Raw genomic sequence first — 241,537 nt, 5'->3', positions numbered from 1 at the left:
AAATATCAAATTGTAAATTCAGGGCTCTGTACAGTTTCACTGTGACTGCTTTGGGCTTAGATCATTAGAACTCTAAATGGTCGGTCTATACACACATTCCAGAAAAGCTTCGCCTGCTTTGCACTGTCAACCAGGCTATAAAGGCAGGAAAGCCCCCTCTTAAGGAACCGCTGCTCCATGGGGGGATGTCTAGGTGGGGCTCATCTTAGGTCTTTGGACTCAGGGATGGTGGTGTTTATTGCAAATGCAATCTTCTCCTCATTGAAATGTCATCACACTGGAAATTGTATTATATGTAGAAATAAGTAAAAGTATAGTTTTCTATCATCTGAAATATAAATTATGGTCATTTGGTTTATCAGACTGTACTACTATAATATAAAGACTCACTGTATTTGCAATAAATTCTTTTCTATTAAAACTGACTTGACTTCTAAGTTTGTTTAAATTTCTTTAATTAATTATAAAATATTTCAAACATATAGAAAAGTAGTCTTATAAGAAACACCCATGTGCCCATCATCAAGATGTAATAACAACATTCTGCTCCAGCATCTTAGAGGCAAGGCGCCTGTTCTCTCAATCTGCTTCCTCTTCCTGGAGGCAGCCACCATCCTGAAGCTGGCATGCCTTCTCCCTGTCTGTACTTACTGCACATGCTTATAGGAGAAAAACTTTACAACACTGTGGAAACACACAAAAGACTGGAATAGACAGAAAAATCAGTTCTGGGAGAGGAAGACTGAGAAACATAAAGTTGAACAGTTCTAAGTTTACTAATAAATGTAATATACTATAAAAATGCAAACAGGTGTCCCCTTACCCCAGAATTGAACAATTCTCAAGTGTATATGTACAACTAGATAAGCAAAGAAAATAATCAGGAGAACCCTAAAAAAGAAGAGCAATGAACAATGACTAGATCTACCAATTATTAAAATACTAAACCTCAATATAGTTTATATTACATGGGTATATGCATTTGTCAAAACTCACTGTGTAGGGCTGGCCAGTTAGCTTAGTTGGTTAGAGCACTGCCTTGTAACACCAAGGTCAAGGGTTCAGATCCCAGTACCGGCCAGCTGCCAGAAAACAAACTTATTTGGTACACTTTTTCATTCACTTTGGGCTTCTGTCTGAGACTGGAGTAACAAGGAGACTGGTTAATAGACCTGAAAACATTGTCAACCAATTGACATTTATAGAACCTCCCAGCCAACAACAGCAGAAGTAAGGGAGAATATATACCAAGATAGAACATGAATTCTGGGCCTTGAGAAAAGTATCAAAAAATTAAAAGGATTCAAGTCATACAAAGTATGTTCTCTGACCACAATGGAATGGAATTAGAAATCAAGACCAGAATATCTGGAAAATCCCCAACTACAGTCAACCCTCAGTATCCATGGGGATTGGTTCCAGGACCTCCCACGGATACCAAAAATCCATGGATGCTGAAGTTCCTGATATGAAATGGTGTAATATTTGCATAGGAGCTATGCATATCCTCCTGTATACTTTAAATCACCTCTAGATTATTTATAATGCTTAATACAATGTAAATGCTATGTAGATGGCTGTTATACTGTATTGTTTAGGGAACAATGACAGTACAGACACAATTTTTTTCCTATGTATTTTTGATCTGTGGTTGATTGAATCCATTGATGCAGAATCCACAGACATGGAGGGCTGGCTGTACTTGAAAACTGAATAACATACTGCTAAGCAATCCATGAAGCAAGAAGAAATCAAAGGAGAAATTAGAAAATATTTTGAACTCAATGGAAATGAAAACACAACATACCAAAATCTGTAGGATGGAGTCAAAGCATTACTTAGGGGGAAATTCATAACACCAACCACCTCTTAAGAACGGAAGAAAGGCCTCAGCTTCTACTTTAAATAACTAGACAAAGAAGAGCAAATTAAAACCAAAGTAAGAAGAAAAGGAAATGTATTAGTCTGTTTCTGCTGTTTATAACAAAGTACTTGGAACTGGGTGCTTTGTAAGAAAATGAAACATTGCTTATGGTTTCAGAGGCTAGGATGTCTTTCAAAGTCCAGGGAACACATCTGGTGAGGGTCTTCTTTGGTGGTGGCTTTACAGCTACACAGGTGTCTCACATGGCAGAAAATGGCCAAGCAGAGAGAGATTCTCATGTGCTATCCTTTTATAGCCCTCAGAACCACACCCCTGACCACCATTATTTATCCATTCACTACCGCACAGTCCTACAATCTAATCACCTCTTCAAGGCCTCACCTTTCAATTACCATAAGAGGATTTCTCACTCTCAACAATTACAGTGGGAATTAAGCTTCTAATATATGGACTTTTGGGGACACAATTCAATCAATCCATAGCAGGAAATAATGAACCATCACAACAGAAGTCAAGGAACAGAACAGGAGTTGGCAATAACATGCTGCAGGTTAAGCCCAGCCCCACAGCCTGTTTTGGTAAATAGTTTGATTGGTACAGTCATACACATTCATTTATGTATGGTCTCTGCCTGCTTTTGTGCTACAACAGCAGCACTGAGCAGCTGTAACATTATGTGGGCCAGAGTCTAAGATACAGAAAAAGTTTGTTGACTGAAATAGAAAACAGAAAAGGAATAGAGAAAATCAATGAAACCAAAGGCTTGTTCTTTCAGAAGATTAATGAAATTGAAAAACCTCTAGTCAGATCAGTATATAAGAGAAAAAACAATTTACTAATATTAGAAATAAGAGGTGATATCATTACAGAGTGCATAAATATACAAACATAATAAGGCAATATTATGAACTTCATACTAGTAAATTTAAGAACTTAGATAAAATGGAGAAGATACAAATTACCAAGCTCATTCAAGAAATGGATAACCTGGGCCGGCCCCGTGGTGCACTCGGGAGAGTGCAGCGCTTGGGGGCGCAGCGGCGCTCCCGCCGCGGGTTCGGATCCTATATAGGAAGGGCCGGTGCACTCACTGGCTGAGCGCGGTACAGGCGACACCAAGCCAAGGGTTGTGATCCCCTTACCGGTCACAAAAAAAAGACAAAAAACAAACAAACAAACAAAAAAAGAAATGGATAACCTGAATAGCCCTACTATATTTATTAAAGAAACTGAAATAGTGGTTAACCTTCCCCAAAAGAAAATTCTACTGAACATTTAAGGAAGAAGTAATACCAAGTATATCCAAACTCTTCAAAAAATTGAAAAAGAGGGAATATTTCCCAACTCCTATGATGACAATAGAATTACCCTGGTCCTCACAGACACAGCAAGAAAAGAACACTTATAGACTGATATTCCTCTATGAACATGGATACAAAAATTCCAAACAAAATATTCAAATAAAATTCTACAAAAAGGGTACTAAATCGTGACCAAGTGGGGTTTATGCAAGGAATGGAGGGTTTGTTAACAGTGGAAAATCAATCAGCCAGTGTAATTCACCATACTAACAAACTAAAAGACAAAAAAACATAATAATCATCTCAATAGGTGCAGAAAAAGGATATGACACAATCCAATATCCACTCCTGGTATTAGAAAAAAAAATACTCTCAGTAAACTAGGAATAGAAGGGAACTTCTATTACCCCAATAAAGGGCATCTACAAAAAACTTAGGAGCTATCGTCATTCTTAATGGTGAAAGACTGAATGCTTTCCTCCCAAAATCAGGAACAAGATAGTGATATTCTCTGACCACTTTTATTCAATACTCCTACTAGATAGAGGTTCTAACCAGTGAGATCAAGCAGGAAAAAGAAATAAAAGGCATACAGATTAGAAAGGAAGGAGTAAAACTCTATTCACAGAAAACATGACTGCATGTAATTTATGAAAAAGCTATAAGAACTAATAAGTAAGGTTAGTTAGTAGGGCTGCAGGATAAAAGTTCAACATCAATTGTATTTCTGTTTACTAGCAATAAATGATTAGAATTTGAAATTTAAAAATATCATTTAGCATTAAAACTATCAGATGCTGACAAAAGACTTGATAGACCTGTACACTGAAAACTACAAAATATTACTGACAGAAGACAAAAATAAATGGGAAGATATACTTTGTTTATGGGCCAGAAGACAATATTTTTAAGATGTCAGTTCTTCCCAAATTGATATATATATTCAATACAGTCTCAATCAAAATGCTAGTAGATTCTTATTTTTGGTGGAAATTGACAAGCTGATCCTAAACTTCATATGAAAAGGAAAGGACTTAGATACAAAAACAAATCTGAAAAAGAAATGTGGAGAATTAACACTACCTATTTCAAAAATTATTATAAAAGTTACATACACTAGTCCATACAAATAACATGGTATTGGTGTCAGGATAGAATAGATCAATGGAACAGAATGGAGTCCGGAAATAAATCCATACATACACAGAAAATTTTTTAAAGATGATAGAGCAGAGAAAGGATGGTGTTTTCAACAAATGGTACTGGAACAGCTGGATATCTACATGCCCAAGGAAGAAAAAGTGAATGTGAATCCACACAAAAATTAACTCAAACAGGATCATAGACCTAAGTGTAAAACCTAAAACTGTAACACTACTAAAAGAAAAAAGGAAGAAAAAACCCTGTAACCTTGGGTTGGGAATGATTTCTTAGATACAATATCAAAAGCATGAAAGAACCCATGAATAACTTGGGTTTCACCAAAATTTAAAATGTTCTTTAAAAGACACTTTTAAGAGACTGTATAGACAATCCACAGACTGAAAGTCAAAACACACTTTTGAATGTTTGCAAAACATATGAGTATATCTCATAACGGATTTGTATTCAGAATATATAAAGAACGCTCAAAATTCAGCAAGAAAGCCAAAAGATATAGGCAGATTTTTCACCAGATATACATATTCCAAATAATCACATGTAAAGATACTTAACATCATTAATCATTAGGGAAATGCAAATTAAAACCACTGGGCTAGCACTAGACACCTATTAGAATGGCTAAAATTAAAAAGACTAACTGTACCAAGTTTGGTGAAGATGGAAGTGAAACTCTCATACACTGCTGGTGTAAAAGTAAGATGTACAACTACTTTGGACAATAGTTTGGCAGTTTCTCAAAAAGTTAAACCTATAATATGATCCAGACATTCTACTCCTAGATCTTTACCCAACAAAAAAGGAAAGAAGACTCGTACACAAATGTTCCTTACATCCTTTTTTGTAATAGCCAATAGTGGAAACAACACTTTATTAGCAAGGACAGAAGATGCACAGTTACTCCCATTCATTTCTGGTGGTAGTATAAATTATAATTCCTACATTTCATCAAGAGCCACCAAAATAATTCTACAGATAGAGCTGTAGTGTATTACATTAACTTTGTAATAGCAAAAGGTTGGAAGCAACTCAAGTATCCATCAAAAGGGAAACAGATTTTTAAGTATTTAACACTCTGTAGGTATTAAATACCCTGGAGATATTTAATATCCTTGTATTTGTTTGCTAGGGCTGCCATAATAAAATGCCACAGTCTGGGTGGCTTAAACAACAGAAATGTTATTTTCTCATAGTTCTGGAGGCTGGAAGCTCAAGGTGTTGGCAGGTTTGGTTCCTTTCTCCTAGAGCTTGCAGATGGCCACCTTTTTTCTGTGTGTTCACATGGTTGTCTCTGTGCATGCACATGTCTATCTTTGTGTGTCCAAATTTCTTATTAAGGCTACAGTCATATTGGATTAGGGCCCACTCATATGACCTCATTTTACCTTAATCACCTCTTTGAAGACTCTATCTCCAAATACAGTCACATTCTGAGGTCCTGGCATTAAGACTCCAACATATGGATTTTGTGGAACACAACATAGCAATACAAAGAATGCTACGTATGTTTAGAAAAGAATGAGGAAGGTAAGTATATAGAACAGTATTTTGTGGAAGGGTAAAACAAGAATTTATATTCACTTTTTAAATTTGTATAAAAACACCCAATATATACTCATGAAACTAATAAAAGTGGTTAGCTGTGGGGATGGGAATAGAAATGGGATGAATGAGGACAGAGGTGGAAGCGAGATTGTTGTTGTATACTTTATGATACATAGAGCTTTCATACAACTGTGAATATATTAAATATTTTCTGTAAAGTTACAAAATAGAATGATAAATTCAACTCATCCAAAATACTAAGAATTGCAAAAAAGCAATAAGTCTTCTGAAACATGCATCTCCCTCTTTCACATCCTAAAAGGCAAATACATTATGGGTATCATTTTTTTAAAAGTTATATGACTAAGAAAAAAGAGGGAAAACAAATACATAACATTAGAAATAACCATATATATGTAGAGAAGAGAAAAAAAATCAATACACTTCAAAATATAGATTAAAATAGGCTATTTAGAAAAATATAATGAACTAAAAATTACTCAAGAAAAAGTAAAAAGTGACCAAGTACTAAAAAAAAAAAAATTCATCAAAGATCAGTATCTCTTCCCCAAAAAAGATGCACACCCAAATGGTTTTACGTGTGGTAAAGCTCTTTAAAAGATTACGTTTCTACTACAAATAGAAAAAGGGGCGACACCAACTTGTTTTAGACGAGCAGAATGCTAACACCAAACCTGGCTGTGGCAACCACACAGAGTTCTGCCTTAAGTGGTTCACGCAGTCGCTTCACTGCATCTTGCTCACCTATAACTGTGCTGACTGATGGGAGGTGGCAGCAGTGTACTAGTCCAGGACTGGACCTAGCCTTCCAGAAAATCAGCAGTTCCCATTTCCACCATCTTAACACTGTGGAAGCACTGAGCTGCCAGGCAAGATCCTTGCCTCCTTGCTGGAGAAGACCATGTGAGAGACCGATGGAAACAGGAAGCCGAGCCCTTCCAGCTAGGCCTCCATCTGAGCAACTGCATCAGACATCTCAAGATGTGTAGTGCTGCCCAGCTGAACCCTGGCAACCCACAGAATCATGAGATAATAAAATGGCATGGCGTAAAGCTGCCATGTTTTGGGTGGTTTGTTTCACAGGAATAGACAATTGGAAACACTGACAAGGCATAGACGCACCCTGATCCAAAACACTATAAACCAGCATCACTTACTGCTGCAAAATTCCCCCCCAAAATATCAGCTAATCAAACCTAACAGTTCACTAAATGGTTAACACACCACGGCCAAGAAGAGTTAACCCAGGAATGCAAGACAGTTCAACATTAAAATTCTATTCATATAATTCATAACATTTAAGGGTTAAGAGAGCAACCATATGATCATATTTGCTAATTACCACTGTTTTGTTTGTTTTAAACTACAGTATTGAATTTACTTTGAGGTTTCAAGTTGCATTGGGGGGAGGCCACAGGTTTTGGTATTTTTCCTTGAGAAATACAGGATAGAAACATTGAGAAAGAGGACTGTGGCCTTTCAATCAAGTCAAGAAAAAACTAAGGCTGCAGCTATTACCAGCAGTGATCAGCATTTTTCTGAAAGTTCTAGAGAGCAAAATCAATGTGAAAAAGTAATGACTTTACAACTTTTTTTTTTGGTGGCTGGCCAGTATGGGGATCTGAACCTCTGACCTTGGGTTTATAAAGCTGCACTCTAGCCAACTGAGCTAACTGGCCAGTCTAGTCATAAGTTTACATAAATATTAGAATGTGACCAAATCATCATAATTTGCAGCTTTCTAACATACATCAGCCAAATCCAGTTTGAAAATATAATAAAGATTCCACTTACGTTAGGAACAAAAACTACAAAATAATTAGGAAAACACTCAAAAGCAATGGAATTGTGCTATATATATGGAACCAGTTATCAGTGGGCACACTGGATGGCAGTATTTAAAAGAGGGAACTTACCTTCATTTTCTATATTTTACCTTTTTTTTTTTTACTTTTACTGCACATGTATTACCTTTACAATAAGAAAAAATAAGATATATGTTTAACACGTTAGCCACAATTCTAAATAGAGAGCCAGTCAATATAAATTGATACAAACTACAATTTCAAATTTTTAACTAGTATACATTCATTTCAAATAAGGACTATACTTATTATTTTATTCAAGGAATCAAACACAAAGGACATCATATGATGTAAGTTCAGGAGTGATGCTGGGCTAGCTACACGATACCATCCTTCATGTAAGTTTACCCTCAGAGCTATCCTGAGTGGATTCTAGAGCTCACCTATGCACATGGTTCCCCATGCTCTATGAGTAGATATGAGGTAGAGAAGTGACCACAAACCCACAGCTAAAACATCAACATCATCCATCCCATTCACTAGGGAAACTGCTCTTTTTGTGTATCGAGAGATTTAGATGACAATCAATCTGGCTGCAAAAACTATGGGGAGAAATTATTTTCAATAATGAGAATAACCTTCACTGGGTGACTACTGACCTAAGAAAACAAACAGATCCACCTACTTCCTAAAGTCTGTTACTTGATTTCTATTATTTGGCCAGAAACACTACCCTATATAAAAATAAAACTCAGCTGGTTAGAGCATGGTGCTAATAACACCGAAGTCCAGGGTTTGATCCCTGTACCAGCCAGCTGGACCTTCCCCTCCCCAACAAATAAAACTGCACATACTGTATGTGCCAGGAGCTGGTTTAGCCGGACTTTTCAGTTTGAATGCCTTTCAGATGATGTGGCCAGGCTGATCATGGAGGCGACTGGTAGGGAAAGGCCACTGACTGCAAGGCAAGACCAGTATGTGCCTCTCCAACTCCTACCACTCACAGTCCAGCAGACAAAAAAAAACTGCCCTCCACTTAGCCAACCAACTCTCCATGTGACTTTTCAGTCTGTGACTCTCAGGGGAAACTGCACAAAGTTCATTCTCTAGCCCCAGTTTCTATGTCCCATTCCAAAGTGATGATATGGGCGATCACTCCACAACTATGAGCCAGACCACCCACCACTGCTAGAAACTAGCAAAATCCATTGTGTCCTTACTTTCTTCCTTCCCAAACAGCCAGATGATAAATTAGTTTGCCATTAAACATTAAACATAGTGAACATTTTTATAAACCATCATCTTCACCAGCCCATGTGATCTGGAAACATGTATTTCAGAAATTTGGCTCCCTGGCTTGCACAATGTGTACTACCATAAAACAACACAGGATGCACAAGGATCTACCTTCTTCCTATACAGCCAAGTGACTCCCATTTTTTAAAAAAGAAATTCAAATGTAATGTTTACTTTAATTTAAAAAATATATTGTAATAACTGTAGCAATGTTATAATTACAGACACAGTTTATTACAAAAAGGAGTAGGAAGAACAGTATACAACATAGAAAAACAAAAGTCCTTAATAGCTAGCAAATTATACTCCTAGTCAAGTATTCCTGGTTACCTTAAAGAATGTCTATAACATTTAAAATCAAAGAGGGAGGTGGAGAGAGTGAAATGTAGAAGATTTGTGAGTGAGTTCAGCCTCGCACGGCAGGCAGAGCCTGGCAGGGCCTCTGCGTAGTCATGACAGGACGTGCTCCAGAACCCCTTGTCTAATCAACTGCTCACACTTCCACCGAGGCAAAAAGTGCTGAGGGGAGAAAAGAGGTGGGGGAAGAGTATGAGAAAATGTTGGAAAAGAATTTTAAGGTACCTTTTGCATCATTAAAAAGCACCAGCTGATAAGACATTTTTCAAACTCCAACAGCTGAGTAGTTAAAAGCTAAATTATATTTGCTGAAATTGATGTCACTTAGGCTGTACTGAAACTGGTTTTTACAAATGAATTCATAATTTGCTTACGTTAAATTCAGCTAATGAATTCTGAATTCTAGTAGGTATCTTCCTTAATGCTGGCATTTTTAAATTTATGCACAGAAAAACCCAGGTATGTGAGATTTGTGGCACTGAATTTTAAGTGGTGCAGGAGCCCAGTAGGAAGACCAATGAAAGGAGCAACTTCTCCATGAAACCTGTTCTAGGATTTGAGAGTCTGAATATTTGTTCTAAAGAACAGTGGCCACTTTTCTACTATATTTTTCAAGGATTAAAAGTATTTGTAACTTAGTGTTGGTGCTGTTCACATGCTGTGTGTGCAGACACTGGTACCCAGGTAATGCTCATCCTGTGTCCTCCTGTGAGGACATGGTTCATGTTCTGAGGGCAGGCAGAGAGAAGCCTGTCTCCTTGCCTCTCAAAACACAGGAAGTGGACATTACTACACTCGGGAGTAGGGAGGTACAGGAAGCAAGACCATGAGACTTTCCAAGCTCACAGTGATCACGGAAATCTCAAAGCAAGATATAACTGGGTGAAAATTAAAAACAGTGCATTACAAGTCTGGCCGGTTGGCTTAGCAGGTTAGCATGCAGCCTTGTAGGACCAAGGTCAAGGGTTCAGATCCCTTTATCGGCCAGCCACAAAAAAAAAAAAGTTTAAAAACAGTGCATTACAAATTAGAGAACACATAAACTCAGAAAATAACTGCAGCAGGAGAGATTGCCAAAATTATTCATAGAAGCAAAATGTAACTTTGGCAGCATTTTGCACCTGAAGGTCCTGCTTCATAAACAAAGGTCTTATGGGAGACCCCGGGGCCAAATTCTTCCAAACTAGTCATGTAGATACACGGGCCAAGGACTGTTGCCTAATTTGTTAACTGAGTTTTTAAAAAGCCTTAAAAATGTAAATGTAAAAAATAAATAAATAAAACAAAAAAATATATAACAAAAACACATTTCTAAGGCAGTTATTAAAAACACAAAGGGAGTTCTGATTTCTGGACAAAAAGCATCAGTACTTGTCATGTTGACAAGTATAAAAGAATATATGGTGAGAAAATGTTTCCCTACTAGTGTTTTACATTTTGTGGCTGATCTATACCACAGATTCTATAGAAAATTGATTTTCGATGTGGTCAGACATTTTAGAAGTTCCTTAATATCAACTGTAGTTGATATTTAGTTTTTTAAAAATGTCTCCATTTTTATAACTGAAGGTAGGATGATAGCTGAGAAACAAAATTAAAAGCATCGCTGCACAGTCCACTCCCAAGGCTGGGGAGTCTGCCTCAGCTCCCTGGTGGGAATGTCAGCCATAAAGCTTAAGAAAGAAATTCAACAAGACAGTGTTTGGGATGAAGTAATGTCTTCACATATCTTGAGGTCAGCTTTGTTCTTGTGAACCAGAGCTTTCTGCTGGGTCCTCCAGTAACAATTTTTATGAGAGCATAATTCATCATCTGCTTTCAATTCATTAGTGTCCTACTTCTAACAGGACACCTGGGAGTAAAACTGTTGCCTTAACAAGCAAAGACTTTAGGGCACCTTCCAAATCTGTTTTTAAAATAATCAACGTTTGTTTTAGGAAACTATTTAAAGCTCCAAGGGTACTAGTAAAATAAGAGATCAATTCACCCTCTGTTAGGGAACCATGCCCTGAAGCATTCTTTTGCTCCACAGCATAGACAAAGTCCACACCAATGACTTAGGGTCATTAGACAGTAACTGGCTGACACCAAGACGGCAGGCAAAGAAAGAGAGTGGCTTTTATTAGATCATGTTTCCTCCTATACTGTGACTTTAGAAAATTGGGATAGGATAGAAATAAATTTAGCTAATGTGAATTCATCTGATGTAAATAGGAAGATGTCAAAGAAAACAATGAATATATTGCGATTCTTAATAAGAAAAAATTTAACTTAAATTACAACTTCACAACTTCAAACTTTCCCTATTAAATTCTGTTATGTTTATATACTAAATACTTAGAAATTCTTGATCTATGTCAATATTTGTTTGCTAAAGAACTAATATTTATAAGGTAAAGTACAGGCTGAAAATGAGTGCCTAGAAACTTTTTAAATAAATTATAATTCAAAGAAAGGAGCAAAATCTAACAGTTTAACAGTCCCTGAAAAATGATTACCACTTAACTAGAACAAGGCCCATTATGATAATTTCCCTGGAAAATGCTTCATGTTAAATATAAACAAAATTTAACCTTTCCTTACTATATGCAACATCTGCTTCAAGTCAATATTCAGAAAAAGTACAGAGTGTATTATACTAAACATAATGCCTAAGATATAAATAATCATCACAAGGTGATATTTATTTTGCTACTGATTCCAGTATTTCCACTGTTTAATACTCTTACAAGATTTAGGTACAGTATCTAAAGACAAGAAATACCTGGCTATTTTTCTTTAATAGGACTGAAGTGCCATCCTCAACTTCAAATTCTCCATAGTCTTTTAGACACCGCACCTGAAAGGAAAAACTGATGCTTTATTTAAATTATTTTTTAATATGTAGTGACCCAAAAGCAAATAGGCATTTGTTAGGAAAATAGAATAGTTTAGTCAGTCCCCCCTGCCTCAGGTCCGATTGGGGGTTGTGCAGCACATATTCCTAAACCAGTTGTGTGTGGGTGGAGTTAGTATGCATGTGCACCCATGTATCTTTTTAGTTTGTTGCTATTGTGTGTTCTACAGTTTGCAAAGCAGAAACTGGCTGGTAGAGCTTGCATCTAAAAATAGAGCATGTTTACTTTGCTGGCAGCTGCTCAGTTTTTCTTTGGACTTTGCCAGTAGTAGTTGAGTTTCTGAGTTTCTCTTTGGACTGCCTAGGTATTAGATGTGTGTGTGCTGAATAAAGACTATTCCTATTTCAACCAAGGCTCCAAGGACCTTTCTGCCAGTTACCTAGCTCACAGACCCCCGTGTGAAGGGTTTGTGAACGGGCTTGAGGGGTCTGTGACCTCCAGACCCAGCCCTAGCTCAACAGCATTATATATATAAATACCCACAGTAAAAGTACTAAAATTTCTGTTTGTTTCCTGTGTACTTAGGTCTAGTACTACGACTGTGGTATGCTAATGGTTCCAACTGTCCTGTTTGATAAGTAGGAAAAGGAATGGCAAAATCTCTGAATGTATCTCAGTGCTAACAGCAAGAAAACCCATGGAGCTAGGTAAGGAGAGACAACATCGCTGGATCCTTTCCCCTCTGCAAGTCTTGAAAAATTAAGAAGTTGAAATATCTATCTACAAAGGATGTTTTAGATTTGCTCCAACCTGCTTCTTATAGATCCCTCCCATACAATATCAGTATCTGAGAATAGGACACAGTAAGTCTGCAAAATTTCTGTTTTTGAAAAAGATTCTTCCAATCTCCCTCAATACTCAGATTCTTCCCCAGGAATACTCAGAAGTACATTATGAAACGGCAGATGTGGCCTCACAAGACAAGAACTGGGAGAGTATCTTGGTCAGAAAGGGGGTGGGGTAAGGCAGCCTTTTTATATACCACTTCTGTAGCAGCAAAGGACATTCACACGTGTCCCCAGATGAAGGAAAGACCCAGCTACAGCACTAAGTGCTGCCACAGGAAACTAGGTGGACATTTTTCATCTTCTATGAGAATTCAGACTGGAGTTTATTCTCCTGAGTACTAGGACTAGTCCAGTAAAGTCAACTCCAGCAGAAAGCCTGTCTTCTACTTTTCCAGATAATTTCATCATGTCCAGTGATTCCTCTGGAATCTTACCTTGACACCGGCAGTGTATTTTAACTCAGTTTGAGAAATACTACTCTAGAACCCCCCCTGCCCCCACCTCTTTGCTTCTTTAAATAGACTATTATGGAAAATACTCAAATATATTCATAAGTAAAAAGACTAATATGATGACACTCCCTGTTCCCTTCAACTGGCTTTAACAATTATCAACATGTGGCCAAACTTGTTCCCCTCACCCAATTCTAGATTATTTTGGAGCAAATTCTAGATGTCATTTCACCTCGTCAATAAATATTTTAGTATCTAATTCTATAAAATAAGATTTTTTAAAAAAAATCTCAATACTATTACTTCATCTTAATAATTTTAATATCATAAGATATCTAATTAGTATCTAGACTTCCCCACTTATAATTTTTATTTAAAGTTTCCATGTTGAAATCAGAAGCCAACAGAGTTACACATTACATGTTTTTCATGTCTCATAAATCTTTTAATCTATAGTTTTCCCTTCCTTTTTAAATTTTTTTCCTTCCTTTTGGCAATTTGTTAAAGAAATCAGTTGGGTAGTTTGCTATAGCTTCCCACAATGAAGATTTTGTTGTGGATTTCTGTGGTGGCATTGAATAAGTTCCTCTTTCCCTAAATTTCCTATAAACTGGACATTAGGTCTAGAGGCTTGATTGGATAAGGTTTGGTTTTCTGGCAAATGGTGTTATGTGCTTCTGTTACAAGACCACATGAAGCACAGTGTCTGGTTTATTTTCATAAAGGTTGGTCAGTGTGTCCAGGTGTTGTCCACACCCATACCTGTTCATCCAGTATAAAGGGCACCACTAACTATTCACTGAAAGGTTTTAGGAGCAAGGTGTTCCATGCATTAGGGTTGCAAAATGGCATTCATCTAGTTCTCTTATTCACGTTGCATTTGTTACCTGGAATTCTTATATAACAAGACATTTCCCTTGTAAACTAATGGGCTACCCTGAGACAGTGTTTGTACAGTAAGGGCAGATGGACACTTGATTTCATTATCTAATTTGCCACCTTTCAAAATGACTTGGGTTGCTCATATTCCTCAAGGGGGCCCAAAGAGGCTTATTTTTTAAAATTTGTTATTTGGTGTAATGCATTCACACTTCTAGCATAACTGATGTGATTCAATTCACTGCAGTTATTGCTTATTTTGATACCCAAACTGTTCATTATTTGGCCAGTGAGAGCTTCTTCAAATTGGCTCCAATTCCTTCTAGCCCTTGTAGTCCTTGATACTTTCTTTCCATCTTAGGAAGGTGTTCCATCACTCGGAGTCAGCCACTTTTTTCAAAGCGTCCTGGTTTCCTTTAGTGGAAAATGGCATATAGACTCTATAATTTGGACACTCGTGGCTAACTGGGTTGGTTGTTGTTTCCAGGCCTTTTCAGTAAGCAAAACTAATAAATACTTTTTTTTTTATTCAAAGAACAGATAATTCATGAGCCCATGCTGATACTTTAAACTCAAATTTAAGAATATAGGATTTTTCCTTTAACTTTTTTTTTTTTACAACTTAGTATCTGAATATCTTTTATTTTGAAAAATGTTGGTTCCTTACTCACATTACCTATTTGCTCTATTCTTCAATATGTAAACTATTTTAAAATATCAGTAACAATATTATTACTAACAATATGATTAATAAAAATAAGTTAAGATCTTTTTGCAATTCCTTTGACCTTAGAACATATTCACTAGGGATAAACAATCAATTTATGTTTTTGAAAATAATTTAAATAATTCCTAGATTCTGGGAAGATGGCAGAGTAGGAGGTATCAGGAATCTATTTCCCCACTTCAACAACAATTGCACTGGCAGACTCTGCCTGATATACTATTTTGGAACTCTGGGATCTTCCAGGAGGAGGCTTGGTCAGTTGGCCAGTAAGTTGTGGTTAATTTCAGTCAATTTCAGCTCTTGGCACAACAGTAGCTACCCATCCCCTTCCCCCAACCCCATGACAGGGAGCTGTGCATGTATTTCTGGGGCAACTGATACATGGGCTGCAGGAACATGGTGGGCAAAAGAACCTGTGCTCTGACTGCTGATTGATGTTTCTCATCACAGAGGTGCAGCAATGAGGTGGGCAGCCACTGTTGTTGCATCTCCCTCAACTGCTGCAAGCCCCTCCCCCTCCAGCAGAAGTGACTCCCAGGGGATTTAAAGAACCAGCACCCATTCTCCTATCCACTTTATTTTTCTCTTATTCCCCTTTTGGGAGTCAGACATTAAAGACTATGACATTCAAAAGCAACTACACTTATAGGAAAAATTAGAAAGTCACTGTGCATGCCTAGGGAAAGGCAGGCACAAGCTCAGAAAAGACTTGAGAAGATTACACTTCAGGCTGATCCTTGGCACAGACACAGCCTACAACAATCAGAAAAATAAAAACAGTAATAAAAAACAGCAAATCCTGATGAAGGGGGAGAATATGATTTACAGAGCTTTGACATTATTAGATTCAAATGTCTTTTTTTCAACAACAAAAATCACAAGGCACACAAAGAAACAGGAAAGTATAGTCAACTGAAAGGAAAAAAATTAATCAACAGAAACTGTCCCTAAAAAAGACTTGATGGCAGACCTACTCTACACAAAGACTTCAAAATAACTGTCTTAAAGATGCTCACCGAAGTAAAGGAAGATATGGAGAAAGTTAAGAAAATATACAGAAACAAAACAGAAATATCAAGAAAGAGACAGAAAATCTAAAAAGACTAAAAAGATATTCTGGAGCTGAAAACTATAATAACTGAAATAAAAAACTGGCCAAAGGGATTCGAAGGCAGATTTGAGCAGGCAAAAGAATAAGCAAACTTGAAGATAGAATAGCATAAACAATTGAGTCTGAGGAACAGGAAGAAAAAAGGCTGAAGAAAAGGAGAGAGCCTAAGAGACCTGTGGGACACCATCAAGTGAGTCAACATACACATTGTGGAAGTCCCAGAAGGAGAAAGACAAAAGGAGAGAGAGAGTCTTTGAAAATATAAAGGCTGAAAATTTCCTAGGTTTTCTTAATAAGACATAAATACAATCATCCAAGAAACTCAACAAACTTCAAGATAAACTTAGAGACCCAAATTTAGACACATAATCAAACTTTCCAAAGACAAAATAGCAAGAAAGAGAACTTTTTGATTCTTTTGTAAGAACACTTAGCTTAAAAGACAAACACATTGTTCAGCTGAACAAAAACATTCCTTTCTTTACATCATTATTCTATAAGTTTTTCCTATTTTTAAAATATTTTATTTTTTTACTTTTTAAGTGTTTTCATTAAAAACCAAGGCCCAAACACCCTCACTAGCCTAGGCCTATCAGGGTCAGGATCATCAATATCACTGTCCTCCACCTCCACATCTTGTCCCACTGGAAGGTCTTCAGGGACAATAACAAACGTGGAGCTGTCATCTCCTATGACAGCAATGCCTTTTTCTGGAACACCTGTTGAAGGCCTGAGGCCCTTCTTGAGGTGGGTGTCACTGTTTCCAGAAATATGTCCTGTAAGCAGATAATATATAATGAACATTTCTCTCTATTAATGAGAACATTTCAGTGTTAGGGTACATGCTTTCAAACTTTTAAAGGTGCTTGTTGAGGTCTGCAAAAGCTTCTGCTAAACCCTGCACTGGGAATTTTCTTAGGCATTCTTCTTATTCTCCTCCTATAGTTTCCTTTTCTCTTGCCTGGTCGTAGTTTCCTTTTCTCTTGCCTCGTCGTCAGGTATGCATTCCTTTTCCAGTTCCAACATCTCCTCATTCATGAATTCCTCAGGAACCACCACTAGGAGTCCCTCAATGTCATCCTCATCCACACCCAGGTTAAAGTTGTTTGCCATCTCAAACACAACCTTCTTGACTTTTGCAACCTCATCATCATTGGCAAAATCCTTTGAAGTCATGGATGAACCTCTTCAGTGTCTTCCTCCAGATGCCATTCATACACTTCTTGTGACATCACCCCAAGCTTCAGCAAGGCTCTTGATACAGTCATAGATGTTGTAATCCTTCCAGAATTGCAGCAGTGTCTTCGCAGTGTCTTCCTCACTTGCAGTAGTAGCCTAACCTACTTCCTCAGGTAGTACATCCTAAAAGCTCCATTGGTTGGATCTAAGAGGCGTCTTTGGAGGAAGAAACACCACTTTGATATTGGGATGAAGATCACCAATAAAAGGAAGATGTGCAGACGCATTATCAACAATAAAAGGTGTTATTCTCCAAATAGTACTTCTCCATTTCACTGGCATAGCAATGCAGTAGGGTATCTTGGAACAGAAGCTGGGTTATCCATGACTTCTTACTGCTCTTGTAGTACACAGGCAATGTGTGTTTTTTAATATACTTGAAGACCCTGGGATTCTCACTGTGCTGGATCACAAAGGGTTTCACTTTGCACCCTGAAACACTACCCCCAAACAAGACTGTTACTGGGTCCTTAAAAGCCTTGAAACCTGACATTGACTTGTCAGGTTGACTTATGGATGAAACCTGACATTGACTTATGGATGAAAGTCCTCATGCATCTATCTCTAGAATAGGAAGGTTTCAACCATATTGAAGATTTGCTCTGGCAAGTAATTTTCCTCCACAATCAGCTTATCTACAGTTTCCAAAAATTCTTCAGCTGCCTTAACATTAGCACTCACAGACTCATTACTCACCTTCACATTACATAATGAATAACGATTCCTGAATCATTTAAAAATCACCCAGAGCTAGCAGTAAATTCAACATTGTAGCTGGGTCCAGCCTTTTCCTTCAACATCATTACAAACTTTTTGCTTTGGCTATGATCATCACGGTGCTAAGAGGGATACACATCTGTGTCTGGTCTTCAATCCATGTCATTAGATATATTTGATAATAGGCCCTTCTCAAATTTGTGTTATATCTTGTTGCCTTCAGCGAAGCAGATCTTTTAACAGCTCCCATCACTTTGTTCTTATTCTTCAGGATTGTAGCTATGGTGGAATGGGACATGCCTACCTGGTGAGCAATAATCATCACTGATTTTCCCCCTTCATAGTCCTTAATCATCTTTAATTTCATTTCCAGGTCAATCACTCAATGTGGCCTCTAACTGGCAACATTAGCAGTGGATTATATTACATTATAGGGACGATGATAAACAAAACAACACAATTAAATAAGCACAAGAGAAAATGATGCAGTCAAGAGACACAGTAACCACGACGAGATTTATTAGTTGATATAACTAACTGTTTTACAGTGAACTTTTTTAAAAATAAGGACAAGGAGTATAGTTTTAGTCCCTTTTCTGTCACTTCTAACGGAATACCTAAAACTGGGTAATTTATAAAGAAATGGAATTTCTTTCTTACAGTTTTTGAGGCTGGGAAGTCCAAGGTCAACAGGGCACATATAGTGAGCGCCGACTCTCTACAGAGTCCCGAGGCAGGACAGAACATCACATGGCGAGAGAGCAAGAGGGTTCGTGGCTGACTCAGGTCTTTCTCCTTTTAAAAAGCCACAAGTGCCACTCCCATGACAACACATTAATCCATGAATGGATTAATCCATTCATGAGGGCAGAGCCCTCCTGATCCAGTCACCTCTTGAAGGCCCCACCTTTTAAATACCACAGTTGGTTTCCCCACCCTCATAATACCATTACATTGGGGATTAAGTTCCAATGTGAGTTTTGGAGATATTCAAACCATAGTACGTACACTCTAAAATACAATAATAGAAAGTATAGTACAGCAAATACGTAAACCAGAAACATACACAGGTACTTCAAAAAGTTCAGGAAAGATTTGTATAAACTTTTATTTCTATTTTTCTACAAACTTTTTGATGTACCCTTGTAGTTATCATTGTATTAGTCCTTTTTGTGTTGCTATAACAGAACGACCTGAGACTGGGTAGTTTATAAAGAAAAACAGAGGTTTATTTGGCTTATGATTCTGGGACAGCTGCATCTAGCACAGGCCTCAGGCTGCTTCTATTCATGGCAGAAAGTGGCAGGCAGCCGGCGGGTACAAGCAGATCACATGGCAAGAGGAAGCAAGAGAACAAGAGAGAGAGGAGGTGCCAGGGTCATATAAACAACCACCTCTCCTGGGAATTAATAGAGCAAGAACTCACTCATTACTCCCCTGACCCAGGGAGAGCATTAATCCATTCATGAGGGATCTGCCTCCATGACTCAATCAGTTTCCAACACTGCCACATTAGGGATCGGACTTCCACATTAGTTTTGGTGGGGACAACATATCCAAACTCCATCACTCATTATCAAGTACTATATACTTTATAGAATTGTATGTGCTATGCTTTTATACAAGTGGCAATGCAGTAGCTTTGTTTACACCAGCATCACTATAACTACATGAGTAATGTGCTGCACTATGAGGTTATGATGGCTTGCTATGTCATTAAGCAATGGAAAGTTTTCAGCTCTGTTAAAAGCTTATGGGACCACCATCACATATGCAGTCCATCATTGACCAAAATGTCAGTATGTGGCACATGACTGTATTACTGTAACAACATTTTGTAACTCCAATACTTATTGTTCACATGATTTAAGAGACAAATAAATTTTAAAAATACACAATTTTTAGTGTAAAAGCAAGTATTATTGTAACTTTGGCTTGTAATTCCACACTTTGTTTTCTACATAATTTAAGACACTAATGCATTTAGGAGATTCACTAGTTTATGTTTGGGGACAATGTATAAAAATGTAATTTTATAATAACAATCAAAAGAAGTAGGGATAAAACTTTAAAGGACCAGAATTTTTGTATTTGTAATTTTGTTATTGAAATTAAGCTGCTAAAAATTCAAATTAGAATGTTATAACTTTAGGATGTTAAATATATTCCCCATTTTAACCACAAAGAAAATAGCTATAGAATATACATAAAGAAAAGGAGAAACGAATTTTAATGTTTCACACAAAAAAATCAACTAAATACAAAAGATAGTAGTGCAGGAAATGAGGGCGAAAAAAGACACAAGTCATATAGAAAACAAACAGCAAAATGACAGAAGTCTCTCCTTATAAGTAATTACTTTTAAGGTAAGTGAATTAAATTATTCAATTAAAAGACAGAGATTGGTAGGATGAATTAATAACATGGTCCAACTATGTTTTCTACAAGAGACCCACTGTAGACCCAGACAGAATTAGACAGAAAGTCAAAGGATGGAAGAAGATATTCCATGCAAATAGTTGCCAAAAGAGAATAGGAGTGGCTATACTAATATGAGACAAAATAGACTTTAAATCAAAAGAGCTTACAAGAGGATACTATATATTAATAAAAGATTTAATACAGCAAGAAGATATAACAATTATAAACATTTACACATCTAATAACACTTCATCAAAATACGTGAAGCAAAAACTGACAGTATTAAAGGGAGAAATAGACAATATTAGTTGGAGACTTCAATACCCACTCTCAATAATAGATAGAACAATCAGACAGAAGATAGATAAGGAAATAGAAGACTTAAAACAAAAAACCACCTATATATAACAGACACATACAGGACATGTTACCCAATGACAACAGCATACACATTCTTCATAAGTGCACATGGGACATTTTCCAGGATATACTATGCTAGGCCAGAAATTAAGTCTCAATAGGTTTAAAAAGAAAAGTATTTTCTCCAACCACAACAAGATGGAGTTAGAAATCAAAACCAGAAGTAAAACTGGAAAATTCACACATTTGTGGAAATTAAATAACACACTCTTAAACAAACAATGGATGAAAGAAGAAATCACAAGGAAAATTAGAAAATACCTAGAGATGAATGAAAACAAAAACACAACATATCAAAATTTATAGGATGCAGCGAAAGCAGTGCTAAGTGAAAAATTTATAGATATAAATGCCCACTTAAAAAACAAGAAAGATTTCAAATGAACAACCTAACTTTATACCTTAAGGAACTAGAAAAAAAGAAAAGCTATACCCAAAGGTAGAAGAAGAAAGGAAATAATAACAATTAGAGCAGAGATAAACAAAATAGAAAACAGAAAAAAAAAAAAAGAAGAAAATCAATGAAACTAAAAGTTGGCTCATTGAAAAGGTTAACAAAATTGATAAATCTTTAGCTAGATGGACTAAGAAAAAAAGAAAGAAAATTCAAACTACAAAATGAGAAACAAAAGTGGGGACGTTACTGTGAACTCTACAGAAATAAAAAGGATTGTAAGAGAGTACTACAAACAATTATACACCAATGAATTGTATGACCTAGACGAGAGAAGGCTCTCACCAGATGTGCCCCCTGGACCTTGGACTTCCCAGCCTCCAAAACTAAGAAATAAATTTTATGTCTTTATACATTATCCAGTTTCAGGTATTCTGTTATAAGCAACAGAAAATGGACTAATAGAGATAGAAAGGAGATTTAACTGGTATTCAAAAATATCTCAACAAAAGAAAAAGATGGCTTCACTAATGAATTCTACCAAACATTTAAAGAAGAACGAACACCAATCCTCAAACTTTTCCAAAACACTAAAGAGGAGATAACACTTCCTAACTTATTTAATGAGGCTGCATTACCCTAATACCAAAACCAGAAAAACACTACAAGAAAAATACAAACCATTACCTCTTATGAACATGAATGCAAAAAAACCTCAACACAATAGTAGCAAACTACATTCAGCAGCATATTAAAAGTGTTACTTGCTCTTTTAGGGTCAATTGGGATCTATTCCTGGAATACAAGGGTGGTTGAGGTTATGAAAACTGGTAAGTGTAATATACCACAATAACAGAATGAAGGAAAAAAAAATACATGATCATCTTTATTGATGCAGAAAAAGCATTTGACAAAATTCAATGCTCTGTAATGATTAAAAATACTCAACAAACTAGGAATAGAAGAATACTACCTCAACATAATAAAAGCCATATATAAAAAATCCACAGCAAACATCGTACTCAGTGGTGAAAGACTGAAAGCTTTTCTCTAAGTTCAGGAACAGGGCAAAGATTCCTGCTTTCACCACTTTTATTCAATACAGAACTGAAAGTTATAGCCAGAGTAGTTAGGCAAGAAAAAGAAATTAAAGTTATCTAAATTGAAAAGGAAGAACTAAAATCATCTGTTTGTAGATGATATGATCTTATATGTAGAAAACCTAAAGATCCCACAAAAAGACTTTCAGAATTAAATGAATTCTGCAAAGTATCAGGATACATGGTCAACACACAAAAATCAGTTCCATGTCTACACTTAACAACGAACAATCTGAAAAGGAAATTACAAAAGTAATTCCATTTACTGTAGTATGAAAAAGAATAAAATACTTAGGAATTAACTTGACCAGGGAGGTGGACTACTTGGACAATAAAAATTTCAGAGCAACACTGAAATTAAAGACAACATCAATAATTGGGATCACATTCCATGTTCATGGATTGGAAAACTTAATGTTAAGATGTCAACACTACCGAAAGCAATCTACAGAGTTAATGCAATCCTTATCAAAATTCCAAAGGTGTATTTTGGAGAAATAGAAAAACTCATCCTACAATTCATATGGAGTCTCCAGGGACCTCAAATAGCCAAAATAATTTTGAAAAAGAACAAAGGCAGAGACTCACACTTCCTGATTTCAAAACTTACTACAAAGCTACAATAATCAATATACCATAGTTCTGCTATAAAGACAGAAATATTGAGCAAGGGAATAGAATAGAGAAGTCAAAAATAAACCCTTGCATATATGATTAAATGATTTTTTGACAAGGTTGTCAAGACCATTGAATGGGGAAAGAACAGTTGTTTCAAGAAATGCTGCTGGGAAAACTGAATACCTGCATGCAAAAGAATGAAGTAGGGGCTGGCTGGTTAGCTCAGCTAGTTAAAGTGCAGCCTTATAACACCAAGGTCATGGGTTTGGATCCCCGTACAGGCCAGCCGCAAAAAAAAAAAAAAAAAAAAAAAAGAATGAAGAAGTACCATTACCTAACACTGTATTAAAAAATTAAGTCAAGGGCCGAGCCCGTGGCGCACTTGGGAGAGTGCAGCGCTGGGTGGGAGCGCAGCGACGCTCCGGCCAGCAGGTTCGGATCCTATATAGGAATGGCCGGTGCGCTCACTGGCTGAGTGCCGGTCACGAAAAAGACAAAAAAAAAAAAAAAAATTAAGTCAAAATGGATAAAAGACCTAAATGTAAGATCGAAAACAACACAACACTTAAAAGCTTTACAACACTGGACTTGGCAGTGATTTCTGGAATATGAGAGAAAAGGCACATGCAACAAAAAATAAAATAGACAAATTAACTGCATGAAATTTCAAAAATATTGTGCATCAAAAGACACTATCAAGAGCATAATAAGGCAACCCACAGAATGAGGGAAAGTATTTGCAAATTATATATCTAAGGGATTGATATCCAGAATATAGAGAGAACTTCTACAACTCTATATCAATAAATAAATAAATAAACAATTCAATTCAAAAATGGGTAAAGGAACTGAATAGGTGTTTCTCCAAAGAAGAAATATGAATAGCTAATAAACACTTAAAAAGATGCTCAACATTACTAACCATTAGGGAAATGCAAGTCAAAAGCACAATGAGATATAATTTTACACCCTTTAGTATGATCATGATGTAAAAATAAGAAGTGTTGGTGAGGATGTGGAAAAATTAGAACCATTGAGCACTGTTGGTGGGAATGTAAAATGCTACATCTGTTGTGGAAAACAGTATAATGGTCCCTCAAAATTTAAACATAGTATTACCATATGATACAGCAATTACACTTCTGGGTATACACCCAAAAGAATTGAAAGCAGGGTCTCAAAGAGATATTTGCACACCCATGTTCATAGCAGGATTATTCATGATAGCTAAAACATGGAAGTAACCCGGGTGTCTATCAGTGGATAAATGGATAAGAAAAATGTGGTATATCCATACAACGGAATATTATTCAGCCTTAAAAAGAAAGGAAATTCTGACATATGCTATAACATGGATGAACTTTAAGGGCATTATGCTAAGTGAAATAAGCCAGTCAGTCACAAAAAGACAAATACATATGAGGTACTTATGGCAGTCAAAATCATAGAGACAGACAGAATGGTGGCTGCCAGGGATGACAGGGAATCGTGCAGTTATGGTTTAGTGGGAACAGAGTTTCAGTTTTATAAGATGGAAAGAAATCTAGACATGGATGGTGGTAATGGCTGTACAACATTATGAAAATATTTAATATCACCAAACTGTACACTTTAAAATGGTTTAGATGGTAAATTTTAAACAAATAATTTGACTAATCCACCAACTTGAAAGACAGGTTCATTTATTTCATTTTGCATTCAAAATTTAGGGATTGGTTTTCTATTTTGACTTAATTTTGTTTTTATAATAGGTAAAATATTTACATGATTCCAGAGTCCAAAATATTAAAACAGGTATATTTAGAAAATCTTAGCTGTTCTATCCTATTCTGCCATTTCCCAATAGGTAGCTTTTTTGGTTTTGATTTATACTTCCTTTCCTTTTTAATAGAAGTTAATATACATTTATATACTCCTCTCTTCTTAGATAAAAGGTTGTACAATCTAATGATTTAAAAAATGTATTTTTTAAAAGTATACATACTTCAATATATAGGCTTTTTGGAGGTTTCATATCCTGTGTAATGTCCAAACCTTCATCTCCTCCCAGTGATCTCATATAAGTGGCAAGGGACTTTTTATAATGATTGAACCACTCCATCTGTAAACATAAAGATGGTCATTTGAGAAAGTTATAAGAAAACTTGCACAAATTGTATACTCATTCTTTCTAAAACAGCACACATCTGGACATGGATCACTATTGTGACCATCCATTCACATATACTACAAATATTTTTTTTTCCTAAGTAATAGACTTTATTTTTATAACAGTCCTAGGTTTACAGAAATATTGAGCAGAATATACTATGAATATTACTGATTGCCTTCTAGGATACAGGCACTGGTCTGGGTACTTAGGCTGGATCATTCAACAAAATGAACAAAAACATCTGCCCTCACAGAGCTTACATTCCAACATACTTAATCATAAATCTAAAAAACATTTGACCAGAAACAGAACCATGGAAAAAACACCATTTCAGATTTCTGCAAATTCTGCACAGATGTTATTTCTGAAAACTATAAATCACTGTTGAGAAAACAACCCAAATGTTCACGAACTGATGAATGGATATGCTCCACATAATGGAAAATTATTCAGCCTTAAATAAGAAGGAAGTTCTGACACATATTACCCATGGATGAACCTTGAGAACATTATGGTAAGTGAAAGAGACAAAAGACCACATACTGCATGATTCTACTCATATAAAAAACCAATAACTGGCAAATCTCTAAAGGCAGAAAGTAGAGTAATGATTTCCAGGAGCTGGGAGGAAGGCAGAGAATGCAGAGTAATTACAAAGGGTACAGGGTTTCTTTTTAGGGTAATGAAAATGTTCTAGAATAAGATGGTGATAATGGAAACACAACTTTATGAATATACTAAAAACCACTGAGTTGTACCCTTCAAAAGGATAAACTTCAGTGTGTGTTAATTATATCTCAGTAAATCTGTTGTTGTTTTAAAAAAAACTGTTGAGAGAAATGATACAAGACCTAAATATATAGGATATACAATGTTCATGGATTGAATGATTCAATATTGTAATAACGTAAACTGATCTATAGATTAAATTCAATCTCAATCAAAATCTGAATTTTTTGAAAAATAAAACAACAAATTGAATCTAAAATTACATGGAAATGAAAAGGGTCAAAAATAGTTGAAACATTCTTGAAAAACAAGAACAAGATGGAACTTGCTCAAGACACATTATAAAGTTACAATAATTACACCAGTGGAACTGGTACAAGGGCAAAGACTAATGGAAGAGAAAGTCTCTCCATCCAAAATCCACAGATATAATGACACTCAGCTTATGAAAAGGTGGCATCATGCAAACAGCAGTAGGGAATGGAGAATCCTTTCAATTAAATGCTGCTGGGTCATCTCAATATCCATATTCAAAATGAAACTTGACCCTTATAGTATACACAAAAATCAACCCTAATACTGTAGATTTTTTATGAAAGGTAAAATATAGCTCCTACATAGAAAAATATCTTAATCACCTTGGGGTAGACAATGATTTCTTCAACTGGACAAAAATTAAAAAACTAACCATAGATAAAAAAAATTAATGAATTGATTACATTAATAATAATCCAGAATTTCTGTTTCTTACAAGCTATCTTTAGGAAAGTGAAAAGTCAAAAGCCACAAAGGTGCAGAAAATATCTGAAAAACACATAACTGACAAAGGACATAAATAAGCAGAATATATAAACACTTCCTACAAAGTAATAAGAAAAAGTCCCAAATGTCCATCAACTGACAACTGGATGCAAAGTAAAAATGAGTAAGAGACTTGAACATGCATTCCACGAAAGAAGACATCCAAATGGCCAATAATCATATAAAAATATGCTAGCTTCATTATCAGTGAAATGCAAATTAAAATCAAATGAGGTACCACTACATACTCACCAGAGAGACTAATATTATACAGACTGATGACGCACAGATGAAATGTGCAGTGACAGGAGCTGGCACACTGTTGATGAGAATGGGAAGAATATGGTCCTCGGGAAAACCACTGGGCAGCTATCTAGTCAAAATACACACACCCCGTCCACTAAACCAGGTGGTACTGAATGCCAATGGGGCATTTGGCAATGTCTGAAGACATTTTTGGTTGTCCTAACTCGGGGAGAGGGAAGCACAAGAGGCATCTACCGGGTAAGGCCCAGCATTGCTACTAAACATCCTAAAATGCACAGGACAGCCCCCAGCAAAGAACTGTACACCTCCAAATGTCAACAGTACCAAGGTTAAAAGACCCAGGATGTGAGTGACCATATAATATATATTGTATACATAAATGATTATAAAAAGAGTCTAAGATACATCAAAATAAAAGAGGTAATATAAATAATTATGTTGGGACAACAGGCATAAACTAATATACGTGGCCTCTCTACTGGTAATTCCACTCCTAGATATATACCAGAAATGTGTACTTATTACCATATTACAAGAATGTTCATAATTGCATTGCTTATCACTGTCAAAAACTGGAAACAACATCAAAAATAAATTGCAATCTCTACTTAGAAGGGAATACTTACAGCAGTAAAAAGAAATTAACTATATCTAATACCTCAACAGGGTAAAATCTGAAAACTATTAATGTCTAGTGAAAGTCAGTCATAAAAAAATATGAAGGGCTAACTGGTTAGCCCATGTGGTTAGAGCACGGTATTGGTAACACCAAGGTCAAGGGTTCATATCCCTGTACTGGCCAGCTGCCAAAAGAAAAAGAATATTGTATGAATCTATTCATATAAACTTCAAAAAATGAACAACACTAAATAACAGTGTTTAGGGATGCATGCTTAAACGGTAAAATAATATTTTAAAAAGCAAGGAAGTGATTAATTTGCATAAAAGTCAATAGAGTGGTGACTACTAGGAGGAGGGATACACAGCTTATGGAATGTTATTCTCTTTCCACAACAGGGTGATGAATACATAGGGATTTCTCAGTGACACATCAGCAAGCTGTACATCGTTCTGTGTACCTTTTTTTGTGTGTGTGTGTACATATATGTTAGATTTCATTACACAAACTGTTAAAAGGGATCAAAAAAGATTCAAAAGGGTTCAAATGGGATGTATGCCTAGATGGTAAAAACTGCATTATATTTTATAATAATAGAAGATAAGAAATAACATTCTGTATTGATAACTATGACTCAAATGAGTCAAAACATAGATCTTTCCACCTCTGTCTTGTCAATAGCATCTCTGCTGAGAGCAGCAGAGGGTAACAGACCCCAAAGAGAACAAAAAGTGGAAGAAAAATAAAAAGCTGTTTTGGCAATGAAAGTTTTACCCTCATTCTGTCTCATTCATGGATGAAAGGGCGAAGTAGAATAGACACGTTTCTTCCAGAATAGAACATACTGGTACTGTCACCAAATACTTACTTATGGAAAAATATTAAGAGGAAAGGAAAAAAAAAACCTATTTCATTATCTCTCATGTGTTATTGGCTCGAAGATTCTATAAAGGAAAAGTTACACAATCAAAAAATAGAGCTAAAGAAAACATAAAAGATTTTACTATTTTGAAATCAAATATTGACGTTTTTACATATTACCTGTATATGCACTTTCATATTCTTCCAACATTCATTTCTCTAAACATTAAAGCACAATGGTCTCTATTTCACATTAGTGCCTTATTTTAGTTCTGCTTTTAACTTTTATTGTTATATTAATTCAACAATATTGAGCTCATCAACATCCTCACTAATATTTATACTGTGCTGACTGTGGATGAGGAATCTGCTAAAATTTTAACATGCATTATATTACTTACTCCTTGTAATCATTCCCTGTTATAGTACTATTATTATTTCCTTTTAATCAATGAAGAACTGAAGCTTTGAGAGATTACACAACAAAAGGCAACAGTTAATAAATAACAAGGTGGACACTTGAACCAAGGTGGCTGGTGCAAGCCCACATGTCCCCGCTGAAGCACTATCCTTAGGTAACACAGGACATTCAGGATGACACTCAGAACTGGTGGTCTCCTGTAAGTTGCAGGAGACACCTGGAAATACTCTTTGCTACTGGTCCAAAACAGATGATGCAGTTGCTACCACACCACTCCTCCACAAGAGACAGCTGCAGTCTGGTAGAGTGTACTTATATTAATTTCTTGTTTTCATCCTTGAGTTTTTCCAAAACACCACTACCGAGAGTAAGAGGCCAAGAATATTCTTTTATAGATAGATGAGGAGACTAGGGTAGAATGATGTTGTTTGTCGGTTTTATAGTAATTCGCAAACTCTGTAAAGAAACTGCAGCAGTTTCCTGTTATCTGTGGTTTTGTTCTCTGTGATTCCAGTTACCTGTGGTCAACCGCAGTCCAAAAATATTAAGTGAAAAATTCCAAAAATACACTTCATAAGTTTTAAATTGTGTGCCATTCTGAGTGCATGATGTAATCTCACAGCATCCAGCTCCGTCCAGCCCCATCCTGCCTGGGACATGAATCATCCCTTTGTCTAGTGTATCCATGCTGTACCCACCCACCCTTTAGTTACTTAGTAGCCATCTCGGTTATCATCTCACAGTGATCACAAGAAGTTGAAGGAGGAATATTTTACAGTAAGATATTTGGAGAGAGACAGAGAGAAAAAACATTCACATAAATTTTATTACAGTATATTGTTATAATTGTTCTATTTTATTATTAGTTGTTAATCTCTTATTACGCCTAATTTATAAATTAAACTTTATCATAGGTATGCAGGTATAAGAAAAAACAGTATATAGAGGGTTCGGTACAATCCACGGTTTCAGGCATCCACTGGGGGTCTTGGAACTTATTTCCCCCAAATAAGGGAAGACTACTGTATCTCAGGTTTCACTACTTTCAATCAACTTAACCTCTAGACCCATTAATATTCTTTTTGATATGGTCATATTTTATTAAAATATGCTAACTAATCTCAGAAAAGTGCTATCCTTAGAGAAACAATGTCCAATATAAAATATAACAGATGTGCTTGAATAAATGTATAGTTTGCAATCGACAAAATTATAAGAAACATACTAATCTAAATACATAGTATTCTGTTCATTTCAGTATGATACACAAAAAGTACGTTGAAATTAATATTAGTAGATTTGAGCACAAAGCGTACGAAAATAAACTGAAAACTGAAGTACTGACATGTCATCAATTTCACAGTTACTAGTAAAACTGAGGTAGAGATTACTTATTTGTTTATCCAGAAAATGGACAGAATGATAAAGCAATGAAAGTCAGTCAGCAAACACACTGCCACTTTCAGAACCATGCAGAAGCTAAAGGCAAATGCACTCAACATCTGCCTTCCTCAGCTGTGCGCTACGCTACTCTAATAAAACTGTCAGCATTTCCTGAGTGTCATCCTATGCTGTGTTCCATATGGATGACCTGAGGTAATGTGATGATAAGCCTTATAATAACCCTGTTGTATAATAAAGAATTAGGCAGGCCTTTGTCCCCTGTTCCTGAGAGATACCTTCCAAATCTTGAAATTTCTCAGGCGACAGGAGTATCCTGTTGTTCATGGTGACCCCCAAAGGCATGTGCTAAGAAGGTGACTCAGAGTGGGGGCTGTCCACCTCAGAACCATGTGCCTAGAGGACTGGGGCTTTGAGCCAGTTGAGGTCAGCCCAACCTCTAGGGAGAAGAGATGGGACGGAGATTGAGCTCAATCACAGAGCCAGTGATCCAATCACGCCTGTGAATGAAACCTCAATAAAGACTCTGTCTGGACACCAAATTATGTGTGAGCATCCCTGGCTGACAATGCTCTGTGTGCACTGATACATGTAAATGTACCAAGAGGGTGATGTGTCCTAATTCCACAGGGAGGGGGATACCAGAAGCATTGAGTGTGGTACCCTCACAGTCCACACCCTATGAGTCTCTTCTTTTGGCTGGTTCTAATTTGTATCCTTTTTTGCTATAGTAAAACTATAATTTTAAGTACAGATGGTCCCCAACTTACAATGATTCTACTTATGATTTTTTGACTTTATGATGATGCAAAAGTGATACCCATTTAGTAAATTCTATACTTTGAATTCTAAATTTTGATCTTTTGTTTTCCTTATTCTTACTTTATTATAAGATTTTTATTTTTAGTACTACAAAATAAGCTTTGTATTAGATGATTTTGCCCAATTGTAGGCTAACACAAGTGTTCTGAGCACTTTTATGGTAGGCTAGGCTAAGCTATGATGTTTGGTAGGTTGGGTGTATTAAATGCATTATCGAGGTACAATATTTTCGAAATATAATGGGTTTATAGGGACGTAACCCCATTATAAGTTGAGGAGCATCTGTATAGTGCTTTCCTGAGTTCTGTGAGTCATTTTAGTGAATTACTGAACCTAAGGGGATAGTGGTACCCCCAAACATGTGGCTGGTGTGTGAAGCAAAAACAGTCTTGTGGAAGACTCTGTGCTTAATCTGTTAAGTTTGATCTATCTCCAGGCCGTTAGTGTCAGAAGCTTTTGCAATCCTGTAATAGGTGGGTACTATGATCCTCACTTTGTAAATGAGGAAGCTGAGGCATAGAGACAGGTTGAGTTACTCGATAAAGATTAGACACTGGAGAGCCAGGATTTGAACCCGTCTGTCTGACTCCAATCCTATGTTCTTAAACATTGGGCTAGCTCTGGGCCTCAGTGAGTAGATAAATCAACAGTTTCATTACAAATATGAATTTGTAATGTTGATTGGGAAAGAGCATATGTGTATATTTTATTTCATATACATATTTTATGAAAACTCCCAATAATAATGCCAGTTTTTGAATCCCAATGAAGGATCACTAATAAGTAACATAATGGGACTGTATTTTGTTAATAAGAGTTTTTCCACGTAGCATTTAGAATTACTCCTCACTACATACTTCCTGTCACAGTATATACTAAATAAGTATATGCCAAAAATTGCTGAAAAACAGATGTTAAAAATAAAAAGAGAAATACCAATAAGTACTATTATAGAACAATGCCAGAACCTTAGCATTTTCCAATTATAAACATGAGCAGCAATGCTAACTTACTTCTTCCGCAGACATGTGAAATCGTAAAGCATTTGGCAAGACACTGCCGTATTCCCACCTGAGTGCTCTAATCCGAAGCAACCGGTCATACCTAGGGCATTAAAAAGGTATTAGATGGAATAAGCATAAATGGGGAATTAGAAGTGGTTCTGATGAGGAGAGACTCAAAAGTCACAGCAACCTACACATAATAAGTAGACTTTATTTGGCTCCTGATGCAAACCAACTGCAGGATGATATCTTTGGACAACAGAGGAAACATGACTATGGACTGGACAAATGCCATGATGGCACTGTTCACTTCTCCAGGTGTGAAAACGGTACAACGGTCATGTGAGAAAAGCTCCAAAAGGTCTTTATTTCTTAGAGAAATGAGAAAAATACTAAAAATACTAAAGTAGCCAGTGGTGAAAAGCCATGATGCTCTAAAATAATGCAACATAAAGGACCTTAACAGACATTTCTCAAAAGAAGACTTACAAATGGCCAACAACACATGAAAAAATACTCAAAATCAGTAATCATCAGGGAAATGCAAATTAAAACCACAATGAGATATCATTTCACTCCAGTTAGACTGGCTATTATCAACAAGACAGAAAATAACAAATACTGGTGAGGATGTAGAAAAAAAGAAACTCTCCTACATTGGTGGTGGGAGCGTAAATTGGTACAGCGACTGTGGAAAACAGTATTCAGGTTCCTCAGAGAACTAAAATAGATCTACCTTACAACCCAGTTATCCCACTACTGAATATATACCTAAAGGAAATGAAATCAATATATCAAAAAGACACCTGCACCCTCATGTTCATCAAAATGCTATTCACAATAGCCGAGATAGAATCAAACCTAAATGCCCATCCTCAGATGAATGGATTAAAAAACTGTGGTATATATACACAATGGAATACTACTCAGCCATAAGAGAAATGATATCCTATCATTTGCAGCAACATGGATTGAACTGGAAACCATCATGTTAAGTGAAGTAAGTCAAGCTCAGAAAGACAAATACCACATATCACTCAAGTGGAACCTCAAAAAAAAAAAAAGATTCTTATAGAAGTAGAGAAGAGAATAATGGTTACCAAAGGCCAAGCAGGGCAGGGGAGGATAGATGGGAGCAGAAGTGGCAGATTAACAGGTACAAGACTATGGTATGTACCCTAAGTGAATCATTGTGCAGTACATGCATGTATTGAAACACCACAGGAACACCACACTTGTACCCCACAAATATGTACAAGTAAACATTTAAATCAATAAAATAGTGCAGCATAAACTAATAAAACACAATGAAGTAAATATGGAAAAACATTCAAAATTGTTAAACCTATATGATGGCTCCATGGGGGTTCCTTATATTATTCTCCCTATGTTTATGAATGTTGCAATCTTTCATAATAAAAAGCTTTAAAAATGGTAAAAAGACAAAAATTTAGGATGTTTATGAGAGATAAATCTAAGATTTCTTGTTATCCATTTGAAATGGTTAACTGGGAAACCACATGGAAAACCCTCCACTGTTCCCTGCCAACCCAAGCAAAAACTGAGCAGCTTACAGGTATGCTACAGTGCAGCGTCGATTTCTTAACAAAGAACAGTGTCGAAATTTGATGGTTGGTATCAAATCACTTCGTCCACCTGACTTTGCTTCATTCCTGATAAGAACATTTAAAGAGGAAAAAACCAAAAATATGTATATTTCAGTGTAAGTAAAATTTTCATAACCACCTAACAACTGACTTACGTGCTTGTTTTTATCCACTTATGATTACCAGTTAACCTAAGCAAATATTGACTACCTGCACAGCAGAGCTTTTATTAATACGTTAAAAGATGAATAACTGGTTTAAGATCATTATATCAAATATGTTTTGTTTAACCACTTGGTTAAACTTTGTGTTTTAGTACACTGATTAATCTGTATTATTTCCAAAAGACAAACATCGTGTTTACTCATTTTTCATAATTCCTATATCACGCTAAGATGAGACATACTTAACATGATGGTTCATAAAATGATGAAGTACTATCCTATGTAGTACTCTTTTGGCTGTACTTCCAAATCTTCATTATAATAAAGTGAGTTAAAATGAAGTCAAAACAGTCTTTCACTCATGTAACAAATACTTGTTGATCTTCAACTACGTCCATGTACTGTACTTCAGTGTTCTTTACTTCAGTGTTTTTCACAGAGAGGGAGAAAGTTTCAGTTTTATCCTATAAAAAGTACATCTCCTTAGATAGTAGATAAGAATCACATTTTAGAAACATATGTACAGAGTGAATAAGAATCTACTTTGTAGTTTTTAAAGAAACCACATGAATATGAAAAGGATTCATTCATGTAGTGCCTGCTCCATGCCAGGCACTACGCTAGGCCCTGATAATATACATGTCCCACCCTATCATGTCTTCTAGATCTGTTCTGTACACTTGCGCCACCCTATGAAAATCAGATTTATTCTCCACATTGTTTACAATGTACTCTGAATTATAATGAAATAGTACAAATAAAATGCACCTAACATAACATCATTCTATTAAGTACATAAGGACTTGCTAAAAAACTTCACATTTATATGTAATTAAAAATGAATAGATTTCTTTTCACAAATAATTTTAACCAGAAACTGGTAACAACAATTGTCTCCCCAGAAAGAAACTAGGAGGGTGGAGGACAGAATTTTGGATCATGAATTTGCAAATGATACAAACATAAGGAATATAGGAAAATCATTCCCTTACTAGACCAACACCTGTTAGGCCACCTCCAAAGTATCTTTTAACTAGTTCGCTTTTTACCTAGTCTGGGTCACCTCTCAGGTCACTTGGATGACCAGCGTGCCTCCCTCTCCTCTCAGCCCTTCCAGCCTACTATCTACACAGCAGCCAGGATGATCTTTTAAAGACACAAACCTGCCGCCACTTGCCCCACACCTAAATATCTCATCCAGTGTCATCCTTTGCCACTTGCTAAAATCCAGACCCAAGGGTCTTAAGTGTCAGTCTCCTGAGTACCCTGCCCTCTTTCACGACTCAGGGCTTTTGTATATGCTATTCCCTCCACACAGAGTGCTCTCTGCCCACAATTACTGCCTCACTAAAACCTGCTTCTCCCTCAGGCCTCAGCTGAAATGTCTCCTTAGAACTTCTCTGACTCCTTACCCTAAGTTATGTCTTCGATTCATTGTTCTCTCTCCCAGAACTCTGTTGTTTTCCTTCATAGCATGTATCCAAACCTGGTGTGTTTATATTTAATATCTATCCGAACTAGACTGAGAGGGCCATGGGGACAGGAATCTTGACTGTGTTGTTTACCGTTGTAATACCAGAGCCACTTATCAACACATAATTGTTTCATACATATTTGTTGAATGAATCAGCGTGATATGGATTGAATTGTGTCCTCCAAGTTTTATGTCTTAGAAACTTGATCCCGACTGTGACTGTTAAGAGGGTGAGAAATTCTATTATAGTAATTGAAAGGTGGGGCCTTGAAGAGGTGATTAGATTGTAAGGACCATGCCATAGTGAATGATTTAATAAAGCTGGTCATCAACGTAGTTCTGCGGGCTTTAAATGAAAAGTGCATGAAGAACTATCTCTTTCTCTGCTCCTGCCTTTCTCGCAATGTGATACCCTGCATCACCACCAAAAAGACCCTCACCAGATGTGTCCCCTAGACTTTGGACGTCCCAGCCTCTGAAACTGTAAGCAATAAATATTGTTTCTTTATAGATTTCCCAGTTTCAGGTATAAGCAACAGAAACGGACTAATATACAATGAATGGCTTGGGGACTTGAGTTCAAAACTTTGCATTTGCCTTACATTTACTGCAAACCTGTTGAGGTTCAGTTCCTCATTCCATCTATAAAGATTTTTCTGTATCTATATTTAAACAAAGTAGTTGGAAAATGCTATCCATGCTATTGATTTCTACATCCAAGTACCTAATAAAAACATTGTACCTAACAAAGCCAAAGAGGAAACCTTATGTCACAGAGGAAGACTTTTATCTAGGTTGAGATCCTTAACACTTCAATTCTGATCCAGTACTTGGTACCCTTTTGTGTCTTACTCTTCACCAAATCATAGGAACCTATGAAATTTGTCAAACAGCCTAAATTCTACATCATGCCAACTATCATGATCAGCTCTAAATATTCATTAAATCTAGAGCCCTCTCTTCACCTTCTAAGCTGTAGCCTTTTATAGCACAAGTTCTCAGTGAATTCCACTCAAGCTATTAGAAATCACTGCTGCTCCTGCTAAATTTACAAATTGCCCATTCTCCCTTTAACAAACGCACTAAGGCGTCTGTTAACGAAAACAAACAATGGAAACTATACATCTCACTTTGTTAGGGTTATTTTTATTTCAGGGTATTTCATCTCTCTTAGGTCTACCTTAATTCCTTTTAACTCATATCAGCCAAACAACAAATATTTATTAAGCATCTACTATATGCCAAGCACTGTTTAGCCCCACAGATACAGCAGTGATCAGTGCAAATCCCTCTAGCCATGTGCTAATTTGTACAGCTACAGTACGATCAGGCTCACAGAAAAGTAAAAAAAAAAATCGCATCCAAATATTGATGCAAGGTTATCTGATTTCAACATCTTATTTCTTAAATTGTTTTAAAATATCAGAATGGGGAGAGGGGTTGGGGATAATTGGGTGGGCGACATGGGGTATAATTGCAATTTGTGGTAATGCGTATGCTGCCAGTATGGATCTGGCCATCAAATCTTGGGCATAAGTGATGAGAATCAGCTTTGTATCCCACAAATATTCATAACCAATAAAAAAAAATTGTTTTAAAATATCAATCTTATCCAAACTTACACGTCAGACTGGTTTTGTTCATATAAAGCTTTCATCTCTTCCAGAACTTGTCTGAGTCCATCCTCCTAGAATGTACAAATTGATATTTATATACAATCATTAATTTCCCCCAGCAATTCTGTGGCAATATCCTGTCTGTACTAAATTTACCTCTGATTTATATACCTTATCAAAAAGCAATAGTCCTTTCATCCCTACTAGGATAACTATAACAACAAGTGTTGTTGTGCACTGATAGTGGAAATGTGAAATGATGCAGCTGTGTAGAAAACAATCTGATGGCTCCTTAAAAAACTAAACAGAATTACCATGTGATCCAGCAATTCCACCCCTAGGTACACACCCAGGAGAACTGAAAACATATGTTCATACAAAAACGTGTACAAATGTTTTTAGCAGCATTATTCGTAACAGTCAAAAAGCAGAAACAAGGGCCGGCCCGTGGCTCACTCGGTAGAGTGCGGTGCTGATAACACCAAGGCCACGGGTTCGGATCCTATATAGGGATGGCCGGTTTGCTCACTGGCTGAGCGTGGTGCTGACAACACCAAGCCAAGGGTTGAGATCCCCTTACCGGTCATCTTTAAAAAAAAAAAAAAGCAGAAACAACCCACATGTCTGTCAACTGATGGATGGATAAACCAAATGTGGTATATTCACAAAAGGAATACCATTCAGCCATAAAAAGGAATGAAGTACTGATATATGCTACAACATGGATGAACCTTGAAAACACTATGCCATTATGAAAGATGCCAGACACAGAGGACAACTGTTGTATGAATCTGAATCTACTTATCTGAAATATCTAGCACAAGCAAATTCAGAGACAGAAAGTAGATTGGGGGCTGGCTGCTTAGCTCAGTTGGTTAGAGTGCAGCCTTATAACACCATGGTCACAGATTCAGATCCCTGTAATGGCCAGATGCCAAATAAACAAACAAATAAATAAAATCTTAAAAAAGAAAGTAGATTAGAGGTCACTAGGAGCTGTGGGGAGGGAGGAATGGGGAGTTATTGCTTAAAGGTAACAGTTTCTGTTTGGGGTGATGAAAAAGTTTTGGAAAGAGGTAAGGGTGACAGTTACACAACAATGTGAAAGTAATGAATGCCACTGAAGTATACACTTAAAAATGGTTAAAATGGCTAACTTTATATTATGCATATTTTACCACAGGGGGAAAAAAAGCACAACAAGAAGGAATGAATTACTGACAAGATACATAACAATTAGGATAATCTTGAATACATTATACTGAGAGAACGAAGCCAGGCACAAAAAGAATGCATACTACATGATTCCATCTGGCCCCTTACAGAAAAAGTTTGCCAACTCTGAAACACTGAATCCAACAATATGTAAAAAAGAAATATAATCTGTAGTCAGAGAAAACAAATTAATAGTTGTCTAAAGCAGCAAGTAGGAGGTAGTTACAAAGGGGAGGACAAGGGAACCCTTGGGGTTGCAGAAGGGTGCTGGTTATAAAGATGTATACATCTGTCAAAATTCAAAAATCTTTTAAAATGTATACTTTACTGTATATAAATTATACCTCAATAAACTTGATGACAAAAAATCAATAGTTCTACAGAAGCAATAAGGAAGGCATACCAAAAGTACGTAAGTAATTTATTATTTACTGAAAAATGGTCTTAAACGGTTAACCCCCTCCCCCCCAAATAGTTTTTTGGGTTTGTAATGTAAGAACAGAAAGGCCAAAGGAGTTTCCCTATTATCCACCTTGGGGCAAATTTTTAAAATTTTTTCCCATGGGAAGATAAAACATTAGAATTCTGAAATTCATAAACATTACACAATGAATCTGTCAACCATCCAAAGAGAAGCAATCCCATATACTTTTCCCAATCTATTTTTAGAGCCAAAATATACAACTACTTAACACTACTCAAAAGATGTAATTCCTGATGAAATATGTATGACTTCTACCTTTACTTTCATCTTCTGGTTAAAAAGCATACCAGAGAAAGGTCTGATTTATTAGAATTCAGTTTAAATAATCCTTTTATCAGTAAATATTATTTTAAGGAATAGTTGACACTCGTACAATTAATAGATCTGCAGGTATATAAAAGGCAAGTATAAAATAATTTTGTAAAATATACACAAACTTTCAGATTTAGATTTTTATATATAGTGGGAATTACATTTGTTCTGTGCCCTCACCTGAGCTGTAAGCCTCCCCAAGATAGTTTTCTTAAAAATGTACTTTTTAAGAAAAAAGAATTACCAACTCTGCATACAGAAAGGGGGCAATTCTCAATTTGCCGAACACGGCACTTAACCACGTGTGATTCTGGAATGAACAAGGCACAGCCCCTGCTCTAAACCCACTAGCTATCATCTCCCTGGGAGAAACGATTCTTGAAAGCCTGTGTGGTGCTGGGCCTCTCAAACCAACAGTCCCCCCCTGCTCAGCTGTGTCAGAGGCCAGCCTCCCAGGCTGCCAAGCCACCTGACTAGCAGGTGGGTTTGTCAGCGGAAGGCACTAATGAGACAACAGGTGCAATAGATGCTCCACAAAACTAAGACCTAAAAGAGAAAGTGATTTTGCAACTTTAAGACCCGACCCTAGCCACAAAAAGTGGTAAGCCAACACTTACCTTAAAATTTGAGTGAAAAAAAGAGCCCAGATCAAGGCAGAGCTGGGTTCCAAGGCCAGCTCATCCAGCACCTGTGCGGACAATTCTCTCTGCCTCTTTGGGCCTGTTTCCTCACATGTATGATGACCCCCTAAAGTTTCTAGTTCTCCCACCCAAGTATGGAGCCATATTTAGCCTACACACCCCTGCATTCCAGCATCTCTACTAAGCTTCACACTGTTGTCTCCTAACTTCCTAAATGGTAACTGTTCTGAAGTTGAAAGAACAATTGACCGGAATCTAGAAAACCTGTGTTGAAATTGAGGCTCTACCTTCAATATACTGTAAGTTCAAACAAGTCCCTTGAGTTGATCCATAATTTCTCTTGGCTCATTTTCCTCATTTGTTAAATGATCTAATTGTCAGGCTAGGTGCTCTTTAATGTTCAAAACAAAACTCATCACCTTCCCCAAAACACTCCTCCTCCAGAACACTTCTCCTGAACTGATGGGTGTTTACTCAGTTACCTGAGAATCCTCCCTAGATCCCCTGATTCTTCCCTCTCATTTATTATCTGCCCCATCTCCACCCCTGTTGTAATAGTTAGAAGTCCTGTTTGTCTCAAGACTCCATAACCCAGATGGTGACTTTAGTGCAACTGACCTGACACAGTTTGGCCCATACACACCTCCCACCTGGTCTATTACAACCACCCACTTACCATCTCCCTGCCCCCATTCTTTCTTCTCTTCAATCCATTCCCCCATTGCTGCCATAGTTATCTTCAAAACACAGAAATTACCCTATCACTCCTCTGTCTAAAATCCTCTACCAACTTCCAAAATGCTTTATGAGGGAATACCAAACTCTTTTAGGCTGCGAGCTCACCTTTATGGTTTCCCCACTTGCCCTCGGTCACCCTTTCCGATGTGACCACGTGTGTTTGTATTGCTGTGTCCTTTGGCTGGGGTTCCTCACCCCCTTCTCAGAGTGGTGACCTCAACCTTGGAGGCAGTGTGTCTAAAACATACTCTCCACTATTCCAGCTTATATTGATGTTTCTCCTTTATGCTCCTTGTCTACACCTGTCACTTATCATCTTGCATTCTACTGCCTGTTTTTGTGCCCCCTCCCAGCAGGATGTGCCCTGGCATTCACACAGTGGCTGCTCTATGACAGGAGGAGTAGGCAAGTATAGAATGTTGAGTGCTGACTCTAGAGCCAGTGCTACGGTTCAAATCCTAGCTCTATTTCTTTTTGTGTGTGTGTCTTTGTGACCGGTAAGGGGATCGCAACCCTTGGCTTGGTGTCGTCCGCACCGCGCTCAGCCAGTGAGCGCATCGGCCATTCCTATATAGGATCCGAACCCGTGAGCGCATCGGCCATTCCTATATAGGATCCGAACCCGCTGCGGGAGGGCCGCTGCACTCCCAAGCGCTGCACTCTCCCGAGTGCGCCACGGGGCCAGCCCCTAGCTCTATTTCTTACTGCTTATGTCACCTTAGGCAAGATGCTTAAATATCCCCAAGCCTGTGTGTATACAGCTGATAGAAATGGAAACAGTTTAAATCTAAAAGGGTTGTTATGAGGACAAGAGATAATGTAGGTTAAGTGCTCAGCACCCTGCCTGGGTAGTAGTAATAGAAAAATAAGAATAATCATAATAGTAAGCGTAATTAGCATAGCGGCAGCAACAGCAGTAGAAACTAACAGCAGACTCCAGCTCAGTCCTCGCTGTAGGTCAGGCCTTGCTCAGAGGCCCTTACACATACCGACATACTCGGCCCTCGCCACACCGCGAGTTAGCTACTATCATCATCAACCCCCCATTTTTGCGTATAAGAAAACTGAGTGCACAGAAAGCTTGAGTAACTGCCCCAAAGTCACACTAGCCCCAGTCCGGTTCCAGAGGCCTAGCTTTCAATCACGACGCTTCGCTGAGCGCGTAACAAATGCTCATTACCAGGCGACTACTAAATGTGTGGCTGAACAAAGGAACGGCACGGAAAAACACCAGGACGTACTCCGATGAGCACGAATGCCTCCTTTTTCCTCCTACGTTTTGTTTGCAGTGTCCCACAATTTTTGTTCCCGACCTCAGGCTGAGGAGGGGGAAAATAAACCCTGCGGGAGAAGTCGCCCCCCAGGCCCCACCCCCAACGCTCCCGCAGCACCGCCCACGCCCGCCCCTCCCCGGCCTGCCGCGCCCCTCACATTGAAGGCGGGCAGCTGCCCTTCCGGAGCGCGATGCAGCTCACGGACCAGCTCCATGGCCTTTTCGCAGAACATGGCGGATGTGCCCCGGTCCCACGGCCTCGTCAACCGCCAGCTCTTAGGCCAAAACGGTCGCCCGTCTCTCGGCTGCCGCGCTCCTATTGTGCACCAACCCACAGCTCCAGCTCCTCCGTTCCGCGCTTTGGCGCCAAACAGGCCCAGCCAATAGGTACACGCTGCCGGGACTCACGGACTACGGCAGCTGAAAAGAGACATTTACCTCCGCTGCGCAGCCGCATTACAAAAGGGAAGGAGGGAAAGGGGTCTTTCCCCAGTGAGATTCCCCGCGTCAGGAGGCAGAGAGCCAGACGCTTTTTTGAGTTCGCAGGCGCTGGCTGGTTAGGCGACTCTACGCACAGCACAGCTCGCGATAACTGCACGCCCTGCGACTTCTTTTTTCCACTTGATTCATTCATTGTCGTTGAGGTTCAAAGGGGCACTTTCAGGTTAAGAGGTGAGGCCCAGAAACTTGGTGTGTATCGTTATGACAGAGTTTCGTTTGTTTTGCCTGCGGGTTTTTTGTTTGTTTCATAATAAAGCTAAACCATCTTTTATTGGGAACCTCCTGTGTGGTAGGGATCGCGACATATATTTCATTTAATTCTCACGATTGTCCCTAAAGGTGATTATTAAGATCCAGTACTGATAAGGGAACAAAGTTAGGTAACTTGCCCAAGATCACATAGCTTTAAAGTGATTAGACCCTGTATTTAGGCTTTCCACTTTCAACTCCACAGTACCACCCTTTGATTTTAAAGCACTTAAAAATATTTGTAAAATAAGAGGGTGGAAATGCCCTAGATTAACACGAATTCACTGAGCATTTTCTTGCCTAGATGATTACGGAAAATTTCCTAACCATCTAAAGACAGGAATCAGTGCTATAGAAACAATCTGTTTTATTCGGCTATTTTTTAAAAAGCAATATTAATCTCTAAAAATCAATATTAGATTCATTCTGGCTAACGCTAGAAACCAAGTTGCTCTTTTGCAAATATAAATACAGTACACAGGAGGATACTTTTAAAAGTTCATGGAAAAATAGAATTAAAAGATAGGAATCTTTCCATGAACTTTCTTGAAGTACCCTCATGTTATCTGACAAATGGGCATGGGAATGGCCTACTTTAAAAACAAGCCTCTGAATCTTATCCTTAATTCAGTTGTGTTTTTTTAATCAATACACAATTCTATTGCGGCCCATGCTGCAAGACTGTGATCCAAAGACCAGGATCTACAACCCTCCTCTGCCATTCCCCTTCTTAATTTCAGGCAGAGGCAAAGTTCCTTAATGACCCTACGACTCACTTCCTTACCTATAAAATGGGACAGTAGTATCACCTCTGGGGACTTGTGATGATTCAGTGATTCCTTCAGCAAATATTTATGAAGTGCCTACTATGAGCGGGCATTGGTCTAGACACTGAAGATAAAACAGCAAACAAAGTCCTTTCTCTCAGTTTAATCTATGTTCCAGCGTAGGAAAACGGCAATATACAGATACAGATACACTGGTGACAAATATATTGGTGATAAGTGCTAAGAAGAATAAGCCAAAGAAAGCAAACAGTGAACGTGAGAGGCTCTGATGGTTTTAAGTGTTCAGAGAAGGCACAGACCTGAAGGGGGTAAGGAGTAAGGTGTGTAGGTATCAGCCTTAAAGAGCAGGGCAGAGAATTCCAGGCAGCAGGAATCAACGTGCTAAAGCCCTGCGGAGGGGTGTAGGTGGCTAAGGAGAGGCTGGTGGCTGAGACCAAAGAGGGGACTGGAGGCCATGTCAGGTAGAGCCCATAGGCCTTTTCATAAGCTTCTGCTTTTATTTCAAGTGAGATGGGGAGCTACTGAAGTATTCTGAGCAAACAAGTGACAGAATTAGACCTAGTTTTAAAAACAAAAAAACTATGTGGTAGCTGAGTTAAGAAGAAAGAAGTGAGGCAGGAGACCACTTAGGCTATTACAGTAACTCAGGTGAGAGATGATGGTAGCTTGGCCCTGGGATGGTAGAAGTGGTGAGAAGTGGCTGGATCCTGGATAAATTTTGACAGGAGTCAACAAGGATGACCCCAGGGTTTTGGCCTGAGGAACCGCAAGGATAGAGCCATCATTTCCCAGGAGGGGAAAGCTATGGATGGAGTTGGGGGTGGGAGAAGAGTTGGGAGCTCAGCTTTGAAAGCAGTAAGCTTAGGTGCCTGCCAGAAATCAGAGCAGAGATGAGTAGACTACTGGATCGCGGAGACTGAAACGGGTTCAAGGAAGAGGTGTGGACAAATGCAAATGTGGGCATCACCAGTGTGGGGATGGTATTTAAAGACTCCATAACTGAGAGCTAAGGACTGTATGGGCAAGGCCGTGCCAGCAAGAAAAATTCAATACCCCTTACATTTCTCTTTCAAAGGGGATTTTGTGAGTGATAGGGTCAAACTTTTTTTTACATGTTAGTTTCACGATTCCCAATCTTTATGTGTGCTACTCTATCACTTTAAAGAATCCACCATTTAAAGTCCACAGTATGTTTTTTAAAAATGTATTTGGAGATATCCACACAAATATAAATGCGGGTTGTGATACTTGGTAATGTGGTCGAAGAAATTCTTTTGCAATTTCAAAGTATCATTACAAAGCAATTATAAGGAGCTATTGAAAGAAAAGAAAAAAGAAAAAAGGAGCTATTGTATAACGCATTTCTAAATCATCTTAAATTATCAGTTGCTAAGTTTTCAAACTGACACAAATGTTGAAATTACAAGTTACTTTGGAATAAGCAAGCAAATATATCTCTTGGTTGTAGATCACATGTAAGATTAATGCCATATGAAAGCAAGCTGAAGCTATAACACTAAATTTTGGAAAATGCCCTTTCCCCTTTTTAGGATGGGTTAAATCAGTACTTAACCCGAGTTTCACAAGTGCGAATTTAACTTTGAGATGGGTTCCCCCGATCCGCTAGTTCTAATTGCTTTATAAAAATCTAAAATATAATACAGGTTTTTAAAAAGTAGATCGTTTAAGCAGTCCATTCTTTGTATGTTCGGCCCCAGAGTAAAAACTAAGTATCTATACATGTTTCAAATAAAAAAGTACCTGAAGGCATTTTTTTTAAAGTGAAATCGTTGTGGGAAAATAATTATAAATCATTAGAATGGAATTGTGACTCGTTACTTTTTCTTTTTGTTCGTGTGAAGCTTTATGAGCACACTTCCCGGGGTTATCCTGATTTAGTTTCCAGTAGGAGGGGCCCGGGCGCCGGGAGGGAGTAGAGGCTTCGCGCTGCGGCGCGCGCTCGCTCGCCGGGTGACCCCTCTCCGGCAGGCGTCCCCCGCCGTGGTCTCACCGTTCGGGCCGCTGAACTGAGGCATGGCCGAGCGCGTTTGCTCACGGCACCGAGCACCCCGGCGAAGCCATCCGCCACTCCCGGGACGTGGCTCAGACCCCTGCGCAGCGGTGCCCGCCGCTCAACCCTGCCCTGCCGATGACGCGCAGACCCGACCTCGTCCGCCCTTCTCCAAAATGGCTGCGGGTCGGCGCCGGGGTAGCTGCGCGCTCGCCCAGTGGAACCAGGGAGGAGGGGCCAGGGCGGGGGCGGGGCCGGCCGGATCCCGGCGCTGATTGGCCGGAGCGACCGCGGGCCCCAGCGCTGGTGCGTAACCGGCGCTGCGGCCTGGGGCGGGAATGTGAGGGCAGCAGGCTCCCAGCTCTGGGCGGCGGTGGCGGCTGTGAGCGGCGGCGACTGCGGCAAGGGCGGCACGGGCGGGCGTACGAGGCCAGCGGGCGCTGTCGGCAGCCGGCCCTGTCGGCCGCGGGATGAGGAAGCGGATCGAGCCGGTCAGCTTGGAGCATGAGCGTCGCGCCACCTCAGGCTCGTCCTCCGGCTCGGTCGCCGCAGCGCTGGACGCCGACTGCAGCCTGAAGCAGAACCTGCGCCTGGCGGGCCAGGGGCCAGCCGAACCGCGCTGCGCGGCCGACGCGGGCATGAAGCGCGCGCTGGGCAGGTGAGGCGCCGCGCGGGGGCGGGGCGGGCCCCTCACCTGGCCCGCAGGTAGCCCCGCGCCCCCCACCTTCCTCAAGTTAGTTGCTCGCAGGAGCACCCCACCAGCTTCCCGCCCCCCAGTGTCCTCTCCCGACGCTTGTCAGACCTCTTCTCCTCACCTGGCCGGCAGGTAGCCCCCGACCTGCCATCCTTTCTCCAGGCACCTGCCCGCGGGAGCGCGCCTTACCACTCTTCACTCCCTGCTGTCCTCTTCTGAGCCCCCTCTCGCTCACCAGGCGCTCCTAACCCAGCCTCGCAGCCCTGCCCTTCCCCGGGCAGCCGGTGGGGAACCCTTCAGCTGCGGGGTCGCAGCGGCCCGCGCGGGAGAAGAGCCTGGGGATGGGGAGTCTCGGGGAGGCCCCTGGACGCCGGCACGTCGGAGGTGGGACGCGGAGGGGGCGCCGGGGTCCCCCCGGATCGCATCTTGTCGGACCCACACCGAGTGCCCCTGTGCCTGGGTCGGCGCGTGAGGAGGCTTACCGGCACCCCGCGCTCCATTTCGGAGCTCTCCTCCTCGGTGACGAATCTTCAGGAGCGGCCTTCGCCGCCCAGAATTGCTGGGCCTTTGGGGAAGGGTGGAGTGCCTGCGAGGGAAAGGAAGGATCCTCCGCTGCTAGAAGGAAACCTGGGCAGGTGGCTCATGGCGCTTGAAATCTGCCCGAACTTAAGTTCGCTCCTTGGGGATCACTGTAGAGTCCAGAAATGGTTTGGTTACTTGTGTTCTCCCTTTGGGTAGGAGATAAATGCGTTTATGTAAAGATGATTTCAAAACTGATATGGGAGCATATTTCACGGAGACAAATTTCTCTCCCTATCTGCTAGTCTCTTAATTTTCCAGCTGTAGAACATATCATTCAAGGCAATTTTGAAGACTTGATATTTCATGGTGGTGTTTGAGGAGGTTAGTATGTAGTGTTCTGGAAGAGTGATTTCTTTTGGGTTCAACTGAAATGCCCTTAATTGACACTGGCCACGTTACTGTAAAAACGTTATCCAAATAACCCCTAAAGAAAGTCACAATGTCGTTTTCATTGCTTAAAATTTTGTGAAATTAAACTATACGTTCCTTTGAGTCAATGGTTCTCAATCCTGCCAGAAGGGCAGGGTCTGACAGTTTTGTTTCTGTGTTTGTGTAAAAATATCTAGCAACTGTCAATATCTTTTGTGAAACTAATCTGCTCTCTTTGCTGCAGAAAGGTCTTTCTGCATTAAAAACTCGTGATTAGCCTTGGTATAACACTTAGATAAGTTGGAAAATTCTTTCTTTGAAAAAAATCAAGTTTTTAGGCATAATAATGTTTGGGGAAACAGTGCTGCCCTGGCTTCCTCCTTGAAGGGTGTACTGTATTGAAAGGACCTGATTAATTTTTATTTTTGTCAGGGGACATTTGAATGTTGCCCCTATCGTTTGGATAAACAAAAAGCTGTTAGGAATAAAAATCAAAACAGACAGAAGAAAGGCCAAATTTGTCTGTTATCTCTTGCTTCCTTCCCTGTTGCCTCTCCCACACATTCTCTGGCTTTCTTCTCTCCTTCACTCAGGTTCTGCTCTGCAGTCACCTCCTCAGAGAGGCCTTCTCAGACCAGTCCTTCCCTGTTTATCTTATCACTCACCTGGCATTATAATTATTATAATTGCATGCGTACTTGTTGACTTGCTTTACTTACCTTTGTCTCCTCCTGACACTGCTGAATGGAAGCACCATGAGAGCAGGCACATTTTCTCCACCTCTATCTCTCTCTACTGCCTGGCACATAGTAGGAGGCAGAAAATACTTGTTGAATGAATGAGTATCTGTAGAATAAATTCCTAGAAGTCGAATTGCTGAGCCAAGGGATGTGTGTATATTAACTCTTAAAGGTAAAGGTAAATTATCCTCCAAAGAAGTTGCACTGATTTCTGCTCCCACCATCAATGTAAGTTGCCTCCCCCAAATACTATCTATTACCACATATTTCGACTTCTGTCTGATTGATGAAAATGTTATCTGATTTGTAGCTTTAATTTGCATTTCTTGTTTGGTGGCATTTTTGTGTGTTTTTAGAAGCCAATTATAAACCTTTGCAATTTAAGTCTTTATGACTCTCCTTTGTGTCCTTCTGCACATTTCTTTTAACTCTTTGTTGTAGACATTTTCAAATATACAAAAGTAGAGAAGTCAGTATAATGAGCCTCCTTGTATCCATCACTTAATTTCAACAGTTTTCAATGTTTAGCCAATTTTAAATCATTTATCCCTTTTTCTGTAGAGTGAGGAACTGGAATCTTTTTTTTTTTTTTTTTTGTCGTGTTTTCGTGACCGGCACTCAGCCAGTGAGTGCACCGGTCAGTCCTATATAGGATCCGAACCCGCGGTGGGAGCGTCGCCGCACTGCCAGCGCAGCACTCTACCAAGTGCGCCATGGGCTCGGCCCAAGAACTGGAATCTTTTTTAAAAAATTTAATTTAATTTTATTTTATTTTATTTTGTTGATATACAATGTGGTTGATTATTGTGGCCCATTACCGAAACCTCCCTCCCAACAATGTCCTTTCTGTTTGCTTGTCGTATCAACTTCAAGGAATAGCAATTGTTGTCTTCTCCCCCCCGCCTGGGTTTTGTGTGTGTGTGTGTGTGTGTGTGTGTGTGTGTGTTTATTTATTTATTTTTAGCTCCCACCAATAAGTGAGAACATGTGATATTTCTCTTTCTGTGCCTGACTTGTTTCACTTAATATAATTCTCTCTAGGTCCACCCGTGTTGTTGCAAATGGCAGTATTTCATTCTTTTCTATAGCTGAGTAGTATTCCATTGTGTAGATATACCACATTTTCTGTATCCACTCATCTGATAATGGACATTTGGGCTGGTTCCAACTCTTGGCTATTGTAAAGAGTGCTGCGATGAACATTGGGGAACAGGTATACCTTTGACTTGATAATTTCCATTCTTCTGGGTATATTCCCAGCAGTTGGATAGCTGGGTCATGTGGTAGATCTATTCTGCAATTGTTTCAGGAACCTCCATACCATTTTCCATAGAGGCTGCACCATTTTACAGTCCCATCAACAATGTATGAGTTCCTTTTTCTCCGCAACCTCGCCAGCATTTATTGTTCAGAGTCTTTTAGATTTTAGCCATCCTAACTGGGGTTAGATGGTATCTCAGTGTGGTTTTGATTTGCATTTCCCGAATGCTGAGTGATGTTGAGCATTTTTTCATATGTCTGTTGGCCATTTGTATGTCTTCCTTTGAAAAATGCCTATTTAGCTCTTTTGCCCATTTTTTAATTGGGTTGCTTGTTTTTTTGTTGTAAAGTTGTTTGAGTTCCTTTTATATTCTGGATATCAATCCTTTGTCAGATGTATATATATATATATATATATATATATATATATATTTTTTTTTTTTTTTTGTCGTTTTTTCGTGACCGGCACTCAGCCAGTGAGTGCACCGGTCAGTCCTATATAGGATCCGAACCCGCGGTGGGAGCGTCGCCGCACTGCCAGCGCAGCACTCTACCAAGTGCGCCACGGGCTCGGCCCAGTCAGATGTATATTTTGCAAATATTTTCTCCCACTCTGTTGATTGTCTTTTAACTCTGTTAATTGTTTCTTTTGCTGTGCAGAAACTTTTTAGTTTGATATAATCCCATTTGTTTATTTTTCCTTTGGTTGCCCTTGCTTTTGGGGTCATATTCATGAAGTCTGTGTCCAGTCCTACTTCCTGAAGTGTTTCTCCTATGTTTTCTTTAAGAAGTTTTATTGTTTCAGGGTGTATATTTAATTATTTAATCCATTTTGAGTTGACTTTAGTGTATGGTGAAAGGTATGGGTCTAGTTTCATTCTCCTGCAGAACTGGAATCTTTTAAAACAAATTATTTCATCCATAAATACTTCACAGTATATTTTGAACAAATAAGCGTTTTTTGAAATATATGTATATAACCCTGATCCTATTATCATGTCTATCAAAATCAACAATTTATGGCTGGCTGGTTAGCTCAATTGGTTAGATTGCACTGTCATACACCAAGTTCAAGGACTTGGATCTTCTTACCAGCCAGCCACTAAAAAAAAAAAAAAAAAAAAAAAAAGTGCTCTGCAAAATCAGCAATTTATTTAAAATCAGATCCACATATTTCTCAAGTTGTCCCAGAAATATTTTCTTTACAATTAGCTTATTTGAAAATTCTGTACATTTCTTAAATTTATTCCTAGTTATTTTATCTGTTTTGTTATTGAAAATAGGATCCTTTATTATATTACATGTTCTTGTTAGTTGTATTTATTAATTATTTAAATAACAACTTATTATTTCTAATAGTTTTTGCATTTGGTTCTCTTGGGTTTTCCAAGTATACCATCATGTCAGCTGCAAATAATAATTTTGTCCCTTGTTTTCCAATATTTTTGTCTCTTTTTTGTGATTGCATTGTTTTTCCAGAAGAGAGTGAAATAATGGGGATGATACTGGGTATCCTTGTCTACTTCCTGACTTTAGTGAGAGAATGCTTTTAGTGTTTTTGCCATGCTAGTTATTTTACTAAGGGGTGTGTTGCTGATTTTTTTTTAAGTAAAAAATGGTGGTTGAAATTTTTCAAATACCATTTAGGCATCTATGGACTGATTATAGAGATTGTCTCCCTTGACCTGTTAATATGTTGAGGTGTAGTAATAAGATTTTATATTATTGAATCATCATTGTATTCCTGGGATGAACTCTGTTATTGTATAGCCAGATTCTATTTCTGAATATTTTATTTAGAAATTTTACATCATTATTTATGAGACTAGTCTATAATTTGCTTTTTTAATGCTATCTTTATCAAGTTGTTTTAGTGTTTTCTGTAGCTTTATAAAAAGTGTTCTCTTTCTCTGCTCTAGCCAGTTTAAATACTTTTGAAATGATCTGTTTTGAAATTTTCTGTTTCTTTAAACTGTGATAGAATTCCCCTGTAAAACTGCCTAAGCCCAGTGCTTTTATAGAATATAGCACTCTGATAACTATTATAGTTTCTTCTAAGCTGTTGGCCTGTTTAGCTTTGCTTCCTCTTTCTAAGTTCAGTTTTTGTGTTTATGTCTTCATAGAAAATCATCCATTTAATTCAGCTTTTTTTTTTTCTCCTGTATCTGGGGCTGTTTCCCTGGTCTTGTTCCCTATTTTATATACCTAGGCTCCCCAACCCCCTGCTTTTTTTTCTTGACTTAAGCTAGCTAATGATATATGTAACACAGAGACAGAAACTGAAGCTTAAAAATATGTATAGATTTTCCCCTCTCCTCCACCAAAGAAAGCGTGTTCTATCTGAAGGGGCAGCGGCTGCCACACCCTATCCTATTACTGCCTGGCAGGAATGTGGCCCCAGAGTAGCCAGATCTTCCAGTCTTTCCAGGAAAGAGTGACTGTTTTTTTGTTTATTTTTGTGGATTGTATTGTGTGCGGGGGTGTGTATGTTATCTCCAACTTTTTTAATATTGATAACTAATTCAGATGAAAACATTTTTGGAGGTCCAAAAACCCCCAAAATAGTTTTTTGTTTTGTTTCTTAAATTTCTGGGCTGAAGGGTAATTTTTAAAGATAAATATCTATCTAATTCATATATCAACTCTACTCCTTGAGAAGAAAAACTAGATATTAGTTTTGCTTTGCACAATGTCTGGCTTGAGGAGGTGTTAGGCAAATGAGGGATTTTGTGGGCCTTTCATTATCTTTTCAGTAGCCCTGGAATTCTTGGTAATGTGTTTTGAAGGCATGAGTGGTCTAATTTGGACCAGAGCAGGCAGTCATGAGATGTACAAGGCATGTGTGTCTCAGTCTGCTAGTCTTTATCCTTCCATTCCCAATCCTTCCATTCCCAAACAGTACGCCAAATCTGCCGAATTGATGGAAATCAGTGGACTGCATGCATTCACAGCCAAATGATCCTCACCCTCACGTGTAGACACCAAAGAACACAGTCTTCATCCTTACTTCTTCCTTGACCCATAGGAGGGACTTCATCCAAGGCTACTAATGGCTTCATCATAACCCAGAAAGGCAGGTGGCTGAGGTTAACATCAGTCTCCTTCAACATCAGCGGTCCTGAGGTTTAATATTAAGTTCACCCTCCAAGCATCTCTGTGTGGTATCTCCTCATCCTTACTTTATGGATTAAGAGGACGAGAGCGAGTGCTGAGCTATCTTTTGTAGTTAAAGTCTGCTTTGTATATCTCCTTTCTCCTTCTACTTCACCGAGTACTCTCTGTGCTGGGGCTGAGGCAAGGAAGGAGGCAGGCTTTATTTATGGCACCTCAGATGGGACCCCTAGCTGGATCTTCCCCTTTTCCTGACTTGGTGTCACAGCCACACTGTAGCCAGGAACCCAGGACACTGGGACTTGGTGCTTCACCGGTGCCTCTGGCTTTGTTAGGGCTCTGTATCTCTGCTTGGTTCCCAGTTCCTTTCAGTCAACACTCACCCTCCCTTCCCAGGAGAGTGTCTGCCTTCTGGAACTGGCAGACAGGCCTAACCTGTGGGAGATATCCTTGGGCAGACTGAAAGCTCTTGAGCCACTCTCATGGAGGCATCCTTGGAAAGAGGCATGGAAGATGGGTCATCTTGTCAGGTGTATGTTGACAGTGATGGAGACACGACCCCATTCCAGACTCTTGCTCCTCTTCCCATTAGACCACTTTTCCTTCCAAAATGAAATTGGCAGGAAAAATGTTTACTGAAATATAACCTTGAAAATGACAGATTAAATCATCACTTTTCTCCCAGAGATGATGCCACAGAACTAGGTTTCAACGGGTTTGTGCTTTGCCAGTGGATCTTTCAGCGTGGAGAGTGGGTAAGTCATTTGTTTCATCCTAAACTGAGAGTCAGCATCTGGGGAGTGTTGGTCAGGACAGAGGGTACCAACCAACACAGGGAAGATGTCCCATTATCACAAGTACCTTTCACTTAGGCTTGGTCCCTGTGGTAATATGACTCGGTATTTTAGAGGAAAGCTTGCATATAGAGCTGGGTCTCAAGTATTTTCAGATTCTGTGGTGTGGGATAAGTGGCTTAACTTTCTGAGTTAGTTTCTTCATCTGTGACATAGGGATAAGAATGTCTTCCCTGTAGGATGGTGGCGAGGTCCAGGTGTGTGGAAAATCCTGGCACACAGTGAACACTCAGTCAGTGGCCTCTTCTAGTGTGATCATCCCCATTATTACTATCTCATTATTACTACTAATGTTATGAGGTGAGGGAACTGAGAAAGCTCTGTTAGCTCATGTTAAGAAGGATTTACTCCTCCCTTTTCTACCCCCTGACTATTATAGTCTGGCTTCTCAGCCATTTGTCATTCATTCTGACCAGTTAACATAATCTGTTGGTATTAGAGCATTTTTAACAATACCATTTGATCATTCAACACTGTTTTTCTACCGTTCATATAACAGAGTTTGAGTACCTGTTATGCACAACAAAGCTTGTGAATGCTGAGATGCTCTTGCAGACTTTACATTCTGGCAGAGGAGACACATAACAAATGAAGAAATGCAAGATGTGTCAGTGCTCAGTGTGCTGAGGAGAAAAGTAAAGGCAGCAAGGGAACAGATGCAGATGGGGCCTTGTGGCAGTATGTGCACAGTTTGGATGCACAGGAGGCCTTTTTGACAAGGAGACATTTGAACAGAAGCCACAGGCTGCATTAGAGCAGGAATATGGCGTAATACAATGTATGTATTACCCTGTCACTCTGTGACAAGAACAGATGAGAGGGGCAGAAGATCAGGAAGATCAGCTAGGGGCTGTTGGAATCATCCCAGACAAGAGATGATGGGGGCTTAGGCCAGGGCAGAAGTTGTAGAAATGAGAAGTGTGGAATTCTGGATTCACAAATTTTTTCCTGAGCAGCCTGAAGAATGGACTTGCCATGTACTGAGAAGGGGACATTTGTAGAAAGAGCGAGTGCTTAGGGTGGGGGGAAGGTTGGTGACAGTAATGAGTTTGGTTTGGACATACTGAGGTACCTATTAAACATCCAAGTGGAGTAGGGAATAGGAGATGGCACTCAGGGGAGAGGTTGGGGCTGATGTCTGACCATGGCTGCCTGCAGGTGGTGCTTAGAGCCCTGCAACAGAGTCAGGAAGGAGTTGGAGTCAGAGGACTGGGTCTGAGTCCTCAGCGGGTATGACCTGGGAAGAGTAGGCTATAGCCCAGGAGGCTTGGAGGGAGCAAGTAGGAGGAGAGCTAGGAAAAAGGTGTTTAGTCAGCCACGTAAGGTAAGCCAGTTGCGGAGGAAAGCATGATCTGTGGTTGGATATGGTAATGTGGAGATCAGCGGTGACAGTAGCTTATTGGAGGGGTGGGGAGAAAGAGCCAGATGGAGTGAGCTGAAGGGAGAAGGGGAGAAAGGAAATGCAGATAGCATTTTCAAGGAGAATTGCTATGAAGAGGAAGAAATGGGGGAGGGGTAGCTGGAGTGAGTTTTCTGATCAGTGATATTAGAGTGCACATGGGAATAATCCAGGAGAGAGGGAAGACTAGTAGGTAGGATAGAGTGGGTGTGGTGATGTTTCTGGGCCTGTGAGAAAGAATGGGACCTAGTGCCCCATGGCTAAGAGAGGTTCCCCTCAGACAGGAAGGAGGGCCAAGGATGTGGTGAAAGGCTAGATTGGGTTGATAGATTTGTGGATGGAGGAATGTGGAAATTCTCTTCTGGGCGCTTCTGTTTTCTCCATGAAATAAGCAGCAAGGCCATCCACTGAGTGGGAAGAGGCAAGAGGAAGTGCTGGGAGTCTGTATTAGTCCATTTCTGTTTCTTAGAGCAAAATTCCTGGAACTGGGTGATTTATAAGAAGAAACAAAATTTATTGCTTATGGTTTCAGAGACTGGGAAGTCCAAAGTCCAGGGGACACATCTGGTGAGGGTTTTCTTTGCTGGTGGCTTTACAGCAATGCAGGAGTCTCACATGGCAGAAAATGGTGGAGCAAAGAGAGAGCAAGACTAACCTCCTCATTCACTCTCTTTTTAAAGCCCTCAGAACCATGCCCCTGACCACCATTATTAATCCATTCACTACAGCACGGTCCTCCAATCTAATCAGCCGTTCAAGGCCCCACCTTTCAATTACTGTAATAGGATTTCCTACCCTCAACAGTTGTAGTGGGGATTTAAGCTTCAGTGAGGTTGGGAGGGCATCCAATCTGTAGCATTCTGCCCCAGCCCTCCAAAACTCATCTCCTTTCACAAACAAATACATTCATTTCATCCCTAAAGTCTTAACTTGTTTCAACTCAAAAGTCCAAAGTTCAAAGTCCCATCTGTAAAATCAATACCAGTTATCTGCTTCCAAGATACAATGGTGGGACAAGCATAGGGTACATATTCCCATTGAAAAAGGGAGAAATAAGCCAAAAGAAAGGAGTAACTGGTTCCAAACAAACCTGAAACCGAGCAAGGCAGGCATTAAATCTTAGAGCTGGTTAATCATGTACCTTGACTTCATGTTCTATGTCCTCTGCATGCTGGTCAGGGGTTGGGTCCCCAAGTCCTTGGGCAGGGTCTTAACCTTTCAGTTTTCTACACAGGCTGAATCTTAGCTCTCTGTTCTTGACCTAATCAAAATTTTTCTATCATACTTGCTAAATTCTAATTAACATCAACAATTATTCTGCTTTGCAGGGACTCTTTTTTATGACATGTAATGGATGGTAAAGATGTTTGCTATGGGAAATCATTCCAGTTGTGGCTTGCTGTGTATCTGAGGAGCTGGCATGTTCTGCATAGTCGAGTGCTGTACTGCTCTGGAAAGTCTGAAGGGGAGGTCAGCGGCTGCCACAGAGCTCTGCACATACCCCAGCGTGGATGGGCTTAGAGCGGGGCGAAAGGTGGAGGTGGAAAAAAGGTCTGCATGAACTGAGGTCAAGATAGAGTGATTAAGTTGGACCTAGGCAGAATTCTTACCTCTCAGGGTTTGCTAGTACACAAATTGCTAATTTCTTAATTGGTAAATAGAATTAGTCTTGAAATGGTACTTGTGGGCTTAGTTGTCTTAATCACGTATGATCCGTTTACCAGCTATGGAAATATCCTGAGAAGGTAGTAAGAGGAGAGGACAGATGGGTGTCAGTGTGGGAGAGTTCGAGAAGATTAGGACTCTGATTTATAAAGATGAAGGTGGAGAAGGGCTGTCAGGGAAGAAATACAAGCAAATCTCAGCAGTGGTAGAACTCATGGCTTGTTCTTGAAGCTTGAAAGGAATTGCCCTGAGGATAAAGAAAAGAGGGTTTAAATTGTCTTCAGCTCTTATCAAACTGGTGGGATCTCCGTGCAAGGTCTGGATGTATTGACTGTACTATTCATAATGTGAAAGTACAGAGACAGAATGTTCAGGGTTGAAGACATTCATTTTGATGCAGTAGTTCAGGTCCCTAGAAGAGATAATGGCTTTTAACTTTCAACCGTTTTCTTCTCCTTATGTGTGCAGCAGATATGCCCTACCCTTTCATCCTTGGCCTATGCTATTCGTGGTCCTGGAATATCACATTGCTCCCATATGAAAGTGGCCACATTAGTGTCAGGGGCCCGTAGGTTATTTCACTCAACAGGTACTGTTCTGTTATTTGTCTGATGCCACATGAGGCACTGGGGATGTAAAGATGCAAGAAGAAAATACCTCCCTTAGGGAGTTGTTGTCTATTGGTTTTTAGTGTGGCAGCCATTAGCTCTTGCCCCCAGATGTTGTGATGATGCCTGTGGCAGAGCGGAATACAGGAATGGCTGGAGACAGGTAGTCTGCTCTCACATTCATCCTTTCTTAAAGACTCTATTGTTGCTCTCACAGTTTTTTGTGCTGACTTATCTTCAGAGTATCTCATCTGTCAGCCTCTTGCTTTATTGACAGGGTATAATGCAAAATGCTTTGCTGGCAAACCAAGCTGTAAAAGATATAAGAAAAAGGAATTTTCACAGTTTGGGGACACAGGACTCTTTCACAAGGCATGTCATGGCAAAACCTATGGAAAAGAAGGAGGCTGTCATTTTACGACATTCGATATTTGGCTTAGGGTTCCAAAAGGAAGGGACTGTTACTCCAGTGCAGTCCAGCTGGGAGTCTGCCAGTGTAGCCCTGTGGTCTCAAGAGAACTGAAGGAGATTCTGCAGGGCCTAGGGATGGTTCTTCAGGTATGAAGAGATGGCCATTGCTCTGATGAGAGGCATCCTCTGCTGGGTCATCCCTCTCTCCATTTCTCTTTCAAACAGTTAATTTTTTTTTTCTGATTCCAAATTAATAAAAAAATTTTAATAAAAATTTAAAACAGAGAAAGATAATCACGAAACTGAAACTCCCCCGGATAATTACCATTAACAGTGTGCATGTATTGAGACTATTGCTACCATGTTCTTTCACTCACTTAACGGATATGCTCTTTTCATTCATTTAGCCTTCCTTGAAAGCTAGAGGATGCACATAAAACGTTGTGCAAGAATGAAACAAGTCCCAATCCTTGTAGACCTTACATTCTCATGAAGGAAAAACACAGCAAAGAAAGGTAGTGCGTAAATATGTATACTGTAAAATTTCTAGAAGTGGTAAAGTGCTATAAGGAAAAATAAAGCCAGGTAGTTATCTTTCCCTCCAGGTGGGATTTGACGTCGGTATATCTCATAGGAAGTTCTCTGCTCCCAGACATGGGTCCATGGGCATCTTGCCTTGAAAGCACAGCTACAGGCATTGTGGGAAGGTGAAGAGCTTCCCCAAGGATAGCTCTTCAAAGCTGGTCCACCTCACAGCCATTCTGGGCTGCAAGGCTGGCGTGATCCACATTGTGCTGGAAGTCAATAGGCCAGGATCCAAGGTGAACAAGAAGGAAGTCGCGGAGGCTGTGACCGTTGTGGAGATGCCACCCATGGTGGTTGTAGGCATTGAGGGCTACATGGAAACCCCTCAAGGCCTCTGGACCTTCAAGACCACCTGTGCTGAGCATATCAGCAATGAGTGCAGAAGGTGCTTCTATAGGAACTGGCATAAATCTAAGAAGAAGGCCTTCACCACATACTGCAAGAAATGACAGGATGAGTATGGTGAGAAGCAGCTGGGAAGGACTTTATCAGCATGAGGAAGTACTGCCAGGTCATCTGCGTCATTGCCCATACCCAGATGCGCCTGCTTCCTCTATTCCAGAGGAAGACCCACCTGGTGGAGATCCAGGTGAATGAAGCACTATGGCCAATAAACTGGACTGGGCCCAGAAAGGCTAGAGGAGCAGATACTTGTGAACCAAGTGTTTGGGCAGGATGAGATGATCAGCGTCATCAGGGTGACCAAGGGCAAAGGCTACAAAGGGGTCACCAGTCACTGGCACAACAAGAAGCTGCCCCGCAAGACCCACCGAGGGCTGTGCAAGGTTGCCTGTATTGGGGCATGGCATCCTGCCCATGTGGCCTTCTCTGTGGCACAGGCTGGGCAGAAAGGCTATCATCACTGCACTGAGATCAACAAGCATATCTACAAGATTGGCCAGGGCTACCTTATCAAGGATGGCAAACTGCTCTACAGCCATGTCTCCACTGATTATGACCTGTCTGACAGAAGCATCAACCCTCGGGGTGGCTTTATTCACTAAAGTGAAATGACCGATGACTTTGCCATGCTGAAAGGCTCAGTTCTGGGAACCAAGAAGCAAGTGCTCACCCTCCACAAGTATACACCAAACAGTGGGCTCTGGAGAAGATTGACCTTAAGTTTGTCCACACCACCTCCAAGTTTGGCCATGGTCACTTACAGGCTGTGGAGAAGAAAGCATTCATGGGACCACTTAAGAAAGAATGAATTGCAAAGGAAGAAGGAGCTTATTGTCAGGAACAGATTGTACAGCTGGTGGGATCTCAATAAAAGTGAGTTTCCAGTGTGTGGGGGAAGCCAGGTAGTTAATGCAGTCATGTGTAAAGCACTTGAAAACAAGCTGTACTACAGTGGTAAACGTTTTTATTTCTGCTAGGAAAATGAGGCCTTCTCACACTAGGACACCCAACTGTTAACTCTGCCAATGAAATCCTCATGATTTTTTGTTTTCTTTGGAAACAGAGACATTTATGGATTGCTCTTGTGTGTTTTATTAAGGTCTCAAAGTTTTCAGTTCTGTAGAATGAAATTGCTCACAATACTGACTGTGTTCAAATAAGATTTTGAAGATTGTTAAGATTTCTACCTAAAAAAAAAGAGTTTAATCCAACTAATAGTTTTGGGGAATGAACCTTTTCTTCCTTCTGAGATAATAAAATAAAAAGATAAGGCATTTTTTGTAAATTTTGATGCTTATAATAATGGAGGAATTGAAAACTAATTAAAAACATTTAAAAATAAATATAGAACTTCCACTTCTAGCCATGATAGAATTTATTTGTTAGAGACCAAATTTACCTTAAAATAACTAACACAGCAACAACAACAAAAACAGACAAAATACATGAAACAAGTTTTCAAGACACTTGGCACCAGGCACCCTCTCTCTGAGAAGTGGCAGACAGATGAGGCTAGCCCTCTGATTGCCACAGCTGAGTGCTTTGATAGAGTTTCCATGCTGCAGTGCAGGGAGGAGGGGTGAAGGCTTGTGGGCCCCTGAGTTGTAGATATTGGAACTGAGGTTCTGGGGAGACGGAGGTGGCTGGAGTTCATAGGACAGAGTACCAGAGAGGAGAGAAAAGCACAGAGAGAGAGACCCTGGGGTCTGCAGAGGGTCCTCCTTAAGCATTCAGAAGAACAGTGATCAACGTGTGTGTGTGTGTGTGTGTGTGTGTGTGTGTGTGTGTGTGTGTGTGTGTGTGCATGTGTGCATGCGCTACCTGAGGCTGGGGAAAGAACTGCCCCCTAAAGATTGGAGGGAACAGAAACTGTACAGCAAGACCATAATTCACGGGGCATTGGGTAGAATATTCAAGAACATCATGCTTCAGTAGTGGGAAATAATTAGCCTTAGATTGAGCACTCCTCCAGACCCACCTAACTAATCATAAAAGCAAGATGCAAAAGAATCAGTTTCCAAATAACTGCATCTGGGTACAAGGCTCAGTAATATTAGTAAGAATACAAAACTATCCAGCACCCACAAGTAAAATTCACAAGATCTAGCATCCAAAGATTACCAGGTATATGAGTTTGCTCAGGCTGCCATACAAAGTAACACAGACTGGGTGACAAGTGACAGAATTTATTTTCTCACAATTCTGGAGGCTAGAATGCTGAAATCAAGGTGTTAGCAGGGTTGATTTCTCTTGAGGCCTCTCCCCTTGGCTTATAGATGACCACATTCTCCTTGTCTTCCCTCTGTGTATGTCTGTTTCCAAATGTCGTATGGTTTGGGTCCCACCCTAATATCTTATTTTAATGTGATTACTTCTTTAGGGACCTTGTCTTCAAATATAGTCACATTCTGTGGTATGAGAGCTTAGGACTAAAACCTGTGAATTTTAGAGGGACATAATTCAGCCCACAATGCTAGGCATGCAGAGAGGCAGGAAAATATGACCTATAATAATGAGAATAGTTAATCAATGGAAACCAACCCAAAACTGACATATATGTTAGCATTAGCAGAGAAGGACATTAAAGCAGTTATTATAATTGTATTTCATATGCTCATGAAGTTAAGTAGAGTCATGGAAGATATGAAAATTACCTAAATCAAATTTCTGAAGATGAAAACCACAATGTCTGATGTGAAAGATTACACTAACGGGGGTTAACAGCAGATGAGACACTGCAGAAGAAAACATTCAACTATCCAATATGAAACAGAAAAAACCAGTTTTTTTAAAAAGCATTATTGAGCTATGGAACAACTTCAGGCAGCCTATTACATGGGTCATTTGAGTTCCCAAAGAAGGGAGGACAGCAGAGGGAAAAAAATATTTGAAGAGATAGTGGCTAGAAACTTTCTAAGCTTGATGAAAACTATAAACCCTCTATTAAGAAGCTCAGTGAAACCCCTGAACAAGAAATGTGAAAAAACCACAACAAGACATTCCGTGATCAAATTGCTCAGAACCAGTGATAAAGAAAAAAGTATAAAAAGCAACCAAAGGAAAAAAGACATATTAAGTACATAGGAACATAGGAACAAAGATACAGACAGTAGCAGATTTCTTGTCAGGAAAAAAGAAAAAAAAAAAAAAAAAACGCAAGTGAGAAGACAGTGGAGTAACATCTTGAAAGTACTGAAGGAAGAAAACTATTCACCTAGAATTCTTTACCAGGTCAAAATATCTTTCAGAAATGAAGGCAAAATAATGAAGTTTTTAGACATACAAAACCTGAAAGAATTTATCACCAGCAGACCCACACTATAAGAAATGTTAAAGGATGTCCTTCAGGCAGAAGAAAAATTATACCAGATGAAAATCTAAATATACATGAGTGAAAAACATTGGAAATAATTTTATGAAAAAGTATATTTTTTATTACTGAAATACTTTAAAATGGTAATTCAGCAAAAACAACACCAATGCATTGTAGGGTTTATAATATGTGTAAAAGAGGATTTCATGACAACAAATGCATGTAGACTAGAAAGGAAGAAATGTACTGTTCTTATATATGAAATGTTATAATTTCTCTTGGATATAGAATGTGATAAAGATGGATACTGTAAGCCTTAAAGCAACCACTAAAAAGAGATATAACAAATATCCCAACACAGGAAATAAAATGAAGTCATAAAAAATGCTTGACTAATCCAAAGGAAGCCCCCTGCCCACACACATGCATGCACGCGCACGCGCACGCACACACACACACACACACACACACACACACACACACACACACACACACACACACACACACACACACAAAGGAAAAGGAACAAATGGAACAAATAGAAAACAAATAGCAAGATGATGAGCTCAAACCTAACCATACTGATAAACACATTAAATATAAGTGGTCTAAGCACTCAATAAAAAGGCAGAGATTGTCGGTTGGCTAAAAAAGCAAAAGCCAACTGTATGATGCCTACAAAAAGCAATACACTTCAAATGTAACACAAAAAAGCTTAAAAGGATGAAAAAAATATATATACAGTGCTAACACTAGTCAAAAAGTAGCTGGGAGGGCCAACTTGGGAGAGTGTGGTGCTGATAACACCAAGGCCAGGGGTTCGGATCCCTATATAGGGATGGCTGGTTAGCTCACTTGGGAGAACCTGGTGCTAACAACACGTTATTAGCTAACCAGTGCTAACATCTGGTTATTCTCTCACCAGATTGAATTAAATTTGAAATCAATAACAAAAAGATCTCTGGAAAATTCCAAAATGTTTGGGAACTGAATGACACACTTCTAAATAAGCCATGGGTTAAAGAAGAAATCAGAAGGGAGATGAGTGGGCCGGCCCGTGGCTCACTCGGTAGAGTGCGGTGCTGATAACACCAAGGCCCCGGGTTCGGATCCCATATACGGATGGCCGGTTCGCTCACTGGCTGAGTGTGGTGCTGACAACACCAAGTCAAGGGTTAAGATCCCCTTACTGGTCATCTTTTAAAAAAAAAAAAAAAAAAAAAGAAGGGAGATGAGAAAGTAATTCATACTGAATGAAAATGAAGACACATGTATACCCCTAAAGTATATTTGAGGAATTTATAGTAGTAAATGCCTATAGCAGAAAAGAAGAAAGGTCTTCAATTGATGACTTCAGTTTCTGCATTAAAAAACTAGAAAGAAAAAGAGCAAATTAAACCCAAAGTAAGCATATAATAAAGATCAAAGCAGAACTCAAGGAAATATAAATCAGAAAAACAAGGGAGTGTTGAGGGCAGCTTTAATCTGTAATAGACAAAAACTGGAAACAACCCAAATGCCCATCAACAGGTGAATGCAGAAACAAATTTGGTATATCCATACAGTGATATATTACTCAGCGATAGAAAGGAATTAACTCAGCACAGAGGATTGGGTTTTTAGGGTAGTCAAACTAGTCTATTGTAATGGTGGAAATCCATAGAATGTACAGCACCAACAGTGAACCCAAACAAACTATGGACTCTAGATGATAATGTGTCAATGTTGGTTCATCAATTGCAACAAATGTACCACTTTGAGGGGGATTGTTTATAATAGGGGAGGCTATGATAGTGTGGGGGAAGGCTGTTTATGGGAAATCTCTGTACATTCTACTCAGTTTTGCTGTAAACCTAAAACTTTGAAAAGTAAAGTTTATTTTTAAAAAAGAAATGAACAATTGATATAGGCAGCAGTAAATAAACAAATGAATCTCAAAATAATTATGCTGGATGAAAGAAGCCAGACAAAAGAGATTCCATTTATATAAAACCAGCAAATTCAAAGTAATCTCTAGTGACAGAAAGTAGATCTGTAGTTGCTTGGGGATCAGGGGGACAAATTGTAGAGGGACTGGAGGGAGGTATTAGAAGAAGCTGGAGGAAATTTTGGGGATGATGGATATGTTTAATATCTTCACTGTGGTGGTGGTTTCTCACAAGTGCTTATGTATATTAAAACTTATCAAATTATATGCTTTAAATAGGTGCAGTTGATGTCAATTATGCCTCAACGATCTATTTTAAAACAAAATAAAGGTTACAGCACTTTTTCATGAGCATTTGGGGGAAAAAGAAATTTTCACCAGCTTTCATTCTCACCTTTCACCCTGTTCTTGCCCCTGTGCACTCAGTGATAGAACTCCTGTTGGCTTTACTCCCACCAGCCTTTCAGATTTATGAGCACAGTCAGGTAATCTGAAACACCAAGGAGAAAACCCAGGAGATGTGAAGGTCAGGTTTTGTTCTAACATTTTTGGGGATTTCTGGCAGTGTTTCATTCATTCCAAATGAGGATCCAGTGAAATAGAAAGAGTGGGCGGACTTGGAGGCCCAGGATGTGTACTCATTCTCCAGCTAGGTCCTTACCTGAGTGAGTTATTTGATTACTGTGAGCTTAGTTTCCATCTCTCTAAAATGGGAGTGTTATCTGTTGTATCTCCTTCTTTGGGTTATGCTAAGATTTCAACAAGATCGTATCAGCCTATACAAGTATAAAGTGGTGTAATGTGTTTTTTCCTGACTATTCACCCCATTTAGTTTTTCTGTTAATTCAAAAGAAGTTTGCAGAGGACACTTATTTTACAAGTTAATTTCTTTGCCCAGTTTTTACACTTTTTTTGAGATGTTAAGTTATCTATACTGCTAATATTTGTTAAGTCCTTATATTTTTGCCTTGTATTACCACAGGTTTCAGACCTTTCTCAGATACTTTTTTTGCTATGACAATAGCACTGAAGAGCAGGTAGTTTTTAATTCTACTTGGTAAGGTGTGCGTAGTTTGTTTTTAGACATTTGTGATGTCTTATAAACAATCCTACACCTAGAAAATGCTTCTTGAGTGAACAAGCTAAATGAAAAGGGAGCTATAATTCCCAAATGATACAGCTTTAAAAAAATTTTTTTTTAATTTTTAAAAAGTTTTATTGTGATAAAATATGCATAATACAATTTACTGTTAAGTGTACAATTTAGTGGCATTAAGTACATTCACAAGTTGTGCAGCCATCACTACCATCCATCTCTAGAACTTTTTCATCATCACAAACTGAAACTGAAATCTCTTGCCTGTAACCAATACTTGTTTCATAAACAGAAGGAAGAGCAAAAGGACCGAGAGCCCCTCAGTGTCAGCTTGCCCCACCTGCTGTGGAATGTAGTTTCTAGAGTAGGCTCTGAAGCTGGGTCCTCCTTCAGCACCTAGGTGGCAGCACATGGGGCACAGGTGCTGGAGAGGAGGGATGGAGTCCCAGATACTGGCCTGGGGGTCCATGTTGTTTTGGACTACATTCTTACCATCTAGAAGGGAGATGAGAAAATAAGGACAGTGTAGAGAATCTGTCATAAAGATAACTATGTTGTGGTTGAATCCTGAAACAATGGCCTTTCTATCAAATTTTTGAGATCCGTACTTGGTAAAATAAAAACTTGGCAACACTGGGTCAGTCCCGTTTTGTGGAAAATTTTACTTTTCATGAAATATAAAAATCTAGGAACCAGTTCTTTCTGTGGGGCCTGAAGGCGTGGGTGTGTGTGTGGGGGGGGTGTGGTTGGGAGGAACCACTTCTGAAGAGAAATGAATAGGGCTAAAGATGAAATGTTAAAGATAATTATTAGGCATTTTATAACTAGGAGTTCTCGATTTTTTAAAAATCAAGCATTTCTGTGCATTCAAGCCTGCTGCTAGCTCCAGGGTATAACTGGGGTTGTAAGGACTAGTTGCAGTAAAATCTAATACATGTCTGCCATTGTTAGATACAGCAGCTTTGTATGGGTACATCATGCTTCAATGCATGTGCTACCCAAGGATATTAGAAGCGACTTAGACTCACCTTGGGGACCTTTGTGTAGGAACTATGACTAACACTCAGATGTCTCAGTCTGTGGTTTCTCAAGAGTAAGGTAGATGGTGTTTGCTGAACTTTTAAAGTAGCAATCTTCCTAATTAACTGATCTCTCTTGTGCTTTCTGGACTCCCCAGTATTTTTCAGAAATAGCCTCTGGTAGGTTGGTGTTTGCTGATGATGGTAGGGAAGGAACAGAAAGGAGAGTGGTAAAGCAGAACAATGAAAAAGAAATGAAAAAAAGGAAAAGGGAAGAGCCCGTAAAAGTAGGCACAGGGAGAATTAATAAAAATATGTTGACTGAGTGCTTTGTACCAGATACCATTCTCTAAAGCACTTCACATGTATGAGCTTACTAAATGCTTACAACTACATCATGAGGTTGCTACTGTTACCGCATTTCACAGATGAGGAAACCAGGGCACAGATGGCTAAGTAGCTTGCTCAGGGTCACAGCCATCTGGTGGCATACCTGGGTTGTCTCCAGAGTTTGGGCCTAACTACTGTTCCCTCCTGCCTCTGGTTGAGGTTGTCTCTTTTACATATCCTGACTATTACCAGAAGGAATTATTATGGGTTGACAATACTGGGCATTGGTGACCACACAGCAGAGCTTGACAGGTGGAGCAGAGCCTTCCCTCAGGGTTGGTGGCCTCATCTGTGACCCCCTTCTTGGCTTGGCACCTTTAGCCTTGTCAAAGATTTGGTTGTGGCTGGCAAGCTCTGAGCACCAGCTGAGGATGCTATAGGGAAGCAAGGACTCTGAAGACAGCTTCACTCCAGGACAAGCCCCTTCAGCCCCGCTGGCCCTTAGCAAGTATCAGGGTGTATGACAGATTTGATGAATCATTGTGAATGGTGGAGACCCTCCATAGGCAGCAGCATGAGGCACTGAGAACATTGAAGGGGGAATGTGTCCAGGTCTACTGTAATCCATTTGAGTAGGAATTTCTGCAGTGGCTGTGTGCACTTCTTTAAGAAAATAAAGAACCCAGAAGTGCAGGCTTTCCAGATAGGAAAATTAGAGGGTGGGAGTCCACTTATACCTAAAAATAGTCTTTTGTTAAGCAGAATTCTACATAGGGCTACTTTAAAGAGTAAGTTTTTCCAGTGTGAAGTTGTAAAGTGGCTCCCTTTATCTATTTTATAAGCACTGTGCATGCACATGTAGCTAATTAGGCCTGTGGACACATCACTAGTGCTCACCAGCATTCCTATTTGAGGCCTTGCCCTCTTGAAGTGAGACCTGGTCTTGCAGTCTGAAGGGAATTGACAAGTGAGTCTTTAGGTAGAAGCATTTAATAAGTGTGTGATTCTCCATGCCCTCTGCCCCTGCTGCAGCAAACCCTAAGCCTGTGTGGAGATGGCAACATGGCAAAGTGATGGAGTAAGACAGGTTAATGATTAGTAGAAGCCCCTGCTAACCCATGCTGGATATACAGCAAGAGCAAGATATAAACTATTAATCTTTATGCCACTTAGATTTGGTGGCTGTTTATTACTTCAGCATAACTTAGACTATTCATGCTAATGCAACCCCCAATTTTTGAAATGTTTTTATTATAGGAAATATAAGGGAGAGGATTCCTGGGTGATGGTAGAGTGTGAGGCACCAGGGGTCAGTCTTCCTACCTAGACAACAATTGTACTGGCAGAATCTGTTTATGTAACAGTTTTGGAACTCTGGAATTAATTAAAGGTTTGCAACTTCCAGGGGAAGGCTCTGTTGGTAAAATGTGGTTAATTTTGATCAATTTCAGCTCTTATCATAGTAGCAGCTACCCATCCCCCACCACTAGGCCCCTGGCAGGCAGCTGTGCACATGTTCCTGGAGCACCTGCACACAGCTTGCCAGAGTGAGGGTGGACAAAAAGCACCTTGCCCACCATGTATTGGGGATCCGGATCTGTGCTCCGATTGCTGATTGCTACTTCCGATCACAGAGGTGCAGACAATGAGGTGGGTAGCCATTGTTGTAAGCCCCTCCCCCTCCAGCTGAAGGTGACTTCCAGGGGTATTCAAGGGCTAGCACCGTTTACCCTCCCCGCTTCATTTTTCCCTTTGGCCCTTATGAAAGCCTTTCCCCTATGAAAGCCAGAAATTAAAGACTAGGACATTCAGAAGCAACTGCATATCCAGGGAAAATTAGAAAGTGACTGTGCATGGCCAGGGAAAGTCATAGGCTCAGAAAAGACCTGAGATGACTTTTAAGTTTACACTGCAGGCTGATCCTTGGCACAGAGACAGACTGCAGCAATAAATAAAAACAATAAATAATAACAGAAAACCCAGCAAACTCTGGGGAAAGTGGAGATCTGAATTCCAGAGTTGCTACATTCATACAAGTGAATATCCCTTATCTGAAATGTGTGTTGTCAGATTTCGGAATTTTTTTTTTTGGATTTCAGAATATTTGCATTATACTTACTTAGTTGAGCATCCCAAATCCAAAATCAGAAATGCTCCAATGAGCATTTCCTTTGAGCAGCATGTTGCACTCCAAAAGTTTCAGATTTGGGAGTATTTCAGATTTTGTATTTGGTATGCTCAACCTGTAGAGCCAAATGTCCAGTTTTAAAAAGGAAAACAAACAAACAAACAAAAAACACAAGGCATACAAAGAAATGGGAAAGTATGGTCCATTCAAAGGAAAAAGATAAATCAACATAAACTGTCCCTGAAGAAAGAGTTGATGGCTGATCTACCAGAAAGACTTTAAAAATAACTGTCTTAAAGATTCCCAAAGAACTAAAGGAAAATGTAGAGAAAGTCAAGAAAATAATGCATGAATGAAATAGAAATATTAATAAAGATACAGAAAACCTAAAAAGAAACCAAAAACATATTTTAGAGCTAAAAACTATAACAACTGAAATGAAAATTTCACTGGAGGAATTCAAAGGCAGATTTGGGCAGGCGGAAGAAAGAATCAGTGAACTTGAAGATAGATCTTCAAGTTCTATGGTAATTATCAAGTCTGAGGAACAGAAAGAAAAAAGATTGAAGAAAAGGGAACAGAGCCTAAGGGACCTGTGGAATACCATGAAGTGGACCAACATATGCATTGTGGAAGTCTCAGAAGGAAAAGAGAAAGGGAAAAGGGCAGAGAGAATATTTGAAGAAGTAATGGCTGTAAAGTTCCACAATTTGATGAAAGTCATGAATATAAATATCAAAGAAGCTCAACAAACTCCAAGTAAAATGAACTCAGAGTGACACATGCTGAGACATATTATAATCAAACTTTCAAAAGACAAAGACAGAGTCCTGAAAGCAGCAAGAGAAGCAAGTCATCACATACAAGAGATCATCAAGAAGATTATCAGCCGATTTATCATCAGAAACTTTGGAGTCCAGAAGGCAGTGGGCCAGTACATTCAAAGTGCTAAAAGAAAAATAACTGTCAATCCAGAATGCTACATCCAGCAAACCTGACCTTTGAAGTGAGGAAGAAATTAAGGTGTCCCCAGATGAATAAAAGCTGATGGAGTTTGTTACTACTAGGCCTGCCCTGATGATCTGATCTGCTGATCTGCTGGTCTGCTAGGCAAAGACTTTTTTAAAACAACTGTCTTAAAGATTCTCCAAAGAACTAAAGGAAGATGTGAAGAAAATAGAGTCAAGAAATGATTAAGGGAGTTATACAAGGTGAATGAAAGGACACTAGACAGTAACTCAAAGCCATATGAAGAAACACAGATCTCTGTAAAGGAAAATTATGAAAGCTAATATTATAAAGCATAATTTATAATATTAGCTTTTTTTATAATATGGTCAATTATAAAAGCTAATATTATAACTTTGGTTTGTAACTCCACATTTTGTTTTCTACATAATTGAAGAAACTAATGCATTTAAAATAATTATTAGTTTATAATTTGTTGCACGTAATGTATAAAGATGTAATTTTGTGACTAACAACTGAAATCAGAGTGAGAAAAAAGCTGTTAAAGAAGCAGAGTTTTTGTTTGTTATTCAGTTTTCTATAAATTTGAATTAGAGTGTTATAATTTTGTGATGTTAAACGCAATGTGCATGGTAGTCACAAAGAAAGAGCTATAGAATATGCGTAAAAGAAAAAGAAAGGAATTCAAACATTTCAGTACAAAAAGTCAACTAAACTCAAAAAGAACACAGTAATATAGTAAATGAGGGGCAAAAAAGCTATACAGCAGATAGAAAACAAAAAGCAACATGACAGAAGTCTCTTCTTATTAGTAATTATTCTAAATGAAATGTATTAAACTCTCCAATCAAAAGACAGAGATTGGTAGGATGAATAAAAATACCTGATCTGACTATAAGCTGCCCACAAGAGACTCACTTTAGAGCCAGAAACAAACAGATTGAAAACAAAAGGATGGGAAAAGATACTCCATGCAAATAGTAACCAAAAGAGAGCAAGGGTGGCTGTACTAATATCATACAAAATAGATTTTAAATAAAAAAACTTACATGAGACAAAAGATATTATGTATTAATAAAAAGGTTTAATACATCTAGAAGGTGTAACAATTATAAATGTTTGTTTCATCAATATACATGAAGCAAAAATAGATAAAAGGAAAGAAATGAGACGAGGCATAGGCAACAAAAAAATAGATTGGACTACAGAAAAAATTACAAATTTTGTGCATGAGAAGACACTATTGAATAGATTCTGGTCCCCTAGTGTGATGGTAGCTAATAATATCGTATTGTATGGTTCAAGATAGGTAGAAAAGAGGATCTTGAATGTTATAACTACAGAAATGATAAATGTTTAGGTGATAGATATACTAACTCTTCTGTTTAGATCATTGTACAATATATGCATGTATTGAAACAACACACTATATATCCCATAAACATGTGCAATGAAAAAAATAAAATTAAAAAAGACACTATCAACAGTAAAATGACAACCCATAGAATGGGAGAAAATATTTGTAAATCTTATAATTAAAAAGGGATTAATATCTACAATATATAGAAAATTCCAAAAACTCCACAACAAAAAACAACACAATTCAAAAATGAGCCTAGGACTTGTATAGACATTTCTCCAAAGAAGATATACAAATGGCTAATAAGTACCTGAATAGATGCTCAACATCAGTTGTTGTTAGGGAAGTGCAAATCAAAACTGCAAGATACCACCTTATACCTATTAGGATGGCTAACGTTTTTTAAAAATCAAAAGAAAAACAAACAGAAAATAACAAGTGTTGGCAAGGATGTGGAGAAATTGGAACCGTTGTTGGAATGTTGGTGGGAATGTAAAATGGTACAGCCACTGTGGAAAAAAGTGTGGCTGTCCCTTAAAAATTTGAACATAGAATTACCATATGATGCAGCAATCCCACTTCTGGGTATATACCCAGAAGAATTGAAAACAGGGTCTCTTAAGAGATATTTGTACACCCACATTTGTAGCAGCATAGTCACAATAACTAAAACATGGAAGCAACCCAAGTGTCCATTTAAGATTGAATGGATAGGAAAAATGTAATATCTATACAATGGAATATTATTCATTCTTAAAAAGGAAGGAAATTCTGACATACGCTACAACATGGAAGACCTTGAAGATATTATGCTAAGTAAGAAAAGCTAGTCACAAAAGGAGAAATACTGTTAAATCCTAGAAATACGTTAAAATCCTAGAAACAGAAAGTAGACTGGTGATTGCCAGAGTCTGAGGGAAGGAAAGGGGGATTGGGGATTTATGGTTTAGTGGGTACAGAGTTTCAGTTTTCCAAGATGAAGAGTTATGGACATGGACCGTGGTGATGGTTGTGCAACAATACCAATGTTTTAGTTCCACTGAACTGTACACTTAAAAATGATTAAGATGGTAAATTTTGCTATGTTCATTTTACCACAATAAAAAAAAAATGGAAAAAAGAAATATGAGTAAAATTTTTTAAAATATTGAGTTGTGTGTGGTAAATTCTCTGTCCCCCTACTTCCCCTTCCCTGACATGGACAGCAGCCCCTCCCACAAGACTGCGAGTCCTTTCTGCCCCCTGCCGTGTCACCACATAGACATGCATTCTTTTTAATGATGTCATCTCAGTGTGTGTATGCACTGTCCCCTGTTAAAGAAATATAAAATCAGTATAGTACTATAACAAAGGAGGCATCAGTAATACATGGTAGGGTAATTGGGTAGTTGTTTGGGCAGAAAAATAGTTTTGTCACTTTATATGCTAAAATAATTCCAGTTGTAGTAAACAGTTATATGTAAAATTATTTTTAAAATGCAGATGATCATGAGGAAACTTGGAAAGCACAGTAAAGTGTACTAGTTCCACTGTCAATTCCAGAGTTAATCTTCCCATGCTATCTACTTGGACTCTTTTGCTTTGTATATGTTTGCTTTTTGTATGTGTGTGAAGTTATACAAGAGTACTTCAAAAAGTTTGTGGAAAAAAGGGAATTGAAAGATAATACAAAATCTTTCCATGAACTTTTTGAAGACCCCTCCTATTTATTTAAAAAATGGTTTGGAATGTACCCTCTTGTACTATTTTTTACTTAGAAGTATATCAGGATATATTGTATATATATTTATTTTTATTTTTAATTAATATATATACATTTTTATAGCAAAAATTTTTTCTCTAAAATCAATTTTCTTTTGTTGACAATAGCATATGGAAATCAATGTTCTTTCAAAATTCAGTAGTTTTTTTCTGATTGTGAAAGCAGTTCATGTTCATTCAGACAATACAGACACAGATGTAAAGTAGGAAATGCAGATGGTCACAAGTTCATCCCCAGATAACCATTGCTGATGTTTTGTTTATATCTTTTCACACTTTTATTTGTGCATACACCTGTACATTTTGCATGTTTACATAAGATTTTGTGAGCTGTAACTTACCACTATATTCTGGACTTTTGTCCAGGCTGTCACACAAAGGTGGCTTTGGTTTTAATGGTTGCATAGCACATACTTACCCCATTTGTCCCTCGTCTGCCACAACACTATCTTGGCACAGTGCTGCCTGACTCTGACTCTGAAAGGTGTTCTTGGCGGGGGGACACATTTGATGTGGAAAGGGGGACCAAACTCATGTGTACCCTGAGTGTCATCCTGTGCATTGTGCATGGGCCTCCTGCCCGCTGCCAGGGCCTGGCACCGGGGTCTGCAGTGTGTGGGGTTTGCTCCTGAGTGGTGTCTTCCTAACACTCACTGTGTTTTGACACAAACTGAGAAGGTTGTGAAGTTAATGGTGCTAGGCTGCTTGTACAGAAGCAGAGGAAGAGAGTTAAAATGCAGGCTGGTGAGGATATGGGCAGCAACTTTAGAAGGCCTTCACAAGGATGGACCAGTGATTCATGGAATGGTGGCTAGAAGAAACTGGTACCTGCAGCATGTCATGACTTCAGGGGAATTTTAGAAGAATAATTATTGATTTTGCCAGTAAAGACCCTTTATGATGTACACCCAGCTGAGGTTTTACCCTCTTTCCAAGAATGTTTCAGTCACCATTTCCCCCCACCCCTGCCTTGATTAGATATTACTATCATAAATATCAGTTGGTAGGTGAAAATGAAATTTCATGTGATGTTTCCTTTCATATATATTTGACATAATATTTGTATTACTTAAATCCTGGAAAATTTTATAAATTCTTACTTTCCCTTGAAAATATTTTGATGGTCCAAGTTGTGTTTTAGAACCTTGTCTTCTTATCCTACCAAGCCTATGTTTCTAACTAGCGAGCAGATTCATGATAGAAACTGTAGGCTTCCACCTTTGTTAGTTCATTAACTTCATCCCTCCAATATTTCTTGAGCCCCAAGCGCTGGGCACTGGTGATATGTTGTCAACAACATGAGCAAGCTATGCTACTTACTTGTGGGGAAGATATTATATAAATGATTGTATAGGTGAATATTTTACCACAGACTGAAGGGAAAGGAAAGAGACTGAAGAGTCAGTGACCAGAGGAGAACCTGAGTAGATTGGACAGCTAGGGAGACTTTGGAGCAATAGTAGCAAAGCTGAGACTTGGAGAGGTGCAGGGTGGGGAGGCACAGGTTTGGGGGCTTCACGTGGGGAAGGACTTGGTATATGTGAGAATGGAGAGTTGGGGCCTAGTGAGCAAGTGCTGGATTGGGGTACAGCAGCCTGGGTCACACGGGGCTTGAGGACTGTGTTTTAGACACTCTTGGCTGCGTGAAAGGGGGTATGGACATGACCAAATACGCATTTAAAAAAGGTCTCTCTGGCTATGTAGTAGAGTATCAGTGGGGGAAGGCAGGTTTGAGGTGGGGATTCCACTTAGGAGGTCTTTTTAGGAGGCCAGGGTATTGGTCTCCAAAGTGGGGTGTGTTCATCCATGGGGTATTTGAAACATTGCAGCCTGGAAAGGGAATATCAGGCCTTCTAATTACAATCATATTTAGAAACTATGGGCCGGCCCTGTGGCGCACTCGGGAGAGTGCAGCGCTTGGGAGCGCAGCGGCGTTCCTGCCGCAGGTTCGGATCCTATATAGGGATGGCCGGTGCGCTCACTGGCTGAGCGCGGTGCGGGCGACACCAAGCCAAGGGTTGCGATCCCCTTACCGGTCACAAAAAGGACAAAAAAAAAAAAAAAAAAGTAACCAACATATACATGCACACCAATTGTACATGTGTGTAATTTAATAAGTACATGTAAAATGAGGGCATGCTCCAAAAACATGTTACCGATGGGGTGCATAATCAAAAGAGGTTGGGATTTTCAATCTGGGCAAGAGATGTTGCTGGCCTGGACCAGAAAGGCGGCAGTTGAGGTGACCAGAGGTAGATGTATTAGAAACAAGTTTTGGAGATTTGGTGTGGATTGGAAGTGGCGGTAGCAAGCAGAAGTGTCAGGGATGCTCCTAGGAGCCTGCCATGGGCATTTGGGCATATGGTGTCTGCTGAGATGGAGAACTTGGGGCAGAGCAGATTGGGGGAGGAAGGGGAAGATCAAGAATTTGGTTTTGCCGTAATAAATCTGAGTTGCCTGTGAGACTCCAAATGGAAACCCAAGGAGAGGGATATACAGACCTGGAGCTTGGTCCTTTCCAGCCTTCACATTGTTGATCTTAGCTGAGGGTCTTCAGTCAGGGAGACCAGATCACTTCAGGTCAGTGTATCGTTCAGGGGGACCAGGTTATGCTCACTGAAGTGTGTCTCTCACTCCAGCATGGGCTCTGCTCATTGTGGCCACTTGGGTCCAGGCGTATGGGGCCTCCAGTTCCACACACACTTCTTCTGTCTTGTCGGACAGAGATGCTTCTGCTCACGTTTCCTTAGCCAAAGGGAGTCACTTGGCTCCCCTAACATTGAAGGGGGAGGGGATGTGCCATCCTAGCAAGAGCCCTGAAAGGCAGAGAACCAGAGAGAATCTGGGGAGCAGCTCTAGCCACTGCCTCATAATTCTCTGGAAGACCTGATGGTGCTCAGGCAGATGGAGCAGCCCTGAGCTGGTGCAGCACAGAGCATTGTGCCCTTCCCACCTTTGCTTGGCTCAGGGTATGCCTTAGGGATCTACAGCAGAGTGCTTCTTTGCCTGGGCTAGACAGGTACAAGTATCCTCGGGACCAAGAGCTGCAGGAGAGGCTGAGATCCCATTGCCTTGCAAGTTAGCATCCCTTCTTGAGCTGATGCTGTACAAGGCATTACTGGAGTCATCTCTGCAGTGTCAAACTAGTGCTTAAAAGCACTAATGCAGTTAAAGAGCAATTTTAACTTAAGATACCAGAGCAAGAAATTAGAGCTCAGCTTGATGATTTGACCAAAAAAGGGGCCTGTGTCAGTGAAGGCTGGACAGAGCCAGGATGTATTCGCCTCTCCCCCCAACCTCTGACAGAGGCCCTTTCAGTTCAGTTTACTATTTACTGCCTGCTTCCTCTGAGAAATGCCATGCTAAGCATTTCACTTCCCTACCTCATTTCACATTCACAGCAGCCCTTTAGGGTAAATCCCATTGCAGTCCAGGCGAGGAGGCTCAGGAGACCCTCATCTGCCTGCTCATCCCCCACCATCTGGCAGGAGCCCAGGTTTGGGCCACTGTGCTCTGCATTTGCCCAGTCCCCTCCTGGGGGAAGCACGCTAGGGCCCCCAACTCCTTGAAGAGGCTGCTTGGCCCTCCTGGGTCCCAGTGCTCCATTCCCTTCCCTTTTAGAGGAATCAGAGCAGGCTGTTTAAATAGTCAGCCCGACAGTGAGAGGAAAACAAATTGCTATCCACCTGGCAATCAGAGGGAAGGCAGGCACCACCGCTGTGCTCCCTGCTCAGCTGCAGTTAGACCGCTCCCGCTCCAAGCTCCCCATGCCCTTTTGTAGAGTGGGTGTGTCCTCGTCTGTGGTGCATCTGAGGGATGCTCAGGAGGGATCTGCAGATGGGCAAGGCTCTGGTCTTGATGTTGGGGAGGTGAGGATGGGGGCAGGTGGGGCGCCCTGGCTGAGACCATGCCCCTAGGAAAGTGAGGGCAGCCGGGAGTGCAGAAGCAGCACATGGGAAAGCCAAAGGTGGCCACCCACCTGGCTGAGTTGATACAGAATTTTGCAAGTGTTTATTGATATATGGCAACTTAGGAGGAATCTGAGAGGCCCCGTGGGGAGTGAAACCTCAGCAGTCTCAGGCATGAGAACAGAGACCAGGAGGAGTTACTGAGGAGGCTTGACTCTGGGTGTCTTTTTTTCCCTTTCAGTTTTACAGATGCTATTTGTCTGAAAGACTCTGCATTGCACACTTAAGGTATACTTTTCTTTTTCAGCTCCAACTGCAGGAGTTGCATTGATAGAAATAAGCCCATTCACTGAGGATTTTGTCAATACAGATGATCTTGTGGGCTCCCTCGGTTGCCAGATTGGTTTTTGTTCTCTCAGGAAAGGACTCTGTATCTGCCCATCACTGCTTCATGTTATTGCCTCAATTTCAGATTTGGGCAAAAGGAAGTCAGCCTCCTGAACTATAAATGACAACTTGTATTTAGTGGCATGCAGTGAGACATTTAAATATGTATATATACCCTTTAAATTTGCTCAAGCAAGTGTTTTATTCTTTCAGCAGGAAATGATAAAAATAAAAAGGAAGAAATGATAACTCCATCCAACAAGAAGCTTTCTTAGATTGAGTTCAGAGACGCAGCATTTCTCCTTAAGCATGACGAGCCCAGTTTTATTCCTTTTTTCTGTATGGCCCTCAAAATTGAGAACGGGGTCTGTTTTTTAAAATCTTCATTTGTTTTCTGTCTTTTTCCTTTTGATAGGCAATAGCAGGAAATGAAATGGCCTCTCTGCTAGTTGTGAGGGGCCACATTAAACATCATCCATCCCACAGGTCATCAGGATGGAAATGGTATGTGCTTCACAGCACCATGAATTCAGCATGATACCCAGAACATCCAGCTGTAGCTCGGCAGAGGATGTGCTAGCATTTATTTGAGGGTGGGGTCCTTTGGGCGATGATTGTATCATTCCTTTTCTTGTTCCAAATACAAAGTTTTTGACAGCTCTTAGGTAAAAATAATACCTTCATTGTTCAAAGCAGTTTAATTATGTTTGAGTATCTCTTTAGAAGGCACAGAAGGAGAAGAAAAAGAGATAGGAAAGAGAAAGCAAAGTCATATAAGAGAAGGGACAGACGTGATTGGGACATGTTTCTAATTCTGCTGGAGAGAGGCCAAACACTGTCATTCTAAGAAAATAGGATGGTCAAAAGCTGAGGAGATCAGACAAATTATTATTTTTTTCCTAAGATATTGTTAATTTTTTTCTAACAATTTTAACTATCTTGTATTATGTAAGATTTTGATGCCCTTAATAGTTTGGCTTGCCAATGGTGTCACCATACTCCCCAGTCCATTTGTGATCCTGTGTGTCTGTGTAAACAGGTGGAACCAAGAGTGTCCTCATCTCAGACATCAGGAAAGATGGGCTGTGTTCAGTTCCATGTGGACATTGCGTCTTGTGTGCAATCCTCACTTTTTCATCTGTATCACGAGGCTTATGTATATATAACATTTCAGGCCAGAAGATACGAGGCCTGGTAATTGATGCTGAACATCCAGAATGCTTACAAACTCTGAGCTGTGATGTGAAGGACATATTCTGGCACCAAAGTTGAGGTCAGTGGGTGGCCTCTTTCCCTCCCTGCCTCTCTGCCCAGGCTCTCCCCAAACGCTCCTCTTCTGCTTCTAGGACAGCATGTACATTTGTATTCCGGCCTCCACACCTGTGAACTGGCACCACAAGTAGGGGCAGCCTTTTGGACCAAATTCTGGTTTTTGCTTTCTGCCAAATGTGATTTCCTACAGCATTCAACATACTTGATTTGTTGAGGCCAGAAATTCCTACGCTTTTGTTTATTTGCTTATGAGTAGGATAGGTCTCAAAATAAGAACCTCCTAGTCCTTAAAAATTAAGGGGTTTATTTGGCTACTCCAGGATAGCTTCATTTCTCCCCAAATTCCCATCCCTCTTGGGTTTATGCAGAGACCAGTGAGAAGGAGAGTCAGACATCCTCAGTACCCTTACCAGCCTGTTTCAAACACAAGGGGAGGGAAGGGGAGGTGTAGGCCATGGTGCATTAATGATCACAGGGCATTCATTCTTTGATGAAATATTGACTAAATACAAACCATGCCCAGCATTGAGTGTGGTTCTGCAAAGACAGATGGAAAGACCATGAAGGTGAGGTGGGTAGTTGTGTCCCAACATGTGCAGAGAGCCACCTGGCTGGACAGGCTCTGATCTCTAGGCCCAGGCAGGCTTGATTTCTCTATGCCTCAGGCATTTGCTTGTTTTCTCAACCTTGGCAAGATCACAGTTAGTTCCAGCAAGAGCTCTGGATCTGGATAACAGGAGTGGAAACTAACCTTGCTCTAAAGTGGACCCAACGGCAGCCCAGCCTATACAGAATATGGATGGGATGTGCTTTAATTCAGTTGTATTTTCCCCTCTGGAGCCTTTATTTGTGCCCTCCTGGGTGGCGCGTAAAGAAGTAACCATATCTGCAAGCATGTGTTTTCAGAGTGTTATCTTTTGGAATAACTAGAGAGTAATGTTGCATATTCTGCTTATGGATTTGCTTATTTTCTCCTTTGGGTTCTTTACTCTCATTTACAGGTACTTGTTCATACTTTGGGAGTTATTAATTTTATTTTTCTTTAATTATGCATATTTGTGGGGTACAATATGTTGTTTGAATACATGCATATATTGTACAATGATTCACTTAGGTTATCCATTACCTAACATTTATCTTTTCACTTAGCATATCCATCACCTAAAGATTGATCTTTTCTTTGTGTTGATTATGGTCAAGATCCTCTTTTCTAGCTATTTAGAAATATACAATATAATAATTAGTAGCTCTAATCAGCCAAGAACACCAGAACTATTCTTCCTATCTACCTGTGACTTTGTACCCATTAATCCTCCTCTTTCCCTCCCTCCACCGTTCTTCCCTTCCCAGCCTCTGGTAACCATTATTTTACTCTTTACTTCTGAGAACCACTTTTTATTGTGTGGTGGGGGAGGGCAGAGATAACTTTAAAGGTATATTAAACATGGCATCTGTTTGCCAGGTGAAAAATGAGGCTTTCTCTCAGATCTAGAATTTGGAAAAAACATTAAAAGTAAGCAATATTTTTTATTTATTTTGGTTATTGCTTTGGTATTACTTAGTGATAGATTCAGTTTTTAAACTAGCTCATTTTCATCTACAAATTCTTTACATTTGACCTCTGTAGTTAGAGAACTATAAGGTGATGGAGCTCGTAATTTAAAATCACCAATTTTGAAGGCTGTGTGTATTTTAATTAAATTTAAGTTTAATTTTGAGAAATCTTTGTAGATATGTACAGTAAATACCCTTTTTGAGAAAATGGTGTCCTGAGCTTGAGAGATCTTGGTAGTCTTAATTAGCAGTCTGCTCATTTAATAAATAAATGTGATAAATAAACGTGGTTGCTTACTGTGTGTCTGCACTGTGTTAGATACTGTGGGTAGTTTTTTGAAACAGTAATAAAAGTCATGGTCTACCGCCTAATGGCCAAGTAACACTCAAGGTAGGATTTCCGGGGCAGGTCCCAGGCATTAGTATTTGTAAACTTCCCAGGAGATTCCAACACACAGCTAAGTGACTGTCAACCAGAGTGACTTTCAACACAGTTACTTGCTTGGGTACACAAACTGTGAAACAGAAAAAGTGTGGAACTCTAAGTGCAATGGGATCCCAAAGAAGGTAATGGTGGTTCTGAGAATTTTTATGCATCAGTGGTCATGGGGTAGTAATTCTTTGATCGGGGATTCATTGAGCACAAACTGCGAGCCTTGCATTAAGTGCCATGGAGACAATGATGAAAGATAAGCTGGAAGGAGTTCATTGTCTTGGAGGAGAAAGATGGCCAGACCCAGTGATGTTACCGTTAGGAGGAAAAAGCTTTTCCTCCACCAGTTTAGATCCAGATTGTTACAGGGCCTGCAAATTAAGCAATGGACAGATTAACAGAAGAAAAGTTTATTGTGCATGACAATACTCTGTATTGAGAGTAGCTCCCCAAAGAGGTAAAGGATTATATACCAGCTTAATAAGGGTGTGTGTGTATGTCAGGTATTCGTAGGATGAAGCTTCTTTACACACTTTTTTAATGTCTTGGTGCCCAAGGTCGGTCGTCAGTCTGACTAGAGACCCCTCTAGAGAGGGAGGTTTGTAACAGCTGGCTCTGACAGAGTTCTGCTCTATTCAGTTAAGGGAATTTCAGGTAAGATTTCTTTCTGCATCTGCAATAGCTGAGATGTTTTCAATTTGAACTAATCTTTATACCGTTTCTGGTGGGTTATCAGTTCATACGTTTTCCCCATTTCAAACTTCCCAAGAAGTTTCACAGACAGGGAGCTGGGTTGATTGCTATGGGAGAAGACGTAGGTTAGAAGCTGAGAGGTAAGAGATCTGCAAAGGGAAAGAAGAACATAGAATGAGGAAACAAAAAAAAAAAAAAAAAAAAGTTAATGCTTGGAGCAGACGACAAAGCCAGCTTCTGAGTCCAGAAGGCAGTCAAGAAGATTTTTAAACATTGGGTTCAAAGCGTTTTTAGATGGTGGAGTGAGGATGGCAGTGATAACTCGACAGTTTCCCTGTTTGTGGTTTGAATGTCTTTAGGAATGGCATCCGTTACATGATCTGTTGTGCTGATGAGTCCTTTGAAGTTTATATCAAGTCCGCCGGCTTCAGCCTGCAGGACTTTTTCAGATTGGTGGGAAAAGGAACCTAGAGTCCCAATAAGAATCTGGGCACTCAGGTCTTAGTTTTCAGTGATACCAAGTCAGGATGGTGGGAGAAAAATTGTAAACATTAACTTGGAGGCTTGTAACCAGATATTGAAGGAAACTGAAAGAATTGAGAATTTGCAAGGACTGACAAAATGTGCAAGATGGCAGGATCCAGGCTATTTACAGACAGACAATAAAACCTCAATGGTAAGGAGCAAGAGTGGAATCTGGTAACTCACAGGGTGTGTTACAGTTCTCTATTGAAACAAAATTTCTCTCTACTGTCACCATCTTCTTTGGTCAAAGATAATCAAAGTAAGATTACTTTTCTGTATCTATTAGATTTAACCTGATTACTTACATAAATACAGCAAAAATGGTAATTGACCATGTAGCCCTTTTTAAGTTTGTTTTGCTGGAACTATTTGTAAGGAACCTAGATTAGACTTTTATAAGCCTCTCAAGGATAGGAAGCCAAGCCAGGAACTGCAGTATCTACAGATTTGGATGAATTCCTTTCTTCCTGAAGTTCCCCAAATATCTTATGGTTCCTGGGCATGCCAGGAAGTGACCTTCTTTACCCATCTGTAAGTGTGGGAACCACTTTTTCCAAGAGGGTTTTGTAAGTATTGGCTCCATAAAGTCAACCGTCGTTTCTTAAAACTCACTGGTCATATCCAATTCTATGTATCATTCTCAAATATGACATTCCAATCAAAGCCTTAGTTATATAACCAAGGTTTCCAATTATGTCCTGTTATGAGGAGAACAGACTTTTATTGAATTAATGCAAATAATTACACTGCCATAAAAATAAAAATACTTAATAATAGTCTGAATTATGAAGGGATCAGGTAGGGAGAAAAAATAATTGTTTTATTTCTGTTTACAAAAGTATAATCTACTAAATTGTTACAAGTTATAGATAACTTAAGAGAAAAGAGAAAAAGGGTTTCTTATATCCAGAAAATAGACCTCTTAAGAGATCCACCTCAGATGTGTCTTATCAGAATATTTTGCTGTGCTTAATGTTAATTTTTATCATGTCCTTGACTATTGAAGAGAATCAGCAATATTCTAAACACAAACCATCAAAAAATTATAACCATTCATTAGTTTATTCAGTTGCATGTCATTAATTCTTGTTCCACTTGATCCCAGGTTAACAGTTTGGTGGACCCATCAGCTTCTCCACTAGCGTTCTGTAAACCCTTGCTCAGCCCCATGGTGTGGTCTCAGAGTTACTCAGGCAGAGCCACCAGGAGCCTGCACCCCAGAACACGTGGTGTGGCCTTTCCATGGTTCCCAGAGACAGTCCCTTTCTGTTGAAGAGGAAGCACTCTGGCTTGTCGCTTATCGCAAACTGCTTCAGAGAAGAATTAGAGTAAAACAAAGACTATATGTGGATGACAAAAGATGTTTAAAATGGTCGTGGTTAAAAATCTGATGAGAGTTCATTATAAAAATAACAAGACTGACAAGAAAATTTGGTTATTTCTGTGACATACAACATTTTAAACCTTAACTGGAATTATGACTGAATAAGAGTGAACTTACTAAAGATTGCGAGTGTATTGACAAATTTCTAGGCACTTTATACAATTTCTGAAATATTTATATTAATAACATTCACTCATGCATATACAACCTAGAAAAGGTTAAGCATATCTTCTTGTTTGACAGTGCTTCGCACATAATTCAGCATATCAAATAAACCTACTTGCTTTTAACATCTCTTTTTACAAAGGGAAAGAACAAACACACTTGCTTAAATAGGATCATAAATCACTATGAAACAATATTTAGCTATTTGTTACCAAAGTAGCAATAAAAGAATTAGAAAGTAACTATAGGAGGTAACATGATTGTAAAAACAAAACAAAAACAAAAACACACACACAACAAAAAACACCTTAGCTCTTTTAAAAGTGAGAAGGTTGATTCTCTTCAATAGTCAAGGACATTATAAAAGTTAACATTAAGCACAGCAAAATATTCTAAGACATAAAATCTTTGTTTCCTAGGTGGATCACTTAAAAGGTAAAGAAATACCTTTTACAATTACAAATGCCTGATAGACAGTCTGTGCCCCTTAGCAGGCAGAAAGCCAGAGCTGATGCTCTTTCCGACTTCCAAAGGTAAGCTCCCAGGATATGAAACCGAAATGGAGTGAGAACCTCATCCTGTTTTATTGATGACCTGCAGCAAAATTTATTCAAGAGGGCACCCCTGAGAACACAAGTTCATCAGTCTTTGAGGCCGGCATAAAGAACAGGAGTAGAGGACTAAACCTATGTTCCACTCTACCATTCTCCTTTTAATAACACCACTTGTATTTTTTGAATATTCAATTTTATTTATATTTATTTTTGTGGGGTACATTGTGTTGTTTCAGTACATGCATATACTGCGCAATGATTCACTTAGGGTAGAGAGCATAGTTTTGTCCCCATTAGTTCACCCCTCATCCTCCTCCCCACCCCCACCCCTCCCAGACACTGGTAACCATTATTATACTCGCTACTTTTTTTTTTTTTAAACACACAAAGATTGACATCTTTATTGCAAAAAGAACTCTTAAAAATGAATTAGAAAAATCTAAGCAGAAATTTGGTGAAGGACATGAGCAGATAAGTCACACACCTCAAAGAAACACACGTGGTTAATAAGTACATTCTAAGATCTGGTTGTGGGTGGGGACGGGGCTGGCCTGGCCACTGTCTCAGGACTCCTGGGCTTTGGCAGGCTCCGTTGCTGGTCTGGATATGCCTTTTTAGTCAACATAATACAAAACAGTAACAAAAGGACCAGGGACACGTGGACAGGACACAATGGCTATTTATTTTTATTTTTTTATTTTTTATTAGCATATTCATTATTACAAATCATACTTATTCTTTATGCGCGTTATCAATCCCTCCCCTCCCCCTCTCCCATTCCCCCTCCCCTACTAATAACCACAGATTTGTTCTCTCCGTCTGATAGATTAACTGTTCCTCTGTTGGTTTGTTGCCTAGATGATCTGTCCAGTACTGAGACATGTATGATCAAGTCTTCACCTATTATCGTAAAGCACATGCTTCTTCTTTTGCTCTGGTGTGTGCTTTGTGGAAAGAGAGGACCTCTTTTTTTTTTTTTTGGTCTCTGCTGGTGCCTCTCCTTGTGTCAATGCAGTTGAGAGTCTGGTGTGCCATCTACACAAGTAGCTGTGACTGCTGCTATAGAGACTAGCCGCTTTTGCGGCAGCCATGGCAATTGCAGTGGCTGTGGTGGGCTACCTGCATGGAAATGGTGTTTTTGGTGTGCTCTTTACCTGGTTTTGGCTGGGTTCAGCTTCCCTTGGCTCCATGCCTCAGGGCCCCGGCAGGGCCCAGGGCACTGATGGCAGCTTGCCTACTTTCGGCTCAGTTTGGCTTCCCCTGGCTCAGCCTCAGGCCCCCAGCTGGGCCTCAGGGTGGTGGTGGCAGCTTGCCTAGCTGCGGCAGGGTTCAGCTTCTCCCAGCTGCAGACCTCAGGACCCCAGCAGAGCCCCGGCACAATGGCTATATAACAAGAGTCACAATGCCCAAAGAACTAATTCTAACCACCACTAGTAATGCTACCACTTCTTTTATTTATTTGTTTATAAGGTTAGAAACCTCTTGTGGCTCCTTTGTAAATCTAAATATTGGAGAATCTCCCCTTTTAAAAAAGACATGGAGAAGCTCTTACTTAACCAGAAGTCCCTTACTTAACCAGATCCCAAGCAGAGATCTGGGAGTCTGGTAAGAAAGCTTACTTTTGCAGGCTTAGTCAGTGGACCCAAGGTCTCAACAGCAGTCTGCAGAGAAAGCAGCCAGTCCTGACCATCCCATTCTTGTTGCCACAACTGTTGGGAGGAAAAGGTTGTCCCGTACCAACTTAGGTCTGAGTGGTTGTGGGCCTGCGAATTGACAGTAGACAGATTAACAGGAAAAAAGTTTATTATGTATGTGGGAGGACTCTATAGAGATTATCCTCAAACAGCTAGGGGCAAAGGTTTATATAACACAGCTTAATAAGGAGGTGCTTGTGGTTAGGGCTTCGAAGGATGGAAGGTTCTGGGGAGGCTTGTTTACACAATATTTTTGGAATGTCCTGGTACCCAAGGTCAGTTATCACCCTGACTGGAGACCTACCTGGAGTGGGAGATGGTGGTAGTTGATTCTCATAAAGGAAGTTCAGATAAGAGTTCTTTCTGCATCTGTCATAGCTTAGATGTTTTCACTTTGAAGTAATCTTTGTTCTATTTCCGGTAACTTACTGGTCCCTATACCATATATCATAGGGAGTGAGGTTCCCAGAGCAGCTGGGCCAACCCCCTGCAGAGGGGAAGTGTGCCAGCTGGGCCTGGGCAGTCAGGCCTGCTTCCACTCCTAAAGTGACTGGCAGGCAGGTGAGAATGTGAAGCCCCAACATTTTTTTTTCTTTGAGTATGTTTTTAGACAGTATCTGAGCCAGTGTTCTCCAATTTTTTTTGCTGTCCAACCCCCACAAGAATTTAAAACTATTTGCATAGTTTTAAGTTGATGTCTCAAATTTGTTATAAGTTTAAATAGTTTAAAAGAATATAATGTTTGGCATGTTGTAAATACTAATAATATTAAGTATACAATTCTCTTAAATGTATACAGTGGAATTAAAATACCATGTAAAATACCACAGTGATTTAATACCCACCATCATCCATTTTGAAAATGCATGAGTAAGCTATTTATTAGGTCAGCTCGTTTTTCTCCTTGCACTTGTATTCTCATTTTACTTCCCAAAGAGATTTTTATCCTAATGTAGTATATTTATGCTTCAAAGTATTATGTTGATATTCCTGTCGTATCCCTCTTTAACAAAAATTTGTATATAAATAGAAATGAAAAGAATTTTAAATATCTGTTACAGTAAGACTCTACAGTAAATATTTTTCCTTCTGGAGTAAGTTATTACAATTTTTGCTACACATATTGATCAAAATGACATATTTTGGTAAATAATTGTTAAGCATAAAAAAGTAAACTTCTATTGAAAATGCATCTCTAAAAGAGATGGATTCCACCATTTTTCCAATGGCACAATGTGCCTAGCTGCATATTATTTATTGATAGAATACAGGCAGGTTTTGACATTAATTCTACTTCTGGTTTTGGTTTTTAAAAATGGAAGTACTATTGGTACTTGTTCGCATAAGTAAATGGGAATGGAATTTTAATAATGCTACCACTTCTTTTAATTCCTTCAGGGTTAAATGCCAAAAATTAGACAGTGAAAAAATTTTATTTTTAATGAGCTGGTAGGTCAGTTAGGTCCTCTTTCATTTTTGTTGACAACCAAGAATTTCATACCCTCCAGACTTGCAAAATAATTTTTATGAAGTTAATAGACATCTATTTACTGTTTCTCAGCTCTTACCAAGATTTTTATTTATGACTTTTCTGTTAGTCTTTGACTAAGGGACACTTTGTTTAACCTAATACAGAAAGGGTTGGGAAAATGGAAATAATATTAACTTCAATAAACTTTCAACAATTTTTTTAGATTAATAGTCTTTATTTTTAGAGCAGTTTTAGGTTTATAGAAAAATTGAAATAGTTAATAGAGTTCCTGTATAATGTCCCTACCTCCACAGATTCTCCTGTTATTAACATCTTGTGATTATGTGATACATTTGTTTTTATTTATTTATTTTTCTAATGTCATTTAGTATAATCACAATGCTATGCAACTGTCACCATGTTCCAGTTTTAGGATATTTCCATCACCCCAAAATGTTCCCTTTCCCCTTCTGTGACTTAATGTGTGGGGTTTCTCCCCACCAGCAACCTAGCAATCAGTTCTATAGCCGACACCAGGTGGGTAGGCACCCTCCAATTCAATTCTGACACTGTCTACCTGGAAATAGTGTCATGTCCCACAAGTGAAGGGCTCAGTCCCCAAGACTGCCCCCACATCAGATGCCAGTTGCAAGTTTAGGCCTCTGGAGCTTTTGACCTAGGTGCTATAAATTGGGGTTCCCACAACTCCCTCCATGGGTTCAATTAATTTGCTAGAGCAGCTCACAGAACTCAGGGAAATGTATACTTACATTGACAGGTTTATTATAAAGGATATACAAAAGACACAGATGAGGAGATGCACAGGCAAAGCATGTGGGAAAGGGTGCAGAGCTTCTTCACCCTTCCTGGATGCACCACCTTCCAGGAACCTCCATGAGTTCAGCTATCCAGAACCTCTCCAAACCCAGTCTTTTTGGGTTTTTATGGAGACTTCATTAAATAGGAATGATCAACTAACTCTTTGGCCACCAGTGATCAACTTGACTTTCAGCCCTTCTCCCTTCCCTGGTGGTTGAGGGGTGGGGCTGAAAGTACCAACCCTGTGATCCTGCCTTGATCTTCAAGTGACCGGCCCCCATGTGAAGCTGCGGAAGGGCTGCCAGCCTCCAGTCAGCTCATTAGCATTTGAAAGACACTCTTACTGCTCTGGAGACTCCAAGGATATTAGGAGTTGTATGCCAGGAAAAGGGATGAAGACCAAATACATATTGTTTGATATCACAGATAGGAAGAAGCACAACTATTTCTATTTGCATGTAACATAATCTTATATAGAGAAAATCCTAAGGAATCTGCTAAAAAACTATTAGAACAAGGTCAGCAAGGTTGCAGGATATGAGATCAATATACAAAAATCAATAGTATGTCTATTAATATTACAAGCTAATAGTATTACAAGGAACAATTCAAAAATGAAATTAAGAAAACAGCCCCATTTATAATAGCATCAAAAAGACGAAAGATATCTTGAAATATTAAATTGTCTCACACAGGTACATACCATTTTATCATTATATCAAATCTTATTTCATACTCCTGACTGAAGTGGTATATAGTTTTCTTCATTTCTTGTTAAGATGATTCTTGGGGAATTTTTTCTATTGTGATTTGAATCATTTCCTGGTACATATTTTGATTTGTAAATCCTGATGTGTAAGAAACTGTTGGAATTTATTTGGCAACAGCAGGTCACTTTCTCAATCATTAATTTTTTTAGTTTTTCAGCTGAGTTTCTTGAAATTTTTATATAGTCAACAATCATACTTTTTCTCTCTGCCAGTTTCTATGGTCATACTCTGTTTTTTCTCTTGCCTTATTGTTTTAACTTATACTTCCAGAATAGTGTTAAATCATGGTGATGATAGTGAATAACCTATCTCAGTCTAGTGTTTTACAACCCATTTTTTTTTTTTTAAAGATGGCTGGTGAGGGGATCTTAACCCTGAACCAACACCACTCTCTCCAAGTGAGCCATGGGCCGGCCCTTAGTGTTTTACTCCTAAGTGCTGCTTGGTTTTGATTACTAGTCTGAGATACGTGTGAACTTTATCATCGTGAGGGAATGTCCCCTATTCTTATTTCAGTAAGTGTTTTATCATTGGGATTACATGTTGAATTCACTAACCTTTTTAGTGCCTCTCTTTTATCCTCGGATTACTGATGTGGCTAGTATTTATGTTCCTGGAATAAAACCTACTGGGGGTGTTATGTTCATTATGTTCTCTGGATGTCATTGTTTTAATTACGATAAAATTGACCACTTTGACGATTTTTAAGTGGCATTAAGTACATTCACATTGTTGTGCAGCCATCCCCACCATTCATTTCCGGAACTTTTTCATTTTCCCACATAGAAACTCTGTGTGACTGTTAAGCAATAACCCCATTCTTCCCTTTCTTCAGTCCCTAATAACCACTGTTCTACTTTCTGTCTTTGTGAATTTGCCTATTCTAGGTACCTCGTGTAAGTGGACTCATACAATATTTATCCCTATATGTCTGACTTATTTCACTGAGCGTAATGTTTTTAAAGTTCGTTCATGTTGTAGCATGCATCAAAATGTCATTCCTTTTTATGGCTGAATAATATTTCATTGTGTGCATGCATCACATTTTGTTATCCATTCATCTGTTGATGGATGGTTGGGTTCCTTCTACCTTTTGGCTATTTTGAATAATGCTGCTGTGAACATTGCTCTACAAGTATCTGTTTCAGTCCCTGATATCAGTTCTTTGGAGAATATATCTAGGAGTAGAGTTGCTGGATCACATGGTAATTCCAGGTTTAACTCTTTGAGGAACAAACTGTTTTCCGTAGCAGCTGCACTGTTTTACATTTCTACCTGATTTGCTTTTGTAACCACCAAGATTTTTGTATATCAGTTCACATTTGAAAATCATTAGTATTCTTTGTGGTGCTAAGTTGATTCTGTTTTCCCATTATATGGAAAGCTAGCTTGGATTTTGAACGTGCTCTCATTTTCTCTGTTTTGCCACAGATTGTATGATATGATCATTGTCTCTTTCTTAAAAGCTAGGGGAAAATGCCTGTCAATCTTTCTGGGGTTAGTGGCCTTCAGGGATGGAATTATTTGATAATTTTGTCTAATACCTCATTTGGGGTTAGTTTTTATTAGTTTTTATTTCCCTAATAATTTGAGTGAATTTTTACCATGTTTTTCTAGAAAATGGTCTGTATCATTGAGTTATTAACAATTTATTAGCTTGGGAAAGTACACAGTATTCTTTATTTTAAAAAAACTTTTTGCCTGTGGTTATCTGACCTTTCTAGTCCCTAATTTTTTGTATTCATATTCTCTTCCTAGCTCCAAACTCATTAGGTTATTTCTTGCTTTTTATTGAAGAAACAGCTCTTGGATTTGTTGTTTTTAATGTGTGACCTTTTTTTAAACATGAAAATATTTTTATCTTTCTAATATTCAGGTAAAATACAGACTTGTAAAATTTTTTTTCTCTGTTGCCTTTTTAAAAGATTTTCAGACCGCTGAAGATTTATTTCTGACCATAGCACTGATTGAAATGGAAACTAGAGAAATTAAATTTTATTATGGAAACGCATAGTCTCAGATATAAAAAGTATAGTATTTCATCATTAAATGTCATATCAAGAGATAACAAAAAATCTGGAAACTTGTGTCCTATATAATAAAAAACTCCCAGGATGAGAGAGAAAGAAGAATGTGCTAAACACCGTCCTTGGTATAGTTTTGAAGACTGTTGCTGTCCAGAAGAGAGAAGGGTGCTGGGGAGTACCTTGCTGAAAACACTGTGCTGGCTATATTTCTAGATTACAAACGCTTGTCTCTTAGTTACGGGACTCTTGCAGAATTTAATCATTTATAAGAATGTAACTGACAAAAAATAATGATATAAAGCTTCTAATACATAAGCTATGAAATTTTGAAAATTAACTAGTTTTCTCTTTCTAGTTCTGTGGATTTATTAGTGTAATATTTACTTTTGGTTCTGTCTAAAATCACTAAACACTAATTGCTATTTTTGCACTGCCCACATCTCCCATCCTGGGATTCAGGTTTCCCGTGGAGTCCAAAAATACTTGATAGCTATAAGTAATATTTTGTTGTTATTGTTGACCATTTTTAATTAATCGACTTTACTTTTTAGAGCAGTTTTAGGCTTGCAGCAAAATTGAGTGGAAAGTACAGAGTATATATGCCTGCTGTTCTCCTCCTCACCCCCTAGCCTGCCCCACTATCAACATTCTGTACCACAGTGGTACATACATTTGTTACAATCAGTGAACCTATTAACACATCATTATTACTCCAAATGCATAGTTTGCATTAGGGTTCGCTCTTGATGTTGTACATTTTACGGGATTTTGACACATGTATAATGACATGTATGCACCATTGTAATATCATACAGAATAGTTTCACTGCCCTAAAAATCCTCTGCGCTCCTCCTAATTATCTCTCCCTCTCCCCAACTCTTGGCCACCACTAATCTTTTTAGTATCTCCATTTTTTTCTTTTCCAAAATGTCATATAGTTAGAATCATAAATATGTAGCCTTTTCAGATTGGCTTTTCACTTAGTAAGATAGTTTCACCAAATAACACTAAGTTTCCTTCATGGCTATTTGTGGCTTTTCATGGCTTAATAGCTCATTTCTTTTTAGCATGAATAATATTCCATTATCTGATTTGTTTATCCACTCATCTACTAAAGGTACCTATTTCTTCTTGTGTGAGTTTTGGCAGGTTGTATCTTTCAAGGAATTGGTTCATTTCAATTTGTGGGCATAGACTTGTTCATACTATTCCTTTACTATCCTTTTAATGACCATGGGATCTATAGTGATGTTCCCTCTTTGGTTCTGACATTAGTAATTTATGTCCTCTCTTTTTTTCTTAGTGTAGCTAACTACGGTCTTATCAATTTTACTGATCTTTTAAAAAACCAGCTTTTGGTTTCATTGATTTTTTTTTTTCTCCGTTGATTTTCTGTTTTCAATTACATTGATTTCTGCTCTAATTTTTATTATTTCTCTTCTTACTTTGGTTTTAATTTACTCTTTTTTCCCCTAGTTTCCTAAGATTGAAGCTGGGATTACTGATTTTAGATCTTTATTCTTTCCTAAGATATGCATTCAATGCTGTGAATGTCCCTTTAAACACTGCTTTCACTGCACACCACAAATTTTGGTAAGATGTGTTTTCATTTTAATTTCCTTCAAAATATTTAAAAATTTCTGTTGAGATTACTTATTTGACCCATGTGTTTTTTAGAAGTATTTTGTTTAATCTCTAAATATTTGGGGATTTTTTTTTTGGCTATCTTTCTGTTATTGATTTCTAGTTTACTTCCATTGTGATCTGAGAGTAGACATTGTATGGTTTCTATTTTTTTAATTTCTTAAGGTGTGTTTTATGGCCCACAATGTGGTCTATCTTGGTGAATGTTCCATGCGTGCTTGAGAAGAATGTTGTTTGAACAACTATTCTGCTGTTGTTGAATGAATAGTCTATAGATGTTCATTATATCCAGTTGATTAATGGTAGTGTTGGGTTCAACTATGTTTTTACTGACTTTTTGCCCACTGAATCATTCCATTTCTTATAGAGGGGTTTGTCTCCAACTATGATAGTGGATTTATCTATTTCTCTTTGCAGTTCTATCAGTTTTTGCCTCAGTTATTTTGAACTGCTGTAAATATAGGCCTTTAGGATTAAGGTGTGGGGTAAGAAGAAGATGCGTCCTGTGGTCCTGTGATTAGGTCTGAGACTTTTCGTGAACCTGTGCCTGTGGACTGCAGACTTCACAAGTGCTTCTCAGCTCCCCCCACATTTCACCGACACCTTGAGGGGGGGACAGGATGTCTAGAACTGGCTGGAGTTGCGCACAGTAGTTTCCCCTTATTTGGTTTAGTTTTCTGTGATTTCAGTTGCCCACAGTCAACTGCAGTCTGAAAATATTAAATGGAAAATTCCAGAAGTAAACAGTTCATAAGTTTCAAACACTATGTCACAGTGCCTGTGTTACTCCCCTTACTTCATCTCATCATGCAGGCATTTTATCATCTCACATCATCACAAGAAGAAAGGGTGAATATAGTACAGGAAGATATTTTGAGAGAGAGACCACATTCATAAAACTTTTATTATAATACATTGTTATCATTTCTCTGCTTTACTGATTATTATTGTTAATCTCTTACTGTGCCTAATTTATGAATTAAAGTTTATCATAGGTATGTACGTATGTGTAGGAAAAAACATAGTTCTGTACGCATAGGGTTTGGTACTATATCTGCAGTTCCAGCCATCTACCGAGGGTCTTAGACTGTATCTCCATAGATAAGGAGGGGACTACTATATTTCCCTCCCCCCAGGTCATTTAGACTTTTGTAAAACCTAACCCCAGGTTAGGCTCTGGTAAAATAGTTTCTCCTGAGGGCAGGTCTTGTTAATAACAACAGGATGCTCTGGCCTAATTAAAAATGATTTCTATTCCCCTCTCCCTCCAGGAGGCATGGGGATTTTTCTCTGATATTCACTGCAATGACTTGGTACAGCTCCTACAAGTGAAATCCACAAAAGTTTGCTTTTTCTCCCCTATCTGCCCGGCATGACTGGGTCCCCCTGGAGGTTTTCTCTCTCAAACTTGTCCACACTGCGCCTCCAGCCATTTGTCAATTACAATTCAAGTTTTCTTATCCTGATACTGGTTCTGGAGGAGGCTTCTGCTCCAATAAGTTGTGATCCTCTGTATTTGCCTGTCTCTCCTGTTTTTGAGGCAGCAGTTTGCCCTGTGACTTCAATTCTCTGATGGATCTAAGAAGAGTTACTGACTTTTTAGTTTGTTTAGCTTTTTAATTGTTAGGATGAGTGGTGGCTTCTAATCTCCTTACATGCCAGATCGGAAACCAGAAATGCTCTGAGTGACATTTCGAATATTAATTTTTCATGACTGAATCAAATTAGGCTGATCTCAACTTGATCTATTCGTTGATTACTTTAGAAGGACTAAGGTGATCTGACCAAATTTTATATTCTGTTAATTTTAAGAAACATTCTTAAATAGATTTGTAGGTCAGGCTGCCCTTCTTGAAAGACAGTGGGTTGACATCACACACCTTATAACAAACCTCATAAAATCTCCTTTATACATTTCTTTCCCCTCTGGGTGTAGCCACCTAATTTGTGGGCATCTGTGATCATGTGGGAAGGATGCTGCCTGCTGGAGCAGGGTCTTGGAACCCCCCTCCCTTCACACACACAAACATACACAGTGCTGGGTGTCAACCTTTTAGTTGCTGGATCTTAGAGAGGCAGAGGGCCTGGGGAGGTGGGGCTGAGGGCAGCCACCTGTTTATGGTCTGGTACAGAGTGTCTTGTTATTTTGTCAGCTTTGGGAACTGGCTGAGTATTGGCCTGCAGCCTCCCCACCTGCCCTGCTGGACTCCAGCTTCCTTCTCAGACTCTTTGACCTTCCCCAGGCACCTTCTCTACCTCCTCCCAATCTTCTCAGATACAGGGCTCAGCTCCCTGTCAGCCTCTATCTCACATCCTTACCAACCAGTTCACACAAGGATTGCTTTGGGATCTGCCCTTTTAGGAGGCAGCAAGAAATTGTAAATTACACAGATTATCTTTGTCTCAAATAATTTGTTAAAAAGTACCCTATCAAAATAAATGTCTAAAAATCTATTGTCACTTGAAAGAAAATCCCAGATTGTGTATTGGGTGCTCTGGGCATCTTGCTCTGGTTTGAGTTGCTTCTACTGAAAGAAAGGCCAGAATGAAGAGGTGGTGGGTGGGGGGTAATACAAAGGTTGGCCCCTGTGGGTCCAGAACAGCATCTGGGGCAGAGGTCAATCAGGCCTGTTCATACCCTGGGTGCTGGGCTGCTTGTCTTAGTGTGTGGCCTTGAGTAAATTACTCACTCAGTTTCCTCATATGTGAAAATGGGGTTAATATTTACCTTGAGAGACTGAAATAGCATGTGAAGTCCAGTACATTGATTAGATTTATTAGTGATTACTTACTTTTTATTTCCTATTTTTGCGACTTAGTGACTGATTTCTTTCTATTTTTTTTTTTTTTACCTTCTTATTTTGAAATAATTACAGATTTACAGGAGGTTGGAAAGAAATGTACAGGGAAATCCAGTGCTCCCTTATCCCAGCCTCTCACAACAGTAACATCTTACACAGAAAAATCAACCCCGGAAAATTGACATCAATGCAGTCCACAGAGCTTCTTTAGATTTCACTAGTGTAAATGCACTCTGTGTGTGTGTGCGCGTGTGTGTGTAACGCTAGGCAGTTTCATCCCCTGTGTAGCTGCGTGTACGCACCATCACAATCAAGATACTCAGCTGCGCACCGCCACCAGGCTCCCTCCTACCACCCTTCCATAGCCACCCCTCCTCCCTCCCACCCCAAACCCTGGTAGCCACTTATCTCCATTTCTATAATTTTTTCATTTCAAGAATGTTATTTCAAGAATGGACTCATATAATATGTAACCTTTAGGGGGTTAATTGGCTTTTGTCACTCAGCGTAATTCCCTAGAGGTTCATCCAGGTTGTTGCATGTAGTTCACTCTGTTTCATTGCTGAGCAGCGTTGTATAGTTCGTACATACCACGGTTTGTTTATCCATTCACCTGTTGAAAGACATCTGGATTGTTTTCAGCTTGTGGCTATTATGAACAGAGGTGCTATAAACATTTTTGTACAGGTTTCTGCATGAAACTAAGTCTTCATTTCTCTAGGAAATGTGCAAGAGTGCAGTTGCTGGGCTGTATGGCAAGTCCATTCATTGTATTTATTGTTATAATCCTCCTCTGTTCATGGCCAGTGATAGTGGTTATCTGTTTATGATACAGATAATATGAGTAACCTCTGATGAAAAACACCTTGGCTCATAGTACAGGCTATGGCAAAAATTCTGCCTATATACTTGGCTATGTGAAATCTGGAGAAACCTGCACCTCTGTGATTATACCAGGTTGCACACACGCACTAATCCCCTCAGCTGTGTGGGCAGTGTTCATTCCTACCAGTAATCAACAATAGTGGATACTTCTAGCAAGGTGTAACTACATCAATAGCAATACTATCAGTGATAGATGAAGATTGCAACTAAGAATTTCTAAGAATAGTAACAAAATTATCACAAGAAAATAGGTACAGTAACTTAAGAAGAAACATAGTAAGTGATTTCCCCCCCTAATTCTTGTTTATATCCTTCTTTTTTTGATTTCCATCTTATGTAAACTATTCCAAAATATAAAGATGATAAAGAGCTATTCATTTCAGTCCATGGAGGCATCACTGTGAAATAGCACAGAAAAGAAAAGACTAATTTTGATATTAATGAATAGAAATACTTTTCAGGTGAAATAATGTATCAGAGCGAAAATATGCCATTGATCTGGACGTCATTCGCTCAGCATGGTTATTTTGAGATTAATCTACCTGGTTGCGTGTATCAATAGTTATAACATTTTATTGCTGTGTAATGTTCCATTCTAAGGACATACCACGGTTTGTTTATCCGTTCACCCATTGACAGTCTTTTGGGTTGTTTCAGCTTTTGGCTATTGTGAATAAAGCTGTCATAAACATTTTTGAACAAGTCTTAGTGTGGACATATGCCTTCCTTTCTCTCAAGGCATAAAATTGCAAACCACCTGAACACTTCACAGTAGAGCAAAGATTTGCACAGGCACTGGAGGATGAGTGAGCAAATTCTGGTAGGGACACAGGAGTGACCACAGGTGGCCGGAGCAGAAGACCCAAGCACAAGCATTGAGCATTTGGTGGTAGCACATTTGATTACAGCCTATTTCCTTTTTAGTTTTCCTCCATTTTCTCTCAGAATAAAGTCCTGAATCCTTCTCCACCTCTTCCGACCCCTCACATTACATCCATCCTTCCCCTTGTGGGGCCATTAACTGTGCCCTGCCCATTCTCCAATGAGAATAAAGAGGTGATGATGGCAGCTAAGATGCACTGCAGGTTTGGTGCCAGGCCTCATACATGCACTCAATGTGCATTACTGTATAATCCTTCCAGGAGCCGCACAAAGGAGGTGCTATTATTATCCCCATATGCGTTGAGGAAAATAAGGCTCAGAGAGGATAAGTAACTTCCCAAAGATAACACACAGTAGGTGGTGAGTTGGATGTTGAACCAGGCTTCAGAGTAAGCATTTTTAACCATAATATTGTGTGCCTTTTCTCATTGAAAGGATAGATTGTACATGGAATTTAAGATGCCATTTTAAACTGTAATCCTACATCATATACTTAACCCCTGTATTCCTAACTTAGTTTGTCAGCCCAGTGGTCCTGGTAGCCTGGGCTAGGATAGATCATCCTGAGAAATGTCCCTAGGCACCAGGTGCTTCATGCACGACCTACCACAGCCCTTGTGCTTTGTCGATGCCTGCCTGCCCCACTGGGCTGTGAGCACAGTGCAGAGGCAGACATCATCCTTTGCTGCCCTTATTGTCCACCACCTACAGAGTGCTGGGTGCTCAGTGACTGTTGACTGAACCAGATGAATGAGTGAATGAATTAACATTATCAGATGTACACATTTGTCATCAGCTTTTTTGAGGTATTTGCATCAGCTTTATTAAATGATTTTTACATCAGTTTTATTGAGGTATTATTTATGGTAAAAATCACCAATTCTAAATGTACACTTGAATAAGTATTGACAAATGTATACAATTGTGTAACCACAACCACAATCAAAATAAAGAATATTTCCATCTCTCCAAAATTCCCTTGTGCCCTGTGCAGTCTCCTCCTCTGCCTCCAGCTCCCAGCAACTACTATTCTATATTTTTCTGTCCCTATAGTTTTGCCTTTTCTAGAATTCTAGATAAATGGAATCATACAGTATATAGTCTTTTGTGGCTGTCTTATTGAACTTAGCATAATGCTTTTGAGAGTCATCTGTATTGTTGCATGTGTCAGCAGTTCATTGTATGTTTTTAAAACCTTAAATACTTTTTGAAAATAGTTCAGAAATAAATACAGTCATCCCTTGGTATCTGTGGGGTATTGGTTGCAGGACCCCCGCAGATACCCAAATCCACAGATGCTCAAATCCCTGATATAAAATAGTACAGTATTTGCATATAACCTAGTACATCCTCCCATATACTTTAAATCATCTCTAGATTACTTATAATCCCCAGTACAACAAGAATTCTATGTAAATAGTTGTGATACTGTATTTTTAAAATTGTAATTGACACATTGTAATTATACATGCTTATGGGGTACAACCTGATGTTTTGATACATGTATATGTTGTATAATAACCAGGTTAGGGTAGTTAATGTATCAATCACCTGACGCATTTATCATTTCTTTGTGGCAAAAACAGTCAAAAGCCTCTCCTCTAGCTATTATGTAATATACAAATCTTAACTGTTAACCATAGTCACCCTACTGTGAAATAGAACATCAGAACTTATCCCCCCATCTAATTGAATTTTGTACCTGTTGACCAACCTCTCCCCATTTTCCCACCCCTTCTTTCCCTCCCCAGTTTCTGTTAACCACTGTTCTATTCTCTGCCTCTATAATATCAGCTTATTTATTTATTTATTTATTTATTTATTATTTTAAAAATTACACAAATGAGTGAGCTCATATGGTAATTGTCTTTCTGTGCCTGGCTTACTTCACTTAACATAATGTTCTCCAATTCCATACATGTTGCTTGAAATGACAGGTTTTTATTTTTTATGGCTGAATAGTATTCCATTGTGTATATATACCACATTTTTCTTATCCATTCATCTGTTGTTGGACACTTAGGTTGATTCCATTTCTTGGCTGTTGTACATTCTGCTGCAGTAAACATGGGAGTTCAGATATTTCTTTGACACACTGACTTCATTTCCTTTGGGGATGTACCCAGTAGTGGGATTGCTGGATCAAATGGTAGTTGTACTTTGAATTTTTTGAGGAAATTCCACACTGTTTTCTATAACAGCTGTACTAGTTTACACTCCCACCAACAGTGTACAAGTGTTCCCTTTTTTCCACATCCTTACCAACATTTGTTTTTTGTCTTTTTGGTAATAGCCATTATAACTAGAATGAGGTAGTATCTCATGGTTGTTTTGATTCCCATTTCCCTGATGATTAGAGATGTTGAGCATTTTCCACATGCCGGTTGGCCATCTGTATGACTTCTTTTGAGAAATGTCTATTAAGATCCTTTGCCCATTTCTCAATTGGATCATTTGCTTTTTTGCTGTTGAGTTGTTTAAATTCTTTATATATTCTTGATATTAACCTCTTCTCAGATGTATAGTTTGCAAATATTTTTTCCCATTCTGTAGGTTGTCTCTTCACTGTTTCATTTCCTTTGATGTGGAAAGGCTTTTTAGATTGATGTAATCCCAGTTGTCTATTTTTGCTTTTATTGCTTGTGCTTTTGAAGTCTTGTTTTAAAAATCCTTGGCTAGTGTGAAGTATTCATAAAGCATATGTACTTCACAGGGCCTGGTTTTCCAAAGCCTTGCAGTTTCAAATATTGACCTTACAAAAACCAGGAAATTTTCCCCAGGCCATTTAGTCTCTGTTGTAGGACAAAGAGTTGTAACACAACAAGGCTGCTGGTTCAAAGACAGACAAGTTACTGATTGATATGTAAAGTTACTGGGAAGCTGCTATAGGGAGAAGAAATGTTTGCTAAGATCAAGCTTGTGTTGGTGGATCACTTGATTGCCTAATGGAATGTCATCTGAATTGTTTTTACTGAATGTTACCAGCTTCTATTGTTAAACTTGTTAAAACTTTAAGCCCACCTATGTCTCTTCCTGTAACTACCGGGGCTGGAAAATAAATGCAGGAAGAAAACCCCAATTTGTGGTTAATTTCCCAAATGGAAGGAATGCCTCGCTCTTGAGGTTTCCACATTAACCACTTCAGGGCTTCTCACTGCTCAGAGAGATGGGCTTTGAGTAATCCTTTGTGGCTCCGTCACCCAGGGCAAGATGGGTTACAAAGCAACAGGCTAGTCCCATGTTATGGATCATTTCCCCTATGGATCATTTCTTCTACAAGTTCCATAATTTCAAGTTTTACATTTAAATCTTTGAGTGATTTTTGTGTATGTTCAGAGGGAGGGTTCTAGTTTCATACTTCTGCATGTGGATATCTGGCTTTCCCAGCACCATTGCTAAAGAGACTGTCTTTTCTCCAGTATATATGATTGGTACCTTTGCCAAGGATCAGTTGGCTGTAGGTATGTGAATTTATTTCTGGGCTCTCTATTCTGTTCCATTGGTCTATGTGTCTTTGTTTATGCCAGTACCATGCAGTTTTGGTTAGTATAGCTTTGAAGTATAATTTGAAGCCAGGTAGTGTGATGCTTCCAACTGTTCATTTTTATCAGGATTGCTTTGGCTATTTGGGGTCTTTTTTTGTTCCATATGAATTATAGGATTTTTTTTTTTTATTTCTGTGAAGAATGTCATTGGTATTTTGACAGAAATTGAATTAAATATGTAGATTGCTTTGGGTAGAATGGTAATTTTACTGATATTAATTCTTCCAATTCATGAACATGGGATATCTTTCCATTTGTGTCTTGTTCAGTTTCTTTCCTCAAAGTTTTATGGTTTTCATTATAGAGATCTTTCACCTCCTTGGTTAAGTTTATTCCTCAGTATTTTTATCTTTTTTTTCCCTTTGGTAGTTGTTATAAAAGGAATTATTTTCTTGATTTATTTTTCAGATAATTCACTATTACTGACTTTTGTGTGTTGATTTTGTATCCTGAACCTTTACTGAATTTGTTTATTAGTTCTGACAGTTTTTTGGTGGAGTCTTTAAGGTTTTCTATATACAAGATCATGTCATCTGCAAACAGGGACAGTTTGACTACTTCCTTTACAATTTGGATGCCTTTTATTTCTTTCTCTTGTCTAATAGCTCTGGCTAAGATTTCCAATACTATGTTGAATAGAAGTAGGCGTTCTTGTCTTGTTCCTGTTCTAAGGGGCAAAGCTTTCAGCTTTTCCCCATTGAGTATGATGTTAGCTGTGGGTTTATCATATATGACGTTTATTGTATTCAGGTCCATACCTTCTATACCCAGTTTGTTAAGAGTTTTTATCATGAAGAGTGTTGAATTTTGTCAAATGCTTTTCCTGCATCAATTGAAATGATCATATGGTTTTTGTCTTCCTTTTTGTAGATGTGGTGTCACAGTTACTGATTTGCATATGTTAAACCATCCTTGCATCCCTGGGATAAAATCCCACTTGATCATCGTGATCCATCTTATTAATGTGCTGTTGTATTCCCTTTGCTAGTATCTTATTGAGAATTCTTGCATATGTATTCATCAGGGATATTAGCCTACATTTTCTCTCTTTTTGTTGTGTCCTTGTCTGGTTTTGGAATCAGAGTAATGCAGCCTCATAAAATGAGTTGGGAAGTATTCCCTCTGTAGTGGATTGAATTTTGTCCCCCACAAACTCAATGGAGCTTAAATTGTGTCCCCCATGTTTTATGTTAGAAACTTAGCCTCCACTGTGACTGTTAAGAGAGTAGGAAATCCTATTCTGGTAACTGAAAGGTGGAGCCTTGAAGAGGTGATGCAGTAGCAAATGGATTAAAAATGGTGGTCAGAGGCATGGTTCTGAGGGCTTTAAAAGAAGAGATAAGTCTGTCTCTCACTCTGCTCTCTCTGCTTCCACCATCTTGCAGTGTGATACCCTGCCGTCACTGTCACCACCACCAAGGCCTTCACCAGCTATGTTCCCTAGACTTTGGACTTCCCAGCCTCTTAAACTGTCAGCAATAAATTTTGTTTTCTTAGAAATCACACAGTTCCAAGCATTTTGTTATAAGTAATGAAAACAGACTAATATACCCTCCTCAATTTTCTGAAATAATCTGAAGAGAATTGTTACTAGTTCTTCCTTATATGTTCGGTAGAATTCAGCAGTGAAGCTATAAGATCCTGGCTTTTCTTTAACAGGAAGGAGACTTTGTATTACTAGTTCAATTTCCTCCGTTGTTATTGGTCTGTTTATATTTTCTATTTCTTCATAATTTAATCTTAGTAGATTGTATTTGTCCAGGAGTCTGTCCATTTCTTCTATGTTATCAAATGTATTGGCGTATATATGTTCATAACAGTCTCTTATCCTCTCTCTGTATTTCTGTGGCATCAGTTGTAATGTCTTCTTTTTCATTTCTGATTTTATTTATTTGAGCCTTATCTTTGTTAGTATGGCTAGAGGTTTATTAATTTTGTTTCTCTTTTTAAAAAAACAATTCGTCTATCTTTTCAATTTTTTAAATTTCATTTATTTCTGCTCTGAACTTCCTTATTTCTTTCCTTCTGCATATTTTGAGTTTGGTTTGTTGTTTTTGTAGCTCTTTCAAGCACATTAGTTTGTTTATTAGAAATCTTTCTTCTTTTTTGACATAGGCAGTTACTGGTATAAATTTTCCTCTTAGAACTGGTTTTGCCATGACTCAGGTTTTTGTATGATGTGTCTCCATTCTCGTTTATCTGGGGAAATTTTTTAAATTTCCCTTTTAATTTCTTCACTAACCTATTAGTTGTTTAGGAGCATGTTGTTTAATTTTCATGTATTTATAAAATTTCTGAAGTTTTTTTTTGTTGATGATTCCTAGTTTTATACTATTGTGGTCAGAAAAGATACTTGATATGATCTCTATCTTTTTAAATTTGTGTAGACTTCTTTTGTGACCTAATATGTGATCTATCCTGATGAATGTTCCATGTGCAGCTGAGAAAAAGGTGTGTTCTGCAGCTGTTAAATGGAATGTTCTATAAATGTCTGTAAGCTCCATTTGATCTAACAGTTTAAGTAAGATTTAAGTGGTGCAGTTTAAGTCAGATGTTTCTTTGTTTATTTTCTATCTAGATGGTCTGTGCCTGTTGAAAGCAGGGTGTTAAAGTCCCCCACTACTATTGAATTGCAATCTGTTCCTGAATTTCCTCTTATGTCTAATAGTGCTTATTTTATATACCTGAGTGCTCCAGTGTTGGGCACATATATATTAACAATTATTATATCCTCTGGTTAAATAGATCCCTTTATCATTATATAATGACCTTCTTTGTCTCTTTTCACAATTTTTCATTTAAAATCTATTTTATCTGATATAAGTATGGCTATTCTTTCTCATTTTTGGTTTCCATTTGCCTGGAATATCTTTTTTCAGCCCTTCACTTTTAGTCTTTTTTATCTTTAGTAGTTAAGTGCATCTCTTGTAGTCAACATTGTTTGCTCTTCTTTTTTATCCATTCAATGACTCTATGTCTTTTAATTGGACAGTTTAATCCATTTACAGTCAAGGTTACTATTGATATGTGGGAACTTATTTCTGCCATTTTCTTAATTGTTTTCTGGTTGTTTTAAAAATCTTTAGTTCCTTTCTTTATCTCCTGTTATTTACCTCTGAGAATTGGTAGTTTTCTTTGGTGCTAAGCATTGTGTTCTTTCTCTTTCTCATTTGTGTATCTGCTGTAATTTTTTTGTGTGTGATTGCTTTGGGATTAATGTAAAGAATCTTGTAGTTACAATAAACTATTTTAAGCTGATAGCAACTTAACTTTGGCCACATGAAAATATTCTAGACTACTTACCCCCAACTCACACAGTTTATATTTTCTGTTGCCTTAATTTATAGTTGTATTTATTGTATGTTCCTTAGTCACTAATTATGGCTATTGTTTTTTGACCATTTTGACTTTGAACCTTCATACTATTGGAATGAAGGATATATATAGCACCATTACATCACTGGAGTATTCTGATTTTAATTATGAATTTACCTGTGAATGTGAATTTACCTGTGAGTTTGAATTAAGAATTTGCCATATCTGGTGGGGTTTGTATCTTTTTTTTTTTTTTTCATGATACTGATTGTTGTCTTTTCATTTCTAGTTCTAGCACTCCTGTAAGTATTTCTTGTAAAGCTGGTCTACTTGTGATGAATTCCCTCAACTTCAGCTTGTCTGGGAAGGTCTTTATTTCTCCCTCGTTTCTGAAGGATAGCTTTGCTAGATGAAGTATTCTTGGCTGACTTTTTAATTTCAGCATTTTGAATATATCATCCCACTCTCTCCTGACCTGTAAGGTTTCTGTTGAGAAATCTTCTAATAGTCTAATTGAGATTCCCTTATAAGTGACACCTTACTCTTGCAGTTTTTAGAGTTTTCTCTTTGTCATAGACTTTTGACAGTTTGATGTGCCTTGAAGAAGATCTTTTTGGGTCGACTCTAATTAGGGGGACCTTTAAGCTTCCTGAATCTGAATGTTCATATGTCTCCCAACCCTTGGGAAGTTCTTAGCTATTATTTCATTACATAGGGTTTCTGTGCCTTTCTCCATCTCTTCCCCCTCTGGAACACTTATTCTTTGAATATTTGCTTGCTTAATAGTGTCCCATCAGTCTCATAGGCTTTCTTCATTATTTTTTAGTCTTATTTCTTTTTTTTTCCCTCTGACTGGGCTATTTCAAAAGATCTGTCTTCAAGTTCAGAAATTCTCTCTTCAGCTTGGTCTAGTCTATTGTTGAAGCTCTTGATTTGTATTTTTTATTTTATTTGTTGAATTTTCCAGTTCCAATATTTGTTTGGTTCTTTTTTATGATATCTGTCTCTTTGTTAAATTTCTCATTCAGATCATGAATTATTTTCCTGTTTGTCTATGTTCTCTTGTATCTCACTGAATTTTCTTAAGATTGTTATTGGAAACTTCTTTATAGGCATTTTGTAACTGCCTTTTCTTTGGCATCTGTTAATGGAGACTTATTGTGTTCCTTAGCAGGTGTCATGTTCCCTTGCTTTTTCATGTTTCTTGTGACCCTCTGTTGATATCTGTGCATCTAATTGATTAGTTGTTTTTCCCAATTTTATGGAGTAGATTATATATAAATGATTTTTTCCTGTATGTGGGTCCTTGGGTGTCTGTGGGATATGTTGTGTCATCTTTGGTTTTGGGTGAACTCAGTAGTATAGTCTCTGTGCAGTTTCTTTGGTCATAATCCTCTTCAGGATTATGTCACTCCCCTGGTGCTGGATGTCTACAGGAGTTTGTGCCAACACTAGCAGTTTTTGCTGGCTTGGATAATCTAGGCTTTTTGTTAGGTCAGGCATCTGTGGCTGCAGAGGGCCAGCTGTCTGTTTGTTGGCCTCTCTGAGACATACAGTTGCTGCCTAACCAGCTCTCAGATCAGACATAGGTATATAGCTCTGAGGCTGTCTCTCCTGGAGGGTGGTGTACTCCTGACCAGCTTTTGGGCTGGAAATAGGTGAGCTTGGGTGTGGGGTAGTGTGGTCAAGCAGTTCTATGAAGGCCTGTCATTTGAGTGGATGCCACTTCTTGGCCAGAAGTTGGCATGTGTGAGTGCAATAGGGCCAGGTGGCTCTGTAGAGACCTGCCTGAGGATGTGGAGCCACCACCCAATCCACTGTTAAGCAGGGAGCAAGTGTACACAGGTGCAGCAGGGCCTGGAAGTTCTGTGGAGAGCCACTGGATCAGCTGTTGAGCCCGGGGCAGATTTGCAAGGGTGCAGCCAGGCCCAGTAGCTCTGTGGAGGATTGCTGGGTGGAAGTAGAGCTGCTGCCTGATCCACTGTCCTGCAGGGAACAGGCATGCATCAGTGTAGTAAGGCCTGGCAGCTCTATGGAGGGCCGTCGGATCTGCTACCAAGCCTGGAGCAAGCCCACAAGGAGCATCAGGTCCCAGAAGCTCCACAGAGGCCCATCGTGGGGAGGCAAAGCCATTGCCCAGTTCTCTGTTGAGCAAGGAATAGGCATGCACTGGTACAGCAGGGCATCTCTGTGGAGGGACACTGACTCAGCTGTTGAACCTGGAGCCATCTTGCAAGGATGCAGTGAGACCCAGAAGCTCTGTAGAAGCCTGCTACCAGAAGACAAAGCTTTTGCCTAATCCACACTCTGTCAAGGAGTAAGTGTCCACTGTTGTATCAGGGCCCAGCAGCTCTGTAGAGGGCCACGGGATCAGAGGTTGAGCTTGGAGCTAGCCTGCAAGGACACAGCAGGGCCTAGTAACTCTGTTAAAGCTGGCTTGTGGGAAGGCAAGCTGCTGCCCAATCCACTATTGGTCAGGGAGCAGGTATACACTGGTGCACCAGGGCCTGGCCGCTCTGTGGAGGGCCGCAGGGGAGGCAGTTCTACCACTGGATTGACTGTCAGGCCAGTGCAGGCACCTGTGGGCTCAGTGGGCCATGGGTTGTGCAGGATGGAGCACGTAGATGTGGTGGGCTGCCTCTTAGTGGCAGCTTTCCCACTGAGCAGGTCTGCCTGTTTGCCTGGGGTGGGCATAGAATGGAGACGGTCAGCTTTCACGGCCCCTAGTAGGATGCACTCTAGCCATGGGTTCTGTTTCAAGATGGCACTGTACCATAACCGCTTAGGTTGGGAGCAGTAGTTCCTCTACTGGGGCTTCTGCTGAGGCTATGCAGCTACACAAACTCCCAGCTACTCTCCGAACTGGGATTGGGGTCTATGAGGACTGGGGATCTCTCCTGTGGCAGTAATTGCTGGCGTTTATGGTGACAGTGGAAACAGCTGGGATTTTTCCAGCTTACCTTCTCTCTGCATGACTCTGAGCTAGTCCCTACAGGGAGACAGTGAGGCAGAGGCAGGGTGCCTTGCTCTGCTCTCTATGGTGCTGTTCTGGACTTCCGAGCTCCAGAAGGATTTTGTCACTCCCCTGGTGCTGGCAGTGCACTTCCTCAGTCATACCAAAGTACAGCTATTTATTTGTTGTTTTGGTCTCTTTTTGTTGGGAGTACAAGTGCCACTCTCTAGTCAGGCATCTTGCTCCTTGTATTTTTTTAATTTGTGTATTTTAAATTTATTTTTCAAATATTTTCTATCCACAATGGATTGAATCCACAGATGCAGAACCTGTGGATACAGAGGGCCGACAGTAATTGGCCTGTTAAGGTTTAGACTTGGTGTGGTGAGTCAGACCAGCAGTTTCCAAATGTGCTCGGGGGGCTCTTGGAGGTCCCCATGATCCTCTCAGAGGGTCTGTAAGCTCAGAATAATTTTCATAATAACACTAAGATGTCATTTGTGTTTTTCACTGCCATTCTCTCATGAGTTTACAGTAAAGCTTTTCAGATGCTACATGGCATGTGATATCAGAACAGATTGAATGCCGAAGCAGATATGAGAATCCATCTGTCTTCCATTAAGCTGTCCGGCTTACAGAAATTTGTAAAAATGTTAATGCCACTCTTCTCACTGAAATTTTTGTGTTGGAAAATATAATTATTTTTCATAACAAGTGTTATTAACATGTAATGGGTTGTTTATTGTTATCATTAGATGAATTAATAGACATTTAAAGAGTCTTAGTTTTAACTTCTCATATGACAGATATTAATAAATATAAATCATATAAGTTGAATCTCTTTAGGGTCCTCAATTTCTTAGCGTAGAGAGATCTTGAGACCAAGAAGTTTGAGAATCACAGGGTTAGATATTTTTCAAAGGGGGTTGGGAACAGGACAAGGAACTCTTGTAGCTGGTGAGGGATTAGAAGAGGGTCTTGAGTCCCTGGGGTAACAACCTGGCCTGAAGGGCCTGGAGAAGGGGCCTCCATTGTGTGGTGCCCAAGGGGCCCGGTGGAAATGCAGGGACACGTAGGGACGCCACCATCTTGTTCTCAGCCTGCTACTTTTTTCCAGGACCTGGTTGGGTAGGTTCTGTTGATGTCCTTGGTGTATGTGCTTCTTAGGAGGAGCTAATGAGTAACCCACTCCTGCCTGCAGCTGGCTGGCAGAAGGGTGACCACAAGGCCCAGAGGAGGCCACTCTCCTCTGAACTGAAATTGCAACTGGGGTCTGATGTCAGGTGGGACAGTTTCTGAGGATCTGCTTTCTGTGGTAGGTTCTTACTCAAGGATGAACATAGGAAATCAGGATTGTTTTTTGGTTTTCAAGAAAAATAATTTTCCCCCAGTAGAGTTCTAAAAATTAAAAGAATATCTTATAACACCAAGGTCAAGAGTTCATATCCCAGTCCTGGCCAGTTGCCAAAAAAAAGAATATTTAAAATAATCATTTTAACAAGAGCAGACGGGTGGCTACTTTTATTACTGGCAATATCCCTGTGGAAAAGTATATGTGTGGCTCTTGTTCAGTGATTTTGATAATGCTGTTAATAAACTACAGCAAAATTGCATCTACTGCCTTTTGACCTATTAATTGCTTTTCTCTTGCAGGCGAAAGGGCCTGTGGTTCCGACTGAGGAAGATACTTCTCTGTGTTTTGGGGTTGTACATTGCTATTCCATTTATCGTCAAACTATGTCCTGGAATACAGGCCAAATTGATTTTCTTGAATTTTGGTAAGTGCTGTGTATCAATTTTTCCTTTAGTAAGAGTTCATTTTTATGATGATGTCCGATTTTAGTGAGTGTCTTTTTTTAAATTGAGATTTAATTTACATTAGTAAAATTTACAAATCTGAAGTATACAGTTTAAAAAGATAAATCGATCCACCACCCAGATAAAAAATAGAATATATCTATTTTGTAGAAAGTCACCTGTGCCCCTTTCGAGTTAAGGGATGTTTTTAAACATGGTATTGCTCTCCAGGGCTGGATTTGTGCACATAGATGACTATACTGCATGAGGGGTGGGGAGGGGAGTCTTCCATTAGCTAAAGTGAGGAAAAATGTTTTTTTTAAAAAAAATTTATTTATTTATTTATTATTTTTTAAAATTTATTTATTTTAATATTATTTTGTCAATATACAATGTGGTTGATTATTGTGGTCCATCACCGAAACCTCCCTCCCTCCTCCCTCTCCCCCCTCCCTCTCCCCCCTCCCTCTCCCCCTCCCTCTCCCCCTCCCTCTCCCCCCTCCCTCTCCCCCCTCCCTCTCCCCCCTCCCTCTCCCCCCTCCCTCTCCCCCCTCCCTCTCCCCCCTCCCTCTCCCCCCTCCCTCCCAACAATGTCCTTTCTGTTTGCTTATCGTATCAACTTCAAGGAATTGTAGTTGTTATGTCTTCTCCCCCCCACACCCCCGGGGGGTGTGTGTGTGTGTGTGTGTGTGTGTGTGTGTGTGTGTGTGTGTGTGTGTGTGTGTGTGTGTGTGTGTGTGTGTGTGTGTGTGTGTGTGTGTGTGTGTGTGTGTGTGTGTGTGTGTGTGTGTGTGTGTGTGTGTGTGTGTGTGTGTGTGTTATGTCTTCTCCCCCCCACACCCCCGGTGTGTGTGTGTGTGTGTGTGTGTGTGTGTGTGTGTGTGTGTGTGTGTTATGTCTTCTCCCCGCCACACCCCCGGTGTGTGTGTGTGTGTGTGTGTGTGTGTGTGTGTGTGTGTGTGTGTGTGTTATGTCTTCTCCCCCCCACACCCCCGGGGTGTGTGTGTGTGTGTGTGTGTGTGTGTGTGTGTGTGTGTGTGTGAATTTATTTATTTTTAGCTCCCACCAATAAGTGAGAACATGTGGTTTTCTCTTTCTGTGCCTGACTTGTTTCACTTAATATAATTCTCTCAAGGTCCATCCATGTTGTTGCAAATGGCAGTATTTCATTCCTTTCTATAGCTGAGTAGTATTCCATTGTGTAGATGTACCACATTTTCCATATCCACTCATCCAATGATAGACATTTGGGCTGGTTCCAGCTCTTGGCTATTGTAAAGAGTGCTGCGATGAACATTGGGGAACAGGTATACCTTGGACTTGATGATTTCCATTCCTCTGGGTATATTCCCAGCAGTGGGATAGCTGGGTCATATGGCAGATCTATCTGCAATTGTTTGAGGAACCTCCATACCATTTTCCACAGAGGCTGCACCATTTTGCAGTCCCACCAACACTGTATGAGAGTTCCTTTTTCTCCGCAACCTCACCAACATTTATCGTTCAGAGTCTTTTGGATTTTAGCCATCCTAACTGGGGTTAGATGGTATCTTAGTGTGGTTTTGATTTGCATTTCCCGGATGCTGAGTGATGTTGAGCATTTTTTCATCTGTCTGTTGGCCATTTGTATATCTTCCTTAGAGAAATGCCTACTTAGCTCTTTTGCCCATTTTTTAATTGGGTTGCTTGTTTTTTTGTTGTAAAGTTGTTTGAGTTCCTTATATATTCTGGATATTAATCCTTTGTCAGATGTATATTTTGCAAATATTTTCTCCCACTCTGTTGGTTGTCTTTTAACTCTTTTAATTGTTTCTTTTGCTGTGCAGAAGCTCTTTAGTTTGATATAATCCCATTTGTTTATTTTTCCTTTGGTTGCCCATGCTTTTGGAGTCGTATTCATGAAGTCTGTGACCAGTCCTATTTCCTGAAGTGTCTCTCCTATGTTTTCTTTAAGAAGTTTTATTGTTTCAGGGTGTATGTTTAATTCTTTAATCCATTTTGAGTTGATTTTAGTGTATGGTGAAAGGTATGGGTCTAGTTTCATTCTCCTGCATATTGATATCCAGTTCTCCCAGCACCATTTGCTAAAGAGGCAGTCTCTTCCCCAGTGAATAGGCTTGGTGCCTTTGTCCAAGATCAGATGGCTGTAGGTGTGTGGGTTGATTTCTGGATTCTCTATTCTATTCCATTGATCAGTGTGTCTGTTTTTATGCCAGTACCATACTGTTTTTGTTATTATAGTAGCTTTGTAGTATAGCTTAAAGTCAGGTAGTGTTATGCCTCCAGCTTTATTTTTTTTGCTCAGCGTTGCTTTGGCTATGTGTGGTCTTTTGTTATTCCATATAAGTGTCTGGATAGTTCTTCCATTTCTGAGAAAAATGACATTGGAATTTTGATGGGGATTGCATTAAATTTGTATATCACTTTGGGTAGTATGGACATTTTCACAATGTTGATTCTTCCAATCCAAGAGCATGGGATATCTTTCCATCTTCTTGTATCCTCTCTGATTTCTCTCAGCAGTGGTTTGTAGTTCTCATTATAGAGATTTTTCACATCCTTGGTTAACTCAATCCCTAAGTATTTTATTTTTTGGTGGCTATTGTAAATGGGCAGGCTTTCTTGATTTCTCGTTCTGCATGTTCACTATTGGAGAATAGAAATGCTACTGATTTTTGTGTGTTGATTTTGTATCCTGCTACTGTGCTGAAATCATTTATCACCTGCAAGAGTTTTTTTGTAGAGGCTTTAGGCTGTTCGATATATAGGATCATGTCATCTGCAAACAGGGACAGTTTGACTTCATCTTTTCCAATCTGAATGCCCTTTATTTCCTTCTCTTCTCTGATTGCTCTGGCTAGTACTTCCAACACTATGTTGAATAGGAGTGGTGAGAGTGGGCATCCTTGTCTAGTTCCTGTTCTTAAAGGAAAAGCTTTCAGCTTTTCCCCATTCAGGGTGATATTGGCAGTGGGTTTATCATATATGGCTTTAATTATGTTGAGATACTTTCCCTCTATACCTAACTTATGGAGGGTCTTTGTCATGAAAGAGTGTTGAATTTTATCAAATGCTTTTTCAGAATCTATAGTGATGATCATATTGTCCTTGTCTTTGATTTTATTAATATGGTGTATCACATTTATTGATTTCCATATGTTGAACCAACCTTGCATCCCTGGGACGAATCCCACTTGATCATGGTGAATAATTTTATGTATGTGTTGCTGTATTCTGTTTGCTAGTATTTTAGTGAGGATTTTTGCATCTATATTCATCAAGGATATCGGCCTGTAGTTTTCTTTTTTGGTTATATCTTTACCTGGTTTTGGTATCAGGACGATGTTTGCTTCATAGAATGAGTTTGGAAGATTTGTGTCTGTTTCAATCGTTTGGAGTAGTTTGTTAAGAATCGGTGTTAATTCCTCTTTGAATGTTTGGTAAAATTCTGCTGTGAATCCATCTAGTCCTGGGCTTTTCTTTGTAGGGAGCTTTCTGATTACAGCTTCAATCTCCTTTATTGTTATTGGTCTGTTCAGATTTTCTACATCTTCATGGCTCAGTTTTGGGAGCTTGTGTGTATCCAGAAATTTATCCATTTCCTCCAGATTTTCAAACTTGTTGGCGTATAGTTGTTTATAGTAGTCTCGAATGATTCCTTGTATTTCAGATGAATCAGTTGTAATATCACCTTTTTCATTTCTAATTTTTGTTATTTGCATCTTCTCTCTTCTTTTTTTTTTGTTAGCCATGCTAATGGTTTGTCAATTTTATTTATCTTTTCAAAATACCAACTTTTGATTCATTGATCTTTTGTATTTTTTTTTGGTTTCAATTTCATTGAGTTCTGCTCTGATCTTAATGATTTCTTTCTGTCTGCTAACTTTAGGTTTGGATTGTTCTTGTTTTTCTATTTCTTTAAGGTGAAGTGTTTGGTTGTTCACTTGAGATCTTTACATTCTTCTGAAGTGAGCATTTAATGCAATAAATTTCCCCCTTAGTACTGCTTTTGCAGTATCCCACAGGTTTTGGTATGATGTATCATTATTTTCATTAGTTTCAATAAATTTTTTGATTTCCTGCTTGATTTCAGCTTGGACCCATATGTCATTAAGTAGAATGCTGTTTAATTTCCATGTGTTTGTATAGTTTCCAGAATTTCATTTGTTACTGATTTCTAGTTTTAATCCATTGTGGTCTGAGAAAATACATGGGATAATTCCAATTTTTTTGATTTTATTGAGACTTGATTTGTGACCTAATATGTGATCTATCCTGGAGAATGATCCATGTGCTGCTGAGATGAATATTCTTAGGTTGTTGGATGGAATGTTCTGTAGATATCTGCCACTTCCAATTGGTCTAGAGTATTGTTTCGATCTTGTGGTTCTCTGCTGGTTCTTTGCCTAGATGATCTGTCCAATATTGATAGTGGGGTGTTCAGGTCCCCTGCTATTATATTATTAGTGTCTATTTCCTTCTTTAGGTCTAATAGAGTTTGTTTTATAAATCTGGCTGCTCCAACATTGGGTGCGTACATATTTATGATTGTTATGTCTTCTTGATGGATCAGTCCTTTTATCATTATGTAGTGTCCCTCATTTTCTCTTTTTATGGTTTTTAGTTTAAAGTCTACTTTGTCAGATATAAGAATAGCTACTCCAGCTCGTTTTTCTTTTCTGTTTGCATGGTAAATCTTTTTCCATTCTTTCACTCTTAGTCTATGTGAATCTTTATGGGTGAGGTGGGTCTCTTGTAGGCAGCATATAGTTGGGTCCTCCTTTTTGATCCAGTCATCCAGTCTGTGTCTTTTGATTGGGGCATTTAAGCCTTTTACGTTAAGAGTTGTTATTGAAAAGTGTTGATTTATTCCTAGCATTTTATTGATTATTGTTTGGTTGTCTTAGGTGTCTTTTGTTCCTTTCTTTCTGATTTACTGTTTGTTTTCTGTGTTTGTTGGTTCCTTAGATTGTAGATAGCCTTTTTGTTTGTTTGTTTTCTCTTCATGAATGCCATTTTTATTATACTAGTGGGTTTTGATTTTTCTTGGGTTTTTATGGCAGTGGTAGTTATTTTTCAGGAACCAGACCCAGTACTCCCTTGAGAATTTCTTGTAAGGGTGGTCGTGTGGTAGTGAACTCCCGCAGTTTTTGTTTGTCTGAGAAATATACTATTTGCCCTTCATTTTGGAAGGATAGCCTTGCAGGGTAGAGTATTCTTAGCTGACAATCTCTGTCTTTTAGTATTTTGAATATATCATCCCATTCCTTTCTGGCTTTTAGGGTTTGTCATAAAAAGTCTGATGTTAGCCTGATTGGGGCTCCCTTATAGGTGATTTGACGCTTCTCTCTTGCATCTTTTAAGATTCTCTCTTTGTCTTTGAGTTTTGCCAATTTGACTATAACATGTCTTGGAGAAGACCTTTTTGGGTTGAATACATTTGGAGATCATTGAGCTTCCTGGATCTGAAGATCTGTGATTTTTCCTATACCTGGGAAGTTTTCTGCCACTGTTTTTTTTTTTTTTTTTTTTTGTCGTTTTTTCGTGACCGGCACTCAGCCAGTGAGTACACCGGTCAGTCCTATATAGGATCCGAACCCGCGGCGGGAGCGTCGCCGTGCTGCCAGCGCAGCACTCTACCAAGTGCGCCACGGGCTCGGCCCTCACTGTTTTGTTGAATATGTTTTCAATGCAATCTCCTTTTTCCTCCCCTTCTGGAATACCCATGACTCGGATATTTGAGCGCTTAAGGTTGTGTGATATCTCTCTCAGAATTTCTTCAATGCCTTTGATTCTTTTTTCTATTTTTTTTTTTGTCTGCTTGTGTTATTTCAAACAGCCCATCTTCAAGTTCAGAGGTTCTCTCTTCAACTTCCACAAGCCTGCTGGTTAAACTGTCCGTTGTGTTTTTTATTTCACTGAATAACTTCTTCAGTTCGGCAAGTTCTGCTACATTTTTTTTCAGGACATTGATTTCCTTGTACATGTCCTCTTTCAGGTCCTGTATACTTTTCCTCGTTTCATCATGATGTCTAGCTGAGTTTTCTTGTATCTCATTCAGTTTCCTTAGAATTATCACTCGAAATTCTTTGTCAGTCATTTCAAGGGCTTCTTGTTCTGTAGGACCTAGAGCTTGAGATTTATTATCTTTGGGTGGTGTACTTTCTTGATTTTTCGTATTTCTGGTATCTTTTCTTTGATGTTTATTCGTTGTGGCAGGGAGTTTCACAGTCCACACATCAGATGAAATGAGCAGAATATCTTCTGTTCCACTGGGCAGTCTGATGAACACAACAGGCAGACCAGCTCTCATAGGGCGAGTTGGTGGGAGCAGCTGGCTAGTAAATGTATTTCAGTCAGGTCAGGTCTCGAGGAGGAGTTGGGTGGGAGGGTATGCAAATGCAGTCCTTGGGGTCCTGGGGCTTTGGCTTGAGGAGATATTGTTGGGGCGCCTGGGTCTGGAGGGCTCTGATGTTCGGGTGAGGAGGGGTTGCTGCTGCTGTTCCGCTGCGCCGCTGCCGCTGCGCCGCTGCCGCTGCGCCGCTGCCGCTCCGGTGCCCGGTCCGGTTCCTGCTGCAGCCGCTGAGCCCTTCACGTCAGTATCCTCATGGGCCAGTGGTGGGGGGTCTTTGTACCCCTACCCTGGGGAAGCGGCACCCTTCTCAGGAGTGGGGCTCAGGCGATGCCGGCGGATTTTCTTCACTCAACGAGCAGAGCATCCAACATGGCGCTGCGGCCGTCTCCCTTGTTTATATGATTGAACAAATGGAACCAACCTGGTTTATCTGTCCTATGGTTACACCTCCGGCGCTACGCAGACCATGGCAGTGATCAATCCACGCACACAGGCTCCAAGCTCACACACCCGGAGAAGTCACAGTAGTGGAAGTGGCTGCAGCGGCAGCAACAACTCCCCTGTCTTGGCCACTGCCGTCTTCGAAATCCGAAAAATGTTGACAATGTGGAAAGTCATCCAAAGCTGTCATGTTGGAGATGCTCTGTCAGTTGTGCAGTCTAGGAGATTAACCTTCCTTGGAAAGATGACCACTAAAAAATATAGTACTTTTCTTTAAAAAATAATTAGACCTTCTTTCTTTTTAAAAAATTCAAGTTTGTTTTATTTTCCCCTTAAAAATACCTGTTAAACTTTGATTTTTATGGAGTTTTGTGCTGGCCTAATAGATATTATAGTCTCCTTAAGTTATTTTTTATTTTTGTTTTTGTTTTTGTTTTTTCATGCTATATATTTAGTTTGGGGGAAGTGGGAGGAGAAAAGGGCAGAAGTATCAAGCTTATGAAATAGAAGGCAGGGGGCTCCCAGGTAGGTGACTGCTGGGAATAATCCTTTTAAGAACATCATTTTACACCTACAAGATGAGGCTAGGAGGGAAGGGCTTGGGTCCCGCTGTGTTTGAGATTTGAGGGTAACATGGAGCTCACACACAGGTGCTTGTGAGTGACAGCCTTAAAGACAGGTGTGGCTGGCATTACAAGAGAAGGAGGCAGGCTCTGCGCCTGACCTTTGGCTGGATTAGTTTGCAGAGAGCGGGTTTGACCCTGTGTGTCAGGGACCTTAAGGCTTGGAAAACTGGGCTTGATGTTGTGCAGGCAGCAGGTGAACTGGCAGAGATGAGGGAGGGCAGCAGGGAGGAGACGCAGGGAGAGGACATGCAGGAGGGAGAGGTCCTGATCAATGTGGACTGTGTCCTGGGATGGGTGGAGTGGGGGCAGGTGCATCTCAGGAATCAAGACTGCTGTCTGTAGTAACACAAGTGCTCTAAGCTCTGCAGGTGTCTGGGCTTTCAAGTTTGGGGTTCTAAGTCCATAATAGGCTTCGTCACAGAAATTTGGAAGTTACTGGCTAAAAAGGAATTTCTGTTCTTTATAGTGGTAGGAGGGACAGAAATAGTAAGGTACATATTTAATACTTTATACATTTAAAATAAGTTTTTTATTTGGGTGTCTTAAAATAACCATAAAATACATTTAGCATTTGAGGCATTTCATTTTCCTAGTGGAAAAGTAGCTGAAATTCTAGGAATTTATCATCTCTTAAGTTTTGCCACTTGTGAGAAGCACAAACTTAAAAAAAAACTAAGAATATAGTAAAATCAAGGGAGTTTTGTTTTTCTGACTTTAAAGTTCCTTAAATGTACACAGTATAGCACAGAAAAGAGTTTTGGTTTATGTGATAAACAAAGCTTCAACGGATGCAGGTTTAAGCAGTGGCAGAGCTTAGAATGAACCCTGCACAGCTTTTCCAACTTTGCCAGCCTCTGGGCTACCTTGGGCAGGTGCCTTTGCTGTTGGGGACATGAGCTCCTGCTTGAAGGCAGAGGTGTGGGATGCGTTGCTCCCTGGGGCCTGGCACAATGTGGGTCCCAGCAAATATTTGAATTGAATTGATATTCTTCAGATTGATTGCATGGGCTACTGTAGACACAGCCCACAGACTTTGCTGTGCTGATTTCCTAAGGAAATGGCAAATTGTTCCTGGGAGCAGAACTTTGGGTTCTTCTTGTTCAGCCCCTTGGCACAGAAGAGGAGGGCTGGGCTTGGGCAGTGAGGCTGTCCTGAGCCTCTTAGGGACAGGTCTGTTCTTAATGCTTTCTTTCCATATGTCTGCTACATGGGAAGAGCTTGACAACCTACAGCAAGTGTTTTTAAGGGAGGTTTTTAATTGTCAATATGATAAAAATCTGTGTTTCTGGCCTGTTTTGAAGAGTTGCCCAAAGGTCTGGCAACTGGTCATTCCTGGGAGCAGCAACTGGACATTCCTCACAGCCTCACCCACCTGGGCACCTGCCTGTTCCCCACACTACACTCCAGACATCCTCTCCCTGAGGACTGCCCCTCTAGTGATGAGCAACCCTCCCCAGGAAGCCATGTTTTGTTGTGGCAGCACGTGAGGCCTTCACCAAGCATAGGTCTCTGTCCTACCCTTTGGGAGGAAGGAGCGTTCTCTGAAAAGTGGCTTGGGGCTTGTTGCTTTTCCAGTCATAATGTGTTTTCAAAGTTTAAATGTCTGTATCTGTGTCCTCTGCAGAGGAAGTGGGGTTGGAGTTTTTTCTCATGCTGCTGGAGGGCCTGTGTGTTGGGGAGATGCCTCTGTTCTTAGTTCCAGCAGATGTGAAATATCTGTGGGTGTCCATTTTGACATTAAAGAAAGTGTAATCCATTTGTGTTAAAATTTTCTTCAGTTCACAGCAAATCTATCTGAAACCAAATATATAAATCAGATAGATTAGCTTTGGAAGAAGCATAGCCCTATGATTTAAGGAACTGTTCTACTTTAAATACATTTTCATAAGCAAAAGATACATGATCATTCTAAAAACAAATAAGAGATTAGCTGAACAACTGAATAGCATAAGTAAGAAAGAGAAAGTCACTCTGAGAAAATCTTTGTTCATGTTGCACTTTATTTCCTTCTGGTCTTTTTTGTGTGTGTCTGTCCACATAAAGAAGAATGTGTATGCTTTTCAATACCTGCATTCACAGTTCTGATTCCACCCTAAGAATGTTGGGTGAGAGCCAGCATTTATGGTCTTGAAGTAGGGAGCATCTTCCCACCTGTCAGGAAGGCATCATCTGGTGAGAGGAATGTCTGGGTCCAGGGGCTGGGGGAGCCGGCCTTTTCCATAAGTTACTTCAGGCTTGTTTTGGAAGTAGGTTAGATATTTACTCACTTATTTGTTTTTAAAGCAAAAGGCCAGCCTCCTCTTTTTCCTTCCCCTGAGGAGTCCCTGTTAGTCCCTGATAGCATTTTTTTCCTTATCATTTTAGCCCACATCAAGTTATTGGAATTTGGTAAAACCTAAAAGACCCAGCCAGCCTTGTTGGCACCACACCTCTTACAGCCGGTGGATGGCCCCTGTCAGGACTGTTCCACTGCTTAAGGTGACTGGAATGAGATGTAGCCTGATGGTACAAATCCTCAGGCAGTCAAAAATATCTATTACAGCTCAGCAGTTTCCTCATTCCCCCATGACATATTTTCCAGTTTAGCTAAAAATAGTAAGACAGAGTAGGTTCTTTTACATTCATCTGCATGTTTATTCACTCATTCTTTACTGAGTGCTCATATTTCCTGGATCCTTCATAAATCATGCCATTGATGTTTGTGGTGGCCCATGTGTGATGACATGGCCAGACAATGGATAATGAAAACCTAGGAAGGAGGAGAAGCCAGAGGACCCGGTCCCAGCAGCTAATGGGCCTTCCTTGCCTACGGGGGCAGGGGCCAGTGTGGGGTTCCTGGGCTGCACAGTGGAGCCCTGTTAGAGGTGAGCCTGTGATAGATAGCAGTGAGGGAGCTGGACCACATTGGTGGAGTGTTCAGGAGCACACTGCCCAGGTCCCCACTCCTATGGGCTGCGCTCTGCCCCTGTTCCAGCCCTATGGAAGAAGCAGGGGCCAGCACTTCAGAGTCAAGGGGGTTGATGACCAAGGGGGATATGACCACATGGGACATCAGAGGGTCTTGGCACTTACCCAGTACTGCCCAGCAGGAGTGAGCCTCCAGCCCAGGCAAATCCTGCAACCCTGCTCAGGCCAGCTCCGTCTCAGGCACTTCTTGTCCTTGTTCCTTTGCTTTGTGTCATTTCTGTTCATTTAGACCAATACTGGCAAGGTGTTTCCTATGGCCACTGTTCTCTGGGGCTGTATGACCCTGGGACTGACCAGGCCTCATGTCATGTAGTCCTCACCTAGTCAGAGAGGGGCTGCTGAAGAAGGGGAGGCACTCAGGGCAGTACCTGCTGGGCTTCAGAGCCTCTTTTTGCATGATTGTTTCTAAAGCAGGAGTGAAAGTGAACTGGAAGAACAGCTGAGAATGAGGCTGTCCTAGAGTAGAATTGGCTTCTTGGTTCTGAGATTTCTTGGGCTTGGAAGCTCTCTGGAGCAGTTGCTAATCCTTGTAAAACACTTTGCAGTGGCCAGGGAATGCTCTCAAAACCGCGGGGTAGTTTGTGTTTTAATAGCTTGGCCTCCTTCTCCAGACACAGAACTGAGTGAGACCTGGAGATGAGCCAGCAGAAGCCAAGTGCCCTCAGCCCTTGACAGCACCCACTTTCCATTCGGCAGGGGGTGGGGGCAATCCCAGCTTCAGAGATGAGACTGGGTGTGGGGTTGACAGTGAGCACCAGGTTTGGATTTTCAGAGTTTTGGTAAGGAAGGTATCTCACCTCACAGTTGTCAGATAAATGAACTTGCACATCACAGTGCAGCTTTCAGGTTCCAAAAGTGTGGAGTAAAGTCACAGAATGGAGACACCAGGGGGAGACTCCTATAGTCTGAAATAGCACATTAAATGGACACCTTTTTCAGGCCTTCTCTCTGTCCAGGAGTCTCCTCCAGGTCCTGTTGCCACGATATAATCTGAACTCCTTAGTATGGCTGCATTTATTTCCTAGGGTGCCCTAAGAAATCCACAAACTGGGTAGCTTAAGACAGAAGTTTATTCACTGTGAAGTCCAAGATCAAGGTATAGGCAGGGCTACTCTCCCTGAGACTCTGGGGGAAAGTCCTTCCTTGCCTTTCTCAGCAATCCTTGGCATTCCCTGGCTTGTCGATGCTATACTACAGTTCCAGCCTCCATCTTTACGTGGTCCTTTTCACATGCCCTTCCCTCTGTGTGTGTCTTTCTCTGTTTCCAAATTTCCCTTTTTTATAAGGACACCAGTCATGTTGGATTAGGGTTCCTAATGACCTCACTTAAGTCAGTTACCTCTGTAAAGACCCTGTTTCCAAGTTAGATCACATTCTTAGGTACTGGAGGTGAGGACTTAAACATATCTTTTTGGGGGGACACAACTCAGCCCATAACAAGGACTTTCATGGCCCTTCAGGATTGAAGCCTGTTTATCTCTCTGACTTCCTACTCACTTAGCTGAGAGGGCTGTGGAGTCGGGCTGCCCAGGTTCAAATCCCAGTTCTAGTGTGTATAAGGCTGATACCTAACTAGAGCTGTAAAAGGGTAGCAGCCTCCTTGGGACACTGTGCGGGTGACAGGAGCCTCTGCAAGGAACGTTCCCAGGACCCGGCACCAGCTTGGCCATGCACACAGGGATGTGGCACCACCTCCTTTGCTGCCATTTTTCTTTTGAGAGAACTTAATACTAATGTTTTACAAATTTAGCCTGCTTCTTGGGAAAGAAAGGGATTAAAAAGCTGGAAGTATGAACAGCAGTCCTGGTGGGAGGATTTGTCTCCCCACATGGTCTGGGACAGATGCTCGGGGGTTTCTGGGGAAGGAGCATGTATGTCTCCATGTCCTTGTGCATCAGATGGTTCATTTACTCAGCAAACGTTCCTCAAGCCCTCATGACACTTGAGGAGGTGAGAGCTTGACGTGCAATGTGCCGCATGGGCGGAGGAGGTTATTCATGAAAACTCTCTCCACCAAAGACAGCTGTGGACCACTGTGTCTTCCTCCTAGTGGGTGGGATCAGCTGAACGTCAGGACCGTACTCCTCTTTGTTACTGCCCCTTTGGGAGTTGCCATTTCATAAAGTGAGTAAATCTCACCCCAGCATTTGTGGGGTTTTAAGTTTTTCATTTTTCAGTTAAATTTATCTTCAAACGTTGTGTTCACCACAAGCAATAAAAGTACACACACACTGAACTACATTAATAGCCTGGCATGTATCTTTTCTGAGCCACACCTGGATGGTGGTGTTGCTGTCGGTGTTTGCTTGTTTCTACAATAAGAAAGGGGCCCAGCACCCACGGGGATCTTACCAGCTTCCTTGCTCCTCTCATCACCAGCATTTCTTGGATGTTCTTCCGGGTCCAGTGGCCCCATGGTTTTCCATAGTTTAGGGCACCAGTTGACTCGGCTGCTGCCTTGCTGGCAGATGACCCGTTCAGGTGGGACTCCTTCTGTGTTGTTCCTGACATCACTCAGCTCTGGGAGGGGTCTGTGAGTTCATCTATTTGCTGCCCTCCACCTCTTCTGCTGCCCTTCCTGCACTAAGTGGCAGGACTAGAAACTCAGGAATCCCCTTTGCTTTGTTTACCACCCACATTCAGGCAGTCCTTCGGTCCTGCAGCTCCAGCCCCAGAGTATTTTGTACACTGTCCCCTTTCCTGCTGTCCCTCCCACCCACCTGGGCTCCAGCCTTCAGCCGTGGCTTCCCTGAGTTCTTCTGCAGCGTCCCTCATCTGCATCTCCTTGTACCTGAATAATCTTACCTGTTCCGGTCTCTACTTGGACCCTGCCCTCACTGCCTCTGTAGACTTGCTCAGAGTCTGGCAGGATTGCATAGGAAAAGTACTTGGTGCTTTTTGAGAGCTCCACTTCTGTTGTGTGTGCTCGTGGATGTACACGTGTGTGCATATTATGAGTGTGTGCACACATATGTGCATGCATGTGAATGTGCATTGTATGTATGTTTGTGGTTGTGTATGCATGTGCGTTGTGTGCATGTGTTGGGTATGCATGTTAGTGTGTGTATGTGTGCAAGTGTGTGTGTGTGTGTCCATCTACCCTCACTAAACCTGATTTCCATCTCTTTGTCTCCTACAGTGAGGGTTCCCTATTTCATTGACTTGAAAAAACCGCAGGATCAAGGTTTGAATCACACCTGTAATTACTACCTCCAGCCAGAGGAAGATGTGACTATTGGAGTCTGGTGAGTGTCGGGCGACCTGGCTGCAGGGCTGAGGCCAGCTCCGTGGGCCTCCAGGAGGCAGCAAGGGGTCCTGCAAGATGTAGCTGGCACTGTCCTTGATATTGATCTCTGAAATGTTGCTTATTCATATTTATCTTCACCCATTCCTATTCCAAAAGAAAGGTCTCAGCTAAATTTGATCCTAATTGTGCTGGATGAAATGGCACAAAACTTTGTTCTGAGGTTTTCAAAATGGCAATGGCTTTGTGAATCAGATTATTATTTTTAGAGAGCCTTATTCCCAGGAAAAACAAACAAAACAAAACAGAAAGAAACAAGGAAAATATAGGGCTGGCCAGTTAGCTCAGTTGGTTATAGCGCAGCCTAATAACACCATGGTCACGGATCCAGATCCCCGTACCAACTAGCTACCAAAAAAAAAAAAGAGAGAGAGAAAATATAGCACAGAACCACAAACACAGGTTTGAAAATAGAGAAGCAAATGTCTAGATACTGAAAACAGCTTGATTTCCTTTTACATGTGGCACTTCTCAGCAGTTGATAATGGTGGTGTTTGCTGTTTTCTAAGTACTTACTTTTTTTATCCATAAATTTAAATTGGACTTAAGCCTCATGACTTCTCTGTGTCCCCTTGGAATAGGTTTTAATGTTTTTTTTCTATACACAAGTATGTGTTTCTGACCAACTGAATTAAAATTGACCAACCTCACTCTGGCATTTTCTTTTTTCTCTCAGAAACAACTCTGAATCACTGCCCCTTTATTTAGCTGGGATTATTTTTCAGTAGCCATAAAGTCTCTTTCTCCTGTCTCAGAAAAGCACTGTGTATGTGAGATGCCTCTGAATGAAGTGCTGTGAGTAGCTTCCCAGTGTGGATGAGAGGACAGTCAGGACATTGCTAATAATGGTCCTTGGTACAGAACATAAAATGAGAAGGGAGGTTTTTGTTCTTAGTAGTTGATGCTGGGATTAGAGTCTTGTCATTTTCTAATTTGATTTCATCTGGCATTTCCAGACCAGAGTGTTCATGTGGGACTCTTCAATTTTCTATCTTCTGTCAGAAGCTCAACCTATTCTGCTCAGAGCTATTTAGTGGGAATTGGTCAGCCCTCCTGCTGGTTAATGTGGGTCTAGTCATGTTGCAGGAGGGTGATACTTAGGCTGAAAGCACTAACAGCACCTACATAAATTTTCAGTTAGCCAAAAACGTTTTATTTGGTGACAAAAATGACGAGACTAAAGTTAGTGACAGCCACATTGTGTGTTGGTGGGCCCTGTGCTGTCGTTTCAGTGGGCCCGCAGGCAGTAGCAGCTCCTTGTCAGACCATCCACCAAATGAAGTCTGAGGACCATTCCTTGCTATCAGCTTGTTCTCAGCTGCCTGTGTTGGCCCAGGAGTGGGGGCCCTTCCCACTGACTGGAAGCTTTCCTGGGCCTTTGTCAGGAGCCCCAAATATGGGGTAGGCTGGCTACTGGAAGCCCATGAGCTCCCAGCACCTTTAAAATGTACCTTTCTACCCCGTAAGTAGATAATTATAAGGGAGTGATAATTATAGTGGTCAGAACCAGCCCAAAATGTGATCCTCTTGAACAGATCAGAGATACATTGAAAATGAGATGCTGAAACTTAAGATCTAGAAAATAAGAAGTTGGCTATTTAATTTTTTTTTAATTGTTGTCACTGGTAATTCATTCAAATTCTAGAAGGAATTTGATTAAGTTTTACAGAAAATCCTTATTAATTCAGACCTTCCCTAGTGATTAATAGTATTCAATTTGGCCTGAGTTAAAATTAACCTTAGTGACTCTCAGAAGGAGCATTTGGCCAAATAGACCAACAGTCTCTGAGTGCTGGCCAGCCATGGAATGGGCAGGCTGCTGAGCACATCCATGTGACCCATGGGTCTGCAGGTCTGCTCTAAGATATCTCATAGTGGGCGTGGGAAGTCGACACTGCATGGTAGAATGGTGTGTAAGGAATGGCCAGGTTTCTGGTCTAGCTCACCAAGATCAGTGCTGCTAAATTAGCACTTGTGAGAGCATGCATATTCTAAATCCACTGTGAGTTAGATTTTGGACAGTTTGCCTAAGTATGAGGGGGAAATGATGTAACTGAGCTAGGATTTATAAGTGCTCCTTCTGTGCTAGGCCCTAGTGAAGGGATGGCAACGATTCCAGCAGGATCGCACCTCACAGAGCTTCCAGTCAATATGGGAGAGATGTCCATCACCCCAACCCCTGGTAACTGCTACCAGTAGAAGCTCTTGTGGCCCAGAAGAGTTCCATTTGCCAGTCAGGAAGCGCTCCTTCTGAAGCTGCCAGAAGTCATCATACAGTTCTTGCAGTTCTATAATTCTCTATTCTAGTGACCTGGACAGTTTGCCACCCCTCCTTTCTGCCCTCCTGTGGGTACACGGGGTCTGCTGCTGTCTGTTCCCTGCACCTGAGCTGCTCTAGCGGTCCCACTGGCAGTTGCCTACATGTGTAGAAGGAGCATCTGACCAAGCGCTCCCCTCTGCCTCTGTCTGCAGGCACACTGTCCCTGCTATCTGGTGGAAGAATGCACAAGGGAAGGACCAGATGTGGTATGAAGACGCCTTGGCTTCCAGCCACCCTGTCATTCTGTACCTGCACGGGAACGCAGGTACCAGGTGAGGGAGAGGAGCCCACACAGTGCATCCTCCCTGCAGAGCATGGTTCCTTCTTGGGGTGGAAATGTCGTGGCCTGGTCAGTCCAAGACCACGAGGAACAAACCTGTGGTCCCACAAAATCAGGTTTACTGACGCACTGCAGTGAGGGAGAGGTCCCAAAGATGAAGGAAAAGGCAGAGTTCTTATGGGATGGGGGGAGGGTGGGGTTTAGGTGGAATTACACGAAGCAGGGTTCCGATGGGCTCAGAGCGAAGCAGGGCTGAGTGCAGAGCGGGCCGGCCCTGCTTCCTCGCGGCCCACAGTGGTGAGCACATGTGCGAAGCTGGGTGCAGACCCCCTGTCTGAGCTCCACCTTGGGTTGGGTTGGAGGAGGCCAAGTCTGTCAGAGCGTCCGAGCTTCTCCTGCCAGAGGGGGATGTTTTGTTCTTCCCACTGTAATTTCAAAGGGCAAAGTGTCTGCTGGTCTGTGATTTAGGGAACAAGGTTTCTCAGAGAGTGAGGACGTGGTGGTCACGCAGGAAGAGTAGCGACAGCACTTCTGGCCGCAGCGTGTGCTTGGGGAAACTGTGTGTCTGTTCACTTGCAGCTGGTTTTCTCTGTGTCTGTCACCTTGTCTAACGACTGGGAGGCAGGTCTGTGTTACTTATGTGATAGCTCCAGGGTGCAGACAGGTGAACCCTGGGAAGAGGAGGCACACTTCTAGAAAAAAAGGCCACGAGTGCTGAGAAGGGGCAGGTGGGGGAGGCTGAAGGCAGAGGGCAGCAGCGAGGACACACCAGCTGAGCATGCGTGGACGAGTCCATCTTTTCAGGCGGCCCCCACCCGTGTGTGAAACCACAATGTCAGTGCACCCAAACGGGCTGTTGACGGAGAGCATACTCTCTACGGCAGATCAAGGCTTTGGCCGGTTTTATCCTAGATGCTTTCTGTGAGTGCGTTTACAGTCTCGGCCTTCAGACTGGCTTGAACTGGCATTACTCTCCTTGCCTTAAACACAGCATGGAGCTCCTACCACACCATGTGATCCTTGTTAAGAAGAGCCTCTGTGGGAGGGCCTGGTGGTGGGCGGAGGAGGGAAGATGCATTCTCTGAGTAAAGCATTGTTTGAAAACTGCTGGGTCAGTGTTTCTGAGACCTCCTTAGGTTGGCCGTGGAAGAGCCAGGGAGGAGCTGGCAGGAAGGCCCGGCCGCTGCAGGGCCAGTGTCAGGGCTGCAGGGTGGACGTTTTATAGGCAGAACCAGCAAGGAGAACAATGCACGGACTTTCTGGAGGGGAAGGCAGGCCTCAGTGGGTATGTGCATGGCAGAGCTGTGCAGAGGGTGTTGCGCAAGAGTCCAGATCATGGCTCACGAGGACAGCTTCTGTGCTTGGAGCCGTGCGCTTAGCTATTGATCGGTGTGTGCTGCGCAGCTGGCTTTCTTCTTTGTCTGGGACAAGCTGCAGCAGGCTTCTCTTCTGCTTGTCAAAGAGCAAGTGGCTACAGATAGCTCTTATACCATCTTTCTCTAAATGAGAAAAGTGTATACTTGGTGCAAATAATGTTCAGTTCTACAGTGTGGATCACGTTGCAAAAAAAAGACAAAATCTGCCTATAACTTCAGGTTTGAAAGGAATGTTGTGACTTTCAGAAGTTTACTGTCCCATCCTACTCCCGAGACTGCCACCCCCATGTTGTCTGTGCATCTGCCACCTCTCGAGGGCCTCATCCCTGCTCTCTGAGCCCCTTCTCTGACCAGAATCCCCCATGTGGCCCCTGACAGTCGCGGGCTCTGACCTGCAGGATCGCAGTACCCAGGTCTTCCCAAAGTCCCGACCTCCTGGGCTCTCAGCCCGTCTTACATTTTGCTAAATGTAGGGAATTTGTAAAATTTATAGAAGAGACACCATGAACTCTTCCAATAACTGAAAATAGTTTGCTGTATTTCCTCCCAGTCTTGAAACTCACTCTTTTGTATTTTTGTGTCTGCATTGTATTGGTTTCCCTCTTCATCTCATCCTTGTCTTCCCCCAATAGCACTCCTCCGTATACCTGAAATGGTCAAAATAATTGTTATAAAGGAGGGAAAACAGCTGAGAAGTATGGAGAGGGTGGGCCTCCTTCACACCCTGCCCCACCTGCTGACATGCCCTCCTCTCCTGGGTAACCACTGTCCCTCCTGTGGGGTCTGTCCACGTAACAGCTGGCCAGCAATGAGACAAAAAGTGGGAAGAGAACATAGAGAGTTCTCAAAGAAGTATAAGCATGTGAAACAGATGTCTGCAAAGCACATTCAATCAGTAATATGTCCAGTAAAACTCTAGTCTACTGGCAGGGTCCTGGGAGACGGCTGTTCCCACACACTCTGGCAAGAGGCGAGGGTCTCCTGATGAAACACTCGGCAACAGTGGTCAAAGTCATGATTGCACATGCCTCCATGTCCAGGAGCATGTCCACGCGTGGGGCACATGCATAGAAAGGGAGGCCAGTGCAGGCTGGCCATGGCAGTATACGTAGTAGCAGCAGGTGGGGAAGAGCTGAGATGATGAGATGAGAACAGGGGCCACTGCCAAGCAGAGCAGTGCTGAAAGGCAGCTGAGACGTGAGAAGTGGGGTGCAGAAGGTACCTGTGCTGGGCCCCATCGGATACACAGCTTCCGTCATCTTAAGTGGTCCCTGCATGCTAGGAAGTGGTGGGACGGGGGGACTCTGATGGAAGTAAAAGCAATAATTAAGAAATCTACCCAGAGTGCTAAGACTGTCCCTTCCTTGACATGGTACTGCCAGAGGCAAGCTTGGGGCCACTTAGGGGGACCAAAGGAGGGGGGTCACTCATCCACCATCGTCCCCTCTCTGGTGTGGGTCTTGGAGGACCAAGTTATAAAGGTTCCATATTCTCCAGGACTGACCTGAGGCTGACTCTGAGAAATGCACTAACACCCACTTCCTGTTTCTTCTTCCCCATGCCCCAGAGGAGGTGACCACCGAGTGGAGCTTTACAAGGTGAGTGTTGTTTCCTGGCTATTCCTTCCAGGAGTCAGGAACAGAAGGGAGTCATCCTAAGCAATAATTTTGAAAGCCAATCATTGTTAGACCTTTTAACACTGCCTGTGGTGGACGTGCTGGAAGACAGTGCCTGGCAGATTCTACCATGGTTCTTCCCATTGTGCTGCTACCTCCAGTATCCAAAATCAGAATGTATGGGCTTTGGATCATATGCCTGGTATTGGCTACTTACATAAAAGGCATTTGAAGTTGTTTTTAAATTTGCGTTACTTGCCTAAAAATGAAAAGAGAAAACTGTTTGCTCCAGGAGCCGTCCTTACTGCCGAGGTGCAGGCTTACCTCCAGTAGGAGGTACACGTGGACTTTAGTCAGTTCCAGGCAGACTTGGTGGAAGAAGTGCCCATAGGTCTCCCCTATGGCAGGGGCAGGGCACACGGACTTTCACTTGAGCATGGTTTTGTTCTTCATTGGGATGTTTGGGTCCTGGAGCCTGAGACACCCCGCCTGCCTCCCTCTCCTCCTCTCAGAGGGACGTCTGCATTTGCAAACAGGGCACAAAGGAGTGTAAACAGATGTGTGGGTACATCTAGCTCTGGGCTGTTGGAGGTTTTTTCCCCTAGAGTAAATTGGATCAAATCAGGAAAGGGGCATGCCTGAGAAGTGATTGGTCCTCGTTTGAGGTTTGTTAGTAGAAATGATTCGCCCCTGCTGAGTTCAGCTGTGGCTCTAGCTGCAGTCTCTACAGGGGCTGGGCGTTGGCAAGAAGCATGGGCTGCCGTTCAGATGGGCTGCTAGGTGACAGTGGTGGCATGGTAGCCTTCCACATGGCTCTGGGCACACCCCAGCCAGTGCCCGGGGGCAGGCCGTGTGAGTAGTGATCCAAATGAGAGAGGTCAGCTAAGTCTATAGGGATTTTTTTTTTTTATTTGAATAATAGATAAACAACAGCTAAAAATCTGAGAAATGCTGGATTGTAATAAGGGCACCCAGATGGAGTTTCTGTGCTGCAGAGTCCTCCTCCTGGGGGTCCACTGTTGTGCTGGGTGGTTATTAAAGTCCATTGGCAGCACCAAAGAGCTATCTGCCCCAGAGGAGGCTGACTCCGAGGCCACCCTGCAGTGCGAATGTGGAGCTGCCATCCTGGGAAATGTAGGGGCCTTACCATGGCCATCTAAGCAGCAGGAGAGACACCGTTGCTGCATTTGCCAAGCAGGGGAAGTCAGTGGGTCCTGTAGCAGCACTTGTAATCTGAGTTTTATAAGAGCCAGTCAGGAATCAGGCAGAATGGTCATAGTCTTTATTAAGTTCTCACTGTGTGCAGGGCACACAGACAGAAATCTGGACGGGTTCAGTAAGAGGAAAGTTACCCTCAACACAAGACGCTTGGATTTGTTGCCAAAGATGTTTATTTTTCACTTTACAGGTGCTGAGTTCCCTTGGTTACCACGTGGTCACCTTTGACTACAGAGGTGAGATTTCCTTTGAAAGTACATCTGAACACACTCCTGCCTCTCTCATAGCATCACCCTGTGCCATGACCTATGGTGGTAGTGACTGTGTTAAGGTGGGGGAAGGACAGTGGGTCTTGGGTGCTGACTGTCCTGACGAAGCCCCCTGATGTAGACCCCAGGGAGCCCGTCTTGCTGGGGAATCATTTGCCCTCTCTCAGCAACATTTTAAATACAGAAAATACTGTCTTCTTTACTGTACTCAGACTTTTCCAGCAGATGTTTTATGCTCAGTGGAGCTTGTGTCAAAAGAAAAAATTACAACAAATTTAGCTATAGATCCAATTGGCTTTTATTTGCAATTTGTGAGTCAGAGTGGCTTCGATTCTACAAAACAGGGTGAGAGCTCTCTCTGGCAGTAGCAGAACAGTGGGTTTTGTAAGGTGGGAACAAGGAAACAGAACAACAGAAAAAAAAAACTGGTTAACATCTTTTAATTCAGGTTACTTTTTTATAAGGGTTAGAGCAGAGGGGACATCCTTATTACACTGACTCAGGTAGACTGGAATCTCTTGTTTTCAGGAAACACTGGTGTGTTTGCTTCCTTCAAGTTTCAGTTTGATCATGTGGCATTTAGCATGAGTGAGACTCCGTTTTGATTTGGTCTGGTCTGTTGGGCCTAGTGTAGGAGCTCAGTCCAAAACAGTGGCCTTGTTTAATACTTGCTAAAAGTTATGAAAACAGGAAAAATAACTGTTAAGAGAGAAGATAGATTCTTTTTCTGTTCCCTCAGCATTTCTTCTTTCTTTTTTTAAATGAATCAGGGCTTACCACTGAACAGATCAAGAATCCACAGTTTGATTATACTTACAACATTCCACCTCAATAAGCAACAGAAATACGCTGTATTAACATTGAGCAACTGCTTTAAAAGAATATTCTTCCATATAGTCCTCAGTTGGAGAGATCAAAGGGATGAAGGCTGCTGGGCTGGGAAGCAGGCGGGGGTGTGGGTATCCTCAGACTCAGGGGCAGGCAGGGATGGAAGAGGCACCTGGCAGCTGAATGTGGGGCATATGAGTTTCCTCTTGCTGCTGTAACAAACTACCAGAAATGTAGGGTCTTAACACAATACAGATCTATTATCTTGCCACTCTGGAGGTCTGAAGTCCAAAATCTTTAGCCACTGGGCCAAAATGAAGGTATTAGCAGGGCTGGTTCCTTCAGGAGGTTCTAGGAGGGAATCTGTTGCCCTGCCTTTTGCAGCTACTAGAGGCTGCGCACATTCCCTGGTTTGTGGCCCCTTCCATGTTCAAATCCAGCAATGGCCCATTGAGTCTTAGGCTACATCACTCTGACACTGACTTTTGCCCTGTCTTTCACTTATCCTTGTGGTTACTTTGGACCCACCCAGATAATCCAGGATTGTCCTCAAGTTCGCTGATTAGCAGTGTAATTCCTTCTGCAACCATAATTCCCTCTGCCATGTAATCTAACATGTTTGTGGGTTCCAGTGATTAGGACATGGGCCTCTTTGGAGTCCACCATTCTGCCAACCACAGGGATGGCTCTTTCATGGAGGAAGGTTCTGTCAGGATGAAAGTTTTGGGCTGAGAAAAACGCCAAAATGAGGAGCTGGAAAGTAGTTCACCGTCTCATCTTTTTCTCCATGCTGAAAAGGTTTTTCCCTTCCTGCTGCAAGATAGAGCCCATAGGATAACGAGAAGGGGTGTCTTCCTTGTTCACCTCCCTGTGCTTTCTATCAGGAGATGAAATCCCGCACAGCACTTTCTCCTTTCAGTTCTTCTTGAGTCTTCATTTCTAAGTGGTACGAGACCACTTGGCTCCACCTCTAACTCAGTGTATCTGTCCCTTTGTGTCTCTGTCCTGCATCTGTCTCTCTGTCTGTGTCCCAGTCTCCCTGCCTCTATCTCCCTGCCTCCATCTCTTTCTGTCTCCCTCTCTCTGCTCCTTTCTCTCTCTCTGTCCCTGTCTCTCTCCTCCTCCCTGTCTTTCTCACTCTCAATCCCTCTTTTTCCTCTGTCTCTCTCACTGTCTCTGTCTCTGTCTCTCACACTCTATCTCTCACACTCTTTCTCTCTCTGTCCCTGTCTCTTTGCTTCTATCTGTATCTCTCTGTCTCCTTGACCCTGTTTCTCTGTCCCCGTGTTCCTGTGTCCCTGCCTCCCACTGTGTGTCCTGAGCCTCAGCCTGTTCTGTCCCTCTGCATCACTCCCTCCCTTCTCCTGTGCACTGACTGTGGGATTTGCTTACGCAGCAGAACTGGCTCTTTTGAACCTTGTGGTGGTTTCACATCATATGACGATGACTCACTGCTGAACTGCTAAAAGGCAATTGTGTTTGACCTTTGCTGGAGCCTGGGGAGGGGCCCTTAGGGTTGTAACCTGGGGACTGAGATGGCTGCCTTTCCTCTGTTAGGCAAACTGGATGCTAATTGGACCCTAAGGTGAAGCAGACCCCCTTTCCTTTCTGGGTTAGCCTGGAAATCTCCTCTCTGTTTCTGGAGCCTCCTGAGTCCCCACTCCCTGTCCTGGTCCTTCTGCAGGGCCCCTAAGCAGGCTGGGTTCTCACTGGCTGGGCCTGTCAGATCCCACCTCAGGCCATCCCCTACCAAGCCTTTAGTGTTGGGAGGTCAATGTCAGGAGGGCAGGGGGAGAGCCACTGGCCATGGCCTTGAGGATGCTGGTATCTGTGGGCAGCCTCTGGTCAGGCCGTATGTCTGAGGTTCTGGGGCATATTTTATTAACTCAGCTGTTCTGTTAGTCACCAAATTTTCAACCCACCAACTTAGAGTGACTGTGTGACAGGACTTCTGGTGTATCCAGTCAGCAGAGGACAGTGGAGGGTCGCTGCTGGGTCTTGCTGCACTGCCTGCGCAGTATGAGTGTGACCGTAGACTCTCCTGGCTCTGACTATCATGTGTACCCCGGCTTCAGGCCCTGCCTTTGACATCCTCCTCCTGCCGTTTTTTCTCCCAGGTTGGGGTGACTCAGTAGGAACGCCGTCTGAGCGGGGCATGACCTATGATGCACTCCACGTCTTTGACTGGATCAAAGCAAGAAGTGGTGACAACCCCGTGTATATCTGGGGCCATTCTTTGGGCACTGGGTAAGAGTTCCCAGGAGGAGGTGGCCTTTAACAGGACTAGGTATTCATGGGCCCCTCTCCAGCCCAGGATCTGAAGAGAGCCCACCATCCTCAAGGGTGCCCTGGTCACATATGGATCCTGTGGCACTGTTAGTCCAACAGGCCTTGTCTCCATCCCCATGGTGTTTGGAGTGAAGCACCACAAGAGACCACAAAGGGTTTGAGCTACTTTAACTCCTCAGCCCAAGAGGTGACTCAGACAGGCAGTCAAGGTGGAGGCAACGTCTGGCAGGGAGAATGCACCCTGAGGAGGTGTCTTCAGCACACAAGTGGCCAGCATGCACATTCTCAGGTGCCTTGGGCTTCACGTGGTGTGACTATGGAGTGCGTGTGCAGGCCGTCAAGTCCAAGCGTGCAAACTAGGGATGTTTGCAAACATCTTGGCCACTTAGCCCATGCTCAGCTTACAGGGAGCATAGGGGAGAGAAGTGGGTGGTTGGCTTCCCACATCTGCCAAGAGAGGAGCATTTAACATTTCATTTATGGGCAGCCAGATTGCTTCTGCTGATGCAAGTTCCAGAGTGTTTTTAAAAGCAGCCGCTGTTGTCAAGGCCCCAGCCCCAAGACCTTGGGCAGTGCCCCCCTTTCTCTGCTGCCTTTCCTTCAGCCACAGGGGCTTGGCCCTCTCATCACTCTTGCTCCTCATTTGGACAGTGTCCTGCAGGCGGGGAGGTGTCTAGGACAGGGCCTCCCCGGCCCCTGTGGGGACAGTGAGCAGGTCCCCAGAAAGGCACCTTGCCCATCCCCCATGGGTGACTGTGTACCGGGAGCTACCAGGTGTGGTCTTGGCACAGCAAGAGGCCCCTTTGGTGGGCTCCAAATGCAGCCACTTCCAGGAATGTGCAGGCAGAGACCAGCCTCCTCCAACTGACGGGGTAGGGGTGCAGGAGGGTGGTGCAGCCTGGTGTCATGGTAGGTCCTCCTGCAGTTTCCCAACAGTCCCCGCACCGACTGGGGTGAGAGCTGAAGGGAGGGCACTGGGCAGCCTAGGGGAGGCTGATCCAGGTGAGTCAGGACTATTGTCACCACCTTTGTGGAAGGGTCAGCTGATGGCCAGGGTAGCTGACCACCCCCCCCCTTCTGCCCTGAAGTCCCACCAGAAGCTTTGCAGATCCCACAGCTTCTCTGGGCACTTTCCAGTGTTAAGAGGGTTTCATCTAAAACAATTTTTGTCAAAGTTCAACTAAACTGTGTTTTTCTCTTCCCAGAGTGGCTACAAATCTGGCGCGACGCCTCTGTGAGCGAGGTGAGGGACCCCTGCCATGACAGTGAGGTGTGCAGCGCTCATGCCCCAGCCCCTGCACGAGTTCTTGTGAAGTGGGTGCTGGCAGCTGAGCAGTGCAGTGATGGCGTGCTGGGTGTGGACGGCAAGGCCCTGGGCACACCTGGGCTGACCAGAGCCTGGCTCCTCACGAAGCCACCTCGGGTCCCCCTCATGGGCACCTCCTGAACCTGGCTGACCACGCTGGGAAGCCTGCAGGGTGGGCACCTGGGCTCACTGTCCTATGTGGGGTCCCTCCCATAGAGCCTCCACCTGGGCTTCTGAGAGCACCATGGCCTGTGACTGTGTCACCAGCTTCTTCCCCATCTCATAGTTCCTGGTGTTTTATTTCTCTAGAGACACCTCCAGATGCCCTTATATTGGAATCTCCATTCACTAATATCTGCGAAGAAGCTAAAAGCCATCCGTTTTCAGTGGCAAGTACAGATTTTATTAAAAATTTATTTTTAGTAAAATAATTACTATAAAATATTAAAATAACTATAGGTAAATAATTACAAAATAAAAATAGTAATTATAAAAAGCATTATTTAAATATTCTAATGAATATAGATTTTATTAAAAATTAATCCCAGTTCCAGATCCTGGCCTGCTTACAGAGCTGCCCAGGTCATTTATAACTTTGTAGCCAGGTAGAAGGAAAGGTTCACAGTTGGGTTGTTTCAGGGCAGCTGGACCCTCAGAAGGCCTTGCCTACGTTGCGTGGCCACCGTGGGGCTCAGTCCTGGCCAGGGCTATCTGGGCTACCTCATCAGGAGTGGGTACCTACTGCTCTCTGTGCATGGACGGTGCTCGGGATCCTTGCTCCAGTCGTGTATCTGAGTGAACCCCAATAAACCCTGGTGGGGATTTCAGGGCAGGTCAAGCCCCTACCAGGCCCCTGCTCAGCCAAGACTGAAGCCCTTGGAGCCTCTGAAGGCCTGGCCAGGTATCTTCTCCTCCTTCCCATCTCATTCCTGATGGGAAAGACTCATTCCATGGGCTCTGGGCCTCTGTGTCAGTCCATCCTTCCTGATTTCCACTGCTCTACTGCATGTCATAAGAGCCCTTTACTTTGTCTTGCTTTTTTGATGTTGCTTTTCTATGAAATCATGTGATTACAATGGCCATGGATCCCCATTGTCCCCTGGGTTGTAGCCCTGGTGTTTGTGGAAAATTTGGTTTTGGGTGGACTCTGAAGTGTGGGGGCCTCTTGTGTAGGGCAGCCCCTGCCATGGCCAGTCTGTGGGGCCTCACAGGTGGGTCTTCTGTCCCCAGCAGCAAAGCCAGGACAAAGAAGGGGTGGAGGTGGCCTGAGCACATCTCTAGTGACCCCCTGTCTGCACACTGCCCCTACTCCCTTAGGGATTGGTCGTTGTGGGTAACACCTTGTACATCCCTGAACTTGAACTGTTTGAACCCTTGATCTTTGCCTTCCACACAGATGTCTTAATTAATGCTTCTGCAAATGGTTTCCATCTTGTCTTCAGATATATCGATACTTCCCTGGGTTTGATTGGTTCTTCCTTGATCCCATTACAAGCAGTGGAATTAAGTTTGCAAATGATGAAAAGTGAGTACTGTGGTACAGTGACTATTTCTTCAATTTAGAGAAACACTGAAAAGTCCTAAGATGAGCCTCCTTAGTCACATTAACTAAATGGGGTGGAAGTTAGATACTTGACGGTTGTTCCTAACAAACATCTTTAAAAGGGAAAGTCAGGCAGAGAGCTGCAATGGAAAGAGTAAGGAATTTGAAAAGACTGTAGAATTAAAGCAATATTGAAATAGCCTGTAATTTTTTTGTTCATATAATTGTTTTAATTGAAAATAGTCTATCTAAACCAGAACTCCTGTACAGGTATTGAAGCAGTGATATTAAGTGTTATTCAAAAATTGACTTTGCCTCAGCCATTGGATTTATGTTTGGTATGGAAAGATATTACAAAGTTTATTAAAAATATTTCTATCACGTAAATCAAAAGTTAAATATTCTAGTTAAGGACTCTTTTTAAACCACTTTCAGATTCTGTTGACGTTGTCTTTGTTATATTTTCATTTAGTTTAACTTCTTCATAAATGAAAACCCTTACCTAAATAATTCTGTTAACACATAACAATGTATAGTTTGAAACAGGACATGATAAAATGGAGTATTTTTTCCCTTCAAGGATGTGTTTGATTCTAAAAATAAAAATAGAACAAATTAAAATTTAAGTAAACATTGTAAGCAGAAAATCCTGCTTGTTTGAAATATTATTGTTTTGGAACATAAAGAATTATCTAAATAAACTAGATTCCTTCTTTAAAAAGAAAAAATGAGTACTGTGCCCCGGGACGCCACCTTTGGCGCTGACCCTCCCAGCTGAGCCGGAAGGCAGGGCCTGGCTTCATGGGCAGGAGACACTGTCTCCCTGAGCTCAGGTGGGTGGTGGTCTGGACCAAATACTTGCCGCTTTCTCCAGAAGCCTTAGGTCAAAGGGATTCACATGTCAGAAGCAAGAGCAAGTTGTGTGTGCCACAAGCAGAGATACAGACTGCGCAGGTGCTAGGCATGGGTGGATGAGCTCCCCTGGCCCAAATCCTGCTCCAGGTACCAGGATCGCACCAGCACTCTGCTCACAGAGCACACAGCTGTCGGGTCAGGATGGAGACACAGGTCAGGTGGCCACATCAGTGAGGGGCTGACCAGGAGACCCCAGGACCCATTCAGTCCTGGCAGCCTATCCCTCCAGTATGAGGCTTGCTGAAGGGATTTAGATGTATTGAACCTACTGACAATTTTTGTTTATTTTTTATTTGGCAGCTGGCTGGTACAAGAATCTGAACCCTTGACCTTATAAGTGCTATAACACCATGCTTTAACCAACTGAGCTAACTGGCTAGCCCTGAAAATTTTAATTTACTTGTAAACCTTCAGAGCTGGAGCAGCCTTAAATGTCATTTACACCAAAGATAAATTAGAGGGCATTGACTTTTTTTTTTTTTTTTTTTATGAAAAGATGCATAGTAACATTCATTTGCAATAAGTTTCTTGGTCCACCTGAATTATTCATCTTATAAATATTGTTTTCTAACTTTTAAAGAATATGTCAATTGGCAAAAAATAATCATTTTCAATTTCCAGAAACTATGCTAGGGCCAGATTTTGGTGAATGAATTGATCTTTAGATTTGATTGACACCTATCACCTAGCTGGAATAGATCTTGATAGAAACAACTAAGAAATTAACTTTTAGTTCTCTAGTAAAAAGAAGCCTGGCAAAATTTGGGCTAAGCTCCATGGTGAAACATACCCTAAACCCAGGTTCTTCCTGCTGCCCAAGGGGTCCAGACACCACTGCCCCTCCACTGGTTTTGGTCTAGCCCCCTCTCCCTCCACAGTGTGAAGCACATCTCCTGTCCCCTGCTCATCTTGCATGCCGAGGATGACCCCGTTGTGCCCTTCCAGCTCGGCAGAAAGGTGGGTATCCTAGGGCCTTTGCCCCTGGTGGGATGGGTCAGGTATGGGCATGGGCCAGCAGGAAGGAGGTGCCTGCGTCCTGCCCCATGGTGTGGGCATGGGCTACATCAGGCTTAGGAAGACTACCTCATCCTCCCTGTGTCACCTCCAGGCCACCTGGGAAGGGCATGGGAAGTCTGGTAGCAGGGGTGTGGTGGGGATCAGACCCCTGATGGTGTCCACAAGAGGAACTATGGGAAATAAGCAGATGGCTCTCAGGTCCCCATACAGAGGTCCTTCTCAGGATGGGCTGCCTGTGTTATCAGAGCCCAGGGCAACTTGGGCCTCAGCTGGGATGACTCATCAGGTATTGGCTGAACCCCTTAATGATGAGGATCTCCCACCCCAATTCAGGGGTCCCAGTTAGTAGAACTGATACATAAATGTCTAGTCTGTTTTCTTGCCTTTGGTAGTAGGCTGATAAAAGAATACCGTGTTGTCTATGAGGCCTCAGCAGTTGCTTTTGCTGAATTCGCTTTAACTTTGCTGTGGTTAAGCATGGAGCACGAGAGAGCACCACCTGGGTCCTGGCACTGTTGAGGGCAGGGTAAGCCCAGAGGGGACACAGAACTGCCCAGCAACACACCACTCAGATGCACAGACCCTGGGCCATCAGGGGTGGGATGGAGGGGCTGAGATGGGACGCATTGTGAGCAGCTTGCTGATTGGCCTTGACCTGGGAATACCCGGGTCTGTGATTGGCCTGTGACCCAGGAGGCCCACACCCTCCATCCTACCCCCTGTGACTGTGCCGTCCCTGCCATTGGGGCTTCCCTCAGCACTTGGGCTGGCTTATCCATCTTGCTGCTCCCCGGAGGCAGGTGTAAGGAGAAAGAGAGGGACTTGAACGGTGGGCAAGCCAAGGAGCCAAGCCTAGGGTCTGGTTCCTGCTAGCCCACCTCAAGGCCATAAGCCATGACAGGCCACAGTGGCAGAAGCATTGTGCATGGGAACTTGGGCTGCTCTTTGGAGGAAGCAGCCACTGACTGGTCTCTGTTGAAGGGGAGCCCTCTGTGCCAGGCCACTGACTCTGGGCTCTGACCTGTCTCTCCCTCTCCTCAGCTCTACAACATTGCTGCACCATCTCGAAGCTTCCGAGACTTTAAAGTTCAGTTTGTCCCCTTTCATTCAGACCTTGGCTACGGTCACAAGTACATCTACAAGAGCCCTGAGCTTCCACGGATTCTAAGGTGAGATGTTCTCTTCCTACTTGGCAACTTCAGCTGGGCAGCAGTGGCTCAGGCCTAGGCATGCAGCAGGTGGCAGTCACTGAAGCTGTTTGAGAGGTTCAGTGAGGCCCAGAGTCACAATGACTAGAGAACCTTCCATTTCCGTCACAGAGGGGCGTGAGTTTGTCTCCCCTCTCTCTTGGACTGCTTCCATAGTCAGACAGGGTGGATGACCTCCCTGTTCTACAGGTTTGAATTAGTCTGTCTTTGTTGCTTATAACAAAATACCTGGAACTGGGTAATTTACAAAGATGCAGTATTTATTGCTTAAGTTTTGGAGGCCAGGATGTCCAAAGTCTAGGGAACACATCTGGTGAGGGTCTTCTTTGGTGGTGGCTTTACAGCAATGCAGGGGTCTCACATGGCAGAAAATATGGAACAGTGAGAGACTCTCATGTGCTGTCCTTTTAAAGCCTTCAGAAACACGCCCCTGACCACCATTATTAATCCACTTGTTAAGGCATAGTCCTACAATCTAATCACCTCCTCAAGGCCCCACCTTTCAATTACCATAATAGGATTTCCCACCCTCAACAGTTACAATGGGGATTAAGCTTCTAATATATGAACTTTGGGGGACGCAATTCAATCAATCCACAGCAAGGTTGTATAGGCCCAAGTGGACTTGCACAGAAGCACACACAGACACAGATGTGTGCAGGAGCACACAGACACACCCCACCCACTCCTGGGCAGGCCTCAGATCCCTTCCCACATGCCTCTCAGGTCACTGACCCTGCACACATCTTGGCCTTGGGTGAGCCCCTCAAAAAAGCCTGTTTGTCTCCAGCTGCTGCTTGAAGTTGAGGCTGTGCTCCTGGCTGCCTTGCACTGGCCAGAATCTTGGGCAGGACATGGGTTGCAGCTCAGAGAGCCGTGGGCACCCATATGGGCCTGGGTGCAGAACCCAAGCATGAGGGTGAGACCTTGGCAGTGGTGACAAAGGGCAGAGTTTGGGAAAAACACCCCCCGCCCCCCCCCCGCCAGGCTTCTATATAGGTCGCCACCCAGCTTCACCTACCTCTGCGTTAAAGGATGCAGGTCACACCCACCACTACCTGGTTGTGTGCTTTGAGCAAGATGCTAAATCTCTCTGTGCATGAGACAGGGAGAGATTGCTATCCTTGGGCTGCTGAGCAGTGCTTCGACCCTGGCACTGGAGATTGTTAACAGTGGTGGTTATTTTTGCTGTTTTGTACCAGTAGGCTCTGAAAAGTAGTCAAGATGCCAGTTTCTTCCTGTAGGTGACACTGGTTGCTTGTATCAGCTCCCAATGAGGTGTATCCTATATGCAACTGTACTTAAAATTCAGCTCTTATCTAGCTGCCTTTGAAAGTTCCAGAGGCAAAGCATTGTTTCTTTTAGAGGTATGCCACTCCTTGCCACAGGAGCCTTGGTTACTGAGAGGGGTCATTGAGGTGAAAAGAATTGCAGGTTTGCTTTGGAGTTGTAGATTTTCCCCATTATAAAGAATGTATTACAGAAAATTTAGACCAGAGTTTAGATCTAAAATTTAGAATAAAGCATAGAGGCCCCTCACTCTGTCTTTGTTCCCACATGTTGGGATTTGACTTGGTGCCAATGCCACTGGTGCCCTGCTTGGCTTACTGAGTCTTTTTCTGTGCAAGAGCTCAGTCCTCATGTGGTTTTTCGCTGTGTCCTCAGACAGATGTTTGAGGACTGTGGGAGATGGGATCTTTGATATGAGCTCAAATGATTTTGCTCATGTTGTCCTCCTCTGGTCTAGGGAATTTCTGGGGAAGTCAGAACCCGAGCGCCAGCACTGAGTCTGGCCAAGTGAAGGAAGCATGAAGACCTCTGCCCTCCTCCCCTTTTCTTCCAGTCAGCAGCCTGGCACCACAGAGTCCCAGGGTGCCAGCAACTGCAGTGCTCAGGAGCCCAGCTGCACCTGGAGAGAAGACTCAGATGCCAGCCAGGGCGGGTGCAGTGCCCGGCAGCCTGGAACATGGATCCATGCAAGAAATGCGGGTGACGGGCATGTGACCCTTGCTCCCTCTTGCTGCCACTCAGCCTCAGCTCTTGTTGGGAAGACTTGGTGACAGAGCAGCCAGCTGTTACTTGCTCAATCCCAACTTCCTGAGCTGGGCATGGGGAGCTCAGGCAGGGGGGCTGGGGACTTGGGACCACCCGTGGAGAATGTGGGGAAATGGGTTCTTTCTGCCCCTTCCTGGCACATGTAGAATGGACTCAAGTGGCTCAATGGTCCCCTCCTGCCCTGTGTACCCGCTTGCTTTCCTCAGCCATCCCTGTCTCCCCTGGGCAGACTGCTCACCCACAGTGGGGAGGTGCCCAGGATCTGCACTTCCTCCCATTCCACCCACCTGTCTGCATAACCTGGCCTTAGACTGAGCATTAATTTAAGAATAAAATCGTGGTGGTGGTCTGTTGTCGTTTCTACAATGAGAGGAGCCAGTGATGCCTCCTGCCCTGCCAGGTGCCCCACCTGCAGACCCGGGCGTGTTCACACTCCCACCTTCCTCTCAGCCCAGTCACTCAGAGCACAGCCTGGCCCGTAGCTGTGTGGGAGGAGCTGTGGCTCTGAAGGCCACTTATTTCCCCCTCCTTCCAGATGTTAGGGTCCCCCGAAGAGGGGCAGGGAAGGGCATGTCTTTGGGGAACGACTTGGCTTTTCCAGGCGGGACCCTTACTGGCCGGGAGACCCTCTCCTCAGCTGCCACGTAGCTGACGGGCGTGGGATCCTGTCACTGCACACAGACCCTCACCGCTCAGGAAAGGGCTTCCATTATGGGTCCGGGACTCACGTTTGGAGCTGCTTGAAGCGACGTGTGCCCCAAACATCACCTCATTCACTCACTGGGGCTTTTGCTTTTGTCCACCCAGCAACCTGCAGCTGCTGCCAACGTGTGTGGTTCCCCAGCCCCGGGGAGAAGGGCGTTTGGAGCCCTGCGTCGGGTATGTCTTGCCACGCTTTGCAGCCTCCAGATCAGAGGGCAAAGCCCACCCTGGACTCCGCCTCTCCTGACGTCTAGCCTTCCTGCCCTCGGTCCTCAGGCTGTGGAATTTTCTAGTCTTGGCAACTCAGAAATTCACCAGGGGCATGGAGGTCTAGTTTACCTGCTTGTTTCTGCAAGGTCTTAGGCCCAGCATCAGCAACCATGGAGGCCCAGAGGGTGGCCTAGGTTACACCCCCTCCGTTCTGAGGCCCCTTAGAGCTACCTACTGCAACCCTCAGATCTGGAAAACACACACCTTTCCACACCAGGGATGAACAGCCCCTCCTCAGGTCAACTTATGACAGAACATTTAATCTCCCTTCTGACCAGGGTCTGCCCCTCACTTCTGGTGTCTAACCAGGGGGTGTCTGTTTTCAACTGCATACACATCAGTAGCTCAGCTGTGAGTGGTGGTCCCCAAGCACTGCCTAAAGGATACCACCAACCCTGGGACACAGAACTGGGACACACCGTACCACCCCTCATAGCTTCTTTTTGGGTAACTGTGGCCTGAGTCGCTGAAATGCACTGCTCTCCTGGCTTTGTCACACCCCACAGCCCCTGACAATCATGCAGCAAGGACTGTTCCCATGGCTGCCTGAGATGTGACAGCTCTACCTGGGCTGGTCGTCATCCTTTTTTTATTCTGCTTGTCTATGTGAGCTGCCTCAAAGCCTTTCTTGTGGGAATGAGGCAGGATATAAAGAACATTAGGAACACAAGCTGTTATTTACATGTCTGCTGTCACCTGCTGAGCTATTACCTTGGTTTAAGCAACTAAGCTTAAACGGTTGGTTTTGAACCCTCTGATGGGTTGCAGGATCAAGTCATGGTCAGAACCTGTCCCTAAAAAAAAGCAAAGTACGGAGACGTGTGGCTGCTCTAAGGGTTAGGGCTGTGCTGCAGACTCCACAAATCCCTCTTGGTGCTGCCACCAAGGTGCACAGGGGGTGCCGAGGATGTGAGGAGGCCTCGCAGTGCCAGCATTGCACGACCTGCACGTACTGAGGCTAGGACATCACAGAGCTTGTGTCCTGCAGTTCTCAGGTCCTTTTGGGTAAACACAAGCTTGAGTTCATGTGCCTCCTGATTTTTGACTGAGTCTGCAGCTATACAATTCAGGGGATGTTTTAGTCCCAAGGGCCAGGAGCAGGTAGCAGAAGCAGCAGGTGCTAAAGGGGACCAATATGATTCACACTAGAATTGCAAACGCTGTTTCTGTCCCCAGATGATAGTGTTTACCAAAAGGCTGAATTTGGTGATTTTTGAACAGTTGACAGTTCAGGAACACATGGCTCTAAGTCCCACATGCCAGGACCGTTCCTTGCATGGGCACCCAGCTGGGCCTTGGGCCCGTGTCCTCTGCTTCTGCAGGAGTGTCGCAATGCCATGTGCAGTAAGTGAAATGCAGACACCGTATCAACCAACCACAGGCATATGCTTTAATGAGTTTCTCACATGAGGTGCTAACAGTGAGTGGCAGAGTATGGTCACACGCGGCCAGTGCTGGGGAGTGCAGCCTTGTGCACAGAACTACACACAGGGCAGGGGATGTCATCAGCAATGACCACAACCCCAAACTTTGCCCCACTCAAAAAAAGACCCCAGTGGCTCTGGTGAACTGTGCAAATACTCCCTGACAGGCACTGTGAGCCTCCCCGTGCAGCCCAGAGCCAGCATGCAAGGCGAAGGAAGCCTCTGGAAGGACAGGTCTGCCTGATTTCTCCAACAATCCCGTGGTGAAGGGCAGCAGCCTGTCCTCTGCCTCTCCTTTAGGCAGCACTATGTCAAGGTGCACTGGGTGTCAGCATCAGGGAGGGGCACGGCTGAGCCCCTTCCCAGCACCAGGCCCACATTGAGCAGAGTAGAAACTCAGCTCCTCTGGGCCCACTCGGCCCTTTCCCCAGACCAGGTTGTGGCACTGGTAGGAAGGGAGAGATGAGTCCGGCCCTGTGTGTACAACAGGAACGTGCCCCAGGCCACCGGCGAAAGGCATAGGGAGGGCACAGATCTGTAGCCGCCCTGCCCCAGGCTCTGGCGCAGGACAGGCAGCCCTGCCAGGGACAGCAGCCGACCTGCCTCCAGCCAGGCAAGACATCAGCAGCATGCCTCCCCGAGACAGGAAACTAACAAGAAAAAGCTTCGGCTAGTTTCATTTCCTTGTGAAGTTATTTCGTCTTGAAAATGCAAAACCTAGCTGTATTAGTCTATGTTGCTATAACAAATACCTGAGACCGGGTAATTTATAAAGAACAGAGGTTTATTTGGCTTATGATTCTGGGACAGCTGCATCTGGCACAGGCCTCAGGCTGCCAGCGGGTACAAGCAGATCACATGGTGAGAGGAGGAGGAGGGGGGGGGAGAGAGAGAGAGAGAGGGAGGGAGGGAGGAGGTGCCAGGGTCTTTTAAACAACCAGCTCTCGTGGGAATTAATAGAGCGAGAACTCACTCATTAATCCCCCCTCCCCCAGGGAGAGCACTAATCCATTCATGAGGGATCCACCCCCGTGACTCAAACAGCTTCCAACACTGCCACACTGGAGATTTGGGGGGACAATAACATCCGAACTATCAGCTAACTCTGCATCAGCCAGCCTTGTCTAAACCAAGGCCTCTGAGACACCAGGTATAGGGAACCTCCCAATGTCCCCCACAACTCGTCCCGGGTCCCAAGCACATTCACCCAGGATGGCTACGAAGGACATGGCCTATCTGGATCCTTGACCCACAACACAAGATAGAGCACCCAGAACAGGGGAGAGAGAACAGAGCTGTGAAGACAATGCCTGTAGGATCTGACTCCTTCCAGCACGGCAGGGAGAATAGGGCAACACTGGGCTTGGCCCTGCTCTGCAGCTGGTGGCCCAGGTCCCACACATCCCTAGTCTTCACCAGGGCCACCAGCCCATAACCCAGAATTCAGAGGCTTAAAACTAAAGATATAAGCTCACAGCAAGACACATGCAAGGTTCTGGGGAGTCCAGCAAGCAGCTCCACCTGTGTTCACCCTCCCTGGGACCAGATGCACCTGTCTGCACCATGAACTCTGCTTTCCTTGCAGGTAACCGTGAGAATGCCATACACTACTAGCAACTCCTTTCCTTGCCCCACTCACTCAAAACCACCCCCTTAATCCTCACACTCCTCTCAGAAAAGGAGGGACCACCAGCTGCTAGCAAAGTGCTTTAAAACTGGCACGAAGTACAAAAACAGCAAGAAAACAAATGCCCGTTGGTCCCCGGCTGGTGGGGAACCTAGTCTCTGGGGATGTTGGGGGGCGGGATCTGCAGGTCAGAGGGCTCCACGCCCCAGATGTCCCTCGCATACTCCGTGATGGTCCGGTCACTGGAGAACTTGCCCGAGCAGGCGATGTTCCTAATGACCTTCTTGGTCCACTCCTTGGGGCTCTGCAGGGGAAAGAGATGCTGATTAACCTTGGGCACCGCAAGGCGGCAGGCCCCTAAGAGACCCCATTTCCAGAACTTTAGGACTGTTTCTAAAGAAGCTCTGAGCCCTGGGATAGTCTGGTGGAAGAAGAGGGAATTATAGTCAACTCTTCCCTGAAAAGGGGTCCCCATCTACCAGAAAAGCTACCAACTGATTAGATGTAAGGGGCAAGGAGCCTAAAAGAAAGTCCTGACTCCCAAAAAGCTCTGTGTTCCATTAGGGCACAGCCCACAAAACTACATAGAAACACCACCAGGTAAGTAGCTGCCACAGATGGATCCAATGCCCATGGAGATGGCCAAGAGGTCTCCTTCCACTCAGGGTTGGCAGCTGTGGCTTCCTTCAGAGCCTCACAGCTGCCCCAGAATGTAGCCAGCACTGGGGCGCCTCCTTGAGGGGGGCCAGACTGAGGGTAGAGAAGGCTCCTCCCGGAGCTCTGCCCAGCAGCTCAGATTCCAGGCTTCCCATTCCTGTTCTTGGCCATCAGGAGCTGTTTCCCCAAGAGAGGAAGTGGCGGGGGCAGCCTCCTTAAAGGCAGGTGGGGAATCACGATAACAAATGAGAAACACAAGCCCCTCTGGCTTCAGCCAAGAACCTGCTCAAACAGTTTGGGAAATAAACAATCTGACCCAACAAGTCCACAAAGCCCCAGCCCTGCTGCTCCCCACCAGCCTCACCCGGTAGAGCTGGTCCACCCGGGCCTGGCACTGCATGTAGGCGTCATAGTCTGCAAACACCTTGAACCTGAAACAGGAGAGGTAGGCTGGGCCATGGTGGTGAGTGGCATTGTACAGGGAGCAGCCTGTTCACACTGGCCCAAGAGGAGTCCCAAAGCAGCCTGGAGATCAAGAACTGCCCACCTGGCCCTGCCCCAGGTCCTCCCGGCTCTGCAGGGGTTGGGGGTGAGGGAGCTCACCCAGCTCACTAGAGCCAGGCTGCACCAGGCTGCATCTCTGTAAGCAGCAGCACTTATGTTCTGGGCTGCTATTTTGGAAAAATCTTATTTCGACTCAATATTCCTTTAAAGAAATTGGCGCTTACAGTGCACCCTACACGTGCAGGTCGGTTAGAGCTGCACTCGCCTGGAGGTGTCCTGGGCAGACACAGCTGCCTGCGGTCCCACCTCCCAGCTGCATTTAGCTGTCTATTCTCAAGCCAGCTTGAAAACTAATGATGCAGAAAAAGGTTATTTGCACTTCCTGATGTTCTGGACAAAAATGCAGGATTTATGAATGTAGAAAGGCATTTTTGTTTACAACTGAGTCAAGAGCACAATTAATAAAATTCACAATTTTAAAAGTCATTCCCTCATCACAGACCTCAGCAGGGCCTGGCTTCCAGCCCCGACACGTGTGGTTGTGATCTGATTTGACTGGAGCCAGCCAGTAACCCAGTCACCACAGAGCATCAGACAAAACCCAAAGGCAACTGAAAGTGGAAGCAGATTAGTTCCCAGCAGTGGCTACGTTAAGCATCTGCCAGCAGGGAAAGAGCTGCTGTGACACAACAGCATTGCCTGATTGGGCGTTAGTAAGTCTGTGACTACAGATAAATTATAAGCACGTTAACTGCTCTGTATTGAAACACTAACTACATCCTAATTTTATAACATCACAAGTTAATTCCACTTTAACCAGTGTGTGTCACTGTGGGCCCACGCATGCCTCCCAGAGGCTTCCGGGCTGGGCTCCCTCTACTGGCCTCCTTGGAACGGGGCTGCCCCCAGGCCTCCAACTAGCCTGGTATCGCCCTTTCCTGTTTGTCAGGCTTGTCCACGAGGCCTGGGGGCTGGACCACTATGCCGGCCTCCCCACTGCCCAGGGGACCCGAGGCATTGCCAAAGGCCACTGCAAACTCCCAGCCCTGGGTTTAGCCAGGACTCTCCGGGCTGGGTCTGAAGCCATGCCTAGGAATGGTCTTGTGGGCTGAGGTGGAGAGGGCTTCACTTGCCAAACAATGTGCTGTTTCCAACCCTCGAGGAGGACCTGACTGTGTGTCCCAGTGAGTGGGCAGCTGACTGGGCGCCCTGAGGGGTGCAGTCCCACCTGTCGTGGTACATCAGCATGTTCACGACATCCTTGAAACAGTCTGGATCTTTGGGAGAAAAGAAGCCACTGCTGATCTGGTCCACAGCCTGCCTCAGCTCGGGCAGCCGGTCGTAGTACTCTCTGGCATTGTACCTGCAAGACGGGCTGTGCGTGAGCGGCTGCGTATGCAGGCAGGCAGCCACGCTGGTGCGCAGCCCAGCCCGTCCCAGGACAGTCCCAGAGGCTCCAGGCCTGTGGGTCCGGGTCCAGGTCCAGGGTGGCAGCCGTGGGCCACGAGTGGCTACTGGGCCCTCAAGAGGTGGCTGGTTAGAGATGTGCTGTAGGTGCAAAGTCAATGCCACCTGCTTCTTTTACTGTTTAAAGGAATGTAGATATTAGAGGATGTGGAATTATGAACATGGCTCACATCGGAGTGGGCCACTCAAGAACTCGCCTCAAGGTGAGGCCCTGGGCAGAGCTTTTAAAAACAAAAAGGCCACCCTGAGCGGCATGAGGGCTGAGGAGTACCCTGAGCTGGGCCCACGAAGGTGGAGAAGGAATAAGCATTACCCAGACAGGATGGGGCAGAACAGGCTGAGGCAGTGAGCCTGGAAAGAGGAAGGACCACCCAGGAGTGGAGACAGGGTGGGCAGGAAGGGTACAGAGGCAGGCGTGCTCTCTGGCTGACAAGGACACAGTTCTGACAAAAGTGACATCTGGAGTTTCACCCAACTGCTGCCTAAGGCTTCAATTAGGCAACAGTGTTTCTTCTTTCCAGCCATCACTCAAATCGGGCCGGTGCCAGGACCCTCATGAATGTCCAGGTTATGAGAAACAAGGGGAGACTGAGAAACTGTCAGACCAGGGGAGACGGGAGACTTGATGACCAAACACAACAGGGGACCCTGGATGGGGTCCTGGGGCAGAAAAGGACATTTAGGGAAAAACTAGTACAATCAGAACAGCAGGGACTTGCACAGACAACACTGCATGCTGCTGGCTCACTGATTCTGATGACGTCCTCAGGCTGCTAACACGTACATGAGAAACCAGGAGGACACTGTCTTTATGACTTTTCTACAAACCTAAAATTACTTCAAAATAAAAAGGTACTGCACAAATTAGACCAGGAAACCTAAACAACGGGCAAGCCCCAAATCCCCAAATTGACCACATGCTCCTGGCAGTGGAGATGCCTGCTGGGAGGTGTCCCACCCACACCCCAACGGTGTCCCTCAGCAGACCCTCCCCAGCGCTGCCCTACAAACAGGAGGAGCCCTAGCCTGGACCCTGAGGAGCAGCCAAGCAGCCCTGCTGGAACCTAGCCTGTGTCATGCTCATGTCACCCTGGCAACACTGACCACACACTCGGAAACCTGGCCCCAGAAGCCCCTGCCCAGCTGCCCTCACAGCCCCTCCCTGATGGCACGGGAGGGACTTGCACCCTTTCTGGTCCAAGGCCTCGACATCTTCCACACGCAGGCCGAAGATGAACAGGTTCTCCGCCCCAGCCTCCTCGGCCATCTCCACGTTGGCGCCGTCCATGGTGCCGATGGTGAGCGCCCCGTTGAGCATGAACTTCATGTTGCCTGTGCCTGAAGCCTCGGTGCCCGCAGTGGAGATCTGCTGTGACAGGTCAGCGGCTGGGATCACTGCAGGAGGATCACAGGCCAGTCAGCCCCCAACCCTCCTTCCTCATTCATCGGCCACACCAGTCCCTCCTCCCAGCTGAGAAACAACTGCCCCTGGCAGGTGCTCCAGGAACAGGGGCCGCCGTCCTGAGGCTGCCGGGCTCACCGCAGGACAAGCCGGCCCATCCACTGTGCAGGGCCAGGGGGTCAGGAACGCAGTGGCTGCCTAAGGCCGGGTCCTGCCACTAAGATGCAGACTTCTGAGGAGAAACCCCCCCCATGTGGCACAGGACCTTTGTTCTGCAACCTTCCAGGGCCCTGTCCTGGCTTATTGCTGCTGTTGCTCCCACTCACCCCATGACACTGATGTCTCACTCGGTTAGTCCCTAAGGCTCATCGGATCATTCCAACAGGAACCTGGACTCTGACGGAACCAGCGGACCCGAAAGGCTGAGAGCAACTTCCCCGCATTCACTTGCACAGGAGTCGCTCTGGTTGTGCACAGAAGGGGCCCTCGCAACCGGCCACATGCCGCAGCCCTCTCCCAACTGCAGGCTCCCTGTGAGATGCCATGTGGCAGATGGGACCAGCTACCCTGCCCAGGAGCATGCTGTGACTCAACACCCTGCTCAGGGCCCTCAGCCCAGCTGGCTGCCATCAACCCTGCAAACACCACAGCGCAGCATTTCCTGCCCCTAGAGAGTGGCACCAGAATCCAGTACGGAGGCAGTTTCCTCCTGGCCCCAGGCAGCGCAGCCCAGCTGGTGACAAGGACACAACTGCTGCAGCAAGTCTAAGGAACCAGGGGGCACATGAGGGGCCCTGACCCCAAGGACCCCAGGCTGGGTGCCCGAGGCCAGTTCTAAAGATGAGCAGGAATCAGCTAACCCCAAAATAAAGGTGAGGAGTGGGATTCTGGGCAGTAGAAAGGACAGTCAGATGCTTTCGTTGGAAGTTCAGGGAAGGACAAGCTAAAACCAAAGTTCCTGACCAAAGCTGAACCAATCTGGCTCGACAACCCCTACACACCAGGTGCCGCTCCCCAGGCAGGAGCAAGGCTGGGCACCCTGGCCAGACCACAGAGACAGCTCTGAGGGACCAGCCCAAGCTTTCAGGAAAACAGTGCATGTCGACCTGCACATGCTTACTACAACACAGCCTGCAAAGCAGCAACTGGCCAGTCAAAAACACAGAGGCACTCAGTGGCAGGAAGGGAACTCGAGAACTCCTGGCTCAGGGTTCCCACTGTCTGGATGGGCAAATCACCTTCCTGTAGGGAAGGCCCGTCCAGGCCAGGATGATGTACTGCAAGGCTCACAAGCGGCACACATCCTGGGGGGTCTCCCCAAGACAGCCCAAAGTCGAGCTGCCCCAGACTAAACTCTGTATACCTGGCCCCAAGCTGCCCTCAGGAAGGGCCGGAGAGGAAGGTGTAGCCACACAGGAGAAAAGCAGCGCACCTAGAGAGCAGCAGGTGGTGAAGACAAAGGCCGTCCTGGGGGTACCAAGGGGGGACAGAAGGGGCTACCACTGGCCCGGAGCATGTCCTGCCAGCAGGAGGGACCCGGGAGCTGTGGGCACAGCCAGGACCAGAGAGGAAAGTGGGGCAATGAGGCCAAGGGCAGGCACAAGGCGCAGAGATCAGGGCGTTCAAGGCTGGGAGTGATGGGTTCTGCCCGTCATGTGCAGAGGCACTGCTCGGGCACACTGCCAGTCCTCCTGGTGCACACAGTGCACCCCTGAAAGCTTCTGCTCCCTGAAGGCCGCACTCTGGCTGGGCCTGGGTGCCCAGGGCAGAGCTGTGCTGACTGAAAAGGAAAGAGGCCCTGGGCTAGCACTGCCACCCCAACCCATCCCCAGACGGAAAAAGGTTTTCTGTCCACAGCAGGCTCCAGGGCTACCTTTCTCGGCCAAGGACACTCGGTAGTTCTCCAGGAAGATCACTTTGAGCTTGTCACCCACAACTGGATCATGATTGACAACATCACCGATGGACGTGACCAACTTGATGATCATCTTAGCCATGTGGTAACCAGGAGCCGCCTAGAAAAGGGGAGGAGAGGGTTAAAGGTCTTTAGTAGGAAAACGCTTGGCTCAGGGCCCAAGAAGCGTCTTCAGCAGGTCTGGGAGCGCTCCCGGTCACCAGGGTCTGCAGGAGGCTGGACCAGTCAGGAGGAGCAAGGGTCAGGAGGCACATGCTTGCAGGGGTCATGCCACCACCAGGCCCTGCTGGTGTCAAGAAGTGGGGGCTTCGGCTTCCTGAGCAATCCCATGACGGTCACCTTACTCCGGCCTTAAGTTTGATTTTCTGATTCTACTAAGTTTTTCAGAAATTAGAAGATAAAAGAAACAAGAACTTCTAGAACTATCAACTTACAGGAAACACAGAGAACTAAGTAGAGTGATGCACTTAGAAAAAGCCGCCTCAGGAAGACAACCCTATTTTTATAACAAATTGCGAGAGATAAAAAAAAAAAAAAAGGAAAAGTGGAAGAAAAACCTGTAGACTAGGAGAATTAACAAACGTATTGACCAATCTTAACGCGAGGACCTTGCTGGGGCCCTGCTGCAAACAAACGTAAAGACTGTAGCGTTGGTGAGACACCTGGGCATGTGGACACTTAGTGGCCTGGAGAAAGTCCTGTCAAGCGTTCTAGGAGTGATCAACAGTACTAGTATGTGGTGATGTTTAAAAGAGTCTGTATCTAGGGCCGGCCCGTGGCTCACTCGGTAGAGTGCGGCGCTGATAGCACCAAGGCCACGGGTTCGGATCCTACATAGGGATGGCCGGTTTGCTCACTGGCTGAGCGTGGTGCTGACACTACCAAGCCAAGGGTTGAGATCCCCTTACCGGTCATCTTTTAAAAAAAAAAAAAAAAAAAAAAAAGAGTCTGTATCTATCGTGGCTTTGGAGGAAAACATTTTACGAAGATGGGAGATAAAGTATTCAGGAGAGAGGTGCTGTAACATATGGCATTCACTGTGAAATGGTCCAACACAAGTCTGAGGGATAGGTTTACGGATGTTCTACAATTCTTCCAACTTTTCTCTGGGTTAGAGATTTTTCATAACATTTTAAATCTTTTTTTAAAGTCCACATCTCTGTGGACTTTACATACTGAAATACAAACAAAATGGCACAATGTCCAAAATTTGCAGGTGACAGGGAGCAGGCAGATAAAGCATGGTGAGCGTGGGTGGGGCTGAGCCCGCAGGGTGCCCTCTGCCTCCCATTACCTTTGCACGTGGGGACGCCAGAGGACAGGACAGCCCTGCCAGCCAAAGATAGGTTCCAGCACCTGCCAACACCCTGGGGTGTTCCGCAGCCCTAGGCATGGAAGGCTGGGGGTGCCTCACGCAGCCTAGCCATGTTCTGGGTCAAAGGAGGATCCATGGCACTGACACTGGTCCACTGTTCCACGGAAGCTGCACCCCGCCGCCTCCCCGCCACTCTGAGGAAGACCAAGCTACTGGGAAAAAGTGCAGGAAGTGGGATGCCAGCCCAGAGGGCCAACGGTGGTGTAACATGGGACTCTGTGACAGCGTGTCTAGTGCTCCCAAAAGTATAAGTCACAGTAAACAGAATGAAATGAAACCAAGCTGAGCTCAGGGCAGGCTCACAGGTGACTCATGAAGCCACCCTGCACCCGCTTGGCCACAGGTGCACCACAAAATCCTGTGGGTTCGCAGGAAAAGGGCACCACACCCTCTGATGGGGGTCCAGCAAGCCCACTGGACACCCTCCACCCAGCTCCCTCCTATTCAGCTGGCTCTGAAGTGTCCTCAGTCCTGCAAGGATGCCTGCAGGTGGGTGACCCCAGCACCCTGTGTCCTGTCCGGCCTGCTGGGCAGCAGGCTCCTCAGGGGGCATGCAGCAGCTCCATGAGAAACGTGCAGGCTTATCCCAGCCAGTGGGGTCGTTTGTGCATCTGAGCCAAATATCAGATGGAGCGAAGAGGAAGTCACCTCACCTTGCCCCCGATCATAACAGTCCTGGGCACAAAGGCCTTCGCTGGCTCTTTCTTTATCCCTGCAGGACAAACAGGAGAGACTCGAGTGAGGCAACGCAGCGACGCACCCTGCCTGACACTGCAGCTACCATCCCAAGGGTGGACAGGCAGGTCTGGCCATGTGTGTGCTACAGCCTGATCCATGTGGGAGACTCCCGACCAGGTGAGACACAGAGAGACAGAAGAGACGCAGCACATTCTGAGGGTGGCAGAAAAACACCTGAGAAGCCTGGGGGCTGCCCTGGGGCACCAAGAAACCTCTTCTGGTTGGTCCTGGACAGTCCCACTCATTCCAATACAAGACACAAAAGCCAACACACACAGTTCCACCACAGACAACAAAAAGTGGAACCACCTTCCTCTGTAAGTCACAAGCCCTTGATGACCATCGACTTGGAAAGAAGACCACCGCACCAAAACACAAGACCTCAAGGACAGAAGGCCAGAAAACAGGAGCATGTGAGAGCAGACCTGGCTGGGCAAAGGACAGGAGATGCAGCCAGGAGGGGAGACTCAAGAACACCGCAGAGGCGAAGCAAGAAAGCAAATACCACAGAACAGGACAAGACAGATTTTAAAAAATATTCAGTGAGAAGTCGCGCCAAGAAGACAGGTAAAAGAAACCTACCACACACCTCCGTGAAGTCTCAGAAGAAAACCGAAACAACAGAACCAAGCAAATGTTCTTAACATATTTCACAAAAACTTCTCTGAAATAACACAATCAATCAGCATATTCAAAAAGCACTCTGAACAACAGGGAAAATTGACCCATAACAGTCAAAACCAAGACACAGCAATAAGAATCAGTCATGATAAAGAAAATCGGCCTATGGTGGGCTTCTCCACACCAACACCCGCCCTCAGGATGGGGCAGTGCAGGCACCCAAAGTTCCTCAAGGAAAAAGTGAAGCAGGACTGGCATGTCCCACCAAACTCTTTAGGACTCACAGCAACTGGCTGCTCTGAGCAGGCGAGCCCTCGTGGAGGACCAGCGGGGTCAGGCGGGACCCTGCAGAGTGCTGCTGGTTAGCACTGAGTGTACCTGTCTGCAGACCGAGACGAGAACAGCTGGAAACAGGAGACAGGGCGAGCGCTGGCATGTGTGCGCCAACACGCCCACACACGTGCACACACACAGACACAGGAAAGGACGAGGCAGGAGGACACAAGCCCGGTGGCCACCCCACCTAAACCCGTAGCTGGGAACCACGGGGCACCCTTCCAGGCTAATGAGCGCGTAGCAGCAGAAGCCACGGAAGCACAAAGGCAAACACTGAAAGAGGCTGTGATGACTGCATGGGGGCCAGGGTGGGGGGAAGGCGAGGGCACCAGCGCCTCTCACTGCTGCCCATCCCCAGGGGCACTCGGAGACACCATGGCGGAGGTGCAGAACATCAAGACTAGAAGAAAAACAGGACGACACTGAGGTTCCCATGAACTGCTGTGTGGCCGGGAAGTCACAGGCCGCAGCAAGGACTCCCTCGGCCTCTGCACAGACCTCCGGCATGCATCCTGTTAGTACACGCCTCAGGGGTCGAGGTTCCTCTACCTGGTCCAGGCTTATTTTTGGGTACAGAAGATCTAATGTTCCTGAGAGGAGCTCTGTATATTGAAGTGAATGTTTGTTTCCTTTGGTTTTTAAAATATCCTCTCTCTTACATTACAAAATTTTAGAAACCTAGTTTTTCTTTAAAGTTTTATTATCTATTTATAAACCTAGCAAATGTTCATATTTACTTTTAGAGGGTCTTTAATCCATGTTTGTTCTCATAATTAAATGTCCTTAAAGAATTTATGCAGGTACATACATCAATTTAACATGTACTATTTTACGCTTTGTAAGTATACTTGAAATGCCTCTAACAAGCACAGCCTTTCCAAATAAGATAAGTCTGATAGAGATAATAACTAAATTTAAAATAAAAACTAAACTGAACATAAAACCCAGCCTCGGCGTCCCATGAAGTCACGCCTCCGCCAAGGCTCCACAGAGGCCTCACGACCCACGCACTGTGCACCTGCTCCTGTCCCCCAGGCCCTGGCTCCGAGCGCACAGAACAACACACGGCGACTTCTTGAAGTCAACAACATGCCGTCCACACCCAACTGGGTGAGGAAGGCCAGGGTCCAAGGACAGCAGCCAGCACGCCCTGAGCTGGCTGGAGGTGGCGTGGTGGCACTCACGGTTGTACAGGGTGACCACGTGCAGGCAGTTGAGCAGCTGCCGCTTGTACTCGTGGATCCTCTTCACGTGCACGTCGAACATGGAGGAGGGGTTGATCTTCACCTTGTACTCCCTCTCCAGGAAGGCGGAGAACTTCAACTTGTTTTCCTGGAAGAATGACGGAGAAGAGTGGCTGCTCCAGGGGAACGTGTCTGTCCTGTCACGAGTCCCCGGCAGCAGCGGCGGGGCACAGAGACAAGGGGGTGGGTGGGGGCAGAGATGGCATGAGAAGAAGAGGAGGAAGGGTGACACTGAAAAGGGTGGCAGGCATACATGAAAACTAGACCAGGAAGCTGGAGCCGAGCAGAAGGGCGAGGAAAGGGCAGAATGAAGGAACCGCGAGTGTAGCGCGCGGGCGGTGAGGACGCGGGGGAGGCGGGAACAGTTTAAAGGACAAAAGGGAGGAACTTTCTGGGCTTCCAGGACAAGCTGCCGGCACAGCAGAGAGGCGGGCGGCCCGCGCCACCCAACACCACCTGGTGCCGCCCTCGCTCCCGCCCTCATTCCTGTCAGGCTGACAAGGCCACGGCCACTGAAGCCGGCACCGTGCCAGGATGGGCATCTAGAGGCTTCCTCCCTACGAACTGCTCAGGCCTGGCCTGGGAGTCCGCACTCGCCCGCCGCTGTGTGACCTGCGGTCAGTCGGGGTCCTCAGCTGGAAAGCTGCCTGACACCCTCGCTATCAGGGACCTTTCCCAAGTCCCTGCTGAGGTGCCGGCGGGTTCACACAAGAACCACACTGGGCCTGGGGGACGGGGGACCACGGCGGCCCACCTGCTTGACTTTGGCCACGTCCCTGATGAATGCCTCGTCATTGATGAGTGGCAGCAGCTTCTTCAGCTGGCTCAGGTCAGTCAGGAAATCCTCCCCGATTTTCTGGGGAACAGACATGGCCACGTGGTTTCTGTTCACACAGCCTCAGCCTCCTGCAGCTGGCCTCCTCTCTGGCCACCACCCTGCCAGAGGCTGTCCTCCTGCCGCTCTGCCACCCATGCCTCTGCCTCCCTCCTGACGGCTGCTCACTCTTCCAGGCTCTCAGACCTCCCCCTTGCTGTGGCCGCATGGCCGCCTGGGCAGCCTGCTGGCCTCCTTCCCAGTCAGACCTGCGCACACTCCTTGAGGCTCTTCAGGGTGCCCAAGTCCTGTCAACTCAACTGTCCACAACAATGCCTGAGCCTCCCTCGGTTGCCAGTCTCCAGGGCTCCTTGATGTAGGCCTGAAACCAGGGGCCAGCCTGGCCAGCTCCTCCTCGCCACCCCTCCACCTGCACGTCCACCACCACCACTACCAGGAACGGACAGGTACCTTCTCCCCTATCTTCTCCACACACTAGGAGGATGGTCGCTTCAAAATTAGCATCTCATCCAGGACCCTCCTGCTTCAGGCTTCCTGCTGCTGCCTGCAAATACCTCGGCCATCTCTGCCTCTCTTCATTCTGCCCCACCTGGGCCCTTCTCAGAGCTGTACTGGTCCTCCAGCCCCTGGCTGGGCACGGGGCATTGGACCACATGTGCCCCCAGAGATGCTCCTGGCTACCTCCCAACCTATCCGGGCTTCAGACCTCGGCTTTCTCAGAGCCCCAGACAGCAGCCTCCTGCTGCCACTGGTTGCAATCCTCAACTCTAGCATGCGGCTTGGCACTAAGAGTGCTCGTCCCCTCCCGCTTCTGAGTAGCACAAGTAGATAAACTGCCGTGTCTCTGGACTTGTCCCAGCAGTCAACCACCTGTGCAGCAGCACCCCAGCCCTGCCTAAAGATGGGAACTGGGGCTGCTCGCCGACTGCTAGCCCCAGACCAACACATTGTGTCCAGGGACCTCACCCTCATGTCCAGGAGCCACTGCTGGTCAGCACATAAGGAACTGAGATCCCTGCCCCTGGGCACCCACTCAGCACGGGCTTGACAATCCTGCCCAGCAGCAGCCACGGCCTCAGACCTGGGCCCCAAGGCGGGGCTGCTCACCTCCACGATGGCGTCAGCCAGTCCTGGGTTGCACAGCAGCAGCCACCGTCGGGGTGTGATACCGTTTGTCTTGTTCTGGAACTTCTCCGGCTCCAGCTCATAAAAATCCTTAAAGCTGCGAACAGAGAATAGGGAATGGTCACAAACACTGTTTTCAACCAGGTGAGCAGAAGAACAAAAGGACCTTTGAAGGAAAGCTCTGGGAGGTGCTGAAGAGGGCTCCTGTGCTGTCTCCTGAAAAGGAAGCGATGTTGCCACAGCCGCAGGTTTCAGGAGCTGGGAGACTGTGGCTGACTCTCCAGAGCCATCTCCACTGTGTGGCTGGCACTAGCTATGACCTCACGGAGTGGTCTACACAGAAACAGTGGTCTGGTCATGGCAGTGGGGACTGTACAAGCTTTAGAGCTCAAGAAAATGGGCTCAGTTTCTTCATCTGTAAACTAAGGGAAACACCCACCTCAGACGCTGCTGTGGGATTAACACACAGAGCTCCTTGGCCCAGCACCCAACACAGAAGCCCCTCCACACGGACCAACTTGGTCCACACTTCCTCCCACCCCAGGTGCTGCCAGCCTGGTGTTCATAGCAGGTGCTCAACATACATCTGCATCTGGTGAAAGGATGGAAGGAAGGAATCCCTGGATCACATCCCACCTGAGAGGGAAGTCAAGCTCTGACCCAAGAATCCCACCTTCTGCTCAGCAGCAAGCCTGGGCTGTCGTGCCCTTGCCCTCCCCCTGCCCAGGCCCTGCGTGCTGAGCCTCAGGTGGGGTGTCTGTGGCACTTAGCCAGTGGCAGATGGACCAGCAGCACAGGAAGGGAAAGCCGTCTCCCCAGCACTGCCCACTGGGTCAGAGCTCCAGAGGCCCTCGTGTCTGGCCAGTGTGCAACTCCGGCAGGGAGCCCTGGGCAGCTCCGTCATTCCCACAGAGGCAGCACATTAGCCACCCCACCCCAGAGGTCACGGTGTGTGTAGTATGTGGCAGGCGGTTCCAGAGGCAGGACTGATGTCGGAAAGGAGGGCCCCCACCCTTGCCGGCTTAGGCAGGTACCCCCCACTCACACAGACTGTTTCACAATCTCCGAGTGGATCCTGGCCACGCCGTTGACAGCATGGGAGCCGATCACACACAGGTGGGCCATGTTGATACGTTTACAGTCCCCTTCCTCGATCACAGACATCCTTCTCAAGCGGTCCATGTCCCCAGGAAATAGGGCGGCCACGTGCTAAGGCCAAGACAGAGAAAGCCATGGGGGTGACCCAGCAGCTCCCCCATGAGAGAACAGTGCTACTGACCAGAGAACAGTGTGCTACTGCCTGTGGGAAGTTATACTTCCTCCAGAAATGTGGAAGGCTGCTATGTTCAGACCTGCACTCCAGCGCCCCCAGCCCAGCACACACTTCAGACACACCCTGCAGGGACCCCGGTTCTAGGAGGAAGCCCACCTGACAGGCCCTGGGCCCCACCTACAGACCCACAGGGCTGCTCTGAGGAAGACAGGCACCCCGCAGGGTGGAGGACATGCCATTCAATTTATGAGGAGGGGCTGGACCGGCTGCCCCCGATAATCTGTGCAGCATTCAACCACATCCTCACCAAGAGGGTAAAAAGGAAGCTACAATTACACCTGAGTTCCTGGTTCCTCTCTGCAGGCAGCACAGAAAGGACATTTGGGGCTGTGTTTCTCCATAGCCCTAATGATGCTAGGATGCCCACAGGACAGAGATCTGGCACCCAGGAAGACACACCTACTTCTAAAGCCTGCTTGGGAATGGGAAAGTTTTGAAGAAGACATTAGTCCACGACTCTCACATACAGAGAGAGCAGAGGTCTAGGTGTGGGAACAGCTCTGCCAGGTGACACCCCAGACCCCAAATGTCCTCTGAGAAACAGAGGCTACTCTGGTTCAAGGAGTAAAGCATCTTCTCTCCCAGACCAGAAAGGTGGAAACTGCCACAGCCTGCACCCCCACCTGTCACAAGAGGAGGGGCTATTGACTCGGTGGAGCCTGCCACAGCCTGTGCCCCCACCCATCACAAGAGAGGAGGGGCTGTTGTCACAGTCTGCACGCCCACCCGTGGGTCCGATGCTCACATCCAGGTGCCTCTGGTTGATGGCGTAGATTATGTCCAGGTGCCGTGGCAGCAGCTTCTCAAACATGGACACGGGCCAGCGCTCCAAAGCCTCGGGCAGCACCGTGTGGTTGGTGTATGCACAGGTCTTCTTTGTGATTTCCCAGGCCTAGACCATTTAAGAACATCCCAGTGTGTGTGTGTTGTTTAGAAACAAGCAGCTCTTTGCCCAGATGCCTGGCAAGGTGACATCCATCGCCATCTGCTCTTCAAGGCCTGTCAAGGGCCTTCTCAAGGCCTCTAGCCACCCTATGCCCCTCACTCTGCTGACGAGACCCTGTGAGTTTTACACCCGATGTGGCGCACATACATACGTAGAGGAATAATACTCACCTACTTTTTTTCAATTTTCCTTCTGTAAGCCGCTGTTTATTGGCAATTAAAAGACCACTGGGCAGTTTTCTGTTCATTTCCACTAAACTGACCTGACACCCACACTGGTCACAATGTGGCTAGACCCTACTGGCCAGGACTGAGGGATCCGTGCCCACCCTCTGGTTTCCAGAAAACAGAGTTTAAAAAGTGTTTCGTGGTTTTACATGTCAATTTAGCTAAGACTAGGTTAAAATAATCCGCTATACTAAAAATCTAGGACTGAAATAAATTGAGCCATGAGGACCAGCCCATAAAGATGGGAACTATGTACTCCTTAAAACCTAACATTTCTGGGTTTTTTGCCAAACTTCAAGATGAGAAAACATCTCTTAGAAGCCCTAAAAGTGTTAGGATCCTTTCCTTGTCTCTTCTGTACCCTCCCACCCTTGTCCCCATGACTTCCCCATCCCACAGAATGTCCATCTCCTGGAACCAGACCCCTCCCCAGAGCCACATGTCTCTCGAGGGTGATGTGCACACAGCACTGCCCGGGCCCAGGGAGAGTCTCCCACTCCCTAGGACTAGCTGAACCACTCGTGACTGTGGCTTGCATCATCTCAGATGTCTGGGGTGGATGGCGTCACCCACATCCAGGTCTGGGGGACACCCCATTGCTCACGTTTGGGTCTGGGGGACCTCATTGCCCAGGTCTGGGTCTGAGGGGGACCCTGTTGTTCACATCCTGGTCTGGGGATGTCACTGTCTCCCCTTCTCCCCAGCACTCACCTTGTCCCAGTCCACCTTCTCCACGTCCACTAGGATCCGCATGAGCTCAGGGATGGAGAGGGCCGGGTGGGTGTCATTCAGCTGGATGGCCACCTACAGTCCACGTGAGGGGTGCCATTCAGTTGCCTCATCCAGCATGGGCACCCGCAGGGGTCAGCACATGCAGCCCCAGGTATGAAGGAGCCTGTCCATCCCACTGTATCGCATAGGAGCCCAGAGAGCTCAGAGCGGTTTGGGGAGGAAGCCGGGAGGACACCACCAGCTCTGCACCAGGTGTGCCCCACGGCAGGTGTGCCCTAGAGTGGGTGTACTCTGCAATCGAGCAGGGGGCAGTTGCGGGACCCACAGCCCTCCTGCCTCAGTGCTGGGGGCTCTCTCTCTAGGATATGACAGTTGAGTTTAAAATGACTGCACCTGGCCTGCCAAAGGCATCTGGCTTCGCCACAAGAGCCTTTTACATGCCCCTTCCTGCCTTGACTCATAACCACGCCAGTGGCCCTTATCCTGGGAGAAAAGTCCCGGGTAGGGTCCTGGCCCAGGATGGCAAGACTCCAAGATAAGGGGGTGCTGCTGCAGCCACGAAGAAGAAAGCTCAAGGGCCTGAGAATGTCCTGTCTCTCTGGCACGGGGCTCGCTCCCCCATCGCTCAACATACCTTGTCTGGAAACGTCTCGAAACAGGTTCTCACTGGGTCTCGGCAGCCGAACTTGGACGACTTGAAGCGGCGAATGATGTCCTGGAGGGTTGCGGCCACCACGAAGTACTCCTGCTTCAGGCGGAGCTCCTTTCCCTCAAAGAACTGCAGACACAGGGCCGTGCAACACCCACCATTCCCTGACAGAGCGGCCAGCGCAGCAGCGCACAGAGCCACCCCAGACTCGGGGGGGGGGGGGGGGCAAGGCTGGGAGAGGTCCTGCAGGTCCCACTTGCCCCTCACGATCCTAGGCAATTCCTATCCCTCAGGAGGCCCAGGTCAGGAGACCCAGCTCAAGGACATGGCAGGGATGGTGAATGGCCTAGCCCGGCCCGCCTGACGCCAAGGCCCACATGTGCACCTCAGACAGGGAGGGCATGCCAGCACAGGGCCACACCACACATGTGACGACCACTGGGACACAAAGTGTCTCTTCCATCAGCAGGGACAGGGCCGAGCCGCGAGGAGTGCCACAACTGCTCAGAAGCTGCCCTGTCCGAGGGGCAGGCATTATGGAAATGCATGACACTTGAAGCTCTGGACCTGCTGAAGTCCAGAACCAACGCTTCTGCCAGTATGTGTGCATGTATTACTTCGATACAATAGAAGGTCAACTTTAAAAAACGCACGGCCCTCTTGGATAGGCAGATTCCAAGACTGCTGCAGGTAGCAACAGCAAAAGCCACTGGAGGCTAGATGCAGGCGACAACAGAGATCGTAGCTGCTACCACCAATTGCATGTGATGGGCACACGCCAAGCACCTTCAAACATCCAGCATCTCTGCAGGAGAGGTACCGCCATCCCCAATGGACAAATGGACCACCTAACCCTGGGGGAAGCAGCATCATGCGCTGGGAGAGTAGACACAGGCTGCAGCAAGGCCTGATGGCTCCCGCATCCACCATGAGGAGTCGGGGGCACCAGCGGAGGCCCAGCCCTGGGGAGCGGCTGAGAGCCAAACAGTGTTCGCGGGGGCAGCAGATAAGGGAGAGGAAGCAAAGGACTTCTGTGGAATATACTATAAAGCATATGTACTTCACAGGGCCTGGTTTTCCAAAGCCTTGCAGTTTCAAATGTTGGACCTTGCAAGGACTTGAAATTTCCCTCAGGCTATAAGTCTCTGTTGCAAGATAAGGATTGTGGCACAGCAGGTTGCTGGCTCAAGGACAGACTAGTTACTGCTGGTTATGTAAAGATACTGAGATTGCTGTTAAGAAGGAATGTTTGCTAAGATCAAACTGTTGTTGATAGGACCACTTAATTGCCTTACTGGAATGTCATCTGGCTTGTTTCACTGAAAGTTACCAGCCTATACTGTTAAACTATAACCCCACCTATGTCTCTTCCTCTAACTTCCTGGTCTGGAAAATAAATGCAGGAAAAAAACCCCAAATTGGTGTTAATTTCCCAAAAGGAAGGGATGGCTCTCGCTTGAGCGTCCCAAAGGGAGATTAATCACTTCAGGGCCTCTCACTGCTCGAAAGAGATGGGCTTTGAGTAATCCTTTGCATCTCCATCACCCAGGGGAAGTGGGGTGACAAATCCATGAGGGACAAAGTAATGCAAAGCAACAGACCTCCTTACGAACTCTTTTATGGGAGGGAGGGCCAAAGAGAGACAGTGACAGGCATATGTGGACTCGCTGTACTTTGCCACAAACAGCTGTGCTGCCCCAGCCCCCAGGAGCAGTCCACGCACACACGTGGTGGCAGCGGGCTCTGCTGGAGGCCCTGCCCTCCACCCCTCGATCCTGGGAAGAGACTCAGCCACGTGAGCTACTCACATTGTCGTTTGGATACAGGACTCTGGAGATGTTCTCAGCCAAGTTCCTATCCAGGACTGCCTCGATGTAGTCTCCCACGTTGACTGGAAGAGACAGGTGGTCACACGTGCCTCCTCAGCACCACTCCTGCTTGGCTGCCACTGAGAAGGCCGAGGTGCCCCCAAGCTGCCGCTGCTGCGCTTCATCTCACCCCCACCCCTCAGGGGGCGCTGGCCCTCTCCTGCAGCATCCCACACACCAGCATGACACCAGCCCTTGCTCTTTCCTCAGGGGACGTGGTCTGAATGAGCATGACCCTGGGGCCTGGGTATCTGGTCCACTCTGGCTGTGGGCCCTCCCCACACTGTACGTGCAGCCTCGCTCTCCACAAAGGCCCCAGCATGCCCAGAGGAGGAGCCACGCCAGCTTCTGCGGCTGTGACAGCACAGGGGGGACAAGGGCTGTGGGAACAAGCCACCCAAATGGGGACAAGAGAGCAGGGTGGCTGCCAGCTGCACGTACAGTCCTGCAGCTTGAAGTCGTTGGGCGCCTTGGCAGACCACAGCCTCATGGTGTTGACGGTGTTGTTCCTGTAGCCGGGAACTGGCGTGTCATAGGGCATGGCGAGCACCACCTAGACATGGAGAAGACGCACGGCCTGTGTCGGCGAGGACCTGGCCATCCTTGCTGTCTGCCTCGCTTGCCCGCCAGCTCTGCACCTTCTGCCAGAGCACGCTTGCCCACACTGAGCCCCAAGGTCCCCACCCAGGCCTGCCCTGTGGTACCGCGCAGCCGTCCTGAGCGAGGCCACCTGGCAGAGCCACAGCTCCACCTCACCACGTTCCCCAGACCATGTGTCTCCTTCTTCAACATGCTATTGGCTGAGGACTCCCCGTCCCCACGCCTCAGGTGCTGCTGCACTGGCCTGCCCCTCCCTCCCTCAGCCCTCCCACCTTCTCTCTCCTTGCTCAACTCTGCTTTAGCAATTCAAGGACTCAGCCTTCTCCCAACAAATGACTTCTATTCAGACCTCCTCATCCCAGCACCTGCAGCAAGGCTCCTCCCGTCGGGTGCCCTGCCCACTGCCCTCCACGCACCCAAAACAGTCCCGGCAGAAACACAGCCGTGCTCTCCGCCCCAGCTGACAGCTCCCACCCACCCAGCCCCATAGATTCCCCTGGAGTCCCATCTGTGCAATGACATCAGCCCCACTCCTGCCGGGCGCTCCCGTGGGCGCACACTCAGGCCCGCTCGCGGTGGTGAGTATGGGGACAACGGAGGTTTTACCATGTCGACAAGCAGGTCCACCAGGACTGAAACCCCAGAACTATGTTTTCCTTCCCATCTGCCAACCTGCCCCTGCCCCACATGGCCATGCCCAAGCGAGCAACACATCTCTAGCAGAGCGTCCCAGCCCCCCTGCTCCCTCTGCCAGCCCTGGGGTGAAGCCCCTCATGATGCCCACCAATTCTTGGACACTGCACCCCCTCCTCTGCTTTTTCAAGTTAAGCACAACTTTTCATGCATTTTCTGCCCCCACAACATGGCTCCAGCCTGCTCTAGCCCAATGTACCCCATTTAAACTACATTCCGGAAAGTCAGGGCAACAACCCTGTACGCCACCACTTCCCAGGGTCCAGGCTTGCCTGTCCCTCCTCCTCCCGCACCTCACGATGACTTCCACACAGCCTGTCCTGCTGGCCCCTCCAGAGGCCAGAGGCCCCAGGAGGCTGAGTGGCAGGTTCCCGTCAGGGCCGGCGGGGAGGGAGCCTGGCCCTGTTCTGGGACACGTGCCCAGGCCTCGCACACATGCCCCGGGCTCTGGTGGCCCAGACGCTTTCCCAAGAGCTGTGGGCTGCACGTGGCTCCAGCAGGGGAGCGAGCAGTGCACAAGCTCATGGAACCCTCCACAGGGGCAAGTCTGCCTGGGTCAAAGCCTTCATCCCCACCCGCTGGCCATTTCGCAGCCATGGCGGTGTGTGAACGGCAGCGAGCGCGCGATCTCTGGCTGCCGGTCTCGACCCCACACAGCTCTGCTGAGCTGCAGTGGCTTAACACATGGCCTCCTCTCTGCTGTGCTCAGCAACTCCCACTGTTTGGAAAGGTCCCATCAAGGTGTAAGAACTGGGCATATGAGTTGAATTAAACCTCCCCCAGCTTCTACACTGCATTAAGTCCTCCAGGGAAGCAGCAAGCCCCCCCACTCCCAGAAAGATGTCAAGGTAATGATGAGAGAACTGCAGGGCGGCCCTTGCCCAGCTCTCGACAGGTACCTGCGTGTCCAGCCACTTCACACCTGTGGGCGTGTGCTCCACTCGCCCGTAGAAGTGCACAGGAAGCATGTACTCGGGCCGGGCCTTCTCCCAGGGGTTGCCATAGCGCAACCAGTCGTCAGCCTCTTCGACCTAAAAAGGGGCGGTGGTGAGATGCGTCCCACAGGAGAAGACATCAGGTGCCAGGCCACCACCCAGTCTTCGGCCCATGCCCAGCACAGAAACAGAACTACAGCCTGTTTATGACGTAAAGATTTCCAATTCCAGTCAAGCCATGTGTTTTAAAATGAACAGTTTGGACTACTAAAGTAAAAAACTCATATAAAATTCAGAAACATACATCCAAATAAAAGGACGCTACAAACACCTGGATTCTCCACAAAAAGGAACGAAGCACTGACACATGAAAACACTGAGGTGAAGGAAGCCAGTCGCAAAAGGCTACACCTCGTATGATCCCACGCACAGGAAATGCCCAGAACAGGCACATCCAGAGACAGAGCAGTGAATGGAGCCTGGCACGGGGTGTGACTGTGAATGGCTGCAGCGTTTCTTTTTGGGGTAATAAAAATGTTCTGGATAGGAGCGGTGATGCTTACCCAACTTTGAATATGCTAAAAACAACTTATATTTCAATAAATCTGTTATTAAAAAAATAGGAATCACTAGAAGACCCTGCTTTGAAAATGACACTGTAAATCCACACAGGCCGGGGCTGTGCTGGCGCCCGGAGAGGCTCACAGCTGGAGTGCCCAGGACATGCCATGCAGACGCTGCTTTTCTGCTACACCTTCCTCGAAGCAGCTTTTTTTTCAAAAACCATACCGAGTGGCATCCAAGACCAGTACATAAGCAAAAACCATTCCCATCAATAAAGTCAGAAGCAGCCCCACAGACTCAACCAACCCTTTCAGCAGAAGCATTCGGTGGGCGGCTCATCCCACCACCCTGTGGAATTCACTCTGCTTGCAAGCAAGGAATGAATTAATCTGGCACACCAGTGAAGGAGGAATTCCAAAGCATAAATGAAGTAAAATTTAAATGAGAACAAGTCTTTTCTCTTCAAATTAAACAAGCGACCCTAGCACGACACTTTGAAGGATTTTTTTTAATGGTTCTTACACAGAAGTAAGAAGTCGGCAGAGAGAGCGTTCCGGCTATGCTTTTAGGAAGGTGATGGCTTCAACACGCACCTCCCACAGTATTCCCGGCAAGACTTCTGTGTCTGGTGATCAATCCAGCTTTTTGACCTGGCGGCATTTCCTTGTCCATTAGTGAGACTCACCAAAGCCAAAGGAGCCTGACCATCTACTGCAGAGTAATTCCAGAGTCATCTACAGCAGCAGCATCTTCCCACAGACAAGGCCCCCCACCCAGCCCATGCCCCCCGCTCCTCACTCGGGCGCCACCTGGCCTGCAGCCCCGTCTGTCACGACTGCTCCCAAGCACTGCCTGCATTTATTTCTGCTACAGCTCAAGCCATTTAAAAGCCATTCTTCCTGACTATTGCCCATGAAGATGGGTGGGGGAAGGCAGGTTTGTCACTCATCGTCCTACCGTTAGGCAAGACAGCAAGTTGCAGGAGTGAGAACCATCCGAAGAGAAATGTCTGTGGTAAAAATCAGAACGCACCACCTTCCTGTTTATGGCCGTACTTCCAGCTAAGCAAGGAGGGGTCTCCGGGTGTCTGTCTCATAAACTCAGAAACTGCGCCGGGATGAGAGAGCCAGACGGGAGAGAGAGTGGACCACCAGCCGAGCACCTTCGCCCCTTCGCCCGGTGGAGCACAAAGGAAGCCCCTCAGAGGCTGCCGGGGGCGCCCTGCTCTCGTACGGCTGGAGAGAGCGTTTCCACGACCAAGCTGCGGACCCAAATCTGCTCTTTCTCTTCCAGCCACTACTCTTCTCTGCCAACATTTTATCATGAGCACTTTCAAACATCCAGAAACGTTCAAAGACTTGACGGTGAACATCCACTCGCCCACCCCAGGTTCTGTGCCCCTAGCTCCTGCTGTAACCGACGAATCGCTTCCCCTTCTGTCAGTCCAGGAAATTGGGGTGCATTTCCAAGTGAGTTGCAGACATCAGCACAGGTTCCCACTAAACATATCTTCGTGCATGCCTTACAGTTAAGATGTGTTTATTTTTTAGGTTAACTTCCTGCTGACCCAAGCCCTGCCCACACTCGGGACACATCCTGCGGCCAGGCTCTGTTTCACTGCCCTGACACTCCAAACCTCTTGATCCTAACCCCAGCCCTGCTTTATCTGAAGTGACTTCTGGAACCCAAACGACACTGAGTAAGCCACCCTCCACCCAGGTGGAATGGAGGACCTGGCTTCCCGTGGCCTGGCTGAGGACGGTGAGACACACTTGAGGCTATGCCCTCTTCACCGACGCTGTCCTGACCACCATGCCTGGCTGTACTTTAATGCTTTGAAGTCAAGACTCACTCTTCCTGGGAGCCACTGTTGTTGGGTCTGGCCTCCAACCCCACAGGATGCTGTTCCCTTACGGACGCCAGAGAGTGAAGGCGGAAGGTGGGAATGAAGCCTCCCTCCAGTAACTGCTTCTCTAACTCTCAAGGGCAATCATCTCATGAGGCGAAGCACAAGAACTCCACCCTTCGCTCCACATCTGGACACAGCTGGAAAACGAGCAGCAGCCCATGGCCTCTCACCCTCCAGCTGCAGATGGTCCTGTCTGGGGGTCTCTTGAAAGGCTCAGCCAGGCTTCTGTGTCCTCCCCCACCTGACATCCCCATCACCACATCGAAGCCACTTGCGAAGAGCCCACACAGGGACAACCTCGCCAGGGTCACACGGAGCTGCTGGGCAGCCTTGACCTGTTCCACTTTGCCCATGACCAGCCTGTCATCTCTCCAAGGAGTTTAAAGTACAAAAAGACAGACTGAAAGCAGTACTGTTTATTTTCTCGTGTAAACGAGTGCCTAGAAACCAGTGAAGAAACCAAATATCACCCACCTGCCAGCCATTGACAATCTTCTGGTTAAAAATCCCAAATTCATAGCGGATTCCGTAGCCGTATGCTGCCAGGCCCAAGGTGGCCATCGAATCAAGGAAACAGGCTGAAAAATCCAATCACAGGTCAAAGACAGTCAGCAGAATCGAGGCCCACTGGCATCAGTAGTGGTGACTGCAGCCAGCTTCAGGTTTCATGACAGGGAGACTAGACCCCACCACTCAGCCTGAGAGCCTAGGGCTATGCCAAGGAAATATCAATGGTGTGGAGGTGTTCACTCAGGGGTTGTGGGGAGCAGGGACGGAAGGTAAAGACTCCCACAGAGCGCCCAGGGAGGCGGGACCACTCCAAACGCAAAGTCCCCTCGGGCTAACTCGCTCTCAGACATCCGAACCTAGGTATGAAGCCTCCCCACCCACGGCATGCTCTAATTAAAGTCCACGTGGTTTAGGTTGCGGGACACAGCACAAAACCTCTCCCTCCACCATGTCAGTGAGGCAGGCACAGGAGCAGGGCTGGTGAGCACATCTCATGTCCCTAACACCCAAACACCTGAGCTCCTAAGTGCCACCACGGTCCCCAGGAGGTGGCTGGAGCAGCATGTCACCAGATTGAACTTTTCTCTGATCAAAACGTCTTGAAAAACAGACAAAACAAAAACAGTGTTTTGAATAAATATCTAGAAGGCAACCTTAGTAAAATTCTGGGTTGAAAAAAAAGAAAGGGAAAAAAATCCACATGGAACACTAGCGCATAAAATGTTGCCCTGTTCATCAAACCCACTCAGACGCCTTGGTGCCAGGCACTCTGCTGAGGGACAGTGATGAGGAAGGGAACAAACGTGAGCCCGGTGCTCATCCAGGGAACCCTCCTCACAGGGGGGAAACCGAAGATGAAGCCACAGTGGGCTTGGTGCTGCCCAGTCTGCCAGGGGCAGGAGTCCATTCACACCAAGCCACAGAGAGGGCTGGCGGGGGAGGTGGCACCCCAGGTCCAGGCCGGGCCAGAGGGGAGTGAAGGGACCAGCCCCGCTAACAGGTACCCGCCCCAGACCAGAGCCCATGGCTGTCACAACGCTCATTAAGGAACACAGGGAGCCGCAGCAGAGACAAAGGAGGCTGAAGCTTCCCTCTAGCTGAGGAAACCAGGTTCTGTGTTTACTGAGAAAGGACAAAGTAGGGGGTGGCAATGATCAATCAAATGTCGTGGGGCTGGAGACACAGAGTGGACTGAAACCCTAGCAGCTCAGTCCCTGGCCTTGCACTCAGGGTCCCTGGGACTGTGCTGTGTCGGCTGCCACAACGGGGTCTCATGGGAGGAAAGGGAGCTGCGGCACAATGTGCCTGGTCTGAGCTCGCATTTAAATGACACCGCAGGCCTGCATTTGAGAGCAGGATGTGGAGGACACATGTGGCTAGTGGCGTAGGGATGGCGGGGAACGCGTGCACATGCTTGCTGTACAGATCCATGTGCTGTCTTGTCTGAGAGAGACACGTTGCATTTATAACTTGAAGGACTGAAGACTTGAGGAGGGGCCTCCAGCCTCCCCCCACGCCCTGGGAGTTCCCTTCCCCTCGGTCCTCCCTCCCCCCACCCCACCCCCTGCAGCTGGGGGGGCGGGGCAAAGAAAAAAAGATTGGAAAACACACACACCCTAGGTAAATTTTAAGCCATGTACTCCATTTACAAAATGGCAACTTCCTAAGGGGCCATGATGAGAATGGCTCAGGGACAGGCCACCCTCCCACAGCCCTGCACACGCATTGCCAAAAATCCAAAATGTGCTCCAGACTTATGCCTGCTCTAGAAATAATGTCCCTGAGAGCCTTGAAGCACACAGCAAAACCAGGAATCACCATGAGACTCTTTCACACCCATGTTCTTAACCCAGCTCTCTTTCCCCAAAAAGGCTGGCAGAAGTAATCAAAACAGAAAACAACAAAACTGGGTGTGCTCTCGAATGCAGGGAGCCTCATCTGGAGGAGAGGCGCTCTGTGCCTTTGGGGCCCCGCTGGCTGCATGAAGCTGCATGTCCCACCCCTGCCATGAGCAGGGCTGCACTCACATGGTCTTCCTGCCCCTCTGTCCTTCCCCAAGGACTGGCATTTCAACCCTGGAAAGGGGTCAGCGCAGTAAGAACCCTTCCCAGCACCAGTTTACCCAACGCTCGCAAGCTTGGTCTTCTAAAACCATGAAGTGCCCTTTTAGGAAAGAAAACATGTATTTCCCAAATTTTTCCCTCCCGTGGCAAAGATCTTGACCTGAAGAACTTGCCCACCCACTCTTAGGCAATTTACCCCGACAGGGCAGAGTCAGGAGCACCCAGCCACCAGGTCAGAGAGGGCTCACGCTGCACGGGGGCAGCCGGTTACCTGCCAGCCGCCCCAGGCCTCCATTCCCCAGGCCGGCGTCCTCTTCTATCTCCTCCAGTTCTTCCAGGTCCAACCCCAACTGCGAACAAAACAGATGTAACGTTTTAATAACACTCACTGTTTTCCCTCAAATGACATCAAACGGGGTTAAAAACATCTCAATCTTGTGAGCTTACACTAAAAGTGAGTCTACTTTCCTTTAGACTTGAAAATCCAATGTTAAAATTTGACATTAAATCAATGATGGAAATGAAAGTTTCTAGGTATTTCAAAAACTGCTAAGAGTTAAAAGTCAAAATTAGACATGGTGTGATAGTCAAAGACTGCCAGGTTATTAAACTATTTATAGTGAATAGATTATAACAGGTGTCCTAAAATTGAAACCAATGGTTTTAGTAATTCTCTAATTTCACAAGGTCTAATGATATTTATGTGACATCTTTTTAAGCCAAAACCGGAAACACTTTCCCTGTGGTTGTTCCAATTGTATTCACACAGGCTTGTGAAATAGATAAGGCATGTTAAAAATCAGAGAGAAAACAACAAAGTCACAACCAATTATACTGACTTAAAAACACTCCAGAATGCAGATTTTAAGGCTCTCAATTACAGTATATGTATAAATATTCCATGAATCTAGCTTTAGTGTATGGATTTAACAAATTGCTCACATTATCCAGATCAATGGCTTTTAAACTTTTTGGTCTCAGGAGGACCCAAAGAGCTTTTGTTTATATGGGTTATATCTACCAGTATTTATCAAATTAGAAACGAAAATGCAGAAAAATTTTAAAGTATGTGTATGAATTCATTTAAAGTAACAATAAACCCATTTCATGTTAACATAAACAATGAAGTTCAATGAAAAATAACTACGTTTTGGGAAATAAAAAAATATTTACTGAGAAGAGTGGCAGTGTTTTCTATTTTATCTCTAATGAATCTTCTACTTCAGCATTCAATCTGTTGCAATACTACACATCACAGCTTCTGGAAAACTGTATACTCACGACAGAATGAGACTGAAAAAGGAAAATAACATCTTAGTGTCATGAAAGCAGTTCTGACGTAGTGGACCCCTTGAAAAGGGCTCAAGGACCCTGTTGGTCCCTGGACCACGCTTAGAAAATCTGATAAATTCCAAGGGGCGAAAAGACAGGTTGTGAGGAGATAAAAACATCAAAGTCATATATGATTTACTACATATTAAATAAACTGAATAGATTAACACATACAATAATCAGATTCAGAGTAAAATTTCAAAATATTGTGACTTAAGCTTAACTCCTAAAGTAGTTTCAAAGACTACGTGCCACCAAAAGTATTTTGGGTGTGTGGGCAAAGTAGGATTTGCCCAGTAAAACATTACCAGCTCAAAGTTAAGAAACATGTTTAACTACATTTTCCAAACTTATCTGACCATGGAAACTCTTATTAATAAAAAATCTATTATATTAAAAGACAAATACACTAAAGACAGGCTAAGAGTACATTTGGAAAAAGACGGTTAGTTTCTTCCTGTCTTTAAGTTGAATGCTGTAGGCACACTGACCCTAGCAGGACAAATGCTGCCTCGATCTGGAGAACATTCAAAAAGATGCAAAAAGTGGCTAATTGACAGAAAGTCTAAAACTCTGCTAAAGTGGGCTTCTGAACTGAAGACAGAAAAAGAGCACTTAACTGCACTCCTGAGCTTTTTTCCTTCATTGATATATAATTCATGTATCATAAAATTCACCACTCAAAGTGTACATTCACAAACTCGTACAACCATCACCACTATCTAATTCCAGAACTTCATCACACCAAAAAGAAACCTTGGACCCATTAGCAATCAATCCCCATTTCCTCTAGCCCCTGCCAGGCACTTATCTACTTTCTATTTTTATGGATTTGCCTATTCTGGATATTTCCTCTAAATGGAAATGCACAATATATCACCTTTTGTGACTGGCTTCTTTCAATTAACATGATGTTTTCAAGGTTCTTCCATGTTGTAGCATGTTTCCGTTTTGCTGCTTTTTCTTGGTGTGTAGTATTCCATTGTATGGCTAGACCACATCTAGTGTAACCATTTATCAACTGATGAATATTTGGATTGTTTCCACTTTTGGCTATTATGAATAAGGTTGCTATGAAATTCATATACAAGTTTTGCATAGACATATGTTTTCATTTCTCTCAGGCATATCCCTTGGAGTGGAATTGCTAGGTTGCATGGTAATTCTACGCTTAACTTTTTGAGTAACTGCCAGACCATCTTCCAAAGTGACTACAACATTTTTACAAACACAACAGGGAACCAATTTCTCTACATCCTAACCAACACATCCTCTGTTGTGATCAGTCACTCCTGCAGACGTGAAGTAACATCTCACTGTGGTTTTGATTTGCATGTCCCTGATAACTAGTGATGTTGAGCGTCTTTTCATGTGCTGGTTGTCATCTGGACATCTTCTTTGGAGAAATGTCTATTCAAGTCCTTTGCCCGGTTTTAAAATTTGTTTATCTTTTGCTGTTGAATTGTAAAAGTTCTTTATGTATTCTGGGTACTAGACTCATCAGATTTATGATTTACATTTATTTCCTCCCAATTTTTTTTTTTATTTTCTCCCATTTTGTAGGTTATTTTTTCACTTTCTTCATATTTCAAGCACAAAAGCTTTTAATTTTGATGAAGCCCAATATATGTTTTTTTTCTTTTCTTGTCTGTGCTTTTGATGTCATAACTAAGAAACTATTGGCTAATCCCAGGTTTATGAAGATTTATTCCTATACATTCTTCAAAAAGTTTTGTGGTTTCAGCTCTTTCGTTTAGGTCTTTGATCCATTTTGAGTTCATTTTTTACGTGGTGTGAGGTAGGGATCCAACTTCATTCATTTGCCATGTGGAAATCCAGTTGTCCCAGCACCAAGTGTTGGAAAGACTATTCCTTCTCCATTGAACGGTCTTTTAAACAGTCAATAGACCATATATGACACCAAAAGCCCAGGCAATGAAAGAAAAAAACAGACAAACTGGTCTTTATGAAAATTACAAACTTTTGTGCATCAAAGGACACTGTCAATCAACAGAGTAAAAAGGCAACCTACAGAATGGGAGAAAATATTTGCAAATCATATATCTAAGATATAAATATCCAAATAGAGAACTCTTAAAATTCAATAAAAACAAACAACCAATTCAAAAATGGGCAAAGAACTTGAACAGGCTTTTCTCAAGAAGATGTACAAAGGGCCCATAAGCCCATGAAAAGATGATTAACATCACTAGTCATTAGGGAAATGCAAATCAAACCCTCAATGAGATAGCACCTCATACCAATTAAAATGGCTACTACCAAAAACCAGACAATAACAAGTGCTGACGAGGAATTAGAAGAATTAGAATTCCTGTGCACTGTTCATAGAAATGTAAAATGGAATAGCATCTGTGGAAAACAGTATGGTGGTGACTCAAAAAATTAAAAATAGAATTATCATACGATCCAGCAATTCCACTTCTAATATATACTCAAAACTATTGAAAGCGGGGTCTTGAAGAATATTTGTGCATCCATTTCACAGTAGCATTATTCATGAGAGTCAAAAGGTGGAAGCAGCGCAGGCGTCCACTGACAGAAGAATTTGTTCTACCTATATGATGGGATATTACTCAGCCTTGAAAAGGAATAAAGTACTGACAGATGCTACCAACTGGATAAACCTTCAGGGCATTTTCCAATGTGAAATAAGACAGTCACAAAAGGACAAATACTATATAATTCCACTCACCCAAGGTACCTAGTAGAGTCAAACTCAGAGACGAGAAGTGGAATGGTGGTTTCAGGGGCTGACAGCGAGGAGAATGGGAGTTGTAGTTCACGGGCATACAGTTTGTTTGGGAAGATGAAAAAATGGTGGAGACTGGATGGTGCCGACGGTTGGAGAGCAGTGTAGCCATACTCAGTCCCACTGAACTGTGCATGGCAAAATGGTTACAATGGTAAATTTTACGTTATGTGTATTTTACCACAACTTTCTTTAAATTGGGCGAAAAAATAAGTTACTATAAATGTGAGGGTTTATTTCTGGACTCTCGAGTCTACTCCACTGGTCTGTATGTCTATCCTGATGTCAGTACTACACTGCCATGATGACTGCTGCTCGGTAGTAAGTTTTGAAACAGGGAAGTGTGTCTTTCAACTTTGTTTTCCTTTTCCAAGACTGTTTTGACTATTTGTGGTCCCTTGCATCTCCATCTGGATTTTAGGATCAGCCTGTCAATCTCTGCAAAGAAGCCAGCTGGAATTTTGATGGCGACTACACGGACTCTGTAGATCGATTTGGGGAGTATTGCTGTCTTAACATTAAGTCTTCCAAGCCATTAACATAGGATGTCTTTCCATTTTTAAGTCTTCTTTAATTACAGGTTTTGCTTTTTTGTGTTAAATTTACACCTAAGTAGATTTAAGTATTAAATTTTAGTATTTTATTCTTTTTGATTCTATTGTAAATGGAATTATTTTCTTAATGTCATTTTGGATTGTTGGCTGCAGGTGTATAAAAACACAGTTGATTTCGTAGATTGATCCTACATCCTGCAACCTTGCTGAACTCATTCATTAGTTCAAATATTCTCTTAGTGGATTCCTTAGGATTTTCTAGATGTCATCTACAAATAGAGATAGTTCTATTTCTTCTTCCTTTCTAAGCTAGATGCCTTTTATTTCATTTTCTTGCCTAACTACCCTGGATGGAACCTCTGGTACAATGTTGAATAGAAGTGCAGCGACAGCCGTCCTTGGGACAAAGCAGGTGGCTCAGCACAGGTGGGGACACAAGTGGTTAGAGGCGATTGTGCAACTCCACAGGACAAACCCAGCCCTGACAAATAAACTGCACGGCAGAAAAATAAAAAAGAGGAGATACTACTAAGAGAGATTTGAGAGACACAGAAACCTAATGCAACTTAGTCTCTGAAAAGAAGCATAAGGCAATCAAAGAAATGTATACACTGCCTGAAAAACTGATATTAAAGAATTACTGTCAATATTTTTGGGATGTATAACAATTTTTAAGAGTCCCTATCTTTTAGAGCTAATCTATTGAGATGTTTACAAGGTAAATATTGTGCTGTGTGATGTTGGCTGAACACTCTGGGAGTGGTGGGTGGGGGTGAGTGGAACACCCTGACCGTGGGTTGAGCTGAGGGCTGGTGAAGCCAGGTGAGGGGAATGTGGTAGGAGTTCACTGTAACATTACTCAATTTTTGTACATATTTAAAATTTTCTATGATAAAAACAATTTTTAGGGTGTCTTTGACAGCTCAATCAGGAGAGAATGATTTTCTAGCCTAGTACAATACAGCTGTGTCATGTGTCTTTTTTGACACCACAGTGCAAGTGGGGGCTGGGGTGGAGGCTGGCTCAGGCCCTGCACCATGGTCTTCCTCCCGCCCAGGCATCTGGCACCTGTCCCACATCTAAAAGGGCCCAGCGAACATGGGCCTAGAGACACTGAAGTTCAAACACAAGACTAATTAAAAGCTAAACTGCAAAAGAATACCAGTTTTAACAAAAAAACGTACAAAGTTTAAAAGGATACATGCTCACCTGTATTTTCTAACTTTCTATGATTAATACATTATTTGTGTAATAGAAGTTATAAATAGATATTGCATATTTATGGTGTAAACATTCCTTAAAATCTTTACTATACGTAAGAATTGTATAAAGAGAAAAGGTTTCAGAAAGGAAAACACTTTATACAACTGTAAGATCCACAGAAGCTACGACTAAGATACTGCAGTTCTGTATTCCTGATAGACATGTTCTGCACTCCTCACAGACACAGCCTAATGTCAACACTCAGTAAAGAGAACTTCAATGACAAGTCACCTGCCAGGCTAACATCTATCATGTTGGATAATTCTGAGCATAAGATTCCCATTTTGGAGAGTGAAATTTTTGTTCCATTTTCTTGTGCCTACTGAAAAGATGTGCTCAGACACTCCTCTACACTAAGTCCTGGTGCAGGGGAGGGGAGACAGGAGTCCCCTGCTGAGCCGCCTCCCAACCACGCTGCACTCACACCCCTAGCAAGACCCCTAAGCTCCTTCCACCCCAACCCAAGGCAGACAAAAGCAGAGGCACGGGCAGGGTGCTGGGGCGGGGGGACACCTCTGTGAAGACCCTTCCACACATGGCAAGAGGAGAAGGCTCCATGCTTCCACTCCAGAAAGTCTGCCAAGAGTCAGAGGAGGAGGATGAGCTGCACCCACTGACACTCTGCTCTAAAACTGCCAGTGGACCATGGAAGGATTAAATGCAAAGTGACTAAATGCTAATGAAGACTCCTTCAGGAAAGGCAGTTTTCATTCTGATTTGGGGAGAAACGACAATTTTATAACTGGAGGGTGGGATGAGCTCAGGAGGTTCCTTAGGGGTAGAGGGAGGGAAACCAGAGGCGGGTCACCAGTTCAATGAAGTAAGCAGAAATGGGACAGTACTACCCACTTTGCCATGTTCTAAATCTGCCCCTGGGATGGGGCTGGGGAGTGCAATGGTTTCTAGAAACCTCCGAACCTCAGCATCACAATTCCACCCCATCCTTGTACTCCATGTACTAGTCTCCCACTCAGTTCTTACTTTCTGTCGCTGAGAAAGAGAAGCACCCCATGCCAGCCCATTCTGCAGTCAGGTAGAACACATAAGTCATTTCTACATTCCCAGACATCTGCAAACAAATGTCAGGGCCATGTCTGGGGAAAATGGATTAAAACCTCAATGCAGCACAAGGCCACCCAGAAGCCCAGCCCAGGCCCTGTACCTGGTAAATGGCTTCATCACATGCATTCTGAAGGCCCAGGTTCACCATCGTGTTCTGCAGCGTGCGGCCCATGTAGAATTCCAGGGAAAGGTAATAAATGCGCTGAAGAAGCAAAAGAAAAGATCTTAGATTTCTCGTTAGATTCACAAAGTACCTGCTTAGGACTTTCATTTATGCTGATCCCATACTCACACCTCAGGTCAGGGAGTCGTTGCCAACCTAAGCCCTCCAAGGCGGCCCATCTGGAGCACCCCTTCAAAGCACAGTGGTCTCTTCCCCGGCCTTCCGGAGCGCCCAGGTGACTGTAAACTAACTGTCCCTGGGTGCAGGGAGGCTCCCAGAAGTGGACTGATCCAGGTCTGGCTTAGCTGGGCCTTGTACCACTGCATGCCCTGGGCAAGCTACCCCCTCACGTCTGTGACAAGGAATAAAACGGCCCTGCAGGGTAGGAAGTATCTTCCGGTATTAAACGTGAAGCCTCAGCACAGCTCCGACACACTCATCCACTACCTGGCACGCGGTGGCACAGTCAACAGAAGCTGCTCTCGACAGAAGCTGCTCGGCCAAGTGGGTGCATCTGTTCCCACGAGGCAGAAGAGTGTTTCGTGCCTGTTGCCTGCTGCTGGCCTTGGGGGCCACAGTACATGCCAGCTCTGTGTAAGTGAAGTGCGGTCACCAGGATGGCCACTGCATCCGGCCCCTCCTGGGCACCCAGCAGGGCTCTAAGAGCCCTCATGCAGGCTACCATGAGCTTCTGACAACCACCACTGAGTGCTGGATGGCAGTGGCCGTCACTCAGAGTCCTTGCTCTCAACACACCACTCCATGTTGCCTCCTGCCCAGCCATCAAAAGTAAGGCCCAGAAAAAATAAATAGGGAAGGAGGGCCACATCTCCCTCACAGAGACTCCCAGTGATAGATGCAGAAGGAACGAGAGGAGGAGAAACCACCAGAGAACACCACAGCAACCACCAACAGAGGCAGGAGCTGGATGCTAAAGCCAGTGGGCACAGCTCAAGGACAACAGGACCAGCACAGCCTCCAGGTACCTACCTCAAACACCTATTAATCACTGTGGTGGTTTTAACAAAGTCCACACCTCCTCTGCTGTTCTTCCACTGCAGGAGGTGAAGCTTAATCCCCGCCCCCTGGAGGGTGGGCTGGACTCCATGGCTCCAACCAGCAGAGCACGTAGAGGAGCCCAACACGCTGTAATGATAAGAGCCACTCTGCATTCTCCCCCAGGCTCACAACCCCAGTCTAATCATGAGAAAACATCAGACAAACCCAACGTGAGGGCTGCTCCATAAAATATTCTACAAAATTCATCAAAGTTGCCAAGGTCATGAGAGACAAGGAGATACCAATAAATCAGCACAATTTAAGCCATACTGAGAGGGCTTTCAGAACTAATAAACAAGTTCAGCAAGACAGCAAGACACAGATTAAGACAAAACAAATAATGTTATTTATAGTTAACTATGAATATTAACTAATTTTTTATATTACTATAGAAATCCACTGTATTTTATATACTATGGAGCGATGAACACTCCAAAAATAAGAATAAAACAATTAGAAAACAGAGTAAGATTCATACATTGAAAAGAATAAAATAATATCGAAAGATATTAAAGACCTAAACAAATGAGAAGATGTCCTGTTAATTGATTGGAAGACTTAATATTGTTAAGACAACAATACTCCCCAAACAGATCTACAGATACAATGCAAGCCCCACCAAGATTCCAGCTGGCTTCCTTGCAGAGACTGACAAGTTGATCCTAATATTCAGATGAAAATGCAAGGGACTAGGAAGAGTCAAAACAATCTTGAAGGGCCAGCCCCGTGGCTTGCTCGGGAGAGTGCTGTGGCACTGGTAGCGCCGAGGCCGTGGGTTCAGATCCTATATAGGGATGGCCGGTGCACTCACTGGCAGAGCATGGTGCAGACCACACAATGCTGAGGGTTGCGATCCCCTTACCGGTCAAAAACCAAAAAACAAAACAAAACAAAAAAAAAAACATCTTGAAAAAGAACAAAATTGAAGAACTAATACTTCCTAATCTCAAAACTTACTACAAAGCTACAGCCATTGAGGCTGTGTGGTAGTGGTACAAGAACAGACATATAGATAGAATATACAAGAACAGAGCTGAGAGTCCAGAAAGAAACCCTCACACCTATCTTCAACTGATTTTCAATAAGGGTGCCAAGATGCTGGGACAACTGAATATCCAAATGCAAAGGAATGAAGCTGGATCCCTACCTCACACCATATACAAAATTAACTCAAAACAGATCAAAGACCTAAATGGAAGAGAAAAAGAAAAAACAGGTTAAGTTGAACTTTGTCAAAATTAAAAACTTTTGATATCACCAAGAAAAACAACCCACAAAATGGGAGAAAATATTTGCAATCATATAACTGATATTTAGAATACATATACAACTCAATAATGAAAAGACGACCCAGTTAAAAAATGGGCAAAGAATCTGAATAGGCATTTCTCCAAGAAAAGCACAAACGGTCAATAAGCACATGTGAAGAAGCTCAACACCACTAATCATTAGGGAAATGCAGAGCTAAACCACAGCAAGATGCCACTTCATACCCACCAGGACGACTATAATGAAGGTCATCAGATAACAAGTATTAACAAGGATGTCAAGAAATCGGAAACCTTCATACACAGCTGGTGGGACTGTGAACTGGTGCAGCCACTTTAGAAACCAATCCGGCAGTTCCTCAAAAGGTTAAACATAGTGTTACCCTCTGGTCCAGATATGCCATTCCTAAGTATTTATACACCCAAGAGAAGTGAAAAGCTATGTCTACTCAAAAACTTGTACTTAGGGCCAGCCCGTGGCTCACTTGGGAGAGTGTGGTGCTGATAACACCAAGGCCACGAGTTCGGATCCCATATGGGGATGGCTGGTTGGCTCACTTAGGAGAGCGCGGTGCTGACAACACCAAGTCAAGGGTTAAGATCCCTTACTGGTCAGAAAACAAAAACAAAAACAAAAAACCTTGTACTTACTAGCCAAATGTGAAAACAACCCAAATGTTCATCAATTAATGGATAAATAAAATGTGGTATATACAAACGATGGAACATTATTCAGCCAAAAAAGATACTGATACATACTACAACATGAGCAAACCTTGAAAACATTATGCTAAGTGGAAAAAGCCAGACACAAAAGATCACCTATTATATGATCCCATTTACATGAAATGGCCCAAACAGGTAAATCTAAAGAAACAGAACACAGATTAGTAGTTGCCAAAGGCTGGAGGATAGGGAGTTTTCGGTAGGTGACAGCTAAAAGGTATGGGGTTTCTGTTTAGGGCGATAAAAATGTTCCAGAATTGATTGTGGTGATGGATGCACAGCTCTGTGAATATACTGAAAGCACTGAATTGTATGCTTGAAATGGGTGAATTGTATAGTATCTGAATTTCATCTCTATAGTAATGTAAAAAAAAGTCACCAGTTACAATAAAATAAATTTTGTATATAACACACTTCCAGTTGTAAAGATGATGGAATGAAAAGGCCTTGGCCCACTTCTCCCTTAAATCTCACTGACTACAAGAAAACAGAGGTGGGCGGGTCCTAGCGCACTGATGTTTACAACTAACTGATCACAGCCAGTTACAGATCTCTTTAAAAAAAAAAAAGTAAAAAGTAAACAGGTGGAAACCTGGGGAGGCAGAACTAGAACATAGGCCCACGTGCCACTCACAATGAAGCGGCAGGTGGAGACAAGGTGTTCCTGTCCTCTGCTGGTCCCTGACTTCTGAAACGAAGGAAAGGCCTAAGCACTTCACACACACACGCACACTCCTCCCACAAGTACACGCTCACTCACAAACCTGGAGCCAGCTGCAAACAGTTGGTTCTGGAAGAATTCCCTCCACTCTGATAAGGGGTAATTGAAGAGGATGGAATTCAGGATCTACGTCCTGAAAATAAAAACAGGAAGACAAACGGGAAATACAAAGAGCGAAGAACACACCGCACTTACCCGGGCGAAGGAAACTGGTGAACACAGACTTATCCAAGAAGTCAAGAAACACCAAGGTTACAAAAGGATAAACCAAGCATGGGAAAGAAGTGAAATAAGTAAATAAATCCACCCCGGAAAGGAAGCACCGTTGAATGCAGAACAAGGACAAAGCTGAAAGCCAAACCCTGCCTGAAGGAAAGGCAGCAAGGGAGGGTGGGCGGGGGACAGCCACGAAAAGGCCTGGAGAGAAAAACGTTGATGTGGGAAGACAACGGACAACCCGGACACCCGGACACCTAAACCTGCATCATCATAGTGTCCTGGAAAAATAAACTGAATAAGACGCTAAAAAGTTTGTCAATATATAATTTAAGAAACTCCATAAAAATCTAAACCTACTGAGAGGACACACGAAAAGAAAAAATCAGAGTTTGGTCTTTGATGGCCTGTTATGTCTTTTTTGATCACTTGAATGCATGGCTTCTACATTACTATCCAAATTCCAACATGCTTTTAGTCACAGATACATCTAGATAGCAGCGTACCTGACGAGTGCCCCCAGATGCTGCCATGCCCACACCCACAGCTTCCTGCCTGCTTCACCGTGTGCACATGATCACACCGCACCTGCACCACTGCTGCTCCAGGGGGACCGCACAGGCTCCGCCTGACTTCCCGAAGAGGAGGCCGTGGCACCATCCAGGCAGAGTTTATCCACGGACTAAACCCACACTGAGCCCCGCCACACCCCAGCTGCCTGAGCAAACAGTGGGAGTTAAAGGTTTAAGCACAATCATTTCCTTTCTCCTACATATACATGAGGTCATATACATGTTTATCCCCACATACGTACTTTTGGAGTTCTCCCCAAGAGGTTTTATAAAAACTTGGTCAGCAATATAAGCAAGATATTTTACTTTGCCCTCAATGAAAAATGTGTATTTTTAAAGTTGTTGTAGTCTGACCTTACTGCAAAAGTCTCTGACTTTTACTTAGCACTGTGAGAAAAAAAAAAGTCTACACAGATAATCTCCCAAGAGCTTGATTACCTTTGATTATCTTTGCTTGCAAGGGGTGGATACTGAGGCATAAAATGCTGGGCCTAGATTCGAAACCTTTCAATCTCTTTAATTTTTCTCCCACACTGAATGCAGATGTCAGGGTTCTGCAAATATTACTGGGAAGCCTCCTGCACATGGGGGAGCAGAAACAGCTCAACCCCCATGCCTCGAACACCTGCATCCAGGAGGACTGAGCAGGGCTAGTGCTGGGCCAGGCATGCACACCCTCCTCAGCCACCAGTTCTGGACTTCGGGATGGAGACTTGTTTTGTTGTTGTTTTGTGGGGGTTTTTTGCAACTTGTTTTAATTGAAAAGTTTTCATAGTTTGCTCAGATGTGTTGATTTTTGTTTTTCCCGTTTTCCTCAAAATGTTCCAGAGTGAAAACCATCACACTGATGCTTGCTGGAGGAGCCAGCCAAGGAAAGGTACAGACCTGAATGGTAAAGGCTGGGGTCCAATCCTGTTCCCCTGCCCTGGCCAGTGGGTGACCTGTGCAAGTTGCTCGCCCTCAGAGAATACCACATCCACCACAAGGTTTACACAGGGCTAGTCTCGGACTCATGCAAGGTTAGCTACCCTCACCATGCCAGATTTTCAAGGACAGTTGCAGAGCCTAAGAAATTAGCAGGGTGGTGGTTCTGGAAAAAAAAAATATGAAGCTTTGTCCAAGAAGCAGCTTAGGGGGACAACTACTTGGTGGCCTCCAATCTTGCTACTGAAGGTCCATAGCCATCCCAGGCACTGCCCAGCCCTTCTCCACTCTCTCGACCCCTCTCGCCACTCCCGTGCAACTGTGGTCAAGGCTTCCCTGCTCAGGGAGAGCTAGTCTGAGAACTAGACTTTCACCTGCTTCAGCCTGAAGAGGACAACACGATCCCCTAACCCTCTGTGCAGCAGCTCAGCTCTCAGAGGGTCCTGCGCCTGGGGATAAACTGGGCTGCTGATCTTTCTTGTGTGGTCCCCTCTTGCAATATGACTACAAGTGTTAAGTGGCCTAAAAACAGCCTTTATTTTTTTTCTTAATTGGGATTACTTATTACATGCAAAGCCTACATCACCAAGCAAATCACAGAAAAGCATAAACAAAGCTCTTTGGAGCAGACAGATGAAAACATGATCAACACAAATATCACAACGTATTAATCTTCTAAAAACGTATTAGGAGTTAATGGACTCCATAGAAATGGAGTTTATTACCAACAGGAGGATCCTTGTTTTGCTCTCCATATAACTGAAATGAAAAGAATCAGGCCATAGAGATGTCCAATTTTTTTTTGTCTCCCCTGAAAGGATTTTTAATTAGAGGCTTTGTTTAACAGAAGTGCAAGAATGCCCTGGTGGAAAAGGAAAGAAAGAACTTTTCCAACACTCAGGGCAACAAAACAAAGACTTGGCACCTGCTGTCAGCAAGACGAAGGACCAGATTCTGCAGGCAGACCTTGTCTGAGACGGGTCCTCCTGTCCCCAGAAACACGTGTCCGTGCTGCCACACTTCAGCACCAGTGGCCCTCTCACAGGATAAGTGATGTGAAAGCTGATGAGATCACTTTCTGTCAGACCCAGTCAAAATACGGCTTGGAAAAGCACAGAGGAGGGGCTCATGTTGCTTTTCTAAGAACTATTTCCAAGGATTTCCTAAAACTATCCAGAATCCTCCCACATCTCTCATGCATCTCTTGCTTCACACATATGCACATGTTGATGTGACAGTGTGTATCACTAGACATTCTTTAGAACATTTACATAGGATGCGCTGAGAAGTAACTGCCCAGTAACAGCATGTCAACCAGTGACCAACAAACTGTTCCCAAGCAGCTCATGTGAACCTCTGCCTTCCTTCTTCTTGCACCCCATGTGCTCGTGGCTTGCCATGGTGTACGTCTGGATCATAACCCTGTTTCTATTCGCAAATAAATGCAACATATGTGGAGATATTGTCCTCTAATGTCTTTTTCTAGGTTAACAGAGGGCACAGGGTGGCTCCCAGGGCAGAGTGCCACTTCCCTCCGGGCAAAGTAGACAAGACAGAGCTGGCCCTAACATGACTCAGCGACATGGACCAATGACCCAACCCAGAGGCCAGCAAGCACAGTGGTCTATGGAGAGCTCCCAGCCCTTCCAGACACACGCCCCTTGGCTGGACCTTGCCCTCCCTCCCCAGGCGGAGCTGAGCCAGGCCCAGCAGGAGAAGTGCTTCCAGCAATGGAAGTCTCCCCCTCATCACTCACAGACAAGACAGAGCCTAACCGACTTACACTAAGTGACCCGCACCACGTGCGACTGTATGACCAGCGAGGTGCCAGCCAGCGAGGTGCCAGCCAGCATTTCAAACAGGGCTACTATCGCCTCCCATTTTAAACTGCTTGAAGGCTCAGAAAAGACACTCAGCTACAACCGAAATTACCTATCATTCCTATTCCACCAGATTCCGTTGAAGACACTGTTAACCAAACTTTTCTGTTGTCATTACCCTTCTAAACGTCTTTCTTCATCTCTCTTCCCTTTATGCATCCGAAGAGCCCATTCTGTGTAAGGTAAAGGAAAAGCCAGCTCTTACCTCCTGTTTATTTGCTTCTTATCTTACAATGTCATGTGTTTCTATATGGCTTATAGCCTTGCACTGTTTAATGGAAAAAAAAAATAGGTGTAATCTAAAAACAGTTAATTCCGGTCAAGATGGAGGAATAGACTGTCCCTAGTGTCACTCTCTCCCACAAATCAACTGATTTAAACTACAAAAACAACATCAAGTGCATATGGAACGGGAAGACGTCCAGCGGGGGAGGCAGAAGCTCCGCGGAGACCACATGCCCTGCGGGGCCACTGTCGCACGATCCAGCAGATAGGCTTCACCACCACCCGGCTCCATTCCCAGCCCAGCCCAGTGCGCACAGAATGGGGAGACGTCCGGCAAGGGAGGCGGAGGCTCCGCAGAAACCACACACCCTGTGGGGCCGCCACTGCGAGATCCAGCAGGTAGGCTTCACCGCAGGCACCCGGCTCCATTCCCAGCCTGGCCTAGTGCACTCGGAGAAAGGAGACGTCCGGCAGGGGAGGCAGGAACTCCACGGGGACCACACTGCTGCCGGGCAATCCAGAAGCCCGGCCCAAGGCGTATGGAGCACAGAGACGTCCAGCAAGGGAGGCAGAAGCTCCGTAGAGTCCACACACCCTGTGGGGGGGCCGCAGCCGCGCGGCGCGATCCAGCAGCAGGTAGGCTTCACTGCCACCACTCGGCTCCATCCCAAGCCCGGTATAGTGCGCACAGAGCAGGGAGACATCCTGCAGGGGAAGGGGAAGCTCTGCTGAGGCCACACGCTCTGCGGTGCCTCAGCACATCCCAGCAGCCCGGGCCAGAGCGCAAGGAACAGGGAGAAGTCCAGCACGGGAGGTGGAAGCTCAGTAGAGACCACACACCCTGCAGTACAGCCCCGTGATCGAGCAGCCTGTCAGAGTCCAAGCTGACCACAGAGGTGGCTCCCCAGAGAAGCCCAAGACCCGAGGCAACCACATACACAAGGCACTAGTGGCCAACTGAGCAGTCACTGAGGTAGCCATACCAAATTGGCAACCACAGCAACATTTTAGTCAGTCAATAGTGTCAAACCTGTGGACTGTGAAACCTGCTGCCACAATGAATAAACATAAAAAAAAAGATACCACAAATACGAAAAATCAAGAAAGTACAACACCAAAGGATAGTAACTCTCAAGCTCTAGATCCTATACAACAAGAAGCCCTTGAAATGACTGACAAGGAATTTCAAGTGGTAATTCTAAGGAAACTGAATGAAATACAAGAAAACTCAGCTAGACATCTTGATGAAACGAGGAAAAGTATACAGGACCTGAAAGAGGAAATGTACAAGGAAATCAATGTCCTGAAAAAAAATGTAGCAGAACTTGCTGAACTGAAGAAGTTATTCAGCAAAATAAAAAATACAATGGAGAGATTAACCAGCAGGCTTGTGGAAGTTGAAGAGAGAACCTCTGAACTTGAAGATGGGCTGTTTGAAAAAACACAAGCAGACAAAAAAAAAAAAGAAAGAAAAAAAAAAGAATCAAAGACATTGAAGAAAATCTGAGAGAGATATCAGACAACCTTAAGCGCTCAAACATCCGAGTCATGGGTAATCCAGAAGGAGGGGAAAAAGGAGATTGCATTGAAAACATATTCAACAAAATAGTGGCAGAAAACTTCCCAGGTATAAGAAAAATCACAGATCTTCAGATCAAGGAAGCTCAATGATCTCCAAATGTATTCAACCCAAAAAGGTCTTCTCTAAGACATGTTATAGTCAAATTGGCAAAACTCAAAGACAAAGAGAGAATCTTAAAAGCTGCAAGAGAGAAGCATCAAATCACCTATAAGGGAGCCCCAATCAGGCTAACATCAGACTTTTCATCACAAACCCTAAAAGCCAGAAAGGAATGGGATGGTATATTCAAAATACTAAAAGACAAGAGATTGCCAGCCAAGAATACTCTACCTTGCAAGGCTATCCTTCCGAAATGAAGGGCAAACAGTATATTTCTCAGACAAACAAAAACTGCGGGAGTTCACCACCACATGACCACCTTTACAAGAAATTCTCAAGGGAGTACTGGGTTTGGTTCCTGAAAAATAACTACCACTTCCATAAAAACCCAAGAAAAATCAAAACCCACTAGTATAATAAAAATGGCATTCATGAAGAGAAAACAAACAAAAGGCTATCTACAATCTAAGGAACCAACAAACACAGAAAAAAACAGTAAATCAAAAAGCAAGAAACAAAAGACACCTAAGACAACCAAACAATAATCAATAAAATGTTAGGAATAAATCAACACTTTTCAATAACAACTCTTAATGTAAAAGGCTTAAATTCCCCAATCAAAAGACACAGACTGGCTGCCTGGATTAAAAAGGAGGACCCAACTATATGCTGCCTTCGAGAGACCCACCTCACCCATAAAGACTCACATATACTAAGAGTAAAAGGATGGAAAAAGACTTACCATGCAAACAGAAAAGAAAAACGAGCTGGAGCAGCTATTCTTATATCTGATAAAATAGACTTTAAACTAAAAACCATCTCTATATCTGCTCAAAGAGCATTTGATAAAATTGGACATTCATTCATGACAAAGACCCTCTATAAGTTAGGTATAGATGGAAAGTATCTCAACATAATTAAAGCCACATATGCGAAACCCACTGCCAATATCATCCTGAATGGGGAAAAGCTGAAAGCTTTTCCTTTAAGAACAGGAACTAGACAAGGATGCCCACTCTCACCACTCCTATTCAACATAGTGTTGGAAGTACTAGCCAGAGCAATCAGAGAAGAGAAGGAAATAAAGGGCATCCGGATTGGAAAAGATGAAGTCAAACTGTCCCTGTTTGCAGATGACATGATCCTATATATCGAACAGCCTAAAACCTCTACAAAAAAACTCTTGGAGCTGATAAATGATTTCAGCACAGTAGCAGGATACAAAATCAACACACAAAAATCAGTAGCATTTCTATTCTCCAATAGTGAACATGCAGAACGAGAAATCAAGAAAGCCTGCCCATTTACAATAGCCACCAAAAAAATAAAATACGTAGGAATTGAGTTAACCAAGGATGTGAAAAATCTCTATAATGAGAACTACAAACCACTGCTGAGAGAAATCAGAGAGGATACAAGAAGATGGAAAGATATCCCATGCTCTTGGATTGGAAGAATCAACATAGTGAAAATGTCCATACTACCCAAAGTGATATAGAAATTTAATGCAATCCCCATCAAAATTCCAATGACATTTTTCTCAGAAATGGAAAGAACTATCCAGACATTTATATGGAATAACAAAAGACCACGCATAGCCAAAGCAACACTGAGCAAAAAAAAATAAAGCTGGAGGCATAACACTACCTGACTTTAAACTATACTACAAAGCTATAATAACCCAAACAGTATGGTACTGGCATAAAAACAGACACACTGATCAATGGAATAGAACAGAGAATCCAGGAATCAACCCACACACCTACAGCCATCTGATCTTTGACAAAGGTACCAAGCCTATACACTGGGGAAGAGACTGCCTCTAGCAATTGTGCTGGGATCATTGGATATCAATATGCAGGAGAATGAAACTAGACCCATACCTTTCACCATACACTAAACTCAATTCAAAATGGATTAAAGAATTAAATATACACCCTGAAACAATAAAACTTCTTAAAGAAATCATAGGAGAAACACTTCAGGAAGTAGGACTGGATGCAGACTTCATGAATATGACTCCAAAAGCATGAGCAACCAAAGGAAAAATAAACAAATGGGATTATATCAAACTAAAGAGCTTCTGCACAGCAAGAGAAACAATTAACAGAGTTAAAAGAAAACCAACAGACTGGGAGAAAATATTTGCAAAATATACATCTGACAAAGGATTAATATCCTGAATATACAAGGAACTCAAACAACTTTACAAGAAAAAAAGAAGCAACCCAATTAAAAAATGGGCAAAAGAGCTAAGTAGGCATTTCTCTAAGGAAGATATCCAAATGGCCAACAGACATATGAAAAAATGCTCAACATCACTCAGCATCTGGGAAATGCAAATCAAAACCACACTGAGATACCATCTCACCCCAGTTAGGATGGCTAAAATCTAAAAGACTCTGAACGATAAATGCTGGCGAGGATGCAGAGAAAAAGGAACTCTCATACATTGTTGGTGGGACTGCAAAATGGTGCAGTCTCTATGGAAAATGGTATGGAGGTTCCTCAAACAATTGCAGATAGATCTACCATACGACCCAGCTATCCCACTGTTGGGAATATACCCAGAGGAATGGAAATCATCAAGTCGAAGGTATACCTGTTCCCCAATGTTCATCGCAGCACTCTTTACAATAGCCAAGAGTTGGAACCAGCCCAAATGTCCATCATCAGATGAGTGGATACGGAAAATGTGGTACATCTACACAATGGAATACTACTCAGCTATAAAAATGAATGAAATACTGCCATTTGCAACAACATGGATGGACCTTGAGAGAATTATATTAAGTGAAACAAGTCAGGCACAGAAAAAGAAATACCACATGTTCTCACTTATTGGTGGGAGCTAAAAATAAATAAATTCACACACACACACACACACACACACAAAACGGGGGGGGGGGGGGAGAAGACGTAACAACTACAGTTCCTTGAAGTTGCTAGGAGAAGCAAACAGAAAGGACATTGTTGTGGGGGAGGGAGGAGAGGGAGGTGGGAGGGAGGTTTCGGTAATGGGCCACAATAATCACCCACATTGTATATTGACAAAATAAAATTTAAAAAAAAAAATAAATAAATAATAAATAAATAAATTAAAACACTTAAAAGTCTCTCAATTTTCTTATTTGTATTTTTTATAATCGTATTACTGCATCTTATTTGTATTTGTTATTAGTGGGACAGCTGGTGATGTTGAATAAGATATGTAGATGACAGCACCATGTCAACAAGAACATCCAGAGTTTAATCATTGCGCTGTGGTTGTGTAAGAGAACTTCTCTGATTTCTGGAAGTGCTCACTAAAGCTTTTAGGGTAAAGGGCACCGAGGCTGCAGCTTTCCCTCAAATGGTTCAGAGAAAAAATGTACTTATACGGAGAGTCAAAATGAACTAACACATGTTAAAAGTTCAATATGAGTCGGCCAGTTAGCTTAGCTGGTTACAGCAAGGTGTCGTAACACCAAAATCAAGGGTTCAGATCCCTGTACTGGCTGGCCAGAAACAAACAAACAACAACAAACAAACAAATGAGCAAAAAAGTTTAACATCTGGGGATTCTGAGTGAAGGATGTATGGAAATTCTTTGTATTATTCTTGCAACTTTTTAAGTCTGAAATCACGTAAAATAAAGTTATAAAAAATCATTTAAAAATGGCTGAGATGCAGAAGTGAGGTCTGTTACAATATTTCATAAAGATACCAAGTTCCTTGCAGCCACCCACGGTCCTTCTGCAGTAGTTGGGGTCTCCAGAGCATGTGCATGTACACAGAGAGGGGTTATTTTAAGGTACGGGCTAAATGACCGTGGAGGTGCAAGTCCAAATGCTGTAGACCGTCCAAGGGTTGCAGCAGCTCTTGTTCTAAAGGCTCCTGCGGTGCTGAGATCTCATTAGACACAGGCACCGCACAGCATGTGGTCTTCCTGGTCAGAGCTCCAAAAACCCTTGTAATTTCCTGAGTGATAACAGCAATAAAGATGAAAGGACGGTCTCCTGTTCTTCCTAATACCCCCCTTCCAACCACACAGGCCTTTATGTTCATGAGGTAACTTTTGGAAGTCCCTAAGGATGGGAGGCTGGTGGCCAATGGAACAAACTTCAGGCCCACCCCTCTCATCACCCCCCAACCTCCAGGGAGGGGAAAGGGGCCGGAAGTTGAGTTAATCACCAACGACCAATAATTTCCTGCATTGTGCCTGCATGACGAAGCCTCCATAAACTCCCCAGCTGAAGGGGTCTGCAGAGTTTCTGGTTAGTGAGCCGTGGAGCTGGGGAGGGAGGGGCCGGCAGAGCGCAGGGCTGCACGAGCACCCCACCCTCATATCTTGCCCTGTGCACCTCCTCCATCTGGCTGTTCCTGAGTTGTACCCTTCAGAATAAATTGGTAAAAGTATGTAACATGTTTCCCTGAGGCTTGTGGGCCATTCTAGCAAATCATCGACCCCGAGAAGGGGTTGGTTGGAAGTCAGATTTAAGTGGAGCAGTCTTGTGGACTGAGCCCTGAACTTGTGGGATCTGTCACCAATTCCACGTAGACAGTGTCAGAATCAAATTGAATTGTAGGACACCTGGTCAGCATCCACTGAGAATCAGAGAATTGGCTGGTGAGAGAAAAACCCCACACACAGAGAGGCCCGCCTACATTATGGAGAAAAATCTGCTTTATTCAAAATCCACTGATTTAAATGTTAATCTCATCCAAAAACACACCTTCCCAGAAACATCCAGAATAATGTTAATTTCTGGGCACCATGGACCAGCCAAGCTGACACACAAAATTAGCCTTCATAAGCCTTAAGAGCCACGGCCACAACATCTTCTATGGAAAATCACGGCACACTCACACTGGTAGGCTTCTTAATATAACAAAATGATAGCCTAACACTACCTTCCACTTGGCTAGCTGTCAGGGCCATCAGCAACACAAAACAGGTGCCCACCATTAACTTCCAGCCAGAGAAAATAACTCTGAGCTAGCTGCTGTCAGGGAAGCCTGCCTGCGGGATACAAGGTCAACTTCACATAGGCAAGTGGAAACACATCAGAACAACTGGGAGTATCAAAAAGACTGCAGTGGCTGGTCCCACCACTGATTAATTAAAATCCCAGAAGTGGGGACCACAAGGTAGCCAGGGCTGCAAAAACACTGCTCTAGGTCATCTTCCTTTAATTGCCGGGTCCAGCACACCATAAGATCAATCATATTCATTGTAATTACTGTATTAGAAATATTTAAGACAGCAGTCTGGGCCCCGTGGGAGAACTGCCTTTTCTTCTTTTTTTGCTGGCTGGTCGGTACGGGGATCTGAACCCTTGAATTTAGTGTTACAGAGCTGCTTTTTCTTAATCTTATCATTGTGGTCACGTCATGAGCTTATGGGAACAAGCCACAGTCAACTGACTATTCCATCCCCTGCAGGGTGCAGCAGGCCCATCACATCGTACATCTGTCTTACAAAGACCCACAGAATAAACTGCACACCTTACCATTCCAAACTTACAGCAGGGATCCCATGTCTCCCCAGACTGGGCATAATATGCCATTTGCTTTGGTTGCTATAACTTACAGGCTGCATTCTGTGTCCTGACCTTGTACCTGAGCGTGACCAGTTCTCCCACCCTTACTGTCCCACCGGACTTTCTCTTTGAGATCTTTTGTTACGTCTTGCCTAAGCATCCTCAAATTCTTTCTAGACTGAGATGGAATGTCAGTATAAAATGAAAACATTTCATAAGCAAACACAAAACCCTAACATTTCAGAATGGCAAGGGATCTCAGAAGTAGATTACCCAGTTTGACTCCCTTCATTTTAAAGATGAGAAGACTGGCTGGCTGGTTAGCTCAGCTGGTTAGAGAGTGGTGCTATAACCAAGGTCAAGGGTATGTATCCCCAAACCAACGAGTCACCAAATAAAAAAAAAAAAAAAGAGAGAGAGAAAACTGAGGCCAAGAAAGGTTAAGAAATCCACCCAAGCCCACAGTCACACACTGAATGGTAAAGCCAGGACTACAAGGACTACTTTGGACTTACATGCCATCCAGCTCTTTCCCATCGTCGAGTCCAGGGTGGAGTCCCAGGCTCTGCAGTTGCAGGCTGGACCACACTCCCCACCATGCCATCACTTGAAATGTGTTTAAAACAGAGCACTGCCTCTTGCCAAACATAAACCTCTCAATTTTCGCCAGATTTTTTTTTTTTTTTTTTTTTGTGACTGGCCGCACCGAGCGCACAGGCCATCCCTGTATAGGATCCGAACCCGCGGCGGGAGCGCTGCAGCGCTCCCAGCGCCGCACTCTCCCGAGTGCGCCACGGGGTCGGCCCTTTAGCCAGATTTTTTGACTTGCTGACTTGCCTGGCAGGTTACTTGAAAAATGTTCCTCTGAGCACTCCAAGTTTCTATTGTTTCTGCTATTAACAAAAATAAAGCGCTAAAAGACTTAATGAAACCATCGTTTCAGCCTGACACTATATTATGACATAGAAACAAGTGTTTCCTATCAGTACAGAAAAAAAGATGTAGAATACAAAAAATATTTATAGCATTTACAACGTTACTACTAGGTGGTGAGATTACACATATTTTTTTCCTTCTGGTTTGTCTGTGTTTTCCAATTCTCCCCCCAGTAATCATAAGGAATTGCATATTTTTAAAAAAAAACAAAAAAAGCAATAAATATAAACATTCTATTGTATTAAATATAAGGTGTCCTACTACCAGTCGGAAGTGTGCTGGTACAAGTACCTGAGCACACTTCTAGGGCTGGGATATGGTGCTGCAGGGTTTGTTAGGGGCCCATCTCTCCTCAGAGGTTTTGTTGGGGCTTGTTTCTGGTTCATCACCTCAAACACGTAACTTTTGCAGAGAAAGGAGATGTCGAGCTTATTTTCATGATGAATTAGCCAAAGAAGTACTTAAATTCCAATGTTCCATTTTTAAATAGCCTTCCTATCCAGAATAGGCAAACAGCCTTTCATTTATGGGTTTGTGGTTTCTTTAAAAGAGAAAGGTTTCCATCCATCGCCACCACAGTAGACAATCAAAACAGGCCTCTCACTGAGGATCAGGAAGCCTGTTCTGTCAGAGGGACGCATTCTATTCATGAAGGTCATTTCCGTAATCTCTGAGCCCCTTGCTGGCCTTTCCAGGATCTAATTATACATAAACACTCTAACGGAGCCCTGAGGTGTTGAGCTGTGTCGTGGTCCAGCTCCAAGGAAATGCCCTTGAATGTGCAGGCAGAGCTGTACTCTTGTCATCCGCTGCTGGGACAATAAAAATGACGCTGCGCATCAGAGCTCTTCCACTAGCAGGGAATTCTGGGGGTTCCACTGCCTCCTGGCCGGTTTCCCTAGCAAAATCATCCCAAGCCCTTGCTGTAATAACTTGTTTTGGCCATTTGGTGCCACCTCTTTCTACGCTGTCTTGCATACGAAATACGAAGAGACCCAGTTAGTATTCTAACAAATCTGTCCTTTTTTACCATCTCTATTTTAGAAAAAAGAATGTCTCAGAATAAGTTTGGAAAAGTAATCAATCTCACCCTTAGCAATTATTAAACATATCTTAATGCCCCACAAAACACTCTAAAAGCAACTGCCAGGTACCCAGGTGTATACTGCAAATCAGATCTTAGCAAACTGGCTTCACAGGCTACAAGGGTGTCCTTTCTTCACCAGTTTTCACTCTACCTTAGTGTAGCAGAAAGAGGAAATCCTGTCAAGAGCAAACAAACAAAAACTGGCAACGAGTGGCTATCCAAAACTACAACATATCTATCAAACTGAAAATTACCAAGTGTATTGATTAACTTAGAAAGCTGTTTATGAGTGAAAAAGTTACAAATGTCTATGAATGAAACATAAAAGCAACAAAACTGTACGTGCAATATACTCTTATTAAAAATGTGTATATATATTTAGGAATAGAAAAAAATCTAAGAGATACACCTCTTTTAACACCGTTATGAATAATAGGGTTTATAAGTGACTTTAGTACATTTTGTTCTTTTCAACTACAAATTGTTGCAAAATAGAAAAAGAAGTAACTATTAAAATAATCTCCGTGTACTTCAACCCAAGTAAAGTTCTCCAAGAAAGGCGTGGGAACCTCAAGACAGAACTTTCTTTGAGGGCTCCAACCCCGAGACCCCTCCTGTTCTAAGCAGGCTTCTTCAGAGATCTTCTTCTAATCAGCCCGGCCAAAGAGAAAAGGGCCCCACAATTCCCTGCAGATTGAGCTCGCTCTCTTCTAACCATAAAACTGCCCAGGCCCGGTTCCAGTCCCCTTTTCTCCCACAGGCTGCTGCAGAAAAACAAAAGGTGGGGGGTGGGAGTGGGGGTGGGGGAGGTGCCGACTCTGCAGCTATCCCGGAAGCACACGGCTTGAGAAGCCGGGAAATTTCCCCAGGACTCCCGGGCTCGGGATCTGTGCGGAAGGCGGATGCCGGCCGGGCGCGGGCTCCCCGCGGGAGGGTCCCGCGGGCCGGGCCCTGCGCACCGGCCCCAGGCCCCGACATCACCGGGCGGGCCCGGGCACAGCGGGCTGACCCAGGAAAATGAGGTGGGGGTCCTCGGTGAGACGCGAGGCGTGGGTGCCCACGGGCAGCGGGGGCACGAGGCGGGCGCCCACGAGTCAGACGACGCCCCGCGTGCGCTGGCTGGACGCGTCTTTCTGGGAGGGGGCACCGCTCCGCCGCCGGGCCCGGAGCGCCTCACCTTCGGGTCGCGCTCGTAGTAGTGCTGCTGCGTGCGGATCCAGCGGCCCACCAGGTGGTCGCGCACCGTGTGCGCCAGCGCGAAGAAGTAGTCGCGGGGCGTGGCCACGTTGCGGTCCTTGACCAGCGTGAAGTGCAGGTGCCGGTTGAAGCTCTTGCGCACCTCGGCCACATCGCCCAGCCCCGCGAGGCCGCGCACACTGATCTGCTTCCGCTTCTCGCTGTCCGTCAGCGGCTTCGCCATCTCGCCGGCCGAGGAGGAAGAGGAGACGAAGCACAGCGCCGAGGAGACGCGAGCACCGAGGATGCTGCAGCAGCTCTGGCGCCCGGGACTGCGGCGGCGGCCAGTGGACACTGCCGCGCCTGCGCGTTGCGGGGCGGGGCCTCGGGGGGCGGGGCACGGCGGGGCCTCGGGGCGGGGCACGGCGGGCCTGCGGGGGCGGGGCCTGCGCGCTGCGGGGCGGGGCCTGCGGGAGTCGCTTTCCGTAACCTTTGGTGCGGGCGGGGGCGCCCCGTTTTAGAGACGAGGAGGTCGGTGTGGTTGGGAGCTGAGGTGAGCCGCCCACGGCCATCCGAGGCCTGGGGTCTGGCCCCTCGTTGGGCAAGTCCGGCAGGAAGTGGGAGGCGAGTGGAGAGGCAGGAGAACCGGGGATCCAGGCGTGGGGTCCAGGCTGCCCTGGCGCTCCCTGGACTTTGGGGAGCTTCGGGGGCCGGCGTCCCTCACCCTGCACGGGGTCACTAGCGGACCCTCGCGGGACCGCCCCGGGTGGGATACGGCCCAGGCCGGGTACAAGCTTGAGAGACAGTCGCCAGCGCCTGGTGGGCCTGGTCTCCTGAGGTGGGGCTGGGATGGCTCTGAAAATACCAGCTAAGAAAGAAAAGATTAGTTTACTCTGAGAAAGTGCAAATCTGCCTGCCAGTCCTTAAGGGGTGACAGACACGGAGAAAACGACCTGCAATTGTCGTATGCGTGGCCACCACGTCCTCACTCTCTGAGAAACCTTGTTCCCTAAATCACAGACCAGCAGACACTTTGCCCTTTGAAATTACAGTGGGAAGAACAAAACATCCCCCTCCGGCAGGAGAAGCCCGGACGCTCTGACAGAGACTTGGCTTCCTCCATGCCAACCCAGGGTGGAGCTCAGACAGGGGGTCTGCACCCAGCTTCGCACATGTGCTCACCACTGTGGGCCGCGAGGAAGCAGGGCCGGCCCGCTCTGCACTCAGCCCTGCTTCGCTCTGAGCCCATCGGAACCCTGCTTCGTGTAATTCCACCTAAACCCCACCCTCCCCCCATCCCATAAGAACTCTGCCTTTTCCTTCATCCTTGGGACCTCTGCCTCACTGCAGTGGGTCAGTAAACCTGATTTTGTGGGACCACAGGTTTGTTCTTCGTGGTCTGGGACTGATGGGGCTGCAAAGGTTCCTGAATTTACAGAGCTCAAAATTGCTCAAAGGAGATGTCACAAAAGTCCAGGTGCCGTAGTTTTTCTGGTGCAATGCTTCCACAGTTGTCTTCTTACCTGTACACCCTTCCAGCTGCAGACTTCTCAGGGGGTAATAAGTCTGGAGTGCCCCTACACCCCACTCATGCTGCAGCTCTAGAATTCACTCCTGCACCATATGCTAGAGGTTCTGAAGCCAGCAAGGAGGAATTTCAGTCACTGACGGCAGGGCTGCGGGGTCGAGTGTGGCTGAAGGCTCTATAGATTGACACAATTTCTCTGAGAGTGATCTGGCAATTGAGGAGAAACTGCAAAATTGATTGTGCCCTATGACCACTTGTGCCAGTCTGGGAAGTATATTTCAAGGAAAGCTTCAAAAGACAAAAAACAAAGATGTTTTCTGCTGTGAGGTAGGTTATACTTAAAACCTGGTAAAGGTTCAATCGCCAACTATGGAGCACGCTGGGCAGGGAATGAGGGAGCTGGCATTTACTGATCATTACTGCACGCTGTGCATGTATTAACTCATAATCCCCACAGACAGCCTTCTGTTACCCCCACTGTACAAAACAGAAGGTGAGCCACAGAGAAGTTAAAACACTCCCCTACACTCACACAGCTCATAAGGGAGAGAGCCAGCATTCACCCCCACTCCTTGCCTGGCCAAGTCCTGCTCCACCGCACAAGCCCTGAACAATTTATCTACACCCGGAGTTAACATCATAAACTATTGTGTTGCTAAAGGGGATGGCTACTACGAAGGTGGAAAGGATGATCAATGAAAAGATAAATAAGAAGGATGTACAAGGGGTCTTCAAAAAGTTCGTGGAAAGATTCATATTATCTTTCAATTCCACTTTTCCCTCGTAATGCAGAAATGACATGTTTAAATTTTATTTCATTTTAATTAATTTAAATTCAGATTAGATAACCACATGTGGCTAGTGGCTACTGTGTTGGAAACACAAGTTTATACCAAAACATAAGCACCAGTTATTTCTGATTGGCAGAATTATGAGGGATTTTCCTTATTTTCTTTATACATTTTGTATTTCCTGTTTTTTTGTATAATATTCCTTTTATAATTAGAATAAGTGTTAGTAAGAAAAATTGGAGGCCACAGACTTTATTAGTGGTTGCTGATTTAAGGACTATGTGTTTTCTCTTACTAGATTGACTTTTAGTTCTTTGTTACTCCTGGTTAATAAATTTAAAGTCTTTCTATCCATCTTTCGTGGCTACACTTCCTTTGTAAAATTTTCCATGATCCACCATGGTGGGGAGGGGCTGAGGGCCTCAGCCTCACCGCTGACATTCACATCCAGCCCCGGGACAACAGAGTCACGGCCATAAACCCCCCAGGCTCCTGAGTCAGAGTCGGGGGAGCTCTGGGGGCCTGAGCCCAGCCCTGCCCCCATCCCACCCCCCAGCTCCACCTCCACCTCAGCTTCCCTGAACCTTCCCTCAGGACCCCCCTCCAACCTGCCCCTCCCACTGCTCCACAACATCTTTGAATGTAAAATAATAATAAATTAAAAAAAATTTTTTTTCCATGATCCTAACAAAGATTCTTTGTTTGACCGAATTTTAGCCAGGCTCCTGAACCTTCTCCTAGACCTATCTGTGCACTTCCTTGTAAAATCCAGTTTTAACAAAAATCCTGCTAGGTCAATTTAGCAAGAACCCCCCACCTTTGATATCTGATCAGGTTCCTCATCCTCCAGCATCCCCCAGGTGACGTCTGGTCACCCTGGCCTGTCAGCAGAATCCTGTTAGCTGGGTTTAGCCAGAATCTCCCTCACCCCTGATGTGTCCTCAGTAATTTTCCATCCACTGACCCCCACCCCACTCCTTGCCTATAAATTCCCACTTGCCCATGCTGCATTCAGAGTTGAACCCAATCTCTCTCCTCACTGCAAGACCCTGTTGCAGGGGTCCCTATACCTATTATGATGTACATAAATAAAGTCTGCCTTATCGTGTTTTAACAAGTATCGTCAATTTTTTTCTTTAAAAATCCTCCCACCCAGATGTAATTTCTTCCTCCTATGAGCCTCTGGGGTCCTTCCCCCTCTCTAGTAACACTTAGTTCATAACGTGTGTGATTGAAGCAGGGAGAAGCCTTTTCACCATATGCCCCTCACTTCTCCCTGGCCATTAATATTGCTGAAATGGATAAAAGAACCTCAGGATTATCTCAGCCTTTTTCAAATGATTTTTAGATAGTTACGTGTTGTAAATAAAAGCAGGTTGAGTGGCTAGTGACAGGAGGTGATAGCTGAGCTAAAACCAAAAAAAAGAATGAGCGAATGAGTCTGGGGGACAGCAAGTGTGAAGTTCCATCAGGTGGATACTCACCTGGACAATTCACAGAAGAGAGAGTTCAGTGTAGGTGGAACACAGTGAACAACTAGAGGGTACCAGAATATGCCACCCCCAAGAATGCCTTTTTGGCATGTGGATTATTTTGAGCTAAAGGCGATTGAGAATCAGCAGGCACAAGAAAATTTTTAAAAACAGGGCATAAGTTTTCATTTTGTAAAGGAAATTTCATTCATAAAGGGTTAGGGTTAGGAAGAGTACTCTTAACAATTCTTATCAATGAGGAAAGTACTGATGTAAATGTGCATAACAAACCTTCCTAAACAACGCTCCTTTACCATACTTTTCCTGGTCACCTGCTATGGTTTGAATGTTCCCTCCGAAACTCATGTTGAAATTTGTTGCATTGTGGTGGTAGTAAGAGGTAGGACTGTTAGGAGGTGATTAGGCCACGTGGGCTCTGCCCTCACGAATGGATTAATGTCATTCTCACTGGAGCAGGTTGTTATAAAGTGAATTCAGCCCTCACTTGCCTGTCCACCTTCTGCCACGAGAGGACACAGCATGAAAACCCTTACCAGATGCCAGCGCCATGCTCTTGGACTTCCCAGCTTCCAGAACTGAAATAAACTGTTCTTTATAAACTACCCAGTCTGTGGTATCCCGTTATAGCAACACAAAATGGACTAAGACACCTTCCCATACTTTGCCTTTCCTGTCCAAAGCCCCAAGCTACTTTTTCTTTGTTTTAACCTGGGACGATATATAAACCCATGTTCTGATCACCCTTTGACTTACTCATCTCTGGGTGTGCCCACATGTAAGAACAATGCACATGCTAATAAACTTCTGTTTGCTGTTCTCTTGCTGACCTCTTTGGCTGGAGAACCTAACATGGATAGAGGGGGTGAGCCAGGACAGAGGGCCAGGTCAGCCGTGGTAAGGAATCTGGCTCTCATATTCCATTTTAACAACAAAGCCATAAGGCTTCAGAACAGGCAAAATGGGAAGAATCTGGGCTCAGCTTTTATTTTATACAAAGCTGAAGAGCGCATTTGCCCCTCCAAGAAAAAGGACTGTTGTTCTGGTGGCCTGGACTCAAGCTGTGACCAGGCACAGCCCTTGCTTGCCTCAGTATCCAGTAAGAGGATGTAGTGGATTGAATTATGTCCCCCCAAAACTCCCTGAAGCTTGAGTTGTGTCCCCCAAGTTTTACATGTTAGGAACTTAGCCCCCACTATGACTATTAAGAGGGTGGGAAGTCCTATTCTGGTAATTGAAAGGTGGAGCCTTCAAGAGGTGATTAGATTGTAGGACCGTGCTGTAATGAATGGATTAAAAATAGTGGTTGGGGGCATGGTTCTGAGGGCTTTAAAAGAAAAGGAGAATCTCTCTCTCTCTCTCTGCTCTCTCTGCTTCCACCATCTTGCAATGTGAGACCCCTGGGTCGCTACTGTCACCACCAGATGGACTTTGGACTTCACAGCCTCAGAAACTGTAAGCAATAAATTTCATTTTTTTCATAAATCACACAGTTCCAGGCATTTTGTTATATGCAACAAAAGCGGACTAATCCAGAGGGGGAGGCCTGTTCAGTGTCCTCCAGAGACTGGTTCTCCGTAATCTCTTCTCCTTTTGGGGAACCATTGATAAAGATTAATTTACTAAAAAGTGATGGATTTTGGTCCAGGTTCTGTTACTGTTGTAGTGACCTATTCTGTGTTGTTGAAGATGTTACCTTTCAAGTTTTTTAAGCAGGTATTTAAGATTCTATCTGTAGCTAGTCCCCCACCTCAGAAACCGAGATGGTGATGTTTCATGTGTGGGCCAAAATGCTGCAGGAGTTAGAAGGAATTGGGTATGGAAAACAGACATTTTTGGTCTGCTAGGCTTAAGCTTTTTAAGGACCTGAAGAGTGTCTTATTGATCGTAGGATTCAATAAATATTGGTTAAATGAGTGACTCAGCAGCCTTGCCAGCACTTGGCGAGACCACAGGGGCAGAGGGAAAAACTCTCTGGGATCCTGGCAACGCTGCTTGCCGATCTGTGCTGGTCAATTAAGTGCTTGCAGATGAACACAGACCTGGCCTTTCAGGAAATGGAGGTAAATAACAAATGCATTATTTTTAAGAGGTTGGTAAATATATGAATCCCCGCAGAATGAAGACCGCTAGCTGGAATGACATTGTGGAATTGGGGGCCCTGCCTCCACTGGGATATGTAAACAGATATTCTTAGTGACATTAATGTATTTTAACACATTGATGTTAACAAAAAGAATCCATGAGACCAGAGTGATACTAAAAGGAAATAAAATGGGGATGGGGAAGAAGGAAGGAGCTCCTCTTTACAGGACACCAAATAGTGCAGGAGTAGATGGAGGAACCGCTGCAGGGAGGCCAAGGGCAACAGATTATTAGCGCAGTCACATTGTATTACCCCCAGTTACCTTATTAGCTATAAAGGGGAAAGGCACCTTACAATGGAGGATATGACAGACTCCAGCCTAGGGAAGTGATCCAACTTAGCATCACCCACAGGGGGACAAGCCCATCCTATTGCCTTCTGATTCTGTGCAATGAGAAGGACAAAACCGTCACTTAGAATGTTGCAGTATGATATAGTACAGTAGTACAGACTCACAGCACCAAGCCTATGGAAGAGCAGAGGGGGATGCCTAAGGCAGTTTCCCGAACTCGCTGATGAGAGCTCCCCATAGGGCTTGTAAAAAGCACATTCCCAAACCCCAACTCCAGAATTCCAACTGCTTACGGAGCACCTCCAGGGCATTCTTTTCATTGTGCGACTGTGGGAATCTGTGCTTTTGGACAGCTCTTCTAATCCAGGGCTGGCTCAGATCTAGTAGAAATGCTAAGCGCACCGTGGACTTCCCCAGTGTGGGGCACTGGGGTTTTGGGTGTGTTAAAGTCGGACTGTCTCAGGCTCAGCTGGGCCTCCAGGCCAACATCTGTAACGTAGGCCTAATTACCGCTCCTACTTCAATGGCTGTGAGATGCGTTCTAAAGCCAGGGGCAAGGGTCAGCCTGAGATGTCCACCCCATGGCCCCCTTATCCTGACCAACCCCTCCCTTGGGAGGGGGAGCAGACAGGAGCTGGTGAGGAACCAGGCGGTGCACATGCTAGAGGGAACAAGCTGCGCACACCCCAGGGCCCTCGCCCTGCTGTCTTTCAAGCCAGAAACATTTCCCAACTTTGGGGGATGGGGAGTGGGTATTAAACTGGACAAGCCCTTGAAGCTTTGGTGGTCAGGATAGAGTTGAGTATTAGACTGAACTTTCTGCTGAACCAGGGTGGCTGGAGATACTGAGCACTGGTCCCTGGTTTCATCCCAGGAGCAGGGCTCAGGGCTCGGGGGTGAGAATGGCGGATGAGCAGGCCTGCACCCCACAGGTCCCGATGGAAGCAGGCATCCTCAGGATTGCTCCAGCCGGTCTGCAGAAGCCTGCTGGCATTCCCTTAAGTCAAGGGACCAGGCCACACACAGGCCTGGTTGTTCAACTGCCCTGTCTCTCTGGAGGATACCTGTTAAGTACACACTGAGAAAGTCTTGCTCTCTCCACACAGCCTGAATTCACGTAAAATGGACAAGTCCACCTGGAAAACTACCGTCTCTGTGAACTGAGTCTTCTCCCCTGCCGCCCCGGCCACAGAGGCCCAAGTGGCGCCAAGGGCCCGCCCTCCGCCCGAGCGCCACCGTGCGAGGCCGGCCTGCTGCCGGGGCCCCGGAGTCCCGCTCACCCACCGCTCGCTCCGCACCCCAGGAACACAGACAGACGGCACGGGACAGAGACTGGGGTGACGGACAGCCCAGAGGACTTCCAGGAAGCCTTCTGTGCGCAATCCCCCTAAGAACACAGGGGTAAACACGTGTATTCTTTGCGAAGGCTGCTGGGGCCCCTTCCTCCCTTTTTGGAGGAGTCATCAGGTAGGGGCAAGCCTCAGGGAGACCCAGCTTCATCTGGCTACAGACACGCTGGGTCCCATCAATGGTGCTGCTCGGGTCTTATCCTCATGCAGACGCCGGCTCGGCAGGTCCAGGTAGGCCCGGTTTGCATTTTAATTTTAACAAGCCCTCCGGGCCTGGGCCACACCCTCAGGAGCAAGGCCTGAGGCACTGCAGCTGGACAGAAGTTTTCCATGACCGGGAGACACTGGAAAGGGGGTTTTGAAGAATCCATTATTTTCCATACCCCTGCAGCAGCGTCCTGAGCAGGGAGTGGAGAAGGGCCGTTCCTCAAGGCCCCTGGCTGGCTGGAGGGTCCCTTCAGTACCTCCAGCTGTCCCTTCTGACTTGGAGTTTGCTAGAAATCTCCCAGCCTGTGTTGTGGCCCTGAGTGAGCTATCTGTGGGGCTGTTAGGGACAACCACTGCCTTTTTGGGGATCAGGTATGCTACACCACAGATAAATCAAATACTTATCCTTCTGTTTGTAAACTGGTATCTCCTGAGAGTTGCTACAGGACTGGTGGAGTGAAGGTGAGTTTCTCTAGGTGCAGAGGGACCCGGAGGAGGTCCTGGGCTGGGCCTGTGTCCCTCCTGCCCACTCCCGCTCTCCATGCCAGGCCTGGCTCTGTCTCAACGCCCAACTCCTCTACCTCTTCCTCCTTCCCAAAGCCAGCGTCACCTGGTTCCTACTTGCAGGTCAGGGACTAGGGTCCCCTCTTGCTCATTGTCACCAGCGACTCATGCTATGATTCTTCCTGCCTGGGGCAGGGACCTGCTGCCCCTAGACGATGCCCAGAGCCCCCCAGCATGGGTACCCATGACCATCCTCTGAACACTGACATCCAGGTTGGCGGCCCTTTTGCCATGACTCAGGGTCATGACCCTTGACCTCCTACACTCCCAAAGCCTCCATGGCTATCACCCAGTGACCACCTCATGCATTGCCAATAAAAACGCCTCCCTCCTCCACCTCCACCTCTGGGCTGCCCTCACATAGTGTCTCACCTGGTCTCACCTCCTGTCTTAGTCTGTTTTGTGCTGCTGTGACAGAATACCTGAGACTGGTTAATTTATAAAAGACAGAAATTTGTTGGCTCACAGTTCTGGAGGCTGGGAAGTCCAAGGTCAAGGTGCCACAGGCCTGGAGCCTGGTGAGGCTGTCCTCTTCCTCCAGGATAGCCCTTGCTCAGTGTGTCCCTGGATGGGAGGAAAGCTGAGTCTTCTCATGGCAGAAGGAAGAAGGGTCAAGAGAGAACCCACTCCCAAAAGCCCTATTATTAAGGCATTAAACCACCCAGGAGGGTGACGCCCTTGTGGCCTAATCACCTTTGAAAGGTCCCACCTACCCATACTGTTACATTGGCAATTAAATTTCAATACAGGTTTTGGGGGCACAGTCAAACCATAGCACCCCTGCTGCACTTTGGCATCCACCCAGCCTCCCAGCCCTGCTCAGCTCCCATGTGGTCACCCTCCAAGTCCTAGTCAGCCTGTACCTACCATGGTCTGCACTTCCATCAAAACACACCCTTTCCGTCTCTCAGACTTAAAATGTTGATGTTTTCTTATTATTCTCCCCTATTATTATGGCTCTTCAAATCCAAATCCTACAAAAAATGCTGTGGGTTCTAATTCAGCACTGTCTTGTGTAACCCAGATGTCAGCTGGAGCCTCATCCTCTGGGGTGTTTGTGAAACGGCCTTGAATCCTCAGGGTGCATCCACAAACTTCATTGGGGGTGTCCTGGCTTTGTTCCTCAACCACTGACCCTGATGTGCATCTCAGCCTCTTTACTTTCTGCATCAGCACAACAACCACTATGAAAAACAGGAAGTATTCACTAAAGCTAAGCAAACACTTCTCTAGGATGCAGCAATTCTCGAAAGGAAATACCCAACAGAAATGAATGCTGATGCCCACCAAAAGGCATGTACACAGATGTTCATAACAGCCCTATTCAGAACAGTCCCAAACTGGAAACTACACAAATGTCCATCAGCACTGGAATGATGGACAAATTGTGGCCCAGACACACAGCCATGGGAATGGATAACCTATAACTGCACCCAGCAATGCAGACAAATCATGCTGGGGGAGAGGCCAGCACAGAGGAGCATGTCCTGTGTGGTTCTGTGTGCACAAAGCTCTAGGACACAAACTTTTGGGCTGTTAGATGTAAGAATGGTGGCTACACTGGGAGGGGTGTCTGGAAAAGCTGTTTATTGCAACCTGCTGTGTACAGGCATGGAAGTTCCTTGCATACACACATAGCAGCCACCCCCCTCATGGGGACCATCTGTGGGTGTGGTGGACCTCGCTGGACCTGGACAGGGGCCCCAGGGTGGGGTGGGCCCAAACTGCACAGCTCTTGGTCTCCTGCCATCTTCGTCCCCTCTGTACCCCATCATTTCTTCATCGGGCCCAATACCAAATAGCCCTCCAGATCCTTCCATAGGCCAAGGACTTCTTTCTTGCTGCAGGGGCCGGCAACACCCAGGACTGGCGGGCTCACCTTCTCCCTCAAGCTCCCAAGGAATGTGTCCTAGCAGGTGGTCCTCCAGCTAAGGAGGCTCCTGGCATTGTGCTCCATGTGGGCATGTTCTTCCCCTCACCGGTCCTCGGCTGCTGCTCTTGCTGGCTCTCCTGCAGTGGTGTCCTCACAGCTCACCTGCCTCTGGGTCCCTTCCTCAGAGACATCCTACACAGGCTGCTGAGTCCACACTGCCTGGGCAGGGGGCCAAGCCCAGCAGTCTTCCTGCAAACCACTACCTCCCAGCAAGGACAAGTGCCCTAAGCCAGTCTCAGCTCCCCTCCCCGCAGCTCCTTGGGTGGGGCATGGGGCTGGGACAGAGAGACTTAAGAAGGTGGCCAGGGACCATAGCCGGCGGGCATTCTGACGTGTGATTCCAAAGGGACCAGGCAGGACAGAAAAGGTCAGCAGCATCCATGAGGGTTGGGAGGGGAGAGATGAGAAGTCCCACAGTCATGGCTCTTGGGAGCTGCCTGTGGGGCCAGGAGGGCTGTGAAGAGGCAAACCCAGCATGACGGGCCCTGCCCAGCCTGAATCTCACTGTCCTCTGCCCGACGGTGACGCCTGCAGCGTGCAGTGTCTGGGCCTCTGTGCCGTCTCTCCTGCTAGCCTGCCTAGTTCCGAAGTGTGCCTGCGCTGGCCTCCCTGCTTACCTGGAGCAGGGGCTGCAGGAGCTGGCCCTGCAGCGGAATCTGGCCCACCGCCTGCTTTTGTGCAGCCTCAAGCTAAGGATACTTTTTATCTTTTTAAATGATTAAAAAAAAAAAAATCATGACATTAAAATACTATGAAATTCAAATTTCAGTGTCCATAAATCAGGTTTGGAACACAGCTACACTCATTCATTTACGTTTTGTCTGAGGTTCTTTCGCACTTCAAGGGTGGAGCTGGGGCAGGGGGTGTGCTGGCCAGGCAGGAGGACTCTGGAGGCCTCCAGTGAAAACCACTGGCTCACATCAGGGATCCCAGTCCTCACCTACTAGAACAGTTAACACAACAATGACAGTGCCATGTGCTGGTGGGGACGTGGAGCCCCGGGGGCTCTCATACAAGGCTCATGGGAGTGTAACATGGTACAGTCATGTTGGAAAACAGCTTGTCAGGTTCTTACAAAGTTAAACATCTCTCCATATGACCCAGCCATTCTACTTTTAGGGATTCATCCAAGAGAAATAAAAATATATGTCCATGAAAAGATTTGTATAAGAATGTACAAGGTCACAGAAGCCTTTTTCATTAAAACCTAAGACTGGAAACAGCCCAGTGACTACAAACAGGAAAATGAAGAAACAAAGTGCAGAGTATCGAAGTAATGGATTGCTATTCCACAACACAAAAGAATGAACTACACACACCTACCTGGATGAGTCTCACAAACATGCTGAGCTGAAAGCCAGACACTAATGAGTACATGCTGTAAGATTTCGCTTATAAGAAGCTCCAGAAGTGGCAACAGTATGTGTCATGATGAAAATCAGAACAGTGGTTGCAGAGTCCAGGGCGGGGACTCTCTGGGGATTTTCTAGGGTGATAGAAATGTTGTATATCTTTTTTTTTTTTTGGCTGCTGGCCGGTAGGGAGATCTGAACCCTTGACATTGGTGTTACAAGGCTGCGCTCTATCCAACCGAGCTAACCTGACAGCCCAAAATGATGGGTGTTAGCTACATGGGTGCATGTATTTGCCAAAATCACTTGACACTTAGTATCTCTGCATTTTACTATATGAAAAAGATACCTGAATAAAAAAAAATTCTTAAATTCAGTAGGTCAGAGGAAAAGCCAGAAAAGCTAAAGTAACAAACAGCCTGCATCAAACAGGCAGCCTCTGCCACCCTAGGCCTCTCAGAAGCCTCACCAGGTTCCTTCTGGAATTCATTTTGTGTAGAGAAATTCCAGCTGAGGCTTGGAGCCAAGTGTAGGGACTAGTCCAAGAGGGAAGTAAAGGAAGCCTTCTCTCCAAAGCCTATTTGCTTTCCCTAACGGCTTAACTTTGTCCTCTGGGTTGGGTGGAGCCCGGGCAGGCGCGCCCATTGAGAAAACAGAACAGGACCATTGGCTCCACAAGGAAGTGCTGGGGTGGGAGCGGGCAGGCCCACAGCCCCATCGTCGGGAGCTCCAGTTCTCCTTCCGTCTTTGAGCAACCTCTCGTCAGTCAGAAGGCAGGCGACGGCCCCTCCCCACTAGCCAAGCACCTGTCGGATTCAGGGTTCACCAGCCAACAAGTGGGCCTGACTCATTTCTCCTGCTCTAAGGTGAGACCAGGACAAGACAGAAAACAGTCTCAGGGTTGAGAAAACAAGAAAGGGTCATGTGGTCTCAGACAAGAACAAAACAATACGATAAGATGAGGATAAGCTTTACTGAAGGGAACTTTCTGAGGAGAAACCTATTGTTTTTAGAGTGTTGTTTTCCTAGAGTTCAAGCCTTCATTTTTCAAACTGCTTTATTAAAATATAACTTACATGGTCCTCACTCGGTAGAGGGTGGTGCTGATAACACCAAGGTCAAGGGTTCTAAAAAACCAAAAACAAACAAATAATTTACATCCCATTAAGTTATCCATTTAAAGTGCACAATTCAATTGTTTTTGTTTGTTTTTTACCCTTGACCTTGGTGTTACAAGTTAGTGCTCTAACCAACTGAGCTAACTGGCCAGCCCTCAGTAGTTTTTAGCGTATTTTCTGAGTTGTACAACAATCACCATAACCTAAGTGTAGAACCTTTTCCTCATCCCCCCAAAAACCCTGTAACTGGACCAATTAGTAGTTACAGCCCCTGGCCATCACCAATCTGCTTTCTGTCTCTATGGATTTACCTGTTCTGGACAGTTCATATAAGTAGAATCATACAGTATGTGATTTTTGTGTGTCTGGCTTCTTTCACTTAGCATGTTTTTAAGGTTCACTCATGTTGTTTCATGGATCAGAACTTCAATCCTTTTTAAGGCTGAATAATATTCCAATGTTTGGAGAGTCATTAAAAAAGTCTTTTGAAATCTCTTAATCCACAGAAAATTGAAAACCTTGGCTTATCTCTTTCTGTTGCTTTAAAACAAGTCTTTACAAAACAAAACAAAAAACCGAGTCCTTGAAGGCCTCCAAGCTTTGGCATTTTCATTTGCAAAACCATCTGATTCTCAGCTGTCCTCCCCAGGCAGGTCTGCAGGAGCCACGCAGCAGTACGTGCTGAGCACCTCCAGCCTCTCAGAAGCTATATTTAGAGCCATCCCTCCACCCTGTGTTCTGTGCCATAAAAACTTGGCTCTGGTGCTCTTCTGACCTTTAGAGAGGCTTCTCAAGACAGGATGCCTTATAGGGGGATGTCTGTTTCTGAACTATGTAAATCTGGACTATGTAGTGGCAGACACTAAGATTTACAAAGCTGCACTTAAGTTCTTAAACAGAAATCTTTATCCATCAAATCAGTAACACAGGAAAAGAAAAGAATCAGAGGCTGTCAGAATGATAAAGGGGCAGGTAGACTTGGAGGTGATTATTATTTCTCTTTACTGTATAACTATTTTCCTAAACATGACAAAGCTCATTATTACTGTGATGAATGATTCTTCAGCGGAGAGCCCCACCTTTGATGAACAAGCACAAGGCCTGATGTGACCAGGAAAAATTCCTCTGGAGACACTTTTACTTTGGGGGTTAGGAAGCCTCTAGACCTGGGTCTGAGTGGTGGCCCCTTCATCTCCTCACTTGCTAACCCTGGAAAAGTCCCCTTAGCCCCTTTAAGACAGCTTCTCGGGAGCAGGGTGGAGATGAACAGCAGCTGCGTGAGGGGCTGATGTGACAATTAAGTCACTGACCGCACAAAGCACCACCGTTGGCACCACGCGGGATGCACAGCAAGTGCTCCACAGATGAATGGTACTGGCGTCTTAACTTAGAATCTAGGGCGGTATATGCGGCATGCTTTCCTGTCCATGATTTTCATAATCTTCAAGGTGAGAAGAGGAATCTGATGAGCGTGGAGTGTCGCTGCGAGTGCCTGGTTCTAACGTCTCACTCAGCGCAGAACCCCTTCTCCAACATCCCTGAAATGCCGGCAGGGAAGAGACTCATCTGATGGAGAACCCACCTTATTCCAGAATATCTTCCACTGTTGGACAGTTAGAAACCTGCAAACAGCTTCCCTGGGACTTCCACCCATGCCCAGAGCGACAGAGCAGAGGCTGGTGTGTGACAGTCCGTCAGATAGCAATGAAGTCACCTGTCACATTCTCATCCACTCAAACAGCCCCAGTTGTTCCAAAGACTCCTCACATGTCGTGGTCTCCAGACAAGTCACTCTAGAACAACTCTACCAGAAATGCATCCCACTGTGGTTTCTCAAAGCTCTTGCTTTGGGAGATTCCACATTTCTATTATCGACACTGCCCATGATTCTGCATGCCTCTAAAAGTTCCCTCTTGGAATTGCCTCATTACTCTATAGTCATCCTTAATTTTATCCAAAAATGGTATCACCCCAGTCTGAACACCACACTTGTCTTCCAATGGTTCTAAAAATCAAATCCACCCTGAAATAATGATTTATTGCACCTGAGGGTATTCAAAAGTATGTACCAGAACTTCTTAAAATAATATAACTTTTAAAACTATTGAAGGGGGTGCCTTTCTACTTATGACACAATCTGGAAGTTGCAAAATAAGATAAAGTAGCATATAAATATGAACTTGATCAATAAATATAAAAATAGTAACATTGGACATTGAAAAAACCACAAAGTCAAAAATTAATAATAAAATGGGGAAAAATTTGAACACATTCCATCGCAATGAGCTAATTTCTTCAATAAATGAAAATCATCTCAAATAAACATGAAAATGACCACAATCTTGTAGAAAAATTGGCAAGGGACATGAACCGATGTTTCACAAAAAAAAGAACACAAGTCTTAGACATACGAGATGAATTAGATCAATGCATATCAGAATTACCAGTAACCTTTTTTTTAATCTGCCAAGAACAGCCAAGATCAAACCATTTGGTGGTAGCTGTGTTGGTGAGGGCGCAGGTAAGCCGGCACCAATGCTTGCAGTGGGATTGAAGGCAATCTGGCAAAGTCCACTACAACTTAAAATGCTCATGCCCTTCGATCTAGCAATATCAGGACGGCTTGTGGATGTGGGACTATATACAACCTGACGTGTGGGGTCCTGTCATTCAGACATGAGATGCCACCAGCCACTGCAGGAGCATGGCAGCCTGGCCTTCAGCAAGCAGTGTTTGAGAACAGAGCAGTGTGGGACATGGGGCGGGAGGTGGAGTATGAGGTGTACGAGGAAGACCTGTCTGAGCACAGATGCACACGTCCTTGGAAAGGGGTGAAATTCTCACTGCACCCCCATTTGCTTCTTTTACAATGTGTTATGATGTGCATATGTAGCTATTTTTAACAAACAAGAGCCTTCCTTATTATCACAAAAGACACTTTGAGTGAAATGACTTGCATATTTTGCTCGGCCCAAAAATATTCCATGACTTATTTGGCGCTCTTTTGGGAGCCTTCCAGTCATGTACCTTTTCTCAGATGTGAGATCACCAGCCTTCTTTACCTTCATGCATCTTTAATTCTTTGCCTCTGGAGTTGTTTAAATATTTAAACTGCTAGATATTATGGAAGTAAAGGGGCCGGTGGGGATCCGGCCGAGGTGGGGTGGTGAGGGGTGGGAGGAGGATGGGTTTTTTCACGCCCTCAAGTGAAAGCTTTGCAGCTTTAGTTCTAATGTGATATGTTACTTGAAAGAGCGTCTTTCCTGCTTTGTCCTTTCTGGCCTGTGTCTTCCCCAAGGTTTACGTTTTGGCAAGACCACTAGACAGGGAATGGCTGGCCCCAGTTTCATTCAGAGGTTCGTTTGCCTCTAAGGGCCTCCCTCCAGCCTCTGGAGTTGGGGTTGTGCTGACGCCCTCTGCAGGGTGGAAACCCTCCCTTTCCTGAGGGTCCTGCAGGCATAGATCTGCTCAAACATCAGACAGGCCTTATGATGGATCCCTGTCCTGCCTCTGCCCAATGTGAAGCTCCAGCTCTGGGAGGTGAGGGTTAAAGCTGCCCTCCTGCCTGAAGAGCCCCTCCTCCTCTGCACAAGGCTCTGCCACGTGCCTTTACAGCATTCACATCTGCTCTGCTCCCGCTGCAGCCCTGGCAGGTCTGAGGGCTGTCCTCCTGTTACAGTCGGTCCTGAGACAGGCTCCGGGCAGGGGTCAGCCTGCCGTTCCTTCCCCGGCATGCAATCCCTTTGGGGCGGTCCCAGACTAAAGCCAGACCCTTGCTGAACACACTGTGGCATGGGGACTTGTGAGTTGCCCAAGGAGCTGATGTGCCCAGAGCCTCACCTGGCCATGCTGCAGCCACTGTCCCAGGAGGGGAGGAGGAGCTCTGCCCTCGCAGACTGCTGGGGGTTCCCCTGGCCAGACTCCCTCAATAGCCTGGGCCTGCGTGCGGCCTTCCGCTGCTGCTGTCTCCTCATGAAACTAGCAGGACTTACAGTTAGTAAAGAGGGATCTCAGGTGCCAAGTGGATGAATGTTTCTGTTGTTCAACGAGAAGAATCACAGAGGAGAAGCAACTCTTGTAAACCTTTTATTCTGAGTGGAACACACGAGGTTCAGCTTACTGTGTGTACTATACATTCACTGGAGGAACGACGGCGGGCTCAGGCATCGGGCCTCAAACCATGCCAAGCAGAACGCACTCAGCCCAGGGCTCTCACGGCCCACGGAGGAGGGCAGGGTTGGTCCACAGTGGGTGTATGGTGGCCCGAGATGCCACAGGAGCGTGGCTCTGGGGTCTGTGGCTCAGCTGACCTGTGGCTGGGCTGTGTCTTCTGACACTGACACTGCCCACTGCAAATGGCTCACGGCAGTGATACATTCACTGGGACATGGAGTCATGTCCAGAAAAGGGGGCAGAACAGTTTCTACACAAGCACTTGGCACCCACACGACAGAGACAGCCACAGACGTTTTTACAGCAGCTCACGCCCAGCATCCGCTTACACTTGGGCACACGAGGTCCGTGGAGAGGTGTGTCCCCCGGCCCCTCCACCTACTCATAGCATCCTCTCCATCCATCAGTGAACCCCAACCCACACAAGGGTTGAGGCGAGTAGACCTCTCCATGTGGAGTTCACATGTCCACACCTGGGGAGGAGATAAGCACGCTCAAGTCCTGAGTTCCCAAAGACCCACCTGGACCTGCTGTCCTAGAGGGCATGATGGCTCCCGCTGGGCTCCCCTAAAAGCAGCCAGTACAACCTCCCTAAACTCCCAGGGAAGGTGGAGGTCTGTCTTCAGGGAGGAAACCAACAGGGGCGAAGAGACAAAATAAGACCCATCACAGGGACTCGCAGAACAGCAGCCACAGCCCCGTGGACAGAAGGGAAGGGGAGGGGCTGGCAGCTACAGAGCTCCCACCTCAGCATGTGCCCATGGCCCTGTCTAGTTCCCCACCTGCCTGGAGCCATGGCAGGTGGGAGGCATCGGACAGGGCCCCCACTGCAGCCCTTGTCCAGGAGAGGCTGCAGCGCAGCCAGGGCAACACCAGGTCCTCTGCAAGTCCCAGGGCAAGACTGATGGCAGGAGGTGCTGCTGCAGGCTTCAGGCTGCAGGGAAGGGTCACGGCTCTTGCTGTGGCTCCTCAGGGTTGAAATCACATCCAGGATGGAAGGGGTCCACCAGGGGCAGGGACGGGCAGCCTGGCTGCTATGCGGCTGTATTCTTCCACCTGCTCAGGGAGTCGATGTAATGGAAGATGGCCCCCAGGGCCCAGCTGGTCTCAACATTGTCAATTTTCTGAGTCAGCTTGAAAAGACAAAGGGAGGGCAGAGGGGACCATCACACACCTGAGACAGGACATGCCGGGTGGGTGTCTGAAGGCAGGCATGGCTCTTTGGAAGCCAGGGACGGGCTGGGGGACAGGGGTGCCCCAGGGATGAGTCCTTACCTTCAGCACTTTGTTCCTGGGAAAGCCAAGCTCTTGAAGCAGCAAGCTGACATAGGTGAGGTCCATGCATGCAAAGGGGCTGCTCTGCGGCTGGGTCTCCAGGGTGCGACACACTGGGGGGAGAGGGGGGTGCCAGTTCCCAATAAGGTCCCAGAAGATTCACTCCCTAGGGTAGGGGAGGGGGAAGACCCCGACTCGACCCACTCCAGGCGTCCCCTCAGCTCCTCATGCCTGATCATCGACAAGGCTGCAGTGCAGCACAGGGAGGTACTGTGCCCAAGGCACCCAAATGTGGGTTGCAAGGCTGGCCCCAGTCTCCACCAGGCCTGGGTTCCAGCACCAGGAAGGGACCTGCACATCTCATTGGGGGGTCATGGGCAGAAGGCCACTATCTCCCAAGCTACACCTCTGCACCTCTGGCCCTGGACACCTCTCCCTGTGCTTTCTGGGGAATGAAAATGACACCAAAGCCGGCTCAGAACAACCCACTCCTGCTCTTGGGGAAGATGGATGAAGCCACAAAGAGCCTTCCTGGGATTGATTCCGCTTTGAACCTTTTCCACTCAACAGTCACAGATACCCAGTGTCCACGGAGACAAACCCAGAAGTAACATGAAAGCTAAAAAAAAAAAAAAAAAAAAAAAGCTACTTTTTTAGGGTGAAGGCAAGACTTCTTATGGAGATATACAAAAAGCTTTAACACTTTTAACTTACAAATTGGGAACCAGCAGCAAAGAGCAGAATATTTACACCAAGACTTCACACGCGCTCGTCCCCCAGCTGCTGGGGTGGATGTGAAGGTGGTGGGACGAGGAGGGTGCCTGTGGGTCGCCGGGTGAACCACCTGTGACACTGGGGGGCAGCCCTTCACCCCCACATCCTGGGCTCCGCTGTGCAGGGTCCTGACTTCTTCAGGGTCACGTGGCAGTAGTGAACTTACTGGGACATCCCAAAGAAACTAACACTTGGGGTTACCCGGGTAGCAGTGAAAAGAGTCAGAAGAAACGAAATTGAGGGAGCCCATTCCTTATAGTCCTTCCTGGAGGGACTGGGACCAAGGCCCTTTCACACCTGGGGACAACGAGGCCCCTGCCTGTAGCCGTGTTAAGAGGGGTGGACCTGGGGTGTGGCCTACAATGATCCTGAGTGCACGTTGAACTCTGCATTCACCCACCACCCAGTGCTGTCTGGTTGACAGAATCAGGAACCAAACCCAGGAATTCTGGGGCCAGTGCCTGGTCCCCAGATGAGAGATTTCTACCTCTCTACCCCCTCAGCCCTTCTCATCTATGGAAATAGCGTTACTCACCGTACTTGGCTGCAATCTCAAAGTCTTCGACCACAAGGCTGCCTCCCTTCTCTGCATCTGTGGGACAAGACGAGAGGCCCAGTCTGCAGGAGCATGTGATGCCAGCGAGGCCTGAGGCCAGCGCCTGGGGATCCTGACCAGGAAATCCTGGCACTGAGAGGTGGCAGGCTGATTATCATGGTTTCTGAGGCATGGCCTGGGGCACGCAGGTGTTCCATACAGTACCACACACAGCAAAGGGTGCCTCAGAGGGTTTCCCAGAGAAAGCTCACAAGGATCCCTGGAACCCACAGATTGAGCAAATTCTTAATATTAAGCAAAACAAAAGTACACAAGTGGAAACATTTCCTGAAGCCATGGCACTGAGCTCTGACACAGAATTCGAATTAGTATCAATTACGAAAATGTGGGAAAAAAAAAGTTCTGTAAAAAAAGTGGGAGTGGCTTGCTGAGTTGCCCCCCCCCCCCGTCCCCATCCGCCAACCACCCCACCTTGCACACACAGCCCCATAGGCAGCAGCACAGTCAGGCAGAGGTGCTGTAGGAGGCTGTGGGACCCAAGGTGCCGGAGCCACGGCATCATCAATTCCTTCTGGGTGGCTTTTTGTTTTAAACATTAAGTGTTCTTACCCTCACCATGGGCAATGCATTCTGATATTCTCAGTTTATTTCAATAAAAACCTCTGGTCACAATCCACTAAAACTTTGCAAGCCTCTCAAGAGTCTCTGCACTGTCTGACCACCACCGGCTTTGGCAAACCCCCAATACCTTTTTCTGACCCTGATTTGGCTCCTTGGGCTGTGGAGGATGAGTCGGAGGGAGACTCCACGTGAAATGGGCTTACCCCTCCTAGAGGAGAGAGCAGCTGCCACGTGTCACAGAAAGGCCCTGAGTTAGAGCCGCATGCTGCGCAGGAACAAACCATATGACAGTGGCCTTCGAGCAAGAGCCTAAATTAACAGCAAGTAACTGTCCACGCATCGAAGATGTAATTTTACTAAATGACTCAAAGAACTAGTTTATCTACGAAGAGAGGGCTTACTACTTCCTGTTCTGATGACAAGACTCCTCCCCATGATGCTGCCCTCCTGAGTCCGCTTCTGTCCTGGTGGCATGACCACACAGTCACTTGCCCACCACAGGCCTCGCCCGGGGGACCCACACCAGGCCCACTCTTACCTATGAGGCCGACACTGGCTGCAAGGTCATAATAGTAGGAAAAAGCATAAAAGTCCCCGTGCTTCACTTCTTCCGTCCTGTGCACTTTATGCTGAAGGACCTCGGTCACTCTGCCAGCACACAGCTCGTGGAGGCCCGCTGCTGGGGAAAGGCACAAAGCCAGTGGTCAGCGCACTCTGAGCAGCCAGGCCATGTAGGCCCTTGGGGGCCCTTCGCCAGTGACTTGAGACCCTGACCTGAACTGGCAGTGTGAGTTGGGACCAGAAGCCCCCACCCAAGTTGGGTGGCCCCACAGGTCCAGGCCCTGAGTGTGAAGGTGGCTGGAGAGAATGTGGCCCCAACTCTGAACAGGGAGGTCTCTGAACCCTGATACCAGCTGGCATCCAGCTGGGGCCTGCCCAGCTGTCCTGGCCTAGCCTGTGGGCTCCGTCCACCCCACACTCACCCCTGCCAGCCTTGTACAGAGCATCCTCACCTCCTCAGCCGCCTCAGAGAGGACCTGTACCCAACCTATCCAGAGGAGGAAACTGAGGCCCAGTGGGCCACTTGCAAGCAAGCTCACATGCTGGGCAGAGGAAGACAGAAACACAGGGGTCTAGAGGTTAATTAACTACAAAGGTTAATGGGCTGGTATGGATGTGCAATGGGCACTTCAACGCCCCACACATCAATCCGGCTTCCCATCTTCCCCAAGTCCTTCCCCACCCGTATCCCATCCTTCTGAGTGCTTCCCAGTGTTTCTGTGGTCTACAGGGCCAGGTCCTGGCCCTTAGGACCTCACTTCCTCCCACTGGCCCTCCTCGGACCAGCCACACTTCCTTCCCTCCCTTGTTCATGAAACACAGCGGTTGCCTCAGGGCCCTTGCACACACTGCTCCCCCGGCCAGGAGAGTCGCTACCTTAGATCTGCACATCTCAGCGTCCACCTCTTCATGTCTTGCCTAAAATGTCACCTCATGAGGCCTTCCTTGGCTGTCCTAGTTAAAACTGCAGTCTCCCTCTTGGCAACCCCCATTTATTTTCCTTCAGAGCAGAGCACTCTCTCACCTGTTGCCCTGCCTAACTCTTCCAGGATCGCCAGCTGTGCTGTCCCGGTGCACCTGGGCCTGCAGGGGTGCCTGGCCGGCGGCAAGTGCACGAGTGGATGACAGAGTCAGAGGGACCTGTGTATCACCAGAGGCGGACACACCTCACGCCTGTGTGCCTTGGCTGGAACAGTATTTCGATGCTTCTCTCAGGAGAAACTACTAGGGCACAGAGCAACACAGACCACCCAGCGTGAACAGGCGGCGTCTGGTGAGGCCCACTACACTGGGCTGCATGCCCCAAGCAGAGCAGGTGTGAAGCAGACTCTGCCAAAGGAGAAGCCTCGATTTCTCCCTCTAGTCACAAGACCGGCTCAGCATAGCACTAGGGCAACAGCCCAGACATGGCCATTTGCCTCACAGCCCCAAGGTATTCAGGTCCTTCCCCATGGCAGGCTTGTGGGGAAATTCAGCCCTTTGGAAGGAATTGTTTGGCGACAGACAAGGGAGCCTTGTGCGGAGGCCCTGCGGGAGGGAGCCGTGGTTTCCAGCGCACTCTGGCCAAGGCCTCCTGGAGCCCTGACGGGGGTTCTCAGAGCCACATCCATTTGCAGGGCAAGCACGGGCTCGCCTGCTTCTCAGAGGGGTTTGGAAAAGGTCCAGGGCGGCTGTTCTTACCCATATAAGGAACTGTTGAACACCAAACCCACCGTACCTGCCTTCTGTCCCGAAATTCTGTATGTTATCTCAGCATGCTCCCACTCTCCTTTGAAACCTGGAGACAAACAAGGGCTGACCAACTCCTTTCCATCCTTAGCTGAAATAAAAAGATAAAAAAAAAAGAAAGAAAAAGAAAAGCACATGGCACTGTGAGACAGAGGCCTGCATGGAGCTGTCGCATGAGGATGTGCAGAGGCGAGGCCTGCATAGGAGCATGCTAGCTGCTGACCAAGGCACTGCAGCATCTGATCAGGGAGCACATGTCGCCAAGCACCGTTCAGCTGATTGTCACAACGACCCTACTGGGAGGCGATCATCATGACCGCTTTTATAGATGACTGAGGCTGTAACTGGCAGGTACTGCCAGGGACAGGACGAGTGCCACCAGGTGCCACCATGTTATGAACTGAACCTACACTGCTCCACCACACAAAAGCTGGTGGTCTTCTGGGCTGGACCCCACGGCACCCCCAATGAGGACGGCATGCTACTCTCCCACTGAGGAGAGGATCCTGTCCCCACCTCTGGATTCTGGCGTGGGTCTACTTTTGCCAAAGGAAAGGACAGGAAGTGCCGGTGTATGATGTCAGGGTGGCGCTCCTTCCCAGAGCTGCCCCATAGGCAGCCTAGGCACCGCTGCTGGGGGAGACCACGTGGAAGAACACAGAGGCACAGCCAGCCCAGCCGCCCCTGCCTCAACCACACGGGATACACCAGGATGACTGCTGTCTCTGTCTTACCACTTCATCTGGAGGTATTCTAGTAACAAAACAGACTCATCCTCTTGGCTGGTATCCCAGCCCCAAAGTATCCAAAACAGGCACTTTGTGTGGCCTGCTGAGAGGACCACGAGACCGTCCTGCTGCTCTGATGAGTGAGAAGACAACACAGAAGGTGGAGCCATAGCTCCACAGTGAGCCGCACAGGGGCAATTGCTGCTGGCCTTCCTGTCACTGGCTAAATGGGTATTTTCTGGCCACAGAGTGAGGGCTGCAAGTGTTTCTGAGATGCAGGCACATGTTTGGTTTGCAACAAAGTGGATACCATTATGAGGATAAACACAAGGATCTTAAAGAAAGAATGGAAACAGAATGTGCATGGAAAAATGAAAATCCCAGCTGAACATCCCCACAGTGTTGGAACAACCAAGCCGTTGGAAGAGGTGGGCGGCAGAGCTGGGCCAGTGGTGTGGCAGAAGGAGCAGGGTCGTGTGCCTCACGTGCCTCACGGGGTGCCTCACGTGCACACCTGGATGCTAGGGCCTCAGTCATCAGGGAAGATAGGCTGATGCCAGTGCCAGGGCAGTGCCCCTGCCCCCGGAAGCGGTGATCCCTAAGATCTCCTAAGAGTCCCTGAGCACTGCTCCAAGGCTCAGCAGGGAGAAGCAGAGAAGGCCTGGGACGAGACCTCCCTTCTGATAACCTGGCTAGACACAGCCTCTGTCTCCAGTCAAACACTGTGTCTGGAAGGAAGGGCCAAGGCTGTTTTTTATGAAGCTTCACAGAGCAAGAGATGACAGAGGGGTGTTCTCACAAGGCTGGAATTGCTGTGAACAAGAGAGAAAAACTGTCCCCTGATGGCAGCAGCCCCCGCATCACCTCCTCATGGCTCCTCACACTGTCTGAAGAAAAAGGTGATGACTCTACATTTATTTGGGCTCCTAAAACCCTCTAGCTCAGTGTTTCAGAAATGATTTCACTAGCACCTCTTTTTTTAAAAAAAAAAACTTAGAAGGTATGCAGGTAAAACACATGACCCTTGGTCCCCATCGGGGTGCCACCACAGACCTGGGGCACGTCCCTCCCAGGCTAGCAGCAGTCTCCCACCCTGGCCGGCGGCCAGCATGCTGTGGTGACTGTGGGTGGGGAGAGCAGCAGGAAAGTTTTCTCCCGGGACCCGCAGCTGCCTCCTGAAGGGCTCCTCATTCTCCCAGAGAATGGAGGCCACGACTTCATGAGCAGGCCTGGGACAAAACGCTACTCACCAGGCTTTCCCTCCATGCCGCCCAAGATCATCAGCCGTGCCGACATCAGTCCAAGCCCCAGGTAGCTGTGGAAATGGCATCGTGGGTGAGGCGGGCCACCATGGGAGGTACAGGCGCAGCAGCTCCCCCCCTGGACCCTACACGAGTGGGAGGACCTTGTGGTACAGCAGGCAGCGGGATTTTCCACTTCTTCTAGAAGCCCCTTTCTGTAGAGCCTAGGGCATTCAACTAATTAAATCAGCAAACGAGGGCCAATTATGTGGCAGCAGCTCATCTAGCAGCTGCAGACACTGTGGTGAAGACGGCAGATTCAACCTCAGTTTTTATGACATACACATGCTTTACCAAAAGAATCTAATGAAGGTGCCATGTGGCAAATAGGTGGCCCAGAAAATTCCTGCATAGTCCATGGGCTCCTCCTACTCTTTCTCAAACCTCCTCCAAAGCAGGACAGATAAGTGCTAAAGAAGAAATGAAATTTTACTGTAGAAAAATTTTAAAATGGAGGAGGAGGAAGGAGGAGCAGGGAGAGACAGGAAGGGGGAAGGTCCAGGTAGATGCACAGTATGGGGACACCAGGATGTGATGTCTGTGACCAGGATCCGGTCACTCCACGAGGCGCACGAGGGGCTGTGCAACACCAGCAGAGCTGCGTGCCTGGATGGGGCCCCCCACCCAGACTCCCGAAAACCAACCTGTAGGAATAGAGCTGATAGGTCTTGTTAAACATATGCAGTGCCGTCAGGTAGCCGGGCGGGGAGGTCTGCAGTGTGCTCTGAGGAGGAACAGAGGCGTCACTATGTTTCCTGCCGGTCTTTCTGGAAAATTTTCCCTCACTCCCTCAATTCACTTGAAAGAATAGGGATATTCAGATGTAGTCAATTAAACAAGATTTTCTGGAAGTCAAGTGCTGTGAAAGAATGTGAAGCAAGCAACGAAAAATAAAACATCCAGGATGGAAAATGACATTTCCCTCTTGTGAGTAACGTTTCACCCATTCTGACAAATGTGGCCCAACCAAGACAACTGCAATATCAGTCAATCTAAGTGCTCTATTCCACTGAAAACTAAAAATAATAAGAAAGGAAAACAGGTGGGAGAGGAGGGAGGGCACTATTCTGAAGGCAGCAGATGGTCCTCACGGGAAGCACTTCTGGCCCCTTTAGAACACCCGTCTGGAAAAGGCTGAAGCTCTGCAAACGCTGCTGCTCTTGCCCCTGCCCCGGAACCCGAGGGGGAGTGGAGGGACAACTTCATGTTCTCTGGCCCAAAGGCAGTTATTGTCTAATTTACCACCCCACTAAAGACCAAATTTCTGTTTTCGTTTTCCCAGGCAGAGTTAAAATCCAAGTAAGAAGCCCTATCTGCGGATGGCTCTGGCTCTCACAGGACGAAACGACTCAGAGGCTCAGAGGTGTGGGCGCCGTGGGCCTGGCTGCAGCTCCCCCACCACGGCGCACCCCCAGCAGGTCCTCCCTCCTCCCCCACGGGCAGTGGGCCTTGGAGACAGGGAGGGCACCGCGGTAGGCAGGGGCTGGTTACCTCAACCCTCGGAAGGAAGGTGATCTGAGTGGATCCTCCGCCCAAATCCAGCATGCCCACACTGCTCCTTCCCGGGGCTTTCAAACTGCCTGGAGTGCAGCAAGTAAAAACACAGCACTGTTGTGTTAGTAAGTAGATGAGAGCAGCAGAAATATAGAGGTTACAAGCCAGACCTTTTAGAGGAAGGAAAAGCAAGTTAGAGAAGTAGCTGCAGCTAGTTAAAAATTTCTATGTAAAGGTGCACTATGTTTAGAGGACAAGATCAAGGGCTCTATCAGCTGCAGCTTCAGTCTGAATGACGGGACAGAATTGACCTTCGGGAGAGAGGTGGGATCTGCCTGCTGGGAAGGTGGCCACCGGCTCACTCTCGAGACACAATAAGTTCTTTGAGGCTGCTACACCATCCTTGTGAGGCCCTTCTCTAATCAGCCCCATCTCTGTCTAAGTCTGTGCTCCCCAAAGCATCTGAGGCGGGGGCTCCCCACCCATCCCCTAACATCTCCCTCTATCCCCAAAAGGGGAAAATCCTGCCATGAAACTTTTCTTTTTCATACACACATTAGACACACTGCTCTCTTCCATAATTCCAATAATGTGACAAAAATCCACATGCATTAAGATTAATCTAAGAAAAATGACTCCTTGGCACCTGTTTCTAAAAACAGATGTTTCTGTTCTCTATTCTACCTAAAGCAGAGGAATACAATTATACGGTGATTAGCATTCACAGCACATTGATGGCATGACCGGTTTTATTCATTACATCTCTCAGAAATGTGAGGACTAGGCCCCCGATGGACATTCTGCAGGAGACAGGGTGGGGGCTCTGCTGGGAGAAAAGCCCCTCCTAGCATGCACACCACGAGCCCAGGAGGACACTCCATCCATCCCAATACCCTACTTTGGGCCAGCAACACTGTGGAACTCTAAGGAGTTACCCTGAAGAGTGGAAGCAGGGCACTGATCCTAAGAAAGCCCTGCCGATCCCTCCTTCGCAGCCATCCGTGAACTGTTAGCATTCATGATGCAGTGGACACGCACCTGTTAGAAAGTTGATGGTGATCCAGGCCGAAACACCTACAAGAGTGTCACAGACAGCATTTTAATCACTTGAGAGGACCGTTAAATGACTCTTCCAGATTTTGGGAGCACAGTGACCACTTCCTTACTACTCTCTGCCTTCAGACCGCGCACAGAGAGGAGGCTTCCTCATAAACTAATCCAGCAGCTTCTGGCGGACTGTCCCAGAAGACACCATACTAAAACCTAGAATACTCTACCAAATGCCATGTCTCTCCCTGAAGTTCTTCATCACCAGCGTCCTCTTCTGAAAGAGGCGGGAAAAGAACCCAGTGTTCCCCTCCCTTCCCCCATACGAACTCACTCAAGGTCGTCTTTAGAATCAGGGTAACTCTCTTAGAATTAACAATGCAACAGCAACATTCTAAATGTGGCAGCAATTAGGGATTCTCTCCAAATGTTCTTAAAACTGAAGACATGTTTTCAGAAACATCACTTGTACCAGGTTCAAAGTTGGTCAAGATGAGAATCTGTCTCTGACACTGGCCCCAAAAAGACCCCCTGGGAAACTTAAATTGTGAACCGTGACTTCAATGATTACTCACTCATGCATGTGAGTGGCGAGAGCCCCCCACAAAATTCTGACAGCAGCCCTGCACAAAATCTGGTTCCCTGCATAGGAGCACAGCAACTCTACCTTCGTCTGTTCCGTTCATGATGGAAACACAGTCTTCCCCAACAAGGAAAGGTGATGCCTTAAATACTTCTTTGACCTAATGTAAAGAGAGACATTTCTTTATCCTGTAGAATTTAAGGTCAGTAGTTTCCAGCCACGTCATGCTTTTAGCAGGCAGTAACAAAACACTAGAGGGGACCTGCTGTGTTCTGCAGTAACAAAGCTTGCATTCTGCTTAAGCCTCTCTCTGCAGGGAGTTTCCTCAGGTAATCTACCCTCTGGGCTGGCTGAAGCCCCTGCTGCCCCAGAGACCCTGTCTTAAGCTTCTCTGGACTGGAAGAGCTCTGGGGGACTGGGTGGGCCAGGGTAAGCATGGCTGCACAGGGTCTGGTGTGCACCAATATGCTGCCCTGCTTTGGGATGTGAGATGAAGTGGTGGGAAGCCCTATAAGGCAGAGCTCAAATGCAGGGACTGCCTGTGTGGCCTGGTGGGCAATGCTCCTGCAGACAGCCTGGCAGGGGGAAGGAGAGGTGGTGAGCAGCCCTCACCAAGTACTTTAGGCCTCATGGCTAGTTCACCACCAGCACAGCCAGGTTAAGCACCTTTCCCCCATCTCCCCTTGCCCTTTCCCTTTTCTGCTCTGGGAATTGAGACTCCTCTCCTCGGAAAGGGTAAACATTACCATTATCTCAAAAGGATGTCTTGTGGGCTGGAATACTTTGTACTGAGACAGTGGCTAATCAAGAGCCTCTGCCCTAACTGACAAGATGTTATTGGACCACAAGGGCTATGTCACCTTGCACATCACTGATTTCGAAATTGCCGATCACTCTGTCAGAACCCTCAAAGGCTTATAAACTTCCTGCTTTCCTTTGTTCGGGGGAACTGACCTGGTTCAGTCTCCACTCCACATTAGTGGAATAAAGTTTTTGGCTGAAATGGTACCTGGCTCCGGTCTCTCTCTCTCTTCTGTCTCGCTGAACCTAACATGTACCAGCTGGCATCTGGGTAGATTTCCTTCTGTCATGACCCAGAAGTCTTAGTACACAGCAACTGCGGTGCCTCCGCAAACCCCAAATGCACTCATGTCCCACGGTGTGACTGTGAGGGACCTTAACGGATGGGCACTGTGCCACCGCTTCTCAGGTAGATCAGAGACAGTGAGAGGTTGAGGAGGATCATTTTGCTTAGAGCAGTCTTGCTGACTCACTGGACGGGGAGAGTCATTCCCCAGCCCCACTGCAGAGTGCTGGGAGGCTAGGGACACAGACCCGGGGTGGGAGAGAGGAGGCTAAAGGGCCTCTTCAGCAGTCACACCTGAGCATCAGACCATGAGCGGGGCAAGTGGTTCCACAGAGAACAGCAGAGCAGGCGGGAGCTGCAGCACCAGGCGCCCAGCGCACACAGCCCTGACCTGCCTCAGGGCCCTGGGTGGAAGGAAGCCTTCACAAGCACAGCACACTTCAAAAATAAAGCTGTTTTTCTCACTGGAAAACAGACTCACTCTAGAAGACATGGACAGCCTTAAAGGTCACGAGGAAGAAAGTGTTGTCTACCCACCATCCTCCCACCTAGGTGAAGCTGTGAACACATGACGGGTGCCCCCTTCAGAAAGCTTCCGTATCCTTCTGGACTGCTCAACTCTGGCTGGATAGTGTTTTCAGTTATCATTAGCTACCCCAGAGAGGGAATGGCTCAGCTCACCTTTTGCAGTAACTTCTGAGCCTTTTCTCCAGGTAACAGGCGCAGACCAGCTGTGGCCTTGAGGACCAGAGGCGTGGCCTTCCAGAAGTCAAATGGGATGTCTTGTTTAGCAACATCCAGTAGCTCCTGGATTCCCTGTGCACTCTGTGAACATGGTAAAAGCAAAGAGGAGTCTGCCAAACACAGCATACAAGGTCAATATGCTACCTCCACACTTTTGGTTTTATAAACATAATTTTTTTCTAATTTTCCATATTAGCAGGAAACAGTAACACAAGTGTTACTAATGAGTGTATGGGGACAGAGGGACCAGGCAAAAGAAGCGTGGCAGGGTGAGGACAGGTCAGGAGCCACAAGGGGCTCCTGCTATTCTACCACAGTCCAGCAACCAAAACCTTCACCCACCCCTGTTGCCAGCCTCACCAGGCCCCCAGACAACATGAGGGTGTGAGAACCCCTCGTAGCGCTAAATCCCATGAATAACTACACCGAGGACCCATGAGATCCCAAAGCTGGATGAGGCCCTGCATCAGGGCGGGTGGGAGGGAAGTCAGGACAGTGCGGCTGGGTGCCTTGATAGTTGCAATACCACAGGGCAGCTGGGCAATGCCTGTCCACAGGAAAACACACATTCTTTTACCTAAAACCCTTCTAAGAATTTACTCAAGAGACGCCCCTGCAGGTGTGGGCAATGAGGTGTGTGTCAGGTGACAGACTGCAGCCTTTTTGTACAGTTAGGAGGGAAAGGTTGGACATTATCTGGATGTCCTTTAGAAGGTGACGGTTCCCTGCACTAAACATTGCTACAGCACACGCTGCAATACCACTCAGAACAACCCAGGAAGCTCTTCACACACTGAGAGCAAATGGTTGCCAAGTTACAGTTTTCAGCAAAAAAAGAGACGTGCCTAACAGTGTGAATGACACTCTACTGTGTGCACCAACTAAAATGGGGAGAATACCGGTGACTTTGCTTATGTACACGTAAATTAGGTCTTGAAGGATACCTAAGAGAGCAGGGCACCATGCTCCTGGGGACAGCCTAGAGAAGAAGTGGAGCCTTTACTGTTGTCCTGAGGAGCTGGAACATTTGTCCCATCTGAATGAGTGTTACCTATTCAAACAAGAAAGACTTTGAACATCCTAGGAGTTTATCCTAAAGATATCTAATTTATTCAGATCTAACCTTATGGTCACTCTAGAATCATTCATTTCCATTTGTTTTCTAACCAAGCTACAGGAAAGCAAGCTTGAACTACACTTCCGGAGACCATGATACATCTGTGGGCAAGAACAGTGTATCGGTTTACGATTTCAGAAATGCGTGAACCAAAGATTCAACAACTCTACTGATAGTCAGTTTCATAAGTAACTCGGCAAAACATCAGATGTCCTAGATTAGTGCAGTTGGAAGCTTAAAGGACTTTAGAAGTATAAATCCTACGAACTTACAAAAATCATTATTTGACAGTTTAATTAAGTTTTTTTATATTTATTTAGTTTCGTGAGTTTTGCATGATACATTTTTAACTTCAATTTTTTGTTTTAGTCAAGGTTTGCTATCTTCAATCAAATGAACTGCAATAAAAAATTAAAAATGTATTATGCAAAGTTCACAGAACTAAATTAGTGTAACAAAATTTAAATAATTAAACTTTCAAATAATGGTTTTTGTAAGTCTATAGCATTTGTGCTTCTGAACTGCACTAAAACTTCAGGACCCCATGTTTGTGGCCTGCATGCTGCTGGGGCAGGACCTGGGAGGCCTGGGGCAGTGCTCTCCTCAGGGCTCCCAGCTGTATCCCTGCTCTCTATCCAACCATCCTAAATGGCATGAAATGCCCCAGGCAGCACCTTAGAAGACATATTTGCTGAACGAACAGACATGAGAGAACAGGGTTACCTTTTCCACATCATCAGCATAAGCAGAAAGACCTGGCTTCAGTGCTTTGAAGGTTTCGCGGGTCAATGAGGGAGTTTCTAAGGGGAAAACATGTTTTAAAAAAATACAACTATGAATACATATGTAGATATATGAATATGTACAACTATGACTAGCCACACTTTTTAAAGGCAGATGTCCAACCACATAGACTAATTTCAGACTGACAGCTGAGAAATTTAGCTGTTTCTTATCTGAATTCTGCCTCTTTAGTTCCACTGAACAAGATAAGTATTATACCTAACGTTTTGGCCAAAACTTCATTTTTAAAACTGGATTTTACTGAGGATAATTTACATACCAAAAACTGCATCCATTTAAAATGTTAAATTTTAACATAGTCAATTCTTGCTGAGGAGCAAAGAAATAGAGGAGCAAGAAAAATGATTCCAAATTGCAAATGCAAAACTCATTTCCTTGATTCTGGGATGGATGTATTACAGAGTTCTAAAGACTTTTTTTTTCTTCTTACTTAAAAATTGAGCGTTTAAAATTATTAGGAGTAGTCTGGATTCATGTGCATACAACAAGGGAAGTGTTGGGAGGCAGACTGTGGCCAAGGAATGCCGGTCTAAATTCTGACACAAAGAACAAGGAGAAAAACAGGGCAAGAAAAAGTCAGAGACAAAACTTTTTGCAAGGACTTTTCTTTCCAAAGATGAAACACTGGAATATTAAATAATCACATGCTGACATTTTTTTTTTTTTTTGGTGGCTGGAAGTATAGGGATTGGACCCTGGACTCTGCTGTTATCAGCACCACATTCTAACCAACTGAGCTGACCAGCCAGCCCCCGTGACATGTGCTGTCTGAAACTTAGCTTCAGAACCATTTCTGGAGGTCTGGAGGTAAGCAGATATAACATGTACATATTTAACTACTGTAATAAGTTAAAAAACAAAGATGAAATTAAAAGTAAATAAAATATGCCACAATAGCTTTGGGAAGAGCTACTAAAAGTGTCCAGTGCCAATGCAGCAGTTAAACGCAAGAATGATGTCTGCTCAAAAGGTAACAAGGGCCAGCCAAGAATCAGAGGAGGGACACCCAGACCTGTGACCAACAGACCTGCCCAGCAGAAGACTGGAAACGCTCGCCAGCTACAGGTGGGAGAGACACACCAAGGAGGGCAAACCTCAGGGATGCCAGGTACAAGAGAGGCAACAGGGGATGAGATGAAAGGGAGGGAATGACATCGAGGGAGGAACAGAGAGAAGGGCTGGTCAACAGTGGGGTCTCCCCACAGGAGAGGCCACCTTCCTCCTGATGGGAGCCCTGGGCCCACCCTCGGGAGCACAGCTGAAGGGGGCTCAGGCTCCAGCTCTCTTCTCAAACTGAGCCCCCTTGTTTGCCGTCCCTTGGCTGTCTGGACCCACTGTGGCAGCTGCAGGTCAGCCTGGTTACAGTTCTTTGCTATTTATCTGACTTCAATGGACTCCTGGCTGTGAATCTGGGGTTACCTCCTGCCTTAAGTTCAACCTGCATGACCTCTGGCCTAAGTCATGGTCCCTGCCACCTGACCTGCTGGTGAACCTGGGGAGGGGTCAGGCCACCAAACACCCTCTAGGGTCTCAGTTGCCCTTCGATGGTGGCCTCCACTTGCTAGTGTGAGTAAGAACAATTTGAGACTCCTGAGGAATTTAGATGCCTGGGCCCCAGCCCACGCCCTTAGTCAGCATCTCTAGGAAATTGCATTTTGACAAGCTCCCAGGTGAGTACAAGGCAGGGAGCCCAGTCCCCACCATCTTTTAAGGTGAGGAGATCCCAAGAGGCCTGCCATGATAGGAAGAGAAGGCAGACCCTGTGGCCTGGACCCAAAGAAGCGCATGGCCAGGGCTTTCCACTGGGATACCTCCAGGCAGCCGGGCGAACTGGAAAACGTGCACACGGGTGCCAGTACTTCCTGCGTCAAACATGATTCCGTAGAAGACCTCACGACCATGTGCAGCTGTCCCTGGGGAGCTGTGGCCCTGCTGGCCCCATTGGCCCCCTGAGGCTGCCCCAGCAGTGCTGAAGAAGGCCTGGGTGGCAGAAGCCCGGTGCCATTTGATGTAAGCAACGTAGATGAACAGGCCCACGCACAGCCCCAAGGGGTACGCCACCTTCGTCATCCGCAGGTTCCCATGATTTGGTATTTTTCTCATTTCTTTGTCTGCCAAGGACTGTGCCACAGCTGCTGGCCTGGAAGGGAGGAGAAGAAGGAAAACTGTGTTAGGCGGCGAGGTTTCAGTGCCTATCAGAAGTCCTGGGTCCTGTGATAAAATGTTCAACCAGACACCAGTCTGCATTCCCCCCCTGGAATCAGAAGCTTCATCTGATCCTCATAATAATTCTGGAGGATTAGATCTCCATTCCATAGAAGAGAAACTGAGGTTTATAAAAACCAGATAACCTTCCCAAGGTTGTGCACCTTGCAGGTGGTTAATTAGGACACAGACCACAGCTGCGGTTCCTCTAAGTGCTTCTCCCCACAGACAGTGTTGGGATGTGTTGCTATTTATATAAAAAAGCCATGTGTAAATGGTGTCCCCAAAACATTTAAGGGAACAGAAACATGCATCCAACCCATTCTTTCAATTCTCACTTATTCTTCCTTCAAAAGGTTTAAAATCCCAACCCTCAGGCAACTACAGACAGCTCCAGACAAATCTGAAAAATGCAGCTCTTTTTTCTGGAAGTTTCCCAACAGATGCCTCTTTTCATTCACATAATCCATTACTGCCAAGGAGAAAATAACATCTGTGTACTTTCAAAGCCTATAAAAATTCTATACTAGTAGCAAAATAGATTAGTCTGGCACCATAATTTTTGGTTCAATATACCCCAAAACGAAAGCATTTGTTGAATTTTATTAGCAGCTCCTGATGCAAGGCAGTGTGTGGGAACCCGAGGCTTCCAAGGACAAGAAGAGGTGCCTGACGCTCAGGGCTGCCTTCAGTGAATGTCCACCTGTCCGTCCCTCACTCTCTCGGTCAGTTGTGGTGAGTGGAGTGGCCACTCCTACAGGAGCAGGAGACAGGTGCCGGACTGGAAGCAGGACACGGGTTCAGGCTCTGCCCATGGCAGTGTGTGATGGGGGCAACTTACTTCTCATGGGGTGTTAGTCTCCTCAGCCACAGGGTGGGCTGCTCGCTGGAAACTACCTCAGGACACTGTCTGGGGATCCAATGTGCTCAGGGCAGGCCATAGAGAAAATGCCACTAAACACTGGCTTTACAGAGGGACGGCAGGAGGGAGCATGGCCTTGGAACTGGGGACAGTGAGGGGGTGGTGGACAGCATGGCTGCACTGCCTGGGTAGGAAGGTGCAGGGGGCAGGCTGTGGCAGCTGCATGCCACCTGAGGCTGCCTCAGCAGAGCACTACTAGGATGAACAGAGCCCTTCCTTGGCTCCTCCTTTCTTGGGTCCAGCCTGAAGCCACACCTGGATGCCCTCAAGCCCCTGGAGCTCAGGTCAGACAAGCACTGCCTCTGTGTCCTCGGCCCAGGGAAGAGGCCTCATCAGTGGCCCAGCCACCCAAGCTGAGGCAGGGGACAGGACAAACCACCCCTCCCTGAGTATGTGCCACATGCAAGGCTGCGGAAAGGCTCTTCTGGCAGGTGCCGAGGAGTAAGCCTCCCTGCCCAGCCTATGGCTCCTGACTTACTTGGGACCTCTCTTGGGTCTCACTGCACTAGGGAGCTTCCTAATGCTCTCAGGATCATGTCACTATCCCGCGTGGGCCTGGCCTGTGTTGACCTTGGTAGCTTCAACTCACACCTCTTTCATCTTTCTTATGGTGCTCAAAGAACAGCATGCCTCTTCCTGCCCCTGGAATTTAGCTCTTCCCTGTCTCAGGCCCTTTGTACACACTATTACCCATTCCCAGAATGCTCGCTCACCAACCTGGCCAACATCGTCCTTACCCCGAAGCCTCCTCTGACATGTTATCACCATCATCTTCCCCAACGCCCCCAACCTGAATATCCCCCGTCATGTGCTCTTTGAGCTCCCTGCACCCATCACCATCCATAATGATGTCAGTGTATGTGGGATTAGTTCTCAAAGGTCTGTTTCTCCCCATTAATCCATGAGCCTACGAGGGCAGGGACCCAGCTTGTCTCACCTAGATGGAAAACGGTGCTCCTCCACCCCATCCATCTCCCATATGATCACCAGACAAACCAAAAAGTTCCTGTTTAAAATTATTTTATGGGGAGAGGACACGGCAAGACGGCAGAACAAGAAGCTGAAGGCCCTCATTCTCCACAGAAACATTAAAAACAACTGGAGACTGTCTACAATATTTTATAGGAGCTCTAGAGAACAATAAGAGATCTACAGCAACCAGGAGAACAGCCAATCAAGAAAAAGTCACATTCAGGAGGTAGGAAATTTTGTGGTGTTTCACTCACCCCTGCCCCACTCCTCCCTAGCATCTGACAGAAGCGGTGGCAGTTCCCAGTTCCTTCCCTCAAGCCACAAAGAGCAGAATGGACCTTTCTGCAACATCCTAACCTGTCTCGGGGTGCTTGAGGGACAGGATGCTGTTTCTCTGGAGCTCAGACAGGAAAAGCCGTGGAAAGTGGCTACAGGACATACCTGGGGCAAGAATTGCAGGTGTGGAAATACAGCAGAACATCTAAGGCCTGAACAGGGGCTGGGGGGAGACTCTTTGGGAAACTAAGATATTTAAAAGCAGCTATGTATATGGGGGAATTGAAAAAAGCACACACTGGATCAGAGAAGACACATGTTTAGAAGAAACCTGAAAAGACCTTGAGCCCTCACCTGACCTGATCCCAAGGCTCAGATACATGCTACTAACTAGTGAAGGTCTTTCCCAATACATGGGTAGTATGTAAAGAATGGAAGGGGCAGCTTTTCCCCCCCAAAAGCCCAATTTTCAAGAAAAAAATCACAAGTCATAAAAATAAATGGAAAACATGTATTATTCAAGGGAAAAAAATAAAATGGCAGAACCCAACCCAGAAGAATCATATGCATTGAATGTACTAGACAAAGACTTTAAAACAGCTGTCTTAAAAATTCTGAAAGAGCTAAAGGAAAACACAAAGAATTAACAGAAATAAGGAAAATTATATATAAAAACAAAATGAAAATATCAATGAAATGAAATGATCAAATCAGAGGAGCAAAAAGAAAAAAGAATGAAGAAAAGTCAACAGAGTCTCAGGGACTTATGGAACACCATCAAGTGGACCAATACACACAATATAGGAGTTCAAAAGGAGAAGAGAGAGAGAATGGGACAGAGAAATTATCTGAAGAAATAATGGCTGAAAACTTTCCAAACTTTAGGAAAGATATGAACACAAACATACAAGAAGCTCAGTGAACTCCATATAGGATAAATTCAAAGACACACACACCAAGACACAATATAATCAAATTGCAGAAAAACAAAAGCAGAATCTTGAAAGCAGCAAAAGAAAAGTGACTCATCATGTACAAAGAAGCCCCAATAAGATTACCAGCTAATTTCTCTGTAGAAATGTTGGAGGCAGAAGGCAGTGGAATGATACATTCAAACTGTTAAAAGAAAAAACTGTCCATGCAGGATTCTATATTCATCAAAACTATCCCTCAAAAAGGAGGGAGAAATTAAGACATTCCCAGACAAATAAAAGCTGAGGGAGTTCATTACCATTAGATCTGCCCTACAAGAATGCTAAAGGGAGTCCTTCAAGGTGAAATAAAAGGATTCTAGACAGTAATTGAAAGCTGTAAGAAAATACAAAGATCACCAGCAAAGGTAAATAAATGGGCAAATATAAAAACCTGTATAATTATACATTTGGTCTGCCACTCCACTTTTTATTTTCTTGGAAATTTAAGATAAATGCAAAAAAATAATTATAAACCCATGTTAATTGGTACCCAATATATAAAGATGTAATGTGTAACATATCAATAACATAAGGTGGGGGGTAGGTGGAGCACTACAGGAAAAGTTTTTGTATGTGATTAACATTAAGGAAGTATCAAGTACATATTTCTCTCAAGTGCATATGGATCATTCTCTACGACTGAAGATGTGTTAGGTTACAAAACGTGTCTGATAAATTTTAAAAAATCAAAATCATATAAAGTATCTTTTCCATCACAATGGAACAAAACTAGAAATCAGTAGCAGAAGGAAAACTGGATAATTCATATGTGGAAATTAAACACACTCTTAGCCAATTGGTAAAGAAAAAATCACAAGGAAAATTAGAAAATACCTCAAGATAAGTGAAAATGTAAACACAACATACCAAAACTTATGGGATGCAGCAAAAGTAGTGCTGAGAGGGAATTTTATAGTTGTAAACACATTAAAAGAAAAGAAAGATTTCAAACCAACAACCTAACTTTCCACCTAAAAGAACAAGAAAAAGAAGAACAAACTAAACACAAAGCTAGAAGGAGGAGGGAAATGATGCAGATTAGAGGAGGAAAATAAAATAGAGAATATGTTATAACACCAAGCTCAAGGAATCAGATCCCTGTACAGCTGCCAAAAAAAAAAAAAAAAAAAAAAAAAAAGAATGAGCACATGAAAGAAAAATAGAGAATAGAGAATAGAAAAACAATAGAGAAAATCAAAAAAACCAAGTTGATTCTTCAAAAAGATCAACACAATCGACAAAACTTTAACTAGACTGACTAGGAAATAAAGAGAGAAGACTCAAATAACTAAAGTCAGAAATGAAAGAGAGGCCATTACTACTGATTTTACAGAATGAAAATGATTATAAGAGAACTATACAAGAACCGTATGCCTACAAATTGGTTAACCTAGATGAAATGGTCAAATTCCTAGAAACACACAACCTACCAAGATGAATCATGAAGAAACAGAAAATCTGAACACACCTATAACTAGCAAGAACATTAAATTAGTAATCAAAAACCTCCCAGGGCCGGCCTGTGGCTCAGTCGGGAGAGTGTGGTGCTGACACTACCAAGCCAAGGGTTAAGATCCCCTTACTGGTCATCTTTAAAAACAAACAAAAAACCCCTCTCAACAAAGAAAAGCCCTGGACCAGATGGCTTCACTATTAATTCTACCAAACATTTAAAAACAAATTAACACCAACCTTTCTCAAAATATTCCAAAAAACTGAGGAGAATGGAACACTTCTTAACTTGTTCCATGAGGCTAGCATTACCCTGATATCAAAGCCAGGTAAAGATACTACAAGAAAAGTATAGACCAATATGCCTTATAAATATTGATGCAAAAATCCTCAACAAATACTAGATTAACTACAAATACTAGCAAACAACATATTAAAAGGATTATACACCAAGACCAATTAGGTTTTATTCCTGCAATACAAGGATGGTTCAACAAATAAAAGTCAATCAATTTAATGTATAACATTAACAAAGTAAAGGAAGAAAACAACATGATCACCTCAATTGATACAGAAAAAACATTTGATAAAATCCATCACCTTTTCATAATAAAAACAATCAATAAACTAGGAATAGAAGGAAACTACCTGAACATAACAAAGGCTGTATATGAAAAATCCCCAGCCAACATCATACTCAGTGGTGAAAGACTGAAAGCTTTTATTTTAAGATCAGGAAAAAGCTGCTTTTACCACTTTAATACAACATAGTATTGAAAGTTCAAGCCAGACCAAATAGGAAAGAAAAACAAATAAAAGACACCCAAATTGGAAAGAAAGAAGTAAAATTATCTCTGTTCATAGATAACAGGATCATATATGCAGAAAACCCTAAAGTTGACACACACACACACACCGGTTAGAACTAGTAAACGGGGCCGAGCCCGTGGCGCACTCGGGAGAGTGTGGCGCTGGGAGCACAGCGACGCTCCCGCCGCGGTTTGGATCCTATATAGGAATGGCTGGTGCACTCACTGGCTGGGTGCCGGTCATGAAAAAGACAAAAAAAAAAAAAAAAAATAGAACTAGTAAACGAATTCAGCAAGATTGCAGGACACAAAATCAACACACATAAATCAGTTGTATCTATACGCTAACAATGAGTAATCCAAAAAGGAAATTAAGAAAACAATTCCATTTAAAATAGCATAAAAAATAATAAAATACTTAGGAATACTGTTAAGCAAGGAGGTGAAAGTCTTGTCCACTGAAAGCTACAAAATACTGATTAATCAAAGTAAAGATGACACAAATAAATAGAAAGGGATCCCTTGATCATAGACTGGAAGACTTAATATTATTAAGAAATCCATACTACTCAAAGTGATTTACTGGTTCAATGCAATTCCTAGTGAAATTCCAAGGATAAAAAAAGGGATATAGACCCTTTTTTTTTTGCAGGAAAAAAAAAAAATCATAAAATTCATATGGAATTTCAAGGGACCCAAACTGCCAGAACAATTTGAAAAAGAAGAACAAAGTTAGAGGCCTCACATTCCTGATTTCAAACAAAGCTATAAAAATTAAAACAGTATAATATTGGCATAAAGACAGACACATCAACCAATGGAGCAGAATAGAGAGCCCAGAAGTAAATCCTCATATATATGCTCAAATAATCTTTGACAAGGGTGTCAAAACCACACAATGGAGAAAGGATAATGTCTTCAACAGGTGATATTAGGAAAACTGGATATCCACATGCAAAAGAATGAGGTTGAGAAATGAATTCAAAATGGATTAACAACCTAAATGTAAGATATAAAACTATAAACTACTAGAAAACATAGGAGAAACACTTTGTGACATTGAATTTAGTGGCAATTTATTGAATATGACACCAAAAGCACAGGCAACCAAAGCAAAAATAAACAAGTGGGAATATATCAAACTAAAAAGTTCTGCACAGCAAAGGAAACAACAAAATGAAGAAGAAACCTACAGAATGGGAGAAAATATTTTCAAACCATGTATCTGATCTGATAATGGATTAATAATCAGAATATATAAAGAACTCCAAAAAATAGTAACTTGATTTAAAAACGGACAAATATTTCTCCAAAGAAGATATGCACATAGATAACAAGCATATGAAAAGATGCTCAAAATCACTAATCATTAGAAAAAGGTAAAACCACAGTGAGATATCATTAGGATACATTAGGATGGCCACTATCAAAAAACCAGGAAATAACAAGTGTTGGTGACGATATGGGGAAACTGGAACCCTTGTGCACTGCTGGTGGGAATGCAAAATGGTGCAGCTGCTATGGAAAACAGTATGGAGCGTCCTCCAAAAATCAAAAATAGAACTACTATACGATCTGAAAATTCCATTTCTGGGTATATACAAGGGTACTTCAAAAAGTTCATGAAAAAATAGTATTAAAAGATAATACTAGTCTTTCCATGAACTTTTTGAAGACCCCTCATATATATCCAAAGGAATTAAAATCAGGATCTTGAAGAGATATTTGCACAACCACATTCATTGAAACATTATTCACAACAGCCAAGAGGTGGAAGCAACCCAATGTCCACTTACAGATGGCTGGATAACAAAATGTGGTATATCCATACAATGGAATATCATTCAGTCTCAAAAAGGAAGTTAGTTCTGACATGTGCTATGACATGGATGAGCCCTGAGGACATTATACTAAGTGAAGTAAGCTGTCACAAAAAGACAAATACTACATGATTCCACTCACAGGAGGTACCTAGAGCAGTCAAATTCATAGAGACAGAAACCAGGGGCTGGGGATGGGGGGACTGGGGAGTTACTGGGTACAGAGTTTCAGCTGGGGAAGATGGAAAAGCTCTGGAGATGGGTGGTGGTGATGGCTGCACAATGATGTGAATGTACCTAATGCCACAAAACTATACACTTAAAGACAGTTATAATGATAAGTTTCATGCTATATATATTTTATCAGAATAAAAAAAAAATCCTTCAATGGGTCCAAGGCCAGTCGGGTAACATAAATGAATTCTGCAGATGTGAGAGTAAGGCCGTGGTGGGGGTGGTGGGTGGGGAATGAAGAGGGCAGAGCCTGCCCACTGTGCCAAATTCAAACTGTTTCAGTTTTAATCATGCCTCACTCTTTCAACAATGGTGACAGGCCATGCCTTATTGATTGCTTCCCGCCTTCAATGTTCTGTTTTTTTGTTTGTTTGTTTAGTATCCTGTTCCTTTGGCCCTACTCCACACCCCTTAAAACCCCTCCAAGATGTTCTCTGCCACTGAACCCTGGCTACTAGAGTCGTCGCTTGGGCTCCTTGGTGCTCTACACGCTTCCACAGGAACTTATACGTGGAGTTATTTGGTTGTACCTCTCTCTCCTCTGGATAGATGGCACCTGTCTGGGAGCAGAGGCCAGCTCATTCATCCTAGAACCTTTAATACCCAACACCAGGCCAGAGTCCAGCAGCTGCTCGGTCAACACTTGCTGAAGGAGGCTTGCTGATGGCTTAGTAATTTACTGAGGCAGATCAGACAGGAAGAAAAAGATGGAGGCATCAACGGTGCTCCAGTACCTGGGTGACGGCCATTTGGGAAGGCGCCGTTTGGCAGGAGACAGCAGTGACCAGGTATTCTACATACCTAGCTTGATATGAGAGCAGGACATCAGTCCAGAAATGGGATGACCCTTGTGAAAGATGACAGGTCTGGGGGTGGCGATAAGGGATGTCAACTGAGATCAGGAGAGGAGCCGTGGCATGGGGAAAGCCTAGCTAAAGGCAGCCAGCCCTCACCCTACAAATGCCTCTTTTAAAGGCCTCCCTTTGTTAGGCTGCTGTACTCTACGTTTCAGGTTTCTAGGTAATCATTAAATGTTTAATTAAATTAAAAGTATTTATAGAGAAAGCTCTAAAGCAGTTATTTCCAGGGATGAATAGGGAGATCACAAAAGCAATACTAACATCTTATAACTGAAAGTGTTTTATAAAACCCTCTTTACATAATCAGGTCTTATTATGTACTGTGTTAGTCTCAGAACCATAATCTATGTGATCAGATTAACAGGTGGTATATTAAATTCAGCAGAAAAAGTCGCTCTTTAACAAATTTGTCTCCATACTGTTTGCCACAGCCATTTAAAAAAATACCCTTTATATGTCATCTCCTGTGTTCAGAGCCGCACAAGGCCTGTTTTCCATAGGACAGCACCAAGTCCCTGAGAGTGTTTGCAAAGAGACTTGCCTGATATGGGGCAACTGGCACGTGGCAGAGCACAGACAAAGAGGGCATCGGCCTCCAAATTGAAGGTGTTTTATCAATTCACTTTCCCTATAAATACAAGATTCTACTTTAGACATCCAAAAAACACTCACATAAACTTGCATACACATAATTATTGAAGTTACACACCGACAAGTTCAGGATGACATAAACAGAATCCTAACAGAACACAAGACTGAGTGCAGAACTGGGAAGAGTCCAGCCCACCGGCCACTTCCATGCCTGAAGCCCAAATCTAAACACCAATTTCATTCCTTTTGGTTAAGGTGTTTGCCTACAGCTAAGACACCTGCAGGAGGGGCAAACCACATTACCGTGGGTACCACTAATGCTGCAATGTGAATCTGCTGATCAGACCCTCCCTAACAGGCTTACCAAGAAAATCTTAGTCGGTTTTTAAGGAGAGAGTGTAGAGCAAGGCTGTAAGGAAGGTAAGCCAGGCAGGGAATGAGGGGGAAGTGGAGGGAGGGAAGTAGGGTGCACAGAGGCAAACAGAGAGGTTTGGCTCCTGCTGGTGGGGAGCACCCTCTGTCAGGTGGAGGTAGGAGTCAGGGAGGAGAATCAGAGTGTGGAGCAGTGTTGTTGGAGGTAGGAGCCTGCCCTGGCTTTCTAGGAGCTGGGGCAGGAAGTCGGCTCTTAGAAATACAAGTTCTTAGACAAGGATGCCCACTCTCACCACTCCTATTTAACATAGTGTTGGAAGTACTAGCCAGAGCAATCAGAGAAGAGAAAGAAATAAAGGGCATCCAGATTGGAAAAGATGAAGTCAAACTGTCCCTGTTTGCAGATGACATGATCCTATATATCGAACAGCCTAAAACCTCTACAAAAAAACTGCTGGAATTGATAAATGATTTCAGCACAGTAGCAGGATACAAAATCAACACACAAAAATCAGTAGCATTTCTATTCTCCAATAGTGAACATGCAGAAGGAGAAATCAAGAAAGCCTGCCCATTTACAATAGCCACCAAAAAAATAAAATACTTAGGAATGGAGTTAACCAAGGAGGTGAAAAATCTCTATAATGAGAACTACAAACCACTGCTGAGAGAAATTAGAGAGGATACAAGAAGATGGAAAGATATCCCATGCTCTTGGATTGGAAGAATCAACATAGTGAAAATGTCCATACTACCCAAAGTGATATACAAATTCAATGCAATCCCCATCAAAATTCCAAAGACATTTTTCTCAGAAATGGAAAAAACTATCCAGTCATTTATATGGAACAATAAAAGACCACGCATAGCCAAAGCAACGCTGAGCAAAAAAAATAAAGCTGGAGGCATAACACTACCTGACTTTAAGCTATACTACAAAGCTATAATAACCAAAACAGTACGGTACTGGCATAAAAACAGACACACTGACTAATGGAATAGAATAGAGAATCCAGAAATCAACCCACACACTTACTGCCATCTGATCTTTGACAAAGGCACCAAGACTATTCACTGGGGAAGGGACTGCCTCTTCAGCAAGTGGTGCTGGGATAACTGGATATCCATATGCAGGAGAATGAAACTAGATCCATACCTCTCACCGTATACTAAAATCAACTCAAAATGGATTAAGGATTTAAATATACACCCTGAGACAATAAAACTTCTTAAAGAAAACATAGGGGAAACACTTCAGGAAATAGGACTGGACACAGACTTCATGAATACGACCCCAAAAGCACGGGCAACCAAAGGAAAAATAAACAAATGGGATTATATCAAACTAAAAAGCTTCTGCACAGCAAAATAAACAATTAACAGAGTTAAAAGACAACCAACAGAGTGGGAGAAAATATTTGCTAAATATACATCTGACAAAGGATTAATATCCAGAATATAGAAGGAACTCAAACAACTTTACAAGAAGAAAACAAGCAACCCAATTAAAAAATGGGCAAAAGATCTAAGTAGGCATTTCTCTAAGGAAGATATACAAATGGCCAACAGACATATGAAAAAATGCTCAACATCACTCAGCATCCGGGAAATGCAAATCAAAACCACACTGAGATACCATCTAACCCCAGTTAGGATGGCTAAAATCCAAAAGACTCTGAACGATAAATGCTGGCGAGGTTGCGGAGAAAAAGGAACTCTCATACATTGTTGGTGGGACTGCAAAATGGTGCAGCCTCTATGGAAAATGGTATGGAGGTTCCTCAAACAATTGCAGATAGATCTACCATACGACCCAGCTATCCCACTGTTGGGAATATACCCAGAGGAATGGAAATCATCAAGTCGAAGGTATACCCGTTCCCCAATGCTCATCACAGCACTCTTTACAATAGCCAAGAGTTGGAACCAGCCCAAATGTCCATCATCAGAAGAGTGGATACGGAAAATGTGGTACATCTACACAATGGAATACTACTCAGCTATAAAAACGAATGAAATACTCCCATTTGCAACAACATGGATGGACCTCGAGAGAATTATATTAAGTGAAACAAGTCAGGCACAGAAAGAGAAATACCACATGTTCTCACTTATTGGTGGGAGCTAAAAATTAATATAGAAATTCACACACACACACACACACACACACACACACACACACACACACACACACAAAACCGGGGGGGGGGGGAGAAGATATAACAACCACAATTACTTGAAGTTGATAGGACAAGCAAACAGAAAGGACATTGTTGGGGGGGAGGGGGGGAGGGAGAAGGGAGGGAGGTTTTGGTGATGGGGAGCAATAATCAGCCACAATGTATATCGACAAAATAAAATTAAAAAAAAAAAAAAAGAAAGAAATACAAGTTCTATCGGCTTTGGATTGATGGCTGCCTAATCTGGTGGTAAGTTTTCTTCCATGTTTTCAGTTAAAGTAAAGGAAAGGGCCATGACCGCAAATAACTGCCACACTTGCTAGAAATGTATCCCCAAAATACAGCACATTAGCAAACTATCACTCATTCTCCTAGTGAGTTTACATGGACTTTTCTTCCCTTCTCGGCATCAGCCCTGTCAACACCAACTGCTGTTTCCTTTTCACAGGATGAAGTGGGAAGGAAGGCACTTCCAGACCTCTTTACACAAATGGCTGTCCACCTCTCTGGTTCTCCACATGAAGCTTCAGCAGGGAGACAGACACACACATTAGCCAGCTGACTCTTTCCAGGGCAGGAGTAGAGGAACAGAAAAGTTTCTGGATTTGTAAAATTATGCTTGCAGATTTTTCAAGAATTACTACATTGTTAACACAATGGTATCACCAACAGGGAATCTTCCCACAGACTAAGTCTATTCTTCCCCTCTCCATGGCTCTTGCACAGTGGGTCTGATGGAGAGGTTTCATAATCACATTCACTCTCTCTCTCTCCCCAAGGAACCTCCTTCCCAGAGGTTTGAGATTCCCCCTCTGGGGGGTAGTGGCTGGGACATGCTCTGTATTCTGTTTGATGTAGGATGTATGGCTCGTTACACATAATTCTGGAATAAAGGTGCCTGGAGGGGCTTAGACTTCCAGGCACTTCCAGATGACTGATTCCTTTGCACTTAGAATAAAAACCACCCTCCCTTCCACGGTGTCCCGGTCCCTCCCATCTCGCTCTCTTCTTCCACTCTCTCCCGGCTCTGGGATGTTGTCCGCTGAACGAATCCAGTCTGGTGTCCAGCTTTGTCCACCTCAGAGCCACTCCCTCTCTCAGTCTGGAACACTGGTGGCTGACAGGTCAGCCCAGACAGAACCACTCCGACCTTTTCTGTGCTCTTCTGGCCACCATCCCAACGCCAGGGCTAATTATTCTCACATCCTCAGTACCGGTTGAACCGCATGAGCTTACCTGTTTCCTGCGCTTCCCAGCCGGCCTGTGAGATCCAGGAGCGGAGGGGCCTGCCTGTTCTGCCTGGCCCCGAGCTGGGGGGCGGGGCAGCAGATGCCAGCTGAATGAAAGAATGCAGCAGGGCTGCGGGGTGCCTGCGGGCTGAGACCCCTGCTACTTGGCTCACCCCTTTGCCCCGAACACTAAATGCGCCCCATGGTTGAGCACAGTCCAGACGTCCAGGGGGGAACCAGGGGTGCGAGTGACCCTGAGGCCGCCTTCCAGGCGCTGCCGCTCCTGACCGGAGAGTCGCCAAGCGCGTAAGCCTGCACCTTGGGTATCCCGACCCTCCTCTGCTCCGACCCCCGACGCCAGGGCGCGCGTTTGCGCACGGGGAGGCCCACCTGCAGTCAGTCACCCTGGGCCGGGCAGACCCCGCCGCTTACCCTACACGGCGTCCTCTGCCCCACCCACCGAGGCGGGAGCCCCCGGGAAGCAGACGGCCCAGAGCGGGTGGTTTCCTACCCGGCACTCCCGCCCCGGCCGGCGTCACCACGCTCTCCACCCACGAGACACGACCCACGGTTCCTGAGGCTGGGCCCCGCCCACGTCCACGTCTCAGCGGCTGGTGGGGTACTGCGGACCCAGCTGCGCAGGCGCGGCGCGTGGGCGGGGCGCGGCGCGTGGCGGGGGGGCAGCTGCGCAGGCGCGGAGGTCAACAGCCATTCCGGCAGATGGTCTGACATTCTCTTGGATCCATGGTAGGACTAGTGTCGGTCCGGGTTTTCGTCAGTCTGGGTCCCCAGCTCCCCCGTACGGCCCGTCACCGGCTAGATTATAAGGGTTCCCTTGACTAATTTCCTCAGGGCGCGGCGGAGCCGGCCTTCGTCGTGCCTGGCAGAGGAGTTACTACATACAGCCTCACAACTTTCACCGGCCTGTGGAAACCCCCGGGTCCCTGTCCCTACACATCTAAATTTCCTTTTTTTTTTTTTTTTTTTTTTGGAATAAAAGGTAATACATGAAGGAAAAATACAGCCACAACTGAGTGGGCAGTGCAGTCGTCTCCCCAATTCTTGGCCCAGTTTTCTGATCTCTTCCTAGAAGCCACCAAGGTTGCCAGCTCCTGACTCGGGTTAGTCCTGGAATGCAGACCGCTAGTTTACTGGGAGACCTGGGTGGTGGGGGCTGCCCCGATGTCCGCCCATATCGGTTGCATTCTCCCTGCATTGCTAGAGCACTTTTCCTGGCTTCCCTTGCAGTTGGACTGCCTACGTGTAGGTGCCTGGCCAGTGAGGTGTGGGTGTGCCCACGTGATGGGCCTGGCCAGTGAGGCGTGAGTGTGCCTCTCCAGTCCTGGACCCAGAGGACAGTCCTATCTCAGGGAGTAAGTCTGGTTTCCTGAGTCAAAGAGTTGTCATAAATTTATAGTCAAGATGGGACACTTTTGAGAGTGAATGGGTGCTAACTATATGGGATAGAGGGACAACATCCATAACCTAGGACTGGCATCCAGGGCATGGGTCACCCTGCTGATTCACCGTGTGGAAGTCTGTCCAGAAGCACCTGGTTGGACACTGTCCTCCTATGGCGTCACACCACCAAG

The 241,537-nt window shown here is 44.4% G+C and overlaps 4 protein-coding genes and 1 pseudogene across 10 annotated transcripts; 2 read left to right on the top strand and 3 right to left on the bottom strand.

Moving 5' to 3' along the window:
- Positions 1–9,268: 9,268 nt before the first annotated feature.
- Positions 9,269–42,072, bottom strand: GINS1 (GINS complex subunit 1). 2 transcript variants are annotated; one of them, XM_063108558.1, is made up of 7 exons: positions 41,894–42,072; positions 37,079–37,143; positions 33,786–33,884; positions 32,221–32,311; positions 25,119–25,235; positions 12,136–12,210; positions 9,269–9,533 (listed from the first exon to the last, which is right to left on the bottom strand). In XM_063108558.1, the coding sequence occupies exons 1-7, from the start codon at positions 41,966–41,968 to the stop codon at positions 9,465–9,467; spliced, it is 591 nt and encodes a 196-aa protein (XP_062964628.1). In that variant the 5' UTR covers positions 41,969–42,072; the 3' UTR covers positions 9,269–9,464. The 2 variants fall into 2 exon arrangements, with proteins under 2 accessions (XP_062964628.1, XP_062964627.1); XM_063108557.1 differs by lacking the exons at positions 32,221–32,311; positions 33,786–33,884; positions 37,079–37,143.
- A 3,547-nt stretch (positions 42,073–45,619) lies between these two features.
- Positions 45,620–139,612, top strand: ABHD12 (abhydrolase domain containing 12, lysophospholipase). 2 transcript variants are annotated; one of them, XM_063107895.1, is made up of 13 exons: positions 45,620–45,942; positions 107,202–107,326; positions 120,874–120,979; positions 123,511–123,630; positions 126,582–126,612; positions 128,039–128,084; positions 131,063–131,192; positions 132,440–132,477; positions 132,850–132,929; positions 133,983–134,065; positions 135,877–135,955; positions 137,057–137,184; positions 138,971–139,612. In XM_063107895.1, the coding sequence occupies exons 1-13, from the start codon at positions 45,755–45,757 to the stop codon at positions 139,008–139,010; spliced, it is 1,194 nt and encodes a 397-aa protein (XP_062963965.1). In that variant the 5' UTR covers positions 45,620–45,754; the 3' UTR covers positions 139,011–139,612. The 2 variants fall into 2 exon arrangements, with proteins under 2 accessions (XP_062963965.1, XP_062963966.1); XM_063107896.1 differs by lacking the exons at positions 126,582–126,612; positions 128,039–128,084; positions 131,063–131,192.
- Positions 57,113–58,772, top strand: LOC134386354 (large ribosomal subunit protein uL3-like; annotated as a pseudogene).
- Positions 139,613–142,462: 2,850 nt separating the features above from the next.
- On the bottom strand, positions 142,463–194,025 carry PYGB (glycogen phosphorylase B). The gene is made up of 20 exons (XM_063107894.1): positions 193,688–194,025; positions 175,631–175,732; positions 168,821–168,899; positions 166,451–166,554; positions 163,468–163,599; positions 161,717–161,828; positions 161,216–161,298; positions 159,393–159,536; positions 158,738–158,830; positions 157,599–157,745; positions 156,566–156,729; positions 155,503–155,617; positions 154,315–154,416; positions 153,501–153,648; positions 151,275–151,333; positions 149,205–149,346; positions 147,117–147,324; positions 145,691–145,825; positions 144,323–144,389; positions 142,463–143,605 (listed from the first exon to the last, which is right to left on the bottom strand). The coding sequence occupies exons 1-20, from the start codon at positions 193,928–193,930 to the stop codon at positions 143,453–143,455; spliced, it is 2,532 nt and encodes an 843-aa protein (XP_062963964.1). The 5' UTR covers positions 193,931–194,025; the 3' UTR covers positions 142,463–143,452.
- A 16,541-nt stretch (positions 194,026–210,566) lies between these two features.
- Positions 210,567–240,532, bottom strand: ENTPD6 (ectonucleoside triphosphate diphosphohydrolase 6). Of its 5 annotated transcripts, none has more exons than XM_063107634.1 (14): positions 240,457–240,532; positions 226,861–227,189; positions 224,969–225,045; positions 223,066–223,209; positions 221,382–221,457; positions 220,706–220,741; positions 219,665–219,753; positions 218,818–218,897; positions 218,123–218,187; positions 216,134–216,235; positions 214,394–214,534; positions 213,214–213,270; positions 211,905–212,017; positions 210,567–211,762 (listed from the first exon to the last, which is right to left on the bottom strand). In XM_063107634.1, exons 2-14 carry the CDS (start codon positions 227,150–227,152, stop codon positions 211,664–211,666), a joined length of 1,371 nt encoding a protein of 456 aa, XP_062963704.1. In that variant the 5' UTR covers positions 227,153–227,189; positions 240,457–240,532; the 3' UTR covers positions 210,567–211,663. The 5 variants fall into 5 exon arrangements, with proteins under 5 accessions (XP_062963704.1, XP_062963702.1, XP_062963705.1 ...); XM_063107632.1 differs by having other exon boundaries at positions 239,953–240,500; XM_063107635.1 differs by having other exon boundaries at positions 214,394–214,531; positions 239,953–240,500.
- Positions 240,533–241,537: the final 1,005 nt, after the last annotated feature.

Source organism: Cynocephalus volans, chromosome 9, assembly GCF_027409185.1.
Source record: "Cynocephalus volans isolate mCynVol1 chromosome 9, mCynVol1.pri, whole genome shotgun sequence".
In the NCBI taxonomy this organism is placed as follows: domain Eukaryota; kingdom Metazoa; phylum Chordata; class Mammalia; order Dermoptera; family Cynocephalidae; genus Cynocephalus; species Cynocephalus volans.
The sequence above is the reverse complement of the archived record's forward strand: the minus strand, read 5'-3'. Positions and strand labels throughout refer to the sequence as shown.

Coding starts and splice junctions, on each gene's coding strand:
- GINS1 (XM_063108558.1), bottom strand. CDS start 41,968: ATGTTCTGCGAAAAGGCCATGGAGCTGGTCCGTGAGCTGCATCGCGCT. Junction 37,144..41,893: donor GGCAGCTGCCCGCCTTCAAT/GTGAGGGGCGCG, acceptor TGTACATTCTAG/GAGGATGGACTCAGACAAGT. Junction 33,885..37,078: donor GAACAAAACCAGTCTGACGT/GTAAGTTTGGAT, acceptor TGTTCTTATCAG/GAATGAAGCAAAGTCAGGTG.
- PYGB (XM_063107894.1), bottom strand. CDS start 193,930: ATGGCGAAGCCGCTGACGGACAGCGAGAAGCGGAAGCAGATCAGTGTG. Junction 157,746..158,737: donor AGAAGGTGGACTGGGACAAG/GTGAGTGCTGGG, acceptor TAAATGGTCTAG/GCCTGGGAAATCACAAAGAA. Junction 149,347..151,274: donor CTGTTATGATCGGGGGCAAG/GTGAGGTGACTT, acceptor CCCCTTTTCTAG/GCGGCTCCTGGTTACCACAT.
- ABHD12 (XM_063107895.1), top strand. CDS start 45,755: ATGAGGAAGCGGATCGAGCCGGTCAGCTTGGAGCATGAGCGTCGCGCC. Junction 131,193..132,439: donor GGCCATTCTTTGGGCACTGG/GTAAGAGTTCCC, acceptor TTCTCTTCCCAG/AGTGGCTACAAATCTGGCGC. Junction 135,956..137,056: donor CCTTCCAGCTCGGCAGAAAG/GTGGGTATCCTA, acceptor CCCTCTCCTCAG/CTCTACAACATTGCTGCACC.
- ENTPD6 (XM_063107634.1), bottom strand. CDS start 227,152: ATGAGAAAAATACCAAATCATGGGAACCTGCGGATGACGAAGGTGGCG. Junction 216,236..218,122: donor CGGCATGGAGGGAAAGCCTG/GTGAGTAGCGTT, acceptor TTTTTATTTCAG/CTAAGGATGGAAAGGAGTTG. Junction 213,271..214,393: donor AGCCAGTGTCGGCCTCATAG/GTAAGAGTGGGC, acceptor CTTGTCCCACAG/ATGCAGAGAAGGGAGGCAGC.